This window comes from Lepidochelys olivacea (assembly GCF_965140295.1).
Source record: "Lepidochelys olivacea isolate rLepOli2 genome assembly, chromosome: 7".
NCBI lineage: Eukaryota > Metazoa > Chordata > Testudines > Cheloniidae > Lepidochelys > Lepidochelys olivacea.
This window is the reverse complement of record NC_140417.1, coordinates 43,344,511-43,632,868: the sequence shown is the minus strand read 5'-3', so window position 1 is coordinate 43,632,868 and position 288,358 is coordinate 43,344,511. Positions and strand designations below refer to the sequence as shown.

The window sequence follows — 288,358 nt, the reverse complement described above, 5'->3', positions numbered from 1 at the left end:
TGGGGATCTGTGCAGAGCTGAGCGAGACTTTTTCCAACGCATAATTTTGGGGGAAGGGTCAAAATATCCCCCTCCCCGCCCCCCAGTGCTGCGACACTATTCGCAAATTCGGACCCAATTCAACAAATAATTTAGGCCCAGGAAAAACGGAAGATTTTTGTTTTTAATAAAAAAGTCAAAACTTTTTGTTTCAACCTTTGGTTTCTAAAATTTTGAAGCGTTTTGTTTCAAAATGGTGTTTTAAATTCAGATTTGGCCAATTTAAAAAATAAAACACAACTAGAGTGAAAAACACCGGAAAGTGACTAAATTGAAACAAAAAGCTGGGACAAAAATTCGTTTTGAGTCAACTGAAGTATTTTTGGTCAATTTAATTTTGTTTGTGTGTGTTTTCAATTCAGCAGTTTGGGGGGGGGGAATGATTTTGGTTCAAATCGATTTTTCTTCTGATTTTTCAGTTCTGTCCCTGAACCAAAAAAATTATTTGCCAAGCTCTGCATCTGTGGCTTCCACACTGGTGTTGCTCATAAGATTTGTATTTGGAAAGTGTATCCAGTCTGCCTGATGATAACCCATATTGATATTTTCAGAGTTGAAGAAGGCTAGTAAGCGCATGACCTGCCATAAACGATACAAAATCCAGAAAAAGGTAGGTCTCAATGCCAAATTTGCTATTAAGCTTTCATATTAAAGGAACACTTGGATATATTTCAGGCCTAATAATTATAGATTATGTAAATGCATAGTTTTCATGGTGTTTACAGTTTGAGCCAGTTGCTAGTTTTTAAAGTTCAGCTCTGAATCCAAATTTGGGTGGGGGTTTGATATAAAGTTTTGAGTGGAACCTATTTCTGTTTAAAGCATAACTAAATGTAGGTGCCCTAATGACCAAAATGCTTTTGGAGTGTGGTATTATTTCTGTTTAGCATTTATATTGCAGTAGTACTAGTAGCCAGCCAAGTTGAGGCCCAACTGTGAACCACCCATTCCATACATAACTTGTCATTTTGCTCATCAGTTTATCTAAGATATTTCTAATGCACTATGGCATCTAAGCACCTTGTATACAAATTAGGGTAGCAGTAGCTTGCCCAGAGCATCCTCATTACTCTGATATCAGCCATGCTTTTATTTTGTATTATTTCAAAGTTGTTGGTGTTTCTTCTGTTTGAATAAAGGGGCATAAAAATAGAAAATGAATGTTGCCTGACTGCAATGTGCATTGTAATGCTAATGCTGGATGCTAATACCACAGTGTAAAGAGAGTTCACACGTAAAAATTAGGGCTGTTGATTAATCGCAGTTAACTCATGTGATTAACTAAAAAAAATTAATCGCAGTTTTAATCATACTGTTAAACAGTAAAATACCAAGTGAAATGTATTAAATATTTTTGGATGTTTTTCTACATTTAATATATTGATTTCAGTTACAACACTGAATACAAAGTGTACAATACTCACTTTATATTATTTTTTATTACAAATATTTGCACTGTAAAAATGATAAAAGAAATAATAGTTTTCAATTAAACTAATACAGGTATTGTAGTGCAATCTCTTTATTGTGAAAGTGCAACTTGCAAATGTAGATTTTTGTTGTTGTTACATAACTGAACTCAAAAACAAAACAATGTAAAACTTTAGAGCCTCCAAGTCCACTCAGTCCTACTTCTTGTTCAGCCACGAGAAGAGAAACAAGTTTGTTTACATTTATTGGATAAAATGCTGCTCGCTTTTTATTTACAAAGTCACCTGAAAGTGAGAACAGGCATTCACATGGGACTTTTGTAGCTGGCATTGCAAGGTATTTATGTGCCAGGTATGCTAAACATTTGTATGCCCCTTCAAGGGTCTGCCACCATTCCAGAAGACATGCTTCCATGCTGATGACACTCTTACAAAAATATTGCGTTAATTAAATTTGTGACTGAACTCCTTGGGGGGGAATTGTATATCTCCTGCTGTTTTATCTGTAGTCTGCGATATATTTCATGTTATACCCGTCTCGGATGATGACCCAGCACATGTTGTTTGTTTTAAGAACACTTTCACTGCAGATCTGACAAAACACAAAGAAGGTCTCAATGTGAGATTTCTAAAGATAGCTGCAGCACTCAATCCAAGGTTTAAGAATCTGAAGTGCCTTCCAAAATCTGAGAGGGACCTGGTGTGAAGAATGCTTTCAAAAGTCTTAAAAGAGCAACACTCCGATGCCGAAACTACAGAATCCAAACCACCAAAAAAGAAAATCAACCTTCTGATGGTAGCATCTAACTCAGATGATGAAAATGAACGTGTATCGGTCTGCTCTGCTTTGAATTTTTATCTAGCAGAACCCGTCATCAGCATGGACCCATGTCCTCTGGAATGGTGGTTGAAGCATGAAGGGACATATGAATCTTTAGAGCATCTGACATGTAAATATCTTGTGACGCTGACTACAACAGTGCCATGTGAACGCCTGTTCTCACTTTCAGGTGACATTGTAAACAAGAAGAGGGCAGCATTAACTTCTGCAAATGTAAACAAACTTGTTTGTCTGAGCGATTGGCTGAACAAGAAGTAGGACAAAGTGGACTTGTAGGTTCTAAAGCAGGGGTGGCCATCCTGTGGCTCCGGAGCCACATGCGGCTCTTCAGAAGTTAATATGCGGCTCCATGTCTAGGCACCGACTCTTGGGCTGGAGCTACAGGTGCCAACTTTCCAATGTGCCAGGAGGTGCTCACTGCTCAACCCCTGGCTCTGCCACAGGCCCTGCCCCCACTCCACCCCTTCGCCCCCTCCTCCCCCCGACTCCTACACATCACAAAACAGCTAATCGGGAGGGAGGGGGAGAGGTGCTGATCGGCGGGGCTGACGGTGGGCAGGGGGGAGCTGATGGGAGGGCTGCTGACGTATTGCTGTGGCTCTTTGGAAATGTACATTGGTAAATTCTGGCTCCTTCTCAGGCTCAGGTTGGCCACCCCGTTCTAAAGTTTTACATTGTTTTTGTTCTTGAATGCAGGAGGTTTTTTTGTACATAATTCTACATTTGTAACTTCAGCTTTCATGATAAAGAAATTGCACTACAGTACTTGTACTAGGTGAATTGAAAAATACTATTTTATTTTTGTTTTTTACAGTGCAAATATTTGTAATAATAAATAAATATAGAGTGAGCCCTGTACACTTGGTATTCTGCGTTGTAATTCAAATCAATATATTTGAAAATGTAGAAAACATCCAAAAATATTTAAATAAATGGTATTCTATTATCGTTTAACAGTGCAATTAATCGCATGATAGCCCTAGTAAAAATTTTCTTTTTTAATGCCAAATACTTTGAAACAGAAAACCAGCAAACTGCTTTGAAATAATACAAAAACTAGGCAATACAGAACTTATTGTGAGTGGACATAGGGTTCAGCTGCAATGGGAAGTTGCTTTTAAATATAGGGAACAAATCTACATTGGCAGAGAGATGGCATAGATGACATAATAACTTAAGTCTTTGAATCTTTAACTTCTGCAGTTCAGGGTCTGCTTATTTAAGCACAGCTACCTGCTGATTCAGTCTGTAATTGAAAGCCCTTCACTCCAAACACAGAATATCTTTATAGACATAAATATGAAGGAAGGAGAAGTGTGACGGTCTCTGCATCAAACTGGGTTTGTGACTCCAGTTCCAGATTTTGTTCTTTCTTGCCCATAGGTTCGGGAGCACAGCAGAAAACTCAGGAAAGAGGCCAAGAAACGTGGGCACAAAAAGCCCAAGAAAGATCCAGGAATTCCCAATGCTGCACCTTTTAAGGAAGAGGTTCTTCGTGAAGCTGAGCAAAGGAAGCAAAGGGTAAAATACAGTTTATAATAGAATGAAGGGGTTATGTGCATATCCCCACTTCAGGAAAACTTGATATGTGTCATGCACTATAAATAGTCTTAATAGCCATCACTTGTATGATGAAATCCTCTGTACAGGCACCTAAATATGTGTGGGCAACATTAACACTGTCTGCTAATGTGACTACCCTGCCACAGAGGGACCATCACTGACATCATTTTGAAGGTGTCGAGTGCCGATGAGAAGCACAGTTGGGAAAGTAACTGAAATACTTCCCTAATGGATTGTATTTTCTAAATGGAAAATCTACCCTAAATTCTCAATTACTGAGGGACGATCTTCACTCATTGATATATTTGCTTTCCACAACCAACTCTCTATAACTTTTCATGAGTGAGGTACCTGAATACTTGGATGCTAGTATCTAAAGTGTATTGTTAAATTTATTCACATAAATTTGGGTTATTGCTGATTCTGTACTATATGTATCTTACGACTTTTAAAACAAACATTGTATTTGTGGATAATCTAAGCACTATACCCAGATGTACAAACTTTCTTTTCTTACCTACGTATTACATAATTTTGTAACATTAGCTTTAATAAAATTTTTATTTCTGTCTGTTTTGGCACCAAAGTATCTGAGTGCCTCCAAAAGTTTAATTGGCAGTAGTAATGTATCACCATTTCCATCAGGTAAAAGCACGAGTAGAAATAAGCTCCTACCAGCCAACCAGTTCCTTAAGCTCCCGCCCTTGATTTCTTAATAGTTCCAGACAAGTATCGGAGACAGATACACCAAGACTGAAAGGACCATGGAGACTGAACATCCCTTTTCCTTCAATGCGACCACTCTAGGTCAAGATTAAGACCTGAACCATACTCTTGAATGAAATCCTGGTCCTACTGATATTTTGCCATTGAATTCACTGCAAACAGGATTTCACTCCTTGTGTGGATAGAGAACTTAGCTTTCTAGGACTCTCAACCTGGCACCTTTCACTAGCATTAAAAACTGTGCAAAATATTCAAAGAATAATCCTAGGTGGCAATGTGTAGCACTTTTATAGTACTGCTCTTCATGTTTAAAGCACTTTACAAACAATCCTGATTGTAAGTGGGGAGGAATACTCTTTAGCTTATGAAATGTTGTTCTCTGTCTTGTTTTGTTGCAATTAGCTTGAAGAACTAAAACAAAAGCAGAAACTTGCTAGGCAGAAAGACCTTGAAAAGAAAAGAAAGCTACAAGCTAAAAAGAATGCTACCAAAGCAAATAAACATCCAGAGGAAAAGGTATGTATGTGTAGTATAATTCTTCTTTTTTCAAAGAGGCTAGTTGACTTGCAGCACAAGAGACAAACTTTCCATCCTCTCATAAGGCCGAATCCAGCACCCTTTTAAGTCTATGGCAGAATTCCCATTGCTTTTGACCAACAGTAAAAACCTGGTGTAGTGATAGATCTAGTGAGGACATGAAAGTTGTTATGCATTCCCTTTTAATCAAAGTATATATAGGGGTGTCAGGTTTACTGCTAACGTCAATTACAGCTTTCAGGAATATTGGTCTACATATTGCAAATATCACATCTCTCCTAGATCTGATTCCATTGAAGTTTATAGGAATGATAAATGTAATCCTCAAAGTATCATTTCTCTTAAGTAACATATATTCCCTGATTGTTGCTTTTTCATGCTATTAGAAATATTGCAGTGCTAGTTGCTTATATTGTGTAAAGACAATATTTTAATTTGTGGCTTCAGATTCTCTTCTCTCCTCCCACCCTCTTCATTCAGGAATCAACCACGAAACCAAAAGCAAAATCTAACAGTCTGCTGGATAAAAATTCAAATAAATCATTTTGCAGAGAACTTAAAAAGGTAGGAACTTTCAATAATTACTTTCTATATTTTGAGCAGCAACCCCAAAAAAATGATACTTTACTTTTCAGTTATTCAGTTAAAAGTTTTATATATATTGGACTTTGTTAGAGAATAATACACTTTTAGGGTCCCGGTGTTGTAAAGGTGCTGAGCACTCTCAACTCCCATTGAGGATGTTCAGCACTTTTGAGGACTATGCCCCTTGGGCTAAAGTCAAGGAGCATTTTATGAAAGTACTTCAGGATCATGTTCTTTATCATTAAACTCTCATTCCCAATTAACTGACATCTGCCTGCTTAAAGAAAAAGCTGAAGGGGCTTCACTTTTCTGTCCTGCAAGACAGAGGCCTACTGTACCCTTGTATTGTTAACACTGCTTTTGTGATGACAGGTTGATACTGACCCAAGTGTTAAAGAGAACTGACTGAGAAATCCAATGGGCTGTTGCCAAGAGGATGAAAAAAAATGAAAATTCTTTGATATTTGAGTTTTCTGTAAAACCCTTTTATCGTTTGAGATCACAACAGCAAAGATTTCCACACATATACTCTTCAAGATTGCCTGCTAGACCTTATTAAAAATTGAATAAAGCAAGTTTGATCAGTGCAGAAAATTGATCTGTTCTTGACCAACTGCTTTCCTCTTCATTACTGTAGAGGGAAAGAAAAATCACTCTGAAAACTCTGCCATACTGTCTTACAAATAATACAGATACAAAGAAAACAAAAGAATTTTTCAATGGGACGGCACCTTGCATATAATCAGTTTCACAGTTTTTTCCTTCTAAAGGAAGTCTGTTTTCCCTGTTTGCGTGGGTCTTTCATACAGGAGAGAAACACATTAAAAATGGGAAAATGCAATTGTAAAACCACAAAATTGGTAGAGGACTCAGGCCTTGTCTACACTACAAAGTTATGCCGCTTTAACTAAAACCACGGTTGCATGTCCACACTAGCTCCTTTTGTCGGCAGAGCACATCCACACTAACAGCTCTTGCATGGACACAGTGAGCAGTGCACTGTGGGTAGCTATCCCTCTGTGCAGCTGGCAGCAGGAAGGGTGTACAATGCCTCATGGGGCATGTACAGTGTCACATGATGTAGGTTTCTCAATCCCATCCTTCCAGGGGCATCCTAGTAGATTGTCAGCTGCTTTTTCAACTGAAGAGTGGGGAGAGGGAGAGGAGAGTGGTGTGTCTGGGGCAGGGGAGACAGCAGGCTGACAGACCTATCCTGAGGTAGGGGGAGGGGGATCAGCTCTGCTCAGCATAGCAGCCTCTCCCAAAGCAGCCTGCTCAGCTTGCCTGCCTGTGGTTCTGTGATTCCCTCCGAGTTCTCCCATTGCCTCCTCAGCTGTCAGGAGTGGTATCCTGAGCAGCTCCGGTGCTGAGGAATGTCAAAGCAGCACAGCAGTCAGTGTCATCTCTCCTCCACCCCTCCCGCCTGCCCCAGTGTTCCTAGTGCAGGGCAGAACTGGAGCATTCCACGCTAACTATTTGCTCTTTGTTCCCCAAAGGGAGCAGCATGCTCAACTCTCAGATACTTCCCAGAGCTTTGAAGGGGGGTGGGGGTGCATGCCAGTGCAGGACAGCAGAGATCAAAACAGTGAGCAGAGTGGTCAGGGCAGGCATGGTGGGATACTGGTGGAAGCAATGTCTACACTGACACTTTGTCGCTTTAACTTTGCCGCAGAAAACTTTGTCTCTCGTTGAGGTGGTTTTATTTTGTTGGCAAAGCAGCAGAGTTTTGCCGCCAAAAGTAGCTTTGTAGTGTGTACACCTCCCTTATTTTGTTGGCAAAACTTTGTAGTGTAGACAAGGCTTCAGACAAATTGAAACTACTTTTAATTAACTCTGGAATTAACTCAGAGTTAAGCTAATTGTGTCCCTTTAATTATTGAAACCTTGTTAGAACAGGCATCCTTGCTAACTTTTAACTGAAGGAGATTTGTTGGATTTAAAGATGACAAACTGTCTCAACCTTTACACCCAGATTTCTGCATTGTATGCTCTGTGTGGTGGTGTGTTTCTTCCTTGTACAATGCTAAGAGTTAAGGAGTCAAACAGTAACTAAATTTGTTTTCCTGTGTTGTCTTAAAATAAACCGCAAAAATGTAAGTTGACTTTTTATATAATAGAGAGCTCACTTACTGGTCATTCTTTAAAATGAAAATTTCACTGTAATGAGAGAACAGTACTGATGATTTCAGAGATGTTTCCTGTAATGCTGTTTTCTAATCCTGTGGCTGGGAACGTGTCTTCTCTATTCCATTTCAGGTGATTGAGGCTTCAGATATAGTCCTGCAGGTCTTAGATGCCAGAGATCCCCTGGGCTGTCGGTGCTCCCAGGTGGAGCAAATCATTACTCAGTCTGGAGGAAACAAAAAGCTATTATTGGTGTTAAACAAAATCGGTAAGTGAAACAATCTGTTTTGTGCAGATATTTAGTCACTCATAGGGTTCTGTGTTAGAATATGAGCTATGAGGAAGATATTAAGGCAGTCTGAGATATCACTGATGACTAAGATCCAACTCTGAGCTCGCTGTCTTGTTGAAGGGATTACACTTTCCTATTTTTGTATGTTCTCTCATCTCTTGCTATGTGACAAGATCCACACAAACAGGTGAAACTGACTACTGAATGTTTGTTTTTTAATGGTGCATCTGTTCACTTAATCAAGAGCAAAAAGATTCAGTGTTAAGGATAGAGTAGCCTTCTCAGCTACTGTGTGGAACAAAAGCTCTTAAAACTATACATGATATTAAAGATTGAATCTTTAATGGCTGAAAACAGCAAGCAATTCTTTAGATCCCAAGCTAAGTAAATTCCATACAGTGACACTTGAGTTCATTAGAGTGAAAGGTCTGTATTCCTTTCCAGATCTGGTACCAAGGGAGAACTTGGAGAAATGGTTACATTATTTGAAGAATGAGTTTCCAACGGTTGCTTTTAAATCCTCAATGCAGCTGAAGGACAGAAGCGTGGTAAGAGCACTGCTGTCTCTCTCTTGTATAAGACTGAATCATGTGTGTGTCGCTGGGTTGAAACATGATGAAAAGCAAGGACTCTTGACATGAAGATGAAGATTGCAAGATCCAACTCTGATTTCTCCCAGTTAAAATACAAAGTTTTACTTATCTCTGTGTTTTTATGGCCGACTGGCTGTGCTCCTGCAACTGATACTTTTGGCTTGGTGCAATAGTGATGAGCAGTCTTAGAACTTTTCTGCTTGGGCTGGGGAAACTTCACAGTTGTTGGTGAATTCTTGCTTCAGTACTGCACACTACTAATTATGACTAGAAAATTGCATTGAGGCAAGCCAACATACTAAGGATTTGTACTGAAAGACACACCCATCAATGGAATCCGCATTGAATGAATGAGGAAGTCCTGAAATCTAAGGTCTTGTCTACAGGAGACCATTGCACTGGTTTAAGTTTAATGTTTTTAAACCAATTTAGTTAAACTTATTTAAGCCTCTGAGTGAACACTTATTTCCATCCCAAGCCTGTACATTACTAAGAGTGGTATTTGGAATTATTTCATGAAGAGTTGGGGTAATGGAGGAGTCTCCTCCCCACTGCCCATCTCCCATTGGAGTATAATACACATCTTTTGATTCTTGCATGCATTAATTTAAGACCCTAATAATATTTGTGTAACATTTTTCATTAGAGAGACTTAAAGTGCTTTGCAAACGCACCCTAATCTTCACTGTGCCACAGTGAAATAGATAAGCATCATCTGCATGTTGAAAGTGCAGGAATTCAGGCACAGAGATTGTGGAGCCCTTAGATTAATAAACAATTGCTCATGCAAGTAGTCCCATTGAAATCAGTGGGATTACTTGAATGAATGCTCAGCAAAGTGAATAAGGGCTCCACCCCATTCTGGCTTTAAGTGACTTTCCCAACGTCATAAAGTGATACTTCAGCACAGCCAGGAATGGAAGCACAAGTCCCATTAATCAGTTCACATTGCTAGATGCATGGTCTCCTGTAACATTTTGAAGGACTGCCTTTCTTACTGCCCGTCAGGTCAGATGCACTTTAATTGGTATCTCATCAAGTCCCTTCTAATTGGAAGAAAGATGCTGTAAAGGCCATCCAATAGAAGGTATTAGTGGGTATATAGGAGTAAAATGTACATTTGGATTCATATTTAACATCCCAAACACATACAGTTAAAATGGGCCCATCCTATGTTTTTACCTTTTGAATTTTATAGCAGGAGAAGAAGCTCACAAAGAAAAGAGCTCGCATTGACTTGTCAAGAGGCAGCATGTGTTTTGGAAGTGAGTGTCTTTTGAAGCTTCTTCGAGATCACTGCAGGACTCAAGACACAGCCATTCAAGTTGGGGTGATAGGTAAGGTGTATTTTTTTTTTTCTTCTCCTTACAAAGAAACTATGCAGTATAACACAAGCTGGGTGATATAACACAATCAGTGACTGCTTTCTCACATCTCAGGCTTTGAAATACTTTGGCCTTTCACTGAACATTCTTAGGTTTGACATGGGACTTGGTATAGCTGCACCCAGTGATGCCTCTTCCACTTCCTGCCCATCAGAGGTAGCTCTCCTATTTGTGTCTTAACATTAGTGACCAACTGATGATTGAATATGTGACCAGTCTGGCTATGGGAAGCACAAAAAATCTGATGCTAGTTAATGTACCAGATTGAGTGTTAAACCAAGTCATGTAGCTCTTCTCAACCAGCACTGCCTCTTTTTACACTTGATAGGTCCTTGCTGTAATTTTTTAATTTAATTGATGTCACTTTTCTTGTCCTTTTTATTACTAGAGTGAGAAATGAGGATATATACTTTGTCTGACTGTTACAATGAAGACTTCAGATCCAACTCTGATCTCACTCTGACTACATGTATTAAAGCCAGTAGTTCTGGTCTAATTTACATGGACTAGAGTTTCTTGTTTAACTATTTAAAGTATTTTTACCATTTGTTTGTGTTTTTCTTCAGGCTTCCCTAATGTGGGGAAGAGCAGTATAATCAATAGTCTGAAGGAGATGCGTGCCTGTAATGTGGGGCCAGTTAGAGGCGTTACCAAGTAAGTTTAGTTTGACACAATCATTGGTTTTGTAGTTATGTTCTGATTACGTACATTTCCTAGCTGTTTCAATTGGCTAGAGCATTCTCCACTGCCTGTTCTGATCAGTCAGTGTAACTGAGCACCGCTTCCTAAACAGCTGCTGCATTTCAGTGGTGGACAAAGTATGCCCCTATATGTAGTTTTTAAAGTGTAGTAGGATCTCTGTGTGAAAGGGTGAGCTCACTTCTTGGCGCCTCTTTGTGGCTGGGTGTGGTATAGCAACGCTATCCCTTAGCGTCTGCTGCCTCTGGCTGCTCCGCCTCTTGAGTGGCCTGGCCCTCTGGCCAGGTCACTTTCAAGTCTCTCCCTTTTTGGGGGGTAGTCCATAAACAAAAAGCAAGGAGAATTAACACAAACAAACAAGAGTTAGTAACAGAGGAAGGAACGCCTCCCTCTCAGGGTGTATCAGGATCAGGCCCTCCCCTCAGGGAGAGTCCTTCAGGCAGTGGATGTCAGGACAGATACTGTCTTCCTTCAGCCCTATCCTCAGGAGCTGAGAGTTGCAGCTCTGCTCTCTTCCCTGGGCTGCCCACAAGTGAGCTGTTCTGCTCCCTTTTAACTCTCCTCCAGCCTGTGCATCTCTTGCAAGTGTGGCTGACTGATCCCAGAGCAACTCCTTAACCCCTTGTTGCCCAGTGTGGAGTTTGTATACCCCATCACACTCGGGATTAAAGGCACTATATGCATTGTGAGTTGTTGTTAAAGAAAATTTGTTCTTGAAGAATCACATCTGAGCCTACTTTGCTGGGAGTCAAGATTTTTTCCATGCCACATCCCATTGGCAGTCCAAGGAGTTAATTGGAGTCTAACATCTTTTATTTTCAATTCTAGAATACTGTCAATTTTTGTATTAATTTTGAGATAAATGCCTTGTCTCTAGACACAACCAATGCTCCTAAATCTGATTTAAGACAGGGGCTTGTCCAGTGGCTGCTCTTGCAACTTGAGTCCAAGGATAAGCTCTGATTATTTTATTGGGAAAGGTTAGACACTGTGCAGATTAAATAGGTGCCCCACCCAAGTCACTCTCAATGAATCACTTACACAGCCATGAATAGAACCTTGGGGTTTCAAGACCTTGCCTCTTCCTCTAATCACAAAGCTACTTTTCTTTAGGTTTCCAGCGTACACGAAGCACATGATGATGCATTGGAACTGACTTTGCATGAGGAGTTTGTATTCAATCCAACACTGAGCTTCATGTTTTGCTTTAGCAGATGTTTCGTGCTGGTTGATTTATGTTGACTTACTGGCAGGATGCATTTCTTCTCTCAAAGGTGCATGCAGACGGTCCATATTGACAAACAAATCAAGATGATAGACAGCCCAAGCATCATCGCAGCTCCGTCCAACTCTGCTCTTGCTCTGGCTTTGAGGAGCACCACAGATATTGAAGAATCAGGAAAATTATTAGATGCAGTAAATGCTATTCTGAAGCACTGCAGTAAACAGCAAGTAAGTTCTTGCATGGCTCCGCTACCTTTCTCATCTCATCCTGATGCATCTAGGTCCTGCATACCTTTATTGCTCCAACAGAAGGTGATCTTGCTTTCTGGCCTGCAAGGTTAGCTTTTGTAACGCATGTGATCTACTGAAAGTCGAATGCATGAGGTCCCTCAGATGGGAAGCTTCATTGACACACAGAACCAACCTACTTGTGCTATATCTATGACACAAAATCTAACTCTTAATTTGGCAGACAGGTAAAATGCACCCAGATCCTCTCTGCCAGTTGCCTCTTTCCCAGTGACTCTTCTGACACAGTACATTTTTATAATTAATTTGATGGAATATAATTAACTTAGTCACATCGTTTTATTAGCAGAGTGAGAAATGAGGATAAACTCAGTGTCTTACTGTTACAGTGAAGACATCAGATCCAACTCTGATCTCATTCTGAATGTTCAATACTTTAAAGCCAATACCGATCTAATTCCCACTGAAGTCTACAGAGTTAGGTCTGTTTCCTGGGAGAGGTGAGAAAACTATACATGGATCAATTGGAAAAAGAACACTGATACCCCTTTCTGTGGCAGCTGCATTTGCTAATGGAGTAGCTACTCTTGCTCTGTAATGTGTGGTGCCAAAAGTAAAAGAAACAAAGGACTTCCCCAACCATATCTCCTCCTTCCTTCTCTTTCTGTACACGCCTTCTTAGTAGGAACTAGTCTTAAAACAATTTGATTTGTACTTTTATTCCTAAAATCATGAGAGAACTAAATGGACCAGATTCTTAATGAACCCTTGTCCATGTTGTTTTCTTGTTTCAGATGATGCTGTACTACAACATCCCAGACTTCAGAAACTCTGTGGAGTTTTTAACTTTACTTGCACAGAAAAGGGGAATGCTGAAAAAGGGAGGTATCCCTGACACAGAAAGTGCAGCTAAATTACTACTTTATGACTGGACAGGGTAAGGATCTTTTGTTTTTGTTTCAGTATATGAACCTCTTTCACACTAAAACCAATCATTTTACAACAGTGTCACCAGAAGCTTTGGCTACTAACAAATGACAGGAGAGGTTTAATTAAGTTGCTCTCTTCATCCTGCTTCAGCATACTACACCGAAGGGGTCATTGGTTGAACTTGCTTGACAGCAGAGCTACAGAGTGGGATGGAGAATGAGCTGCTATTTAATTAATGTTTGGAACTGGCTTAAGAAAATGAGTCAAGGTCCCTGTGTACACGGATCTACAGCAAGTTTGCTGAACTCTGCCACAGCACAGTTTCAGCCCAGTTTTTCCATGGGAGTTTTGTCCTTCCTTTGAACCACTGAGTCCATATAGTCCTCTTCCATAGGTATGCGATGACAACAGAGGGCACTACTACCCTGAAATGGATCTTTACTGGCTCCATGTGCAGCAGATTACTGTCATGCCAGTGAAAAAGGTCCACAGTAATTATCTGCAATACATAGCAGTTTATTGAGAAGGAATTACACAAGCGGTAAAGGGTTATATTGAGCACACAACTCCTGTGTTAGACATTAAGAGCTATACATTCCTCTTAACGAGTCTCTTTCACAAACATACACAAACAGACCCTGTGCTAGCCTCATGCAGTTCCTGCTTGGCAAACAGAGAAGGTAGTTACCAATTTTATCAACAGCTTCTTCCCTCCTGGTCTGTTCTTCTCAGCCCTCTGGTCTGCCTCAGATTCCCTCGAGGCAAGGCCTTGGTTGTCTTGAGACCCCTCTGGTTCACAGTCCTACTCAAGCCCACGGAGCAGAGTTTTGGCTACTCTGTCTAGCTGCATTGCTTCTTCAAGTGTCAATTAAGGAATTACAGCCAACAGTAATTTACTTTGCTTGATTCTTATACTCTTTTTTTCCCCTCGAGTCACATGTCTTAAAAGCATGCCCAGTGGGCGTGTGGTTACTAATTTTTACCTAATTAGCGTTTTAGAAGGGGCTGGGTGTGGTAGTACTGAATGAAGATCACCCCATGTTTACTCACTCATCTATCATTCACTCTGGCTCTTTGCGTGATGTCCTTGCTGTAAGGTCACTAGAACCAGGTTGACCTTTGCTCCATGCTGGAACTTTGTACATGTGATATTTACTTTTGCCAACCAGTAGGTTCAGTATCATTCATACATCCAGACTTTGTCAGTCCTTTATCAAATTTGCTTCTGCTTAAGGGGAACCTGCTCCCAGGATCCTCTGCAGCCATTCAGCCATGTTTAAGTCATGTCACGTTATGCTCACACCATTCATTCAGTATGGCCACACCAATTTGGCACCGTCCCAACAGCATGGATGGACCATTTGGTCTGTTTGGATTTATAGTTGTTCCCATATTGCTTAGAGTTTAGCTAAATAATAGTGTTGAGATTTTATAGCTAGTGGGCTGATGTGGTCTGCACTGACATGTCAGGAAAAACAGGTGTAATGCCTCTTTCCCCCTCTAGAGAGTGGCAAGAACTTAATATTGATATACAATATGTAAGATTATATAGTCAGAATTTTTCTGTTGAAGTTCACATGTAAGTAGTTACAAAAGTCTTATGTTGAGAAATGTGGGAAGAGAAATCACTTCTTGGGGTTTTTTTGTTTTGTTTTTTTAAACACTGAGGTGCCTTTAAACATGTTGCTGGTTTTAGTTAGTGGGTTGTCAAATCCATTTTAATTCCAGTATTTTCTTTGTCCAGCGCCAAAATTAGTTACCATTCATTGCTTCCTGCATCACGGAGTCTGTCACCACACCTCACCAAGGAGGTGGTAGCGGAAATGCAGCAGGGTTTTAACTTAGAGGAGCTGGCAAAGGATAATATGAACACTATTAAAGGTGAGACTCATCTTTGTACTGCACTACCACTGTTATGGTGGGTATGGTTTTAGCACACAGCTCTCAAATAAGAGCCCTGTTTTAGAGACACATGATGTAGCTGTAACCTGTATTGCACAGTCATTACTTGATCAGTCCTTTGTTTCTACTAATCTGCATGAAACTTTTTTTTTTGAGTGCTTGAATCCTGCTTTCTTTATACAGCCCTTCCCCTCAAATTCCTTATTTTGCCAAGTAGTATTTTAACCAGAGTAAATCATATGCCGAAATCCAAAGCCTTCGCTACATAGCTGCCTTCTCTGTAGTATGTATTATGGGGAAAGTTGCTTCCTTGGAGAATTCCTTCTCACTGGCACTGTTTCTCTATGGATTTTTTTTTTTTTTTTAAGGGGGTGGGGGTGGTGATATGTGGCTATCCTTGCCTGGCCCTGCCCTGAAAGACATAACCACCCTATGAGTCCTCTGCATTCCCTGAAACTTCAGTCTGGGGCCCTTCTTATAAGCCTTACGGGTATGCAGTCCCCTCTTCAGGGCAGCTTCCAGTGCTGGTTCCAGAATTCATGTTCCTGTAAGATTGAAATAGCTGTGGTGTTTGCACCTCCTCTTCAAGACTGTCCATGTCTAATAATACACATATATAATGCTTCAGATTAAGATTGGGATGTATCCCCTTCATTATAAAATTCTAGAGTCTAGTGGCTAGAGTACAAGACATGGAATCAATTTTTTTTCCCAACTATGCTACTGATTCACTCCAGGTCCCTGGATAAATCATTTAATTTATCTGCTTGAATTTCTCCCATCTTGAAAAGAGGAGGAAATGGCGTAAGGTATTTTAACTACCAGAAACTGCCCATACAAATAGATTCTTAGTTTGTCAGACTGCTATATTGTTAACTGATTGGTGACCATAGCTGTATCCTAAGGTCAGTTCAGAACTTGGATCCTCACTGCCACACTTAAATTTTATTTTCTTTCCTGTGGGGGATGGGAAGTTGATTCACCCCTTGGGAAATGGATACCCATATATATCTGTTCATTACATCTAGGTCCATCTGTTAATGTTATTAACAGAGGTGTCCAATATTTTTCACAGCTGTAAAATATCCCAGTCTGGCAAGCAGTATTGTTTTCCAGTCTTCTGGCTTGACAAATGGGACAATAGAAGAGAATGAACTAACTGAGGGAATATCAGAACTGGAGAACATAGAAACAAGTGAAGAAGGGGAGGAATTAACTGAAGATGACCAGGACACCGATGAGGAAGAGGAACTCATTGAAGAGGCAAGATATAGCTGATAAAAACTAATCAGTATCATGGCTTGTAAATGGAGAGGGTATCCACTGTAGAGGTGGCAGGGGAAATCTCTCCCCCTGGAGAGTCGGTTAGCCTGATTACAAAAAGGGGAGAAATAGAGAACTTCATTGTTATGCTCAGGAAAGTGACTGCCTAAAAATGACACTATCTTACTCAGACCTGTGCCTTGTGTCTGAGTCCTGTCTTCATTTTAGTGTAAATTTTTATGGGTTTTTTTTTAAACCAATTGTGTCTTTACATCTGTAGCGGTAACAGCTCTGGAAAAGTGAGCTGGATTTTATTCTGGCTCATGCATCTGCCAAATTGTTAATTGTCAGCTGTGGAATTCTCAGAAGCACATCATGGTGCAGGAGCCAGATAGCATAAATTTGTGGCACTCAGTGAATCTGCTACAGAATCATTGAGCAACAAACTTGGAACTTCATAAAGTTTATTTTTGTAGTCACTTTTTAAAGCACTGAACAAAAGCTACTCAAAATGAATATAAAATTCTTCATCTTACTTCTAGCTCCACTCATCACTTGAGGAAATCAAAACATTTTCTTTTAAGCAGTTCCTTCTCTGGTAAAGTCTCCAAACACATCTCTGCTTACACGGGGAGAATGAGTTTGGTGTGTTATCCCTGCGCCTTCCTGAAATACTGGTTTATGGCAGTTTATCTGGCTTTAAATTCAAAGCGTGGCCATGAAATGGTGCAACCTATAGCAGCTTTGGTGTGTTAAACCTTCCCATGCTGATAAGAAAGACAGGTTTTGTTAAAGTGCTCAAAATATAGGAAATCTGACCATATTGCACCTAACAAACAGTGGTTGAGCTGAAGTGTTCCTAAAACACAGTAAGAACTGATATGGGTTGGTGTTTATAAAGTAGAGTAACTAGGCTACTCTTTAATAAGTTGCAAGCTGTAATTCTGGAGCAAGTAGGTTTGATTTCCCAGCTCTGCTGTGCCAGTGTAGTATGCTAAAATATCCACCTGTGAATGTTTGAGCATGTAACAGATGGAAAAAATCCTATTCATCATTTCATTGGGAAAGAAGCTTACTACTTTTCCCTACTTGGTTTAAATGCTAATTCTCACAGTGTGACTGCAGTGATCCTTGCTGAACTGTAATGTCTAATAATTCTGCATATGTTACTTGCCTACCATGAAGAATTTACATCTAAATGTTTAAAAAGAAGCTGGGAGGTCAAAGGTGAAGCCCAGTAGGATTGAGCAGTGCACTGTAGCATAAGTTTTACTAGTTTGAGGATTGTTTTTTCTTTTAAAGATTCAGTGCCTTTGTGGTAATGGAGCTGGAAATGGTTAAAACAGCACATGCTTTAGCTGTACAGTCTATATAAAATATTTTTAAACACTTTGAAATGGGAATTGGAATCCATACACCTGCTGATCAGTCACTGAAACTATATAAGGAGTACCAGTTCTGTGGGAATGGTATATCTGCTATAGTAGTCTCCCTTATAAAGGGAAGTTTATTCTTACTGCTGACTGAATAAACTGATAGCAATAATACCTGTAACTTTGTTTTAGGAAAGCGACGTTCAGACAAGCAGCAAAACAAACCCTGCAAAGCTGAGTGTGGAAGATGAAAGCTTAGAAAAGCAACCAGCAGGTATGTATTTAAAGCCAGTGACTTAAGTAATAAATACATCATTCTCTGTAGCAGTGGTAATCTAGTATTGATTTCAGTCTAACAGATTCTCTCTCCTGAAGGTGAACAGTCCCCTACTTTATCATTCAACTTGGATAAGACAGCCGATCAGGATGATGCTTATGATTTTAATACAGATTATGTGTAAAGACAGAAAAAATGCACTCAAAGGCCTAATTTTGAGAAGGGCATTGCCAACTTTTTAAGTAGCTACGTTGACATCTTTCAGTCCTATGGACCTTGCTTGCAAGAGGCTGCTGCAAAGACCCAATATCTCTGCTGTGAAATATATAGAATACAACTTAACATTGTTTGTTTGAAAATCATGTGTTTCTAGAACTGTGTATACTTCAGCTTTGTAAATTTTGTAGTTCTCTAAACTTCTGTAAAAAGATTTTATTAAATGAATCTTAAGGACTAGGTAGCCTCTGAGTCTTATATGTGCTGTAGGAAAAAAGTGTGTTTCAGAAGAAGTTACAAAATGGAAAACAGTGAGTAACTATAAGATAAGTGTTAAAGTTGACACAGTATAAACTATGAAATTGCAGATATTGTTTTCACCTTCAGTCCATTCAGATCAAATGCCTACACTAGGAAGAATCTAATCCTTAGCAAAAGGTATCAAAGCTCTTTCAACCAAGGCAACTTCACAGTACAAAGTTGTATAGTAATTTACTATCAGATTAACCCACAGAATTTAGTCTTGACTACATAAAAACCTTCCTACACTAAAAAAGTCAAGCTACCAATAACTCTCTATTCATTTCACACAGAAAAATGTCTGTGCATGCTTAATACCTTCAGCTTGGTGCAAACTTGAAAGGGGATAAAATGCATATTCTGCCTTACATGACAAGAGGGAAAACCTCCTGCCTTTTGCTGAAGAAGAAGAAGAAACTGCTTGCTGCAGAAATAGATCGTAATAACACCTTAAGGAATGCTAAAAATTGACATTGTGTGTAACCTCTTGAATTACACTTACCAGCTGGGAGAAAAGGAGATGCACTTGCAAACCAGCTATGCTAGGACTCCAGCTGCTTGGCTCTGTCTAATTTAAAGGGCCAGGCTCAGAAAGGCATGCTGTGATATTTCCTTTAATAGGGCAGTGCTCCCCAGTGAGTTACTAGAAACCAGAGAATCACACAAGAAAGTGCTCCAGACAGAATAAGGGATAGTACCACTACCTCTGATATATTAAAAACAGGGTTATTACTAGCCTCAGCTTTGCCAGTTCTTGCTGTAATTTGATACTCCATCCAAATGGCAGGGGAAATAGTTAATCACTTGATATTACTTGTTTCAAGCTCTAGAAATTGACATGGTTCTAATTAATTCTCAGACATTTTGCATACTTTTCCTTTTTACAATTAATTGAAGTTCCAAGGAAATTAATTCCTTAAATTAAATGCAAAATCTACTGAAACAGACAAGTACCATTTTCAAGACCAGAATGAGTTTTATAGTCATCTGATGCTCAAAATTACTTGATTAACCTTAAATCATTTTATTTAACAAAGTTTAGTTTACACCACACATTTAAAAACAGTTTGTGTTGAGTGGCAATCACAAAAAAAATTCAGTGAAACAACACTGAGGAGTAGCCTTTGAAAAATATAGATTAAGTTCATACACAAAGGGTTAAATATAAATGGTGAGTGGGTCTTCATGCAAGAGAAAGTGCCTTTTATAAAGCTCCAGAGGATAAGGTAAGAAGAAGCTAGTAGCAGCTTTTGATTATGATAAATTGGTGTGCAAGATTTTTGTGTGGCTCTCACCCAGATAAACTGTTCCTAAGAATGAGACATCTATTTCTGTAGCTGACAAAATTATCAAACCTAGAACACTAGCACCGGACTGGAAGAATGTAATTAAAAAGGAATTACTTAACAAAAATGCTAGTTCATGGAGGTGTTTTTCCACTCTTCATAGTGCAGCTGGACTACGTTTCCCCAGTCATATTTGAAGTCAGTCTCCTCTTCAGGGATGCAGTTTGGTACAGTTGATTATTTCACCGCAATGTACTTTCCCCTGTGCTCCAGAGAAGCAAGGAGCGCTGTGTAATACAAATCAGCTGAAAGAAACACTGCTGGCTCCAAGAGTTTCCTGAGAAAATGACAATAGTTCATAAAATCCATTTTACTTGGACTCATAGATCTCAGAGTGTCTGCGGATCAGGTTGAACTTGCCAGTAGGATCCGGGATGTACCACTTCTCCCAGACATCAGCATATGAAGCTGTTCTTCCCCAGGGTTTGAAATGCCCATTCCAATGGAGCAACTTGGCAGCTTTCACAAACTGAGGAGAATATCTTTTTCCAGTGCGAGAGCCTTTTATTGAAAGAAGCGATTCACAACTGCACATTAGAGCATGAAATAAAGGCAGTACAATCTTAGCATGCAAGATTTTAACTTCAGTTATGAGATGCAGCTCTAACAAGGGATGGCCTTAGTTTGGGATATGGGGGAGGGAATTGGCAAGTGAGTCAGCCATTACAAATTAAGAGACTTGGGGCCAGATTCTCAGGTACAGCTAAGCACTGCTTTGTGCCATTGCTCCTATTCTGGAGCCGTTGTGGCCTTCCAGTGCACTTCAGAGCATTCTTAGGGCTGCACGACTTGTAATAAAAACTAGGGCTGTCAAGTGCTTAAACAATTAATCTTGATTATTCGCACTAGTAAACAATAATAGAATACCATTTATTTAAATATTGTTGGATGTTTTCTACATATATTGACTTAATTTATAACAGTGTACAGTGCTCATTTTATATTTTTGATTACAAGTATTTGCACTGTAAAGTATTTTTTCAATTCACCTAATACTGTACAAGTACTGAAGTTTAACTTAAAAATGTAGCATTAGGTATGAACCCCCCCCCCGCATTCAAAAATTAAAAATGTAAAATTTTAGAGCTGATAAGTCCACTCAGTCCTACTTCTTGTTCAGCCAATCACTCAGACAAATTTGATTACACTTGCAAGCGATAATGTTGCCCAATTCTTGTTACATCACCTGAAAGTGAGAACAGGCATTCTTATGACACTCTTGTAGCCAGCGTCCCAAGATACTTATGTGCCAGATGCACTAGAGATTCATATGTCCCTTCATGCTTCAACCACCCTTCCAGGGGACATGCGTCCATACTGAAGACTGGTTCTGCTCAACAACAATCCAAAGCAATGCAGATCAACACATGTTCATTTTCATTATCTGAGTCAGATGTCACCAACAGAAGGTTGACTTCATTTTTTGGTGATTCGGGTTCTGTAGTTTCCACATTGGACTGTTGCTCTTTTAAGACTTCTGAAAGCATGCTCCACACCTCATCCCCCTCAGATTTTGGAAAGCACTTCAGATTCTTAAACCTTGGGTCAAGTGCTGTAGCTATCTTTAGAAATCTCCACTGGTACCTTTTTTGCATTTTGTCAAATTGTTCTTAAAATGAATCCCATGTGCTGCGTCATCATCCGAGAGTGCTATAACATGAAATATATGGCAGAATGCATGTAAACCCAAGCACGTGACATACAGTTCTCCTCCAAGAAGTTGAGTCACAAATTAACACTTTTTTTTTTTTAAATGAACATCATCAGCATGGAAGCATGTCTTCTGAAATGGTGGAATGGAATGCCTGAAGGGGCATACGAACGTTTAGCATATCTGGCACATAAAGACCTTGCAATGCCAGCTACCATGCAAATGCCGGTTCTCACTTTCTGATGACATTGTAAATAAGGCGGCAGCATTATCTCCTGTAAATATAAACAAACGTGTTTGTCTTAGCGATTGGCTGAACAAGAATTGACTGAGTGGACTTGTAGGCTCTGAAGTTTTACATCATTTTGGTTTTGAGAGCAATTATGTAACAAAAGATCTACATTTGTGAGTTGCACTTTCATGACAAAGATTGCACTACAGTACTTGTATTAGGTGAATTGAAAAATACTATTTCTTTTATCATTTTTACAGTACCAATTTAGAATAAAAAATATACTTTGATTTCAATTACAACACAAAATATTTAATAAATTTCAATTGGCATTCTGTTGCTTAACAGGGCAATTGAAACTGCGATTAATCACGATTAATTTTTTTTAGTTAATTGTGTGAGTTAACTGCGATTAATCGACAGCCCTCATAAAAACCAAAATATGCTCCACAGGCACTTGAGTTGAAATGGCAGCTGTGTTCTTCCAAATATACTATGAAGACATGTCTCCAAAATATACTAAATGTGTTTAATAATGTAGAAAACTTGAAAGCAAGTTCAGCTTGTGAAAGCCCCCTGGCAGCTTAAAAAGCAGCAATCACTTGTTCTGAAATGAGGCTGCAGGGTGGTGCAGGAGCTCTGAAAGTGGGGAGAACGGTGTAAAGGAGAAAAAGATGCATCCCCGCCACCTCTTTTGGGGTGGGGGTGGTGAGAGTCAATTTTCTGCATCAACACAACATTCAGCTATAGACCTGACAGAATGCATATGGTGAGGCAGTAAGCATAGCAGGAGGGAATAACAACATCAGGATTTCATTTCATACATACCAAGATGTCGGACGTTCCACATGGGATCAATATTAGAATGTTGCTTGTAAAATACTATTAGCAGTGGTGGTGTGGCAATGCTACCTGCCAGAGTTCTGCTGTATAACTCCTCTCTAGAGGGGGAGATGAAGTTATTAGCTGAGGGTGCAGATACAGCTCTAGAATGGTTAATTTTCATATAACTACTTCATAGAGGAAGAGCATGATGCATTCTGTCTGGCTAGTTACTTATGTAGACTCCACTATCCTTCATTCCACAGTGAATCTTCGTCACAATAACCCAACCCGACTTGTCTACCCCTGATTTCTGTATACTTACTCTACATTAAGTGTCATCCATTTCTCCAATTGCTTAGTGATGTTCTGTAATTTCCATTCCGTTAGATTGGCAACAATGATCCCTGGATTGAAAGAGCAGGTGCTGGCTTTCATGGCGAGCTTCCGGATTGTTTGTTTCTTATAGTCTAAAAATCCAATATAATTGTACTGAAAACAGAACAAAAATTGGATTTTAGTTTTAACTGCTCCCAAATAAAATATCATTCAAAATGCTCCCTCTCCCACCCCATCACAGTTAAAAAAAAAAAAAAAAGTCAGTGCCCCTGGTAGAGCAGAGGATTGTTGTGTGGATAAAATAATTTTCCCTTCCTTTAGTACAGGATAGGGCGTGTGGTTTAAGAGGCACGACAATGTGTAAAGCTTTCACTATAAAAGTTTTCTTATGCTTTCAGGAACGTTCACACCCTTAATACCTAAAATCCAAGATGTCACCAATCTCACCACTAGTGCGAGTATATTATATGCACACACAAACAAAATCGTATCTGTAGAATGTTAAGTTCTAGACTGCATGTTCTTCACAGCAGCGTCTTACTCCCATTGTACAGCACAGTTGTAAATTCAAAGAGCTCTGATTATGTCTCTACTTTTGAATGTGATCTCAACTTGGCTTTCAGTTGTGCCCACAAATAACCATAGATGCAATACTTCAAATGCTATAAAATGCCCCTAAACATCTGAGTCAAATACTTGACTTCCAAGTACTATGAAATTTATCAGCAAGTAAGTAGGAACAAACTCAGAGGCCAATTCTGAAAATGAGTCTGAAATATTGATATTATTTTATCTGAACTGTTCAGACCTGATTCCCTGCTCCACGGATGGCAAATTTATTAGTGGTTGAGTCACAGTCATCTGCAAATGCAGCTGCATGGCCAGGTTTCAGTGGTGTGTTGTGAAGTTCAAGGATATCATCTGAAAAATCCAAACCAAGTAGAGAATCAAAACAGAAATATTGCTTAAGCTTTAGTTCATGTGCTTTTTGTATACTCTGTTCCAACGTTGATACCAACATGACCGTACCCAACTCAAAACAGTTACATCTTTTTAAAGAAGGAATAGGGCCAGGACAATTAAATGTTTAAAAATATATTCCTTTAAATACAGTACATGCCAGTTATACACAAGCTTACATTACGTGGAAGTATACCTCTAACTCCTGCATCTCAAATTCTACTTTGGCCAAATCACCCTGCTGATCGCTAGGGGACTAATCCAACTCCCACTGAATACAACAACAGGAGCTGACATCAAAACCAAGGTTTTTTGTTTGAGAAATGGATTTTACATTAGAAATCATACACAATATAAAGGGAGTGAAATGAAAAACAGAATCTGCAACAACAAAAAAGTCAAGTTCCTTGTTTGTTGCTGTGGTCTTGTTAGGTAAAGAATTTTCTCCCTAGAACACTGCAAGATTCACTAGGGAACTGAGAATTCTACAGTAGTTTTACTGCTAAAGTTGAAAGAACTTAATGTTATTCTGCATATATAAAATACTCCTTTTGTAGGAGATTTAAACAGCTAGTTAAAATTAACATTAACATTGTCAAAGAAAAGGCGTTAGAAAAATCATGAATTTTATTTTGCATGTATAAAATATATCAACACACTCTCAACAACTTGGTTAAACCAGATAAGGTACAAATATAAGAGCCAGCAATCTTTATGCTTCACCAGAGCAAAAACTGATCAAACAGGGACAGGAAAAAGTTTCTTCCCAATGTATAGACTTGCACAGATTAGATGCATTTACAGGGTTATTGCACTCTTACATGGAGAAGAAGCATTTGGCTAACGTCTGAGACAGCATAGTGAACTATATCCATTCCACCAAGGCAATGCCTATTCACTTAAGAAGAAAATGTTCAGTACCTTGCACTATTACATCATCATCCATGTATATGGCCTTCTCTGCATGAGGAACGAACATAGGTAAGTAGAATCTTGCAAAGGTTAACTGTCAACACAAGCAAGCAAGAGAAATGAGAAAGTGACAGAGTAATGGGGAACTCTAACTGATATCCCAGGCACTAATTTTCTGGAAATGCCAGTACCCATGACAACATGCAACAAAAGAAAAATAACCATCAAGGATGGGAGGGTTTTTTTGTTTGTTTTTTTAAAGCAAAAAACAGGTAAGGGCAGAATTTTCAAAAATACCTAACTGACTTAGTTTCACCAACTTTCAGTGGAGCTTGTGCTCCTAAGTCACTTAGGCCCAGATCCTCAGAAGTAGTAAGGCTTCTAATTTCCATTGATTTAGGAGACTAAGTACAACTGTGGATCTGGGCATTTGGCTCTTTTGAATATCACAGCCTAAATGTTCGTACAGCACTTTGGAAATATAAAATGCTCCATATGGCCCTGCTTCTGCAATGCAGTTCGCTAGCCTGAGCGCCTGCACAGAACTACATTAACTCAGTGGAACTCCACACAAATGCAGGCGTCAGTGGTAGCAGATTACATTTCAGAACTGGAGCCTACATTATCAGTTTACAAATATTTTGCTTATAAATAGGAAAAATTAAGTCGGCGTATCATATTTCTTGGAATAACCAGCTATCATAACTCGATGCAAAGGGTTAATAATGTAATCAATGGACATTTATATAATACTTGTTATCCTGAAAGATCCCATTATACCGAGGAATTATAATTCTCACTAATGAAATGTAGCAATCTTTGGGTTCCCATAGTTCCAGAGCACACCAGCATTTTGCAATAGTTCAAGATAGGGAGGGAATGACTCCTAATCCAAATGAAAATGTAGGTGGATTTTAGGGAACCAGAATGTAGTTATCCAACTTGGAATACGAACAGGACTTTGGAGTTAATATGTCTACTCTTGCAAAAAGAGCTCTGGGATATTTAACAACCACAAGTTATCTGAAGGGATAGCATATCCAACTGCAGACCATCCCCTGCTGGTACATTGGTTTACTACCGAATCAGAAGAGTGCCATCTATTTCAGGGGTGGCCAACCTGTGGCTCCAGAGCCACATGCGGCTCTTCAGAAGTTAATATGCGGCTCCTTGTATAGACACCAACTCCAGGGCTTGATCTACAGGCGCCAACTTTCCCATGTGCCGGGGGGTGCTCACTGCTCAACCCTTGGCTCTGCCATAGGCCCTGCCCCCACTCCACCCCTTCCCACCCTGAGCCTACTGTGCCCTCACTCCTTCTCCTCTCTCCCAGAGCTTTCTGCACACCACAAAACAGCTGATCAGGAGGTGTGGGGAGGGTGGAGGCGGCGCTGATCAGCAGGGCTGCCGGTGGGTGAGAGGCGCTAAGAGTAGGGGCAAGGTGGGGGAGATGATGGGATGCTGCTGACATATTACTGTGGCTCTTTGGAAATGTACACTGGTAAATTCTGGCTCCTTCTCAGGCTTAGGTTGGCCACCCCTGATCTGTTTAATTACCACAATCACTACCTAGCATTAATCTCTATGGGGTAGGTTGTGCCTGCCTCATTATTTCCTAAACTGAATATATAATTAAGTCTGGACAAGAAGCAAACTTTTACATTATGAAACTACAGGTTAAAAACAGAGAATAAAGCTATAAAATACTAGCTATAAATCACAGATCTGTCCAGATATAACTAGTACGTCCACCCACATCAGTCATCAACATATGTTACCACTGATTCATATTTACAACAAATAATCAACATCAGTACTCACTGGTTTTATGGAGTCTGCCTGTTCAGACTCCACTTTCACTTTCCCTTCCAAAACATGAGGGTCGAAATCCAAAATTCGGTATTTCACCTTTTTCAGAGCAGTTTTACTCAGCCACGCTCTGCCCAGGAAAGAGGAAGAGGAGTTGCACGTTTACAAAAGAATAAACATGGTTAAATGAGATCAAATTAAACCAAAAATAAAGAGATGATCCAAATGATAATGACACAAATAAGTGTTCTGGTTACTCTAGCTTGGTTGTTTTCCCTACCTATGAAATCTGCATGTAGTATATAATCTACGTTTGACTTCAGTACAGAGCTGTATGGATTCAGAGGTCTGCTTATATAACTGCAGGATTGTGGCTCTAGGTGCTGGCTAATGGAATTTTCTGAGGTTTACTTTACAAGTTGTTATAGTATTTAGCATCAGAAACTCATGCTCCCATTACAAAAAGCATTACTCAAGATAATCAGTGTTAATTTTGACCTTCCAGTTAACTGGAGAAAGGAGATGGGGAGGACAGAAAAGGGTCAAATACCAATCTAAAAATTAGGAAACTTCACTGCTAGGGCTCATCTTTCTGTGATGGAATCTGTCTTCTATTAAAAAAAAATAATTTCCTCTTTCTCACGTTTAACCTGTTTTCTTTAAGCATGCACAACAGCAGAGTGTGAAATCATTCCTCTGCCACATTTATGGAAGCAAATTTCTTACATTTCTTTTTTTAATGCTGTAAATTGAAATCTCTTACTTAAAAACCCACCATTTTTGGCAGGTTTTTTGTGTACAGCTGAAAGTCAAACAAATAAAAAACTGATCAAGGGGCCTCATCCTGAGAGGTCAATGGGAGATAAGGGCATTCAGAGAATTGGGCCCTAAAATGAATACTAGTCATTGTCAGGAACAAGACAAACATGGGAAGAACCTGAATCCTTGAAAACTTTGGATTTTCTTGGCTCATTGGTTTCGACAGGTCCTCAGTGTTTAAAAAAAAAAAAAAAAAAAAGGTACTACAACAAGTAAAGTTAGGAAACACAAACACAGAAATCAAGCAAAGCAGAGCTACTCCACACAGACTGCAGTCTACACCTGGAATGTTACCAGGGAGGGTGACTGTAGCAAATAGAATATACAATTTCAAGAGGCACCTACAGCTGCTTCCTGAAAAAGAAATGATCACAAGGTCTGGTAATAAAGCAAACAGGTAGGATTGCAATCAGTTTTGAGAGGTCTGGATTGTTGGACCGGATGGTATTTTCCTCTTTTGAAAGTTAACCCTGTCTGGTTTCAGAGTAGCAGCCGTGTTAGTCTGTATCCGCAGAAAGAAAAGGAGTACTTGTTGCACCTTAGAGACTAAGGAGACTAAGGTGCCACAAGTACTCCTTTTCTTAATCCTGTCTGACATTAATGGAACGAGCTGAATCTGGAAAGCACAGTTTACCTCAAATGGTCCACTGTACCATTTAGAGTGACAATATGGAACACCACGTTGGATTTAGTGTTATGGTAAATGCTGTTCATGGCTGCAATTACACCTCCAAGCCGGTCATCCGATGCTGTAATGACTACAGGAATTTCCTGATCATTTCTTTCGTCGGTCAGCCTTTGAGGAGCCTCGGGTATGAAATCTATAGGCTGGAGTCCTAATGGACTTGAATCTGCAGGACAAGAAAATGGATATATATATTTGTGCTACAAATAAATAAATGATTAGTGTTTGAAAATTCTTAATACCGCCAATTATTTCTATTTATACTGTTCTTAGAGACCCCACGCAGGGATCAGAACTAGTTTTTAAAGTTTTTAAAGATAGGTTTTGTATAAACTTGTAATAGTAAAGACAAGCCCTGAAGAACTTGTCATCTATATTAAACACAACACCTGAATATTACAATAATAATATTATGCACACATATAAGTTTGAACTCCCCAATGAGCCAGCATGGCAGGGTACACAGATGAATATCAGAGCTCAGATTAAAGTCCTTCATTCATTAATTTCAGGGCTTTAGTAACACAGATAGCTAAAGGGGGTCTTAGATACAAAATGAGCTGCACACTCAGCTCAGAGCATAGTCTCCCTCCCTTCTTCCCTTCCCAGCACCACCCGCTCTTCCAACTCTCTTTCTAATTCCTCTGAGAGAGAAACCAAGGAAACGCCATATTAATGCAGCTATGGTGTCATCTACTCCCCCAGATGACTAGGTATAACAGTACATGAAAACAACAAGGAATCCAGTGGCACCTTAAAGACTAACAGATTTATTTGGGCATAAGCTTTCGTTGGTAAAAAACCCACTTCTTCAGATGCAACTAAAGGAGTGTGTTTACCCACGAAAGCTTATGCCCAAATAAATCTGTTAGTCTTTAAGGTGCCACTGGATTCCTTGTTGTTTTTTGCAGATACAGACTAACATGGCTGCCCCCGATACTTCACAGTACATGGGTGTCTCATAGGAGTCCTAGATATCTAAAATGACCTAAACTGAACCCACAACTATTTATGCCTGCAATGTACAGATACAAAAATGGATGTTAGTAGTTTAAATTAGCCAACTGAATGGATTACCTAGGAATATGGTAAATTCTCCATCAATTGGAATCTTTATATCAAGACTCGATATTTTAAAAAATATCGGACGCCATGCAGGAATCACTGGATTAAATTCTATGCCCCGTGTTACGCAGAGTGTCAAATCTGATGGTCACAATGGCCCCTTCTAGCCTTAAAATCTATGAATGTCTGACTTGAGATACTTAACAATGCTACTTCACTATCAAAGCTGTGATTTTTCACTAAATGTAGCTACAGCTAAAACTGCTGGATTCCATCTGTATTTGCACACTCCTGACCCCTCTATAGCAGACACACTCATCAGGACCGACTTCCTCTTAGTTCTGAGGAAGTTAGTAAAAATCTAATGTTAATGGAGTACCGAAATAAAATTTAGACAAAAAGACAGGAAATCCATGCATTCAAAATACACTCATTACAGAAGGGATCTATTGTTATTACATTACAGAAACCATTTTCGTATGGCAGAGGTTTGTTTCGGATTAGGTATGCATCATGCTACTGATCTGAAAAGAAAACTCTTAATATTAAAAAAAAAGCCACTGTACCTGCTACATCTCGTTTCAAAAAGTCACTGAGACCTAGAAGGTTGTGATGCAGAACTAATAAAAATATAACAATAGCAAGTACAAGGATGGCAATGTTCACTGAAACAGAGAAGAAGAGAAAGGTAATTAGGATAATCTCACAGGTCAGGAAAAGCTACGAGCACATAAGTTCTTTATTTGTCTGCTTGTTTTAAATATGTACCTTTTCTGAATGTCATTTTTCCCTTGTGTTTTTGTTTATAAGCAGAGCCTCTTTACAAACCTGTAAGATGAAAACATACAACAGTTACATTCCACTGCCTGCACATGCATATGGGAGACATGCTATGACTGAGGGTGTCAAAAAATTTTCATAGAACATGGAGAATACGTGCCTAGTGTTTGCCTCTATTCATGAGATAAAACTGCATTGAATTTTAAATGGTCACCAGGTACTTACAGCTAAGTAGGCATCCAGCTAGGGTACCACCTCTAAGGTGGACACTCCCTGTGATGAGAGGGAGAGACAGTGTCCATCTGGGGAGGAGGGATAAATAGTAAATTATGTTAAGTTAGTACTTATATAGGGCTTTTCATCCATAGATCTCAAAGCACTTTATGAAGGTGGGCAAGTATCATAACCCCCATTTTACTAACAGAGAAACTGAGGCAGAGGAGCTAAGTGATTTGCCCAAGGTCATCTTGCAAGTCAACAGCAAGGCTAAGCATCAATGCAGATCTCCTGACTCCTAGTTCCGTGCCCCATCCACTTGAACATGTTTACAGACTGAGAGTGTGTCCACTCAGATGGGGGTGGAGACAGAGATGAAGAACAGGACAATGTTTTAGTGAGGATAATCCCCATTTTGCCTTAACCCAAACTTTCTGTGAACTGGAAAGTGCATTTTTCCAGAAAAGACATGATGAATTATGCAAATCCTTGAGCTATCAAACTAGCTCTGCATGGAAATACTTCAACACTCAGTTTGCACACCACTGAAACAACGATCTCTTTTGTCTGTCACGCACAGTCTTAATGGCTTCTGGAGACCATGAATGGGTTGAGCCAACCTATCCAACTATCCAAACAAGACAGTGTCTCAGTAGCAGGTTTTTCTACTTTTATACAGGTTCTGCATTTTTCCTCCAGAAGAGGCTAGGAAACCTTTAGATGAGTATAGTGCATTCTTTGCTCATTTAAGTTCCTAGCAAAACATATTATGCATTTTTCAAATCCTGTCAGAATCTACACACCCCTAATGCAATGGAAAAACAGCAGCTGCAAGATCATACACAGGACAATTAAAAAAAAAAACACAGTATAAGAAAAGGCATGGCCATCAGTTTATGGAAGAAAAAACAAATAAACCTAAAGTCAGGATGCAACTTCTATACTGCTCCACTTATAAAGACCACTACTGTAATCCTTGTATGGAAGGTAGGAAAGTCAGAATATATGGCTCAAACATACTTCATCACTTAACTATGATGGTGACCACAAATGTACAATACAAAGTGCACATCCTGTAGAATGCCACTTAGCTTTCCAAATAACTTGTAGAAAACATTTACACTACTTTGTAGAAAGTTTGCGATAAGCCACTGCAAAATCTGCAACTGGAAATAACAAATCACACAGAGAAAACACTTGTGCTGTATGTTACACATAATAGCTGTGCTAGTGCTGTTTTATTCCAGCTAGGGACTTGAACATCTCACACAAACAAGCCACACATATCTTGGCATAATGTTATGCATACAACACCGTCAAAGCTGTCAGCAAAAGAATGTAATCTAGCTTTGATTTCTATGTAACGAATTATAAAAAAAACAACAACAAAAACCCCACTCTCTGTTGGGAGTCCTCTCCTAAAACCGAAACATACTTCAATGCTCTATTAGCAGATCCCCAGCAATCACTGTGAACCTCATATGATAAATCAGCCTACAGAGGAAAACCAACTTGTCAAGGAGACTGGTTAGATTTCAAGTTTCTTAACTTGTTTGAAATGCTAAGGGAAAAATATTTTTAAAAAACCACCTATGAAATAGGGCTGTCAATTAATTGTAGTTAACTCACGTGATTAACACAAAAACATTAATCACAATTTTAAAAAATTAATAACTATTATTCACAATTTTAATTGCACTATTAAACAATTATGACGAAGTCCCTGCTCTACCTTGGTGGGTCTTGTGCTTATTGGCGGATTTGCTCGCCTTGGAGCTTCACAGCAGCCCTCAGCTTGGCCGTTTTTCTGAACCCACAGTCCAGGTCGACTCCACCTGTGTCTGATCAGGAGCTGGGAGGATTTGGGGGGAACCCAGGCCCACCCTCTACTCTGGGTTCCAGCCCAGGACCCTGTGGATTGCAGCTGTCTAGAGTGCCTCCTGGAACAGCTGTGCAACAGCTGCAACTCCCTTATGCTACTTCCCCATGGCCTCCTCCCAACACCTTCTTTATCCTCACCATAGAGCCTTCCTCCTAGTGTCTGATAATGCTTGTACTCCTCAGTCCTCCAACAGTATGCATTCTCACTCTCAGCTCCTAGCACCTCTTACTCCCAGCTCCTCACACGCATGCCACAAACTGAAGTGAGCTTCTTTTAAAAACCCAGGTACCCTGATTAGCCTGCCTTAATTGATTCTAGCAGCTTCTTGATTGGCTTCAGGTGTTCTAATCAGCCTGTCTTAATTGTCTCCAGAAGGTTCCTAATTGTTCTGAAACCTTCCCTGTTGGGAAACCGGATGTCCCTCGCTTGCTCCTCAGCTATCTGCTTTCTATTCTTTCCTAAAGCCCCCTGGCCTGGATTTTTCTTACTTTTTGAGCCTGCCTTAGTCCCCCGCCCCGACCGGGCCAGACGCTTTTTTGTTTTGGTTTGTTTTTCTGCCGTTTTTCTCTGCTGTCGTTGAGTGCTGGTCAGCTGCCAACTTGCCGCCATCACCCCCCCACACACACCTGCTCCCGGGCGCAGCTATTTGCCTTAGCTGAAACCCCCGGAGGAGGGGGGGAAGATTGCCAACCCGCTACCCGGAGGGGGGAGTGGAAGCCCTCAGACCCAGCCGTTTTGCTGGCAGCTCGGAATTCCTTATTATCTCTGCAACATTCTCGGCATGCCGGAAGCCTTGGTACAAAGCCAACAGAGCTGGAGAAGAAGAAGATAGGAAACAGAAGAAATCACCCAGGGAAGCTACAAATCATCGTGGAGGGGGCCGTAAGACTGAGTAACTTTTTGAATTATACTCTCGTGGGGGGGAGTCTGACTGTGGTTTAATTGCGTTTGTGGCGGCACAAGGGGTGTGGCATGGAGCTGCCCCCCAATCCATCGGTGCCCCCCCCAACATTATTACAACTGTCACGGGCCCCCCCGCCGTCCATCCCTGCTGGCAACCTGCCATTTGCCTCGGATCCAGCTGTTTGCTTTGAACTTTGCCTTTCGGACCGGACATAACAGCCGACCAAACGAGACTCTTTGGACAAACGTGCGTGGGTCCACACCCCCCCACCCCCCGGACTGTTTATCCCACAGCTTGCCCCTATCACTGGACCCCGATTCCTGTTTTTCCCCCCCTTCCAGTCCAACATATTTGGTATCCCTCCCCCCGCCTGCAGCTCAGCAGGGAGGAGCAGTTAATCTGCTTCCCCCTCCCCCCTCCTCCTTCCGGTGTCTCCCCGTCTCTCCCTGCTCACAATGGCGGGGAATGAGAGAGGCGAGGCCCCTCTACCAATATTAGTTGTCCCTCCCCCACCTGCCCCCCTGCCCAACCCCCAAGGCCCCCCCCCCAGCCCCACTGTCAAAACACCTGCCACCGCCACCGCTGGGGCACCGGCAGCAGGAGGCACCGGGGCAATTACGGCCGCTGCTACGTCCACCGCCCCCCCAGATTCTAGGAACCCCCCCCCAGCTGGCTGAAAAGGTCAGGGCAGGAAGAAAGGAAAGGGCCCCGCTAAAACCACTAGGCCCTCCATGGCAGGGGCTGCCCCCACCGCTGTGGCCTCGTCATCGACCGCGGCGTCGCCCCCCGCTGGTCCCTCCACCAGCTCTGCGAACATCCCTCCCCCGGCCCCCAGGACGTATGCCCGGGCGGTGGCAGGATCCCCCCTGCCTGCCGCCTTGTCATATCGCCCACCCACTGCCTCCGCTACCATCACCAGCGGCCGGGGCCCCTTGCCCACCTTGACCAGGAGGCACGGTGTCCGTTGCCTCCTGGTGCCCGCCTCACCCCACGTGGAGACATAGGTGCAGGCATTGGCGAAGGTGGTAGGACCCACGGCTATTGTGGCGGCCTCCAAAATGTATGGGAAGGTCGTTTTTTTCTTAGCTTCGGAGGCTGCCGCCCAGGAGGCGGTGGAGAAGGGCCTGGTGGTGGTGGGGGTGTTTGTCTCCCTAGAGCCGCTAGAAGTCCTCACCTCCCTTCCTCCCTTTTTACCCAATGCTGCCCTGTTACCCGCTCTCTCCACCCTGGGGGAACTTGTCTCTGTCATCAGCCCTCTCCCGTTGGGCTGCAAGGACCCCACCCTCCGTCACGTCCTTTCGTTCCGCCGGCAAGTGCAGCTTCTACCGCCTGCGGCGGCGCGTGACAGAGAGGTGCTCGAGGGGTCCTTCCTAGTCCCCTACCAAGGAGCCCGCTATCAGGGTCTTTTACTCCACCGGAGAGGCCCGGTGCTACCTCTGCCGCTCAGCGGGGCATGTCTGCAGAGATTGCCCTTTGGCCCAGGGGGGAGGGGCACCCGAGACCCCTGAGACCCGGCAGGACATTGGCCCCGTCATTGCCGACGCCCCTGGCCGCCCGGCACCTAAAACCAACTCTCCTCCTACTTGACCCGCCGCTGCTCCCATCCGGGCCCAAGAAACACCTCCCCTACAATGCCCAGGAGAGCAAGGGAGTCCCACCCTTGCCATTACCAATCCGGCAGAGCCTATGGAGGAGGGTGTGGCCAAGATATTACCGGGTATAGGAGAGGGCCTGCCCCAAGGAGAGCCCCCCGCCCCTCATGCTGCCTCACCGTTACCCCCCCGAACCCCTGAATCATCGCCTCCGCCCCCCCAACACGACCCCTGCTAACCAACCCCCAGACGACGCTATGGAGGGCTGGACTCTAGTCCAGGGGAAGCGAGGCAAGCGGAAGGCTCGAGCTCCGCTGCACCCATCTGATGCGGAAGCCCCCTGGAAGACCAGGAAGGGAGGCACTGATATTGAGCCTTCCGCTACGGCCACGAGTGAGATCCATCTGCTGGTGTCGGGAGGGGAAGACAGACTGGCATTGGAGGGCAGAATCCCCCCTCCACGAGAGACCCTCCCCTCCGAGACCCCTGAGGAAGCTCCTTCTGCCCGGATACCACCCGAACCCCCCGCGAACCCTGAGGCGACCGTTGAGGCGGGCCCTAGAGGAGAGGCCCCCGGGGTAGCAGGAGTTGGCCTCTCCTCCGTGTATGCGGAATTTGAGGCCCTAGATTTGACCCCGGTCACCCAGGGAGAGGATGATCTACTGCCGGCTGGCCTCGACCTGGGTAACCTCACCCCAGCCCCCCTTTCCCTATGCTCCCTCCCCCTAATTGCCTTCCTGGGTGAGCGCCCCGCAGAAGGTGGTCCACCACTGATGCCATGGCCGCCAAGACCACCACGGAGCCAGCGCCTAGCGTCACTGGGAGCCCCCTCCCTTACTCCTTAATCCTCGACTCTGCTCAGGAGGCACCTTCTTTTAGTTGCTCGCCTCCTGAAGCCCAGAGCCTTACCTCTGCCCCTGCCCCCACCCCTGTCCCTGCCCAATTCACCTCCTCCTGCAATGCTATTGCCGCCCCTGGGGTTATTTCTTTCCCGCCTTCCGCAGATCCCCCCCACGGAGCAGCCTTTGCACTTTCTAGTCGCGACCCATTAGGAGTTGCAATTTTCCCCCCGCCATCCCCTTCGACCCCAAGGTGTGAAATGGATTTAATAACCCCAGCCTGTCAGACGCCCCGCCGGTGGTCCGCACCCTGCCTACCCGCCTTAGCGGACCACGAGGCTGCATTAAGAGCCCCACCAGGGAACACCCCGGAAATCGTAACCCCACCCCCCCATGAGCTGCGGCATGCACTACGGAAGTTCCTAGAACACACCCGTGGCGCCTGCAATAGGGTACAGCTAGCTCTTCAGCTATGGGGGGACTTTGATCAAATTCTTCAGGCCACAAGGGCCCTTATAAAGGAGGGCAGGGGGCAAGGAAAGTGCGCTGCTGCAGCCTACGAGCGGGCCCGCGGCTTCCGGAAAGATTTACTCATCCACGGGATGGGTCACGGGTTGCTGCGCAACCCGCCGGGGGCCACGGACACCCCCACCAATAAGAACCCCCCACCCCCCCAGCCCTCCACATGACGCCTCTCATTATTGCAACCTTGAACACCAGGGCCTGTAGGATGGCTCTCCGCAGGTCCCAGGTGCTCCCTTACCTTCGGGAAGGGGTGTACTCTGTAGCTTTCCTGCAGGAGACCCATACGGACCCGACTGTCGAGGCCAGGTGGCGGCTGGAATGGGGGGACGGGGTATGCTTTAGCCACTTCACGACTTGGCAAGCTGGAGTGGCGACCCTGTTCTCCCCCACCCTACAGCCCGAGGTGCTAGGGGTCACTGAGGCCGTGCCGGGCCACCTGCTGCACCTTCAGTCCGTATGGAGGGGCTTGTGGTCAACCTTGTTAACATTTATGCCCTGCAAATGAGCCCAAAGCGGCCACAATTCTATCAGCGGGTGTCCGACTTCCTCGGCACCCTAGATTCGCACGAGTGCCTGGTCCTGGGAGGGGACTTTAACACCACCCTCAAGGAACGGGACCGCTCAGGGGCTGAGTCGAGCCCAGCCGCCGCGAACATTCTCCAAGGAATAGTCGAACATCACTCCCTATTGGACGTCTGGCGTGACCATCACCCAGATGACACTTCCACGTTCACCTTTGTCCGGGTGGAGGCCCATCGGTCACACCACTCTCGGTTGGACCGTATTTACTTATCCCGTTTCCATCTTTCACAGGCCCACTCTTCCACCATTCGGCCGGCCCCATTCTCCGACCATCATTTAGCCACCATAATGGTCTCCCTCTGTGCAGAGAGACCGGGGCCAGCCTACTGGCACTTTAACAACAGCCTGTTGGAGGACGAGAGCTTCGTGACATCCTTCCGGGAGTTTTGGCTGGCCTGGCGAGAGCAGTGGCGAGCCTTTCCCTTGGTGCGGCGATGGTGGGATCTAGGGAAGGTGCGCGCCAAGCTCTTCTGCCGTGACTACACTTGGGGCACCAGCCGACGGAGAAATGCGGCGATAGAACAGTTGGAACGGGAGGTCTTAGAGATGGAGAGGCGCCTGGCCGCCAACCCCGAGGACCCGTCCCTCTGCGGAGCGTGCCGGGAGAAGCGGGAGGAACTCCGGGCCCTCGAGGACCACCGGGCCCGAGGTGCCTTCGTTTGGTCCCGCATCCGCCTCCTTCGGTAGATGGACCGCGGCTCCCGCTTCTTCTATGCCCTGGAGAAAACGAGGGGGGCCAAGAAACACGTCACCTGCCTTCTTGCGGAAGACGGCACCCCCCTCATGGATCCGGAGGAGATGTGTGGGAGGGCCCGTGACTTCTACACAAGCCTTTTCTCCCCGGATCCGACCGATCCTGGCGCTTGCGGGGTGCTCTGGGAGGAAATCCCCAGTCAGCGTGGGCGACCGAGACCGGCTAGAGCTGCCTCTCACCCTGGCCGAGTTCTCGGAAGCCCTCTGTCTCATGCCCACCAATAAATCTCTGGGCATGGACGGGCTGACCGTGGAGTTTTACCGCGCGTTCTGGGACATTCTCGGCCCAGACCTAGTCACTGTCTGGGCTGAGTCCTTGCAGAGCGGGGTCCTCCCTCTGTCGTGCAGGCGAGCGGTGCTCGCCTTGTTGCCGAAGAAGGGGGACCTCCGCGATTTACGAAACTGGCGTCCCGTCTCACTCCTTAGCACGGATTACAAAATCGTAGCGAAAGCAATCTCGCTGCGGCTAGGGTCCGTGATGGCGGACATGATCCACCCAGACCAGACCTATACTGTCCCGGGTCGCAGCATTTTTGACAACCTCTTTCTAGTCCAAGACCTTTTGGAACTCGGGCGGAGAGATGGTCTGTCGTTCGCCCTCCTGTCTCTTGATCAGTACAATCATCCTGTGATTGTAGGGCCTTTTTCCAATCCTCAGTACATTCACGTATCCGGGTGGAGTTCCTCTGGGCGGCGTCCACCGACTCCCTTGACGCCTTCGAGGAGTGGTGGGTGCTGTCCGGGGTTCTCTGCTCGGTGACCCCGTCCGGTTCCCTCCGTCTGACCCTTTGATTGAGGGGAAGAGCGAGAGACGCCAGCCCCAGCCGTTGCTGCTGTAGATACCATCATTATTGTCATCTAGGAGGGGTCCTACAATACATGGGTGTCTACCCCCCCACCCCTAAACTGCCCACCCCGCAGCCGTGCCCATCTTGCCGGGCATTCTCAGGAGAGGGATAATCGGTGACACTGGGCACGGTACTAGGTAACTCAAGGGGGTGGAAGACCACGAGTGTCGAGTAAGCCCCCCCGCTCTGGGCCCAGGCTAGCCTGAACACTTCTCCTTCCTGAAAGCTGCTGTGTTATACCTTCTGTTTGCATTGTTTTGTTGCATAGTTTGTTTTGTTTCCTTTGGTAATTCTTTGTAAGTGTTACAAATAAACTTCTTTTCTGTTTCAAAAAAAAAAAAACCTTCCCTGTTACCTTACCCAGGGAAAAGGGACCTACCTAGCCTGCTCTCCTGCTGCTGCCCTCTGGCCTAGGCTTTCCTTGCTTTTTACCCCTGCTTTCAGCTTCCCCCTGACCGGGCCAGATGCTCTACCCCCTTTCTTTTCCTTTTGTTGTTTTTTTTCTTTCTCCGCTGTTGCTAGAGTGCTGGCCGGCTGTTAGCTTCTACTAGGACTTCCTCCAGACTTGGAAACTGTTTTTAACGACCAGGTCCATGGCGGCCACCGAGGGGGTAGATCTCCTCACGGAGCCCCTGCTACACAACCCCCAGCTCCGTGTGCAGGTGGCGGAGTCCCGCTCGGTGCGCCAGAGCTTGATCCTGGCAGAAGTCATGAGAGTCAGAGACCTCCTGGACTATGACCGGGGAGACTGGCTGGATCCCCTGACGCTCGCCCGGCGCAGGGGGCTCTCCAGACCTCGCACCCCCCGGTGCGTTCTTCAGGAGGCGAAGGCCGCTTTGCCGCCCGCTGCTCGAGCTTACCTCGACTGGGTCCTGCTCGAGGACACGCCCCGCCCACCCTCTACCCCAGGCCCGCCAGACCTTTTAATTGGACCCCTGCCCCGCAGACCCAATCGACCCCCTCACCCCTTCACTGCAAGCCAGCTGCATGAACTGCAGCCAGTACGCTTCCAAACCACGCCAAGGAAACAGCTATACACGCTCATGCTCCACACCCTTCACACCCTCACCCTAGTGTCCTGCCCCGACACAAAGTGGCGAGACCTTCTGCCACCTTTGGAGGGTGAGCAGCCCCGGTGGGCCAGCCTATATTCCACCTTGGTTCCGAGGCCTGTTGGGGACATCAGTTGGTGGCTCCTTCATGGAGCTGTGAGCACTGGCATGTACTTGGCACGGTTCACCCCCGTCCCAGATACTTGTCCCTTTTGTGGCGTGAGAGAAACCCTGGCGCACGTATATTTGGAGCGCGCCAGGCTATAGCCCCTGTTCCAGCTCCTCACAAATCTCCTATTATGTTTTTGGTTGCATTTTTCGCCTCACCTTTTTATTTATGCACTCCCCATCCGTGGCCTCATAAAGTCGTGAGATCTCCTAGTTAAACTCCTCCTGGCCCTGGCTAAAACGGCCATCTATAAAACCAGAGAGAGGAGGTTGGCCGATGGAATCTCCTGTGACTGTGGGGCCGTTTTCCGATCCTCGGTCCTTTCACGTATCCGGGCGGAGTTCCTCTGGGCAGCGTCCACCGACTCCCTTGATGCTTTTGAAGAGCGGTGGGCGCTGTCTGAGGTTTTCTGCTCAGTGTCCCCATCCGGCTCCCTTTGTCTGACCCTTTGATTGGGGGAGAGAGTAAAGGACCCCAGCCTCAGCCATTGCTGCTGCGGACACGACCACCTTAGAGGGGTCCTTTCACATGTGGGTGCACGTGCCCCCCCCGGATTGTCCACCCCACAGCCTGCCCCTCTTGTTGGGTGTTTTCAGAGGAGGGAATTGTTGGTGACACTCAGGCGTGGCGCCAGGTAACTCGAAGGAGTGGAAAACCACGAGAGTCGATGAAGTCCCCTCGCTCTGGGCCACCAGATAACTCAGAAGGGTGGAAGACCATGAGAGTTGAGGAAGCCCCTCGCTCTGGGCCCAGGCAAGCTTGAACACTTCCCTCCCCTGAAGCTAATGAGAAAACAATTGTGCTTGGTTGCTGTGTTTTACTTTGTAAGTGTGTTATGCAAATAAAAAAACATCTTTTGCTTCAAAAAAAAAAATTACTCTCCTATAGCCATCCTGCACGACCCTGTCACACAACAGAATACCAATTGAAATATATTAAATATATATTTGGATGTTTTTCTACATTTTCAAATATATTGATTTCAATTACAACACCGAATACAAAGTGTACACTGGTCATCTTATATTATTATTTTTTATTACAAATATTTGTACTGTAAAAATTATAAACAAAAGAAATAATATTTTTCAGTTCACCTCATACAATCACCCTGTTAAGCAACAGAATGCCAACTGAAATTTATTAAATATTTTGGACGTTTTTCTACATTTTCATATATATTGTATTCTGTGTTGTTATTGAAATCAAAGTATATTATTTTTGATTATAAATATTAGCACTGTAAAAATGATAAAAGAAATAGTATTTTTCAATTCACCTAATACAAGTACTGTAGTGCAATCTTTGTCGTGTAAGTGCAATTTACAAATGTAGATTTTTTTTTGTCATTCAAAAATGAAACAATGCAAAACTTTAGAGCCTACAAGTCCACTCAGTCCTACTTCAGCCAATTGCTAAGACAAACAAATTTGTTTCCATTTAAGGGAGATAATGCTGCTCGCTTTTTATTTACAAAGTCACCAGAAAGTGAGAACAGGCATTCGCATGGAACTTTTGTAGCTGGCACTGCAAGGTATTTACATGCCTGATATGCTAAACATATCATGAATGCATGGGTAATGCCAACAGACCCCGGTCGTCAGTGGGATTGAACTGGGGACCTCTGGAGCTTAGTGCATGAGCCTCTACCGATGAGCTAAAAGCCAACTGGCTCTAGCTAAGGCTATAGAGCAGACTCATTGATAGCTCTCTAAGTGGTCTCAGTGCCACTAGATGGGACAGAACACCACACCCAGAAGGTGTGTGAGTTACACATGTCCTCTGGAATGGTGGATGAAGCATGAAGGGACATATGAATCTTTAGTGCATCTGGCATGTAAATATCTTGTGACGCAGGCTGCAACAATGCCATGCAAACGCCTGTTCTCACTTTGAGGTGACATTGTGAAGAAGAAGCAGGCAGCATTATCTCCCTGCAAATGTAAATAAACTTGTTTGTCTGAGTGATTGGCTGAACAAGAAATAGGACTGAGTGGACTTGTAGGCTCTAAAGTTTTATATTGTTTTATTTTTGAATGCAGTTATTTTTTGTACAAAATTCTACATTTGTAAGTACAACTTTCATGATAAAGAGATTGTACTACAGCACTTGTATTAGGTGAACTGAAAAAATACTATTTCTTTTGTTTTTTATAGTGCAAATATTTGTAATAAAATAAATATAAAGTGAGCACTGTACACTTTGTATTCTGTGTTGTAATTCAAATCAATATATTTGAAAATGTAGAAAACAGCCAAAATATTTAAATAAGTGGTATTCTATTATTCTTTAACAGTGCAGTTAATCGCGATTAATTTTTTTAATCACTTCACAGTCCTACTATGAAACATGCTTTACTGAAGTATTAAGTGATTAAAAATAAAGCAGTGTTAGGCGAAAACATAAAGACATGCCTCATTTATTAGTATGCAAAGTTAGAAAAGTAAACCCACTCTGAACAGTTTCCACAGCAGTAATAAAATCCAGTTTATTGTCTTCCTGCACAAAAACAGAAAAATCGTGTATTCATTGCTCAAAGTCTCTCTCCACACAGCAAATATGCAATATGTGGGCCTGATTTTGTAAACACTTGCTCAAATACATAATTTCATTGAGGTCATGTGGACTTCTCATGTAAACAAGGATTGGGCCCTATAATAATTACAGACAGAAAGAGAGTCATTGTGTGTGTATAATTATTACACATACGTACATATTTTTCTATGTCCTTTAACAGAACCATAAATGGTTTCGATTAAAGTATTGCATATTTACTTTTCCTGAAAATACTTTCAGTGAAGACATATCCCCCCGAATCACAAATACTGATGCACATTCTTTTCTTTACATATAAGTAGTCCCATTAACGTCAATGGAACTGCTCACAAGCATACAGTTAAGCACATGCATTAGGTGTTTTTCAGGATAAGACATAAGTGTATAATCAAGGGGTACACAGATGCTAAAAAAAATTAGCATTGTGATCTTTTTTCCTCTTTACATATTAAGCAAATAGCAAGAGTTTATCACAACTAAACAAGTTTACCCTCAAACTTAATGATACAGCTACAACCTTTGATGGACTCTCATTTGTGCTAAACTACCTTGTGAGCAGTACAGAACTAGTTGTATTGAACATCAGATTTACAGTCCCTATATATCTCACACTCTCTGAAACCAAAGACACCTGTTTTTGTTTTTAGGAGGGAAAAGGAAAAATCACAAAGCTTGTCAAATGCTCACATCTTTTACAAAAAGAACTACAAAAAAGTGTTGGCACTTCAAGAACCTGCCCTCACCACCAAAATAATTTCAGATGTGACACATACATGGAGCAGAGAAAGAGTGGAGCCTATTTCCTAATGATTCATCTGTTGCAGAACTGCAGGGTTTAACACAGCGGTTCTCGAGGTTATTACGAAAGCTTATGCTCAAATAAATTTGTCAGTCTCTAAGGTGCCACAAGTCCTCCTTTTCTTTTGCAAGGGGAGTTGCGAGCTGTCAGCCTCCACCCCAAACCCCACTTTGCCTCTAGCATTTATAGTGGTGTTAAATATGTAAATAAGTGTTTTTAATTTATAAGGGGGAGGGAGGGTTGCACACAGAGGCTTGCTATGTGAAAGTACAAAAGTTTGAGAACCACTGGTTTAAGAGGACCTAAAGGAGCATTGCCCAGTGAACAAATTTAACGTTCTTGCATCAACATGGTAGGTCTCACAGGTTAACTACATGGGAATACCCCCACGAGGGCAGAAACAGCCCGGCTGGAACGCAGGCTACACCCAGCCTTGCAGACCTCAAACGGGTAACATTTATAGTTTAAGACAAGTGTTTTCAGTCGCCAGCACCATACTGTGATCATGTGCCAAGGCAGGGGCGCTGCCAGGACTGCTTTGCCCAGGGCTGCGCTTTCTCCGCAGCCTGCAGAACGGCTCTGCTCGCCCCTCGCCGCGATCGGTGCAGGGCTCAATTTGTAATGAAAAGGTGCCTGGGCTCAAGCAATTATTTTCCATTCACACCTGATGCAGCAAGCCCACAAGTGCTGGGGCTATGAACAGCCAAGCCCAGGGCTGTCGGGGCTCTGCCCTGGCACAAAACAAGTACCGGACCGGTGCCCCTGCCCTGGGGAGAGCGGGCGGGCGAGACAGCCGCGGTGCTGAGAAGACGCCTTACCTGTGTGCCCAGGGAGCCGGGCTCCTCACGCTCGCGCTCCGCGCCGCCAGGCAGCCCAGAGCCAAGTGCCAGCTCAACACAACAACACAGCGCGGGCCGCAGCAGCAGGCGGCTGTCAGCGGTTGGCCGGGCCTCGGGTATCCACCGCGCCGCCTGACTGCACAACAACTGGGCGCGCCAATATTATTTAGGAAGGCACGTTAGACCTAGCACACCCCAGGGCTACCCTCAAACCCGAGTTTGGAGCGAAGGGAAACAGCCCAGCCTGCGCACGTTCAGTCCGGCAGTGTGTTAGGCATACCTATGCGCGGAGGACCCCGCACCCCAGGTCCTGGAGCGCTATCAACTGTTGCCATGGAGACGCAACCGAGCGTCGCGAGGCCGCAGCGGAGCCGGGCGGCGGATTGTGGCTGGGGCTGGTTTTGGTGTCCTACGGCGAACTGGGGTCGCTCCGCTGAGGCCGGTGCAATTCTTCAGGCGCTTAGCAAGGACAGCTCCCCGCCGGAGGCTCACGGGAGATGGGGCGGAGCAAGGCCGCGCTGCTTCCGGCCAGCTCAGCGTCTACCTTCCGACCTCGGACCCGCTCCGCCACCGCCGGAGTGTCGACGCGGGCCAACCGGTCCGGCAGGGAGGCTGCCGCCCGTGAGACCTCACCTACCTTTTTTTCCAAGGCCGGTGCAGCTGCCTCCACCTCACGGGCCGAGGGCGGCTCTAGCTCTCAGGACGCGTCTGAAGCCTCCCCTTCGCAGGCTGGGAGCGTTTCCGAGGCCCGCGCTTCGCAGGGCGGGGCGGGCAATTCCGAGGAGAGCAGCGAGACCGGGGAGGCAGCCGGCGAGGTGACTTCCGTCGCTGGCACCATGCTGGACGTATTCGGCTCCATCCCCACCCAGATGGTAAGGGGGGTCCCCAACCCCACAGGGAGCACCGCGGGCTGGGTAATAGAACCAAGCGGGCCAGTGCTTCGGGGGCCGCCTTGCGCTGGACGCATCAGCCTCCCTCTCCTGGGGTTGGTGCTGCCTAGCTCGGTTTCCATACCCAGCGTAAGGGCACAGCAGGCTCAGGGGTGGAGTGGGGGCAGGGCCTGTGGCAGAGCCAGGGGTTGAACAGTGAGCACCCCCTGGCACGTTGGAAAGTTGGCACCCGTAGCTCCAGAGTCAGTGTCAATACAGGGAGCCACAGGTTGGCCACCCCTGCTCTAAGCAGAGAGCTGGGCATTCTAGTACTGGCTCAGCTATAGAGTGCATGAGACTGTCAGCAAGCGAACCCACTTCCCAGTTTTATAAAATGAGAAATATTGAATCAACATGAGGTGATTCTTTGCAGTATAAAAATGCAGTGTGACTTTACAGAAAAGTGCATAAAAGCACAATACATTAAACTTTTTTCTGTAATTTAAAGGCAACCTTCTTCTTACTAACTGATGTGACTTTGGGCTTCTGTGCAGATGTCCTTAACTCTTAATGACAGTCCAAAGTATGCAGTTTCCTGCTTCTTTGCGGTGTTATCAGTGGAGGTATAGAGACACTAGGCTGGGAATTAAGATTTTTACAGCATAAAACCAAGATTTCTTTAAAGAATACATAAGAAAATGTTCTTATCTTAAGCATCTGTTATATTCCACAGCACTCACTACAGAGTCAGGGAGGTCATATGTACAAACTCTGTCTTTGTGCTACCTTGATCATGACAGACACTGCAAGAATTGTTTACTTGTTGGTGTAGGTGGTTGGGTAATTATAATTATAACCATTTTTTTGCCCCCAGGACTACAAGGGTCAAAAACTAGCAGAACAGATTTTTCAAGGGATCATTCTTGTTTCTGCGGTAAGTATAATAGAGTCATGGTTAAAGTTGTTGGACATCCTTTAAAAATAAACTTATTAAGGCCTGAAATCTTCTTGGATTTTTGAAGCTTGAAGCAAATCAGCCAGACTGTCTTTGAGACTTTAAACTAGTGGCTTGGGGGGGAAAAAAAAGTTACACTTAATCTATGATGATCAAAATACAATTAAAAAGGAGTAGACAAGTACTTCTTTTATTTTTATGGATACAGGCTAACACGGCTGCTACTCTGAAACTGTCAAAATATAATTAGTTAGATTGCAGTGATATTAGAGGATCGGTTATTTTTGGATTCCGGTTTAATTCAATGTCATATTCCTTAATTCTGAAGTGACAGCATAGTTTAGTGGACTAAGCACGGGCAAGAAGCCAGGAACTCACAAGTTCTAATTGTAGCTCTGACTCTGTTCTACATGGCCTTGGGTCAAGTCACTTAACCTGTCTGCCTCACTTTTCATAGAAGTTGGAGTGTTTGCAACCTTCTTTATAAATGCCATTGAAAAGTCTTAATAGTTAAATACTCAAATACTGAAGGTGTTTCAGTATGATACCTTCACTATATTCTATGATGGGGGGAAAAAAAGACATTAAGAGAACATTAAGCTTGCAAGGTCAAGCACTCAAGTAAAAAGATGCCAGAATTAAGGCTTCTTTCACACTCCAAATTTTTCCCGAAAAATGTAACAGCTGTGAGTTTCATACACTGCAGGACTCCCATCTGCTAGTTAATGTTGTAACCACTGAAACTGTTGTGCTGCAGGCCTGACAGCAGTTACAAGCTATATACTACATTGGTTAGAACTAGGGCTGTCAAGCGGTTAAAAAAATGAACCACGATTAAAAAAATTATTGCGATTAATCACACTATTAAACAATAATAGAATACTATTTACATATTTTTGGATGTTTTCTAAATTTTAAAATTTATTTCATTAACACACAACATAAAGTGTACAGTATTCACTATTACAAATATTTGTGCTATAAAAATATTTTTCAATTCACCTCATACACTTAATACAATCTCTTTATCATGAAACTTACAAATGTAGAATTATGTACAAAAAAACTTGCATTCAAAAATAAAGCAATGTAAAATGTTAGTCTACAAGTCCACTCAGTCCTACTTCTTGTTCAGTCAAGCACTCAAAACGTGTTTGTTTACATTTATGGGAGATAATGCTGCCCACTTCTTGTTTACCATCTCACCTGAAAGTGAAACAGGTTTTCACAGAGTACTGTTGTAGCTGGCGTCGCAAGATATTTAAGGGCCAGATGTGTTAAAGATTCGTATGTCCCTTCATCCTTCAACAACCATTCTATAGGACATGCGTCCATGCTAATAAGGGGTTCTGCTCAAGAACGATCCAAAGCAGTGCAGACCAACGCATGTTCACTTTAATCATCTGAGTCAGATGCCACCAACAGAAGGCTGAATTTCTTTTTTTGTGGTTCTGTAGTTTCAACATTGGACTGTTGCTCTTTTAAGACTTCTGAAAGCATGTTCCACACCTTGTCCCGCTCAGGTTTTGGAAGGCACTTCAGATTCTTCAACCTTGGGTTGAGTGTTGTAGCTATCTTTCGATATCTCACATTGGTACCTTCTTTGCCTTTGTTCAAATCTGCAGTGAAAGTGTTCTTAAAACGAACAATATGTGCTGGGTCATCATCCGAGACTGCTATAACATGAAATATATGGCAGAATGCAGGTAAAACAGAGCAGGAGATATACTGTTCTCCCCCCAAGGACTTCAGTCACAAATTTAACGCATTATTTTTTAATGAGCATCATCAGCATGGAAGCATGTCCTCTGGAATGGTACCCGAAGCATGAAGGGGCATACGAATGTTTAGCATGTCTGGCATGTAAATACCTTGCAAGGCCGGCTACCACTTTTAGGTGACATAGTAAATAAGAAGTGGGCAGCATTATCTCTCGTAAATGTAAACAAACTTGTTTGTCTTAATGATTGGCTGAACAAGTAGTAGGACTGAGTGGACTTGTAGGCTCAAGTTTCACATTTTTATTTTTGAGTGCAGTTACATTACAAAAAAATCTACATTTGTAAGTTGCACTTTCACAATAAAGAGATTGTATGAGGTGAATTGAAAAATATTTATCATTTTACAGTGGAAATATTTGTAATAAAAATAGTGAGCATTGTACACTTTGTATTCGGTGTTGTAATTGAAATCAATATATTTGAAAATGTAGAAAAACATCCAAAAATATTTAATACATTTCAATTTGTATTGTTTAACAGTGCGATTAAAACAGATTATTTTTTTATCACAATTTTTTTCAGTTAATCACACGAGTTAACTGTGATTAACTGACAGCCGTAGTTAGAAACACTATAGCATAGAATTTCTGGGGGTCATACAACTACCACCACATTCACTGACTTCCTGTGTGACCTGCCTCAGTCCCCCCCCCCCGTAAAAGGGGAATAATTCTGAACTCCCACATGAGTTGTGGCTATGCCTAAAGTTTTTAAAGCACTTTGAGGCCCTCTGAGAGAAGGGGCCATTAAGTACATAGTATATTATTTAGAAATCATTCTTAAAGTAAAGGTATAGCCAAAATATAGATTGAAAATATATAAGTAGCTCAGAAAACTCCAGTTATGGAGTCAGGAAATTCATGTTGAGGTTCCAAAAACAACTTCACCTGTCTGTTCTATCCAGAGGCCATATACGCACCCTCCATATCTTCCCTTCTAGTAAAAGCTACAGAACTTCAATATCAAAAGCAAAAACAGTTCATATTAGACAGACCAGCTTAGTGTCCAGTATAAACTGCAGGCTCAAACCGGCAGTAATTAATTTTCATTGAACATAGTGCTGTTGTACCTCTCCTACATCTTATTTATCTAGTCTCACATGAAGCCAAGTACACCTTCTCCATAATAATTAGACACTAATTCATTATAAAAGCCGTTCCTTATCCTCTATATTTAAGAGAAATATTTACTCATGTCCTGTTCCGCTTATGCCTATTCATTAGAAAAATAGCTCCACATAAAAATTGTACTTCAGATTTTACCATACTGAACCAACAACTAATTTTACTGTTATATTTGTGAAGTTACTCAGTTGACAAAGACTATTCATATTAATAACTTAGTCCAACTATCCCAACACTGATCTCAAAATACAGATACTCATTGGGTGTGTCAAACTAAGATTAAGGATTATGTTGGAATTATTGTAAGTTTCCCAACTTGTTAACATTTAGTGGTTTTGTAACTTATGTAACTGATTTTCCTAGTTTATGGGATATTTTTCAGAATTAACTCAATCATTTTTGTGCTGGGAATGCCCATTAGATTTTTATTTTATTAAAATTGGTATTGCTTCTTCTAGGTAATTGGTTTTATCTGTGGCTACATTGCTGAACAGTTTGGTTGGACTGTCTATATAGTTATGGCTGGGTTTGCTTTATCGTGCCTGGTAAGACCAAAATTAATTACTAAATTACTACATGATTACTAAAAATACTAATGAGTTTCCAAAACTAAGTTGCCTGTTCATCAAGTGCTGTTTTTACCTGAAACAGAATGCTTAAATACAGGTAGTCTAGTATTGACTAGACGAGCATAATACAAACAGATGCAATAGAAACTTTACATTATGCACCAATGCACTTTCATTCTGACCTCTGTTCTTCTAGTCCTGTACCTCCACTTAGCTTAGCCAATGTACCTTGTTTCTTATAGTCCAGTTCTGGTCCTAAGAGACTGATGTAAACAAACAGGGACTCCAGTATAGAAAACTTCTGATTTAGTGGCTTAGCTCACCAATACATGTTCTCTTCAATCCTTCATCTTAAGTGATATTTTGATAATAAATCAGACCTTGTTCAGCTGATACTGCAAGTCCACATAATGAAGGTTGTGTAGTAGTAACAGTACTAATTACATGTTAGACTCAGTTGGCGTTAGTGAGTTATATAATTAAACTTTTCCTTCCTTTTAAGCTAACACTCCCTCCATGGCCTATGTACCGCCGCAATCCTCTGAAATGGCTACCTGTCCAAGAGTCGGGAACAGAAGATAAGAAGCCAGCAGAGAGAAAACTGAAAAGGCATACTAAAAGTTGAAGAACATGAACCCTTATGATGTAATATTGGAGAATTTTGCTTCATTAAAGGTTTCTATGATATTCCCAGTGTGAGACACCTTCTTTTCTTAGTACTTTAGAGATTATTTGCTACTGTCAGTATACCACACTCCAACTCAAGGAACACAATTTGGGGTTGAGGAAAAACATGCAGATTACCTCTGGCTAGAAAGCAAAATGGGAAGTAAAAAGTAAATGGGTTTAAATTATAAATGCATTTCAGGGTGCATTTAGACATGTTCTAGCTTCTTGTAAGCTCTGCAGTTTAGTATTTCACTTGTAAGTAATGTTGCCTGTAAACTAATCAGTATATTTAAGAAAACTGAGGAAATAGCTTGAGTTAAAATACTGGTATCAGTAAAAAATATTTCAGCTGAAGTAGCTGTGGTGCATTTAACAAAGGTGTTTAGTGTAAAATAACCAGCTGACTTAGATATGCGTATTGCATTTGCAAGTTCATGGCTGCTCAAAATTTTCAAAGTATATTAAGGATGAAAATTTAAGTATATGTATTACATAGAATTCAGGGACAAGTTTTGATTCCTGTGTAGAACTGGAGAAGGTGAGGGGAATTAAGTCTTTCTGGTCCTTGTGAGTGAATTGCCGTCTCCCTTTTTATGGAGAATCAGTCCTTTTTAATGTGATGTGAATGTATGTGTGTACATAAGTAAAATATGCCTACATCTAGTATCTGTATTGTGGCAAGAATGAGGTAATGTGAACTAGGCCTTTAGGAAGACTTTACCTAAGAGAATTTCAGTTGCAGCAAAGCTAACAGAGTTGTGAATAGGGCAGATATAGATAATTAACTGTTGATTGGTGGTAAGGAGAAAGTTTCAAATCATGAAGACATGAGTTTTATTCATGAATTCAAGCAATTTTAGTTGGAGTCACATAGAAATGAAGCATAACACTGAGACAAGTCCTTCTAAGATTTTTTTTTTCTGTTACTGAAACACAGCAACTTTGCTTTATAAGTGATTAAATTCCTTAGCCTAAAAAACTATCACTTTAAGAGATTACTTTGTTCTACATGCAGCAACTGTGTAATGGTGCAGAGTGGAATTGCTACACTACAGAATGGCTTAGGAGAGGAAATGAATACCAACACAACAGAAACTGGTGGGGCTACTTAGCAAAATGTAAATATCCAAATTGGAATCTAGTCAGAGTGCTGCCTCTTCTCTTGCAATCTTTAGTGTGCACTCTAGATGTTCAAACCATCTTCTGTACCAACACTCTAGTCTTTGATTATTAAAAGTGATTTTGCTCCTCGTAGCTTGAAGGTCAACTATAAACCAGACATGCCCAGAACAGCGGGACTGAGGGAGATGCAGCAGCTGTGGAGAACAACTGAGTTGAACCTCCTACCATTTTGTGAAATCACCTAGTCTAGTGCACTTTTATTCTGCAGCATTTCTCTACATGAGCTATTCTGTAGGATAAAATATCTACTAAGAATATTAAGGAAACTGGATGTTTTGCAGACTTACTGAATATGGTTTTATTTTACAAAATTCAGATATCCTTGGCTTAATTATCCCTTTAAAAAAATCAAAGATTTACAAACCTTCAGAACACGTTCTGTCAACATTAGAACATAAAGTATACAAAATAAACTTACTATAAGACAAGTTGACAAATGAAATGGTAAATTGGTCTATTTAATGTATCTGAATGTACCTAGTCTTTCTTTAATCATTATTCCATTCCGAAAAGGAATTAGTATGTGCATTTGTTTTGGTTGGAGAAAACAAAATTCTAATCTAAACCTTGAACATGATCTCTAAAGATGCCCAAGGGCTAAGAGTAAGGAGTTTGTCCATCTTTTTAGTGTATTTTAAACAGTTTAAATTTTAAGCCATTTGTAGAAACTGCAGTGAGTTTTTGCAGCTATAGAAATCACAATCAGCTCTCCATGCCAAACGGAGCTTTAGGTCTTAACTTCAGTACATTATAATTCTAATAATCCCAAATTATAGCCTTAGCAAATGTTCCCAGTCACTTGGTAGTATAGTAAGACGCAGTATGACTGAAACCTACTGAAAAAAATTAGAACTAAATCTTGTATTATTTTACATACAAAATGTAGTACGTCCTTTCTAGAAACAATTTCATATCCATAAAACACTCATTCAGTGAGAGACCAAAAGGCAAGTAGTGTAAAGTAAAAATCCAAATTAATATCAAATTTTTCTCCTGTAGAGAAAGTACCGTATATACTTGATCATAAGCCGGTTTGTTTATAAGCCGACCTCTTTCCCCACCCCAAGATGGCTAAGTAAAAATGGAAAATTTTTATGACCCATTCATAAGTCGAGCCTATAATTCAGGGGCCAACAAACTTTGGCTCCCACACTATCAGGATAAGCCGCTGGCAGGCCGAGACGGTTTGTTTATCCTAAATAAATAAAGTGTCCTGGCATGCCAGCTGCTTACCCTGACAGGCCGGGACAGCAACTGGTGGGGAAATTTTTTTGGGGGGGGGGGAAGCTGGGGGTCAGGGGAGTAACCCCTGTGACCACCCCCCACCCTAGCCCAGGACCCCTACACCCCATCCCATCCCTTCCCACCTTATCTAGGGAGCGCCAGGGGATGTTGTCTCTGGCCCAGCCGCAGCCTGCTCCGGGAGGCCAGACCGGGCAGCGCGGCCACAGCCTGCCAGCCCTGGAGCTGCAGCTGCTTGGGAGGCTGGGGGGAGGGCCTGAAGCAGAGAGATTCTGGCCCCGCCTCTTCCCTTCTGGCTGTGCTGCCTCTCCTTGCTCCCTCTGTTGTGGGGGAGGGGCTGTCCCCCACCTCTCCCTCTCTATACCCATTCATAAGCCGACCTCCTCCTCTGATGCTTTCCTTTTTTACTAAAAAAAATTTGGCTTATGAACGGGTATATATGGTAATAGTCTTTCACATTTTAATATAAAAACATTACTAGTACTAATGCTGTATCAAAGATGCGCTGCTGTGCACAGGCACATAAGCATTCCACTCTATCAAGACCAGTTTACCTCTTTACCCGGATATGAAAAATCCATGGGTAAATACAAGTACCACAAAATTAGTCTATACAGTATATGGAGATAATTCAATCTATCAGACAACCTCTAAAACTAGGTCCTTGCTGCCTTTCTGCAACAGCTCTAAGGGAAGAAAGGTCCAGTTAAGTCACCTGGTCAAAACTTAACATTTTCTTCAAGAAACTTCAGATGGCGAGCCTTTACACTGTAATTTGTGTACTTCTCTCTCATGTGCTCCCGTAAGTGCAACTATTAAGCATAAAAGAAATAGTCAGCTGTTTTTTAATCAGAGACATGAATGCTGCTACTTGATAGACTTACATTGAAGATACCAAAGCACCTTTAAATAAAAATGTCACATGAAAAGTTTGACCAATCAAAAGGGGGAGCTGCTAACATTTAAACACAATCATAGTGTTGGCTCAGATAAAGAGCATATTCCAAAGTGCCATAGTTTGAAAAGAATTCCAGAATTAAAAGGTGTGAAATTTAAAACAACTGGAATTTTTGATTAAACTTGTCTGTATAATAATTTGTAGCCAAGGTCTACATTAAGTAGGAAGATGAAAAAATGGTTACTCACCTTCTCGTAACTGTTGTTCTTCAAGATATGTTGTTCATGTCCATTCCACTCAGGGGTGTGTGTGCGCCGCATGTCCGCCGGCTGGAAAATTTTTCCCTTAGTGTCCATAGAGTCGGCCTGGGCACCCCTGGAATCATGCCTTCATGGCACCCAATATAGGGCTCTGCCATCCTGCCACGCCCTTAGTTCCTTCTTGCTGGCTACTCTTGACAGAGGGATAGGAGGGTGGGTATTGGAATAGACATGAACACCACATCTCGAAGAACAGTTATGAGAAGGTGAGTAATCATTTTTTCTTCTTTGAGTGCTTGTTCATGTCCATTCCAATCAGGTGACTCACAAGCCTAAGTTCAGAAGGTGGGGTCAGTGTCTTCCACTGATTGGAGCACTGCTCGTCCGAAGGCCGCATCTTCTCTGGCCTGCTGGGTAATCGCATCGTGTGTGGGGAAAGTGTGTATGGAGGACCACATTGTTGCTCTGCAGATTTCCTGGGTGGGAACCTGCGCCAGGAATGCCACTGAGGAGGCCTAAGCCCTGATGGAGTACGTGGTGACTGAAGGAGCAGGCACATTTGCCAAGTTGTAGCACTCCCAAAAGCATGACATGATCCATGATGAGATATGTTGAGAGGAGACAAAGACCTTTCATTCTGTCCGCCACCGCCACGAATAACTAGATGGACCTTCGGAATGGTTTCATTCTCTCGATGTAGAAGGCTAGCGCTCTGCGGACAGCCAATGAGTGAAGCCTTAGCTCCCTGGGACTGGAGTGTGGCTTAGGGTAGAATACAGGGAGGAAAATGTCCTGGCTGATGTAAAATTGGGAAAGCTCGGTGAGGCCCGAGTTGAACCTTGTCCTTAGGGAATACAGTGTAAGGGGGTTCTGATGTTAGGGCCCTGAGCTCAGACACCCTCCTAGCTGAGGTTATCGCTACCAGAAATGCCACCTTGTATGAGAGAGAGAGCAGGGAGCATATCGCCCAGGGCTCAAATGGTGATCCTGTAAGCCTGGAAAGGACCAGATTGAGGTCCCAAGCCGGGACAGGCTGCCGGACCTGCGGGTATAGCCTATCAAGACATTTAAGGAAACAGCTGACCATCGGATTTGCAAAGACTGAACAGCCCTCTGCACCTGGGTGGAAGGTGAAGATGGCGGCCAAGTGAACCCTTATTGACCACATGGACAGCCCCTGCTGAAGATAGTCCAATATAAGCGGCACCGAGGCGAGCGTTGGGGACGGAAGGTGCTGCTCTGACCAGATTGAAAAATCTTATCCACTTGGCAAGGTAGGCAGCTCCTATGGAAGATTTTCTGCTGCCAAGAAGAACTTGTCTGACTTGATCAGAGCAGGAGAGCGCCACTGCGTTCAGCCATGGAGCTTCCACTCTGTGAGGTGGTGCGACTCAAGGTTTGGATGTTGGAGGTATTATTAGGTCTGGGAAGAGTGGCAGGGTGACCACGGTTTCCATGGACATTTCCAGGAGCGATGAGTACCAGTGCTGGCAGGTCCAGGCTGGAGCTATCAATATCACCAAAGCTCAGTCCCTGCGAATCTTAAGGAGCACCTTGTGAAAGAGAGGTAAAGGTGGGAACGCGTCCGTGATGGAGCCCGGACTGTGACTCGGGAAGGAGCAGAATCGCTGACACTTCCTGTTGCGTTGCGCAAGGAACAAGGTCTATTTGGGGAAAGCCCCACCAACGGAAAATTGATTTCATGTCCAGGCAAAGGGACCACTCGTGGCTGTGAAACAACCTGCTGAGATGGTCTACCAGCTCATTCTGTATTCCAGGGAGGTATGATGCTTGCAGGTGTATTGAGTGCTCTACACAGAAGTCCCACAGCAGGAGGGCTTCTCCTGGCACAGGGGAGAGGTGCGTGCACCCCCCTGTTTGTTGATATAAAACACTGCCGTGGTGTTGTCTGTCAGGACTGATACACATCTCCCTGCTAAGTGGGGTCTGAAAGTCTGCCATGGCAGGCACACTGCTCTCTGACATTGATGTGGAGAGCGAGATCTGCCTGAGACCAAAGGCCTTGTGTTCTGAGATCTCCCATATGTGCCCCCCAGCCCAAGTCTGACACATCTGTCACACCGAGAGTGATGGCTGAGGGATGGTGAAGGGGACCCCTGCACCTACTACCTGTGGGTCGAGCCACCACAGGAGGGAGTCGAGTACCGGGCAAGACAGGGTTATAATCCTGTCCGGACTGGCCGATACGCTGACGCCAGCCACTACTGAAGTGGTCGAAGTCTGAGTCTGGCATGCTGTACTACGTAGGTACAAGCCAGCATGTGTCCCAGAAGCGTCAGGCAATTCCTTGCTTTAGTGATGGGGAACTACCTGAGACCCCATATGTCGTCGTCCAGGGACCAAAACCTGGCTTCTGGGAGGTATGCCATGGCTTGTGTCGAGTCCAGCACTGCCCCTATAAACTATCCTCTGAACAGGGGACAGCGTTGATTTCCCTTCGTTTAGGAGGAGACCCAGTTCATCAAATGTCATTCTTATGAAGCTGACCTGTGCCTCCACTTAAGACCTGGAGTGGCCCTTGATCAGCCAGTCATCGAGGTGCAGGAACACCTGTACCTTCTTCTTGCACAGGAATGCCGCCACAACTGCCATGCACTTGGCGAATGCTCAAGGAGCAACTGACAGGCCAAAAGGAAGGACTGTGAAATGATAGTGGTTGTTGTTCACCACAAACCTGAGGTATTTTTCGTGGGATGGAATTATTGCTATGTGAAAGTATGCGTCCTTCAAGTAGAGGACGGTATACCAGTCTCCTGGATCCAATTAGGGGATAATGGGGGCCAAAGAGACCATGCGGAACTTGAGCTTCTTCTGGAACTTGTTGAGTTCTCTCAGGTCTAGGATGGGCTTTCGGTATTAGGAAATACCGGGAGTAGAAACCCTTGCCCCTTTGCTCCTGAGGAACCTCTTCCACTGCCCCTAGAGAGAGGAGCAAGTGCATCTCCTGAATAAGGATTTGCTCATGAGAGGAGTCCCTGAAGGAGGACAGGAAAGGGGGTTGGAAGGGCACAGAATTAGATGGAGTATCCTCTCTCTACCGTGCAGAGTACCCAGCAGTCCGAAGTGATACGTTACCATGCACGGTAAAAAGGGGATAGTTGGGATGAAAAGGTAAGTCAGGTTAGATCCAGTTCTTGTACTGGTGCACTGTCCTTGACCACACCCTCAAAAGGCTGGTCTGGTGCTGGGAGGTGGGTTGGGCTGGGCTGGCCAGAGCCCTAGCTGGAGGATGGGTGCTGTCTTCTCCTGCCGTTCCTATTCCTCCTCCGAGGAGCATCCTGCTGATTCTGTGATTGGTAGAACTGGACTGGAAGTGCCTGCGCTGAGTGGTGTGAGTATGGAGGCCCAAAGAGCTGAAGGTGGTCCTTGAGTCCTTTAGACTGGAGTCTTTCATCCGTTTTATCGGAAAATAGGGTTGAACCCTCAAAGGGGAGGTCCTGGAAGGTTTGTTGGACCTCATAGGGGAGACCAGAGACCTGCAACCAGGGACTCCTCCTCATTGCAACCCCTGTGGCCACTGAGCAGGAGGCTGCATCTGCCGCGTCCAATGCGGCCTGTAGAGAAGCTTGGGAAATCAGTTTTCCTTCCACCACCAGTGCCGAGAACTCTGCACGAGAGTCCTGGAGCAGCAGCTCAGCAAAAACTTGGCTATTGCGCCGCAGGTGTTCTGCAAGTATCTGCTAACGATGACCTGCTGTTTGATATGCGGGACAGTAGAGTGGACCTTCCTCCCAAAAAGGTCTAGTTTTTTAGCGTCCCTATTTTTAGGGGAGGGGCCTTGGTAGCCCTGGCGCTCACGCTGGTTCACTGCATCAACCACCAGGGAATAGGCAAGTGCGTGGGTATATAGGTGCTCATATCCCTTTGAAGGGACAAAGTACCGCCTCTCATTTCTCTTGGCCGTAGGGGACAGAGATGCGGGGGTCTGCCACAAGGTCTTTGTGGTCTCAGTAATAGTCTTTATTAATGACAAGGCAATATGAGAGGGTCCGGAGGAGGCGAGGATGTCAACCATCAGGTCAGCGTCTTCTACCACCTCCTCTGCCTGGATGCCTAGGTTCTGGGCCACCTGTTGCAGAAGATGTTGCAGGACCCTGTTGTCCTCCAAGGCCGGGGCCATCTATGTCCCCACCATGGTTTCGTCTGGGGAGGATGAGGAGGAAAGTCCTGGCAATGGGCCCTGCTCACTCCCCTCAGCACCCAGGGAGTCACGCGGCACCTGGTACTGCTGTGCTGCCAGGTCCATAGCCTGTGGTGCCGGGGCCGTTGGAACTAAGATAATCGGCACCGATGCTGGCGGTGCCGAGATTGCCGATGCCGGTGATGCCAATGTTGGAAGAGTCTGTGCCGATGCTGCAGCCAAAGGTAGAGGTGTTGGTGGTGCCTCTGCCAACGATGCTTGTGGAGGGACGCCAAAGACATCGATGCGGACCTGGACCTTGACCCTTGGATTTGTCCCTGGCTCTATTCGCCCAGGGTGTCCAGAAGAGCCACTCAGCCTCCTGTACCCCGGGGGAGGAGGGGAGGAGCTGATGAGACCCTAGGAGTCGGAGGAGGCGAGGTGACATTGCCCAAATTGGATCTCCCTGCCGCAGGCTCCTTGGGCTTGGATGGGGGAGAGCGACCCCTCCCCAGCGTTTTCTTTTTGTGAGGCACTGGGGACTGAGACCGCTGCTTGACAGAAGACTGTCCGTGGGCAGAGCCATGACTCCTTGGGGTCCTTCCTCAGGACTGACTTGTGCACCGTCGGTGCCGGAGCACTGAGCACGGATGAGGAGGTGCTGGGTGTGGGTTCTGCTGATCCTGGGTCAGACTGCGGTCTGAGTGCTGCCTCCATTAGAAGGATCTTGAGTCTTTGATCTCGGTCCTTCAAGGTCCTAGGGCAGAACCCTTTGCAAATTCTGCACTTCTCCTTCTGGTGACTCTCCCCAAGGCACTGCAGACAGGAAGAGTGCAGGTCGCTCTTAGGCATAAACTTTCCACAGTCTTCATAGAGCTTGAACCCCTGGGGACCGAGTCATACCCCAGAACCGGGGAAGCATTGTTGGGGGGAACCCCCAAAAGAAAACTTAATAGTTCATAATTCTAGTAGCTCTTAACTGACTGATTGCTAACACTAGAAGCTATAAACATGAAAAAAGGACACTGCCCAAACATGCTTGTAAAGCAAGAGCAACAGTTTGTTCCAGCTAGTTGTCACTAGCAGCGAGAAGGAACTAAGGAGGTGGCGAGTCAGTAGGGCCCTAAATTGGGTGCCATGAGGCGCAACTCCAGGGGGCACCCAGGCCAACCCTACGGAAGCTGCTAAGGGAAAAATCCTCCAGCTGATGTGCACGTGGCGTGCACATACCTGATTGGAATTGACATGAACAAGCACTCAAAGAAGAAGGATCAGTTTCTGCCTTTGGATACATGTTCAAATACACATGCATAACTTCCAGTGAAGGCAGAAGACAGAATTTGGCCATTCAAAGTTGAATGCATAATGAAGATATGCTAATAGATTAATGTCAAAGTAGTCAAATCTCTTGTACCTTTTCCAACTGGAAGATAAGGGTATATGGCATTGCTATCAACTTCCAAGTAGGATCAAAGAATTCAAGGCTGCTCGCCTTCTTACATTCTGAATCAATTACATTGTATAACATGGTAATTTGTGTAGTCAATATACATGAGTATGATACTGATTCTGCAAACAATTAAGCATGTGCTTAAGTCTTTGCAGGATCAGAGCCTATATCATTACATCAGATCAGTTTCTCAAGATATAAAAATAAAAACAATGCTCATTTAACCTTTGTGTGGAAGAAAAAAGAAGCAAATACAATTGATTACAATATGTAGGAAAGACACTCACCTCTCTCTTCAGTTCATCATCTTCCTCCATGATGTCATACACTTTCTCTAGAAGTTTCACTCCCAGCCCTTGCACCACATCAGACCTCAGAATTTCAACCATTCTTCTGATCTTTTCAGGACCAGATAAAACATCTAAAAAAATAATAAAATTAACTATTTTTGCACTGACAATATTAACAGTCACCTTATATGTACTAGAAGTACTTAGAGTGGTTGGTACCAGCAAAAGCCTGGAAGGTGGTTTAGGATTGTGGAATAGGCACCTCAACTGGATGTCTCTGGTCAGCAGAAATACAATTAAATAGGTCAGTCATCTGAAGGTGACTACTGGGTCTCTATGCAGGTGCAAGGTTCATACAGATTCAGTTTGCAAAATCAGGTCTTAGAGGGCTCAGGGTGTCAGACTTAGACAGACATCACTGTATGAGTGTATACTCTAATCATGTCTGGAAGGTTCTTTGTAATCATAATGGTAGAAATATTTTTTAAAAATTAAGTTGATGTTCTGAAAAACAATTGTGTGGCAAAAGGTGGATTTTACAACAAGTTTCACAGCCATACAATGTAGAGAACCCTGATATAGAGGTAAAAAAACACTTCAATCATTTTACATTTGAAAAAAAAAATGAATGTAAAAGTTCGTAAGTATTGTATTTATATATAGGACAGAATAGCACGGGCAGCAGTACAGTCTTCCTCATTGACCTTTCACGCCTTCATTTCTCTGCTTAAACTGCAAACAAGGGATCCCACTTATGAATGTAGTTTTATGATAATGGAAGGTCTACACTAGGAACAAAACAGAAAGTGTCAAAACTTTAAATTTTGGATGATTTCAGTGTCCAAAGTAATATGGCTCCCACAACTGACATAGGCTGGATTTAAGCCAATGATTCAAGGTTGAAAGACATAACCTATTAGCACCCTAAATCCCCTTTCTGCATTAACATGTGAAAGAAAAGGACTTGATAAACCAGAAGAGATTGCAATTTAAGAAAAATTAAATTGGGGGGGAGGGATAGCTCAGTGGTTTGAGCATTGGCCAGGGTTGCGAGTTCAATCCTTCAGGGGGCCATTTAGGATCTGGGGCAAAAATTGGGGATTGGTCCTGCTTTGAGCAGGGGATTGGACTAGATGACCTCCTGAGGTCCCTTCCAACCCTGATATTCTATGGTTCTATGAAAATTTAAGCCACTGTACCAGCACCTTCAAATTGGTTATAGATTTCCAGTACCAGTAACAGCAGCTGTAAAATACCTGAGCAGATTTTTAGCCCTGCAAAACTACCCTGGGTCAGCTGACCTGGGCCAACCACAGCCATATCACAGGTGTTTTATTCCAGTGCACAGGTACTCTGAAAGTCAAAAACAAACCTTAAGATGCCATTTTTAGAGTAGCATTTCAGAATGTGACCACTCTTGTGAAGGCCGAATTTCAAACGATGATTTACTTGCATTTATCATTGCAAAATTAGAGAACCACTTGCAGCTGCAAAATAAGGCCCAGTAAGGTTCCCTCCCCACTCTGAACTCTAGGGTACAGATGTGGGGACCCGCATGAAAGACCCCTAAGCTTATTTCTACCAGCTTAGGTTAAAAACTTCGCCAAGGCACAAATCCTTCCTTGTCCTTGGATGGGTACTGCTGCCACCACCAAGTGAGTTAAACAAAGATTCAGGAAAAGGACCACTTGGAATTCCTATTCCCCCAAAATACCCCCTCCCCTCCCCCCAAGCCTTACACTCCCTTCCTAGGAAGACTTGAGAATAATATACCAACCAAATAGCTAAACTAGATTATTAAAAAACAGAACTTTTATAATAAAGAAAAAAAAAGTAAAAGAAGCACCTCTGTAAAATCAGGATGGAAGGTAACTTTACAGGGTAATCAGACTCAAAACACAAAAGATTCCCCTCTCGGCAAAACTTTAAAGTTACAAAAAACAGGGATAAACCTCTCTCTTAGCACAGGGAAAATTCACAAGCGCAAAACGAAAGATAATCTAACGCACCTTGCCTTATTTACTTACTCTTTTTGCAATATTGAGACTCGTTTTAGGATGATTTTAGGAGAAAATCTTAAAACCTGATGCTTCTCTGCTTCCCCAGAGAACACACCAACAAAGCCCCTGCCTCCCAGATTTGAAAGTATCTTCTTTCCCCATTGGTCCTTTTGGTCAGGTGCCAACCAGATTATTTCTTAACCCCCTACAGGTAAGGCGGAATTCTAGGCTACCCTTAGCTGTATGGTTATGACAGGCCCCAATTCTGTGATGGGATTTCTGCAAGCGACTCCTGCATCTGCACAAAGCCCCAGATTTTTAAGATGCTGAGTTGAGTCCCATTTAAAGATTAAGCCTTAAAGGTGATCTGCAAAGCTTTACAGCAACTAAATTATTTGGAAGTTTTAAAGTTGTATTTTAAGACATGGAAATCTACAATTTTAGATCTTAAATGGTTATTTAAAACCTTCATAGTGTGGGTCACATATTGATAGATTACCTCATGAACCACCTTCTCTTTTATTCACAATTACATGGAGCACCTCCCCTCCAACTGTCAAGCAAATAACATCCCTGTAGCAACTACAGCAATTACTTAAATGGAAAAGGGATATTAAAAATGTAATTAACTTTTAGCTGCTTTCATGTGTAACAGAAGGAAGGAGAACAGCCGCATCTGACCAGCCAGCTTCCTGTGCACCGCCAGCAAGTGCTCTTCAAACCACTGGTGGTCCATAGACCACAGTTTATAACCACTATTTTAAAGCATTAACAGAGCTACAGACCTGAAGGAAATTCTTCAAATTTGAATTTCTCTGGTTCATTAGATACTTTTCCATGTAGGATGAGTGTGTCTCTGTATTTCCTATGAAGCTTGAACTCTGATGCAGGGGTTAGGATTGAAGGGTGTTCACAGTTCTCTTCAGAATCCATTTTCAGTGTCTGAGTCATTAGCTGTACCAAATCATTCATTTCATTTGTATTGCTTTTTCTAGAAAAGGGGGGGGAAAAAATCTAATTCAATGCCAATCTCCATTTTGCAGTCAATGTGGACTTTCCATAATCTTGTGATCTAAGTAGGCCTTGTTATGTAGTCTGTGTTAAATTCTTGTTGCTATGCAGATCCATTGGTTGTGGTAGTAATGCAATAAGGCATAGGAGCTTTTAGCATCATTTCATCTAACCTTTGCACTGAGCAAGTCTTAACAACAAAGTTTAAGAATCCAGCCAGCCACCAACATCCAATCTACATTAGCATTACCACCACTGGAAGTACAATGGAGGAAGATTTTAAGAAAGACGCCAAATGTAGACAAGATCCTAGATAAATACTTCAACTGAGCCCACAATGTCAGGAAAACCATGTTAACAACTTTCCAAGTAATAGTTCTCAATGCTTCCTGACACATTAGTTCCTCTCCTTGATGCTGGAAAAATCAATTTCCTGGAAAGCATTCATGACAGCACTTGGAGGCACAGCAGCCACACACAAAGAAGTTAAACACAGTAGATAAAGAAGTGTATGTCACAAAAGAGCAACGAACAAAAAGTATCTGATTCTTTTACTGTGTAGCTCTTCATAACCCCACTATGCATCATCCTTAGAAACACATTTCTACATACAGTTTTTCACACCAAGTTAAAGTACAATAAGGTACTTATTTGCAGTGTCAGTGACTACTGAATGTCTGTATGCAAGTAAGAAAACACTTACCCTTCCTTGGAATCTCCATCTGACTTATCTGTGGAGCTTGTGGAAGAGCTTAGCTCATCATCAGACAGACAACGGATTTTTTTTTTTTCCTGTTATAGATAAAAAAATTTTTTTTGTAGAATTAGGCATGTTATTGAATCAGTAGTTTGTACTATAAGCACTGATTCTTTGAAGTATGTGACAAAATAAGCTTCAACAAGAACATTTTTACAATTTAACTTTATAAGTAAATACAAGGGACTTTTAAGCATTAAGTCCAAGAGTCAAAACAAGCTAGTTAAAGCACATACACCATCATATACTCATTTAACTAGCATTAAACCTCACCTGTTCTGTTTCAACCTACACTGAATGCTTTGCCAAGTGTGCTACAGAGTCGGACAATTTGTGCTATGTTTAGTCTGGGACCATGTGTAATTCCACTGGCAAGTTCATGATAGAAAGGTAAAGCAGGTGTCATTTGATTTTTAAAAATCTACAGAATCATAATTTCAGTGGTGTCACCCCCTGTGGCATGGTGGGGGGGATTCACCCCCTCCCACCCCACTGTCTCCCAGCCACAGGTCCTCCAGTTGGTAGAAATTTTGATTGTACACTGTTGTCGGAAATTGGTCGAGCTGGGTATTATTCAAAATCCCTTTCTCCCACTAATACAATGGTACCAAACACGACAAACCTAGAACAATTATGCAGATACATATTAGAGAAAATATTTAAAATCAACATTTTAAAAATTATACTTTACGACAGGCATATCAAACATGCAGCCCTCACAAAGTTAAACTGTGGCCCTTGACTGGCTACTGTGTTACCAATTAATGCTCAGAGCATGATACCCCCTATTAATTTTTTAAAATGTTAGATTACTATAAATGGAAGGAGCGCTTCAAGTTGATTTGCTATCATTGGCAAAAAAAAGGGGGTTTACTCGTATTGATCATCAGCTTTGTTTATTATGCCAGAATAGTTGTAATGAGGCATTGTTTAAGATGTCAGCGTTCAGCTAGAAATTACTGGAATCCATCCATGAATGGTATGCATATAGTTAAGTATCATTAATTACAATCCCAAAGTAATTATTACAAAATCCTTGTTTCTACTTTGGTCTTGATCATTTTTAGGCATCAATGGGGAGGCAAAGGGTACCAACTAGCAGCTGAATCTTTGGAGAATACCACCATGGAGGATGCAGTTAAACGCTTGGTGGTGTTGCCAGTTCCCTTCTGTGCACTTAGTTCAGATGAAGGCCGAGGACATGAAAACAGAACACAGAAAGTCCTGAGGGGGAGAGAGCGGGGGAGAAAGGTAGATGGTGGTCATAAGACAGCATCCAAATGCTTTTTCCTGGATTTTCCTGACAACTCCAGAACATTTAAGCATGGCTGGGATGGACTTCCCCAGAAACAACCAAGCTCCATCTAAACTCATTAGGTGCTGTTATATGCCAAGAAGGGACAATTTTAAAGCTACAGGATGAGCTTATGGCAATCCATTTGCATATGACAGACCAGAGCTCATTAATATCATGACTAAAATCAGTCTTCAGTGATGAGATAGCTAAAGATGTCAGTCCAATGGATACTTTGGGTCATGACTTTTATGAAGCCTTCAAAAATAGCCAAAGAATTATCCAAGGCTCCATTAATCTATGGGCTCCAATCAAGAAGAACAGACTAAAGCTGTGCTCAAATGCAAAGAAGAGAGGCAGAGTGAAGACGGCAGAGACTATTCCAGAGCTAACCACAGGGTCATTGTTCGCTCATCTCCTGGTTATGTCCAGATCTCAGCATATTGTTGATTTACATGAGTGTTTGGGAAAGTACTCTAAAAGTACAATCGATGTTTGAATGTGACGGAACAATGCATGTATGTCAGGTGAAAAGCAAAGTAATGCGCATCTTGCATAGTCTTCCTAAAACAGGACCTACGGACAATATGACGACCAGCACCTTATGTCAGCAGACCCCTTTCAGGATAACAATCATAGATGGAATGGCTGAGGTACAAACTCTTGAAAAAACAGAAACTTAACACTTGCTGAGATTTGGCTGAACACTTCATTATGAGGCCAAAGAGTAAATATTAGACCTATGATGAAGTCCACCTTGTGTTTGACATATACTCAGAGGAATCAATTAAAAACATTACCAGAAAGAAGTGGCTCCATGGCACTGCACCCATCCAATACCACAGTGGTTCTCAAACTGTGGGTAGGGACCCCAAAGTGGGTCGCGACTCCATTTTAATGGGGTCACCAGAGCTGGCTTAGACTTGCTAGGGCCAAAGCCCAAGCCCAAGGGCTTCAGCCCTGTGCAGCAGGGCTCAGGTTACAGGCCTCCTGCTTGGGGCTGAAGCCCTTGGGCTTTGGCCACGCCGGCCGGGGAAGGTGGGGCCTTGGCTTTGCCCGCCCACCCCCCTGGGTGGCGGGACTTGGGCAGGCTCAGGCTTCAATCCCCCCCTGCTGGGGTGCTGTCATAATTTTTGTCAGAAGGGGGTCACGGTGCAAGAAGTTTGAGAACCCCTGCGATACAAAAATCATTGACTCCATGAACATTGCCAATGTCATAACGAAGAAGCTACTGTCTCATACTCACATGAAGTATAGGTTAACCACGTACCCTGCAGAAAGAACACTCCTGCGAAGAACTGCTGAAAGACTTTCAGCATCATATGGTATAATGAAGCTGCTGCCTCACACTGTTCAGTGGAGTTTCTTCTTAGTTACCATAAGGAAGCTAACACTAAAATTATCTTGCATACCATCAATGCCATGGGGAGAGGTGCTACTGAAATGTGCATTTTGGCATTAGAACAGATGTCCCAGTGCTCTTTGAGAGACACTACCCAAAACTTCCTCAAGATTCTGCTGGGGAACAGAATTGTTTTATATCCCTCTGAGATGTGTTCCTATCACTTGGAACATGAAAAGCCATGGCACAGCAAGATTTCCATGTCCTTTCAGGATATGACACTACCAGATTTGGTTCAGCCTCCGAAGACTCTCTCCTCACTCTGAAGGTCCTTGGAACGGCTGATACAGTCACTGATGAGGTCATATATGCACTGGAGACATTCACATGCCAAGTTTACCATTTGAAGACCAAACATTATGACACTTTCAGAGCTACATTGGTGGCTGTTTTCCAAGAAACAGACAGAGAAAAAATGCCATTGACATGGTGTGCATTTATGCCTCCTACCAAGAGGGCAAATTATCAAGCAATGGAGTAGTTCCAAGATGTTCAGGCACACCCAAACCTACATTCCCCTGTTGGGCATGGATGAATCTTGGAAGATGGACTGATCACAGCAGTTCTGTGAAATACCATGTGATCCTGAATCATTCAGCTAATCAAATGCTTGTGTGCAAAAACCAGATGCTCACCACCCTGCAAATGTTTGGCCAGCAGCCTGCCTTGTACAGAGATGTGCCAATGTGGCACAGAAGACAGTCAGCGTGACAGTGAGTCATTGGTGCCCTAGACAGAGAGGACACCGATGACGACGACTTCAATGAATAGATGTTTTCAGTCCTACATGTCAAGGCTAACTTCCCTAGGATCAACAAAGGTCAATGTCTTTTAAATTAAGCAATGCATCCCTGTGTTAAAGTATAATTTAAAAAAAGTTGATTTTTAAATATTTTCTCAAATATATATCTACTTAATTGTTCTAGGTTTGTCATGCTTGTTACCACTGTGTTTGTGGGAGAAAGGGCTTTTGAATGATATCCAACTCAACCCACTTCCAATGACACTATACTATCAACATTTCCACCCACCAGAGAACCTGGACCAGGAAGCCGGCAGAGGGAGTAGAGAGTACCTCTGCCATAGTGCAAAGGGTGACACCACTGAAATTGACTTTGTAGATTTTTACTAATCAAATGACACCTCCAGTCACAATAAAAATTCCCCACCCGGTCCTCTGGGTAAGCACCAGCATTGTATATTGCTAACTGCCTTTATGTGCATTGGAAAGTATCTTGGGAAGGGTTGAAGGTGTGACTGTGGAATAAAAAATTCCTTTGCAGGTTACAAAGGCCGAAGAGGGAGAAAGGGAGAAAGAAACAGGATAACTCGATGATCCAGCCAGGCCTGAAGATAAGGAACAAAACTGCCACCCAAGGCCAGCGCACACAAACAAGCTCTCTGCTGCCAAACAGCCAGAAGCCTGTATCCCAGCCCCAGCCAGCCATGAGAAAAGAGAAGTGAGCCAGACAGAACTGAGCCAGACAGAACTGAAGGGGTTGCAAAACTAATAAGATTGTGAAGGCCAGTGAATGGGAACACAACAGTCTCGCGACCCTGAAACCAGTGTGTTTTGGGGAAGCTAAGGAAGCCGCGGGAGGCCGGTTTGGACTGATACAAAGAGCACGGGGGATGGGGGTCCCTGGACGAAATGCCCCCAGAAGAACCCAGGGCTTAAAACCCTCCCGAGAGCTGAAGCAAGTCGGAGATTTACAACAGACCCTAACCGACCTGTGCACAGGGCAGAACTCTCATCTACCCTTCCCCCTCTTCTTACATTACACCCAGGTTTGGCCAGCCTTGGGTTGTGCATGTGTAAGTATAAAAGTGGATTAGGGCTTGGACACTAATGCTTTCTTCCTCCCTCTGAGTGACATGGGGTGCACCCAACACTCACCGCTGTTATTTGGTTAATAAAGCTTTAAACTTAAGTCACTTGTTATGCTCCTTCATCACCACCCTAAAAATCCTGCAGCCTCAGTCTGATCACCTGAAGCCCCAGGCAGATTGATAACATAAATCTGTCACACTCCCTTACTTCTCCATCACTAAATTGCCCAGGGAATGAGATTTTTCTACATTACGCTCATTATGTTGGTCAATTCTCAGTTAATGACTTACTAATGACTACAGTATTTTAAAGAAACATTGTTCTTAGACTACAACGTATTAGTCTTTGTAAAAATAAATTGTAAATTTATAAATACTTTAAAATCTATTTTTCTATTTACTCTTCAATGTCCCCAAAAATTTTCCATGATGCTTCAAACCACTCTCCATTTGGCCCTCTCAAATTTTGTGTGTTCAATCCCGAGGACAGCATGCAAAAAACTGCACATCACTAGCATATAATAAATATAATTTATATGTACTAAAATGTCCTTGATTTGTGTGCACAGATGGGGTTTTTGCATGTAGATGTTATTTGCACACACAATAGCATGCAAAAAGACTGTCCCTGCAAATGGTTGGGGTGAGGAGAGTGACATGAACAAACAGCCACACTATGAAACTCTGGCACTTAAGTAGGGTATGTCTACACTACGAAATTAGGTCGAATTTATAGAAGTTGATTTTTTAGAAAGCAGTTTTATATAGTCGATTGTGTGTGTCCCCACTAAGCGCATTAAGTCGGCGGAGTGCGTCCACAGTACCAAGGCTAGCGTCGACTTTCGGAGCGTTGCACTGTGGATAGCTATCCCACAGTTCTCGCAGTCTCCGCTGCCCATTGAAATTCTGGGTTGAGCTCCCAATACCTGATGGGGCAAAAACATTGTCACGGGTGGTTTTGGGTACGTTTGTCAGTCACCCCTCCCTCCGTGAAAGCAACCGCAAACAATCGTTTCATGCCTTTTTTCCATGTGGGCGCCATACTGCTTTCAGCAGACGGTGCAGTAGGTCTGCAAACTGTTGTCATCAAACAACGGCTTCCGCTGCCACTCTGCTCTCCTGGTGCTATGAATCCACCTCGCAGGTCCTCTATATGACCGTCATCATCCATTGCTTCCTCTGCCACTCTGCTCTCCTGGTGGTCTCGCAAGTCCTCTATATGACCATTGTCATCCGCCACTTCCACTGCAACTCTGCTCGGCTGCTCTTGTCTCGCCATACCACGGCGAACGTGCAGCCCACTCAGCTGTTGTGTCCTGGCAGCAGATGGTGCAGTAGGTCTGCAAAATGGTCATCCAACCACTGGTTCCCCTGCAACTCTGCTCTCCTGCAGACACCATACCATGCCAAGCATGGAGCCAGTTATGAGCATTGTAAACACCTCGCGCATTATCATGCAGTATATGCAGAACCAGAACCTGCAAAAGCAGGCACGGAGGCGACGGCAGCGCAGGGACCAGAGTGATGAGGTCAGGGACACAGACTTCTCTCAAAGCACGGGCCCCAGCAGTTTGGCCATCCTAGTGGCAATGGGGCAGGGTCATACCATGGAATGCCAACTCTGGGCTCAGGAAACAAGCACAGACTGGTGGGACTGCATAGTGTTGCGGGTTGGGATGACCCTCACCTCAGTCCCTGGAAAAATCATGGAGCAGGTCCTCAAGGAATCAATTCTGAAGCACTTACAGGAGAGGAAAGTGATCAGCAACAGTCAGCATGGATTCACCAAGGGCAAGTCATGCCTGACTAATCTAATTGCCTTCTATAACGAGATAACTGGCTCTGTGGATGAGGAGAAAGCAGCGGACGTGTTGTTCCTTGACTTTAGCAAAGCTTTTGACACGGTCTCCGACAGTATTCTTGCCAGCAAGTTAAAGAAGTATGGACTGGATGAATGGACTATAAAGGTGGATAGAAAGCAGGCTAGATTGTCGGACTCAACGGATAGTGATCAATGGCTCCATGTCTAGTTGGCAGCCGGTATCAAGTGGAGTGCCCCAAGGATCGGTCCTGGGGCCAGTTTTGTTCAATATCTTCACTAATGATCTGGAGGATAGTGTGGATTGCACCTCAGCAAGTTTGCAGATAACACTACACTGGGAAGAGAGGTAGATACGCTGGAGGGTAGGGATAAGATACAGAGGGCCCTAGACAAATTAGAGGATTGGGCCAAAAGAAATCTGATGAGGTTCAACAAGGACAAGTGCAGAGTCCTGCATTTAGGAAGGAAGAATCCCATGCACCGCTACAGACTAGGGACCAAATGGCTAGGCAGCAGTTCTGCAGAAAAAGACCTAGGGGTTACAGTGGACGAGAAGCTGGATATGAGTCAACGGTGTGCCCTTGTTGCCAAGAAGGCCAATGGCATTTTGGGATGTATAAGTAGGGGCATTGCCAGCAGATTGAGGGATGTGATCGTTCCCCTCTATTCGACATTGGTGAGGCCTCATCTGGAGTACTGTGTCCAGTTTTGGGCAACACACTACAAGAAGGATGTGGAAAAATTGGAAAACGTCCAGCAGAGGGCAACAAAAATGATTAGGGGACTGAAACACATGACTTATGAGGAGAAGCTGAGGGAACTGGGATTGTTTAGTCTGCAGACAAGAAGAATGAGGGGGGATTTGATAGCTGCTTTCAACTACCTGAAAGGGGGTTCCAAAGAGGATGGATCTAGACTGTTCTCAGTGGTACCAGATGACAGAACGAGGAGTAATGGTCTCAAGTTGCAGTGGGAGAGGTTTAGGTTGGATATTAGGAAAAACGTTTTCACTAGGAGGGTGGTGAAGCACTGGAATGCGTTACCTAGGGAGGTAGTGGAATCTCCCTCCTTAGAAGTTTTTAAGGTCAGGCTTGACAAAGCCCTGGCTGGGATGATTTAGTTGGGGATTGGTCCTGCTTTGAGCAAGGGGTTGGTCTAGATGACCTCCTAAGGTCCCTTCCAAGCCTGATATTCTATATGATTCTATGATTCCCACTGACTGCGTAACTTTTGCATGCGTAAGAGCACTTTCATGGAACTTTGTGACTTGCTTTCCCCGCCCTGAAGTGCACGAATACCAAGATGAGAACAGCCCTCACAGTTCACAAGCAAGTGGCGATAGCCCTCTGGAAGCTTGCAACACCAGACAGCTACCGGTCAGTCAGGCATCAATTTACAGTGGGCAAATCTACTGTGGGGGCTGCTGTGATCCAAGTAGCCAACGCAATCATTGAGCTGCTGCTATCGAGGGTATTGACTCTGGGAAATGTGCAGGTTATAGTGGATGGCTTTGCTACAATGGGATTCCCTAACTCTGGTGGGTCAATAGACGGAATGCATATCCCTCTCTTTCTTGGGACTGGAGCACCAAGGCAGCCAGTACATAAACCGAAAGGGGTACTTTTCAATGGTGCTGCAAGCACTGGTGGATCACAAGGGACGTTTCACCAACATCAATGTGGGATGGCCGAGAAAGGTACATGACGCTCACATCTTCAGGAACTCTGGTCTGTATGAACAGCTGCAGCAAGGGACTTACTTCCCAGACCAGAAAATAACCGTTGGGGATGTTGAAATGCCTATAGTTATCCTTGGGGACCCAGCCTACCCCTTAAGGCCATGGCTCATGAAGCTATATACAGGCAACCTGGATAGTAATCAGGAGCTGTTCAACTACAGGCTGAGCAAGTGCAGAATGGTGGTAGAATGTGCATTTGGATGTTTGAAAGCTTGCTGGCGCAGTTTACTGACTCGGTTAGACCTCAGCGAAACCAATATTCCCATTGTTATTATTGCTTGCTGTGTGCTCCACAATAGCTGTGAGAGTAAGGGAGAGATGTTTATGGCGAGGTGGGAAGTTGAGGCAAATCGCCTGGCCACTGATTACACACAGCCAGACACCAGGGTGGCTAGAAAAACACAGCAGGGCGCGCTGCACATCAGAGAAGCTTTGAAACCCAGTTTCATGGGTGACCAGGCTACGGTGTGACAGTTCTGTTTGTTTCTCCTTGATGAAAACCCGCCCCCTTGGTTCACTCTACTTCACTGTAAGCCAACCGCCCTCCCCTCCCCCCTTTGATCACCGCTTGAAGAGGCAATAAAGTCACTGTTGTTTCAAATTCATGCATTCTTTATTAATTCGTCACACAAATAGGGGGATAACTGTCAAGGTAGCCCGGGAGGGATAGGGGAGAAGGGAAGGACAAGGCCACACTGCACTTCAAAACTTATTGAATGCCAGCCTTCTCTTGCTTGGGCAGTCCTCTGTGGTGGAGTGGTTGGGTGCCCAGAGCACCCCCCACCCCATGTTCTTGGGCATCTGGGTGAGGAGGCTATGGAACTTGGGGAGGATGGCAGTTGATTACACAGGGGCTGCAGTGGCGGTCTGTGCCTTTCCTGCACCTCAACCATATGCTGGAGCATATCAGTTTGATCCTCCAGTAGCCTCAGCATTGCATCATGCCTCCTCCCATCATGCTGCCGCCACCTCTTCTGTTGTTCCAGCCATCTATCCTCTCGCCCGTTCCTCCCGTCCTCATGTTCATTTTGTGCTTTCCTGGACACTGTCTGCCTCCATGCATTCTGCTGGGCTCTTTCAGTGCAGGAGGACTGCATGAGCTCAGAGAACATTTCATCACAAGTGCGTTTTTTTCGCCTTCTTATCTGTGCTAGCCTCTGGGACGGAGATGCTGTTGAAATATTTGCAGCTGCAGGAGGGGAAAAAAAGGGAGAGTAAAATTGAAAAAGACACACTGGCCATTTAAAAGGAGGAGCTGATGTTTTCAGGTTAACATGCAGCACAAACCCAACTAAACCCCCCCACGCACACACCCCCCTAATTCTCTGGGATGATCGCTTCACCCCTCCCCCCATCGCGTGGCTAACAGCAGGGATGATTTATTTTCAGACACAGGCAAACAGCCCAGCAGGAACGGCCACCTCTGAATGTCCCCTTAATAAAATTCCCCTATTTCAACCAGGTGACCATGAATGATATCACTCTCCTGAGGATAACACAGAGAGATAAAGAACAGATGTTGCTTGAATGCCAGCAAACACCGGGACCACATGCTGCCATGCTCTCTTATGCAATGGATTCTAGACTATGTGCTATTGGCCTGGCGTGGTAAAGTGTCCTACCATGGAGGATGCAGTAAGGGTGCCCTCCCCAGAAACCTTCTGCAAAGCCTTTGGGAGTACCTCCAGGAGAACTTCATTGAGATGTCCCTGGAGGATTTCCACTCCATTCCCAGACACGTTAACAGACTTTTCCAGTAGCTGTACTGCCCGTGAATGCATCCCAAGTCTTCAGGGCAAATAATCATTAAACACGCTTGCTTTTAAACCGTGTATTATATTTACAAAGGTACACTCACCACAGGTGACTTCTCCGCCTTCAAGGTCCGGGAGCCTGGGTTGGGAGGGTATTGGCTCCAGGGTGATAAACAGTTCCTGGCTGTCAGGGAGAATGGTTTCTCCACTTGCCTAGTGTGTGCTATCTTCCTCGTCCCACAAATCCTCATCCCTGTTGCGTGAGACTCCCTTGCAGGAGTCCACGTACAGGTGTGGGGTAGTTGTAAGGGCACCCCCTAGAACTGCATGCACCTCATCATAGAAGCAGTATGTCTGGGGCTCTGATCCCGAGCAGGCTTTTGCCTCTGTGGTTTTTTGGTAGGCTTGCCTGAGCTCCTTAAGTTTCATGTGGTACTGCTGTGGGTCCCTGTTATAGCCTCTGTCCTTCATGCCCTTGGAGATTTTTTCAAATATTTTCGCATTTAGTCTTTTCGAATGGAGTTCTGATAGCACGGATTTATCTCCTCATACACCGATCAGATCCAGTACCTCCTGTTCGGTCCATGCTGGAGCTCTTTTGCAATTCTGGGACTCCATGGTCACGTGTGCTGCTGAGATCTGCACGGTCACCTGTGCTGATCAGTTTGCCATGGTGGCCAAACAGGAAATGAAATTCAAAAGTTTGCAGGGCTTTTCCTGTCTCTCTGGCCAGTGCATCCGAGTTCAGAGTGCTGTCCAGAGTGGTCACAATGGAGCACTCTGGGATAGCTCCCGGAGGCCAATACTGTCCAATTGCATCCACACTACCCCAAATTCGACCCTGCGATGTCAATTTCAGCGCTAATCCCCTTGTCAGGGAAGAGTACAGAAATCAATTTTAAGAGCCCATTAAGTCGACAAAAATGGCTTCATTGTGTGGATGGGTGCAGGGTTAAATTGATTTAACGCTGCTAAATTCGACCTAAACTCGTAGTGTAGGCCAGGGCTAAGTTGGACCTCTTTCAAGTCCATATTTAGAAGTGTACCTTTAAAGAAACTTCTACTTTGTGTACTAAAATACATTTATGATCTTACTAAAGATATATATGAATTATGCAATGAAGATGTTAATGAAAAATCAATTATTTCCATTGTAAAGTTTTGAGAATTTGATTTAACAATTACTACTTTTGTCAGCATATAAGTTTATGCATTAGCCAATAGGACTACAAATTGAGAAGTAATCATCAAACTCCAGTACACAAATAGTATTACGTATTCCAAGTAACCAACTGGCCTGAAACGGATTGTTGGGGGATTGTTTTATTGATATTTGATTTTCAGTGTGCCCACTCAAATGGCAGTTTTCCCATTTAAAAAAAAATATATATATTTACTAGTTCTCTTCACTTGTGTATTTTTTTTGTTGGTTTCTTTTCACAGCATCAGTTCCATAACATTTGTTTTAAGCAAATTTAGCAGATAAGCCAATCAGACTACATGAATGAACAAACCTCAGGATATTTTTCAACTCACAGCAAGTGAAATTATTTATCCACAGTCAAAGTATAGCTCAGGAAGTGGCAGGGTGAGCTATCCACCCAGTAAGTCATAACTATACTTCAGAGAGGCTAACTGACTTATTCAATTCTTTGCTTCTGCTGAGTGAATTGACCTGAACTGGAAACTGATCTTACCAAATATAAAAGCTGAGTTAAAAGTTGAGTTATTGGTGTTTATTGTACTCAATGCCTTTTGCAGCAACAGCTTCAGAATAGCCATGCATTCTTATTGGCCAGGAGGTTCCTCTACAGCATGTTATATTTTGTAATACACTTTTTTTTGTTTATTTTTCTACTCAAATTTGGTCTACATTTAAATATTTCAAAAGCAGATGACCCCAGTTTACCTGAGAAATACTGGGATCTGACGAGGACTGAGTAACTTTAATAAGATTTTCCACAAGTGATTTTGCTTCAACTACCGCACTATGTGATGCTCGTCTTGCCGCAGGCACTAGAAGGATGACATAAGAACATAAGAACAGCCATACTGGGTCAGACCAAAGGTCCATCAAGCCCAGTATCCTGTCCTCTGACAGTGGCCAATGGCAGGTGCCCCAAAGGGAATGAACAGACAGGTTATCAACAAGCGATCCATGCCCTGTAACCCAATCCCAGCTTCTGGCAAACAGAGGCTAGGGACACCATTCCTGCCCATCCTGGCTAATAGCTATTGATGGACCTATCTAGCTTCCTTTTTGAACCCTGTTATAGTATTGGCCTTCACAACACCCTCTGGCAAGGAGTTCCAGAGGCTGACAGTGCGTTGCATGAAAAAATACTTTGTTTTAAACCTGCTACCTATTAATTTCATTTGGTGGCCCCTTGTTCTTGTATTATGAGAAGGAGTAAACAACACTTCCTTATTTACTTTCTCTATACCACTCATGATTTTATAGACCTCTATCATAACCCCCCCTTAGTCGCCTCTTTTCCAAGCTGAAAAGTCCCAGTCTTATTAATCTCTCCTCATATGAAAGCCATTCTATACCCCTAATCATTTTTCTTGCCCTTTTCTGTACCTTTTCTAGTTCTAATAGATCTTGGAGATGGGGCGACCACATCTGCACACAGTATTCAAGGTGTGGGCGTACCATGGATTTATATAGAGGCAATGTATTTTCTGTCTCATTATCTATCCCTTTCTTGAGGATTCCCAACATTCTGTTTGCATTTTTGACTGCCCCTGCACATTGAGTGGATGATTTCAGAAAACTATCCACGATGAAGCCAAGATCTCTTTCTTGAGTGGTAACAGCTAATTCAGATCCCATCATTGTATAGGTATAGTTGGGATTATGTTTTCCAGGGGGCATTACTTTGCATTTATCAACATGAAATTTCATCTGCCATTTTGTTGCCCAGTCACATTTTTACATTTATTTTGAATAGGTACAAGGGAGACACTAAAGTCTGGCAGAATGTAGGTGTATGCTCTGCTAATTCCCCACACTGCTCTACCGAGGACTCTTAATTCTGGCTTTCACTATCCCTTGCTGTTCCATTCCTGACCTGGGTCTCTCCAAAAAGCTTTGTCAATGCACTTAAATGATGACATTCACTACCACCTTACATTCCAGTCCTGGGCATCTCCGGCAGACTGCTCCTAATACCAGTTGTATGGTAACTTTGTGATGGTGACATGAACAAGACCAAACTCATTTTTCTCAACTAATTCTGATTCTGAACCTTTTAATCTTGTTTTGCAAACTGGGCACTGGTGACAGTAAAGCATTTTAGTGTCCTCCAAACATACTATCAGGGTCAGAAAAACTAGCCAACAAAAACACCCGAGGCTTCTAGCTGAAAAGTGCATTTCTTGTGGAAACATCACATTGCCACCATTAGAGCCACTGAATGAGCATTACAAAAATAAAAGTGGTGTTAAATAAAAACTCCTATTAACATCAAAGCTATATTTCAACTGTATCTTTGAGGAAGTTAATACTAAAGACCAGATTGCAAATTAGTGTTTCCATAGAGAAGCCATCCCACTGCATCAGTTGAAGAGTTAACATAAAAAAAAAAAGTTACCAGAAGGAAACATCTTTTCTTGCGATTGTTTTAGCCTCCTCCTCTCTCTTGCCGACAACGGTCTACCCTTTAAATAAATCAAATCAATATTAATAGTGGCAGTCATAGTGGTTTTTTATTTTGTCATATTTGAAATGAAAACTTTTGTCCAAATAACCTGGAAAAGATGGCTACTAATTAAAGTTTTCAGGCAGTTCAGTATGCATTGTATTAAATTTTTTCCATGGTGATCTTGATCAACAAACCTAATTCCTGTAGGAAAGGAGCCTCCAGCCTCCTTATTTCAATTAAGGGAAAGAGGAGCTGGCCTTCTTTCCTCCTACCTGATCAGTCAGATGCAAGAAAGAAATTTAATCACTGAGGATAACTTCTGTACATTTCTTTTCCCCACCCCACATGCTTTTGGAGTAAACTACTCAGAAGAAATAGTAAGAAAATGACAAAAATAGATCTGAACATAAAATGTTCAGAACAAACCTCTGAAATTGCTCTCTCACTATTTTTAGAGCTATTTACAGACTCTGTGACTTTAGAGCCATGCTGATCTGCAGGGCTGTAAGTTGTCTTCATATTCACATCAGGAAGAGAAGGTAAGGGCCACGGAGCAACTTCTGTGAGCTTAGAGAGAATTAGAAAATGATTACAGTCTCATGTCCTCTTTCAACAGATTAAAATGCTTTGAAATCTAGAACTGCAAACACCAAACTAGCAACCCAGGACTGGGAGTCAGGACTCTTGGGTCCTATTCACAATTCTACCATTGCCTTATTGTCACACACACACTTTTCCCTAACTTCCTTATACTCCTTCTGTCTACATTTAGCTAACACCCTCACAACAAAACCCCATGCAAAAAACAAAAAAATCATAGAACTAAAATGACATTTGAAGCTCACCGCACTGTTCACTATGCTTGTATGTCATACCCTTTTCCCCCAATCCTTCGTCTGTCTATTTACACTGTCAGCTCTTTCTGGGGATAGGGATCGTCTCTAACTATATGTTCCATACAGTGCCAACCACAATAAGGATCCAGTCTTGGCTGGGGGTCTCTAGGTACTACTGTAATAAAATAAATAATAATAATGTCATATAATCTTTCTGGGCTTTAATTTGTTCATGTCTCCTAGAAGGATTATAATTTTGTACCTCTGAGTGTTGAGAGGCTTACTGATCATAGACTGCTTTGAAATCCTTGGGCAAAAGGCACCCACAAAAGTATATTTCCAAGGCCCGCAGAGAGTTACCCATTTTGTTATAAATGCAATTCTATGGATGTGTATGAAATGAGATTATACACTGACTGGAGATTGTTCAACTAGCGGAAAGGATCTACAAACTGTTACAATCTTTTTGTAGGATGGAAAGAAAACTAAGATAGAGGTACACTGCCATTTTAGAGAGATACATTTTTATCTGCACCTTCTCTGAACAGACTTCATCTAGCTCCCTTTTCTTCTGCCATTGCTGCCGTGAGAGAGAAGGTTCATAGAAAGAGCTATGAGGCTGTAAGTAAGAAGTGAATTTTTCCTGAACATCTTCTGGATTTCCATGAGAGGCTTCATCCTAAAAAGTAAAAATATTTTTCTAATCTTTAGGCATGTGTTTTCCTGATTCCAATGTAGACATGTTCTTGCATATATTAACAAAGGCCACTTAACCCTTTGGAATGCTACGGATTTTATCTTAATCACAACCACCATAAACAGCTATTTCAAATTAAATTAGAGACAGGAAATACAAAAAAAAAAAATTAAATATACCACCCCCAAACACACTACATTAACATTGCAACAAGGTGAACATTTTAAATAATCTAAGTTAGAACATTCAAAATCATGCTCCCCATCACAATTAGCACATTAGTTGAACAGGTAACCATAAACAAATTTCACAAGTTCTGTACACTGTCTATCGTAATACTGCAATATCCTGTTTTAGTATTTTACAACAAATACGTGTTAGCAAAATTTCAGATATGTTCCACCATTCTAACAGCAACTTCAGAAAACCAATTTGTATTGCAATAATAATCCTTCTCCAAAAATCAAATATTCTAGGGGAAAAGATAGTCCCCAGACAACAACATTTGAGATTTCCCTTTAAAGAAATACAACTATTTTAAAGCCAACAAACTAAGCAGAACTATAATGGTAGAACACTTACTTGAATTATGACAGGAACAAACGATGCTAGAAGCTTCTCAGTGGAGTCCAAACTCTAAAATAAGTTACTACATTTTCATGAACTAAAATAAGAGCAAGCTTAGTAAAAAGCGTATATATTAGCAATGTGAGAAAGACAGGCTTTAAAAGTCTCATTCTAGAACAGAACTTGGTGAATCACTAACTAAATGAAACAACGTCCTTATATAGGATTGAATGGTAACAACAGCTGCATATTCAGGACAGACCTACTGTTTAAATCCAAGGCATAAGACACAATAGGGAAATCAACTGTATTTTACTTTAATATACTTTCATTAAGAGTCAAAATATTGCTGGCCCTGTGCATGTGCACCAGAAAGAGGCAAGGGCAAAGAAGCCCCTTACATGAATGTGCTAGGGAAGTGGGTAAGAGAATCATTTTGGCTGCAAATGCTGAAGAGTGCAGGGGAAAGGTCAATGGTCAATGTTTTTGCCTCCAATAATCACCCAAATGACGCACTCTGGAAGCTGGAGAGGAGGGAGGGCCAGGATACTTTAACATTTTCCCCCTTCCCAAGGCTTCTCTTTTCTGGTAGTCTCATTTCTTGTTTACTCCTTCACTCTTCTCTTTAGTAACCACATCCCCATTAAACAAAATTTTCCTTTCCCCTCCTTCAGTCTTCCTTTAAAATCTCTTCATCTCTCTTCCTCCTTCCCTTCAATTTCTTCTCCTACATTTTCCTTCCACCATCCTCTACCTTCTCTAACTCCATTTCCATTATACTCTCCCTTCCTCCTCCAATCCCCATCCCAAATTAGGGCTGAACATGGCAGAAAGAGATAGAGAAGCATAGTCCATTTGGAATAGGGATGTAGGAGCTCCAAACATTTTCTTGCCTCATCCTTTTACAATTGGAAGCAGACAATTTTTGATCCCAGGCAAGAACAATGACAATTAAGGTTTGAGCCCCAGCCTTTGTCTTATACAGAAGCAGTGCTGCAGGGATACTAGAGCTTTTAATTGCTTCGGCACCCCAAAGCCTGATTAGAAGTGCCCCACTTTGAAAGGTAACATTTGTTCAGCTTTGTTCTTTCTATAAACCATCTACTAGTTCAACCTTCTACCAAGCACATTTAAGAGTTAAATAATTACCTGGTCATCATTTTGCTTTTGGCCCTTTGAGACAGGCTGCAGGAGTTTCAAAGTGTCATCTCCTTCATCTGAGACAACAGCAGCAAACTGCTTAGAATCCACAATTTCAGTTCTAGAAACTTGCTTTGAGTTTTGCTGTAGTCTATCTTCCTTAGTCTGTGGGCCATTAGATGTTATTTTAGATTCTACTTCACTAGGAATGCTTAAGCACCTTGCTTTGTTATCCTGTAGTAAGTGATCACTTTTAGAGTTCCTCCTTTCAGACAGTAAAATATCAATATTCACTTTGCTAATTGTTGCTATGGAAACTCCTGTGCTGTTCTTCTCATTCTTGTTTGCATTTTTTTCAGGCTCAGCTGCTGGTTTCTCTGAGGGATGAATTTCAAAAGTTTTATCTTTGATTAAATGTTTTTCTTCATTCTGTAATTAAAAAAGCAGAAGTGGAATTAGCCTCTGACGAATATTTTAGAAGCTCAAAGAAGTCACTTGCATACCAGACAGTACATAAAGTGATAATGAAACAAAATCATAATCAAGTACTATTTGGAAGCATCGATAAGGGATAACACAAAGGTTTCAGAGTAGCAGCCATGTTAGTCTGTATTCGCAAAAAGAAAAGGAGTACTAGTGGCACCTTAGAGACTACCAATTGGATATAACAAAGACTCTCATAAGCTATAAAGTCTGATGAGAAGCTTGGGACTTCAGATGTCAACACAGCCTATTCCATAAGCAATGCACCCACCTTGCCCCTATGACCACAAGTGATAAACGGGCTCTCCAAAATGTATTAAGCCACATGTTTAAGGCTTCAATATTAAAAACTAACATCAACTGGCAAACAGTGCAGAAAATGAACAGCGGGCAAGTGATTAATCTTTGTGACTTGATCTATTTGGATTACTGTAAAGTATTCACCTCTGGTAACAAGCAATTTTCCTCAAACATATAATCATTTTCCAGTCACAAGCTGCAGCAAATATTTTCACTGTCAACATTTGCCTGTCATTAAACATTTGCATTTCAGTTAGTCCAGTGACTTCAGATACTCTACTGGGTATACAGTGTCACAGCATTTACATGATTGTGCCATATGCAAAAGTTTATGCAACTGTATGGTTAAAAAAAAAATCCACATAACAGCTTCACAGAATAAGGATTAGGTATAATGTTTCATGAGTATTTTTCAGTAAAGATCAGTGCAATTAGTTTTACTAATCCGTGGCTATTTTAGCTCCAACTGTAGATGAATACAGCTCCTTTCCCCCTTTATATGTTGTTTACACAGTTTTATTGAATACAAATATATTAGGAAATCACAAAGCATTTCAAAATATATTTTTATATCTTGTCACTGAATATTTACACAAATAATTTAAAAAAACAATGTATCCTTTGGAAAAAAGTAACTTACGGCACTTTCTCTCCTGGCTTGCTCAGAGGGATGTTTTTTGGGTGTGATGTTTCCATTATTAGATCGAGTCTTCACTGAGATCACAGAAGCAGCACTTCTGGGTACAGAATCAGATATTTTCTGATGATTTTTGGCTGTTTTTCTTTAAAGAAAATGACAACAACAAAAAAAGGACAAAGAATAAGATGTTTGTGGTTTAGACTACCTTATTAAATAGATGCCATCCATCTACAGAAGATGCCATCCATCTACCCTTTTACATTTGTAGAAAATATTTTAAATTTCCACTAATTACAGAGTTTCTATCTGAAGTGCTAAACACTGGGCTTGATTTTCTCTGCTTTGTATCTTGTATAGCAGTGATCTCCAACCTTTTTATGCAGAAGATCAGTTTTTGATTTAAGTGTGACCCAGGAGCTACCCCGCCCCTTCCCTGAGGCCCCGCCTCGCTCACTCCATCCCCCCCACCCCCCCATCGCTTGCTCTCCCCCACCCTCACTCACTTTCACCAGGCTGGGGCAGGAGGTTGGGGTTCGGGAGGGGGTGCGGGCTCTGGGCTGGGGCCCGAGGGGTTCAGAGAGTGGGATGGGGCTCCAGGCTGAGCCTGGGGCAGGGGTGCGGGAGGAGGCTCAGGGCGTAGTCTCTGGGAGGGTGCTCAGGGCAAGGGCTTCTGGGTGCAGGAGGGAGTTCGGAGTGTGGGCTCCTGCAAGACAGCACCTACCTCGGTCGGCTCCCGGATGGCAGTGCAGCAGGGCTAAGGCAGGCTCCCTGCCTGCCCTGGCCCCATGCCACTCCCAGAAGTGACCAGCACACCCCTGCAGCCCTTGGGTGGGAAGGGCAGGGGTCCCCGTGCACTGTTCCTGCCCACAAGCACCACCCCTGCAGCTCCCATTGTCTGCAGTTCTCCATTCCCAGCCAATGGGAGTTGTAGGGGAGATGTTTGCAGGCAGGAGCAGCGCACGGAGACCCCTGCCCCCACCCCTTGCCCCGGCTGCTTCCAGGAGTGGCATGGGGCTGGGGCAGGCAGGGAGCCTGCCTTAGCCCTGCTGCACTTCCGGACTTTTAGCAGCTGGACATCGCAATAGACTGTCAGAGGCTATAGGATCGACCAGTTGATCACGATCTACTGGTTGGTGACCACTGTTGTAGAGTCATTTTCAGCTGTGCAGAGTTAGAATGTTAGTGGTACTTTGCACTGATTTGGTAGTAATTTATATCCACTTTGCATAGGTGTAAGTGACTGCACAGTGTACAACCAAGACAATAAGGCTCATCCATTTGGGGAAAAATATTTGACAATTAAGTTTATTGCCAATAGGTCTCAAAAACTGGGAGTAATGAAGTAGTTAACCAAATCTGATGACAAAATTTTATATTCAACTTTTTTGTTGAACATCAAGTTAAAAACAAGCAAATAGCAAAAGGAACTTGTCTTTTGGTGATTTCAAATATGATGAAGCGACCTTAACACAGACTGATAAGGAAACGCAAGTGACAATATATATTTCCTATCCATATTTCGGATTTATTGTCCGTCTTTATCTCACTTTTCTATTTGGTGCAAGCACGATCACAGATTTACCATAGAACTTGGAATTTGCACAGAGTTTATTAACCAGATGATTTGTAATTTTCTCAAATGTCACAGAATCGTTTCTAATTTTTACCACTATCTCCTCTCAACTTGTGAGCTCACTCTGGTCTGTGTACGCTGGAATGGTCAGCAGGAAAGAAGCAGTCCTGTTTTTGTTTTATTTAAATATGAGATACATGAACTGGGATAAACGCAGTGACTGGGGAGAGTGCGTCTCTCATTATTCAACATCCTCCCTCCCATAATCCAAGATTTTTCCTCCCCCTTTCATTGTCTCGCACTGAACGAAGAGCAGCCTCCACAGGGTCTCGCATGTCCCAATCTGAAAGCTACTTCCCCCTCTTCTTAAGCGACCATGATGCTCTTCCTCCAGCCAGAAAGAAGAGTAAAGAGACCCTTCAGAACAGATCCTATAGATGTGTCTATACTGCAGTTAAAAACCCACTGCTGGCCCATCTCAGCTGACTCGGGTTCGTGGGGCATGGGGTACAGGGCTGTCAAATTGCATTGTGTATGTTTGGGCTCAGGCTGGAGCCCAAGATCTGGGACCTTTGAGGGGGAGGGTCCCAGAGCCCAGGCTCCAGCCTGAGCCCAAACATACACAAAAATTCTACAGTCCTGCACAGCCCAGTGAGGTCAAGTCAGCTGACATGGGCCAGCTGCAGGTGTTGAACTGCCGTGTAGACATACCCAAATTCTACTCTGTGCATTGGTGGAAAGGTAGTGCTCATGCAGCTATCTTCCTTTCATCCGACAGTCCAAGTGTATCACAGCTGCAAGAGACTTCAACCTTATTAGTGCTGAGAGTCTCAAGATTACTACCTAAACCAGGTCTTCTCCATTGCTTCAGCCAAGCTACCTTCGATTTTTAGTTTTATCAAATTGAGGATTACAATGGGATTCTCCGGTTGTCAATTAAAAAAAGAACAACCTCCGATTTTCTAAATAAGATGGTTAATCAGGGAACAATCTATGTGGCAGATCACTTTAAAATTCTGTATGCCCACAATACTTTGCTCCTTTATAGCACTTGCCTTTTGAGGATCTAATTGTTTTAAAATATTAATTAATCCTTACAACTTTTCTGTTAAGTAGGTCAATATTACCATGACCATTTTACAGATGGGGAATACTGTCAGTCAGACAGGTTAATCAACTTGCCTAAGGAGCCTCAGTTCCAGAGCTATGAAGAAAACCTGGGGTGTCCCATACTCTAATAAGTAATCTATCCTCCCATCTTTCACAAGTTATAATATACTAAAAATCAACAGTGGACATGAACCAAACAATGTGGCATGTTTTTCCCAAATAATGGATACATTAAGAATAAGGTTTTTAGTTTTTCTATAAAATTAAACACCGATTCATTGCAGTTTATTACTAAGTGCTCCTAATTAGGGCAGCCAAATACAACTTCTAACATTTAATCAGGTAAGACTTTTCTGTCTGGCTGGTTTCAAATACTTGAAGTGGACAAACAATAGGAGGATTTACTTTCTGAAGGTAATATGCAATCCCAAATTTAAATCCACTTTCCTTCTACATAGGCCTAATGTAACTAATTTCCATCCTCTCTTAGTTGTCTCTCCTGTAATAGTTCTCAAATAATTCCTTCCCTCAACAATCTCAAAAGATCCTTTCTGCCCCATACCCTGCAGTTACACACAGCAAAACTAACTTCAACATCCTGCTCCGAAATCTGGCAAAACTTGTAAAACAGTGATTACAACATTATGCTCAACAATCTGTTATGCAAACCAATAGTTTTATATAGAACTATTAATAAAATAAATATATCTTACGCCTTTGTGGCTTCCAAAAACAGAGAGATTTGATGCTTGATATATGGTTGCCTTAGTATGCTTTTCACATTGGGTCTTTCTTCAGGCTTTTTGCTAAGCATAGTTCTTATTAGTTCTGCCAGTTGTGGACTGTAATCCTTTGGCATCGGTGGCAGCTGTAATTGTATTGAAAGGATACATTTGATTATGGGAATGAATGGATTGCTAATTTTCATAACAGGAAGCTAATTGTTTTGATGACTACATCAATGTACAGCAAACAAAAAACATTAACCCATTTGCCTGCAGGAATTGCTGCATTATTTGAGCATTAGGGCTCTGATTCAGCTAGGTACTTAAACACATCCCTAACTTTAAGTACAGTAGTCCCACTGACGTCAATAGGACAGCTCACATACTTAAAGTTAGCGAAGTGCTTAAGTATCTTACTGAACAGAGGCTTGTGTAAAGTTTAATGAAAGAACTCTATACAATTTTTTTTCTTAATGAACAGCTAACCACAAAATATGGCCAATATACAGAAAAGATTGCATATAAAAAAAATGAATTCCCTGGTAAGCTGGATTCAGAAATTTTAAAGCAAGGTATTCAAAGCTGGTCAGTTGTGCTTTGTAAGATTTGCAAATGAAAATCTAGTCACAGAGAATCTTCAGTTTATTTAAAACATTTTTGATACAGCTGAAGATCAGGATTTAAATTTGTTTTATAACATGCCAAACCAAATCAGGAATTAATTTATAACATGCCAAACCAAATCAGGACCCCTCAGGTGGTCATGAGGTTATTACAGGGGGGGGGGGGTCGTGAGCTGTCAGCCTCCACCTCAAACTTCGCTTTGCCTCCAGCATTTATAAGGACGCTAAAAAAAATAAAAAAGTGTTCTTAATTTATAACAGGAGTGGGTCTCACATAGCAAGCCTCTGAGTGCAAGGGGTCACCAGCTCAAAAGGTTTGAGAACCATTGTGCTAAAGTAATCCAGCTGTATATGTCAAACAAGAAAACACCGTGATATGATTCTTCGCATAATGTTAAAAGTGGAAACTTTATACTCGAAAGTGTTGAAGTGACTTACTTCCTCCAATCTACTAGCTGCACAAGGTGAACAACAAAATTCTAGTGATACCTTAAAAAGAAACTACTTTCTCGATCTGCCATTACCTCAGTAGGTACCCACATCTCACACGAAACATTAGAATGGACAGGATGATGCAGTTTTCTCATCACACATGTGGAAAAAAAATTATACTAACCCCACAAATGAGAGTTGAAATTCTTACTTTTGATTGAAAACAGTTATCTCAAGTTCCCGACACAAGAGTGGACTACAGGTCTGAATATACAAATTTTGCATTTAAAAACCATGATTCAGTATCCACATCAGAAGGATCTTCTTACTGTAGCATATTTCCAAAATGTTTTCACTGAACCAAAAACAACTTTAGATCAGTTTTTACCTTTCCTTCAATAATTCGATAAACTAAAGAGTTCATGTCTTTAGCGTTGAAGGCATGTTTCAGTGTGGCCATTTCATAAACACAACAGCCCAAAGCCCAAACATCAGACTGTGAAAAGAAAACCAGAAAAATCAGCATAAGCGCTTCAGATGCAATACTGAAAATTTATTTTTAAAAAGTAGATAATATGCTCCTGAACAGCCCATTAGGAACAGAATGTTATGCTGAGTTGGCAGCCACTATAGTTAAGATCACAACCAAATTCCATTATAAACTTTTGGTTGCGGACTCAGGTAACGAAACTGGTTTGAACTGAGTATGGCCATGTTTACTCTGAAGGGTAAGAAGAATTTTTCTGCAAAGCGTGAAGAGAGTCGGTCTGTTTTTGAGTTACAGATCATTAAAAAATTATCCTGATTTCAAATATTGGTTTGTCTCTAACATTTCTTTGAGTTCCTTTAGCTTCAAAGAGTTCTGAAACTAATTCTTTCTTCAGACTTCCCATATAATTACATCTCACTGAAATCTCAGGCATAAACTATCTGCAAATAATATAGATTGCAATTAAGCAAAGTTATGTCCATAATGTTTAAGTCCCAATCCTGTACTGTGAACTATACATGCAGATTACTGCGCCCACGTAGAACTCCAGACTTTCAATGGAGCTCCGAGCAGCGTAGCAGCACATCAACATGAATCATGAGCTTCGTAATGTATGTGAGGGAGAGAAAACATTTTACCCACTGGTGGCCAGATGCAGCTTGGAGAAAACTAGAAGTCTTTCTATATTTATAGTAACAGAAGTTTTTCCTTAGTTCATGTTTTTGGTACATGTGGCCGACAGCTGCAATTTAATTAACGAAGGGGCATACTCGTGTTTTTTTAAATACGTAATGCAATATTTCACATGTACATTTATTTAAAAGACTGTATAAGCTATGCGTATATTTGAATATTGATCTACCTTCCCTTACATGTTTATCTCCATACTCGTAAATGCTTATTAGGTTTTTTTGGTTTGTTTTCTTATTACATATATAATAGCAATTTTAAAGATAAAGCCTGTCACAATTATCTTAGGCTTCATATGCCAGTGTCCTATCATACAACAAAGGTTTTTCTTTGAACTGGAATTCTAACTTACACGGACACAGTCGATTGACAAAACCTGGTCCTAACAAATTAACACATGTTGACAATTCACACACACTAAAGAAAAACTAATTTCCTTTAAGATAACTTTTTATGATTAATTTTTTCCCCTGTTGGTAATAGTAAAAAAGGCAGCAAAAGTTAATCAGTAGTCCCCAAAAAGTGCTTTTTACAGAGGCATTACTTTCATAACACACAAGATTGTAGTGCTCTATGGTTAATAGGCAAGTCAACAAAATAACTCGCATTACTCTTCTAGATAATTTATAAACTTCTCAGAGTTTAAGGCTCCCTTAAATCAACTAACATAATTGGGGCCAATATTTGCATCAATATACTTTACCTTGTAGTTGTAAGGTTTGTTGGAGAACAATTCAGGACTCATATAATAAGGTGTGCCAATGAGAGTACTGGCCATATCATACTGATTTTCTAACACTCTGGCTATTCCCAGATCTCCCACTTTGATAATATTTGTCCTTGTCAGGAAAACATTTTGAGTTTTGAGATCTCTGTGTAGAATGTGTTTTTCATGTAAATACTGAAAAATAAAGTATTTCAAGCAAGTTAAACAGTTAATTTGTTCTTTTCCTCTGACCAGAGTCAAAAAAGAAAAAAGTACAAATGCAACAAAACTACACATCACTATACAAGAGATGAATTACAGTTAATAATCACACTAATCTGTTCATGTCAACATATGTATATACACAACGTCGTTATTTCTTTAGTTTAATGTGCCTATATAGAAGCAAAACGTGCAAAATTGAGGCTGAAGCTCAGTCCTTAACTCACTCTCCATTGTGTCTTCATATTGCAATTGATTTCTGATCCAATCCTACAGTCCTAGTAAGGAATTTTGTCTGAATTAAGGACTTTCAGAAGTCAGTGGGAATTTTGCCTGAGTAAGAACTGCAGGATTAGGCCTATGATGAGCAAGATCAGATGCTGTTGTGGACATTTGCATTCCTAGCCACAACAAACAAATGTAGGAATGGCCCGATATTCGGTCTTCCAATAATAGCCAATGGCAAATGCTTCAAAAGGGAATGACAAGAAGAGGGCAACCATCAAGTGTTCCACCCTGTCACCTAGTCCCAGCATCTGGCAGTCAGAGGCTTAGGGATATCCAGAGCATGGGTTGCATTCCTGACTATCTTGGCTAATAGCCATTGGTGGACCTATCCTCCAGGAACTTATCCAACTCTTTTTTAAATCCAGTTACAGTTTTTGCTTTCACAATATCCCCTAATGACAAGTTCCACTGGCAAGTTAAAAATAGAATTTTCAATCCAACATCCTAGTTTCCTCACTATTGTCTTTAAAACAAACCTTACTGTAATGAATTTTTTGTGATTTGATTTCCTTTCATTTTTAAAATGTAACAGACTGAAGCAGCTTCCACTAGAAATTAGGAGTTAATGGTCTGGAAATTTTCACTTAAAAAAATTAATTTAATTACAGGAGCAAAATACTTCTGCAAGTTTTTTTGTGCAAACACTTGTTGGTTAAAATTAGTTTTTAAGATGTTATCAATAAGTTTCAGCACAGAGAAAATTTGTATAATTGAGTTGCAAACCCGTGGAAACAGAGGGTTACGAATAACAGAAACAGCCCCTTAACTAGAACAAAACTTGCTTATATTCAGAACTTTATAGTTATGGGCTACAATGAAAATTAACTGCCAACCATCATGTCACATTGTCTACAATATTGAAATGATGGAAGTAAAGCATACAACAGCAACTCTTTTTCTACATGGCTACCTTAGGTTGACATTGATAATCTGTAAGCAAAGTTAACACACCAAAACTGAAATTAAGGGATTTTTTTAATGGAAAGCAAGCAAAAACAGACCTATTTCTTTTAAAACGAAGAGGTTATATGTTAAAGTATATTAATACCTGCAATGCCATGGCAATCTGGACAAACCATTCCACCACCTGATTCTCTGGCAAAGGTTTACCTCTCTGCTCTTTAAGTTTATGATACAGGTCCCCTCCTTCACAGAAGCCCATGACAATATATAACAGGCCATCTTCCCCCTCCCAGGACTCCCTATAGGTGACTATGTTGGGGTGTTTCAGCTGAGACAACAACTGGGCTTCTTGTTCTGCTGCTTTCCTCTCTCGGCTGGATGCATGTTTAAGGTTTAGCTTTTTGATGACATACTGGGGGGGGGGGGAAGAGGGGGAAAAAAAAAGATTTGTTATGAAAACATCCAATCTACTATTGAAACACTGGCAAATTCTAAAAATCTATAAAACAATGTTTTAAAATACAGAGTTACATTTAACAGTGTCCATGTTGTTGTAAGAATGGAACAAATATGGCTTCCCATCACGAACGCACAAAACTGAAATTTAAAACTTTACATATATTATAATTTTAAATCTAAATGCCACCATTTGTATTCTCTTCAGGTAGGTATTTAACTGGTATCCTTGCCATTTGCCTTCTTGACCATCCTTAATGTCTATCCTAGTGCTCATCTGCAATAGTCATCATGCCATGTGCAAATTAGAGGGCTAGTAAATAAGGTATTGAAAATTTTGAAGGAGAGTAAAAATTGATCAGATCTTCCCTTTTGCTCTTTCCTATAATACAAGAACAAGACACAAAGAAATTAAAAGCAGGTGCAGTTAAAACAAAAGGTAATAATACTTCATTTCACAGAGTGGTGCCCTTGGACAACTTAGCATGTAGTGTTGTGCAAAGAGATCAAAAGTCCAAATCAGCCTGTTACATAAAATTGCCTTTAAAATTTGCTTACTTTCATAAGCAAACTATGGTACAAACTGTACTGTTTACATTAAAAAGAATCATGATAAGGGCTCAAGGCTCCTGCTAAAGTCAACGGTTAACATGACAATGAACTGAAAGATTCTACAAGTAAAGGGAAATGTTTGTAGTAGGAGTAACTGCAACATATTCCGATTGGTTAATTTTAATAGGATGAGGATGCTACCCCTTCTTGGACATTATTTATCCAGGAGTCACTAAAGAGGGTCAGTGGGGTGTATGGAAGGGAAGAAGCAAGCTTTACCCAGATGGCTACCACCTCCACAGTCTCCAGAGACCCACCATGAAACCATTGGGCCTTTGCTGTCTTGATCCTCAAAGATATCCTGACCAGACAAAAAAGGGAACCAGACACCACCACCTCCATCAGCTTCAGCTAAATCCTGAATGTAACATGGGACGTGACCCTTAGATTCCTCCCTCATGTTGTTTTCCTTCCGCACTTTATTTCTTCCATTTTCTTCTAAGCCTGCTAAGACACCATTCACAATGCTGTTGTGACTCTGACAAGAGGGGCACGCTAAAACAATGCCTTAAAAGCAATGACTTAAACTTTGCCACTGTTGAATGTGCCAGGTCTTGTAGTGGCAGATATAACCATATACTGTGCCTATGTTTCTCTAGCAATGAGGCAGCAAGTGAAAGTCAGCACCAGAGACAGAAAAATGCATTTTCTATCTTTGTAATTCTTCTCCCCCTTTTGAGTGTTTGTCCTAAAGGATCAGATTAAAATATCTCAAAACCTTCCATTTTAACTCCAAAAGGGTAGTTAATACCATCCAAAAGACTATCAACGCAGGGTTTTTTCCCCCCTTAATGAAAGCCTCTATACAGCTAAAAGAAAAGGAAATTGTTAAAATGAAAACACAATTCTTTACATTTTGAATTTTTAAACTTATCTTTTTCTATTTAATAAAACTTTAAAAATGTTATGATGGCATTAAACCAACACCTATTTAAAATGATACCCCAGACCACACTTAACTGTGTAACATTTTAACATAGTGAACAAGGGTTTTATCAACATTTTCTCCTTTGTTTGAATCAAGATAGCCCTTTTCCAAAAAAATTGTAACCAATTTGTATAATCCCAGAGATCAGCACTAAACACCATGGCTGGACAATTTTGTGACTGATATCTCAGAACGTATTACAAAAAGGTTAAGGATAATAAAATCTCCATGCTTCAGAGCATAAATTCTCGCAAGGGTCAGGAAGGAATGGCCCCTTGCAATGCACAGCAGCCTAAATGAGATCACAGAATCAGGTATTGTCCACACTTGGAGGCAGAGCTGGACCAAGAGGAGAAAGGACGGTCTTGCGGTCAAAGAACTGGCTAAGAACACAAACCAACCACTCCCCTTGGAGCGCAGGGGGATGGGAAGGGGGAGCCAGACTTCCCTGTACCCTAACCCTCCTCCTCACACCATTCTCCAAAGGCCCGCGGGGGGGCGGGGGGCGGTGTGGTGTAAAATCGGGACACCGCTTCCCCAGATCGCCCCACAGGACAGGGAGAGAAACAGACTCCGCTTCCCCAGAACCCCCACTCCTCTCACCGGGCTCCGGGACTGAGGAGGGAGTCGGAGCCGCCGCAGGCCTCGGGTCTGAAAGGGGAGGTCGGAGCCCTCCCGCGGCCAGTTCCCCGGTTACCTGTCTGTTGTCCTGCCGGTGCCGCACCAGGCTCACCTCCCCGTAGCTGCCCTTGCCCACGGCCCGCAGGAAGAAGTAGGCGGCCAGGGGCATCCTCCCCACCTCCGGCGGCCCCTCAGCGCTCGGGGGCCGGAGCCGCTTAGCTGCCCAGGCGCCTTACGAACGTTACTGCGGCTGCCATAGAGATCCCCATGGGCCTCCCTCGACCATAGAAAAAAAATCGCACGTAAACACAAGCCCGCCTTCCTCTCTATGGTACAACTCTTCACGTCAATGCTATCGCCATCTTGGATGTGGGCAACCTCCCTCAGTCACCTAAGCAGCCATTACAGATGTGGGCGTCCTCCCCGGCGGCCATCTTGGATATAGGGTTCCTGCTAACCTAAGCAGCCATCTTGGAATTTGAAAATTAATGCCCCCAGTATTGGTGCTAGCAGCTAGTGTCTCTACAGTGGACCTGCCTGATGTGGCCCATACCACAGGTCTCCTGCCCAAATGAGAGGCTGCTCTGATTGTCTTCTGGCCTGGAGCCAAAACTTTTCACCTGAGTGGCACAAATGGAGAGCAGCAGCATGTGCTTCCCTACTCACCCTCTCAGGGCAGCTGACTTATCCAGTGACAGCAGGCCCAGCATGCACCACTCCATCACAAACCAAGCAGTGCGAAAACCCTAGCTGCGGCCCACCTAGAAGTCAGATCTCAGCATGCACCACTCCACCTCAGGCCTACACTGATGCAGTCCATCTAGGGGACAGGTCCCAGCATGCAATGGTCCACTTCAAGCTCACAATGGTGCAGTCCACATAGGGGACAGGTCTCACCTGCAGCATTCCACCTCAATCCTAGCAGGGTTGCAGCCTACCTAGGAGATGTATGTCAGGTACCAGCTTGTTGGAGACACTGGGGCATGGCCACTAGGTAACTTGAGGGGATGGAAGACCACGAGTGTCGATGAAGCCCCTCGCACTAGGCCCAGGTGTCCTTGTCCCCCCCCCCCCCCCCCCCGCCTGGAGGCACTCGCAGCAGCTCTGCGTACTAGGCCCAAGTGTCCTTGGCCCCCCCGCCTGGAGGCACACACAGCAGTTATGCTGAGAATCTGCAACAATATGTTGCAGAGTCAGACTGCCTGAAACTAAGCAAGGCCACACAGGGCAGATATGGAAGAACAATGCTGAATAAAGCAGCTTTATGTATAGTTTAATAAATGATACAGAGAACCAGGGAACTAGCTGGGAACTGGATTGGCTGGCTATATGGATACTTGGGGCAGCTTGCTATTGGATAAGTATGCTGGGAAAAAGGATGTATAAAAGCCGGTGTAACTTCCTGCTCTGTGTACAGGATTTGAGATTCAAATCTCCCTGTACCTATTTGAAGCTTCAAATAAACTTTTCTGCTTCTCCACCCTGTTGTGATTATTGGGTGTAGCACACCGGGTAACGAACCAACTTCAGCTGTTGTTTAGCCTCTTGGCACTGGGTGCCGGCAACAGCTTTTGGCGTCCCTGGGTGGGCGACGAGGCTGCAATTTAGCATTGCCCGACCCCTCCTGGAGATCGAGGATTGCGGCGAGAATCGACGCCCAGCGCGCACCGGTGAGTTCATCGGGGGCCTCGGAGGACACGCAATTTGATTGACCCCGGAGGGCACAACGGTGCAACGCACTCATATAGTGGAGAAGCAGTTGTGGACGGCGGTGAAGACCCGGTCCCTTAGACATGGGGGAGGAGCAGCTGCAGGCCACAGTGAGGAACCGGTCCCTTGGATAAGGTAGGAACCTTTTAAAATCCGGATTGTATGCTCTGTTGGAACCTGGGGACGCCCAGAGTTACCCTGTAGGTATGGGACAGGGACAGAGCTCAGGGGTTAGGGCACGGTGTATGCCCCTAGAGTGCATTCTAGCAAACTGGAAGGTATTTGGTGCGGATCCAATGACTAAGAGCCAATTAAAACGATTCTGTACAGTTGACTGGCCTCAATATCAACTAGAGGACCAGGAGTGGTGGCCACCAGGAGGGTCAATTAATTACAACACGATCCTCCAATTAGTTTTGTTTTGTCAGTGAATGGGTAAATGGAATGAATATTTTTATGCACAAGCGTTTATGGCTTTAAAAAATAAAACAGAGCTGTAATTCTGCAAAGTTGTAATTTGACTCCGACTGGTTCGGTAGTAGCTAATGTTAGTCCCCAGACCCCCACCCCCACTGTAATGACAGAGCCGGTGTCTTCTTCGGCCCCCACACCTCCACCGTATAAGGGTAGGATGCCTCAGGTTACAGAGATTGCCCCTTTGGTGGTACTCTATCCTTTGCTTACCGAGACTGTTGTGGCTTGCCCAGGGGCAGACGGACGTCAGGCTACCACTATGCAAGTTTACACCCATGTGCCATTCAATCCAATAGACTTAGCAGCTTTTAAAACACAGGCTGGGGAATTCTCAACGAACGCAAGCAGGTTTATTTCAGTCTTCTAGGGGTGCCTCAGTAGTCACAAGCCGATTGAGACGACTGTAATATCCTCCTGAGAACCCTGTTGTCTGAGGTGGAGAGGGATCAGGTTACAGCTAAGGCAAGGGGAGCGTCAGCGTTCAAGTGAGAAAAAAAAAAAAGGAATCTATCTGTCAAGTTCCTCTCCAAATAATTGTAAGTGGCTCAGGGCATTTCTGGGTATGGCAGGCTTTTGCAGGATATGGATCCCAGAGTTTGGACTAAAAGAAAAGGAGTACTTGTGGCACCTTAGAGACTAACCAATTTATTTGAGCATGAGCTTTCGTGAGCTACAGCTCACTTCATCGGATGCATGCCGTGGGCTAAACCCCTGTACGACAGTGTAAAAGGAGTGGATCATGACCCCTTCTATTGGACCCCAGAGGCTGATAGGGCATTTAAAATCCTGAAAAGAAAATTGATGGAAGCCCCAGCTCTGGACCTGCCGGATCTCTCTAAGCCGTTTCAGTTGTATGTACGTGAACGAAGGGGGGTGGCCCTAGGAGTGCTCACACAGCTGTTAGGAGCATGGAGACGTCCCGTGGCTTATTTTTCTAAGCAATTGGATCAGGTTGCAAAGGGCTGGCCGGCATGTTTACGGGCGGTCACAGCTACTGCCCTAGTGCTTGAGGAAGCAGAGAAGCTAACATTGGGAGGGGTTATGCAAATCTATACTCCCCATACGGTCCGAGCCTTATTGGATGCAAAGGGAGGGCTTTGGCTCACCCAGGCTCAGATTGCTCGGTACCAGACTAAGCTGTTAGAGAACTCTGAAGTCACCCTACAGCCTTGCCCCTCCCTTAACCCAGCCACTCTCTTGCCAGAAACAGAGGAACAGAAACATGACTGTTCAGAGATCATAGATGTCCAGTACTCCAGCTGTCCGGATATAAAGAATGTACCCCTCCCAAATGCAGATTATGAGTGGTACACTAATGGTAGCAGTACTGTAATAGATGGGCAAAGGAGGGTGGGTTATGCTGTTGTGACGCTCCATAACACTGTGGAAGCTGAAGGTTTGCCTGCTGGGACCTCTGCCCAGCTTGCCAAACTAATAGCCCTGACCCGTGCACTTGAACTGTCAAAAGGAAAGCGGGTCAACATTTTTACTGATTCAAAGTATGCTTTTGGTGTGCTGCATGCTCATGCTGAGCTATGGAAGCAAAGGGGAATGCTGACAGCCCAAGGCTCCCCAGTCAAGTATGGGCCCCAAATCCTCCAGCTCCTAGAAGCTGTACAACTCCCCTCGGAAGTGGTGGTGGTACATTGTAAAGCCCATCAAAGGGAGGATCAAGATGTGGTCAGAGGTAACGCCCGGGCAGATAGAGAGGCTAAGCATGCTGCCATCCTGCCATCCCCTCAGACTGTGAATGCCCATATGCATGCCCTTATCCCATCAGTAGGGGAGCTTCCAACCCCTCAGTACTCTGGGGAGGAGAGACAGCTAACTGACAAACTCAGTCTCCAGGAAAAGGAGGGATGGCTCCATTCCCCAGAAGGGAAGGTCCTCTTACCAAAGGGCCTAATCTGGCCAGTGCTGCAGAAACTACATCAAACCACTCATGCTGGCAGGGAAGCACTTATCCAACTAATGGGAAAATATTTTATCACTTCCGGACTCCGACCCCTGGCTGCCCAGGTACAAGCGGACTGCTTAGTCTGCCAAAAGAATAACCCCCGATCGGGACATCCTGTGCCACCAGCTGCCCTAGAGCCCACTCCGGGCCCTAGACAAGTGTGGCAAATAGACTTTACTGAGTTTCTCCGGACCCAAGGGTTCAAATATCTCCTTGTTATAGTGGATCGGTTCAGCGGATGGCCAGAAGCCTTCCCATGCCGTAACTGCACTGCCAGAACAGTGGCCCTCAAGTTTGTTAAGGAGATCATTCCTCGCTTTGGACTCCCCCTGTGTATGGAACTTGACAACGGGACACATTTCACATCAAAAATCATTCAAAGCATCTCACATGCCTTACAGGTCCCCTGGAAACTCCATACGCCCTGGAGACCGCAAGCCAGTGGTGTAGTGGAGCGTACCAATCAGACCCTTAAACAGCATCTCTCAAAAGCGTGCCAAGAAGCCTCACTGCGATGGCCTGATGCTTTGCCCCTCATCCTACTCCATATCCGCGTTCTCCCAAAGGGTAGATTAGGGCTCAGTCCCTTTGAAATTATGTGTGGAAGGGCATGGCCTATGAATGGCACCCCAGTTCTGTCAGGGGAATGGGAGTTGGGTAATGGTTTTTTTGTCACAGTATATGTGTTCCCTGTCTGCTGCTCTCTTGTCTCTTCACAGGTATACCAAGGATTCCCAGCCTCTCCCCTTGGACTCTCCTGTCCACTTCTTACAGCCCGGTGACTCTGTGCTTGTTCGCACCTGGAAAGACAAGCCTCTCCAGGAAAAGTGGAAAGGACCCTATAACGTCCTGCTGATCTCCCATATAGCGGCAAAGATCGAGGGACACAAGAACTGGATCCCTCACTCTCGTCTGAAGGCAGTACCCACCCCCTCGTCAGCAGAACAGTGGACCGTCCAACCTGCTGACTCATCATCTAGTGACGATCTCGGGCTAAAGCTACTGTTTAAAAGACACAAATAGCGGGCACCTTAATGCTAAAATGGGCCCACCCAGGTACTGGAGACCCTGGCTTGGGAAGACTCTGGTGATAATTAATTGGGTAACATAGTTATTCTCTGTATTGGTATTTCCAAACTGTGCATATTGGGAGCATAACTCCTTTGTTTCGCTTGCGCACCATGTTGCTAATTTAACAAACCAGACTGATTGCTGGGTATGTGATGTAAGCAGTGTCAGGATGAGCTCCACCCTGACATCTGGTGGTGAGGTGTGGCAAGTTGTGGAAAAGAACTTCAGGGGCCGATCTCATTTGCATAAGCACACCCACCACGCCTAGAATGAGACCATAGCTGCCCAAATGGTCACTTTGGCTGCTGTGGGATCCCCAGTGTCTCTGTTATTGGGGCAGGAAGAATAAATTGTTATTACCCTGATTATGGGAACTGTGCTTGGAACTGTACATGGCCTTTTGTTATGATGGAGGGATTCACCATCAACTAAGTAGCACTCGCTAGGCAAGGGTCATGGGTTCCAAAACTGTGTGAAGGGAGAGAGGCTGGGGGCAAGTATTAATACTTGGTGGCATGGGCCCCTTGGTGAGGGCCTTACATGCTAATTGCACTTCCTCCTCTCTCCACTGTGGAATATCAGAGCTAATTTTGATTTCATTAGAAGTCTAGTTATAGGCTGCTGAGCTCACTTTGGGCTGACAGTGCACCAGCACTGGGGCTCCCCTACTACAAGCTGAATTCACCTAAGAGCTGAAATCACTGAGTGTTGTGTTAAGTAGTGGGGGAGCCTGAAGATATATTGTGGAGCAGTTTGCGGGACGGCTGGTGAAGCAGTTCGACGCGGAGCAGTGTGTGGATGGCAGGAGCTGCTTGTGGGCTGTGGAGCTGAGCGAAGGAGTTCGTGGGGCGGCTGGCGGAGCGGAGCGCAGCTGAGCGAAGGAGTCCGTGGGGCGGCTGGCGGAGCGGAGCGCAGCTGAGCGAAGGAGTCCGTGGGGCGGCTGGCGGAGCGGAGCGCAGCTGAGCGAAGGAGTTCGTGGGGCGGCTGGCGGAGCGGAGCGCAGCTGAGCGAAGGAGTTTGTGGGGCGGCTGGCGGAGCAGAGCGCTGCTATGGGGCTATGGGGCGGTCAGCTTCAGATCATGTAAGGTGCCTCTTACCCCCGTCCCATTTCCACCCAGGTTGGGAGGTAAAGCTCCGCAGATAAACTTTCGAATTCTGGGGCTGCCCTGACCAGGGACAGAGACTTTTGGGGCATTGGACTTTTGGGACTTTGGGTGATTTGGGGTTGCTGGACTCAAGAACCAAAGGGAAAAGGGCATGCCCCAATTTGCTTGGGGTGGGGTTTTTTTTGCTCATGGGTTGTGTTATGAATCCTGTTGGTGGTGTTTCCCCAACATAATGCCACATTGTTTCTCTCTGTTATTAAAAGGCTTTTGCTACACTCAGACTATGTGCTTGCGAGAGGGGAAGTATTGCCTCTTGGAGGCGCCCAGCGGGGGTGGTATATATTTGTCCCAGGTCACTGGGTGGGGGCTCAAGCCGGTTTGCATTGTGTTATTGGAATGGATCCCCTAGATATTGAACCCGGCCCTTGTTGCTGCCAACTCTGACGGGCAGAAGGGTTACATTGGTATTTCCAAACTGTGCATATTGGGAGCATAACTCCTTTGTTTCGCTTGCGCACCATGTTGCTAATTTAACAAACCAGACTGATTGCTGGGTATGTGCTCCAACTCCACTGTCCCCCAAAACGGGAATGCCCCTTGACATTCTGCCCTTGACCCTAGCAGAATTAGCCACCACCAAAGAGCAGGAAAGAACGGACTCGCCATTCTGGAATAAGACCTCTTTACAGCAAGCCACCTATCAGGACCAGGAGTATTCAGTTGCAGTACTCACTGAGGGAGTGTTATGTTTTACCTGAAACCAATCTGATCCCTATGGGCGTCCTGTGGGGAAAAGCTCTTGTGTTATTACACAGTGGGCTGATGGGTATTGGATAAAGACCAAAAGGGGAGGCCAACAGTGTGGGTGTAATGGTTCCTCCCCTTTTAGGGAAACTCTTACAAATACTCTTACCACAAAAGAAAGGTTTGGAAATATAACTTGCCGTCCAGTTAATATCTCCAATGTAGCAAGCCAATGGTGGGTTTGTAGTGGTTCCTATGGTGAGTGTAATTTGAACAGCATGATTAGAAACGCCCCCACTTGTACCCAATCAAAAAAAATAAGATGCCCCCTTAGGGGCATATAAATTGTTTAAAAAAGCAGCCAAAGCAGCCTTAAATATCCCAGGAATCCCCTTAAGAAACAGTCCTTACTGGGCCCTACAGGGTCACTATTTTGTATGTGGCCGAAAGGCTTACAAGGTGCTACCAGCCAACTGGACAGGTGGCTGTTATATAGCTCATGGAGTTCCTCATCTTTCCATAACTGCCACACTGCCCAAAGGAAAGATTAGAAATGCCCGAGACACCTCTGTTAAGTCACGAGAAAAGACTCTGCGGCGACTGCATTGGAGGGCAATATGAAGAATCTCCTCACAACTGAGAAGCTTGTAGGGTGCTCTGTACTGGGAATAGTGCACTGTTTACCGGGCCAGCCATGGCATGGATAGGCCGCTATACTATAAGGCTGCAGATGGTACTTGAGAAAGTGGCCTTAGAGTTAGAGGACTCAGTTAGTGATTTAGGGTCAGCAGTAAAAACATTAAATAAAGAGGTACAGCAGCTCAGGACATTTTCCCTCCAAAACAGGCTGGCTTTGGACTATCTCTTGGCATCCCAAGGAGGGGTTTGTGCCCTTGTCAGGCCCCGATGTTGTGTATATGTAAATGATAGCAGTTATGAGATCTATGAAAAGGTGGTACAGACTGAGGCCCATGCCCGAGCCGGAGCACAGGTTGCCTATACTGCCCCAGAGAACGATTGGTTGCAAACCTTGTTTTCAGGCTGGGGTTTGTCGTCTTGGCTTGGTGGTTTATTTAGCCTGCTATTGAAAATTCTCTTTTCTGTATTGCTTGTATTACTGGTATTATGCTGTGCAGTATCATGTGTTAGGACCCTTTTGCAAAAGTTAATAAGTCATTCTTTTCAGGGCTATCACAAAGTGCTTATGCAAAGTCATATTGTAAAGAAATAAGTAGCCCAAGTGAGAAAACTCAGAGCCAAGGTTGTTGAGTGTTCTCAAAGGGGAGAGTTGTTGGGGACACTGGGGCATGGCCACTAGATAACTCGAGGGGATGGAAGACCACGAGTGTCGATGAAGCCCCCTCGCACTAGGCCCAGGTGTCCTTGGCTCCCCCTCCCACCTGGAGGCACTCACAGCAGCTTTGCGTACTAGGCCCAAGTGTCCTTGGCCCCCCCCGCCTGGAGGCACACACAGCAGTTATGCTGAGAATCTGCAACAATATGTTGCAGAGTCAGACTGCCTGAAACTAAGCAAGGCCACACAGGGCAGATATGGAAGAACAATGCTGAATAAAGCAGCTTTATGTATAGTTTAATAAATGATACAGAGAACCAGGGAACTAGCTGGGAACTTTTCTTTTTGTGAATACAGACTGACATGGCTGCTACTCTGAAACCAGTAAATTCTTAGTTACACCAGCTTTATCTCAGGATCCATATATCTCTAACCACTCATCATTTATGCTGGAGAATGCTCCTTATTGCCACATCTATTTGCCTTATTTACATCAAATTATATTGAACTGAATAATTCCTGATCCACCAACCTGCCACTTCTGGCATTGGATAAGGCTATAGGTGTCTCCAGCTCATGAGAGAGTAAACAGCAGAAGGGCAGGAGCATGGAAGAAAGCTTTCTAAGCCATGGAGGGGTAGGTACTTAAAATTTTTTTATTAAAACTTATATATTATATTATATAAAAATACACAGGTTAAGAAATGAGTGTCTGTACATCTGGGTATAGTTACTACAATGGGGTGTGGACCTGTATGTGGAAAATGGGCAGGAATGTGTGGAAGATGGGTTGGAGGCATGTGTGCAAATGTAAGGCTAATGTTATAACCATAATAGAGATTTGATTTTGTGACATTCAGTCACTCAGGTATAATGCAAAATGTTAATTTGGTAGAGAGAATATATTTTCACTCTTAACTGTAATTAAAACGTTTTAACAGAGATTTTGCAAATGTTTTCTATAAACTTTGTTATAACTTCAAAAGTTCACTATTTGCTTTCTTCCCCCCCCCCCCATTTGCCTAATGTTTAACCCCTGTTTTCACATTTGGTTGTTTATTAACAGACTAAATAGGGTATTATTTATTAGCACATAACCCTCAAAGTAGCATTGCTCATTTTTCCAACATGGAAAACCATTTGTTGTTTTACATTTTATTGGCATTGATTCCTGTGCTTGAAACATCAGACTTTTTTATAACACCTTTCAGGAACATCAAGGTAAGTAACTAAAATCCACCAGGTAGCTACTGCTTCCATGATTCATGAACCACTGAATGCACTAGGATCTAGGGTGGCCAGATGTCCTGATTTTATCAGAACTGTTCTCATATTAGGGGCTTTGTCTTACATAGGATCCTATTACCTCCCATCCCTGTCGTAATTTTTCACACTTGATATCTCGTCACCCAACTAGGACCTTTGCTGTTGACTTCTAGGGACAGAGGATCAGACCTCAAGCAGACTGGGCAGGCATACACCTCCTGTGCTTCCTATTGAATCAGGTGTCCCTGCTGTTCTGCTGGATATGGTTGTTATGCCAGGCAGATAGGGTCCTTGTATACTTTTGAATGAACCAGGCAGGTTAAGCTGAGAGAACTCCCTCTGCTGCTGAACTTAACATGAAAATGGACACTTCCCTATCTGCTGAATTTATGAGGGAATTGAGACAGTTGATCATCTGTAGGGCTGCACAATGCTCCTGAGTCATCTATTGTAGAAACTTCTGTATTTCTATTTTTAAATCACTATCACTTTCCCTACTCATAACAACCTTCCTCTGTTTTTCTCTCCTTCCATGCCTCACCCAAATATAAAAAGATGTTTTCAAGGTTTTTGTTTTTACAGAGGTAAGATAATAACTGTAGCACCTGATTATTGCACCTGTAAAAATAAAACAAAATATTGGGGGCAAAAACCAACCAAAGAATAGTAGATATCAGAGACACAAAATATCTTTCTGGTGATCATGTCCATTACCTGGGTGCCAGGACAGAATTGTACCCTTCAGTGAATTTCATGACAATATGGCAGAGCTTCCACCACATTGCAAGGGACACTCTTTTATACTTAACTAGATCTCAGTGTAAGAAAATGCTTCATAATATTCAGTCTAAATATTTTTGCTCCATTTTGTGCCAGTACGCCTAACCACAAGAAACGATTTTTCTTCCTTCTCTGTATTTCCATGTTTCAATGACTTGTAGATGGTTATGGTAAGCTCCATTTGGTAGCACTGTGGCCTCAGGGTAGGGCAGAGTTAGACCACTTCATTTCCATTGACTGGTTGTATATACTTTAGCAAGTCTCAACCATTCTGTGCCTTAGTTTCCTTGTCTATAATGTTTATCCACCTTTTCAGAGTACTTTGAGATGTATGACTGAAAATGCTCTTGAAATGACATTATAATATTTTTATTGGACCAACTTCTGTTGGTCAGAGAGACAAGCTTTCGAGCTAACACAGAGTTCTTCTTCAGGTCTGGGAAACTAACCCAGCTACAACAATACTATATACAAGTTCCATTATTTAGTCATTATGTAACACAATTATAAAGTTGTACCTCTTTCCTGCTTCCTTCATAAATTAGATTCGCCCCTGACACATAATTGTTATTGTTCTCTGTATTTCTGCTCTAATGCTGAAACCTTTCTGAATTTAAGATGCCCACAACTCTATGCTATATTCCTGGTAAGGTACATGCAGAAGCTTGTAAAGAGTAGAGCTGATTGTCCACTGAGGTATGCCACTTTTATGAGGATATAATTCCATTGAAATAATGGAAATTCCTGTGTGGCATAGAGGTTCCTTCCCACCCCATTCCTGGCCCTGTGGAGTAGGGGGTATGGCCAGAGGGACAGGGTGAGACAGGAGCAGCTCTGTCCTCTGGTAATCGCCAACTGCCATTGGGGCCACAGTCAGACAGGTGTGATTTAGAGCAGCTCTCGGTCTGCTCTAACTTGGTCTTGGGGGCCAAACCAACCCAAGAATCAGAGGTGCCATAAAACTCCCTTTGCACCTCCACCACCTGCAGCTGGGCTAGGGGCACAAAGTAAAATTGTCAATGGCAAAGCTTCTACTGGATAGACAGCCTTGGAAATTGAAGTCCTCTGCTTATTCACAGCATGGGTAGCAGTGGTACAAGCTTCCTTACACTACCTTATTTATCAACTCAGCTTTGGAGGAATCTCATATAGGTGTGATGGGATTTCTGTTTTCATGGCCTAGAAACTTCTTGGAGGAGGAGAAGTATAGTTCTTACAGAAACTATGATAAAGATATGTGAACGTAACCCTTTTGCCTGGTGGAGTCGGCAGCAATAAGGGCTGGGTTCAATATCTAGGAGTTTCTCTGAACAAGATAAAATGGAACTGGATATCTGGGAAAAATAAACACCAACCCAAAATGCAATACTTCCCCACTCACAAGCACTGAGTCTGTGTATAACAAAAAAAAACTTAAAAGGAAAAGGGAACCCAGCATTAATTTTGGAAAACACCTCAGTCATGATATGAAAGCATGTAACCAGAAGGAAACACCCACCGCACAGTACGTTGGGCAGTCTCTTTCGCCTCAGTTTCCTATCTTGTGGTGTGACAGTCTAATGAACAAATGTCCATTTAATATGCCACTCGCCTTTCCCTCCACTGCATCCCATTCACACTTGGTTATCCATAGCCAGCAAAGACAGAGTTCAGAGCTGCATTCACCTGAGTTCACCTCTGACCCCTGTAATGGGGGGGGGGCAATTGAGCAATATCTCTGCTGCTGCTGCCGCTTGCCTCTGCAACTGGCTTGCTGCTGCTTTCTCTGCCACCACTTGCAACTGTAATTTGCTGCTGCACTCTCTCTACTACCATCACTTAGCCCAGCTCTTTGTGATTTCACTGGATAGTGGGGAACCTCTCTGCTGCCACCTTAGTTATTTTTCACTGCAACACTGTCCCCACACCAGTTCTAAGGCTTAGCCCCAAGACTTGCTCATCAGTGATTTCAGCTCTTGTAATCATGAACAGAAACAAGGACTCAGCTGAATCCAGTCAGCTCAGTCTTTAAACACTAGGGGGGGGGGGGGAATTTTAGGCAGAGTCCATATCCTCAGGAACACCTGTTCTCACACCCTCTCATTTTCACTGGGATTTAGCATCCCTACCTTCTGCTTAGCAAGTGAGGTTCAGTTTAGGGGATCAGAACAGGCTAGGTACAGTTCTGTTGCCCTTTACTCATACAATAAAGATAACTTTTCATTACCCCTGCATTCAGTACTAATGTGAGCTGTAACCCCAAACCAGCCAAAACTGAACCCCTTTTGCAAAGCAGTTCTGTCTGGTGAACACCTAGGCAGACTAGTTTGTCTGTGCAAATATGGTCTGTGCCTGACGTCTTTTTCCCCAGTTCATCACTAGATGTCAGGAGAAATCTCACTGAGACCCTGCCTACATGTGTAACAATAGTATAATTATGTAAAATTAAGTACAAACACCATTGTCCCTCTCTTATGAATCCACAATCAAAATTACTTAACTGGATACACTATAGAGCTGAAGGTTGTAAGTGACTCTAGGCAGGAAGACAAACATTTCATTGCGAAAGCAATAACTGTTTTGGTTTTGAGTGAAGTGGCAGAAGCAAAAAAAAAAAAAAAAAAAAGAATTCTTTGCCAGTGGAGTAGATTTTTTCACATGGCTCCAAGTATAAATCTAGTAGACAGGTCACCCAATTGGCTGTAATATAACCAAAGAACAGATTTTAAAAGTGTCTTGAAGCTCCTCACTCTCCCCCACCCCCATATGGAAATTCAAAGTCACTTGACATTTCAGAGTAATTCTAACTTTTCACTCCCTGGGAGTCTGTACCTCAGTGCATGACTTATAAAGTTGAAATCATTATTTGCAATGAGTGGGTGCATGTAATCTGTGATGTATGTTCAGAGGGCTATCGCCAGAACCTTCCACTTGGATAAAGCACTGAAGAAAGTTACAAGAGCAATGGTGGGAAATTTTTATGTGAATTGTATTAGAAGTAGTAGTAATAAAAGTTATTTATGTAATGCTTAACAGTTACACAGCGTGGGTCACATTCTCTGCTCCTTGTTCTAAGATAGATAAAACATGGGACAAAAGTCCAGGGATAGGAGAGACGAGATTATAGGCAAGAAGGTAGGGAGGATTCCTGAAAAATTGCTGAAGGAGGAATTTGATGAAGAAAAGCCACTCTTAATAGAAAGTGGAGATTATCTGTCTCAGGCACAGTGGGCAGCACAGTCAAAGGCATGAAGCTAATCCCATGAAAGAGACGAAGGCAGCGGTAAGACAAGGTGCTTTATGAGATTTGGGACTAACTACAAGGGTCTTTCCTTCCGTTGATTTGAAGGAAATTGAAATACTTGAATGAGAGTTGAATAGACCTGTAGGAAGCAAATTGAGGAGCAGGAGGAAATGGCCTGTGTTATGCAGGAGGTCAAACTAGATCATCATAATGATCCCACCTTGAAAATCTATGAAATGAAAACAGTTGTAAGTGGATCAAGATTAAATAGAGAGTGAGGACAAGGAGTTTGAATATGACATAGTCAGAAGCACTGAGGCAATGAAGCTATTGAATGAGAGATGTGAGAGACATGTTCAATGAGGAGAAAGGAAGAGGACTTTAACAGCGATATTTTGGATAGTGTAGAGAGGAGAGAGGGGAGAACTGGAAAAGGGCAGGTTACAGTTATCAAGGTGAAAGAGTTGTAGCAGTGAGGACAATAACAAAAGGGTGAATTTTGGTGATATAATGAGGTGACAGGACTTGAGAGTAAGTATGGGTTGATAGGTGAAGAGTCAAAGATGACACCGAGGCCATGAGACAGGAAGGATAGAGAGACGGAGAAGGGGGATGAGTAGGAAAGAAATTCAATTTTGGAAAGACTGAGTTTGAAATGGCATTTGGGCATTCATAAGTAGACATCTGAGTCACACCTGGAGAGGTGAGACTGAACAGAGGTATATATAGGAATCACTTGCATGGAGGTGGCAGTTGAGAACATAAGAGTAGTTGGGTTGCCAGAGAGACAGAGTAGGTAGAAATAAGATTCTAGCTGGAAAAAAAAGCATTTTCTAGTGGTTAGGGCATGAGCCTAGGAATTGTCTTCAAGTCTCTGTTCTGCCATGAACTTCTTCCTTTATAACCTTGGGCAAGTCACTTAGGTCCAGCTCCTCAAATGTATTTGGGCATCTAGTTCCCTACTGGTGGGTGACTAAATACCTTTGAGAATCTAGGTGTCTGACCCTCAGTTCTCCATTAGAAAAATGGGGCTAATAGCTTTGCCCTACCTCACAGGGATGCGTGTGTGAGGATAAATCAATTAAAGACTGTAGGGTGGTACTGTGGGGCATATCCATATCTTCAATAGTAATATGTTGGTTAAAATCTCAGTACATTTGCTTCCATGTTAGGTAGAGTGTATAAATACAAAAAGCCAGTTTTCCAAAAACAGAATATCACCAATGAGACTTTGAACCAAGAGAAAGAAGGAATTTGTAATCAAACTTCCTAGAGTTCATTTTGAAATAGTGGCCTTCCCTGACCTGTAAAATTGCCTTTTTTCTTATTTGCACAGCCTACCTACAGTGGGAGCAAATATACCGATTTAAAACAAACATTAATTTCTGGAAGCCTCTCTGTGTTTACATGCTTTCATAGTGACCTCATCCACCACCACTGTCCAGCAGAAATACTGTCACTTATAACAGTGGTGCACAAACTGGGGGGCATGCCCCTCCGTGAAGCACAAGAGGTTCTCTGGGCTGGGGGGGGGACACAAAGAAACTGGGATCCCACAGATCCTGCAGGACCTGCTGCCATAATAGCGGGAGTGGGATAAAAATAAAGCAAGTACTGCGGGGTGGGATGGAGCTGGATTAAAAAAACAAAACAAAACAAACACCAGTCCTCCTGCACTGCAGATAACGAACACCCTGGCCAGCAGCCACTGCTATCTGGCCACCCAGGTTTGAAGGCAGCGCTGCTTCCAGCAGCAGCACAGAGGTCAGGGATTACCTCAGATAACAAGTAACGGAGGGGTGCACAACAAATTCCGTGAATGGTAAAGGGAGGGCGCGACTGGAAAAGTTTGCGCACCACTGACTTGCAAGATGGTGTGAAAATTGTGGCCTGAAGCAGCACAAATATATGGACGAGTAAGCCTCAAGGATGTATACATGTATATCTAAATATTTTGGGTTTCACATAAGTAGCTAAAGTTCACAAATCCCCTTTCCCCCAGGGAGATTCCAAAAGGCCAAATTGTTCTCCATGTGGGAAATACCTACCTAAAGGCCCGGAAACTGAGTTCCCAAACATGGAGTTTCTCTCTGATCATGCCTTTAGGGGGACCAGGTTGTTCCCTGGGTGGAATGAAAAGGGATTCAACCCATGGATCTTGGGACACTTAGAGGTTCTTCAGTAATTTATACTTTGTGCAGCAGAGGGGAGCACATACAAACAGAAGTCTATGCTATACGTTAAGGACTGAAGAGACACCCTCTACACAAACAAAATCCACCACTACCACCAATCCAGGCTAGTACATGTGTCTCCTCTGTGTGGCATTTAAATTGTATTTAATTTTTTATTATAATTTCTCTTTCCCCTCTTTCTTTCAATTTATCTGTATTTGTTTTTCATTCTGTCCCCATCTTTGCTCCTTGTTCAGTGTCTCCTGAGCAAAAACATAAACCCAGCAACATTTGAGTTCTAACTTTCAAATCCACAGTTGTCGAGACCCATTATTAGCTAATCAGGACCGAAGGGTTTGGGGCTTTACAAACAGAATAAATGGGCCAGATCCTGAATGACTCATTCTTTTCTTGGGCAAAACTATTGTCTCCCACTGACTGCTCATATATACCCAGACTTAACTCCAGCACCCAATAATTTACGTAGAAATAACTTACCTAGCACATGGTACCAGAACACAAGGATGAATCAACCTTGAATTTACTAACTATGGGCTGGCTCTACACTGCTTACTCACACAAAACTCCCATTTGACTTGGAAGATGCTAAAGTGCTATATAGATGCTGAAGTGCTACCTAGATGCTAAGTAGGTTTATCTGTATGCAGATTCTTACAATAGTCATAAGACAATTTTTCAATTTCTTCTCTTTACAGAAGCGAAGTGCTGATGACTTGGTAAGTTCTCTTCTAATTTATAACAAAGGATATTGTACCAAATGAGGGTTTGTTTTTATCCAGGCTGCAGTGATGGATTCACATTTCAATTAATAAAGTACTCTTACTATTTTCAAGACTTCTGTCACACTATAATGAGCACAGCAAGAGTAATTGTTATTTCTAGGTACACATGGTAAATGTTGCGTGCTAGTTTGAGGTTTTTGGTTTAGGTAATCATAATATACAGTAATATCCCAAACTCAGAGTCAGTCAGGCTCTGTGCAGTAAAAAGAGAACAAACAAATAATAGCTAATCCCATTTTGTATTTCAAACAACAAAACTGTTTGGCATTGTTTCTATGCCTCTAACAGAAACATTTTATCTTCTTTTTAAGTATTTCCTTCAAGGAAGGCAAGTGGCTTTAAGGCTGATGCCCGTTGGCATTTAGACCCCAATTCAGTAGTCCATCCCACTTAAGCACAAATCTAAATACTTAGTGAATCAGCCAGGCTGCAGTCATCTATCTCCTCTCATCCCCAACCATAAGAATCCTGGGGCACTTCTAAATATTATTCTTGTGCAAAAGGTACATGTTGTTGCTGAAGAGTTACCTAAATAGTTGTATCTATCTATTTAGCTATGTACTTATATAGCCCCATCACCATAGTAACTGAGCATCTCCCAAGTATTTGAAAGAAATACAGGAACAATCTTCCTCCCTCATTACTTCCTTTCCAACTTGTAGAGGAAATAGCTCCTGTTTTAAGTGGTCCACAGGCCTTGTGAGGGATCTCTATTTAGGGAGTGAATTTTTCCCTTCAACTCAATTTCATTTCAGATTATCCTCCTTGATATTCTATCTGTGGCACTTTTATACAAAGGCACCTTCTAGGTGTGTGCTGCACAAGCCAGCCATTCAGCTGCTCGTTACAGCAATCATTGGTTTCATAAGCCAGAGGTATACTGTATTGTTGTGTCCACCCAATACTGAGCATGCACAGGAGTTATGGATGCAGTAAAAGAAAATTTCAAAGTGTTATAAATACTTGAAGGTAGGAGCTTATAGTAAGTGCCGACTCAACTCTAGAGATAGCATTTTGCTACTGAGCTTATAGTTACTGTTATTAGAATAATTATTTTCACATAGTAGCTTGATTATGGACAATATTAAAAACATCCAAGCAAACTTCATTGTACCCTAGTGGTCCTGAACAAATACAGAACTTGTTCTTTTCCATTATGCAGTGAAATGCTAGGACTCCTACTATGATTATTTCTGTTTTATTGAATTATTACTGATTTACACAGTGCTCAAATGTAACTGGTAGTTATTTTGCCATTTTATTCTCCAGATTGTCAATGGCATAGAAATCTACAGCATGAAAATTGACAGCAAAGTGACTTCCCGATTTGCCCACAATGTCATCACTAGCCGAGCAGTCAATCGTGCCAATGTGTCTAGGGAAGTGTTTTTTGATGTTGATCTGCCTAAGACAGCCTTCATTACCAATTTCAGCATGTGAGAAGAACTTCTATTTCTAGCATGGACTAAGACTGTATGGGTTTAATACAGAGAAATATAGACTAGCAGCATTAAGAATCTGAACTGAGATCTTTATTTTTATTTTACTATTAGGCTGATTTTTAAATGTTACATGGACAAAGTTAATGATACAAGTACAGATGCAGGGTATTTGTGGGACCTTCAGACAGTTGTGCATCTGTGGATAAGAACACTAATTTGCAATTTTTTTCTACCCTTCCACAGGGGCATAAAGGAAATTTCCAGAAATAACACTTGTTCAAACCTAGGATCTCTAGAAAGATGTTCCATTGCCTACAGTTTTCCCATCATGACATTATAACTTCAATTATCCCATTATTGTAGAAGCAATATTTGAACATAGTAGCTGAAAGCAGATGAAGGCCAGAAAATGGAGGAAAATATCACACCTTCTTGTCTTTAGTTACAATATGTCATCTGGTGTCATTGTTCAAAACATGATATTCACCATGCCATGGTATAGGAGTTTGCCAAAGATTTGAATAGTTGTTACCATCAGCCCAATATTGGGCTCATTTATTTATTTTCAGACGAGGAATCGGTCTTGATCTAGTAAGGTGTAGAACTCTTAACTCCAGCTGAAGTAACTGGAAATTGAAGGTGTTCATCACCTCACAGGAAGTGCTCAGCACTTGGCAAGATCAAGTCTAAAAACTGCTTGTTAGCAAACAAGATGATGAACAGAGAATAACCCATAATATTTTCATGTGTCAATACAAATCATTCACTAAATTAGATACTTTTTCCATCTGTAGGACAATTGATGGTGTTACCTATCCTGGGAATATAAAAGAAAAGGAAGTTGCAAAAAAGCAATATGAGAAGGCTGTGTCACGGGGACAGACTGCGGGTCTCGTCAGGTAAGAATGCTGATTTACAGTGGGCTTAAACCTTTCATTTCCATATTCCAGCATCCTATAGCTAAAAATGAAATTAGGAATGTATTTTATAGCCTCTGTTAAAAGTTCATACTTTATACGAAAAAAGGATATTGGTTATAATGTAATCATGTAAGAAATAGAGACATGACTTCTGATTGGTCAGGGGATATCCCTAATTGTGAAAGATTTAATTATGCAAAGTACATACTCATGTGATTAGTCCCACTCAGCTACCTGTGTAAATGCTTCTCAGTATGAGTCAGTGATAAAGAATGAGACCCAGAAATCTCATCTCTCTTATATTCATTTTTGTGGGCTAGACTATGCCTTGCTCTTGAGCAGGTGCACAATAGGAGAGAAGGGACAAGCAGCCTTTTTTCTTATTTGTAATTAGTTTAACATTTCTAGGGCTTCTGGGAGAAAAACTGAAAAGTTCACTGTTTCAGTCAACATTGCAGCAGCCAGCAAAGTCACTTTTGAACTCACCTATGAGGAATTGCTGAAGAGAAACTTTGGAAAATATGAGATGCTCATTAAAGTAAAACCAAAGCAGCTCGTCAATCACTTTGAGGTAAATGGCATTGTGAATTAAATTGTACCTTGCAGTAGTTACATTCTGTAGTTACAGAAACTCAAGATATATTGAAATCTCGTGCATCTTTTGGAATCTATGCATAACAGATGAAGCGGGTTACTGTGTTTATCCACAGCAGTTCACTATTGAGGGGAAGGCCCCCCAACCAATATCTTGTGGGCAATAGTGATTATGAACCAGGTTGAAAGCCTCAAACAATGTATTTTATTACTGGTTTGCATACATAAGCTTCGTTAGTTGAGACAAGGAATAAGCCCTACAAAAAATAGATTGGAGAGTGGGAAACTCATCAACACAACTGAGGACAGGATGAACGTGAGACACTCCTCTCACAAATGCCTTAATAGAATAGCCCAAGCTTTTATCAAACTGATGCCAAACAACGCTGCCTGAATTCACAGACACACACAAACCATACCCTAGGATTCAAACCAAGGTCTCTTTTGTGCCAGAGGTTATTTGAACACTCTCCTTATCTGCCCTGTTAAAATCTACCTGTAGTTCAATAGTTCTCTCATGTGTGCCCAGGAGATGCTTTAAAAATATATATTCTGAAACTGGTCATCAAAACATGCTTAAATCATTATATGCAGCACTTTGCACAAGACCAAAACCATATTGCAGCATAAACAAATGATAACCAGATATGGCCTCATGGTACTGGCAGTATGGTATTTTCCAAGGAAATGTGTGGTTCTTCAACATCTGACCCAAATCCTTGCAAGCAGTTAGTAAAATAGTAACTTGCAGTTGTGTTTCTTTTTTAAGTCTCCAGATGGAAGATAGGTAAGTCACATCTAACTACCTGAGGATTTCTGATTCAAACATGAATGCTGTTTTGCATTATAAAGGCAGATTTCCCCTTTACCAAGAAATTCCCTATTCTGCATATACAGTTTCTCCTTGTCCTCCATTTAAGTTGTTACAGTTGTGGGTTTATCTATGACAGTGTATTTTCAATGAACGTTTCAGATCCAGGCAAACATCTTTGAACCCCAAGGTATCAGTGAGCTGGAAGCACAAGGATCATTCATCACTAATGACTTGTCACAAGTTATTAAAAAATCTTTCTCAGGAAAAAAGGTACAATGGATAACAACCTTAGTAGACAATGAATTAGTTATATTTCTTCTGAATTCTAACAAAGTCAGATCACTATGAAATAATACGTCAGCACAATATACTAGGTTAATGCAAATATAAATGTACTATACTGGCCAGTAGTGGGGATGGATGGGATAATACAGCTCTTTTCCATCTCTATTTTCTATAAGGCCTCTCCTCCCAGGGCTGCTCTAAATCATGCCGTCTTATAACAGCCTTCTATGGATTATTACACTAGCACAGAATATCCAGGTGCTCTGGCCATGCCTTTTCTCTCCCTTCCTCCTAATAAAGCCCCTCAACAGGGGCCAGGAAAGGAGCTGACCTAGAGGAATTATACATGCTCTACATGAGCCAAAGGCGGAGTGGGTCCCTTTTCTCTCTGGCATCGCGGAATATTCTTTAGGGGCCAACTACAGCCCTTTTATGCCATTGAAGGTGATGTAAAGGGACCACAGCATAAGGAAGAATTCAGGAGATTGACTTTAAGTTGACCCTATTGCTTTTTAAAGCATTAAATGTGAGGAAACAGGGTTTTCGAGGCCCTGAAATTAAGCCTGAACCTATGGGTATTTCTGCTCTGACATCTACTTGTTGTTATTATTTGTGTAGCAAAGCAAAGACTCACTGGCACAGCGCCTCCTGCTGGTCGTCTTGGGAATTAGCTCTTCAGCTTATGGAGTGCCTCCTACTGGCGGGTGTCTCACCTGCCTCAGGCCCCATGTCCCTCCTGGACCCTGGTGACCTTTACCTCAGGGTTCTGCCCCAGGAGTACCCCCATGCTCTGGGTCTCCCCTCCCAGGGGAACCCCCAACCCTCTAAACCCACCTTGCCTCAGTGGCTACCGCCAGTCATCATCTAGCCCCCGCTCACTAGGGCAGACTGTGGTCTGTAATGGCCACTCATCATTGGCAAGGGGTTAGGACCAGCTGCCTCTTCCTATTCCCAGGCTGCACCTCTGTAGCCCCAGTACCCTTGTAGGCCTTTGCTAAGGCCTGTAGCCTGGAGGTTTACCAGGCTGGAGCTCCCCAGCTCCCTTTGCCCTATTCCCCAGCACTACTCTGCTTCAGATACCCTGCTACCAGGCAGCTAGCCCTTCCTACTCCAGGGCTAGAGTGAGACTCCTCCAACTCCTGGCCCCCAGCCCTCTTATCAGGACCAGCTGGGCCCTAACTGAGCTAGCCACAGCTGTGGCTGCTTCCCCAATCAGCCTAGCTTGGCTGTTTTTAACCCCTGTTCTCCAGGAGTGAGGCAGCCTCCCCACTACAATTTGTTATACATATTACAGTAGTACTTTAGGCCAGGGTCCCTTTGTGCAAGGTAGTGCACAGACAAAGGGGTGGTTCTTAGATAGGCAGGTGACTGACCCTTTTGCTGTTGTGCCCATGTGGGTAGAACTTGCTATCCATAAGCAGACACCTTGCATCCTACTTCCCCGCTTTCAAACAACATCTAAAATCATCACCTTTGCAGGAGAACTTTTTAGTATAATTGGTTTTGTATATTTGTATGATGATGTAGTTAATATTTTCATCTCTTTAACAGTTGCTGAGGAGAGGGCTTTATAATAATAATTTATTATTAATACATTTTTATTACCTTGTACAAACTCAGTTGCTCAGAATAATTAAATACTGACGTGGGTATACATAACTTATTTAAAATGGCATCTGTTTTATAAAACCCTGTTTTATCCTATGGACTTTCACATTTCTATACATACATTTGTCTAAAACACAAACCTTCTCATGTTTTGTATTTTACATTCATTTATTAAAGTTTGAGTCTAATGAGGGCGTCTGCTTTCAGGGCCATGTGTCTTTCAAGCCAACCATTGATCAACAGCGAACCTGTGCAAATTGTTCAACATCACTGTTGGATGGAGATTTTACAATAAAGTATGATGTGAAGAGAGACAGTCCAGGTGATTTACAGGTAAATTCAATACTTTAAAATTTCAGCTGGGCATGCTTAGTAAATTCAAGTCACATCTTTTTACACATCTTTTCTATTTTTCAGATTGTCAATGGATACTTTGTACACTTTTTTGCACCAACAAATCTTCCAAATTTCCCCAAAAATGTGGTTTTTGTAATAGACGTTAGTGGCTCAATGTATGGAATAGGAATACAACAGGTAATTGGTTACATTTACTACAAAGCAAGTCCTGGTGTGCAAGGTTCTAGGAAGCCTAGTACCTAGTGGAGGTACTAGACACTTCTTATCATGAGCAGGTGTTCAAAGACTCAGCCTACGCCAAAACTATAATCATGGATGTTTTCAAGCTATATTTTTATATCTTCAAAATTCTAAACCAAAATATCTATAAAAGGCCTCCCCTTGCTCTGGGTATCCTGTAAGTTAAAACACATGTATAATATTGTCTATTGTTTCCCTTTTCTATATCATTTGTACCCTCTTCCAGCTCTGGGTGATGGGAAGCACCTTACTATTAGAACTCCCCACTCCATTCTGATGCTCAGAATTTCTGTTTCTGCTGCTACATATCAAGACCCAGGCTTTGGTGCTTAAGATCTCCTCCCCTACACAAATGCTACTATTGCTTAGAACTAACCTCTCCCACTCAGCATAGGTGATGATTGTTCAAGTGATCCTATCATAGGGCCTTTTCATTTTCATCTCATCTACACAGATGTTATGCTGGTGTAACTCATTGACTTCACTGGAATTATTCCTAATTGACAAAAAGAAAAGGAGGACTTGTGGCACCTTAGAGACTAACAAATTTATTTGAGCATAAGCTTTCGTGAGCTACAGCTCACTTCATCGAATGCATTCAGTGGAAAATACAGTGGGGAGATTTATATACACAGAGAACATGAAACAAAGGATGTTACCATACACACTGTAAGGAGAGTGATCAGGTAAGGTGAGCTATTACCAGCAGGAGAGCGGGGGGTGCGGTGGGGTGGGAGAAAAACCTTTTGTAGTGATAATCAAGGTGGGCCATTTCCAGCAGTTGCCAAGAACATCTGAGGAACAGTGCGAGGTGGGGGGGAATAAACATGGGGAAATAGTTTTACTTTGTATAATGACCCATCCACTCCCAGTCTTTATTCAAGCCTAAGTTAATTGTATTCAGGTTGCAAATTAATTCCAATTCAGCAGTCTCTCGTTGGAGTCTGTTTTTGAAGTTTTTTTGTTGAAGAATTGCCACTTTTAGGTCTGTAATCGAGTGACCAAAGAGATTGAAGTGTTCTCCGACTGGTTTTTGAATGTTATAATTCTTGACGTCTGATTTGTGTCCATTTATTCTTTTATGTAGAGACTGTCCAGTTTGACCAATGTACATGGCAGAGGGGCATTGCTGGCACATGATGGCATATATCACATTGGTAGATGTGCAGGTGAACGAGTCGCTAATGTGATTGGGCCCTGTGATGGTGTCCCCTGAATCGATATGTGGACACAGTTGGCAACGGGCTTTGTTACAAGGATAGGTTTCTTGGGTTAGTGGTTCTGTTTTGTGGTGTGTGGTTGCTGGTGTGTGGTTGCTGGTTGTGGTGAGTGTTTGCTTCAGGTTGGGGAGCTGTCTGTAAGCAAGGACTGGCCTGTCTCCCAAGATCTGTGAGAGTGATGGGTCCTCCTTCAGGATAGATTGTAGATCCTTGATGATGCATTGGAGAGGTTTTAGTTGGTGGCTGAACTTTGTTCTCACCCATAACTATTTCACATTTGGGGACAATGTATACCTTCAAATCAGCGGCACTGCTATGGGTACCTGCATGGCCCCACAGTATGCCAACATTTTTATGGCGGACTTAGAACAACACTTCCTCAGCTCTCATCCCCTAACCCCTACTCTACTTGCGCTACATTGATGATGTCTTCATCATCTGGACCCATGGAAAAGAAGCCCTTGAGGAATTCCACCATGATTTCAACAATTTCCATCCCACTATCAACCTCAGCCTGGACCAGTCCACACAAGAGATCCACTTCCTGGACACTACGGTGCTAATAAGCGATGGTCACATAAACACCACCCTATACTGGAAATCTACTGACCGCTATTCCTACCTACATGCCTCCAGCTTTCATCCAGACCACACCACACGATCCATTGTCTACAGCCAAGCTCTACGGTACAACCACATTTGCTCCAACCCCTCAGACAGAGACAAACACCTACAAGATCTCTATCAAGCGTTCTTACAACTACAATACCCACATGCTGAAGTGAAGAAACAGATTGACAGAGCCAGAAGAGTACCCAGAAATTACCTACTACAGGACAGGCCCAACAAAGAAAATAACAGAACACCACTAGCCATCACCTTCAGCCCGCAACTAAAACTTCTCCAACGCATCATCAAGGATCTACAACCTATCCTGAAGGATGACCCATCACTCTCACAAATCTTGGGAGACAGGCAGGTCCTTGCTTACAGACAGCCCCCCAACCTGAAGCAAATACTTATCAACAACCACACACCACACAACAGAACCGCTAACCCAGGAACCTATCCTTGCAACAAAGCCCGTTGCCAATTGTGTCCACATATCTATTCAGGGGACACCATCATAGGGCCTAATCACATCAGTCACACTATCAGAGGCTCGTTCACCTGCACATCTACCAATGTGATATATGCCATCATGTGCCAGCAATGCCCCTCTGCCATGTACATTGGCCAAACTGGACAGTCTCTACGTAAAAGAATAAATGGACACAAATCAGACGTCAAGAATTATAACATTCAAAAACCAGTCGGAGAACACTTCAATCTCTTTGGTCACTCGATTACAGACCTAAAAGTGGCAATTCTTCAACAAAAAAACTTCAAAAACAGACTCCAACGAGAGACTGCTGAATTGGAATTAATTTGCAACCTGGATACAATTAACTTAGGCTTGAATAAAGACTGGGAGTGGATGGGTCATTACACAAAATAAAACTATTTCCCCATGTTTATTCCCCCTCCCCCCCACCCTGCTGTTCCTCAGACATTCTTGTCAACCGCTGGAAATGGCCCACCTTGATTATTGCTACAAAAGGTTTTTCTCCCCCCCCCCCCCCCCCGCTCTCCTGCTGGTAATAGCTCACCTTACCTGATCACTCTCCTTACAGTGTGTATGGTAACACCCATTGTTTCATGTTCTCTGTGTATATAAATTTCCCCACTGTATTTTCCACTGAATGCATCCGATGAAGTGAGCTGTAGCTCATGAAAGCTTCTGCTCAAATAAATTGGTTAGTCTCTAAGGTGCCACAAGTACTCCTTTTCTTTTTGCGGATACAGACTAACACGGCTGCTACTCTGAAACCTGTCCTAATTGACAGTGGCACAACTGAGACAGAATCAGGCCTGGAGTTTTTCACTACATGAATGTTCAGTGAAAAATCCTCAGAAACAATTCATGTAAAAGCTGTAGGCTTTCTTTTGTTATTCATTTGTTATTCATTTCATTGTTATTGTTATTTATTTGTTATTTGTGTAACCCACAGCAGTTTCATTCATTTAAACTTATGTTTATTTACTTATAGACAAGGGAAGCACTTCTTAAAATATTAGAGGATATTAGGGAAGATGACCACTTTAATTTCATACTGTTTGGTTCCAATGTACACATTTGGAAAGACAGATTAGTCAAAGCCACTGCTGAGAATCTGAAGAAAGCAAAGGACTTCGTTCGAGCTATTGGCACTCAAGGCAGTAAGTATTGTAGTAAACTTGCTATAGGTGGTACTTCAAATAAATATTGAAGAAGCTAATACCCAAATTCAGTATGAGAATGGAGTGCTGCAAGCTTTCATTCTAAAAATTTGTCTGGTTAAGAAGCACTACTATAGTTATATGTTTGTTTTCGGGTTCTGTGAAGGTTTTTGCAACCTTCAGAGAAAGAGCTGAATAACAGGCAAGTTTTAAGCAGAAATCCCAACCCCCCTACCTAAAAATAATGTGTGAATTCACCAGAGAGAGCAACATTCATGTTACTGGAATTAAAAATTGAGAGCTGCATCCTTCAGTCATCAGTGACTCTTATCACATAGGTCTGAAGCACATGGCCAGTGGTTAAAATTGACAATATTGCAGTCACACAGACAGTAAGTTCAGTCTCAAATCCCCAGCATTTCTGGGTGAGTCTGAGAAATACCCCCTATATACACACACACACACACACTTCTGTGTGCATGGGCACGCGTGCGCACACACACAAATCCATGACAACAGATGCCTGCTAACTGTGATCGCAGTACCAATTTTGCCAGCTCTCGTGACTTTTTTTGTAAGTCTCATGACATTTGATGATTTTCTTTAAAGCTCCAGCTCCTGGAGTCATGAAAATCTCAGCTTTCATTTTAAAAAAAGTAAAGTTTCCTAGCCCTCCTGGCTGTAGAAAAAAGTTAGAAAATGTGACCTGAGTGTAACCTAAAGAGAGAAAACCAGAAAGCAAAGAGAAAGAACTCAACATTTATTATTTTTAATCATCTCATGATTTGGAAGTCAATCTTATGATTTTTTGGAGCCTGACTCAAATTTTGGATGCTTGGGGTTAGTAATATTGCATTATGGTGCATGAGGCTGGCCTGAAGATTTTGGGAAGGATTACAAAGACAATTATTTGATGTTCGCCAAACTTAACTGATGTACTTCCTCTGCTGCCTGAAGTCTGTATTGTAGAGGCAAAACTCCCTTGGTGGCAGTCAAGCGAATTACAGCTTCAGCTCCTTCAGGAGCCTCCAGTGGTAGTAGATAGTACTGCTGTACGTCAGCCACACTACACAGTTTTATCGTTATTGGTGGGTCTTAGTCCCTAATAACCAGCTATTCTGGTAGAGGTTGCATTTGTGACAGAATTTCACAAGGAGTGTTCACAAGGTGCGAGTGAAGCTCCATATGTATTCCCCCTACCCTTCCATCACCTGCGCAAGGGCCTGCCCCAAGCTTGCCCTATATTACTAATGGGACATTCCTGAGGTTAGCATTAACCCAAAATATGATGTCCATTTTTTTCCTTATGTTAACTTGAAAAATCCAGGTTTTGTCAAATTTACTCATCCCCTGCCGTCAAAACCAAATCCTTTCACTGTAATGTGAAGTGTTTATGTGATGGATTTAAATGTCAGCTATAAATGGAGGCAAAATGTTAAGGGGCTGAAACTGCCTGAATTCAGTTATTACACTGTAGTGTATCAGGGGGTAGCCATGTTAGTCTGTATCCACAAAAACAACAAGGAGTCCGGTGGCACCTGAAAGTTTATGCCCAAATAAATCTGTTTGTCTTTAAGGTGCCACCAGACTCCTTGTTGTTTTCATACTGTAGTGATAATTCACTAGATTCCTACATTTCCACTCTACTCCGTGCTGATAAGGCCTCAAGGTCTAGTTCAGGGCACCACACTTCAGGAAGGATGTGGTCAAATTGGAGAAAGGCCAGAGGAGAGCAATATAAATGATTAAAGGTCTAGAAAACATGACCTTGAGGAAAGACTGAAAAAATTGGTTAGTTTAGTCAGGAGAAGAGAAGTCGGGGAGGGGAGATACGATAACAGTTTTCAAGAACACAAAAGGTTGCTACAAGGAGGAGGGAGAAAAATTGTTCTTGTTAACCTCTGAGAATAGGACAAGAAGCAATGGGCTTAAATAGCAGCAAGAGAAGTTTAGGTTGGACATTAGGAAAACTTCCTGTCAGGGTAGTTAAGCACTGGAATAAATTACCTAGGGAGGTTGTGGAATCTCCATCATTAGGGGTTTTTAAGAACAGGTTAGACAAACACCTGTTGCAGAGATCTAGATAATATTTAGTCCTGCCTTGAGTGCAGGAGACTGGACTAGAAGACCTCTTGAGGTCCCTTCCAGTTCTACATTTCTATAATTCTATAATAAATGAACAGTGTTTAACATAGAGCATAATAAGGTGCTAATTGATAGCCAACATGGATTTGTAAGAACAGATCATACCAGACCGATGTAATTTCCTTCTTTTACAGGGTAACAGCCTGGTGGATGCGGGGCAGGGGAAGCAGTATACGTGCTATATCTGGACTTTAGTAAGGCATTTGGCCCAGTCCCACGTGACATTATCATAAGCAAACTAGGGAAACTATGTCAACTTTCTAGCTATAAGGATAGTTAAGATCTGGAAGAAGCTTCCAAGGAAGGTCATGGAGACCCCATCATTGGAAATGTTTAAAAACAAGTTGGACAAACACCTGTCAGGGATGATCTAGCTCAGCAGTTCTCAAACTGGGGGTCGGAAGGTTATTACATAGGGGGTCACGAGCTGTCAGTCTCCACCTGCTTTGCCTCCAGCATTTATAATGGTGTTAAATATTTTAAAACGTGATTTTAATTTATAGGGGGGGTCTCACTCAGAGGCTTCCTATGTGAAAGGGGTCACCAATACAAAAGTTTGAGAACTACTGGTCTAGATTACTTGGTCCTGCCACAGCTTAGGGGGCTGGACTTGATGATTTATCAAGGTCTCTTCCAGCCCTTCATTTCTATGATTCTATGAAATATGGTCTCAATTAAATTATTATAAAGTGGATGCACAAGTGGTTGAAAAAACATACTCAGAGTAGTTATCAATGGCCGCTGTTAAACTGGGAGGACATATCAAGTGGGTCCTGCAGGGGTCTGTCTTGGGTCTGATACTAGTCATTATTTTCATTAATGGATGACGGAGTAGCGTGCATGCTTATAAAATTTGCAGATGACACCAAGCTGGGAGTGGTTGTAAGCACTTTGGAGGACAAGATTAGAATTTGAAATTATCTTAATAAATTGCAGAATTGGTCTGAAATCAACAAGATGAAATTCAGTAAAGAGAAGTGCACAACACTGCACTTAGGAAGGAAAAATACAAAATGAGGACTAACTGGCTGAAGAAGTGGTTTTTTACGCACGAAAGCTTATGCCCAAATAAATCTGTTAGTCTTTAAGGTGCCACCATACTCCTTGTTGTTTTTGTGGTTACAGACTAACACGGCTACCCCCTGTTACTAACTGGCTAGGCAGCAGAACTGCAGCAAAGGACCTGGGGGCCGTAGAGGAATCACAATTCGAATATGAGTTGATAGCATGATGCTTTTTCAAAAAAGGCAAATGTCACTCTGGGATGTATTAACAAGACACAGGAGATAATTGTTCAGCTCTATTCAGCACTGGTGAGGCCTCAGCTTTAGTAGTGTTTCCAGTTTTGGGCACTACAGTTTAAGAAAAAAGTTCACAAATTGGAGTGAGTCCAGAGGAGATCAACCAAAATGATGAAAGGTTTAGAAAAGCTGACCTATGGGGAAAGGTTGATAGAACTGGGCATGTTTAATCGATGAAACTGTCTTCAAATATGTGAAAGATTGTTATAAAGAGGATGATGATCAGTTCTTTTTCTCCACCAAAGGTAGGGCCAGAAGTAGTCCGCTTACTTTGCGGCAGGATTTAGATTAGACATTAGGAAAAACTTTCTAACACTAAGGATAGTTTAAGTACTGGAATAGGTTACTAAGTGAGGTTGTGGAATTGCAATAACTGGAGGTTCTTCTTCGAGTGCTTGCTCATATCGATTCCAATTAGGTGTGCGCAGGCCGCGTGCACGATCGTCGGAAGATTCCACTCGTTGGCTCAGGTGAGGCGCCCCCCGGAGTGGCATCTTCATGACGCCAGGTATATGCCCCAGCCGACCCAGCGCCTCCTCAGTTCCTTCTTACCGCCCATAACGGTCGTTGGAACTGTGGAGCGCAGCGTAGCTAATCTTCACTCTCCCTAGCATTCACTTTAGTACCTGTTAATAGTTTGTGATTAGTTGTTAATAATTACTTAGTATAGTTAGATAGTTTACTTAGTGGGGTGGAACAGGGTCTTCTCCCCTGTCCCCTGTCCTGGTACCGGGGCCCATGCCTGGGTCTCCAGGCTTCAAACCCTGCTCGGCTTGCTTGAAGTCGATGCCAACGGGAGACCCCCCACTCTTGCTTAAGGTGTCTGGGGGACTCCCCCCCAAGCAGACAAGTGCCGCATTTGCAAAGCCTTCAAGCCAAGGACCAAGAAGGAGAGGGACTTTAGACTGAAGCAGCTCCTTATGGAGGCGGTACTTAGCCCGATCCCTTCCTGTGCGCACCAGGACTCGGCGTCGTCTTCGGTGCGGAGTGCCCCTGTGGCACCGACTGGTCCGGCACCGCGTTCGGACTCTACTAAAGACTTGCGGCACCAGGTCCCCCCGGCACCTCCACCACCACAATGCCGCTCCCTATCTCCGGGCCCAAAGAAGAAGCAGCCCAAGCAGATGCCGACTGTTTTTTGTTTGTTGGTTCGTCAGCCATTGACACTTCCCACACCGCTGTTGGAGCCACGTCCATTGCTGGAGTGCACAGGACAAGTAACGGCTCCTGCACCGTCAACTCCAGCGCCACAAGGGCCGTTGAGTCCGGTGCATGTAAGCTCCCTGGTGCACACCGTGGTCGAGCTGAGGCTGGCCTCCACACCGAAGACCTTTTCGACAGCGCAGGACTTGATCACGCTCACAGAGCCGACTCCCCTGCAGCCAGCAACACCTCCGGTGCGGGCAGTGCCATCGAAGGGAAAACCGTCCCTCATACAACCACCATTGCCAAGTGAAGCAGGACGGCACCGGTCCTGGTCCCAATCTTGGTCCCAGCACCTTTCACGGTGTTGCTCGCAGTCCCGGCACCGGTCTTCTTCTCGGTGCCAATCGTACTCTCCACGCCACTCCAGCTCGCGGAGATCTGAATCGCAGTACGGCTGGTACTGATCGGATTCCTGGCATCGCTCCCGGTACCAGCCAGAGCTGCACTCGACCCGGAGCCAATCCTGGCACCGATCTCGCCAGAGGTTGCCATTGAGATCCAGATCAGGCTCCTGGTACTGATATGACCACAGGCACCGATCGACGTCTCGGTACCGTTCTGCATCACGCCACTGGTCCCCGGCACCGTACAGCACCGGGAAACTCTGCGCCAACACGTACGGCACCGCCTTGGCCATCTCGGACTGCCTCCACGTCATCATGCTCACAAGGTGGCCACCATGCCCAGGACCAGGGCGAGGAAGGTGCAGGCCAGTGGCTGGACGAAGGCCAGGACCTGGGCCAAGGACCTCCACAGTGGTCTTTTTGGACTCCCTAGGCATACCATCAGGTCCAAAGGGTTCCTTCGGGGGCTTCCCGTTCCACCCCTTCGGAGCCCCGAGTACTGGAGGCCACTGTGAATCCCCCACCCCTGGGGGGTTCTGAAGTGACTGCTCCAGTGCCAATACAGGCCAACGCCCCTAGCATGGTGGACCTTGGGCAACAAGTTCCTTCACAAGAGGACCTCACCCAGAATCCCTTAGTCTCAGGGTTATCTTCCTTGTCCTTGCCTGATGAGGCAGTGGCAGGGACTACAGTTTTGGGCCCTCTTCCTGTGGACCTCCACGCCCACCAGGAACTGCCCCTAAGGGTGACACGCAATATGAACCTCCAGGTAGAGGAGGTGGTGGAGGTAGAGGACTGGTGGTTGACACTCTGTCGGCGGAGGCACTGTCCAGAGTGGCCCTCCCAGTCATATGAACTACACAGGCCAATGCCAAGACAATCCGGCAGTTGCCAGCCTCTATTCCACCTATGGCCAAGGGGGTAGAAAGGAAGTACATTGTCCCCTCAAAGGAATATGAGTACCTCTATACGCACCCCCAACCGTGCTCCCTTGTCGTGGCTTCGGTCAACGAGAAAGAACAGCACGGTCAGCAGGCCCCGGCACCTAAATCAAAGGATGCTAGGTGCCTAGACTTGTTTGGGCCCAAGGTATACTCGGCTGGAGGCTTGCAGCTCAGGGTGGCCAACCAGCAGGCACTCCTGAGCGGATATGATTATAATTCTTGGCACTCGATGGAAAAATTCAAAGAGTTGGTTCCACAGGAGTCCAGAGAGAAATTTGGGGCTTTAGTAGAGGAGGGCAAAAAGGTGGCCAGAACCTCCCTACAAGCTTCTGGACGTGGCGGACTTGGCGGCTAGGACCCTGGCCTTGGGCATAGCCGTGCACCGCATCTCATGGCTGCAAGTCTCTGGCTTACCACCAGAGTTGCAGCAGACCCTCCAGGACCTGCCTTTTGATGGACAGAGCCTATTTTCCGAGAAGACTCAAGGCTGCAGAGTCTGAAGGACTCGAGAACTATCATGCGCTCTCTGGGAATGCATACCCCAGTAATGCAGAGAAGGCCCTTCAGACCACAGCCTCAGAGGTCCTACTCTCCCCCTTGGCCAAGACAGGACTTCTTTAGAAGACACAGCTGAGGTGGTAGAAGAAAACAAACTGGCCACCAAGCCAGCCAAGGCCAGGGCCCTCCCAAGCCATCAGCAGGGCCTCAGCAGAACTTTTGAAGGTGCACCCGAGGATGGAGCACCAGTCTCCATTCAGGATCCTTCCCCGCCTTCCAAGATCGTCTCTCCCATTTCCTCCATGCATGGTCTCACATAACATCAGACCGTTGGGTCCTACGCATGGTGGAAAGGGGTTTACTCCCTTCAATTTGCTTTCCCCTCTTCAGGGACCCTTCTCAAGAGCACCTCCTTCTACAGGAGGTCCAATCACTCCTAGCTGTGGGAGCGATAGAGGAGGTTCCAAGAGAGTCAAGGGGCAGGGGTTTTTACTCCTGCTACTTCCTAATCCCCAAGGCCTAGGGCGGGCTTCGGCCCATCCTGGACCTACGCGGACTCAACAAATTCATGATAAAGTTGAAGTTCCGCATGGGCTCACTAGGGACCATTATTCCTTCCTTAGATCCTGGAGACTGGTATGCCGCCCTTGACATGAAGGACACGTACTTCCACATTGCAATCTACCCAGCACACAGACACTTCCTTTGCTTTGTGGTCCATCAACAGCACTTTCAATTCACCGTCCTTCTTCTGGCCTGTCCATGGCCCCCAGCGTGTTTACCAAGTGCATGGCTGTTGTGGCTGCCTCCCTTTGTCGACAACGGATCCAAGTGTTCCCATAACTTGACAACTGGCTTATTCGGGGTCGCTCCAGGGATAAGGTGCAGTCTCATGTTCAGCTCACCATGAACATGTTCAATCGACTGGGCCTCCTGCTCAATGTCGCGAAATCCACTCTGGTGCCAACCCAGAGGATAGAATTCATAGGACCGGTCTTAGACTCAGGCCTAGCCTGAACACTTCTGCCGGAAGCATGCTTCCAATCCCTAGTGAACATCGTCCACAACCTGCAAAGCTTCCCGACCTCAACCGTGAAAACATGCCTATGCCTCCTGGGACACATGGCCTCTTGCATGTATGTGACCATGCACGCCAGGCTGCGACTACGTCCACTCCAAGCCTGGCTATCAACAGTATACTGCCCAGGTCGGGACAGCTTGAGCACGGTGGTTACCATCCCACCAGGGATATTAGCCTCTCTATGCTGGTGTCTGGACCCCAAATCAGTGTGCGAAGGGGTGCCATTTCACTCCCCACAGCCCTCCGTGTCCCTAGTCACGGATGCGTCATCCCTGGGATGGGGAGCCCACTTCAGGAACCTCCGTACACAGGGGCTATGGTTGGCAGGAGAGTTATCCCTGCACATCAACGTACGGGAACTCAGAGCAGTGCGCCTGGCATATCAAGCTTTCTGAGAGTGCATTCAAGGCCGTTGTGTTGCGGTCCTCACAGACAACACAACGGCCTTGTTTTACATCAACAAGCAAGGGGGAGCCTGGTCATCCCCCCTCTGTGAGGAGGCCACTCATCTGTGGGAATTCTGTATAGCCCACTCAATCCATCTGGTGGTGTCGTTTCTCCCAGGAGTCCAGAACACCTTAGCGGACCACCTCAGCAGATCATTCCAGGCTCACGAGAGGTCTGGTCGCCTGGACATCATCTACTCTGTCTTCCTGAAGTGGGGCTTTCCCCTGATAGACATATTTGCCTCTCGCGAGAATTGGAAATGCCAAATGTTCTGCTCTCTACAAGGACGCTCTCCGGGTTCCCTGTCGGACGCCTTCCTCATACAGTGGAAGGATCACTTGTACTACACCTTTCCTCCATTCCTGCTAGTCCACAGGGTCCTGCTCAAGCTGCGCAGGGACAGAGCCCATCAGATTTTGGTCACCCCGGCATGGCCCAGACAGCACTGGTGTACCACTCTCCTAGAGCTGTCGGTGGATACTCCAATTCCACTCCCGCTGTGGCCAGACCTGATCACTCAGGACCACAGACGACTCTGTCATCCCAACCTGCAATCTCTCCACCTCACAGCGTGGATGCTACATGGCTAACTCAATCTGAGCTGTGCTGCTCTCACTTGGTACAGCAAGTCCTTTTGGGTTGCAGGAAGCCCTCTACCAGGTCCACGTACTTAGCCAAGTGGAAGCGTTTTTCCTGCTGGAGCACTCAGTCATATGGCCCTGTTACAGGCGTCAATACCTATCATCTTGGACTACCTCCTGTCCTTAAAACAGCAGGGCTTGGCAATATCATCCATCAGAGTGCACCTGGCAGCTACTTCAGCTTTCCACCCGGGCAAAAATGGGCGTTCGGTCTTCTCCAATCCCATTCTCAGCAGATTTCTCAAGGGGTTGGAGCAGGGTTCCCACGAATTCGACAACTGGTCCCTATGTGGGATCTTAACCTGGTCCTCTCCAAACTCATGGCTGCCCTGTTCAAGCTGATGGCCACCTGCTTGCTCCTGTACCTTTCCTGGAAGACAGCCTTCCTCGTAGCTATGACCTCAGCGAAGCGTGTCTGAACTCAGGGCACTCACATCGGAACCACCGTATACGGTGTTCCATTAGGACAAGGTACAGCTGCGACCCCACCTGGCCTTCCTCCCTAAGGTGGTGTCTGCCTTCCATCTCAACCAGGACACCTTCCTCCCTGTCTTCTATCCGAAGCCGCACGCCTCTCGACGGGAACAACAGCTGCACTCCCTGGATGTTCGCAGGGCCCTCGCCTTCTACATTGAGCGAACGAAACCTTTCAGGAAAACATTGCAGCTGTTTGTTGCTGTGGCAGCAACCAGATGAAGGGCCCTCTGGTCTCCTCTAAGCACATCTCCTCCTGGATCACATCATGCATCCGTGTGTGCTATGACTTGGCTGGTGTCCCAGCTACGCACCTTACTGCCCACTCCACGCGGGCTCAGGCTTCATCTTCTGCTTTCCTGGCACACATACCCATACAGGAGATATGTAGGGTAGTAACTTGGTCCTCAGTGCATACCTTCGCCGCCCACTATGTGATAATTCAGCAGTCCAGGGGTGATGCTGCATTTGGTTCAGTGGTCCTTCACTCTGCGACATCTCACTCCGACCCCACCACCTAGGTAAGGCTTGGGAGTCACCTAATTGGAATCGATATGAGCAAGCACTTGAAGAAGAAAAGACAGTTACTCACCTTTGTAACTGTTGTTCTTCGAGATGTGTTGCTCATATCCATTCCAAACCTGCCCTCCTTCTCCTCTGTCAGGGTAGCCAGCAAGAAGGAACTGAGGGGGCGCTGGGTCAGCGGGGGCATATATCCGGCGCCATGAATGCGCCACTCCAGGGGGTGCCTCAGCCGACCCACTGAGTGTTGCTGGGGTAAAAATCTTCCAATGATCGTGCACGCACACCTAATTGGAATGGATATGAGCAACACATCTCGAAGAACAACAGTTACAAAGGTGAGTAACTGTCTTTTTTTAAGAACAGTTTAGAAAAACATCTGTCAGGGATGGTCTAGGTATACTTAATCCTGCCACGGCCTGTGGGGCTGGACGCTATGTCCTCCTGAGTTTCTTTCCTGCCCTATATTTCTATGAATCTATGATTAAAACATTTCTATTTTTGACCACAAGTTTTCAACCCTAATTTGTGTCTCTACATTGCAGTGACAAACCTACATGGTGGTTTAATGAAGGGAATTGAAATGCTGACTACAGCTTTTGAAACAAATTCTGTGCCCAAGAGAAGTGCATCTATAATTATCTTGTTAACGGATGGTCACCCCAATGAAGGTAGGTGTCTTGGTAAATGAAGCAAACAGTAAAGTGGACTTAAGCAGGTGAAGGAAAATAATTACTTCAGTTTTAGTTCACCATTCTTTAATTTCAGGAGACATGAGACCTGATTCACCACTGATTTCAATGGCATTACACTAAGGTTAAGCTGCTATAGCCGACTAGAGAATCAGGTCTTTGGTTTCAGTTTGTGATTCACTATCTACCACAAGTATATATACACTATATCTTTGGTGGTCTCATCCTACCCACAATTTTGCCACATTACTAAACCACCACCCAATTAGATATCATCCTTGCTATATTAAGAACATTTTCATTCGTGTAGCTAAATTAGTTCAGTTATGCAAACCGTTCAGTTATGCAAACCCACTGATGCAAACCGTTAATTTAGATGTCCTGCACTGATGGGAAGGGTATTTGTTAATTAAGCTAAACGGCTGTATGCCCTGCTTTGTGCTGGTGCAACATGTCTACATTATGGGTTTTTACTGGTGTAACTGAATAATTGTTATGATGGTGCACATTTTCTTTAATATAGAGTTTCATCTCTTGCTAATGAATAAACATGAGGAGTGGGATTCTTCCACCCATTCTGTGCCCTAATCACCATTGCACCAGGGCCCTCCTAAAGGTGGCACTAAAGGGGTAGAAGAGAATTTCCTGGGGGCATGCCAGGATGGGGCCAGAAGTTTGGAGGAGATCTCCATAATACATGCTACTCCCACTTGTGAAGTTGCCCATAAGCAAAGCAGCCACTCCCGGGATGTCATAACAGAACTCTACATGGGACTTCACTGAGTTATGCTGAGGGCTGCACCAGTCCCTGAACAACTCAGAATCCTGAAAGCACAAACGTGGCTTGTGTGTACTCTGCCTCTTGGTGAATCTTATTTATGGGGTTAATAAAGGGTTTTGGTTTTTTTTAAGGGAAGTCTGCCTTCTAAGTTAGACACTTGTATATACTTTGTCTAAAGTTAGTTTAGAATTAATGATGCCCAGAAAACATGATAGTCACACCCTGAAAAATCTAAATAAAAAATAACTAACCACATTTCATTCATTTTTTTTTGCTGTTTGCTATTGTTTTCATAAACAAAATCTTAAAGCCTATTTGTTTTGTATTATTTAATATGCAGGTGTATCAAACCTTCAGGAAATTCAAGCGAATGTAAAAAAAAACATTCAAGGAAGATACCCCTTATACAACCTGGCTTTTGGCTATGCTGTTGACTATAATTTTCTAGAAAAGATGGCACTAGAGAATAAAGGGGTGGCTCGTCGCATCTATCCAGATTCTGATTCAGCCATACAAATGGAGGTAAAACCATAACCATATAAATTAAGTCAATGATGGCAGTCACACTGATATTTCTGATGACATTTGCCTCCACTTTCAATGTAATTAAACAAAATATGACCAGGTGCTGGGGTGCTAGCTTTCCAGGTAACAGCTTTCTCCTTCTCTTGTAAATGTGCAAAGTGGAATGACTATAAATTGGGAGGCAGCATGGTCTAATGAAGAGTTTTGTTTATTTGTTAAGGTGTCAAGAGGTCTGTGGGCACAGGAGTGTCTATAAATTATATATTTATTAATTATAAGCTCCCCCTCTCTTCCCTCTAGGGTTTTTATGCGGAAGTAGCCAATCCCATGCTTACAGAAGTGAAGTTAAACTACCCTGAAAATGCAATATCTGACTTAACTCAAAACAATTTTAAGCACTATTATGATGGCTCTGAAATCGTGGTGGCTGGACGTATTACAGATAATGACCTGAACAGTTTGACTGCAGATGTGAAAGCTCAAGGTGTAAGTATGGGTCTATTGTGATTGTTTCAAACCTTTCTTTGCTACATAAAATGTCGGAATGTGGGAGATTCCAAATTTGGCAGTGCATAAGAATTCCCCAATATACCTTCATTCTATGAAAAAAAATATTGCAGAGTATGGAGAATTTAAATACACCAAAAGGCATGAAATTTATTTAGCTAAATTTTTCTTTGAATTACTCTGTCAATCTGGAGTAACTTTGTACAATATGTCCAATTTGAGTAAGTTAGTGTTGCTATGAGAACCTTAATGTTTACATCTCTTGATGATTTTTTTTGTCTTTGCATGGTTAGCCTTATTGTTTCATTAACATGGTATTTAATAGTTGAATGGAATAATCTGTGGCTTTTAACTTTGTATGCAAACTTTGTAAAAAGTACAATTCAAGATTCATCAGTATGACAGTATGAATATCTTGTTCTAATACAATATTGCTAAGTGAAAGCCAGATACCAGTCTTGCCACTTCCCCCCAAGAATTCTGGTGATTTGGTTTGCATGTGAAATTCATTTGTCCTCCAAAATAGTCTTTAATCCTTCGAGGAATACTTCCCATTCTCTAAGTCAATTGAATATTTGAAAGGCCTTCCAATGGAAATAGTACCTAATAGGAGCAAAATTCTAAGTGGACTAAAAATTATTTCCAGTCCTGGATTCCAGAACAATTTTAAAAAACCCAACACGAATGTACCACTTTCATACAGAGAATATTTATCAAATGTACAGTATCACTTGTATATGTACTGCGACACACATTGGTCCACTTCACATTACAATTATTATCATCTGAAACTAGATATATTTAAAATACAGAAATTGTGCTACCACTAGGCCAGCTACTATAGCTGTGTATGCACAGACCTGTTGCCATGTTAAATACACAGCATAAGCAATGTACAGGTAAATCCTGATTAACCAAATTTCAATGTTAATTTTGCAAATGTGTTCTGTCCCCATGTATATACTTCTAGCAGCTCAGGAGCTACTGAGCAAAGGCACTGATACTGACTTCTGAACCTGTGCAATTCTCAGTGCAGGATCATGAAGTTCATTAATTTACTGTAGATCCTCATTTTCCAAACCGTAGGTTATATGAAGATTTTGGATGTCTCCTGTGACCTCTGGATAGTCAGGGTTCAGTCATACCTGTCTGTTACAAAGAGAAATTTCTTTATTCCTAACAGGCAGAAAATGATGTGACATTTAGTGAACAAGCAGATGTCGAAGAAACGGCAAAAGCTCTCCAAGAACAGGAGTACATATTTGGGGATTACATTGAGAGGCTTTGGGCTTATCTCACCATCCAACAATTACTGGAAAAACGGTAACGAAATATAAATTAACAGTATCTGTGAAATAGCATGAAAACACTGGGCAGCTAATTGGCGATATCCATTACCCATGCGCAGAAAATTCAGAACTGTTTACCTAATTTACTTTCCATCACATAAATACACCCATGAGAAGGCCAAAAAATAGTATGTATTGTTTTTTCAAGTTTCAGAATAGGAGCCGTGTTAGTCTGTATCCACAAAAAGAACAGGAGTACTTGTGGCTCCTTATGCTTAAATTTATGCTCAAATAAATTTGTTAGTCTCTAAGGTGCCACAAGTACTCCTGTTCTTTTTTTTTTAAGTTAATTTTAAAGGAGAGCAAATACAGGATCAGACTGTGGCTACCTGCCCTGCCCCTCAGTGAAGTCAGGAGGAGTGCTCTCAAAAGGAAATGTGTATTTCTTTTCAGCAGAGAAATGGATAGCTTCATATTTTAGAGGGAGAATAAAATGCTTAATCCAGTGTTTAATGATTTGGCTTTGTAGAAAGTTTACGTTCTGATTCTCTCCCTTCATTCAGAACTGTAACTCAGGGAGAAGAAAAGGAAAACCTTACAGCGGAAGCCCTGGAGCTCTCTCTGAAATACAAGTTTGTGACACCTTTGACATCCATGGTGGTTACGAAGCCAGAAGATAATGAAGATAAAGCTGCAATTGCTGATAAACCGGTAGAAGGTACAGATATTTTCAGTTTTACTTTACTAAGGGAATTCAAATGACCATTTGACATTCCCTTAGAGAGGGGCTTTTCACACTGAAGCAGAGTTTCAAATATATATGCAAATATATTTTCCAAGCCATGCCCTCCTATGGCTAGTATAGCTTTCTTCTGTGCACCACACAGAATCATTTTCCTCCTTTAAACTCACTTCCATCAGTCCACCTTCAATTGCTACCCATTTGCCCATAAATTTAAAATATACTGTAAATTTGAAATCATGGTATATAAAAATACGAACATCTCAAAACAATAAATAAAACCAAGAAACACTTTTATCCTAAATAATCTAGACATGCTCAACTTCAGTTCACATCCCTTCCTCCTATACTTTTCTGTATATTGTTTTAATTCAGGACCAGATGCAGCAAGTTCTTACTCACATGAAGACAGAGTACTCTTGTAAGGTTTTGCATACTCAAGACATTTAGATAACTGAAGGGCAGGTATAATGTCTTCATGTTTGGAAAACACAATATACGTATATGATGCAATAGAAGAAAGTAGTCATTTAAAATTCAGATCCATTTATCTTTCCTTTGTTCTTGTTTGCTTTGTTAGTTATTAGCTATTGTTCATTAAATTATCATTCCCTCTTACAGCCTATTTTCTCCTACTTTAACCTATATGGCATGAAGAATGACTCTGTCCATCTTTAGTAAGCTGTACTGAGGAAATTAAGACAAGTACATTCCTTTTCAGTGCCTCAGCTATCACTTCACCACATACATTGCTCTGATTCTCCTCATTTGTCTCTTGTCCTTGGATTAAGTCCACCAAACCTTCCACAAAACACCCCAGCTGGACTTCCCCTCCACTAGCCTAATGGTTTTCCTTGCTTGCTTCCCAGCACTCTGACAGTTTCTTCACAAATCCCTGGCCTTCAGATGTGCTCCCAGCTGACCAACCTGCCCCTTCCAGACATACAAATGGGGTTACAGATTCAACCATAGTCATCAGCTCTTCGAGAAATATGAAGGGTCTCATCGCATATCATGAAAATTGCAACAGGGATATAAAATTGTCAAGGCAGCTTCATGAAAGTGAGACAGAGTAAAGCAATTGCCAGTATAACTATTCCCCCGGGCTAATATTAATTTTTCACATGCATAATTGATTCCAGATTTCTTGTCCCATATGTTAAACATTTTCTTTTCATTTGTTCCCCTTGCAGTTGGTTTACATTCACTCACATCAACAGCAAGAATATGGGCTTGAAATTTAAAATGCTACAAGAGTTATGTCTGAACCATCAAACCATATTTGATTTTTTTCTTCAGAATACCTAATTAAAATGGTGTTTCATATTAGAGCAGATTATCCAACTGTTTAACAGTATGCCTGAAACTAACAGTTAACTTTTTTTTTTATTATTATTATTTCGTATCCATCCCTGGTAACAGCTGAAGGTAAGTTTCAAATTCTATTTGTTTTACCCAATACTTCTGTCTCTTAGCACTGGTTGGGTATTAGTTGCTGAATCATCTATTTGACAAATTACACACTTTACAAAAAATAAAATTATCTGAGCAGTATTCTGAATGAATAATTCATAAATGTGTAAGAATTTTATGATTTTTTTCAAGCAGAATATTTGTAAATAATTGTTTTCATTGTTCACTCAGCTCCATCTGTCTTTGGAAATTGTAATGAACCTGTCATGGTAGACTCTAGGTGCCTAACACAAGCAAATAATAAGAATTGTTAGTTGCTTTACATGGGCAGGATCATTCACCGCCAGATACTTATATGGAGGAGACTCTTGGTCCACAGATTTCTCTCCTCTCACATGGAGGACGAGGGGTGTCAGTTGCTCATTCAGCACCAAGTCACCTCGTCCCCATAAAGGCTGCTCCATAAGTCTAGGATCCACATGGGAGAGGTGGAGGAGACTGACAAAGCAGTGGAGTGGGTAGAGTCAGACAGGATGTACACCATTCCCCCTCCAGCCACAGAGTTTACCAGGACAAGATGAGATAATATGTCTTTTCTGTGGACAGTCCCACAGCCCCCATGGGAATCCCCCAACACAGCCATGCTGTCAGAGAACAGGCATAGAAGCACTGGGCCTCCAGGCAGATGGTCTTGGCCTCTTAGAGATTCCTGGGGATCTGGCAGGTTTGGGGGCAGGCCCTGTGGTGGATGGAAAACACATGCCCTCAGCCAAATTGGTAAGGAATGGCAAAAGAGGATCCTCAGAAACAACCCCCCCACCCACCCCAACAGGTTTTACTTTTAGAGGAGATGGTCTGGCCTCAGGAATGGATTGTTGACTTTGCTTCTTCCAGGGGTTAAAGAAAAGGGCAGAATTTGGTCCATGTACTGTGTCTGCATCTATGCTACATAAAATCATAGAAATGTAGGGCTGGAAGGGACCTTGAGAAGTCATCTAGTCCATCCCCCTCAGAGAGGACGATGTGTACCTAGACCATCCTCGACAGGTGTTAGTCCAACTTATTCTTAAAAAACTCCAATGATGGGGATTCCACAGCCTCCCTTGGTAACCTGTTCTAGTTCTTAACTATCCTTTTCTTCAAATGTTTTTCCTAACCCACTTCCCCCCTCCCCTGCACTTCTGGGGATAGGCCAGATCTATGCTATTCATGGTAAGATTTTTTGTTTAAATGTCCCATGTAAGTTTCAACTTTGCTAGAGTAGTGTGGTTGTTTATCAATATTCATATCTATATTTGCTTCACTCCTATTCCCTAACTCTTAAGGGCTCCAATATTGTCGGAAAGCTCCCTTTGGATCTTATTAGTGCTGCTCTGCATGTTGGCCTGAGCAGATTTCTCAAAAGCTACACAAGATATTTCCTTTCTCGAAGAGTTGGGTTTGCCGTCCCTGGAATGCTTTCAGCTTGGGAAGCAAGGGATGATTCAGTATGTGTTTTCTAAACATCTAGAAATCTATAGACAAATGCAGGATATCTTTTATTTTTGTCTTTCATTTATCTGTCCTAATAATGTTTTGTTTCATTCACAGCAAGGGCTGCCCCAGGCACTCAATCATGTAAGTCATAATCTTGAATTTCTGAATGAACTAGAGTTGTCAAAGGAATCATTTCAGGCAACAAAAATGATCAGGCAGAGGGAAATTAGTTTGTCTGTGTTTTCACCTATATTTTAACAAACTCAACATAAAATGTAACTAAAGATTGAACAGTCATATACATCCATGTGATTTAGGGCTTGAGTCTTACAGCCGTGAAGCATCACAGATCAGGTTTCCACACCTTGCTAAAATATTCATCAGGAATCTCTGAGCCACACATTGGAATCACTGGAAGAGAGTTCCTTTGGTGCCTCAAGTGGAGAGCATCAGATCATGAAGACAATGTAAATGAGTTTGTCTATCCTGACGACACTTTGCCTGATTCAAGAGCAGCAGCAACTGTCACACTGCAGCTATAGCAAACAGTGTGTGTGTGTGTAGATAATCTCCCATGTACCTGAGAAAGACAGGAGAATCTTCTCCATTTGTTCTGCTTTTAGTCCTCTGCCTCCCTCTTCCAGCCTTAAGTACTCTCTCAGCCTGTCCTCTTCCAGACAAGAAATATCAGAGGAAATATCTTCACAACCTGTTTGTGATACCCAGTCATTCACAGAGAATAAACACAATTACTTCTAGTACCTGCTGAATCAGTAAATTGGAGACTGGGATTGACCCTTAAACCTGGGTTTTGCACATGGCAGTGCAGAGTAGTACCATCAAACCATAACCATTATGTATTAGAACTAGAATAGAAGTTAAGCTTTAACAAGTAATTTAAATTGTTAACATCCTACCTGTGTTGTAGATACAGTGTGCAAATTTTGATTTTAGTTCTAATAATCTTTGTTCTTTGTTTCTGTGCAGATCCAACACATTCTTATCAGTACAGTAGTCCTTCAGTCCCTTCCCTATATACTAGTGGTGAGTTTGTTTTAAATTTAATTTGCTCTACATTTCCCTTATTCTTTTATAACAGTCAGCCTTCACTGGTTTAATCCTTAACCTGGTCTTTCTTTCCACTCCTAAACCTCTTGACAATAACCCTTACTTTTCTCTTCTTTGTCTGAATGGTACTCACTCAGTCTCCTGCTTTCACCAGCATTTTTTTATGTCCCTCCTTGTTACTATCTCAAGAGAGCTTACTCGAGGCTAAGGGCTTACTTCTTGGTGAGCCACTTGGTGTAGCACTAGTATGTTAAATTTTAGTAGTTGGGTTATAGATTTTTTTCTTCACTTGTAGAATTTAAAAGTTTCATATTCAGAAGATCTTTCAATAGGGTCAATTCTATAAGTAAATTTTAGAAATTTTCCCAATTTGTTGCTCTCTTCCTAGCAGCAAGCCAGAGTACTGGGGTATATTATATTGGAAGTGTGGAAGAGTTAAAGCTATATAAACTCATGTCATATTGAACAGATGGACAAAACCAGGATTGTTTAGATTTTGCTAAACATTGTGGGTTAGCTTTTAGTTTTGCAAAAAAATGGGTGTTATATCCAGCTTCTCTTTATCTAGCCCCCCTAAATCTCTCTTCCCAGAAATTTATCTTTTTGGCATTTCTCTATTCGTGGAAACGTTTTGCAGGAATCAAATGATCTCTTAACTATACACATTAAGCTCAGCTGTATTCTTTGGTCTAATTCTAAGACTTTTTGCATTAGGATATCATGTTTTCCAAACAAAATTGCCTCTTATGTAAATGGCCTTGTAACTGGACACTCTTATCACAACACACACACTTATCACAACAAAACTATTTTGCTAAAACTCACATGTGTATTTGTTATCTTTGGTCCAGAAATCTCATTGGGTTCCAATTTCTCCTACCTCCAGCCCTCCACCAGTAAAATATGTTGATATTAGCTAGACACATTGCTAAATGTGGCTACTCTTTCATTCTAATCTCACTATTTCATTCTAATTTAAAAGTTGCTGTTCTAAAGGGGCAGTATAAATCAACAAAGAGGAGACATAATAATGTTTAATTAACTAGTTTTTGTTTGTACAGAACTTTTGAACATCTGCAACATTATATACATGCTAGTGATTGTTATTTACAGTTGATGGAGATCCGCACTTCATTATATCAGTGCCACAAAAAGAAGATGCCATTTGTTTCAATATCAATGAAGAGACTGGTGCAGTGCTAAATTTAATAAATGACCCAGTTACAGGTGAGTTTTTCATTCTTTAAATACAGTAAATCAGGATATTTACTCCATTTATAGGGCCCTTCTCTTCCTTGACACAATGTGAGCTTGTAACTTCCAGTGACATTAATGGGAGTTACACAGCTACAGCAAGGGAATACTCCATCACTTAGTGTAAAAGGTAAAGTGCACTGCACCATTAGTGTGAACATATTTTCACTTTTAGTAGGAAAAGGAACTTTTAGCCGTCCCCTCAGAGGAATTGTACAGGTATTATATGGCCCAGTGAATGGAACTAATGAGAATTCTAAAGAAGTAATGTTCGCCATAACTTGCCTGAAATACCTGGAAAAGGCTTAAAATGAGTGAGCGAGAATAATGGCTCAGACTTTTCATTCTCAACACTGAAGCTGCCGCTCAATACAAGTATAATCTTATTCCATATGCCCTGTAGGATGACCAGATGTCCCGATTTTATAGGGACAGTCCCGATTTTTGGGTCTTTTTCTTATATAGGCTCCTATTACTCCCCACCCTCTGTCCCAATTTTTCACATTTGCTGTCTGGTCACCCTGATGCCCTGGTCACTTATTCTTAGTGAATTCCCGTTCAACAGATGACTCCAGGCCAGATTCTCCATTGCATTATAGCTCTTACATGCTGCTCTGGACCACAATAAATAAGATCACAATTCTGATGTGATTCTGAACTGATTTATTTTCTCAAATTTAGTTTTTCCATGTCATTCCTTGACATATGCTGACCAGAATCTTTCCTTTTTAAATTTTAGGCATCAGAGTCAATGGGCAGCTTATTGGAGATAAGAGAGTGAGCAGTGATGCAAAGATCCAAAACACATATTTTGGAAAACTTGGGATTGAAAATAAGCAGCTGGAATTAAAACTAGAAGTAACTCCTGAGAAAATAACCCTCCAGAAGGGCAGAAAGAAGACAGTTTTCACCTGGCTTGATACAGTCACCCTGCGACAAGAAGGGTATCACAAATACCAGAATCATTCAAGAATTTTCAAATTTGTGAAAATGCTATTGTTCACTAAAGAGTAAAGCTGAGTGAAATTTTTCATCTGAAACTTTTTTGGTGGAAAATCCAGATTCAACAACAGCACATGTTTTGTAAAAGCCAGTTTTGCTGAATTGTTTCAGTCAACTTTTTTTTTTTTAATTCAGGGGGGAAAAACAAAAACCTTCATTTTGACATTTTTCTTTATGAAATGTTTCAAATTTTCAGTTCTAAATGACTTTTTGTTTCACAATTTCCTTTAATTTTATTAAAAATCAATCATAAACATTTTAAAATGGTCAAAATTGAAATGTTTCATTTAGAAAAATGTCAAAATGAAACATTTCATTTGACCAGAAATAATTTTTTTTACTTTTTGATTTGCCAAAAATTTTGAAAAATTTCACTTTCAGACAGACCCCAAACTTGTATTTTATTTTACTTTTTGGAATTATCAAAGAACTGAAAAACCTGTTATTTGCACAGCTCTACTAAAATTTAGGATACATTTTATGAACATGCAAAGGATAAGCTGAACACTCTAATACCGGTTCAAATCCTGCTAGATTCTGCTCTCAGCTTTACTGTGTAAATATAGAGTAACTATCATTAAATTTCTCTGGATTTACAATAATAAATGAGAGCAGAATTTTCCCCTTACGTAAAACAGGATTTACCCAATACTACAATGACTAACAATCTTTAAGAGATAAATAACAAGGTGTGGTCTATTCTATATATAAATTGTCAGAGTTTTAAGTTTCACAAAAATTTTGCTCAAAGACAAAACAGATATATTATAACAAACATCTTTTCAGAAATGGAAATCATGCCATTTATAGGTAGAGGAATCATAATGTCTCTTCTGTTGTGTGTATATATATATATATAAATAAAACTAGTTAGGGCCTAATTCTCCACCTACTTGCTCAGTGTGGAGTTATTTATACCAGGCACCAGATCAGAATGGCAGTATTTTTTTATGCAGTTTGTACAGATATAAATGACTACCCAAGATACAAAATACTGGACAATCAGCTGCTGTTTTTAGATTAGCTTCAACATTCACAGCCCTACCTCTTTAAATTTTCACTAGGTACTTTGAGTAAAAGTCTCGTCTCAGAACAAAGGGAAGATCAACTTCAATGTTCTGCTCTCCTCTGATGCACAGCTAGAGCCTGTTAGAACTGCACAGTAGAGAGAGCAGGACAGCAAAAACACAATCTGCCCTGTGCATTTAATATTTTTATTATGGTAATGCCCAAAGAACTTAATCAGGATTGGAGCTTCATTTTTACTAGCATTGACAGAGAAGGTGGGTGAGATAATATCTTTTATTGGACCAACTTCTGTTGGTGAGAGAGGGACACTTTCGAGCCACACTGTGAGAGCTTGTCTTTCTCACCAACAGAAGCTGATCCAGTAAAATATATTACCTCACCCACCTTGTCTGTCTGATATCCTGGGACTGACATGACTACAACTACACTGCATATAACATTGATGACACAGTCTGGAGAGTTTACTGTCTTAGTTCAGACAGTCAAAGGGGAGGGAGTAGTGGCACACAGCATTCAAGGAAAGTGGTGATGAAAGGCATACATTTTATTAATAAACAAATACATAGGCATACTATTAGGGTGACCAGATAGAAAGTGTGAAAAATTGGGACGGGGGTGGAGGGCAATAAGTGCCTATGTAAGAAAAAGCCCCCAAAGTCGGGACTGTCCCTATAAAATCGGGACATCTGGTCACCCAACATACTATATCCAGTTGTGTCTCAGCCTATCCATTATTATGTGGCCAGTTCTAGTAGGTGTTTCAGTAGAAGTGGCTTGCAAAGAGATTTGAAAGTAAGGGATTAGCCTTCTCTAAGATATTTTTGCACTCAGTCTCAATACTACACACACACAGTCAGGCTACGTGCTGAAATCTTTTCTTGTTTGCCAGACAGTTTTCCTTTCTCAAGTCCTTCATCATCTCTAGTAATTCTGTTATTGTTCACAATAATGACACCAAGAAACATAAGATTTCTTAATTATGGTTTCATTTTTCCCTAGTCTAACTGTGATAATCAACAGGAAAAAAAATCTGGTGCTTTCAATGGGAGATGGTGCATCATTTGTTATTGTTTTGCACCAAGTATGGAAGAAGCATCCTCTACACCAGGACTTCCTAGGATTGTATACGCTGGATAGTCACAAGCTGTCTGAACGTACCCATGGCTTATTAGGTATGAATTGACATAAGGCCTTGTGGGGTCAGACTCTTCAAAGCTTTATTAACTATTTTTCTTATTCCTTTTCCCAGTGCTTAAACTCACTCACTTGCCCTCACTGGACTCTCAGATCCACCTTAAGGTCTGCCTAATACCCATCTACAGACTTGTTTTCTTTATTGCACCAACTATCTCAAACTCTTGGAAAAGTGTTTGTTTTAGTTTGATCATCATTTTACACCTAGAGATAGGCACTATTAAAATACCCATTACTCACTGTACAGCCAAAATCTGCCAATTCTCTGTGCATGCATCCACACTAGAAAAAAGGTATATTTTTACCTTGCAAATATCTTGACCAGCTAACAGATGTTAAACCCAGAAACTGCCTTGTCTTCACCTGGGTTTTGCCTCAAGTTAGCTAATATGGTAAGAACACACATTTTTTCCCCCATAGTGAAGACAAGGCCCTGATTTCATGTTCAACAGTCATTCTGGGGATAAAGTAAGTGAGCGGCACACAGTCAATTCAATGTACCCTTTCTAAACACATGCACATCATGCATCATTTGAAAGCTTATTATGTCTACTTTATGATGTGGAGCTATCATGTGGTGCCATTACCATAGAAACAGGAATAAAAAATGATACCATCAACGTGTTAAAATGACCACTTCAAAATATTTGCATTTGTTTCTGTTAGCTTAATGACTCTGTTAGCTTACTGTATTATTTCAAAACAAAATTGGATTCCTTTGGGACCTCAAAACATCACAATCTAATAATAAATATGTACAGGTATAACTGAATTGTAATATCCCTGGTAACATTTCTAGTCATCATCATTAGCTCCTGTGCGGCTGAAGCCCCGAATCCTAAGCCCCGGTACCTCCTGCAGGGCTGACACCCCAAAACCCAAGCCCTGGCGCCTCCCATGAGTTTGAAAATGTTTACCAGAGTTCTACTCCGGTGGGCTCCGGATGAAGTTAAAACAATTTAGACTTGCCTTGCCCATGCTGTGCATGGAATGAAATTGCAGAACCATAGTGGTTTTACTAATCTTGCCTGTAACTTGCTAGTGGCATATCTTGCCGTTTCTATATCTGAGGGAGGTAGGGCTTCATATCTTTGTAGCAGCTTGGAGAGGAGAAGAGCCTTCTTGTACATAAGATCATTGTCTATCTCTTCAATGAGCTGATAAAATGCAGCATGATAAGGTGATTGTACTGTTGCAGTGTAACTAGTTGGTTTTACTTTAAGATTTGTTTTACTCAAGCAGGAAAGAAAGAAAGAGTGGAGTGATAATCTTAGCAATCAAGTCTGCCATAGCTATTCTGTGCAACATGTGATCAGCTCCTCTTTGAAGTGCTGCTTTCCTTAGTTTGGTTGCTCCGTCATGTGTCTGTTTTATGAAGTTTCTTGTCTTTCTTGTGTGTTTTTTGTCTCAAGCAAACTATACAACAGGACCCAGTGCTGGAGGATGAGCTTTCTCTGGTGGCTATAGAAACATGTGAATATGATGCTTTCTGGTCAGATTCAGAGTCTCATTCAATAGCAGCCAATACAATTCATCTCTCCTGGCTTCTGATGCCCGCATCCCAGAATTCTGTCCAGCACTGGTGGCTTTTGACAGTTTTGCATTTTTTTGATTTTCTTGACAAATAACACATTTTTCAAAGTTTGTGGAGAACTTTTTCTCTTTGATGTAAGCTTTAAGCTCCTTATGTCCTCAATGTCTTCATGTACTGTAACTTCCCCATAGAGATAAAACTCCCAAAGCAGCATTGTTAGCATTACCACCACTAATGCCCACTATTTTTCATTTTGTACAAGTATACAGAAGTGTGCTAAATTAGATCTATATGTTAGTATCAAAATTGCCATTTTTGTTTATTGAGCACTTTGATTGAAGTCCAGTAGGAAGTTGTGTAGTGTCATCTCCAACACTAATACTGACCTGTGCATAAGTGTCACTGAATTAAAAATTGAATTAAAAAGCTACAAAGACAAAAGCTTTATATTAGGAATTCATGTACAGTTACATCTCCCCACTCTGCAGCACAAACTGTGGCATGCAATCTACTGATACTGGAGAACAACCTTCAGAGTGAGGCTGATCTGCTCAGCAAATTTCAGTTGAAAATATAGAAAACTATTATAATCACTTGTGAGATACTTTGACAATTAATAATATGTGATGTGAAAACATTTCATATTAGTATACTGCAAAATGCTGATATTTGCCATTTTTGCCACATGCTAAACAGATGAATCATTTCTGAAAAAAAATACTTGCCCATGCAAAAGCATTAAACATCTTGCAATACATTGTTGTGTGGTAGCTTTGACCAATGAACACCACAGTAAGGTGTTGAAATTAACTTAGACAGTAAAAACTGTAGTAGTAGTAATGTTGCAGTATTGCTGGAACTGTGAAAAAAATGACACGCTCATTTTGGATACCATTGTTTACCTCACTTACAGGCTTATGGCACCACTTGACAGCTCCACATTGTACCTCATCGAACATAAATAAAATAAGATTTCAAATGATATATGGTGTAGGGTGGGTACGTTAAACTCCAAAAATTTGGCTCTTTTTGGAGAATTGCTGAATACTTAAAGGCACAGCACCACTGAATCATATTTTCTGCCAGTGTAATATCTTTATTGGGATGCATTATCAGTTGGAAGCACTACTGTGTGTTCAAGAATTATGTAAACTCCTGCCAGTTTTCCCTTGCAGGTTTAGGTTGAGGGTAACAAGCTTGTATTCCTAATAGGTCAGTGAGTTTGCTGATGGTGGAAGGGTAATGAACTATTACAGATGTAGGCTCTACATTTTTTTGCACCTATATTTGGAATCTCAAAAAAAATCATCAATGGTGATGTATATTACATGTTGGTAAGCCAGTGTGTTAGGTGATGTAATTTACAAGCCAGTGGGGCTCTATAGCAAGAAAATGCTAACAGTAGGAGGTTAGATAAGGTAGGACAGGGTTTTTCAAAGTTAGGGTCATGGCACATCAGGCACTTGGTTGCTCTGGTCAGCACCGCCGACCGGGACATTAAAGTCCCATCGGTGGTGCTGCCCAGCTAAGGCAGGCTAGTGCCTACCTGTTCCAACACTGCGTTGCGCCCCGGAAGCGGCCAGCAGCAGGTCCAATACCACTGCCCCCACCTTGAGCACCGGCTTCTCACTCCCATTGCCTGCTGGTGAGAGTCGCATGAAGCCCCTTGCGCGCCTCTGCCTAGGAGCCAGACCTGCTGCTGGCTGCTTCCAGGGCACAATGCGGTCTGTGGTGCCAGGACAGGCGGGAAGCCTGCCTCTGCACCTCGGCTGCGCTGCTGACTGGGAGCCGCCAGAGATAAGTCCGCACCCCAACCCCACACCCCAATCCACTGTCCCAGCCCTGAGTCCCCCCATTGGGTTGCAGGCATCAACAATTTTCTTCAACTGGGTCCCCAGAAAAAAAGTTTGAAAATCACTAAGGGCATTATTCGCTGTACTTGCTACTGTCCCTTTGGTATTTTAAGTTACAGGATCCTACAGGCACACTGACATAGCCTGGTTTATATCAGCTCACTGGCATGTATCTCACAGTATCATTTATATCATCACTGAGTTTGGCCTTGTATTTTATTAAATAAACTACAATTATGTCTGTTTGTTATCTAACATTTGTGAAAACGCTCTAGTTATCCTACACCAGCCATATAATAGTTTTACACAAACAGTGCAACACAGTGCAGAAGAAGAAGCAGCAGCAGCAGCAAATTCTGCCAGAAGCGTGCACATGCAATTGGAATTCAGAAATTATACCAAACAGTTTTCTGAGCTCAATTGTGTTCAAGTTTACTGTGGCTGTACAATACATGTATTTATTGTTGAATAAAAGCAGTAGGTGCTTGGATGAGACTTCCAACCAATACAGCTGAACAGCAAACAAGGTGACCATGAAGAATTTATGAAGGGAGATTAAAAGAGAGAAATTTTACCATGTATGCTTGAGTTAGGACACAATTTATGGAGAAAGGGGGCTGAAATAAAATCCCTAATCTAAGCAGCCCAAAACTAATTTACATGAATCAAATAATATAAAGATTATTGGCAACTCAATTTTCAGTTGTGAGGCTCTACAGCTGTTCAAACAAAATGGTCTTGTACATGAAACATCTTTTTGAAGATTTGATTTGCATAGCTAGACAGCACTTTGTCCAACCCCATCCATTTTTGCATAGTACTAATCACATTTCATGAAGCTGTATGCCCAGATTGGCTTCCTTTAACACAAGTCACTGAAAATTTAGACACAGATGGATGGAAGATACTGTAGAAGAGTAAAGGATTATTAATTATTAAATAGATATTATACAGAATACAAAACATATAATACTTAAGTTGGCCTGAAAGTTAGTATTTGCTTATGCAAAATCAGTGTATTCACAAATTGTGTGGATGCATATTTGACATTCTGCTGAAAATTTGGCCCTGTATACCTAGATCCTTAGGAGAGCCTGAAAAATCAACGTAGGAGCTTAAATGATTTTTTTAATGCACACCACAGGCATGAAATGTTAACAGTTGATATTGTTTCTCATTTTTAGGGCAATTTTTCCACCACATTGACTTTAATATACTTGAAATCCATCCTGGGTCTGATTCCAAGAAACCAGATGCTACAATTGTGATCAAAAACAATAAACTGACAGTAACTAGGTAAATTATAATCAAGTCCTTAGAAAATATTACCTTATCTACTTGTAGCTTGTGCATTGTTATTTACATAGTTATGTGTTTTCTATTTCAGGGGCTGGCAGAAAGATTACAGAAAAGATCCCAAGCATGGCATTGATATCCCTTGCTGGTTTGTTCATAACAATGGAGCAGGGCTGATTGATGGAGTTCACACAGACTATATTGTTTCCAATATATTTGACACAACTGTAAATTAATCCTCAGATGTGTGTTTAGAGAACATTTTTCTGAATGAGTTATGCTTTCTAATAATCAGCTATTAAATTATAGGTTTCAGTGTAGCAGCCGTGTTAGTCTGTATTCGCAAAAAGAAAAGGAGGACTTGTGGCACCTTAGAGACTAACCAATTTATTTGAGCATAAGCTTTCGTGAGCTACAGCTCACTTCATCGGATGCATTCAGTGGAACTGAATGCATCCGATGAAGTCACTGAATGCATCCGATGAAGTGAGCTGTAGCTCACGAAAGCTTATGCTCAAATAAATTGGTTAGTCTCTAAGGTGCCACAAGTACTCCTTTCCTTTTTATTAAATTATAGTAAGCTTACAGAATTGGTGTGTTGGTTGGCAATACTATCACATAACCAATTCTAGGGAATCAGGCTAGTTTATGTGTGATCAGTTCTTGAATGCAAAATAGCTGTTCTGTTTGCCTAAACAGGCATCACGCAACCAATATCTACAAAATCATTCTATTTCATCACATAAACCAAATATAGATGTTTTTTATTAAATTAATTTACAAGCTTTATAATTCCTCTCTGTAAATATAGAAGAAACATTTAATTCAAGTACTTGAGTCTCAAAAGTTTTAAATAAAAGCATCAAAACTTGCTGTCTTATTCAGTCATTCCAACTGCCATCCAACAAGGCATAGATTCCAGAATATGAGGTAAATGAATTATCTGCAGCATAACAGAGCATCTGACACTTCTGATCAGATAGACCAGACCTTATTTTCAAGAGAATTCATACCTTTGTAGAACTATTTGTGTACTTGATTGTATTGTGCAGCATGCTGGTGTACCACCACATTCCTGGATGGGTCACTGGCAGCAAGGTTTGAAGCTCGGAATTTTGGATTTTAAAGCATGAATCACTATTACCTGAACTGAAAAATTCAGTTCTGATAGCCAATCTGTATCAGGCTCATCAGCCTCTGAATGTGACCCAGCCACCACTACAGCAGGTCAAAAATAGGCCTACATTTTAATTCATAGCAAAATGCAACAATAGTTTTGTCATGTGCTGTAAATATTTTGCACATTCCGTTAAAATGAACACTTCCCAAAAGAGTAGGAGTAGGAAGATGAACCCCAGAGCAGGAGAATCTGGGGGGAAGGATAGCTAAGTGGTTTGAGCATTGGCCTGCTAAACCCAGGGTTGTGAGTTCAATCCTTGAGGGGGCCATTTAGGGATCTGGGGCAAAAATTGGGGATTGGTCCTGCTTTGAGCAGGGGGTTGGACTAGATGACCTCCTGAGGTCCCTTCCAACCCTGATATTCTATGATTAATCCTTAAAATCTATTCTGTTTTCACGGTAATCTTAGTAATGAAAAATGGGAGATCAGAAGTAAAGAAGATACATGCTTCTACACTGGGTGCACAGTTTCTCTGTTTGCCAATATTTTGGCTTTGATAAATAAGGTTGTTAGAGAGCTTATTCCTTCACTCTCCCACTTCCCTGGTCCTTCTCGCATGAACAGAGAGCAACAATACCCGAAGTCCGAAGGTGCAAACAATTTGATGTTTATTGGGGTGAACTTCCAGCAAGCTTAAATACAAGTTCCTTTTTCCTTATTTTCGAATCCCAACTTACTTCCTGTTTGCCCCTAATTTATATAGTAATATTCTTAGCTATACCTTAACCAATCATTCTACTGAAATTTAACTAACCAATCCTAACATATTGTAACATGATTATGTAACCAATTATATCCCACCACCTTAATTAGTTTACACCCAGCAAAATTAATTATACAGCAGACAGGAACAATCACAGAACCAGACAGAGATTATACAGACAAACAATAGCAAAGTGGGAACTATAATGACAAAACAATACAGAAGTGAGGATTTCACAACTACATCTATAAAGACATAAGAGTTTCCCAGCTGTGTCTATTGATAAGTGAGTTCTTACCAGACAGAAAACTATCAACCTCAATTTCCTTTTACATCTTCTAGGCACTTCCCTTTCTCTGGAGGTGATAGGCACTATCAGGACAGGATTGTATTCCTAACAGCCCAATAGCACCTCCTTTCAATGTGACTACTTTGGAATGGGAGGATGTGACCGGTCGCTTCCCAGCTTATGGCCGCCTCTGTCGCTTAGCCAAAGGCCTTAGCCTAAGAACAGGGCCTCAGACTGTCACCGTGAGAGAAGGACCTTACACTGGCAGACAGTGATTTTGATTCTTTCTTTTATACCTCTAACTCGCCAAGTGATAAGAATACACCTAAATTCTTAAAGTACAGGCCTTTACAGACAGGCCTGAATATCTATATCCTAACAAAGGTCACAACAGTATATGCAGGTTTCAGAGTAACAGCCGTGTTAATCTGTATTCGCAAAAAGAAAAGGAGTACTTGTGGCACCTTAGAGACTAACCAATTTATTTGAGCATAAGCTTTCGTGAGCTACAACTCACTTCATCGGATGCATCGGATGCAAGTGAGCTGTAGCTCACGAAAGCTTATGCTCAAATAAATTGGTTAGTCTCTAAGGTGCCACAAACAGTATATGCAGTGTTCTAGGTATTTCTGATAGCGAGATAAGGAATATTGCAAATGATAAGAAAACCTTGTTTTAGTTACCCACCAGTAAAATAAAATTGGCAAGTTTTTAGGGGGGACCACTATAAGGAAGCAGAATCACCACAAAAGTAACTTTTGTCCACAACGTATCTTTGAGTCTTAAAAAAAATTAACAAAAATTTAAATTTCATCAAAATATACAGTTTTATCAATGCTGAACCATTTTGTGGAGAAGTGTCTGTTTTGACGGTGGTTCTGTGAAGAAGGTTTTTGAGGTCCCAGCCTCTCCGGTCACTTCTGACCAGAGACGGAGAGCGAGAAATCAAAAAGCTGAGTTTTTTATGTGAAAACAGCTGTTTTGACACAATTCTATTTTGCAAGAACATTCAAAAGATTTTAGTTTTGTTCCACTGTGGAATGAAAACAAATTGTGAGAGCTCAAAAATTGTCACAAAATAGAATTGTAATTGTTCTCCAGACATCTCTAGTTCTGGATGCTTAGACGCAACAGAGTTGTTATAAGAGTCCTGTGGCAGGTTCATCACACTTTTCTGTTTCTCAACTCAGTATTTTACTTTTAATTTTGCAGTTCATCCCCTTTTTGATGCATGTGTAGGTGCCATTAAGGTTAATAGAAATTAAGTGCATGGGTCAGAGGAAAAGTAGACCCTCTTTGTGTATACAGTTATTTTTAAAAACATGTTAAAAAAAACTATTTTATTGCAAAGATTATACAGGTTTACAGTTAATGTCCACAAACAGATGTGTAGGCTTATCCCACTCAGACTTGATAACATTAGAGTAGCATGTAAACTTAATTATAGCATATCTGCAATTCCAAAAGTTAATATTTAATTTTTGGCCAGAACATTGACTTGGCAGTGCCACTATAATTAAGGTTACATCACCACTTCTATTTAAAGGTCAACTTTCTAAATCCTCTAAAAGCAACATGCTCAGTTGGAGTCCTTTGAAGTTTGGTGTTCCTCAGGAGGGTGCAGGGTCGGGTTAGTGACCCAAATTTGGGGTCATTTGAGCTATGGTTTGTGGAGCTATAAGCACTGGAAAAAATAGCCATTTTTCAAAGAGTTTCTAGGTTTATTTTATTTTATTTTGCACAGAGTTAGAGATCAAATTGTTGATGTGATGCAGGTCAAAACAGTCTAAGTCTGTCAAGTTTCATCGAAGGTAATGGATAGCAATCACTAAATCTTTGGGAGAGACAAATAGAGAACAGCATGCATGCGCCAATAAAAAAAAAAAAGAAAATGGCCTTTATTAGTGTTAGATGGAATCCTGTGGGGGAGAGTGCATGGGTGTAAAAGGAGGTGAAAAGAGTACATTTAAGCAACTGGGGTTGGCAGTGTACAGGTGTTTGTGTTAACAGGGTGTATTGGGGCATTGCTTAAAGAGAACAGAGTTAAGGATGCATAGGCAACGTTAATGTAGTTTTTTGCCATTGAATTTCCACTCATTTTATTAATGGCTAAGAGTCAAATTTTAATCAGATCAGCTATAAAAGCTGATAAAAGATAAACGGAATGCAGGTGAAAATCACACTAAACCATATACTAGTCTAAAGTAGGTCAAGGGTAAATTTCCCTTCTCTAGTTAGATTGAAGGAGAAGAGGTAACTTTTAGGAACATGTAGGGAGGAAGAAGGGGGTCTGTCACACAACCCAAAGTTTCTGCCTCTAACAACTCTGGCCAGTGAAAAAAATAGAAGTACCAGCACAGATGAACAACCCCACCCCTCTCTTCCATTCTTCTGCCTGTCACCCTTTGTGTTAAAACTTGCACTCTGTAAATCAGGCATGACAACTACAGTGAACCAATGCAGTTACACCACTGTAAAACCAGGACAGAGCAGAATCAGGTTCCCCCATAGCTAAACTATGATCCCTTGTGGCTATGTGGGGCGGGGCTACTGGCAGCCTAACCTGAAGGAAGGAAGAAGCTACCGCAGCAGCATTCTCTCCCTCCTGCAGGGAGTGCTGCATGGACACTGCATAGAGCTGCCCGCGATATCGGTTATCTCCCCCACCCCAAACCCACTTACATCACCCACTAATGGCAGCAGGAAGAGAGCAAGTGTGGGAGAAAGGGAACAGAGAAAGAGAGGGTTGTGTGTTGTTGAGTGTCAGGGGATGGTGAGTGAAGGGGGGAGAGGAAAAGTGAGGACAACTGCATGCAAGGTGAGGAGAGTGGGGAGCGGTGTTGCCAGGTGAGGTGTGTGGGGGAGGGGACACAGGTGAGGGACAGCACATTAGGGCTTGAGAGGTGAAAGAGTTAGGGAGGAAGCAGGTGAGGGTGAGTGCATGCAAGGGCCTTTGGAGAGGGTAAGAGGTTATGCCTGGTGAAAGAGGCTTGCGGGGGGAGAAACCAGTGAGGGCATGCCAAGCAAAGAGGATGGGGGGAAGGGATGAGGGTACAGGCATGTGAGATGAGGGGATTGGGGAGAACTGGGCAATGGCATGGGCATGTGACAAGAGGGGGAACGTGGGCATGTGAGGTGAGAGGTCAGGGGAGGGAAAAACTTGGCCAGGGCAGAGGAGTGTGGTGAGGTAAGGGGGGCTGGAGAGGGGAGAACAGGGTGCGGGCATGGGAGATGAGGGAGTTGGCGGGAACAGGGCAAAGATGCAGGTGTGCAAGGTGAGGTGGGATAGGGACTCCACTGAGGGTGGGCACATGGCAGGTGAGAGGGGATCAGAACTGGGTTAGAAATAAGGTGCAAATTGTTAACAGTGAGGGTTATAAATAGTAAAAATAGTGGAAACGTTTTTAAAGATTGAAATAGAAATCTGGGTCTGAGGGCACACATGGACTGTAATAAAAACTGAAGGAAAAAAAGATGAAAATCAAGTTATAGAAGAATAAAATGGAGGACAAGAAGAGAAATGGGAAAGAACGAAGTCAGCCGTGGAAACAAAAAAGATTATTTCATATTAAATTTGCTTGATTCAGAATTTTGATTCTACAAGTTAACAGTTATTAGGCTGAGGAAAAAACCTAACATTTTCTCTCAGGTGTTGGACTGGAAGGATTGATAGTGTCCAAATGCATCCACCCACTCAGCCTGAGCAATTATGGGGCACAAGGCAATGTGGGACCCAACCATATCTTCAGTTTCCTGTTTAATCTAGGCAAAATGCATGTCTCATCAGCTCATTGTGGCTGAGTTGTCAGGTGTGAGCATATCCTCAGCACCTCTCAGCTGTCTCTGACTAACCTGGAGCAGCATGATAACCCTTTCCCAGGAAAATGTTATTACAGATTCATTCCCTGGTCTACGAGACGTAGGAAAGAACTATCTCTGCAGGGGACTGCTGAAGATGACTATGCCCACCTCACAAAGACCTTGGGGCAGAGAATTGTTGAGCAGTTTCCTCACAACTGCACTCAACTCTTACTCCACTACCAGCTGGTTCAGTGTGGTTTAAGAGGGAAATAGGAGATATCAGAGCAGAGAGAGAGCACGCAGATGTATCAGTGCATGGAGACAAGAGAAGGGTGGGACTTATTTTAATTTTCTTTTCTGCATCAAACAAAATTTTCTCTTTTCTTTGCTGCCTCTCCCCCCAGGTCCCCATTTTCTTATTATATATTTACACCTATGGATATTGGTGTTTCTTGCTGTCAACAGGCAATTAAAGTGGAAGAGTGTCTGTGTTTTGCTAGGTGCCCCATATATGAGTGGGAGCAGTGGATTTGCAATAAGTCAATTGATAATATTTCCAGTATGAACTAGTATCAATGTTACATAATGCACTGAGGTTAATTCCAATATTTCCCATTCTTTATATTTTTAGAATACTTACAGTATGATAAATTGTGGGTGTTGTGTTCAGCAGTTTGGTGGTCTGTTCTGACAAACTGCATGCTGTTGGATATGTAATGGTCAATTTTGTGCATATTATCATGATTGCACAAGCAATTCAGGTAATGGAACTCAATCACTGTGTGTGTACGCTTCTTAAAAAATTGCACCTAAAATTATATCTGTTTACAAAATTATTTGTATCAATGTTTTTGTCTAGAAATTGTCTCTCTCTTTTTATAAATGATTTTAAAATAATGATGTGTGAAATCTAGCTATAAATTGACTATATTTTGTACGTGATGGAAAGATTGCCTCCCACAAACTTTAAGAAAAATGCTGGCTCATGACGAAGTATTTTTGGGTTCAAGGATCTGTACAGATTGAAATTCTAAAGACATGATGACTTTGAAATATCTCTGCAAAAATAGTTAGAAGATCTAGGGTAAAATATTCAAAAGTTTCTAAGTGACTTAAGGAGCCTATGTCTCATTTTCAAAAGCGACTTAGGTATTTAGTCCTAATGGAAATAGGCCTTAGACTCAAGTAACTAGACACTTTTGAAAATTTTACCCTTACAAATTATGCCTTATTTTAACATGTCCAATAGTTGTGAAACATTTTCCAGTAGTTGTGAAACATCATATCAAACTTTGCCAGCAAATATCCATGCTAGATTGCAAGCCAGAAAAATGATCCTTTTTTGTTTCTGAAAGTTAGAAGGGTGGAGGAATTTGAAATTAGGTTTAAAATGTGGCTAAATAAAACAATTTACAACCTTAATTATTAATCCAGCCTCTACTATAGATTCATAAGAGATAACCTGTCATCATTCATGTTATTGTTGCAAATATCACAATTTTTGAACATTATGTTTAAAAAACTAACTTACAAACAGAGGAAATTCAGCAAAGCTTTGTATTTCTTCCACAATTCAATCAGTATGAGAGAACTGCTAAAGGAAATACTACCCCTATACTTAGTTCATATGCCAGGAAGCACTTAGCAATGAGACAACAGTATGAATTATAAGCAAAAATAAAAGCATGAACGTACATTTTAGAAAACTATTATTAGTGTATTCCTTGTATTGCAACTCTAGTACAGCACTATCATCCCTTTTCAGTGTTACTGAACCCTTGTTTTCAAACACATTTGATTTGCTAGTGTAACTGTTCATCATTACTCCCAAATATGAAACTGTTCATCATAGAGCATGTCTTCTCTTGTCCAGTGTCGCACTGTTTTATTCTTTACTTGAAGTTCACCTCCAGTTTCATTTATGTACATTTTCAATATATCTTATAACCAAATATACTATAAGCCCTTTAAAAATTACATAAAAAGCAAACTCCAAGTTCCCAATTATTAAGTATAATAACAATATTTCAGAGGTAAAATTATTTTTGACATATGTATATATATATTAGCAAGCAAAGCTGAAAGAAAATCATAAGATTATTATGTATAGGTGAAATTAAGTTAGAAGTGTCTGAAACATCATCATTTTACTGTTTCCTTTCCCCAAGTGTTTTTCTTTAGGGATTTATACGTAATGACCAGCAGGAAATAGTACCAGTGGCTGACTCTAGCCTGTAATCTTTCTTGTATTGTCTGAAACAAAAAGAAAAACAACTCATGAAGAAAACATTCAAACTTTAGGCCACCATACTCCAATCAAATCTGGGTGTGTCATAACCATACAGCTAAGGGTAGCCTAGAATTCCTAATTACCTGTAAGGGGTTAAGAAGCTCAAATAACCTGGTTGGCACCTGACCAAAAGGACCAATGGGGAAAGAAGATACTTTCAAATCTGGGGTGGGGGGAGGCTTTGTTTGTGTGTTTGCTTGGGAAGCAGAGAAGTACCAGGTTAGAAAACTCCTTCTCCTATAAACCATCCTAGAGTGAGTCTCAATATTAAAAAAAGAGTAAGTAAATAAGGCAAGGCGCGTTAGATTACCTTTTGTTTTCAACTTGTGAATTTTCCCTATGCTAAGAGGGAGGTTTATCCCTGTTTTCTGTAACTTTAAAGTTTTGCCTAGTGGGGAATCCTCCTTGTTTTGAATCTGATTACCCTGTAAAGTTACCCTCCATCCTGGTTTTACAGAGGTGCTTCTTTTACTTTTTTTTTTCTTTATAATAAAGTTCTGTTTTGTAAGAATCTGGTTTACCTGTTTGGTTGGTATATTATTCTCAAGCCTTCCCAGGAAGGGGGTGTAGGGTTTGGGGGGATATTTTGGGGGAATAGGAATTCCAAGTGGTCCTTTCCCTGATTCTTTGTCTAAATCACTTGGTGCTGGCAGCGTACCGTCCAAGGACAAAGGTTTTGTGCCTTGGGGAAGTTTTTAACCTAAGCTGGTAGAAATAAACTTAGGGGGCTTTCATGCGGGTCCCCATATCTGTACCCTAGATTTCAGAGTGGGAGGGAACCCTAAGAGGGTAGGCTGACCCTTATGCCTGCAGAGGCTGCCTTTGCAGTCACTGGGGCTGTGTACAGGTACAAGAGGTTCACCCACACCAACCTGATGATAGTACTGAGACCTTATTTTGGATAAAAGAAAAGGAGTACTTGTGGCACCTTAGAGACTAACCAATTTATTAGAGCATAAGCTTTCGTGAGCTACAGCTCACTTCATCAGATGCATATCGTGGAAACTGCAGCAGACTTTATATATACACAGAGAATATGAACCAATACCTCCTCCCACCCCACTGTCCTGCTGGTAATAGCTTATCTAAAGTGATCATCAGGTGGGCCATTTCCAGCACAAATCCAGGTTTTCTCACCCTCCACCCCCCCACACAAATTCACTCTCCTGCTGGTGATAGCCCATCCAAAGTGACAACTCTTTACACAATGTGCATGACAATCAAGTTGGGCTATTTCCTGCACAAATCCAGGTTTTCTCACATCCCCCCACCCCCATATACACACAAACTCACTCTCCTGCTGGTAATAGCTCATCCAAACTGACCACTCTTCAAGTTTAAATCCAAGTTAAACCAGAACATCTGGGGGGGGGGGTAGGAAAAAACAAGAGGAAACAGGCTACCTTGCATAATGACTTAGCCACTCCAAGTCTCTATTTAAGCCTAAATTAATAGTATCCAATTTGCAAATGAATTCCAATTCAGCAGTTTCTCGCTGGAGTCTCGATTTGAAGTTTTTTTGTTTTAAGTTAGCGACCTTCATGTCTGTGATTGCGTGACCAGAGAGATTGAAGTGTTCTCCGACTGGTTTATGAATGTTATAATTCTTGACATCTGATTTGTGTCCATTTATTCTTTTACGTAGAGACTGTCCAGTTTGACCAATGTACATGGCAGAGGGGCATTGCTGGCACATGATGGCATATATCACATTGGTGGATGTGCAGGTGAACGAGCCTCTGATAGTGTGGCTGATGTTATTAGGCCCTGTGATGGTGTCCCCTGAATTGATATGTGGGCACAATTGGCAACGGGCTTTGTTGCAAGGATAAGTTCCTGGGTTAGTGGTTCTGTTGTGTGGTATGTGGTTGTTGGTGAGTATTTGCTTCAGGTTGCGGGGCTGTCTGTAGGCAAGGACTGGCCTGTCTCCCAAGATTTGTGAGAGTGTTGGGTCATCCTTCAGGATAGGTTGTAGATCCTTAATAATGCGTTGGAGGGGTTTTAGTTGGGTGCTGAAGGTGACGGCTAGTGGCGTTCTGTTATTTTCTTTGTTAGGCCTGTCCTGTAGTAGGTAACTTCTGGGAACTCTTCTGGCTCTATCAATCTGTTTCTTTACTTCTGCAGGTGGGTATTGTAGTTGTAAGAAAGCTTGACAGAGATCTTGTAGGTGTTTGTCTCTGTCTGAGGGGTTGGAGCAAATGCGGTTGTATCGCAGAGCTTGGCTGTAGACGATGGATCGTGTGGTGTGGTCAGGGTGAAAGCTGGAGGCATGCAGGTAGGAATAGCGGTCAGTAGGTTTCCGGTATAGGGTGGTGTTTATGTGACCATTGTTTATTAGCACTGTAGTGTCCAGGAAGTGGATCTCTTGTGTGGACTGGACCAGGCTGAGGTTGGTGGTGGGATGGAAATTGTTGAAATCATGGTGGAATTCCTCAAGGGCTTCTTTTCCATGGGTCCAGATGATGAAGATGTCATCAATATAGCGCAAGTAGAGTAGGAGCTTTAGGGGACGAGAGCTGAGGAAGCGTTGTTCTAAATCAGCCATAAAAATGTTGGCATACTGTGGGGCCATGCGGGTACCCATAGCAGTGCCGCTGATCTGAAGGTATACATTGTCCCCAAATGTGAAGTAGTTATGGGTAAGGACAAAGTCACAAAGTTCAGCCACCAGGTTAGCCGTGACATTATCGGGGATAGTGTTCTTGACGGCTTGTAGTCCATCTTTGTGTGGAATGTTGGTGTAGAGGGCTTCTACATCCATAGTGGCCAGGATGGTGTTATCAGGAAGATCACCGATGGATTGAAGTTTCCTCTGGAAGTCAGTGGTGTCTCGAAGGTAGCTGGGAGTGCTGGTAGCGTAGGGCCTGAGGAGGGAGTCTACATAGCCAGACAATCCTGCTGTCAGGGTGCCAATGCCTGAGATGATGGGGCGCCCAGGATTTCCAGGTTTATGGATCTTGGGTAGTAGATAGAATATCCCAGGTCGGGGTTCCAGGGGTGTGTCTGTGCGGATTTGATCTTGTGCTTTTTCAGGAAGTTTCTTGAGCAAATGCTGTAGTTGCTTTTGGTAACTCTCAGTGGGATCAGAGGGTAATGGCTTGTAGAAACTCGTGTTGGAGAGCTGCCGAGCAGCCTCTTGTTCATATTCCAACCTATTCATGATGACAACAGCACCTCCTTTGTCAGCCTTTTTGATTATGATGTCAGAATTGTTTCTGAGGCTGTGGATGGCATTGCGTTCCGCATGGCTGAGGTTATGGGGCAAGTGATGCTGCTTTTCCACAATTTCAGCCCGTGCACGTCGGCGGAAGCACTCTATGTAGAAGTCCAGTCTGCTGTTTCGACCTTCAGGAAATAGCCCAACTTGATTGTCATGCACATTGTGTAAAGAGTTGTCACTTTGGATGGGCTATCACCAGCAGGAGAGTGAATTTGTGTGGGGGGGTGGAGGGTGAGAAAACCTGGATTTGTGCTGGAAATGGCCCACCTGATGATCACTTTAGATAAGCTATTACCAGCAGGACAGTGGGGTGGGAGGAGGTATTGGTTCATATTCTCTGTGTATATATAAAGTCTGCTGCAGTTTCCACGATATGCATCTGATGAAGTGAGCTGTAGCTCACGAAAGCTTATGCTCTAATAAATTGGTTAGTCTCTAAGGTGCCACAAGTACTCCTTTTCTTTTTGCGAATACAGACTAACACGGCTGTTACTCTGAAACCTGTCCTTATTTTGGATAGCATCTTTCATAAAAATGGTATCTCAAAATGCTTGAAAGTTTGTATAAAATAAGCAGACCAATTTTGAACTGGATTCCTGAAGCAAGTAGAATGCCAGTGATGAAATGAGGATGGGAGGAGAAATGTAGGGGTTTTTAAAATGCATTTTTTCACTACCAAAACTAATAAAAAATGCACCTATTTAATGCTCTGAGCCATATGCCCATTCATTACACATCTACAAATAACCAATATCCAACAAGTTGAAATGTCTCCCAAACTAGGAAAACTAATGAGGCTTGCGAGATCAACAAATTCAAGCTGTCGCAAACCGTTGGACGACTTACTCTACAATTCAGTTGACATTGTTTAAGACAACTATTACTGCAACCAAACACTTTTTAAATTGTTGAATTTGTTCTAATCTCCAGCATGTTTGCCACTGATACATAGTTTTAACCCACTAAATCTTTGAGGTGTCTCTTATTGAATATAGAATATTAAAACTAAGTAAATTGCATAAATAAAGCATATACTCCTCCCCCTCCCACACACCACTGGTCCATTTTACCTGGTAACTCTATGCTTTTGTCCATGAACACTGAGGACTCTTTCATCCTCTCTCTGACTTGCTCCAGGATTACTTTCCAGACGTGTATCAAAGTAAAACTGACCTTAGAAACACAGAAACAAAAATATTTCAAAATCACATTTATCAGAAAACTTTTAAAAATATATATTTTAGTTCATTTAATCAGAACAACTGGTATGGTTCCAGGGTAAGTAGTTGTCTGCCTGAGAAAATACTAGCTGCTCCGTGTAATTCAAGTTGTAGTAGTCCTACAAACCAACAATAAAAGGCATATGATGGAAGTTTTCTGAAAAGTCTAAGGCAGCTCCCTTGTTTCAGAAGTCATTCTCTTTGATCCTACATACTTATCTAGGATTCCTATGATCCCAGGACGAAATGCTGCAAACAGATTCACACATAAACCCTTACGCTCACACAGTATCCCATTGACTCCTCTTTATACATTTATTCGTCTCTAGCTTTGGGATATACCACATCTTCCTGTCTGAAAAAGATTTTTGGACAATATATTTTAAGGAAAGGGTTTTTTTTCCTCCTTTTGAATTACACCAGGCTGAGATGTTTGCATGTTTTCTGTGGTGGAGAAGGGGAAAACACATGATGTACTCCTAATTTTATTTTGTGACTTTTATAATCAAGAGCCCGGAGATGCAATTTATTCGTTATTTTATATCAAAAGTACTTGCTGTACTTTTCTCACTGTAGATTCAGGAGATAGGCTTTTGCTGTTCAGAAAGTCTGGCTTTTCTGAAGTTGGCCACAAAAGTGTTATGTAAGCCCATCCCTGAATGTACCATTTCTTAAAGGAAATATAGCACTATAGCGTGGTCTGAGGACAACACTGTTCCAGAAGGCTCCAGATCATCATGGAGCTGAGTCTGGATTGCTTTGTTACAGAAGCATGATATTGGGTGATTAAATTAGATTACTGGACCAAATCTAGAGCTCCTTCCTCAGGTAAACTCCCCTTGACTTCAGCTAACTCATGTTAATTATTCATTGATTTTAATGAGACTTGCCAAAGCACAAACCTAGTAAGATCTGAGTAAGGAGCTCAAGAGTTTGCTCAAGGAAATCAAAGTTAAGGACTCAGACATATCTAACTGATAGACAAATTTCTGGATGGAATTGACAATTAATCAGAAAATGTGTAAGTACATGTAAAAGTATAAATAAATTTTCCGCTTGCCTGTGGAAAAGTTTGCTTTTCACCATCTGAATATCTACCAGATAAATATACATTTTTGAACACCAGACATCTGGGCACAAGGACTCTAATAACCCCTCATGGGTGCTACCCAAGCACTGAAAGAAGGCTGGAGCACTATATAAACTATTTAGAGATGGCAGATCACTTGTGATGTCTCTTGGCTCCACCTGTACTTAAACCACCAATTAAAAATATAGTATTAGACTGTGTAGTAACTCCGGTGCAAAGTGTCAGATTTTCTAATGCTAAGAGCTAAAATATTTTGCATTTGTGCTCAGCAATGAGAAACATTAACACCTGGTAAAGAAAAACACCATTCTGATGCAGTAGGATTTCACATTTCAGCACTGCTGAATTATTTGTACATGCCATTATTATTATTTGTAGGCTATTTATAGGTTTTTTTGTGGTGCTCATCACGCTGCAGAAAAGGACCTAGGGGTTACAGTGGACGAGAAGCTGGATATAAGTCAACAGTGTGCCCTTGTTGCCAAGAAGGCCAATGGCATTTTGGGATGTATAAGTAGGGGCACTGCCAGCAGATCGAGGGACGTGATCGTTTCCCTCTATTCGACACTGGTGAGGCCTCATCTGGAGTACTGTGTCCAGTTTTGGGCCCCACACTACAAGAAGGATGTGGAAAAAATTGGAAAGAGTCCAGCGGAGGGCAACAAAAATGATTAGGGGACTGGAACACATGACTTATGAGGAGAGGCTGAGGGAACTGGGATTGTTTAGTCTACGGAAGAGAAGAAAGAGGGTGGATTTGATAGCTGCTTTCAACTACCTGAAAGGGGGTTCCAAAGAGGATGGATCTAGACTGTTCTCAGTGGTACCAGATGACAGAACAAGGAGTAATGATCTCAAGTTGCAGTGGGGAGATTTAGGTTGGATATTAGGAAAAACTTTTTCACTAGGAGGGTGGTGAAACACTGGAATGCGTTACCTAGGGAGGTGGTGGAATCTCCTTCCTTAGAAGTTTTTAAGGTCAGGCTTGACAAAGCCCTGGCTGGGATGATTTAATTGGGGATTGGTCCTGCTTTGAGCAGGGGGTTGGTCTAGATGACCTCCTGAGGTCCCTTCCAACCCTGATATTCTATGATTCTAACTGAGCACCTCCTCTAGATCACTGTGACATAGAGATGTATTATTATCCCCATTTTACTAGTCGGGGACTATGGCACAAAAGTCTAAATATTTTCTGTGGGAAATCAATAAAATTATTCCTGGAATAAAGTACAGATCAACATCAGTAAGAACAGCAGAATTTAGCCCAGAGAAATGTAATGACTTGACCAGATCTGTGGCTGAATTGGCAACAGAACTCAGATCTCCTGAGTTCCATTTCAGTAATTTAACTGCAACACCATCCTTCCTTTCCTAGGCCATACTACACTACTTGGATGATACATACCAAGAAGTCCGCTGGCTTTGTCAGAAAAATGGTCAGTGTCCATGAAATATAATCCAAGGAAACGATTTGGAGACTTTACAAAAGCAATTTTTATTGTGACGTTGTCAGATGCTGACATTGTAAGGCTTCTTTCCTTTTCAACTGCAATCTTCAGCCTAGGAAAAAAAGCAATCCTGTTTTTCCTCAGAAAAATGTTAAGATAGTGCTATAGCACTTGAGTATTTGGTGGTGGTATTATTATTTGCTTTGCTGTTGTGCCTAGGAGGCCTAGTCATGGACCAGGACCTGATTTATTGTATATATGCTGCTGCCCTTTGTAATCAGGTTTCTTTATGCACTAAACTTGAACTGAGGTCACAATTTCTATACAGCAAAATGTACAGTAATTTGCCTCCTCCCCCACATGCCCTAAAATACACATCAGCTAATAAGGTTTACAGAAAAAATTTTAAATTAGCAGGATTTTTTGCTAGTGAAAATGCCTTTTTGCCTAGGGCAAAATACTGCTTGGAGAAGAGGGAAAAGAATGTGCCTTTTCATGATTTTAATAATGGAAAAAAGTACAACATACAAAATATTGTAATTAGCACTAATGATGGATGAAAATTTAGAGGTTCAGATACTTGTCAAAACTCTCTTGGGTATTTTACAAGAATAGTCTCCCATACGATATTCAGGACCTGACTTTCTTGTTGTAGTTTATTACTTCTGATTCTTACCCTACATGGATTTGGAAAATATAGATGTCCATCATTATTATTATTTTCTTTTTAAAAAGCCACATGAACTCAAGAAGCTTATATCAGATCTTAAGAGAGGTGAGCCTGAATCAAACAGCCATAATCTGAAGGCACACAAAGTTGAGCGGATTTAAATCCAGATTTTCACTTATAGCTGGCCCCTTGCTATAATGATCCAAACGAAACTCCTAAATCCCAATACCTCTAAGGGTTATAAAAATTCAGATCATGGTCTAAATATTGAGAAACCAAGCACTTCATTAAAGGGTCCATCCTCTGTGTGTGACATAAATCCAGCACACTTGCTGGCCTTGTCTAGACTACAAGGAAATTTTGAGCAGCTCACTTTGCAACTTTTGTTCTTGTCCACAACTGGTCTTTGAAGTGTATATTAGTTAACCAAAGGAACCAAGAGAATTGGATATCTAGAGTCTCCTTTTGAATTCATATCTTTTGTGTGTTGGTAAGGTATTCTAACTAAATCAGTTAGCCAATCCAATAATAAAATTTAAAACACACTTCTCAAACAGCAGAAATGTAATAAAATTACAGATACTTATACAAAACTATCTGCGCCATTCACTCATACTGTCAGAGGCCCAAACATTAGTTACTGTTAAATTTTAAGAATAAGAAAATCTCAGCTTTTTTGAAAACAACTTATTTATGAAAATGCAATAGACTTTAATAACTGTACTTTTATATGTGATCTCTGATTGGGTGAAGCACACAGTACATTTGGTATCAACCAATAAGACTGTAATAATACAATAAACACAGAGTGAAAGCAACTGGTTGACTTTGCTGCACCAAAATCCATTAGATGAAAAAATAAAATTGACAGCAATCTTTCAGCAAATTAGGAACAAAGGCTTTTCAAATAAAACGTTGCTGGATCAAAGTCTCTTTCTGGGAAAATGAATGTTTTGACTCCTAAGTAGGAGCAGGCAGAAACTATTTATTACCCTATTAAATGTTTCATTCTATTGACATGAGGCTGGGTTTTAAAAACCCAATCTCTCCCTTTCTCACCTGCAATGTGTAGGTACAAATAATTTCAGGCCTCAGTTAGGTTAGTTAATTGCCTAACTACCAGATATCTGGACACAGTCAGGTAGATATCTAAGATACATAACTTGGGTCTGAGATTATTGGATTCCAGAAAATCGTGAATGTACAAATGAGTTAGGTGAAAATCAGACTCACTCTCTCAAATAAAGGAAAACACATGATGACATTTCTTACCTTTGTATTGTAGAAGAGGCAGACTTTGCCCATGGGAGTTTGGTGGTATGACCACCATAGCTCAGCATAATGCCTTCCTTTGATACATGGAGTTGCACATGAGGATCCAGGTAGGTAATTTCAAACAGCACAAAGTGATTTCTATTTCTCCCAAGCTTACCAGTCACAGAGATTCCTGAAAGTCCCATTAATGTAGACTAGTCAAGGGACACAATATTAATAATAAGTAAAAAAAACCAAACCAAAACAAAAAAGCTATTGTTACAGCTCTTTTGTGTGTTGTATTTAAGGGGCCAAAATTCAGCTCCTGAGCTGCATCCTGCTCCAATTTCCTATCTACATTTGCAGAATTTACTCTCCAGAAGCCCTCTATGGCCATAGTCGTGGAAAAGTCATTTGGGGCCAATGGTAATGGCCAGCATATATGCCCCCTGACCTGGGTGCTCAATGTCTTGCACAGATTACTCTTGACCTTAGCAGCAACAGGCTGTCTGGTCACTGGTGGCTTGAGGGAGCCATAGCCCAAGTGAGCACAAGCCCACATTCATTCGACTGATGGATTGTTAATGTGTGTGCATGTCTGCACTAGAAACATTAGATCCTGAATCTGTTAAGATACGCTGGTGTATAGTAAAGATTAGGGACATGCCGAAGTCCCAGAATTTGTATTCATAATCAGAAGCCTCAGCGGGTTGGCCGGAAGAGTAGCCTCCAAAGACACTAATCAAACCTACCCTTCTGGTGAAAATGTTTTGTTCATAAATGCCTGACCAGCAATAGTTACCTGTTTATATCATATGTAAGATTTGGTAATCTCACCTTTGTCAGGATCTGATATTAGGTTTATGGAAGTTTGCGGCTGTCCATCAGTATTTAAACAAATGACATCATTTTGTCTGGGCAGTTGCAAGAGGAAATGTGGATATTCGTTGACTAAAAACACGGAGAGAGAGAGAGAGAGAGAGAGAGCTCTTAATGTTAATAAAAAAAAATCCTAATGGCGCTGGTATTGCAAGTGTTAGTAGTATTGAGTCAATTGGTTGTACAAAGAATGCCCTTCTAGAATGTGGGCAATGGAATTCTAGTTAGGAGTGAGAAAATAATGGGTTGTGTAAATGAGTAGTTTTCTATCGTACTGAGGAGCTGGTATTGTAGAGGGATAGAATATTTATTTTGTATTTTTCATTTACTACATATGTGCATAATTAAACTTTAGGCAAAGTCCAAAGAATTACAAACACTTTATTGTAAAAATCAATATGCAACTAAATGTATAAGTTGGCTACATAGGGTTGCAAACTGTCTAACTGCACAAACCCAAACACCTTGCCCCACCCCTGGCCCACTCCTTCCCCGAGGCCACGCCCTGCCCCTTCTCCAAAGCCCTGCCCCCACTCATTTCATCCCCCCTCCCTCTGTCACTCGCTCTCCCCAATTCACCAAGCTGGGGCAGGAGTTGGGGTGTGGGAGGGGGTGTGGCCTCTGGGCTGGGATATGGGGCTGAGGGGTTTGGATTGTGGAAGGGGGCTCTCGGATGACCCTGTGGCAGGGGTGCAAGAGGGAGTACAGGCAGTGATGAGCTGCGAAAATCTTAACAACCAGTTCCTGATAAAAAGTTCTGATTTAAGGGATGTGCCACAGTGTGTATTTTTTGTACCAATAGGGTTACCATGCGGCCGTATTTTCCCGGGAGGAATTTTTAAAATTTAAACATTCCTCCCAGACAGCGATTTAAGAACCAAAAAGCCTGACCTGTCCGGGAAAATGTGGATGTCTGTTAACCCTACCTAAAGTTCTTTTTTAAAAAGATGGGCCTGAACTAGAAATGAGCTCCATTTCACATGTGTGGGTCCCCGCCACTCCCTGGGGGTGCGCTAGGGTGACCAGATGTCCCGATTTTATAGAGACAGTCCCGATTTTGGGGTCTTTTTCTTATATAGGCTCCTATTACCCCCCACCCCCTGTCCTGATTTTTCACACTTGCTGTCTGGTCACCCTAGGGTGTGCACATGTGTGGGTCCCAGCTGCTCCCTGCCCCCCTCATTGAAGCAGGTATGCAGGGTTACTGCCTTGGGACCAGTGGACGTGGGGCCAGCTGCAGACAGGGACATGGGGCAGGGCTAGCTGGAGGCGGGGGTGCAGGGTTGGCTGCAGGCAGGGCAGGGGGTGTGGAGCTGGCTGGAGACAGGAGGGTGTGGGGTGTGGCTGGAGGCAGGGCAGGGGGTGCATGTGGCAGGGTGGTGGGTGCGGGGCTGGTGTGGACAGGGCAGGGGGTGTGGGGCTGGCTGCAGGCAGGGCAGGGGGTGTGTGTGGCAGGGGCTGACTGCGGGCAGGGAGTGCGTGGCTGGCTGGAGACAGGGCAGGGGGTGCATGTGGCAGGGGCTGGCTGGAGACAGGGCAGGGGGTGCGGCAAGGGCTGGTTGCGGGCAGGGCAGCGGGTGTGGCTGTGGGCAGGGGGTGCGGGGCTGTCTGGAGACAGGGCAGGGGGTGCGACAGGGGCTGACTGCAGGCAGGGCAGGGGGTGCGACAGGGGCTGGCTGGAGACAGGGCAGGGGGTGCGGGGCTGGTGTGGAGAGGGCAAGGGGTGCGGCAGGGGCTGGCTGTGGGCAGAGGGTGCGGGGGTGGCTGGAGACAGGGGCTGGCTGCGGGCAGGAGGTGCGGGGGCGGATGGAGACAGGGGCTGGTGCGGGCAGGGCAGGGGGTGGCTGGAGACGGGCTGGCTGCAGGCAGGGCAGGGGGTGCGGCAGGGGCTGGTGTGGGCATGGCAGGGGGTGGCTGGAGACGGGCTGGCTGCAGGCAGGGCAGGGGGTGCGGCAGGGGCTGGTGTGGGCATGGCAGGGGGTGCGGCATGGGCTGGCTGCGGGCAGGGCAGGGGCTGGCTGCGGGCAGGGCAGGGGGTGCGGCAGGGGCTGGCTGCGGGCAGGGGCTGGCTGCAGGTAGGGGGTGGCTGGAGACGGGCTGGCTGCGGGCAGGGCAGGGGGTGGCTGGAGGCAGGGCAGGGGGTGGATGGAGACAGGGGCTGACTGCGGGCAGGGCGTGCGGGGGTGGCTGGAGGTAGGGCAGGGGCTGTCTGCGGGCAGGGTGGTGGGTGCTCATGGGGAGAGCGGCTTGGAGCAGCCCGAGCAGCAGGACGCAGCCCAGGCCCAGCAGAGCAGCCGGGGACCCACCAGGCAGCAGCGGGAGCCCCAGGCCAGGGGTCGGGGGAGCAGCAGCAGCACCAGGGCTCGTGCCCAGGGCCAGGCGGTGGCCCACATGGCTCCCACAGCGCAGCGCCCCCAGCGGCCGGAGGAGGAATTACATCACTTCTCGGCCAGAGCCCATCAAAGCCTCAGCGCCCCCAGCAGGGAAGCAGGTTAACAACTGGTTCTAAAACTGCTTCAAAATTTAACAACCAGTTCGTACGAACCAGTGCAAACCGGCTCCAGCTCACCACTGAGTACAGGCTCCAGGAGGGAGTTTGGGTGTGGGAGAGGGCTCTGGGCTGAGCTGGCTCCTGATGTACAGCAGCAAAAGTAAGACCAGAATCAGGCTACATATCATCATGCATATGCACAAACGATAGATTTAGCATTGTACATACAACCTTAACTTTGACATTTCCTGATTTTTGGGGGCTTATACATAACACTCTTTATCAACTCCTATGAGAGCTTGTTTCATTCCATGTGTGCCTTAGTAAATGGGTCTACTGAGGGGAGGGGAAATAAGTATTCTTCATTTCAGAAAAGACAAAGGACCTGGCTCTTCTTTTCACTTAAGTCAATGGCAAAACTTCTGTGACTGCAGAGGAAACAGCATCAAGCTTCAAAATGGTAAGCAGACACACTAAGTTTCAAGAATATTTAGTACAAACGGTGAAGAATAAAAAAGAAACATAAAATGATAAATTATTATCTGGTTTGAGCAGGGAGCTAAGAGTCAGGACTTCTTTGTCTCAGTTTAAACTATATGTAAAAAGGGAATAATACTACCTAACTCCATCCCAGGGATGTAGTGAAGATTAATTTACTTACTGTTTGTAAAGATCTTTAACATCTTCATGAGAAAAATGTATTATATTATTTATGCTGAATAAAAGCAAAATCAGCTTGTTTCCCTGATACAATCAAGGTGCCTATTCAATAGGTGCATTTCTCAGTGTTTTCGCCTGATGGAGTTTTGCTGATGTGCTAATTGTAGTGAACAACATGTAGCTTGTTTTGTCAACATTTAGAGTTTTAAAGCAATATTATGACATATATTACTTACTAAGAAGCTGTGGTGTTTGAACGGTCCTGAAAACTAAAATGTTTAAAATTTAGATAAACATTTCAATAAAAGATTTTTTTCATTTGAAATATTTAATAAGGGACAATATTGTACCAGAGAATTTTAAGCAGAACTCTCCACTGATTTCAAGTGAGTTCTGTTTAAAAATAAATGCCACAATGTGGCCCAAGGAAAAGCAACATATCACATTAGACTTTTGATGTTCAGGGCCAAAACCCTGTTAGAAAGGGCTTAGAAAAGCTGTATTTGTGCTAGTTCCATTTAGTGCTGGTGAATGGTCCTGGATTAACAGACCTGGAAATTTAAGTTCTCTATCCACAAAAGAGAAGGAACATGGACAGCAGCACAGCAATCTACCCCACTAAAGTGTATCTCTCAACCTGACCTGGACAGACCACTGTTTAGAGATGAGAAGGTAGTGCAGTGTTCATGCACGTTCCATTCTTTTAGTTTATACTGGGACCAAGACCAATATTTTCAGTTATTGCCAATTGTTATGGTGGGTTTTTTGTGATTTGGATTCCTCCTCACTAGGAACTAGACTGAGTAACCAGCAAATAAGTACACATAAAAACAGAACAGTTACCAGATGGTGGTAATTTTTGGTCACTGCCAAGTTGGGATAGATTAGTTCAATGACTAGAAATAAGAGATCGCCCACTGTTTTATCAATTCAGAGTCATCCACACCCCCCCAAAATTCACAGTTTAAATTAATTCTTATAACTTACTGTCCGGTGATTGTTCGGTCATGTCTAACAGTATAGCTCTTTGACCTAATATTTTGAAAGAAGAGACCAAAATTTAGAATATTTTTTTAAAATTGGAATTAGTATTATTAAGCAAATAGTTTTTCAATTTTCTGTTTATGGCATATTGCCCACATTTCCCTCCCTCTCCATCCTGTAGTTGTGGGTCTGACCTATATTATAGAGAGGATTTCTCAGGAAGAAGAGATGTATACTTTCCCCACTCCAGCCCATGGGGCAGCACTGGGTCTGCACCATGGCTGCAGCTGCAGCTCTTGCTCTTGCTCCCTCCCCACATGGGGAAATGGCTAGTGGATTCACTGACCATCCATGCAGCCCCTTTACAGTGGCCTTGAACCATGACCCCACTCCATGCACAGCAAAACTGCACCAGATCCACTGAGCTGTGGATCTGAGGACAAAATATGCCACTAAGAAAAGTTAGAAATTATCACTGAAAAACAAATAACCAGGTCCACTATGATTAAAGATCATGAACTGTAATTGTGTCCTCAAATAATCATCTATAAAACATGTCAGTGCAAAGTCATTGGGAAAGGATGATGTTGTGTGGGAATCCTGCTCCACATGTCTCCAGGGTAAAGAAGCAAAGTAACAACAAAACAAAGTAACTTACCAGTTTTCGGTACTCTTTGACTGTAATCTAAAACATGAGGATTTTAGAACAAGATTCAGTGACCACCCAATGCAAAATATTATGAATGAAGCAGTTTCTATGAGAAAAATCTCTCCCATCCTTGCGTGTGTACATACTTTAATTGTAAAGTACCCTTTCCTCCAAACGTTCAGATGGCCCCCTGAATGCACTTCTGGCTTTGGGGGCCTGATCTTACAAAGCCTCCTGCATAGATCTGAATTCCCTGCACCCTAATAGGCCACAGTGAAAGTTGAGGGTATTCAGCCCCTTGCAGGATGCAGAACAATGATGCAATTTCTGGTTGTATGGAGCTAAATGCACTCTAGTTCCCACTCGTTTTCTGTATCAATGTCTTTTTCTGGCTTGAATTGCTGTGGCTGTGGGGTCACTCAGCTACTTCAGTGCCTCTGTGATTTAGAGCTACTTGAATGTCTTGCTGCTTACATAGTAGTAATTTCAGTTCTTGATTTTTAAATTACATTAAAAATGATGAACTTGAAGCTGTAAGTTCACTTACCCCTGGCTAGAGAAACACCAAAATATCCATCACTTCTTACTGGAGAGGAAAAGTTCAATAATGTAAAAGAATTCTGCATTCTTTCTCATCAGTTTTAGAACCAGAACTCAAGGTGGGTGTGGGATTTTTTTTTATTCCCAAATGAAAATCCTTGTGCATTATACAAGAGCAGGGTTAAGGCTGCTGTGGGAATTTAACTCTATATTTCTTAACGTATGTGATTAAACCCTAAAAGAAATCTTCCATTAATATAATTTTTGTATATAGCTTACATTTATTTTCTTTGGACAGCTAGGTGACTTGAGGAGCTAGGGCTGATCCAAAGAAATAGCAGTGTTCCAGTCATTGATAACACATTTTGGTCCCTAGTGTAACCCACTCGCAGGTTGGAAGGTTGAGAAGTTTGGTTTTGGTAACAATTCCATGGTTAAAGGTGCATTGTAATTATACACACAGTATATCGGTCTGTCTTTCTTATTTATTTTTTAGCTGGCTTGTGTGGATGCACCATTGCCCTCTGTTGTCTGGGATCACTACTACTTAACTTGTGTGGTAGGCCCTGTATAGCCATCACTTACATGAGAATCTCCAACAGCTGAAGTGGCAGGGAACCTGTGCTTTTGGGGCTGGAAGATCTGAATTCTGTCTCAGCTGCCATGAGTTCTGAATGACTCTGGCATGCAGCAGAGTGACAACAGTAAAGTCCTAAGTGTACATGGATTTACTTCTGATCCAAATATTCTCCTTTTACTGTTTAAATAGTTTTCAGAATGAAGGAGTTGCCATCCCAAATTAGTTCAGTAGACCATGTAGTCCAATATCTGTTCTCCAATTGTGATCAGTACCAGGTGCTTTAGAGGATGGCATGAAAGCTCCAGAGTAGGTAACTATGCACCAACATATATATGCATGGGGGAAGTTTTTCCTAACTCCAGACACCTAATGTCTATATGTCCCTTATGTATTTTAATCCTATCACATGTAGCTACTAGAGTTCTCCTTATCCATATAATGTCTAATTCTTTAAATTTTTTTTTTCAAAACTCTGGGTTTCAATTATACCTTGTGGCAACAATGCATAATTGATATGCCATGTACTGTCTTTTCAAGTTCCATGTACAACCAAATCCAGAGCTGTGGATGGGTCCTATGTATTTCCCCAGTTACATCTGTCAAAAATAGGTATCCAGAGTGATGTTATATCTCGCTTTGTAGACAAGTCTGGTATTCATATAGCAGATGAAATCTATTCCCTGTGTGGGCTAAACTATGTCTAAAACCTTGAATTGTGTTTATTACTGGTGTTTATTTTCTTCATCTTACTAGTAAGGCTTTATTGATTTTATTTTCAGAGGTTTTAAATTTTAGTAATTTTTAAAAGTAGGAAAATTACTTTAAAATACTATTTTGTCCTAAAAATATATGCCTGTAGATCATATTCTATTAGTAAATTAGTATCAAATAAACATCCACAATCATCATCATAAACATGAGACTGAAATGTGCTTTAAGCCTGATGTTGATTTAAAACTTTATATGATTATTTTAAACAAACAGATAATTAAGAGGTGAGAATAATAATAGAATAAGGGTCCAGGCCTCCATCTGTCAGTAACTGGAGAAAGAGAATACCATGTCTGAATTACATTTCAAGCTAGCATCATGCTTCTTATTGGTATCATTTTAAAAACGAGATATTTCTTACTACTGTTGCTCTCTTCTTCTCCTCCTCCTGGAAAATACACTACATTTTTTACTGACATCTGCTGAGGTCTCATGTGTCTCTATTTGCACTTGTCACTGCAAAATATAGGGCTGATTATGTGCCCACTCATCCCTAGTTAAGTGCAGAAAAGTTGAAGAAATGAAGGGAAGCCTCATCTCTTAGAAGTGGAGAAAGCACTATTAAATAACACTGTAGGAAACCACTCTGCAGTGAAACTAAATGGGTGACACTCTGTATCTCAGGGGAATACCCTGCATCGCCATGTTCATCCTTATAATATGATTGTGTGGTAACCAATGCAAAGTTTGTCGTCATGTCAGGTGTCTTTGGGAGGCTCATGAAGTACTGAGCATTGTTATTATAGTAATGTTATAGGTTGTAATTTCATGTCTATAGTTATGAGGCTGAAAATGTGTCCTCATGGCTTAAAACAAGCCCAGGCAAAACTCTCCAGGAACAGAGGGGCAGTTCACACCTCATCAGGGCATGTATGGGACAAACCCAGCCCAGTCTCACAGGAACAAAAGACAGTGACATAAGCAGCAACAAAAGATCTGTTGGACTCTTGAGTGAGTCACTCCCCTTCCCCTGGTCACTCAGGACTACGATGAGGTAATGCTCACCTGACCCTGAAGTGGGAGTGCGGGGGTGGGGAGCAAAGCCAAGAGGGAAGAAAAGAACATGATAAAAGGAAGAGACGTTTGCCATGCTGGCTGTCTTCCATCTCCACCTACAGACATCACCACCAAGCGACTGAAGCGCTGATCAAAGGGGAGAGTTTGGCTGAAGGGCAACCAGCCAGTCTATGGTGAGAAGCATCTAAGTTTGTAAGGGCACTGAAAGTGTTAATATGAGCTTAAAATGCATTTTGCTTTTATTTCATTTGACCAAATCCAACTTCCTGTGCTTTGACTTATAATCACTTAAATCTATCTTTGTAGTTAATAAATTTGTTTGTTTATTCTGCCTGAAGTAGTGTATTTGGTTTGAAGCATGTCAGAGACTCCCCTTGGGATAACAAGCCTGGTACATATCAATTTCTTTGTTAAATTGACAAACTCATATAAGCTTGCACCATCCAGCGAGCATAACTGGACATTGCAAGATGGAGGCTCCCAGGTTTGTATCTGGGACTGGAGATATTGGCAAGTGTCATTTGATTGCACAATCCAAGGAGCAGCTTATATGCCAGAGGCTGCGCATGAACAGCCCAGGAGTGGGGGTTCTCACAGCAGAGCAGAGTAAGACTGTCTCCCAGAGTCAAGGATTGGAGTGATCTAGCAGATCACTGGTCTAGATAACACCAGGGGAACATCACAGTGGTCTGTAGGTTTTTCCATCACTTACTTCTGTGGTGCTATGATTTTTGGGTATGAAAAAACCAACCAAAAAACGAAGGCATGATTTTGCATGACTAGTACTGCTTGTGTTGGATCATATTAAAGAAGTTCTGTATTAAAATCACAAATGAGTTTGATTCCCCAGAGTTTAAATTCCAGGGTATTACTAATTAAGAGGTCTCTTGGTTTTTGGTTCTGTTTCTCTCCCTCTCTGTGTGAAACTTGCAAGCTGCTAATTGTGTTAGTACATTCTAAGACAGAGTCTGTTCTCAAAGTAATTCACAGAGAGAGACTCAAAGCAATACTCTAACAACAGAAACAGCACCCAGAGACTCCCCGCCCTTTTGTTGTATTAACAATTGTGATTAAAATAGAGATAGAGGATGTATGTGGATGGATGCTTGGTGTGGATAATAACTGAATGATCAGGGAGGTGCCAGCCTAAGAATCCAGTGTCCATCGGCTGAAGAAGGCGTCAATTGGAAATAACCAGAGGACCCCCCCCCCCCCCCGGAGGGCAGACTGGAATCCACCCAACAGCCTCAAGGATGGGAGAACCAAAGAACAAGATAACATCTTGGAGTCGTCAGGAATGTGCTATCTGCTGATTGATTCAGCAACAGCATGATGAAGCAATTCCCCTAGACTGGCATAGGAAGAAATTCCTATAAAAATAGACTCTAAAAAGTGAGAACTTTGGGGTCTGATTCTGCAAACCAACTTCCAGGAGCATCAGATGAGCATCTGACAAGGCCCTGCTCCCTCCTCATGTCCAGGCCACCTGGACAGTGGCTTGGCATGAGCAACTCTAAGGCTGGTAACTATGATAACAACCTTGCAGAACCTGTGTGTGTGTGTGTGTTTGTATGAATGAATGTGTGACTAAATATGAGATTGAATGGAATGTTATAGCTATAACTAACTAACTGCTTACTATGATTCTTTCTGTATTCACAATAAATGTGGTATTTTGCCTTTTTCCCTTTAATAAGATCCTGCTGGTTTTTATTTTATTGGTACAACACTTGTTCAATAGGCCCAAAAGTGAAATAACAAGGGTGCTGCAAATCAGAATAGAGGTACATTGATTGAGCTGTGCAGGCAGACTAGGAATGCTATAAGCCAGGAAGGGGACATATTAAGAAAGAAAAGTTGGGGGAACGTTTACAATGTGCCTATTAGACTGTCACAAGCTGACTGGCTAAATTGTAAAATGGCGTTCCATAACAAGAGGTGGTAATATGATTTAAAAATAAGATTTAACAACAATTGAAAATAAATCCTAAACAAGCCAAAAGAAACATGAGTAATGTTTCCCTCATTTACTGCAGGATAATCAAGTTCTTTATGATCAATTTTTGAGATTGTCCTCAAAAAGCCATCTTTTCCCATGTTTTTACTGCAGGAACTTCCATATCAGAAGACTCATACTGCCTCAGGTTCTACTGACTGGGAAGTGCGGCACTTGTGACTTTCAGTTAGTTACAACTAGGCTAGCCAGAAGAGACGAGTGAGGGGGGATCTGATAACAGCCTTCAACTACCTCAAGTGGGGTTCCAAAGAGGATGGAACTTGGCTGTTCTCAGTGGCGGCAGATGACAGAACAAGAAGCAATGGTCTCCAGTTGCAGTCGGGGAGGTCTAGGTTGGATATAAGAAAACACTATTTCACTGGAGGGTGGTGAAGCACTGGAATGGGAGGTGGTGGAATCTCCATCCTTAGAGGCTCTCATTCCCCAGACAAGTGAAAGTTCCTATTAAGGCCACCTTCTATGGCTTGCTTCAAACCAGTATTATTTGTTCCTTGCTTTTGGCAGTAGAAATAAGTAATTTTTTAAAAAATACAAAAATTCTAATACATCCTCTCTTGTAACTGCCAAAGAAACCGTAGATGCTACAGATTATCTCTGAATTGCTTCCAGAAGATAAAATGAGTTATAGAGATTTCCTCTATTCAAAAACTAGTTAATTATAAGACTGCTCTATGCGAGAAAATATCACCATTGCAAGTTGCAATGCTGTTTGTTTCAGCTACACCAGTGAAGCAAGATGACAAACAGCATTCCGTGCAGGGTTCTCATGGTTCCCAGCACAGGTCCCAACAGCTGTCAATAAAGAAGTCACTGAAGATAGTGGAGGAGGACTGTGAGATTACACTAAATGAACCAATGCTATAGTAATGCTAGGACTTAATGGCCACATTGCAGCAGCGCAGTATAACCTGATGCAGGACATACAACGTTGGAGAGACTTGCTCTGAATAAGTATTAAGGTGCTGGCAACACTTGTGCACCATCATGGCAACTTGTGTATATGGAGAGGAGGGGACAGATTCATATACAAGTTCAAAGATTGCACAACCCCTATTCAGGGCATGTGAAAGCTGGTGCAGTCCCCAGGCAAGTTAGGGCAGCCCTGAGGACTGTCCGCCACAGTTGCACCTTTACTGTAATGGCCGTTGTGGTTTTTGCAGGCGTGCAAAATTGCCAAGGCATAGGTCTGCCCCAACCATGCCTCCTCCCTGTCCCAATATGTCCATCCCTTTGGCCCACTTCTGCCTATCTGGCACTTCAAACCAGAAGTGTCTTTGAAATGGTGATGACAGTGGAAAATTTCTCCAGTATAAACCAGCCTAGCAACACCAAAAGATCCAGGTTGCAATGTAGGGCATGACTATTAAAACAACAGATACAAGTTTCCCCAAGAATGTATAGGTCCAATTCTGCTCCCTTTGACATTAATTTTTACTTCAGTGGAAGCAGCACCAAGTTCTGTCCGTGCCCTACGTAATTTAGACCTAAAATCTTGAAGTGTATCGATTAATAGAATTAATTTTTTATGTGCTAGCAAACCCACAGTTTTCATTTTGAAACATGCGACTTTCAGAGAACTTAACTGTTTTTAATACAAATGGGCTACAATTTTAGAACAAAATATATGTCTAATTTTTCACTACAATCAGCATCACTAACTTGAGATTTCAATGTTTGAATACTTTAGGTTATTATTTAAAGAAATAAATTCTTTAGTTGGAAAAGTAAGATAACTTACACATACTCTCATCATGATGCCTTCTGTAACTTAGGACTTTCTTTTTATGGATTTTTGAGCGTTTGTTTCCTGGTGGCAGAAAATAGAGTCAAAAATCACTTAAAAAATACAGCCATTTATCACTTCAAAAGTTTTTTTAAACTCTTAATACTCATATGAGTAAAGGCTACAGGACCAGCCCTAAAAGCTTTAGAAAGAGAGACTTCCTACTTTGGGGGCTAGATTATTCTCACCATTCCCTAGGTGGAGGTTGCTGCCCTTCTATTGTTCATAATTTACATTCTACCCTATTTCAATTATACATTTCCCAGTAAATGTTTCCTCAAATAAAAACCAAAACCTCATTTTAATATATCACAGCTAATAGGACCAAATCTGAGCCTATTCATGTGTCTCTAGAAACTACCAGGGGAATACACACTTCATTTCTACTGTAGGCCAACCTCATTGCGTCCTGCAATGCTTCCTTGCATCCCTCTATTCTCCCCCTGGAAGCTCCCTGTGTGTCACCTCCTCATCCTCCTTTATTTCTGGGACTCTCTGGAATGTCCCCCTCTCTCATGCCAGGGGCTCTGTGTTCCCCTCTTGCCCCCTGGAGAGAGTCTCTTATCATCATGTCAGATTGCCAGGGTCTGCTATTTTCCTCCACATGCAAGGGTCTGCATGCACAGCCATTCCCCTTCACCGATACCCTCTAATTTCCCATTTTCTTCTTTCCACCATGCCAGGCCATCTGTGTTCTCCCCTTCCCCCCATGCCAGGTTCACCAACACCCACCCCCGACCCTGTGCCAGGGGCTCTTTTGGCCCCACCGGACTCCCCTGCAATTTCCCCCTTCCCCCACCATTATTATTTCTTTTCATTGTGTCTGGGGGATAAATCATTTAGGGTGTCAACATGTTAAACTCTATTGGGATGGTCAGAGATGAGTTAGGGTGTTGTTATGCTGGAAGATGTTAATGGGCACTATCAACCAGTTCTTTGACCAACAGACAGCTGCAGAAGTGCCTGAAATTGTGGCTCTACTAAACAGATGGACAAAGCTCCATGTGTCCCCTGTTTTCCCCCTTCTGGTTTTCCAGTTTTCCCCCATATCAATAAGTCTCAGAGTAGCAGCCGTGTTAGTCTGTAGCCACAAAAAGAAAAGGAGGACTTGTGGCACCTTAGAGACTGACAAATTTATTTGAGTATAAGCTCACGAAAGCTTATGCTCAAATAAATTTGTTAATCTCTAAGGTGCCACAAGTCCTCCTTTTCTTTTTATCAATAAGTCTGAGCTCATTCATGCCTAGAACATTCCTTGAAATTTTGAAATTGATCAGATGCAGCATTCAAAAGTTATCACTTTACAGACAGGCTAATTTTCCTGTGCCTCCCCATGTAGACAAGCGCAGAGAAACGCTATGAAGTTGAGTGGAAGGCCTCAAAATCTTGGCCAATTAAGGAAAAATTACTTGAAGAGCTGAGATCACTTACCTGAAAAGCCAGTAAATCCTGACTTCTCATTATCTAGACAGAGGAGTGATGACAGATTAGGATCATAGCTTCAACCACCAGTTGCTGATGTACTCAAATGTGTTTCAGTAAACAGGAAATTGAGGGAAACAGGAGGGGTTCATTGTCTGATTACCATGGTAAAGAATTTGTTTTAAGGGAATTGTAGATGTAGTAGACAAGAGCCCTATAAGAAGTGACATTCTTTCTAGCCTCTGCCCCTTACTTCCTAGTTTCAGTTTAATCATAGAGAGAAATGAGCAAGATTTTCTTGAAGTGGGCAGGGAAGGAATTTCAGCAATAAGCATTTGCTCAGTATTAATTCATGTAATTAACTACTTATTTACTACTTCCCCCTCCATTTAAATAGTAGCATCCATTTTCCACCTATATTGTCCTTTTTCTTCTACTTCAAAATAAAAAACTAAATGCGAGTCTGAAATTAGACTTGCATTGTGTAACCTGGTTTACATCACTGCCACCGAAAACTGGATCATGGAGATAACAGATCTGCAACTATTGATTGTATTGTTTGTAACTGAAATAGTATCATTCCAAATTGAATTTACCAGATTCAGTCGGTTTATTTGCCAGCTGGAGTTTCTGTTGATCATCAGGTTTGGTGACCACCAGGGAAGTGAGAGGTGTAACAAAGCTGTGCTTCAGAGACAGCTCCAAAGCTCGGGCCACATGCAGGTTTTTTTGCTGTTCCTCTTGAGCTGAAATACTAATGTTGGCATTCATGTCTTAAAAAAATAAAGTGAACTTTTCAGCTGACTATGAGTCAGGGGTCCTCAAACTTTCTCCAGGAGATTTTCTAGTAACTTTAAATATGAGTAATCCCATTAGGATAACTCAACTATTCATGCCTGTACAATTATGCCCATGCTCATGTGTTTGCTGTATCAGTAAACATACAAGTGGACCTTGAAAATGCATGCTTTATGGACATACCTCCATCATTTGTGGTTGGCAACACCTACACTGGATATATACTTGATTGTACTATGGAAGTTCAGTATAGTCCATATAAATAAATACTATAACATTTCACAATAATAGTCCAAAACACAGCAGCATATAACACTGTCACAAACTGCAAAGTATTGGATCATTATTATACAGTACTGAAGTATTCTTTTCACTGGGTATATTTTTAAGGCTATGTGCAGGAATATTCACACTTCCCTTTCCCATCATGTGAATAAAGAATCTATGGTTTGTTTTCATGAAGAAGTTTATAAATTCATAATACATAACATGAGGATTTTATTAGTTTATTAGCTTACGATTTTTCTAGCAGCTGTTGAATTGTTAAGTAAGCCCACAATCTCTCAATGAAATTTCCAAAAATGTACTTCTGATGTTGAAATACCTCCTCCTTTTCTCTTACATTTGCTTCGTCCTTAAAAATCAGCTTACTGGTATGCTGAGAGAGAGAGAGAGAGAGAGAGAGAGAGAGACTAACCCTCAAGAGATAATTTAAAGACAATAATATTTTTAAGTTTCAAGGCCTTACCCAGTTAAAAAAAATATATTTAAAAGTTCCAAAAGAGACCAAGCAAAAGAAATTGATGTCAGCTATAGGATACTTTTTCCCCAATGCAATTTCTTAGTGTTTGGATAGCAGGCAGCTGCTTACAATAAAACTGCTCTGCCATATTTAAAGTGCACTAGTGTTAAACTATTTAAATTCAATTATTTATAATAAATCAATCCATACTATCAGAAAGTTACATTCTGTGGAAGATGGATGTTATCTTATTCTCAATTTAGCTGCTAGAATTATCAAAAAATCTCACTCTTTACATGATTAATTAAAATATTTTAACAAGATATATGCCTCAATGGAATATAACAACTTAGATCTCAAATGCCCATGAAATAATTTGTAATCATAACTGAATAACTTTCAGAAGCTCCAGGAAGACTAAAAGAAGGAACAGCTCATAGGACATAATAGATGCTCTATTTGTGCCATATTAGTGATTACAGGATTTTATTATACTCATATCTGACATTTCTTCTTCCTTATAAATAAACCACTGTTTAGAACATGTGGTGATACTTTATGGACCGATAGGACTTCTCTCTGGTCCGTACATATCAGAAGTAGAGGTGAACATAAACTGTATACAAGATATTTTTAAAAAACTTTTATTGATGTACAGAAAAGACCATAGACATTTCAAGAATATGTCCCTTACAGTATACGTACAAGTTTCTCTTTGTGTAGAAAACTCACAGAATTTATAAGTACTTACTGACTGAGCTTGAATTTCCACTGGCAAAACGTCAAGTTCATTGTCAATTTTTCCAGCTACCACAATTTCAGAACCATCAAAAAACAGTTTGAAACTGTTCTGAGTTAATTCCAGAATGGAATTTTCTGGATAATGTATTTCAATATCCTTTAATATGGGAGTAGCCACTTCTTGATAAAAGCCCTAGAGAGAGAGAGAGACCAAATGATTGTATAACTAACTCTAAGTAAGTAACCTATCAAATATTTAAACACATCTCAAAAAGTCTGGTGTTAATTTTTCTCTTCCTACAAAAGTATATTAGAAACTTCCTTTATACTCTGCCTAGTCTATTAGTATATATGACTGGATTTACAGGGATTTGGATTTCCATGGATAGTGACACAGGGAATCTGCAAAAAGAAAAGGAGTACTTGTGGCACCTTAGAGACTAACCAATTTATTTGAGCATGAGCTTTCGTGAGTAAGCTCACGAAAATAAATTGGTTAGTCTCTAAGGTGCCACAAGTACTCCTTTTCTTTTTGCGAATACAGACTAACACGGCTGTCACTCTGAAACAGGGAATCTGGTGGATTACCTGTGGTATCACAAATTCTGTTTCACCAGTGTGCTACTTTAATTCCAGGATTTATGGGTGACTACATTTCACATTCTAATTAGTGATGAGGGGAAACTTCAATAGGTTCCAAGGTTCAGTTCAGATGGGCACACAGAAACACATATATATATATATATATCTGATTCACTTGGATCTGCATAATGGAAACTTCACAAAATAAGCCTTTTTGGCAAGGGTTAGTGAAGTTCTTTTTCTGATCAGACAAGCAATTCCACATAAGCTATATTTCTCATGGTAATTTGGTACTTCAGTATCTACCCAGAAGTATCAGAGTAACAGCCGTGTTAGTCTGTATTCGCAAAAAGAAAAGGAGTACTTGTGGCACCTTAGAGACTAACCAATTTATTTGAGCATGAGCCATCCAATGAAGTGAGCTGTAGCTCACGAAAGCTCATGCTCAAATAAATTGGTTAGTCTCTAAGGTGCCACAAGTACTCCTTTTCTTTTTACCCAGAAGTAAAAAATGCAGGCATATGGAGAGGAGAATGGATCAAACTTTTTCAAACATTCAGAAAACTTTCAGGTCAGTTTTATTGGTGAGAGTTTATAGTTGAGCTTGACCCATGTGCTTCCGTGCTGTGTATCAAATTACAGGCTGGTTGCCTAGAGCTTTGGATAGTTATCTTTTTTGTTTTAGAAACAGAAATAAATAAAACTAAAAAATCTGAACCAGGGATCAAAATTTCTACAGTATCATTTCTATTAGAGAATGAACCTTTCTGTAGCACTAAATGACAGATTTCATCCCTTCGCACAGAATTATAATTTTTCACTCATTTGCCCAGGAGAGATGGGAGAATTTCAAGATTTGGCCCCGTATGCCACAAACATTTTCACTCTCAAAACTGGCATTTCATCTGGACACAAAATTTGAGGAGAAAACTGATACCACTTTTTTCTCTCTTTGAGAGTCCACAAAGGTTTTCATTTGTGTTGGTCTCACAGTTAAGAGTTTCCTGGCATGCCTTTAATTGATTTAAATAGGCCAGAGTCACTAGTTAATATGGCACCTTGGAGACTAACAAATTTATTTGAGCATAAGCTTTCGTGAGCTACAGCTCACTTCATCGGATGCACGTAGCTCATGAAAGCTTATGCTCAAATAAATTTGTTAGTCTCTAAGGTGCCACAAGTACTCCTTTTCTTTTTGCGGATACAGACTAACATGGCTGCTCCTCTGAAACTAGTTAGTATGTTTCCTAAATTATTAACAGAACCCTACCTGGAGCTGCAAATCTGAATCAGAGTCCTCATATATACGACGAGCTATTCCTCCGTTATCGAGGGCCATCTTCTCAAGGAACTTGTAACTGACATCAAAACCAAAGCCAAGGCAATAGAGGACATACTTTCCTTTGATAGCCTTCTGTATATTTTGTTGAATTATTTCAACACCTTGAACACCTGTTATTAAAAAAATGAAAATACAGTGTGTGTGTGTGTGTGTGTGTGAGGAGAGAATATGTGTGTGTGTGTGTGTATACAGAGAGAGGGTTTTTTTAATATAGAAAGACAGCAATGGGATGTACTGAAAATTTTGCTTCAAAAACATCTTATGAAATTTACTCAAAGAAGTGTAAGCAGTGTCAGGATGAGCTCCACCCTGACATCTGGTGGTGAGGTGTGGCAAGTTGTGGAAAAGAACTTCAGGGGCCGATCTCATTTGCATAGGCACACCCACCACGCCTAGAATGAGATCATAGCTGCCCAAATGGTCACTTTGGCTGCTGTGGGATCCCCAGTGTCTCTGTTATTGGGGCAGGAAGAATAAATTGTTATTACCCTGATTATGGGAACTGTGCTTGGAACTGTACGTGGCCTTTTGTTATGATGGAGGGATTCACCATCAACTAAGTAGCACTCGCTAGGCAAGGGTCAGGGGTTCCAAAACTGTGTGAATGGAGAGAGGCTGGGGGCAAGTATTAATACTTGGTGGCATGGGCCCCTTGGTGAGGGCCTTACATGCTAATTGCACTTCCTCCTCTCTCTACTGTGGAATATCAGAGCTAATTTTGATTTCATTAGAAGTCTAGTTATAAGCTGCTGAGCTCACTTTGGGCTGACAGTGCACCAGCACTGGGGCTCCCCTACTACAAGCTGAATTCACCTAAGAGCTGAAATCACTGAGTGTTGTGTTAAGTAGTGGGGGAGCCTGAAGATATATTGTGGAGCAGTTTGCGGGACGGCTGGTGAAGCAGTTCGACGCGGAGCAGTGTGTGGATGGCAGGAGCTGCTTGTGGGCTGTGGAGCTGAGCGAAGGAGTTCGTGGGGTGGCTGGCGGAGCGGAGCGCAGCTGAGCGAAGGAGTTCGTGGGGCGGCTGGCGGAGCGGAGCGCAGCTGAGCGAAGGAGTTTGTGGGGCGGCTGGCGGAGCAGAGCGCTGCTATGGAGCTATGGGGCGGTCAGCTTCAGATCATGTAAGGTGCCTCTTACCCCTGTCCCATTTCCACCCAGGTTGGGAGGTAAAGCTCCGCAGATAAACTTTCGAACTCTGGGGCTGCCCTGACCAGGGACAGAGACTTTTGGGGCATTGGACTTTTGGGACTTTTGGGACTTTGGGTGATTTGGGGTTGCTGGACTCAAGAACCAAAGGGAAAAGGGCATGCCCCAATTTGCCTGGGGTGGGTTTTTTTTTTGCTCATGGGTTGTGTTATGAATCCTGTTGGTGGTGTTTCCCCAACATAATGCCACATTGTTTCTCTCTGTTATTAAAAGGCTTTTGCTACACTCAGACTATGTGCTTGCAAGAGGGGAAGTATTGCCTCTTGGAGGCGCCCAGCGGGGGTGGTATATATTTGTCCCAGGTCACTGGGTGGGGGCTCGAGCCGGTTTGCATTGTGTTATTGGAATGGAACCCCTAGATATTGAACCCGGCCCTTGTTGCTGCCAACTCTGACGGGCAGAAGGGTTACAGAAGTAAAACTTAAAAAAAAAAGTTGTTGAATTCTGCTTAGTTGAGGATGAAAATACCACTCTGCTTTCTCAGTTACTGGGTCTAATTCTCCAGAGAGACCTAATGCACTCATATAACACCTATTCTTCTTCTTCAGATCACTCCAGTTGCAGACAGTGTTTTACAAGATACATGGGTTAGACATGTCTCCAACCCAAGGAACTTACAAATTGTTTTGGACAGATGCAATACAAACAAAGGTGGAGGCACAGGGATGGAGGTGAAAGACATTAACAGAAATTATACATGCATACTGAGAGAAAATAAATTAGCTCGTGTGCAATCCAGATGAAAACTGTGATTTAAAAACTTCATTGGTTTTCTCCCTGCCCCCATTTAGCCACACCACTGTGGTCACTGGATTGAAGCTTTTCATTCAACACGATATTCAAAATCACAAGGGGCCAATCCTGGAACCTTCCCTCACGTGAGCAATCCCATTGATTTAGTGTCACATGGTGAGTCAGGAACAGAATTAAGGTCTTCAGACTCTCAGTCTCCTGCTTTAACTACTAGACCAGCACTATCTTAATTTACGTAGTAATATTATGGGACAAAGTTAATTTTCCCATCTTTTTAATCTTTTAATTTTGTTTTTAATTAAAAAAAAACTCATTTGGATTATGAGAGTCAGTAGACAGGCCTACCACTTATGGGTTTTGCATATATAGGGGGTCATGGGTTGACTCTATCTTGCAGTCATTGAAGAGAAGCTTCATGCAAAACTTTGAAAATCTTTGTTCAGAAACAATTCTGCTTATTTCAGGGCCTGTGATTTCAATGTTTTCTTTCCTAGTTCTAGTTGCTTAAGGAAATTAGCATGAAAACAGAATATTTTGTTTCTTAAGGACTCAGCTGAACTTGGTGCATGTTTCTCACATGTCATAATTGCTTAATTGTGTCATCAGAATTAGCTGTTTAATTACTTTCTCACATCATAATCCCCCCATCTTGTAATATCACAGTGAGTTGCTAGTTAACATCAAAATTCACAAAAGATTACAGAATAAACGGTACTATTAAAATATACAGTCAGATTTTGAGAAGTGAGGGGAAAGTGTTGTAACCTAAGCCCAAAAGGATGCACACATATACTACACAAATGCAGCACTGATGTGTGCCCATGGTTTAGCTTCAAGTATGTTGCCTTCAGGTTTCAACCATTCATAGCTAGCCTGCCTCACCTCTCACAGACTATAAATTGCACAAGGGATTGTGTTTAGATTGTGTTTCTTGTCAAAGGGTGTACGCTCAAACATGCAGACTATTGCCACCATCTCAAGTTCAGCTCTTTCCACGCTCCTTTCACGTATAGTCTGTAGAAGTAGCCTCTCTGCAGTGGACCAAGAATAAGTGAGAACTTCCACCCCACTCCTGGGCAGGAGTTTTCTAGTATACAGACCATGTATGACAACTACCAGAATGTGAACGTAAAAGATGCATAATTAGGGGAGGGGGAATTGCCTTACTGTGATTAACTTACCAACAGTGGGTTGACCATCTGTCAGCAAAATTATCATGGAAATGCTGTCTGCTTGCAATATCTCAGCATAGTTGGCCTTATCTAGTGTGTTTGCTGCAGTCAGTAGGGCATTGTTGATATCTGTTCCTACAACAGAGAAAATACACACGATTCTACATCTAAAAACAATTAAAAGAACTCAATTAGTTCACCTCAGTTTTAAAGAGGCATTTGACTGGATATAAAAAAATAAGATTAGAGGAAATTGTAAAAGGTGGCGAATTTTTAGAGACAGAGGATGATTTGAGCTTTTAAGTTACTTGGTTTGCTAATGATGGGTTATATTGAATTGTACATTAGTTATTCAGGGGTATTTTGATAGTATTTTCAGTAAATTATGTGAAGAGGAACATAGACGGGGCCCTTTTTTAGTGTCTCTACAGATCCATATAAAATAATTATTATTATCTGTGAGATTAGAATTTAAGAAATATTACTTGGATTCATTTGAGGAGCCTAAGGATTGTGCCGCTCACTGGCGGTCTACATTGGTATCATTGGTATCAAATGCTGAGGCCTGAACATCCAATCAAGTGTAAAACAAAATTAATAGCAGAAGAATAGAAAGTAAAATAAACTTTCGGGCATCACTGTTCACTAATGGTTATATTAACCTTTTGCTTACAAAATAGAGCTGTGTGAGAACTGGAATGTCCATTTTACAGAAAATTCTGTGATTTTCAAATTTGTTTTTTGTTGGAAATCAGAACAAAACATCAATTTTCCAAATTTCCTTTGAAACCAAATTTTTGAAAAATTTCTGTTTCAAGTCAATTAAAATGTCGCATTTAGATTGAGTTTATTTTTTAAAATTTTATTATATATTATAATGTGTTATATAAAATAAAATATACCTTTAAATATTCTTTCAAAATGGAAAATTGAAACATTCCATTCTAATAAGGTGAACCTTATCAAAACAGTTCATTTCAATTATTTTAAAATTAAATATTGTGGAACATTTCAATTTTGACATATTGGCCTTTTCTGAGGAAAAATGTTCTACTGGAAATTTTGCAACTAGCTCTATTCTAAACAATCATACGTATAAAAAGGAAAAACTCCCTTACACCTTACATTTCATAACTGCAGTGGAACATCTGTATATGTGCACATAACAGTTTACTTGCCAGTTGATCTTATTAATGTAACCAGTCTTCCTGTCCCTTTTCATCCCTAGTATTTATTAAAAAATAACTAGTACTTCCTGTTTAAAATTAGTGTGTAAACTCTTTGAGACAAGTATCATGTCTTATTTGTTCTGAAAAGTACCATATAACATAAATTAATAACAACAGTTTGTTCTAGCAGTTATTTCACATTCTCTGTGGTGAGTGTCTACGTTTAAAAGTATTTAGATAGCATGTTTACCTCCACGAGCCATAATAGTTTTAACATATCTTTTAGCACTTTCCACATTTTGTCCAGTTGCTTGTAACAAAGTATTCTTCCATTCAGTAACCAGGCTATTAAAGGTTATTAAGCTAAAATGATCTTCAGGTCTGAGGTCTTCCAAAATCTTCAGGAGGGCATCTCTTGTCTGTTAAAAAGTGGGGGGAAAGTGTATTTTTTGTTTTGTATTTTATCAGAATTTGAATTTAAAATGGAGCTGCAGCTTATTAAGATACCTTTATTTTTGCTGCATAGTTTATTTTAAATAATGAGATTTCTCTTCAGAAGAACGTAACATATTCCAAGTACAATATTTGTTTGCGTTATACACCCAAGTGCAAATATTGTAATTCACTTTGTAAGCAGTTTCAAATTTATAAACTTCGGCTCATATATAGTTGAATAAGGAAGAATTTCTTGATATGTAAATCCAACCCTTAGGTCAAGGATACATTAGAGACATAATCTAAACTTTCCTTGTACACATCTAGTTTTGCCAACTCTTGCAATTTAATTGCGAGTCTCATCATATTTGATGTTGTTCTTAATTCCCAGCTGCTGGAATCAAGAGACTTTATGAGAATCTCAGCTTCCATTTTAAACGATTTCTAATTCCCAGGGTTGTGGAAAAATTAAAGCTTGAAAACACGAAGTGAGTGAACTTAGTAAAGCTTCAGAAATCAGAAGGCAAATAAAAAGAACCCCAATTTTTTAAATTTATAATTTTAAGCCAGTTTCATAATTTTAGGGGGTTGACTCATTTTTTTGGAAGTCTTTGGGTTCACAGTACTGCACAGCTAAACACCAACTTCTGTGACAGTGCCATTATCACTTTTTTATGCAAATTGTTCTTCTCTCTGATCATCTTAACAGTAAAGAGCATGGGCCATAATCAGCCCTGGTGTAAATCAATGGAGTTGCACCCACTGTATTTGACTTGAGTAACGGCTACAAGGATTGGGTCCTAAAATATGCAAAGCTTACACAACCATTTCAGTAACTTATGCTGGAGAAGGAGGAGAATTTGAGGCGCTGGTCACTTTAATACTATTTGTTTCAAGGACTGGTCACCGAGGCTAGGGTGGAATGGCTTTGAAAAGTGGAATATGAGGTGGAGGATCAGGGCATTTGTTGGGACTCCACAATAACGTTATCTTTCAATTTGAAACCATTACAGGTGACCTAATCTTGTAACTGTTATTGATGCAAATACCCCCACTGAAGACAGTAGGGCCCACTTCCACTCCCAGTGAAGTCAGTGAGTAAAACTTCCACTGGCTTCATTCCACTGTGATCTTATTTTTTCCCACTTTTATTAAAAGAAAACAAAACAAAAAAACTGAAGCAAAATTTTTCACATGTAAACAACTCAGTTAGAAAGCTAGAACTTTATCAAGATGAGATATCTACGACGACAGCCATGTTAGGAAGTGGTTAAACTTTAAAATGATCAGCTTAAATAAAGTTGCATATTCATATTTCCAAGAGCAAGATGGCTTCTAGCCTCTGAAAATGTTGTATGTCTACAGAAGTAGCATGAGTTTTAAAACTGAACATCACTGTTATTTCCTAGAGTGAGATAGTGCTGCTGGTACATGAAGCACCTTTAGAAATTACAGTGGACTCATCAGCTTTTCTTTATACAACAGCACAGACACTGAATAAATATACAAATGTAATTCTGTGTTTAAGAAGTGAGTTACCTGTTCAATTTTTCTGCCTGACATAGAGCCACTTTGATCTACAACAAAGATGACATTTTTGGGAAACGTTGGCATTTCACTGGGTGCAAAGTAATGCACAAAATACCCATTTACGATCTGAAACACAAAAAGTTAATACATACAATTTACATCTTGCATTATTGTGACACAGCCACAGGATCGGATCCATCATCAGCTGACTAGTCTTCTAGACAAATCCAAACAGTATTTCCTCAAAATAATTGTTGAAACATACGTTTTAAAGAAAAACAACACCATTTGTATAGTGTAATTCAAAAGACAATCATATCCTGTTTTCTCTACTACACTCAATGGGACTATGCAATTCTTAAGAAGGGTGCTCTTCCATCATAATCAGAATTTTATCAGGACAGTTAAGGTCAAATGTGTAAGCTTTGTCAAAATAAACTTAAACAAAACCCAATATCAAAAAATAGGTTTCCTTAGACTTCTCTTTCAAAACATTCAATAGAAAAGATTAATTCTGAAAGGAATAACATTACCCTATGGTGTTTGCAACCTAAATTTTGCAGTATCCTGGAAACACAGAAAAAAGAAAATGAAACTGACTCGAAATAAAATTGAAATTGATTAGTCTATTTTCATTGCCCGGACTCAAAAAAAAAAAAAAGCAGAGAAACAGAAACAATAAAAATGATTAAATGTAAATTAAATTTTGAACATTTTGTATTAATAATCCAAGAGGTTGTTAGCAACACTATTGTACTAAATATACCTTTAAATGCTCTTCTGCCTTCCTCCCTTTCCCAAACTATGCTTTTACAACACAAACTACTCAAAAAACATCCATAACTACTGTTGCAAGGTGAAAAAATAATCTGGTAACGAGTATGAACAGAAGGGTAAAAGGGGGAGAGAATTTAGGTTGTGAGTTGTGGTCTAGAATATGGTATTTGTAGTAATGGTAATGTGATTGTGGATGGAGGATTATAGGGTATTACTGTTAGGTGGCTTAACTTTTCATTTTCCTTGTTTTTGTTGCTTTGTGTCAATTATGTTCTGTGTGCCGCTACCTTATGTCCTTCAAAACCATTTTTTTCACATATTAATTTCTTCATACAGTATGTCAGAGTGTCATATTGAATGAGCCTCAGTTACATGAATCATTTAGTACATCATTTCAGTACAAAATGTTTTCACTTTAACATCTATTTAATAAAATATAATTTGAGGTTCAAATTATAATTTGTTAAATAAAAATGAAAACCCCCTCAAAAATAGAGAATAAAGTTATTCTTTTGGGTGTTAACTAGTTTAGGTAAACTGTGCATGTGCCATATGCATAGATAGAGCAGATGAGATTGTTCACTCAGTGGCACCTGCTTGATACTTGGGTAATTTCATGGCATAAGTCTGAAGTAACAGGATGGAGAATCAGGCACTCTCTCATATACATACCACAAACACAATTTATCTAAAACAGCTGAAAAATAATCTAATTAACAACTTCACTATCTATTTGAGGGTGGTTTTTTTTTAAATTATTTAGCAACACTGATCTAGGCAACCTGTTAACTATAATTTCCATTTTTAAACATATCCATGTATATAAAATTAGTAACATTATATAGAAAGTGAATTGCATATTATTCACTTAATTAGGATGAAGCGGGGCAGTCACCCCGCTCCGGTTTGGAAGGGGTTAAAAACAGCCCTGGGAAAGGGCTGCCCCGGGGAGCCAATCATGAGCGGGCTTGGGGCAGCCAATCAGGGCCCGGCTGGGCCACTATAGGAAGGGCTCCTGAAGAGAGATGGAAGTGAGTCTTGCTCCAGTAGTGGAGCAAGAAGGACCTAGCTGCCTGGGAGAGACAGGGGTACCTTGGACAGAGCAGTACAGGGAAAGGGCAGGCTGAGCTGGGGAGCTCTGCCCTGGCGACCTCCCAGGCTGAGGCCTTGTGGCAAAGGCCTGAGGAGGTACTAGGGCTGCAGGGAGGCAGCCTGGGCAAGAAAAGGCAGCTGGTCCAACCCCCTTGCCAGTGATGAGTGGCCATTTCAGACTGCAGTTTGCCCCTGACAGAAGGGGCTAGATGACGACTGGCAGTAGCCACTGAGGCAAAGTGGGTGTAGGGAGTTCGGGGGTTCCCCTGGGAAGGGAGACCCAGAGTGTGGGGACACTGCAGCGGGGCAGCACCCCAAGGTAAGGGGCACTGTGGTCCCGGAGGGATGTGGGGCCTGAATTGGTGGAGATAAAGGGACTGCAGAGGGCAGGTAAGGGCAGGGGAGAAACCGGCTAGAGGAGGGTGCTCCTGAGCTGGATGAGCTAATTCCTGGACTGACCAGCAGGAGCCGCAGTGCCGGTGAATGCCCCACCCTGTTACAAGGCATGTGTTGGTCCACAATCTTTTATAACAAAAATCTTATTAAAATTGTTTTACAATGTAAATAGAGATAAATGTTAGAATATATACAAGTAATTACTGTTTAACAGTTGTCTAAATCAAATTCAGTTAATCTCATTTACAAAAGAGACTGGCAACTAATCCTTAGATCTGCCAGCATTTGAAAATCCTCTTTACAGAAAAATAATATGATGCAATATAAAACTAATTTGTCAATGGATAGTGCTGAGCGCTTTTTCTGGGTTTACTGATTACCTTCAACTCCTACTCCCTCTGGATTGATGACTACACTTTTTAAGAATAGCCATGTTAGTCTGTATCCGCAAAAAGAAAAGGAGTACTTGTGGCACCTTAGAGACTAACCAATTTATTTGAGCATGAGCTTTCGTGAGCTACAGCATCTGATGACGTGAGCTATAGCTCACGAAAGCTTAGGCTCAAATAAATTGGTTAGTCTCTAAGATGCCACAAGTCCTCCTTTACTTTTTACACTTTTTAATTGTACTGTAGCACTTTCAGAATCTATCAACCCCTGATGATCTCTCTCATTTGCACTTCCAGACATATATTTGTTACCTGTATATCTCCTGCACTGACACTCCTTTTAACATCGTAACGTATGATAAAGTCTCCATCTAGGAGGGTTTCCTCAAGTTCAGGACTCTTCTTTTGTTGAGCTATTGTTGGTTTAAATAAAATATGAGCCTGAAAATTAAACACAAAAGCAACTAAATTAAGATTAATCACAAAAATAAATAGCAACTAAAAATAACAGATAAATTCCCATTAGCATTACTCGAAAGGTAGAGAAATATGCCCCTCTGGCCGAAACCTTGAGAGCTAAAGGTTACCAGGTCCAGACACACGCGGTGATCGTCGGAGCCTTAGGGGCATGGGACCCCAGTAACGAGCGAGTGCTGAGAGAATGCGGAATCAGTCAACGCTCCGCTCCGCTGATGGATGCGGCAACTCATGGTGTCAGACGCCACCAGGTGGTCGAGGGACATCTACATAGAACACATAACTGGACATTGGCAATAACAGGAGGGATGAGCAGAAGTGCCAGTGAGAAGCGCAGTCAGGAAAGTAATAAATGCTTTCCTCATGGATTGTATTTTCTAAATGGACAACCAACCTAATTCTCAATTAGTGAGGGACAATCTTCACTCATTGATATATTTTGCTTTCCACCACTGAATCTCTGTACAACTTTTCATGGGTGATGTACCCTAGTATTCGGATTCTAATATCTAAACCGCAATGTCTAAACTGTATTGTTAAATCTGTTCACCTAAATTTGGGTTATTGCTGATTATGTACTCTAGGTAACATATGACTTTTAAAAACTAGCTTTATATTTGTGGATAATCTAAGCACTATACCCAGATGTACAGACACTCTTTTCCCAACCTATGTATTATATAATTTTTTTAATATTAGCTTTAATATAATTTTCCTGATGATGTTTTACCTTGGTCTCATTCTGCACCTTTGTAAGAGCTTCAGTTAACTCATTTGTCATAAAGGTGCTGTCAGTTTCCAGGAAATTTATACCCTGGGGTTCAAAGATGTGGACATCAATCTGAAGGAAAGAAGGAAAATAGGTCAGCATCACTTGGCAGCTGCAGGGTTGCCCAAACAAGGTAGCAGCATTTATTCCTAAAGCCTCTAGGTATAGCTTACCTGAAAGTGTTTAACAAGCTGTTTGGGTCTGACCTTAAATAACAATTCATACTTCCCCAGCTGTCGCTTCAACAACTCTTCATATATCAGCTCAAAGGTAACCTTACTGTCTGATGCAACGTTGACTGAGACATGAAACTGCTCTAGTTTCCTTCCGGTGGTTCTGAAAATAAGCAAAATTGACATTTAGCTTTTTACTGTGATATTTTCAGGGGATGTTGCCAAAGTTTCCATTTGTCTGGGTTAAAGAGTAGTCAAGTGGCACAGCCAAGGAGAGAGAGGTCACTTTGTTTAATGTAAATAAGACTTGTTCACATCCCACAGAGAGTTACTTACCATTTCAAAGTTTTTAGTGTACAGTATTTAGTCTATATGTAGGCGATGAGTTTAGATTTGTAGTAGAAACCTAGAGGCACTGGAGTTGGAATTAATGCGAGTGGTGGTAGGATTGAATAACTGGAAGCCCAGACTGAATATTCTCCTTCAGTGCAATGTTGCCTACAGTTCTGAAGCATTCTTAAGTCCTGAACCTACAACAGGTTATGCCTGCGCATACTGTTACTCCCCAGTGCAGTCCATAGAGCCTTCTATCCTAGCCCATTTCTGGGTGGGCTATGAATAATTTCCCTCGCTGTACCTATTGCTTAGATCAATTTTAATTTAGCAACTCTTTAAAGTGATGGATTTTTAAAACTGATCTGACCTTAAAATCAGCAAAAATTACTCTGTGTAAGAGACAGGTTTTTTTTGTTTTTTTTTTCTTCATTTTGCCATGGATTTGAAATGCATTTTGGTGGTATCCCTTTTTCACCTGAGTGTTTAGCCAAAATTTGGGGTCCTGCAGGTTGTTTCAGTTAGGAAGAGAAATTAACGATGGAGCAATGTATTTCTTTGATACAATCCTGTTTATTTACAAATAATGCACCAAGTCCTGTTTCCTTGAACCCAGGGGGAAATCAAACAGCAGGAGCTTTTCTTTGCTCACCTTTCCAAGCCAGTACTCAGCCTCCTAAAGCTCGCTCTAGGCTTTTTCTTAGGGCTGTGTACCCAGAGCTTGTTCTGCCATCTCCTTGGCATTGTGCTCACTCTCTGAGGCCATATCTACACTACCACCTATGTTGGCAAAATGTATGTCACCCAGGGAGGTGAATAAAACACTCCCCTGAGTGACATAAGTTTCGCCAGCATAAGTGGTAGTGTGAATAGTTACTGCCACTTCTTGGAGGTAGTTTAGTTCTGACGATGGGAGAGCTCTCCCCCATCAGCATAGAGGGCTACACAAGAGATCTTACAGTGGTGCAGCTGCATCGATACAGCTGTGCTGCTGTAAGGTCTCTAGCGTAGACGGAACCTTAGGCTATGTCTACACTGACAATTGAGCAACAAAACTATGGTCATTCAGAGGTGCTAAACCCTCCCGCCCCCCTAAAAAAAAAGACAAAAGTTTTGCCGCAGCAAGAGTCAGTGTGAATAGTGCGTTGTCGGCAGGAGTGTTCTCCTGTTGACAACGTGAACACTGCTCGCTGGGAGTGGAAGTATTTGGTTGGCAAAAGTGCCAACAAACAGCAGCTACGTTACCTGACTTTTAGCAGCACAGCTGTGTCGACATGGCCATATCGCTAAAAGCTGTGTAGTGTAGACAAAGCCTTAGTTTGTTTCTGTGGTGTTTAGTGCTGCTTCACTTGAACACACACCCCTCCAATCCAATCTCCGGCCTCTGAGTTTATCAGATCACAGTAGAACTCCCTCACCTATCTCTGCAGTATTAACTCCTACTCCAGACCTGCATGTGGATTTGTTTTGGACAGAGCCCCCCCATTCAATTGTTACAGCTATCTATTCGATAAGGGATCTCAATTGCTTTGTACATTTCTTCTGAATGAAAGGAAGCTGTTATACCCATCAGTTTCAATGCAGTTTAACCCAATCCATAATATTGAAACTGAAAATCAGAGGAAATAATAGTGAATCAGAACTGCTGCTTACTTGACAAGGCCGGCACTTTGACCGTGTGAAACCGCAATGTCATATTGCTCTTGTGCAGATGCTTTCTCCTTTATTGTTCCCGGATATGTTTCTCCATCAATTGACCTAAAATGTTTTAAAATATTAAAACTGAGAGGTGGGCTCTGCTGGTCTGTGAAAAGGGAAGGGGCAATACAGTGCCCTGTGGTTTTCAGGGCATCTGCACAGGAAGCCCTTAAGTCCCATCTCCCTCCAATCACCACAGCTCACTAGAGAGCCATGGTGTCATTGTTTTTGTACCCTCAGAGACCCTTTGATGAGGTTAGAGGTCATGCAGCAGGAATATCAAGCAGCACTGACCTCTTGAAATTTCTGCAATTAAATATACCATCTTGCTAGGGATATAATAAACTTTGCACAGCAGGCAGGCTAATTTATTGAGCATCACTATATTATATCCAATTTTCATTCTCGACTTTTTCAGTCTGCAGACATTGTGTGAGAGAACCTCTGAAGAGCCAACTGCCCTTCCAGTGTTCCACAACTGGTTTTTCAGAATGTTACACTCAGTGTATCATCAGAAAGGTGCACTGATGGTCTAATACACCACAGACGGAGACCCACATTATTAGTATTAGATGTAGCAGAAGAGCCTACATGCTGAAGTTAGTGATGAAAGCTGTCTTAGGTAATTCCACTTCAAAAACAGCCTCCTGGGATTCATTAACCTTGTTGACAAATCTGCTGGTGATAACAGTATGAGCAAATCGAGACGTAACCGTAGAGTCCACATGCAGGCTGTGGATTTCAATGGCATTCTGGGGAAAAAAAGAAACACATTGAAATAGACAGGGTGGTGAAATTCAGCTACCACTATAATGAAATGTAGCATCAAATAGTGAGGGGGTTTGGAGGCTGGTGTAATGTTCAGCTCTCTAGAAGCAGCAGTGGGCTGTTGGCTTCCTATCTGAGGTAAAAGAGCTGAGACTGATGGAAAAGGCAGACTGATCCTATTTTAAAAGGCAAAACAGAATTAATCATTTGTGCCTTCAACTGAGGATCACACAGGGTGTCATGCTGAGACCATGATCTCTACAAGATTTTCCACTCAATTCACGATAGCAGTGAGTCCTGTGATTTTCCATTCAAAATCCATAATCAAGCTTGCTCACTGCTTGCTCTTTATTCACATCCCCATAATAACCAATTCTATTGTACATAAACCTGTGGCCTGTTCTGCATAAGTTATTCCACAGAGGGCTTTAGCTGAACAGTAAGGCATTCTGAAATTTCTTCCCTCATTGGGTGATTATGATGCTGGACAACTACCTGACCTGACCACCAGGAGAGGACTTGGCTCACAGAATTAAACACCCTGTTGATGCCCCTTTAGGTATTTGGTCCAGAGAGCCAGACTGTCTTCCTTGTTTTTAAATCCTCTCTCTCTCAAGTAGGACTTAGCTGCACATTTTGCAAGCCAGTAGCTTCTGGTCACATGTAATGTTTGGCAGGTTAGAGCCCTGTGTGGGCTGTCTTCTCTGTTTGCACAGACTGAAGGTGCCCTTGAAATGCACCTATTTCAAACTATGTAACTCTTTCAAAGCCCAATCATGATTAGAAAAAAAATTGCTGTTTTACAACTTTAACTCAGCTTCCTTAACAGGCTTTCCCTGTGAAAATTTCATCAAGCAGCTCCACTGGGAAACTCTTGGGATGTTCTTGTTTTATTAAAGGTGTTTTTCCATATGTGATGTGGGGCTGTAGACTGATCCAAAAGAATTTGCCAGTGTGTGGGTGGCAGTGTTTCCGCAAAATGAATGGAAAGATTTAAGTCGGAGTTCAACAGACACAGCATTTTTTGATAAGCAGAGTCATGACAAGACTGTAAATCTAAGTTGAATCACAACCAACAGCATCTTTTAGAGTTAGTAGCAAAATTACATATAAAATAAAGAGTTTAGTGTCTAAAATGGATGTACATATATCTTTTTACTTCTGCAAACTGAACCTGCAAATCTTTTAAACTGCTAGTTGATTACTAATTAAAATAATCATTCACCTCTATAATTTATACATAGCATCCATTTTAAAGCTGTCAGTTTCTTCACAGTCAAAGGCATGTCTTCATGACAAGTTTTTAATCACATTTGAACATAATTGTGAATAGTTGAGTTAGATAAGTTTACAGTTTGCTGAGCACAATTTAGCAGTCAGCCAACATCATCGACCCAAGACATGTTGTGCTCACCATCCTGTCAGCTATAAAGCAATTCAAAACACCCAGGAATAAATAATTTGTTGCCTCTTTTGCTGGTTCTATAGCTGTTGCCAGAACTGTGTAGACATCAGCCAAGATAATGGTATACAAACAAAGATATTTGGCAAGATAAACAACTTCAGAATATTTGTAGGATGGAGGAGGAAGCAATGTGATTGGCTAATTAAGATTTCAATCCACACTGTTATGGGACAATGACTAGCAATGATCGTGCTATCATCTACAAAGTACATTGCATATATCAACAAATTAAATCGTGATGAATTAACTTACTGTTGTCATAAACAGACTACAAATTGTGCCCGGACCCATGTCTGCTCCCCCTAACAACAAAGGGTTAAAAACTTTCCCCTGTACTGTCCCCCCCGGTAGATTGCCTGAAGTACTGCCACTGAATTCAAAGAATAAGCCAAACTAAGAGTAATCACAGGTGTATCTCTCTTTTGGCTGCTGGATATTACCTTTTGTTTCACTGCTGTCCTGGCCCTTAGCCTCTGTGGGCCATACATTAAAGCATGTATTGTGTCAATATGAAGGACCACCCAGGCAAGGTGGGGTCCAAATAATTGTATTTAGCAAATATAAACAACATGCAAGGCCCAGCTGTGTACTGTATTCACACTGTTGCTCTGGCTAGCTTCTGGAAGATAGTGAGCACCACAAGAGTGCTCAAACCTTTTAAAGAAATAACAATCCTATCACTGCACCAGTGGTTCTCAACCTTTCCAGACTACTTGTACACCTTTTTAGGAATCTGATTTGTCTTGAGTACCCCAAATTTCACTTCACTTAAAAACTACTTGCTTACTAATCAGACATAAAAATACAAAAGTGTCACAGCACACTATTACTAAAAAATTACTTACCTTCTAATTTTTACCATATAATGAAAAATAAACTGATTGGAATATAAATATTGTACTTACATTTCAGTGTGATACTTGAGCCTGTTTTTCACTTTTGAGCCTTGTGTGAAGCCCGAACCCCAGGCAGTGGGACTGATGCATGCAACTTAGCTTTGCAGGGGCCCCTGTGATGTGGGACCCCAGGCAATTGCCCTGCTTGCTGGCCCTGCACTTGTGATCTCCTAAACCCATCCCATGACATCCCAGGGCTGCAACCCCCAGGTTGAGAAACACCAATCTAGATGAGTTGAATACCCCCTGGAAGACACTGCATACCCCCAGGGGTATACCTACCCCTGGTTGAGACCCACTGCACTACACCATCATTGCAACAATCACTGCTCATAAGTACTGCCTTAATTCACAGTGAGTGACAGAGAGATCTAAATGGACTGCCACACTGAGGAGAGCAGCTGCTGTGAGATGGTCACAGTTCTCAAATGCTGAGGCCCTTGGCTTCTTGCCTCGCTGCTCACTTGAAGCAAATTCCACCTGTTACTCTTCACAGAAATCAGAGTTACTGTGGCAAAACAGAACCAGCGGAGTCAATTCTAGCTCCATTCAAAACAAGTGGGTAAAAACAAAGCCCTGAAAGAATAGAAGGAAAATAATTATGGCCATTTTTGTGGGGGTTCCCAGTAGCCCCCAAATAAATCTTCTTGTGTTTACTCCCCCTCCCATCTTCAAACATCTTATATCACACTGTGTAGTAACTTTCCCTTTGATGGAAGAGACCTGGACTCTCTCCTTCTAGATCTCTTCTCCATCACTTCATGAGACGGAGTCATTTTCTGTTTGGTTTATTTCTGTTGCTCGGGTGGGTTCTGGTCATAACTGGCCAGCTGAGAATTCCTCCAGCAGGGGCAGAGTTCTCAGTTCATGGAAAAAGTCAGTTGCCCCAATGACCACACAACCTGTTATAGGGTCAGCTCAGGGTGGCGCTCTGCTGTGCCAATCCTCAGATGATGTATGGTCCACTACACTGGGCATAAGTTAGCAGAGATTCTCAACCTATTTACCATTGTGGGCTGCGTCCAATACTACCTGTACGGCCCTGAGGATGTCACATAGACTGCAGCTGTGTGCTGACTGGGCTGCAAGTGGCCCACGGGCCACAGGTTGAGAACCACTGAGTTAGAGCAATCCCAAGACTGCTCTAACTCATACCACAGCCAGCATGTAGACTGGCCCACAGAACCAAGGTGTTGGTCAGACCACCTGCCTTTACCCTCCATCCAATGAATCTCAGATGCAGGAGAGAATTTAGCCCCATGTGTCTTCCAGAAGAGCAGAATTAGAGAGCAATTTCTGAACTTTTCTTTACTCCCCCCACAACCCCAAGGCTAAGTATATCATCCCCTCTGCAGTGTTCCCTGGTACCTAGCATCCTAGGAAGCCAACCTTCTTTTTCAAAAGCATCCATCAATACAGCATGTCGTACACGCCACAGGAAAATTGTTTTATAACAGTTTGTGAGATTTTCCAATGTATGAGTTCATTTTATCATCAGAAATAAACAAACATTTAAACATGTTTTCTAAAATTTAGCTTACGTTTAATTAGGCCATTTACCCCTCCCCTTTGATAAATTTGTGACATTACATTAAACACATTTTCAGCTTCAAAGTATTAAAAGAAACTAATTGCCTTCCTCCTTCACATCCCATGGAAACTAATTATTTCCACTAAAGAAGGTAGCATTTTAATGGACCAAACTCAGCCCTGATGTAAGCAGTGGCAACTCCATTGAACTTACTCCCCAAGACCCAATACGTCTCCCTCCAAGATTGATCACACAAATGGATACTTAACATTCCCAGGGAAAAGTATGATCAGACAAATCTGTAAATCCTTTAATTCCTACTTACATTTCAACAAACCAGAAGAAAGCCCTTGATAGACCCCTCCCTTGTCACACCACAGTATATGGGTACATAGAGTGGCTAATGGTTCCAACATAAATGAGTTGCATTACATGACTGAATACTGAACATTCATTCATCACTTACATTCTGTTGAAAAGTTAGGAAACCAGATTAGGCATGCTCTCAATAACAAACAGACTAAATACCTTGTGATCAGTATTTTCTGCTAACACTATAAGTGAGGAAATGACCAGCAGTGCGACAAATGCTTGCCCTTCCATTTTGGAAACACCAGATCTCAAAATGAAAACCTATTTACAAGATTCAGTTAATGAATAACTAGTATCTGGGTTATGTAGAAATTCTGGGAAGACCGTAAACCTAATATTTACATTATAAACCCTGTAAATAACTCGGATCATTAAAAGCATCGTTTCCTAATGGATTTTTTGTTTGGAGGTGTTATAATCCTAACATTTCTTTTATGGGACCCGTACACCTAGGAGCCACGTTTAACAGGTTCCAATATATTTCCTGCTCAAACTTAGCTTTCAGACTCTCTATTAATATCATAGAACTTACACACATATATGGGATCAAAAGGTGACTGCATCTTTTTGTGTGCCTGGATATGTGAAATGGTATATGGAATACGGCAGAATACGGACCCTGGACTTCAGAAAAGCAGACTTTGACTCCCTCAGGGAACTGATGGGCAGGATCCTCTGGGAGAATAACATGAGGGGGAAAGGAGTCCAGGAGAGCTGGCTGTATTTTAAGAATCCTTATTGAGGTTACAGGGACAAACCATCCCGATGTGTAGAAAGAATAGTAAATATGGCAGGCGACCAGCTTGGCTTAACGGTGAAATCCTTGCTGATCTTAATCACAAAAAAGAAGCTTACAAGAAGTGGAAGATTGGACAAATGACCAGGAAGGAGTATAAAAATATTGCTCGGGCATGCAGGAGTGAAATCAGGAAGGCCAAATCACACCTGGAGTTGCAGCTAGCAAGAGATGTTAAGAGTAACAAGAAGGGTTTCTTCAGGTATGTTAGCAACAAGAAGAAAGTCAAGGAAAGTGTGGGCCCCTTACTGAATGAGAGAGGCAACCTAGTGACAGAGGATGTGGAAAAAGCTAATGTACTCAATGCTTTTTTCACCTCTGTCTTCACAAACAAGGTCAGCTCCCAGACTACTGCACTGGGCAGCACAGCATGGGGAGGAGGTGACCAGCCCTCTGTGGAGAAAGAAGTGGTTCAGGACTATTTAGAAAAGCTGGATGAGCACAAGTCCATGGGTCTGGATGCGCTGCATCTGAGAGTGCTAAAGGAGTTGGCGGATGTGATTGCAGAGCCATTGGCCATTATCTTTGAAAACTCATGACGATCAGGGGAAGTCCCGGATGACTGGAAAAAGGCTAATGTAGTGCCCATCTTTAAAAAAGGGAAGAAGGAGGATCCTGGGAACTACAGGCCAGTCAGCCTCACCTCAGTCCCTGGAAAAATCATGGAGCAGGTCCTCAAGGAATCAATTCTGAAACACTTAGAGGAGAGGAAAGTGAGCAGGAACAGTCAGCATGGATTCACCAAGGGCAAGTCATGCCTGACTAATCTAATTGCCTTCTATGATGAGATAACTGGCTCTGTGGATGAGGGGAAAGCAGTGGACATGTTGTTCCTTGACTTTAGCAAAGCTTTTGACATGGTCTCCCACAGTATTCTTGCCAGCAAGTTAAAGAAGTATGGGCTGGATGAATGCACTATAAGGTTGGTAGAAAGTTGGCTAGATTGTTGGGCTCAACAGGTAGTGATCAATGACTCCATGTCTAGTTGGCAGCCGGTATGAAGTGGAGTGCCCCAAGGGTCGGTCCTGGGGCCGGTTTTGTTCAATATCTTCATAAATGATCTGGAGGATGGTGTGGATTGCTCCCTCAGCAAGTTTGCAGATGACACTAAACTGGGAGGAGAGGTAGAGACACTGGAGGATAGGGATAAGATACAGAGGGACCTAGACAAATTACAGAGTAGCAGCCGTGTTAGTCTGTATTCACAAAATACAGCTACAGCTCACGAAAGCTTATGCTCAAATAAATTGGTTAGTCTCTAAGGTGCCACTGGTACTCCTTTTCTTTCTTCTAGACAAATTAGAGGATTGGGCCAAAAGAAATCTGATGAGGTTCAACAAGGATAAGTGCAGAGTCCTGCACTTAGGACAGAAGAATCCCATGCACCGCTACAGACTAGGGATCGAATGGCTAGGCAGCAGTTCTGCAGAAAAGGACCTAGGGGTTACAGTGGACAAGAAGCTGGATCTGAGTCAACAGTGTGCCCTTGTTGCCAAGAAGGCAATGGCATTTTGGGATGTATAAGTAGGGGCATTGCTAGCAGATTGAGGGACGTGATCATTCCCCTCTATTCAACATTGGTGAGGCCTCATCTGGAGTACTGTGTCCAGTTTTGGGCCCCATACTACAAGAAGGATGTGGAAAAATTGGAAAACATCCAGCGGAGGGCAACAAAAATGATTAGGGGACTGGAACACATGACTTATGAGGAGAGGCTGAGGGAACTGGGATTGTTTAGCCTGTGGAAGAGAAGAATGAGGGGGGATTTGATAGCTGCTTTCAACTACCTGAAAGGAGGTTCCAAAGAGGATGGATCTAGACTGTTCTCAGTGGTAGCAGATGACAGAACAAGGGAGTAATGATCTCAAGATGCAGTGGGGGAGGTTTAGGTTGGATATTAGGAAAAACGTTTTCACTAGGAGGGTGGTGAAACACTGGAATGCGTTACCTAGGGAGGTGGTAAAATCTCCTTCCTTAGAAGTTTTTAAGGTCAGGCTTGACAAAACCCTGGCTGGGATGACTTAGTTGGGGATTGGTCCTGCTTTGAGCAGGGGGTTGGACTAGATGACCTCCTGAGGTCCCTTCCAACCCTGATATTCTATGATTCTATGACATTGTCAAATAACCCTTTGCACTTCTGTGGTAACTTTCCTTTAAAGGGTCTCAAAACACTTCAGAAATAAGGCCTACCACACATGTAGGAGGTTAATGAAATAGTAGCCCATTATTTTTACAGATAAACTGAGACAACAAAGAAAAAATAATTGTCAGAGGTCATACAGTATGTCATTAATAGCTCTAGGAATACAATCAGGAGTCATAACTAACCACTAGTTCTTCTTCAAGTGCTTGTTCATGTCAATTCCAATCAGGTGTGTACGCGCGCATGTGCACTGTAGCCGGAAGATTTTTCCCACAGCAGCATCTGTCAGGTTGGCTTGGTGCCCACTGGAGTCATGCCCTCATGGCGCTCAGTATAGAGCCCTGCCAACCCACCACCTCCTCAGTTCCTTCTTATCACCAGTGATAGTTAGTTGGAGTGTCCCATAGTCCTTGCTTAGCAAGCGCTTTTATCTCCGTTATTGTACATAGTTCTTCACGGCTGAGCGCATGCCACGCTTCTTGTTTAAGGTGCCTGGGGAAGGTCACCAAAAGGACCGGTGTAGGATCTGCCGTGAGGTCCATCCCAGAACTATTAAAGAAAGGGAACAGCAGCTTAAGGTTCTCCTAATGGAGGCAGCTCTTCACCCTCACTCAGATCCGGGGTCGGCAGATCCCACACCCAGTACGTCCTCGTCGGCGCGGAGTGCCCTGGCACCATCATCCTGGGAACCGGTGCCGAGAAAGGACTCCTCCCAAAACACTCGGCACCGGCCCGGCTCCTCCTGGGGCTAATCAGCGGCTAGGCACTGGTTTCAGTCGCTGGTGCCTCAGAAGAAAAAGATGCCGGAATAGGGAGTGTTCTCCCCCAGCCAAATCTAAGGAGCCGACGGCTGAGAGACCCCAATTGAGCCATAGCACCAGGTCCCCTGGCAGGGCCACGTGGATTCCTGCCCAGGCAAGGCAGTTGATTTTGGGCCCACCAGATCCTACTGGCCAGCAACTGCCACTCCCCTTAACACCAGAGGCTTTTGAGGCAGCTCAAGACTTGCTGCATCTCACAGCTCTGTTCTCAGCCCCTAGGACACCACTGCAACCCCAGGTGCAATCAAGAGGGAAGCCAGTGATGATGTCCCGGTGCTCTCCTTCTCCACGGCATCTTCCGGCACTGGCACCTCCGGAGAGAGAGCCCACTCAGTCCCCAAGTTCCTGACTATCGGTGTCCCGAGGCTTGGCTCCTCTATGGTCCTCCTTTTCAGAGATTTTGGAGGCGGAGGCAGAGGCAGACTTCTACCGCTCCGGCACAGACAGCGCCACCGGCAGCGGTGCTGATGCTGACATTGGCACCGAGTTCGGTGCCAACAGCCAGAGCACGGCACCGTCCACATTGGCGCCTGTCCAGGATCCCCAAGAGTCACGGGACTCCTTGGGCACGGATGGCAGGGAGCAGCCGCTGTTCTGTGGGGCTTCCTCCTCGCTGTCGCTGGACGAGGGTCTGGCGGGCACCGCCATAGCCCCAGCACTTGAAGACAATTGGGTGTTGCAGGAGTTGCTGTGCTGGGTTGCCCAGGGTCTGGGCATCAAGGCAGAGGAGGTGGTCGAGGACTCCGATCCATGGTGGATATCCTCGAGTCCTCTGGACCGTCCCGTATTGCCCTGTCAGTCATAAAAACTATTGCAGACACCACAAAAACCTTGTGGCAGACCCCAGCCTCATTGCCACCCACTGCCAAGCACAATGAATGGCGATATTTTGTGCCCTCTAAGGGTTATGAACGCCTTTATTCACACCCTCAACCTGATTCCTTTGTTGTGGATGCCGCTAATTAGCACAAGCAGCAAGGTTTCCAAGGGCCCTCCCCCCAAAACAGGAAGGCTAAACAATTCGACCTTTTCAGGAGAAAGCTCTATTCTTCTGGTGGGTTGCAGCTGCAAATTTCCAACAAACAGGCCATTGTCAGCCGGTACTCTTGTAATACCTTTGCGGCAATGGCAAAATTTGTGGAGCTCCTCCCCCTAGACCCCTGTGCCGAGTTTTTGGCCTTGGTTGAAGAGGGCAAGCTAATCTCCTGAGCTTCCCTCCAGGTGGCGCTGTATGGTGCTGATGCCAGCATGAGAGTCATGGCTAAAGGGGTGGCTATGAGAAGGGGCTCCTGGCTCCAGGATTCTGGTCTCCCATACGAGGTCCAGCAGACCATACAGGACCTCCCCTCTGTTTTCAGAGAAGACAGATAAAAGGCTACATAGCCTGAAAGACTCCAGAGCCACCCTCAAATCCTTGGGCCTACACACTCCCACCAGACAGAGAAAGCATTTCAGGCTGAGTCTCCTCCGCGGTTCTATCAACAGAACCAACAGTACAGTTCCTGGAGGAGGAATAGGAGTGGCAGAAAAAGGCTGCACCCATCCCCAGGCCAGTGCTCTGGCCAACCCAAGCCACCTTCCGGCCCCAAACCAACCTTCTGAAGGTGTGGTCGAGGATGGTGCACCAGAGCAAGAACTGGATCTACCCCGCCTTACCCTTTCATCTCGATTATCCCCTTTCTACCGTACATGGTTCTGTATCACTTTGGACTGCTGGGTGCTCCGCATGGTAGAGAGGGGGTACTCCATCCAATTCTGTGCCCTCCCGCCCTTCCACCCCCATTCCCCATCCCTCGTCAGGGACCCCTCTCATGAGCAACTCCTTATACAGGAGGTGCACTTGCTCCTTTTGTTAGGGGCAGTGGAAGAGGTTCCTCAGGAGCAAAACGGCAAGGGCTTCTATTTCTGGTATTTCCTAATACCAAAAGCCAAGGGTGGGCTCAGGCCCATCCTAGACCTGCAAGAACTCAACAGGTTCGTGAAGAAACTCAAGTTTCGCATGGTCTCTCTGGCCTCCATCATCGGATGCAGGAGACTGGTATGTCGCCCTCAACTTGAAGGACGCGTACTTTCACATAGCAATAACTCCATCCCACAGAAAATACCTCAGGTTTGTGCTGAACGGCACCCACTACCAGTTCACTGTCCTCCCATTCGGCCTGTCAGCAGCACCTTGAATGTTCAACAAGTACATGGCAGTCATGGCTGCGTTCCTGTGCAGGTGTTCCCATACGTTGACGATTGGCTGATCAAGGACCAATCCAGGACTCAAGCGGAAGCACAAGTCAACTTTATAAGAACAACATTCAACGAATTGGACCTTCCTCTCAATATGGAGAAATTGACTCTGTCCCCTGTTCAGCGGATAGAGTTCATAGGGACGGTACTGGATTTAAGACAGGCCAGGGCATACCTCCCGGAAGCAAGGTTTCGGCCTCTGAACAACATAATTCGAAGTCTCAGGCAGTTTCCCACCACCACAGCAAGGAATTGCCTGAAACTGCTGGGACACATGGCGGCTTGTACCTACATACTACAGCATGCCAGACTCAGACTTTGACCTCCTCAGGCATGGCTAGCATTAGTGTATCGGCCAGTCCGGGACAGTTTGGCCAGGATAGTAACCCTGCCTCTCCCGGTACTAGACTCCCTCCTGTGGTGGCTCGACCCACAAGTAGTATGGGCAGGGGTCCCGTTCACCAGCCCTCACCCGTTCCTCTTGCGAGTGATGGATGCATCAGCTCTGGGCTGGGGAGCACATTTGGGAGAACTCAGAACACACGGTATCAGTGTCAGAGAGCTGAGAGTGGTACGCCTGGCGTGCCAGACTTTCCAAGCCCACTTAATAGGGAGTTGTGAATCCGTTAGGACAGACAACACCATGGGCGATGTTCTATATCAACAAACAAGGGGGTGCATGTTCCTCTCCCTTGTGCCAGGAAGCCCTCATGCTGTGGGACTTCTGTGTAGAGCACTTGATACATCTGCAAGCATTGTACCTCCATCGAATACAGAACAAGTTGGCGGACTATCTCAGCAGGTCGTTCCATGGCCATGAGTGGTCCCTTCTCCCAGACGTGGCAAACTCAATCTTCCATCAGTGGGGTTTTCCCCAGATAGACCTGCTTGCCATGCAATGCAACATGAAGTGCCAGCAGTTTTCCTCCTTCCTAAACCACAGCCCAAGCTCCATCGTGGACATGTTCCTCCTCCCAAGAAGAGAGGCCATCTACTGTACACCTTTCTGCCCATTCCGCGCATTCACAAGGAGCTCCTCAAGGTACAGAGGGAACAAGCTTCTGTGCTATTGATAGCTCCAGCCTGGCCCCACCAGCACCGGTACTCATCACTCCTGGAAATGTCCATGGAAGCTCCAGTCACCTTGCTGCTCTTTCCAGACTAACTAACTCAGGATCATGGCCGTCTCCAATGCCCGAACCTCGAGTCTCTGCACCTCATGGCATGGAAGCTCCATGGATGAACCTGACAGAGCTCTCTTGCTTTGATCACGTTAGACGAGTCCTCCTTGGCAGTAGAAAATCCTCCATGAGAGCCACCTACCTTGCCAAGTGGAAGAGATTTTCAATCTGGTCAGCGCAGCACGGTTCGTCCCTGACGCTCGCCTCCGTTCCACTTATATTAGACTATCTTCTCCATCTCAAGCAGCAGGGGGTGTCCATGTCAGCAGTAAGGGTTCGTTTGGCCACCATCTCTGCCTTTCACCCAGGGGCAGAGGGCCGCTCAGTCTTTGCTAACCCTATGGTCAGTCATTTCCTTAAAGGTCCTGACAGGCTATACCTGTGTGTCCGGCAGCCTGTCCCAGCTTGGGACCTCAATTTGGTCCTTTCCAGACTCATGGGACCACCCTTTGAACCTTTGGCAATGTACTCCCTGCTCTCTCTTTCTCATACAAAGTAGCATTTCTGGTAGCGATAACCTCGTCCAGAAGTGTATCTGAGCTCAAGGCCCTGACATCAGAGCCCCCTTACACTATGTTCAAGAAGGACAAGGTTCAGCTTGGGCCCCACCCAGCTTTCCTCCTGAAGGTTGTCTCCCAGTTTCAGATGAACCAGGACATCTTCCTCCCAGTATTCTATCCTAAGCCTCACTTGAGCAGCAGGGAGCAAAGGCTTAACTGATTGGATGTCCGCAGAGCGCTAACCTTCTACATCAGGAGAACGAAGCCATTCCAACAGTTGGTCCAGTTATTTCTGTCTCTTTTCAGTGAATTTCCTCATGGATCACGTCCTACATCAGTGAGTGCTACAACCTGGCAAAAGTGCCCACTCTTCCAGTCACCGCGCACTTCATCAGGGCTCAGGCCTCGTCAATGGTGTTCCTGGCTCAGGTTCCCACCCAGGAAATCTGCAGAGCAATGACATGATCCTCCATACGCACTTTCACCAGGTACTATGCAATCACCCAGCAGGCCAGAGAAGATGCGGCCTTTGGAAGAGAAGTACTCCAATCAGTGGACGACTCTGACCCCACCTCCTCAGTTTGGGCTTGTGAGTTACCTGATTGGAATGGACACGAACAAGCACTCGAAGAAGAAAAATGGTTACTCACCTCATAACTGTTGTTCTTCGAGGTATGTTGTTCATGTCCATTCCAATACCCACCCTCCTACCCCTCTGTTGGAGTAGCCGGCAAGAAGGAACTGAGGGGGTGGTGGGTCAGCCCGGCTCTATATTGAGAGTCAAGAAGACGCGACTCCAGGGGGCACCCAAGCTGACCCAATGGTTGCTGCTCTGAGAAAAATCTTCTGACTATTATGCATGTGCACACGCACACATCTGATTGGAATGGACATGAGCAACACAGCTCAAAGAACAATAGTTACGAGAAGATGAGTAACCATTTTATCCAACCATAATACTTTAGAAAGTTCTTTGAAGTACCTAGGACATGTCAGATACTGAGGGTTTAATACTGTTGCCTATCACCGTGTAAAATCAATAGCTAATTCCTAATGGACTTCATGGAGTCTCTGGTACATAAGCTGAGTTCTAGCCTGCTTCAGATGATGATAGGTATGGGAATTACATTTATTTTACAGCAGATGCAAAACTATTGCTCCTCCAGATGTGTTTTTGCTCCTGCTCTCTGTTTTGTTCATGTTACAGTCTATATTATTTAGGCCAAAATTGCAGTCACATACAGCATATACATAAAACTCTGTTAAGACTTCAGTTGTGGTGCATAGGGTATTAGAGGAGAATTTTCTCTTGTATCCACATTTCACTCTTTCATAATAATGGAATTAAAAACATAAATACACAAAAAAGAACGAACCTCAGAGTATGCTTCTAATGTGAGTCTCTGTCCACTGATAGCAAGCAGAGCTATGCATCTTAGGTTTTTCTATTACTGTGGTATATAACAACCTGATCCAAAGCCCACTGAAGTCAATGACAATCTTTCTGTTCATTTCAATGAGCTTAGGATCAAACATAGAACAATTATTAATAGCATTGAGCATGCGTTGACTGGCAATAATTTTCATGTCTTCCTTTTGTCACTAGTTTTCATTTTTGGTTATTGGGTTTTTTTCTCTTCTTTCCTTCTTCTCATCCAATATATGGGGTGGTCTCCATGCAGAAATTGAGCAAAATAGCTCCTTATATGCACACACTATTCTGGAATAAAAATCACTTTATGCCAGCATGATTAGTGCACTCCCATTCTTCTTAAATACACTGACTTTTATTCTAGACTAGTGTCCCCACACAGGGCAGTATTAGGTAATAGTTATTGCAGAATAGCTTATTCCACAATAACTTTTCCAGTCAATTTCCCTATATAGACAATCCCTAAATGTGGGACAGGGACATGTGAAAATGCCATGACAGGGTAAAGGCCTTAGCAAACTGTTGGGCGTGACAGTTAGTCCTGAATGTGGTCGGGCTCTGTCTAATCTTCTCTGGTAAGGTCCACGACAAGGCTGCTGCTGTTAAAAATACTCTATCCCTATAGTGTAGGTCAAAATTTTGTCTTGGCAGCTACAATTTGAAGCATCTTTGTGGAGTGCACCATCTTGAATAGTTACAAAAGTCTTTGAGATAATAAATCTCCCACCGACAGAACAAAGAGCACTATATATAATGTTTGAGCAGCAAAAGCCTGCCCAGGATGGGACAGAGTAGAACAGGTCAGCCTAGTGCGAGACCACATCATTGCTAATGGGGGGGATGTCCAGCTACAACTGTGGAGTGCAAAACTCCAGATGCTTGATAAAAGCCATCACGCTAGCAAATGAACTGGAGCAGTTCCATGAGCTAGAAAGACGTGAGGGAGCAGCAAGGATCCAGGGTCATGGAGCTCAGGGACACAGCAATGGGGGGAGGGATCAGTAATACAATTAAAAGTCTGAGGGAAGCAGTGGAAATACTGATCACAGAATATCAGGGTTGGAAGGGACCTCAGGAGGTCATCTAGTCCAACCCCCTGCTCAAAGCAGGACCAATCCCCAACTAAATCATCCCAGCCTGACCTTAAAAACCTCTAAGGAAGGAGATTCCACCACCTCCCTAGGTAACGCATTCCAGTGCTTCACCACCCTCCTAGTGAAAAAGTTTTTCCTAATATCCAACCTAAACCTCCCCCACTGCAACTTGAGACCATTGCTCCTTGTTCTGATTAGGCAAGTCAGACAGTTTTCGATGGAAAGGCAGCAGGTAACTCCACAGGGACAAAAGATACTGAGCTTGAGGCATGCAGGTTTTTGGTTAAGAAGAACAAGGCAATGCAGTAGGGTTCAATTAGCAAATGCTGTAGAGGATCAGGCCTGCTGGAAATGTGGACAGTCTAGCCACTTAAAACCACACTGCCCACTGATGAAGATTGCTGTTGGATGGACTGGTGCAGGAAACAGTGCCACAAGCTGTTTACTGGCAAATGCTAGGCCACCAAGTTATGTGAGTGCTGATGGGGGGAGTGACATCTATCTGCCCAGGAAGATTGAGGGAGTCTTATGTGAGGTCCAGTCAATTCTGGGGCACAAGCTGCTGTGTTGTCTGAAAAGGTAGGAAAAGAAGCCTCTAGGCACAGCTCTCAGAAACTTATGCCCTACTTTGGGGGTAGTCAGACTGGCTAATAGTCAAAGGCTGAATGTAACAGATTTGGCAAACCACTATAGAAATTGACAACCTTAAATTGGTATGAGTTTTCATTGTGGAAAAGGACTCTGATCAAGGGGCATTGGTTGGAACTGATTTTCTGACGAGGTACGGAGTCAACCTTAACGTGAGGGATAAAACATGTACTATAATTGGAAAACACATCCCTGTAATTTTCTGGAATTATGCCACTATAATATGTAGTTAATGCTGGTAGAAAATGTAATAATCCCCTCAAGTGTGAAAGGGGTAATTTGAGCCAAGGTATAGAAAATAATGACAGACCTGACAGCATTATGGAGCTATCTGTTGGGACATTGGTAAGGTATGGATCTGGTGATGACACGGTCACTTGGAACTGCAAAAAAAGAGTAGCCAATTTAGCAAGAGACCCTCCAATGTTAAAACATGGCACTAAATAAGGGGATCTTTTTCCTGCCAGGGAAGCAATAGGTCCCACCCTAGAGTACTCCTGGTTATGACAAAAGTGACATTTCCTCTCTGAGTAGCAATCAACATACCAGCATGCCAGTTTGGCATAAAGATTGTGTTTTCATAGTTTGTTCTGTTGATCATGTGGTTTGTTATGTTAGTGTGAGGATGCATCTCTTCCAAGAGGAGGAGCAGCGTAACAGAATTAGTGTGATGGCTGGGTCTGTGGGTGAGACAGCCTCAAAACCTGTGGCTCCTCCCAAGCGGGAAGGACTCTGACTCAGGAAGTAGCCCTGAGAGGAAATGCACAGTTGGGTGTGTGCTGCGTGCTTAGGAAAAGTAAAAGTGTTTGTGGACTCAGTAGCACCAACAGGGGAGCTGCCTCTGTCCCCTCTTCTAGTAATAAATACAAGTTCTGTTATTTACTGAGCTCATGCTTGTCATCATTCCAGGAATTCTGCCTACTTGTGTTGTGTCAATGGACCATGTGAAATACGGCATCACAAAAAAAGCAGAAGCACTGCATTTTCCTGAATCAGTGGAACTCTGATTCATACCAAACAATGTGGCCATTTTAATTTTTTTCAATGTCATATGATAAAAGCGTTGGACATTTTCCTGTCAGCCCCTTTCCCAATGACCTAATACTGTACTTACATACATAAAAAGTTTCTTCTGTCTGTGGTCTCAAGCCACTGAGTGAGTTAAGTCAACCTTTGTTCCCAGCTCTGCCAGTGTACATCCTTTCTGGCCTTTACATCTGTGACATTACCCAGGATACAGCTGTGTCCCATTAACTTTCTAGCCTGGGGTGCCTTTTACATTGCTTTACTGTCTGAGCAGTCACTCCCGGTCTGCTCACATAGCCTTCAGCATGCAAATCCACTTCCAGCTAAACACGAGCAATCTGACCAGTCACTCTAGAATTACATACAGGGCGACACCGGCAAATTTAAATTACCAGCCTTGTTCCCCGAGGAATGTGCATCTTGTACTGTCCAGCACACTGCTGAATAATGCAAGCTCACAGAAAGTCCATCATTTTATCAAAGGAAAATGATACACGTACCAGCTTTGTTATCCCAAATGGAGTTTCCCACACACTCTAATTCAAACACATTGGTTAAGGTAAAACAATAAGATAAGTTTATTAACTACAGAAAGATAGATTTTAAGTGATTACAAGTGATGGTGCATAAAAGTCAGGATTGGTTATAAAAGAAAATAAAAGAGTAATATGCAAGCTAATACCTAATTTAACAAGCTAAGTGAACTTAAAAGCAAAGGTTTTGTCTCACCATATGCTGTTGTAAATTTCACAGGTTGGGTCTCCTTTCAGCCTTGGATCACTCCCCCTTAATTCAGTTCTTTGAGGGTAGTCAATGTCATGAGCAGAGAGATGGGAGGAAAAGAGGTGAAATGGAGGCCACTCTCTCTCTCTCTCTCATATACCACACTCCCATTTTTGAGTATTACCCCCACCTGGGGTGCAGGTGACAAGTAGTTCTTGTGGATGTGTGGATTGAACCGTCTCTGTGATGAAATGTAAATTTCTTGTTTATCCCTTCCATTGCTGAAGAATGACTGTTTAAACCAGTGATAGCTCTAACACCTGGCTGGGTTGCTAGTCTTTCTTTGTCTCTGAAAAACTGCTTTGGGCCTGCTTTTCTAACTCTGGAACACGTTACAGCAATGTTAAACAGTAGAAACATATAACTTTACATACAATGTTGATACACCTATTTTACCAGGACAATAATGTTCATCAGAAGATGATGTTTTAAATGATATTTCACAAGACATACTTTGTACAAAATTTATCATAGTCTTGTAAAATTGATGACCATAAAAGTATAGACTGTCACAACATCCCTTTCCCCATCCAATTATTCCAGTTTTGGAACTACATAAAGATTTACCAATGCAATTAAATCTTGTCCTGCAACACCTCAAATTATTCCAGTCCTGCTCCCCTCCCCTCCCCCAACTCTGCCAATAATGCTCCTCTGTTTAGACCAGGCATCAGGAATCAAGTCACTTTGTATTATCTTGTAGAACACTTGGGTAAAGAAATACATATTTCTGAGTTGTAAAGCCATAATATTGTGCCAATGTTATAAATGATGCATGTTTGGAAATTAAATGCACATCTCTTGAAAAGTAAAGTACAACTGAAAAGTCCTCTATTAGTCTTAATTTTATGTTAAAATTGCCAAACACGGATTTTATCTTCATGGATGTATGTTTAATGTTATATATGATGTTTGACACTTTGGATGGAACCATCCCAATTGTTGGTACATGAAGGATTAAACCTATTCTGAGAATCCAGAAGCCTTGCAGCAGCTGTCATCTGCCTGCCATTTAAGCTTAGTAAGAGAACAGGAGCTCCTGGAAATAGCATAGACACCTGATTCCCAAAGGGGCTGGGGAAAATAAGCCAGGAAAGGGTAAGAAATGCCTCTGAACAGTAAAATCTATCCTACATGTTGAGACTTTGATCTGACAGAAGCTCCTTTTCTCTCTGCATAGAAGGCTGTGCAGGCATAAATGCACCATGCTGCCCTGTCAGGTGAATAAGAATCAAGTGGTACACCTTCATTTCCTGGTGTGACTAGCTACCCACATTGACTGGGCCACCAGGCACAACTAATGGACACAATTCTGTTCCCACTGGAGTTTATGCACGTTTTGCCATTGACTTTAATGTGAGCAGGAGCAGATCTCACAGTCTATAGTTGAAGCAAACATATAAACATTATACTAGATGTACACATGCCGCAGGCCAAAGGGAGACAAAATTACTATCCAGATCATAATATTTACTCAAAAGTGACTACTGAGACATGCCATGTGCGTCAAAGTTGGGAAAGTATCAAAGAATAAAAACTGCAGCGATCAGCTTCATTTAATAATGAGTAAAAGCAACTTTATTTCTCTATATTGTTTTCTTGTAGCTAACTGTTTCTTGGTTATTAGAAAGCATTTTATTTAAAGTATGAGATTGCACATGTACGTTTGTTGCTTAGTTTATAAATGGTGTGCTAAATAGGTTGGAAACAATATAGTTGGTGTGAGCTCCATCAATCAGTCCTGTACCATTGTTATGAATAAACCAGCAGGGGATGATTGTTCCATGACTGGGGTCTTTTCCGTAATCTTTCTCACTAACCCTGAAACAAAGACAAAAAGCATGAATTAACCAAAATAATAGTACTTTGTAATGTGATGCATCTCTGATTCTGAATCTGTCTGTTTGTGAGCTTAGCAATTTTACCAGGTTTGTCTTTGTATAAATTGGTTAGACTAGTATTTACCTATGAATACAGTAGCGGTCTTTGTCTATGCTTGCCACTAAATCATGCTGGATCCATTCAGTTGGTACCTTCTAGGCAACAACAGGTAGTTTTTTCGAGTGTAAACAGGGTTTAAGTGGCTTTTCCAAGGTCAAACAGCAAGTCTGTTGCATTATCAGGAATATGTAGCTAAATAATTGTAAGGAGAGGTTATAATTTTGTTATGTCCTGCACCTTTGTAGATGTAAGGTTCCTGCCTGTTCACTTGGGGAAGAATGCTGTGCTGTGAAACAGTTCAAGATGGAGATTCTTACAGAAGGAGACTCTCGCACTGTGCTCTGTCTCTCAGGGAGACTATTGTGTTGCCTGTCTTTTATGGAAAAAAGACCCGAACCCAATCCTGTACTGTAACAGCTAGAGAATGTTCCTATCTCCCCCCCCCCCCAAATTACAGATCTTTTCCGGGTAAGGAAGTATTTCCTAATCATTTGGTTACCTAGTTACTGTCAGTTTATTGTTTTTGACAATCATTGTGGCATGTGGTTTCTCAGGGTCAGATCCAGGACGGATGTCAAAAACTTCAAAATCAATGTGCTGGAAAAACTGTCCTGAAAATAAGGGAAGAAAATACAATATCAAAAACTGCTGTAAAATCAACTGATGGCTGTCAGCTACATTGGATACATACAAAAAGGTATAACTAGCAGTGAGGGGATGAAATTAAGAGAAGGAAATTTTGAAATTCCCAGAAAAACTTCCTAATGGGGAGACCTATTAGTCTATGGCATATCTCCCAAGAGAAGTAGTAGAATCCCATATCTTGAGACATTTAAAACTAGCCTAAACAAAGCATACGAAAATATACTGTAGGGAAAACTTCTGCACTTACCCCAAGAGAATGAGCTAAATGTGATCTATTAGGTCATCTCCATTTGTAATTTCTATGAGTTTAAGACATGAGCTATACACTCTCTCTCGCTTACAAAGCATGTTTTCATATTCTCAGGTTTTTCCATAATGCAGTTTTTTATTGAAGTTATAGCCCTATATCCCATTTTTATTTTTAATATACAAACTAGGACCAGATACAATGAAAGAGTTAATATACAGGAGGTGATACTTTTAACATATTCTGTACATCTTAGCTCTGAGAATGTGAACACATGATTACTTTTCCCTAAATGAACCAGTCAGGAAAATGTTAGTCTTTTAAATTAAGGTAGCGTTCATCCATTTCAATGGACGTGAATTCCTACCTAATAAGCCATGGGTGTGTTCAGACACCTTGTGACTATCCAGTGTGTAGAATCCTAGGAAGTCCTGGTGTAGAGGATGCTTCTTCCATACTCGATGCAAAACAACAATAAAAGTTGCACCATCTCTGAATGAAAGCACTAGATTCTTTTCCCTGTTTATCTCCATAGTCAAACTGCAGCAGGAGAAGAAAGATGAAAGATAAAATTTGTGAAGAGACCTCACAACTGTTCAGTTTTGGTTTTCAGCATTTAATATTGTGGACAATAAGTTAACTAACAGACCAGGGGATCTATGGAAAATCCATCTGGCAGAGTAAGATGGGGTTTTTTTTTTTAAACAAAACTTTCTGGAAGATCCATAAATCAAACAAAATATTTCAACAAGTGACGTTTAATATGTGGTAGCAAAGAATTGAAGAGTGAAGAGACTAAAACCTCAATCCTGACACTGTATGCACACACAGATACTCCTGTGCTCATCTGGAGCTCCACTGAAGTCAGTGGGGTTCCATACAGATGCAGAGGTCTTTATGTCTGTAGGTAGCTGTAGGATGGTACTGTTTATATCTAAGATCCTAATTCAGGAAAGCATCCTTGTTTGGGACAGCACTTAAACATATGCTCAACTAAGTGTGTGCAGAAGTGCTTTCTTGAATCAGCACCTAGCATGACCAGAGGCTGAGCCTTTTGTTTATATACACAATTCTTTTTATGTTATGAACACATCTTCAAGAGAAAAAAAATGGTGAAAATTTAGTTCTACAAATACAATTTAAAGATGTTGTTGGCTTTCTCAATGACAAGCCCCCACGATGAGAGTGCTTTGCTATGAGCTTATAAAAATATTTGCACATTCAAACAACCCCCAAACCGCAAAGTATTTGCTTGAGAGTGGTAAATCAAATAGTGGTTACCCCTTGTAACACTGAGGTCGAGTCCCAAAATAAAGTTGTATTGTTGTCTTAGAACTTAAGTGAAGTCAAAGTAAAAAATAAACCACTTTTAAAATGGATTCAGAAAAATTAGTTATTCAGATATTTGTGCAGTTCAAGTTGTTCTGTACGCATTTCGTGACTTCCTCTCTCTCTCCTGGGCTGATGCTTAAAATCACTAGAGCAAATCATCAGCTGGTGTAAATCGGATTAGCTCCACTGGGTCATTTGAACTGTGCTGATTTATAACAGGTGAAGATCTGGCCCAGTGCTGTTTTTGTGTAGAACTGTTGCACAAACAAGCCTCTTCTTGTCTCCTCTCTTCCTCCACACATGAGTCCAGCTAGGCCTGGACTTCAGAAGTACAAAAAATTGTTTCATTTGTTCATCAGCAGAATGTGAAGCACTAACCCCTCTCTAAGCATCTGAACATTTCCATAGCTCCAATAACACATATTTCTTGGTACCTCTGAGCAATGTTTCTACTTTATTTCTTCCTCCCAAGCCTCACTCATAACAGTATTGAAACAAGCAATTGAATGCACGAACAGGGCATGTGGCTTCCAAGGATTTGTCAATCAGTTTGCCACTGCCATCAGCCTTAATTACATTTAGATACTAATGTTTTCATAAGTTTGAACATTCTTGAACAAGTCTGGGCTTTTGTGTTGTACTTTACCCTTCCTTTTGTAGGGTGATTGTATCAAGCCAGGTAAAAGTGGCTGTGTTTCTGCCATTCTGGAGGGTGATTTTTTCAGTCGTTATTTCTATTTTTAAATCCAGTTGTGTATTTACAATCCCAAGTTTTCCAATATACGTTTTCTGGGTCTGTCCATTGTTGCTGACTTTCTTTTTTCCAATAAGCTGCCCATTAACTGTGATGCCTGTTATAAAGGAACAAAAAGTGCTATTACTGTACAGATAGATTCTGATCAGGAAATGTTGAGGAATGACGTGGAGAAGGAAAGTACTATGCAGCTGAACCACTTTATAGCATAATTTCCAATCCTTTCACTGGCTACCAATTTACTACTCCACCTTTCTCTCCTTCAGTCTCTTGCCTGTATTTCTTTTCATTTTGGCCTCTCCTGCACATGAAGCTTTAGACCACTGACATAGCAATTGCATTAGGGAGCATTAGTTTAGCAAGTTTCAGGTCGTATATCACTTAAGGAGATGGATGAGCAGAATGCCTCCACCTGGTTTAGTGGGTGGGAGACTTGATTGGATCCAGAAGGCACCAGACAGCTTTGGAATGAAAGTGGGAGTGTATGCAGGAGTAGGCACCTCCTTCCCAGGGGCACTGCTCCACCCTTTGACTAGCCAAAGGGATAAGGGATTGTTCCCCATGATCATCAACTTAAACTCTTGCCTGAGATTTCTCAAGCCTCTTGTCCCATTTTATCTAAACCCACACTCCCTCCGCATAGTTAGATGAAACCTAGCATAGGAACTGTTTTTTTTAGGATGTCTTGGGTCTGACTGATCACCTGTTTTAGGGGGTGGGAAGGAATTTTTCCTATTCAGGACTGGTAGGTTTTTATCATCTTCCTTACACCGTCGTGGATACACAGTTAAGTTGAATAGAAAAAAGGATTTAGAAATTGAATAGTTAAGAATTGGTAGGAATATTTAGCTTATTGCAGCTTGAGGCCATTGTCCAACGCAGATAAAAGGCCAGCCTCCAGAAATAAGAGACCTGGGATTTCGCTGGTGGACCTCAGGAAAAGGAGAGACCTGAAGTCTTCACAGACCAAAGTCCTTTTCTCTGTCCTCTTTGCTGCAGGAAGTGTGCGGGGATTTACAGAGCAAGCTGAATCCTAGGGGTAGGGAGTGGAGAGTTCAACATATTCATAAATGATCTGGAAAAAGGGGTAAACAGTGAGGTGGCAAAATTTGCAGATGATACAAAATTACTAAAGATAGTTAAGACCCAGGCAGACTGCGAAGAGCTACAAAAGGATCTCTCAAAACTGGGTGACTGGGCAACAAAATGGCAAATGAAATTTAATGTTGATAAATGCAAAGTAATCACATTGGAAAGCATAATCTCAACTACTCATATAAAATGATGGGGGTATAAATTAGCTGTTCCCACTCAAGAAAGAGATCTTGGAGTCATTGTGGATAGTTCTCTGAAAATATCCACTCAATGTGCAGCAGCAGTCAAAAAAGCTAACAGAATGCTGGGAATAATTAAGAAAGGGATAGATAATAGGATAGAAAATATCATGTTGTCTCTATATAAATCCATGGTACACCCACATCTTGAATACTGTGTGCAGATGTGGTTGCCCCATCTCAAAAAAAATATATTGGAATTGGAAAACGTTCAGAAAAGGGCACCAAAAATTATTAGGGGTATGGAATGGCTGCTGTATGAATAGAGATTAATAAGGCTGGGACTTTTCAGCTTGGAAAAGAGATATGATTGAGGTCTATAAAATCATAACAGGAGTAGAGAAAGTAGATAAGGAAGTGTTGTTTACTACTTCTCATAACACAAGAACTAGGGGTCACCAAATGAAATTAATAGGCAGCAGGTTTAAAACAAATAAAAGGAAGTATTTCTTCACACAACACACAGTCAGCCTGTGGAACTCCTTGCCAGAGGATGTTGTGAAGGCCAAGACCATAACAGGGTTCAAAAAAGAACTAGATAAATTCATGGAGGATAGGTCCACCAATGGCTATTAGCCAGGATGGGCAGGAATGGTGTCCCTAGCCTCTGTTTGCCAGAAGTTGGGAACGAGCGACAGGGGATGGATCACTTAATGATTACCTGTTCTGGTCATTCCCTCTGGGGCACCTGGCACTGGCACTGGTTTGACAGAACAAGGAGCGATGGTCTCAAGTTGCATTGAGGGGGGCTTAGGTTGGATATTAGGAAAAACTTTTTCACTAGGAGGGTGGTGAAACACTGAAATGCGTTACCTAGGGAGGTGGTGGATTCTCCTTCCTTAGAGGTTTTTAAGGTCAGGCTTGACAAAGCCCTGGCTGGGATGATTTAGTTGGGGATTGGTCCTGCTTTGAGCACGGGGTTGGACTAGATGACCTCCTGAGGTCCCTTCCAACCTTGATATTCTATGATTCTATGACAGGATACTGGGCTAGATAGACCTTTGGTCTGACCCATTAGGGCCGTTCTTATGTTCTTATGTATGTTCTTATTTATGGGCTATATCAGGGTTTCTCAAACAGAGGTACATGGACCCCTGGGGATCGCGAGGGTACTCCACAAGTCAGGTCTGGGAACAGCTGGTGTGCAGGAGACGCTGAGAGGGAGGGGGAGGAGCAGAAAGAGGTGGGGAAGAGGAGAGGTGGGGGTAGAGCAGGGCGGGAAGAGGGGGGCGGGGGTGGTGCCTTGGGGGAAGCGGTAGAGTGGGGGCAGGGCCTGGGGTGGAGTGGGGGCAGGGCCTAGGATGGAACAGTGGGTTTTGGGGTCTGCAAAAATTGTAAATCAAAATGGGGGTCCTTTGGTTGCTAAAGTTTGAGAACCAGCGGGCTATATGATAGGAGCCCTATAAACCCTCACTAGACCCACTTAAATGCCTAGTATGGGGATATATGGCAGATAAACCTCACACCAGGGAGAAGTGCCCTTTTTGCCCTTTTACTTTAGATTAATATTAACTCACCTGTATCAGGGTCATTTACTAGGTTTAACACCACACCTGGGTCTAAATTGATATTGAAGCAAAGATGGTCTTTTTTCTGTGGTACGTCTATAAGGAAATGTGGATCTCCATCAACTGCAAACACATTACAATGTCTCAGATTAAATGACTTACAAAAGCAGCCTCTCGGTGATAAAGAAACAGTAAGTTATGGCTGAGATAATTAGGATTTAGACTCTCCACCCAACGACATTCACTAGGAGTGCAACAAAGAAGAACAAAATAGATGTGAACAAAATCACAGACATCTGTTGGGAAAATAATATAGCAGGGCACAGATTACCCACAAGTTCTTGGAATGCATTGGAGACAATTTTTTCAGAAAGTAGGGAGGCTTTTCTAGATTTGTTTTTGACAAATAGGGAGGAACTGGTTGAGAATTTGAAAGCGGAAGGCTGCTTGGGTTAAAGCGATCATGAAATGGTAGAGTTCATGATTCTAAGGAATGATAGGAAGGACAACAGCACAATAAAGATAATGGATTTCAAGAAGGCAGACTTTAGCATACGTAGGGAGTTGGTAGGTAAGATCTTATGGCAAGCAAGGCTAAGGGGAAAAACAGTTCGAGAAAGTTGGCAGTTTTTCAAAGAGACATTATTAAGGGCACAAGAGCAAACTACCCCACTGCATAAAAAAGATAGGAAGTATGGCAAGAGACCACGCTGGCTTACCCAGGAGATCTTCAGTGATCTGAAACTCAAAAAAAGAATCCTACAAAAAGTGGAAACTAGGTCAAATTACCAATGATGAATATAAACAAACAGCACAAGCATGTAGGGACAAAAATGAGAAAGGCCAAAGCACAAAATGAGATTAAACTAGCTAGAGACAAAGGGTAAAAAGAAAATATTCTACAAATACATGAGAAGCAAAAGGAAAACCAAGCACAGTGTAGGCCCATTACTCAATGGGAGGGAGGAGAGATTGTGACACTGCACCCTACGTTCTTCCCAGTGATATTATTATGATATTATTATGGCGTAGTTCTGATGTCTTCTATGCAAGTTAGGTCATGTGAGATCACTGGAAAGGCTGTGATTTACTGAATATTATTATCCGATTTGTATGCATGTATTATTTTTGCATTTGAAGTTAGGAATAGTGACTATATATCTGTGTTATAAATGTGTTTATATATGGGCAACACCCACTAGACAAAAGACTCTCAGTCTAGATGAGAGCTAATGAACCATTAGGGAGAACTATAGGCCTGAGAAGAAGCTTATTTCTCACCTCGGGGCCTTCCTGAGGACTCTACTAACAGCCTCTGACTCATGGCTGCTATGACGCTACAGGGACATGTCCCCAGGTCATCTGGTGCTGGACTCCATCTTGGGATACCAGTGTTTTTCCACTAACTGGCCTGGGATCCAAGCTTTGAAACAAAGGGTTTCCACCATATGCAAAGCTATATAAGGCAGGGGAGTGACATCATCGAGGTTCTTCACTGACTCTGCACTCCAGAAAACTCCTGGAAGCATGTGAGGAACAAAGACCAAACTGGGGGGAAGTGCAGGACCCAGGCTAAAGGAATTTTTAGTCTGTGAATGGAACAACTGGGGTTTCTAAGCTGTCAGCCAGCACAGCTTGCCCCTTAAGAACCTGCAGCCTGCTTGTATCATCGTTTCGGGCAGAGGCGGGCAAACTTCTTGGCCTGAATGCCCCATCGGGTTTCCAAAATTGTATGGAGGGCTGATTAGGGGAGGCTGTGCCTCCCCAAACAGCCAGGCATGGCCTGACCCCCACCCCCATCTGACCCCCCCACTTCTTGCCCCCTGACGGCCCCCCTTGGGACCCCTGTCCCATCCTCCCCCCACCCCCATCCCCTGACCGCCCCTGGAACCCCCACCCGTGACTGCCCCCCGCCACCCCATCCAACCCCTCCTCTCATTCCTGACTGCCCCCCCCCCAGGATCCCTGCTCCATCCAACCACCCTTTCTCCCTGACCACCCCAGGAATCCCTGCCCCTAACTACCCACCACCGCCCCATCCAACCCCCCCTTCCTTCCTGATTGCCCCCAGGACCCTTACCCCCATTCAATCCCCCTGTTCCCCGCCCTCTGACCACCCCGATCCCTATCCACACCCCTGGCCCCGACCACCCTCCCCGAACTCCCCTGCCCCATAGCCAACCCCTCTGCTCCCTGCCCCCTTAGCATGCTGCCTGGAGCACTGGTGGCGCTACAGCTGTGCTGCTCAGCTGGAGCCAGCCACGCCACTGCGCAGCTCAGAGCACTGGGTCAGGCCGGACTCTGCAGTTGCGCTGCCCCAGGAGCTCGCAGCCCTGCTGCCCAGAGCACTGTGCTGGCAGCGCAGTGAGATGAGGCTGCAGGGGAGGAGGAACAGCAGGGGAGGGGCCAGGGGCTAGGCAGGAGGGTCCAGCGGGCTGGATGTGGCCCTCAGGCTGTAGTTTGCCCACCTCTGGTTTAGGGTGAGAATTTGCTATTGATATCCAATCTCTTTAGTATATTAAGCTTAGTTTACGTGTTTTGTTTATTTCCTAGGTAATTTGCTTTGATCTGTTTGCTATCCCTTATAATCACTTAAAATCTATCTTTTGTAGTTAATAAACTTGTTTTTGCTTTGTCTAAAACCAGTGTGTATATTTCCTCTTCATATTGAGGGAGGGGGCGAATTTCCTGAGCTTACGCTGTACAGTTCCCTGTGCAGTGCAAGATGTTATAATTTTGGGTTTACACTCCAGAGAGGAGGTATGTGCCTTAGGAACTGGGAGGTGCTCTAGCTGTGCCTTCCCATGCAAGGACTGGTTAAAGAACCTGTCTGTATGTAATGCAGCTGGGTCTGTCCCTACCTGTATGTGTTGTGGCAAGAGTGCAGGCTGGAGCCTGGGAGAGGGCTTGGTAGGCTGGTCACAGCAGTACAGTGTAAAGGGAGCCCAGACTGGTGGGTCAGGAAGGCTCAGTGGTACCCCAGTTCCAGGTGGCACCCCAAGAGGAACCCATCAGAGAGACAACAACAGAAAATATGGAAATGGCAGAAGTGCTAAATGACTTTTTTGTTGTGGTGTTCACCAAAAAGGTTAATGGCGATTGGACGTCTAACATAGTGATTACCAGTGAAAATGAGGTAGGATCTTGAGACTAAAATGTGGTTCTGTTCTTAAAATGTACTTGCCTGTAAAAATGACATTAATGTTTAACGTGTTCTAGTGATTCCAAATCAAGGGTCTACAGCTTACAAAGAGAACGATGTATTTTCTATTTGCCAGATTTGCAATGTCAACCTGAGATCTGAGAGTCAAGCACAGATCTTTTCAACTTAAGTATCTTTTGATTTTGCCAAAAAAATTAGACTGTCAGTTTCTTATGTGAAACCCTGACTTCCAAACATAGAATCGTAGAATATCAGGGTTGGAAGGGATCTCAGGAGGTCATCTAGTCCAACCCCCTGCTCAAAGCAGGACCAATTCCCAACTTAATCATCCCAGCCAGGGCTTTGTCAAGTCTGACCTTAAAAACCTCTAAGGAAGGAGATTCCACCATCTCCCTAGGTAACTCATTCCAGTGCTTCACCACCCTCCTAGTAAAAAGTTTTTCCTAATATCCAACCTAAACCTCCCCCACTGCAACTTGAGACCATTACTCCTTGTTCTGTCATCTGGTACCACTGAGAACAGTCTAGATCCATCCTCTTTGGAATCCCCTTTCAGGTAGTTGAAAGCAGCTATCAAACCCCCATCATTTATCTCTTCTGCAGACTAAATAATCCCAGTTCCCTCAGCTTCTCCTCATAAGTCATGTGCTCCAGCCCCCTAATCATTTTTTGTTGCCCTCCGCTAGACTCTCTCCAATTTTTCCACATCCTTCTTGTAGTGTGGGGCCCAAAACTGGACACAGTACTCCAGATGAGGCCTCACCAATGCCGAATAGAGGGGAATAATCACATCCTTTGATCTACTGGCGATGCACCTACTTATACATCCCAAAATGCCATTGGCCTTCTTGGCAACAAGGGCACACTGTTGACTCATATCCAGCTTCTCGTCCACTGTAACCCCTAGGTCCTTTTCTGCACTTAGTGATACCTGCACAACCCCACTGTCTTCAGTCGTGTCGCATAACTGTTACATTGAAACTTACTGACACATTCTGTTGAGTATGCACAAGCTCAAATAGAATCAGCAGCTGACTTTTGTAGCTGTTTTGACTCTCCATAGCTAACAGGATTAAAAACAATAAAAGCTTATTTTTTTGTTACCAAAGAGGGTAGATATGACTCTGAATACACCATAGGAACAGTTATGTTAAGTAAAATGGTGTCATTTTGCACAGTGACTTTAGAATAGCACTTCAAGCTACATGAATTACATTACAGTACAGCTAGTGTGTTATATGTTGTCTTGAAGTGTTTGCTTTTATTTCCCATTAACATCTCTATCTTTGGTATCTAAACACTTATGAATTACATAAGCACACATTATTCCTATAGTTTTGATAATGGTTTTATTGTGCCTTCATTCATGTTGAAAAGTTCTTATGTTACTGGTATCAACATTAACTTGAATTCATTTTCACAATACCTACACCCCAGGTAACATTAACTTTCTCTTAAGAGCACAGTGATGACATCACAAATTTGTTCTTGCAAAAAGGAGAACTGTGTATGGTTTATAGGTATGTTTTAAAAAAGGACAACTTACCAGAGTTTGCCCTTGAAGGGTAACTATACTGAATAGAAGTATCTGACAGATTGCCGGGGGGGGGGGAAAAGAGAAAATAAAAAGAAATGTTAGATGAATCAAAATGATTTTAAACTAGCATCTTCTGAAGTTTTAAATAGTTTCCCCCCACCACCACACCCCTTACAAGCTTCAAACATGCTTTCTGAAATGGTAGTGGATATAATTTTGTCTTGTCTACATTACTGCTTAAACCATTTTCAGTACTATTTCAAGGAGCTCTGTTGATGAAAAGCATTTTCTCATAACAGTTCAAGTTGCTAGGATAAAGAGGAAAGATATTCACCATCACAACCTTAGATGCTCTAACTACATTTAAGATACTAAAATCCTGGATATCCCTTTTTTTTTTTAATTGCCTCACTTAGCTCTGAACAGAATTAAAAAGACAGTAAAAGTTTTCCCTTCTTCAGAAAGTCTTCAGTGTACATTATTTCACATGATTCTCACTCTCTAATACAAAGGTGTTTTGGGGGGATCCTTCAAAGGTGACCTTGCAAAGGAAGAATAAAAGATAAGGGTTGTTCACACAATATATGTGAAAAAATCAGTGTTATGGTATAAAATTTCAGTTGTATAATCACAGACAATACGGAGTAGGATAAGCTAATTTGTACCCATCTATTCCATAACACATGGAACTTAAAAGAATAGTGGTTAAGATACTGTGGAAGTGGTTGTGTCAAGTTATGGTTAGTACTTGCAATAAAGATTTGTCGTATATCATACAGCTAGACAGTTGCAGGGAAAATTTTCAGTGTTGCCAACTCTCATGATTTTATTACAAGTCTCACAATCTCTTGATGTCTTCTAGACTCCTTTCTGGAAGATAGGCTTTAGTCAAACAAGTTATTGGACTCACTACAGGGATAACTGGGTAAAAGTCTATGCCCTGTGTTATACAGAAGGTGAGACTAAGTCAACTAATTGTTCCTTCAGGGTTAAAATCTGAGAGTCTATGATTATTCAGTTTGAAAATTCATACAGGAAGTACATTATTCTCTATTTCTCCTGCTTCAATCATCCAGTCAGTGATGAGGAACAATACCAGTCACACACTGGAGCAAAGTTTTCAAAAGCCCCTAATGATTTAGGATTCTAAGTCCCATTGAAACCCAGTGGGACTTGGGCTCAGAAGTCACTCGCGTGTAAATTTTCAAAAGCACCTTATGCTAGTGACTATAAAAGTGACAAACAACCCATAGCCCCAAATTTGTTTGCTTATATTATTACTTGAAAACCTGTGAATAATTAATACATTTGCAGAAATCAGGCTTTGTTTCAATGATTAGTAAACATAAAATAAGATTAAATACATCAGATAATTTATTCACAATGACTTATCCCACCAGCTCTAGATAAATGATCTCCGATTAGATTGTGAAGCAAAACTATGAAAAGGTCTCTACCTTCTACTGGTTTATCAGCAATTGTAGCTTTATCTTCTGGTTTTGTTACCACCATGGATGTGAGGGGAGTCACAAATTTATATTTTAGCGAGAGCTCCAGGGCTTGTGCTGCAAGATTCTTCCGTTTTTCTTCTTGAGCTGAAATGCTGAATGCAGGAAGAGAATCAGAACAGCAGCTTGCACCTTTTTAGAAACTTTCTACAAAGTCAAGACATTAAACACTGCATTATATTTTTCTGCATAATAGTGTAAGGGGTCTGTTGCCTCCTTACTACCATTCAGTGGGGGTGTTTTAGTTGCTAGCTCCCAGTACTAAAAAGGGGGAAGGGTCGATGGGGAATCCGGACCCTGAGACTGACAGCCCCCAGGAACAATGGGGAGAGGCCAATGCTCCAGGTCAGCCTGAATGGGGCAGGCTAATCAGGGAGTCAGGAGGCCAGGGAGTTCTTGTCCTCCCTGTGAGCTGGAATTGCCGGGGGTCAGACAGAGTGGGGCCGAGCTAAGGAGAAAGCAGAGGCCTGAGCTGAGCTGGGGAGCAGAGCTGTGCCAGACCCAGAGGGACTAGAAAAGGAGCCCAGAGAGAGCAGACCCTGTCCTGGGAGCAGAGCTGCAGCCCCAAAGCCGGAGGCACAGCCCAGAGAGAGCAGACTTGCCCTGGGAGCAGAGCTGCAGCAACCAGAGCCAGAAGGGCCAGAAAAGCAGCCCAGGAAGCAGGTCAGTGCTGGGAGCAGAGTCACAGAAGCAGCCCGCAGAGCAGACCTGTCCTGGGAGCAGAGCTGCAGCAACCAGAGGCAGAGGGGCCAAAGAAGCAGCCCAGGGAGCTGGAGGCAGAGCAGCAGCAGTGCTGAGACCGAGGGGTGGAGCTGGGGCTGGAGCAGTCCAGAGCTGGGTGCGGTGAACAGCTGGGGAGAGCGAGGGGAACCCTGGGCAGCAGGCCCAGCACCGGGAGACGCCTCAGCCAAGGGGCTCTGCAGGCCAGGCTTGGATCGTAACCCCAACAGGGCAGGGGCAACACTGGGAAGAAGGGTCCTACCACTTAGAACCTGAGAGCGTCTGGCCACCACCAGAGCAAGTGTCCAACCCACAGCATCCCTACAGCACAGCCAGGGCCTGAGAATGCGGCCTGGGACTTACAGGGAACAGACTGTGAATGGCCCTGACATCCCAGAGACACTGTTCTTGATGTTCCCTGCCACAGAGCGGGTTGATGTGTTTCCTTTAACCTTTCCCATTTTTCCTTATTTTTTTAAAAATTAATTGTTGATGAAATAACTTGCATTTGCTTTAAATTGTATGTAATGATCTGTGGGTCAGAGAAGTGCCCAGTGCAGAGAAAGTACCCCGGAGTGGGGACACCCTAGCCCCTGTCCTAGGTGACCACAGCAGGGTTGGGGGTCGAGCCCCCCAGGAATCCTGGGCCCAGCCTTGTTGGGGTTATGAGGACTCTGCCAGACAGGAGAGTGGAAGGGGAGTCCTCAAGGGCAGGGAGGCCATTGGGTAAAGGAAGTGGGAGCAAGGACTCAGATCCTTTCGCTAGCCCACTTCACCGGGGTAGTGCACAAGCCAGGAAAGTTCCCCACAATAGCGGGACTATTCCCCCGCTTACAATAGCAACATTCTCTTCTGTAATCAGCCAAAAACCACTGAACTTAGATTCTGTGTTTTTCATTCATTGGTTATGTCTTATTGCTTTAAATATTATTGTTAGAAATATTATTTGGATCTTATGAAGTATTACAAAACTTTTTGTTCAGCAAGTCTCAGCACCCAATGCTCAAGTAAACAATTCTGTGTATTTGTATTTTAATAGTAGTTACCACTGTCTTTTAGTGGTGAAAAAGATCCCTGTCTGAATTTTCCAGTGCAGGGACCAAAGCAACCAGCACCTATTGAGTTTTCCAAGGTATTTTTTTTCCCTTTTTGTTTAAACATCACATTTTGGATAGGATGCCTTTGGCTGATTGTATAGTGATAACTATCAATAGACAGTTTTGTTTGTAAACCTTTTAACTCAGAGATGGCCTTTGTGTTTTGGATATGTTGGCTCCTCAGTTTTGGCATCAGGGACAAAAAAAATCACCATGCTAGCCCTTCCCCAAAATACGCAGACTGCCTCTGCTTATAACTCCTAATATATGGCCACCTACATACAACCATCAACCACACTTATAGCATGTGTGTACAACTCTCAACCTTAGGCTCTAAAAACATTGGATGTTAAAAGGGCAGCACAAATAGATCAGGCAGGAATGGGGAAACCATGTATATTAAGGCAGATATGATTAAAACCAGTCAAATCTCTCTACAATGAGCAGATGTCACCTCTAATTTGGCAGAAGACCAGGTGTGTCTATTTTTCCTGAATTCACCAGAGGCTGTCGGTGTCCTATCAATATAACTTCAAGATTAAGTTACATTAAGTACTGTATAGGGATTCATACTTTAATAAGGCCATAAGGAACCATTGTGATCCAGTCTGATCTCCTGCTGAACACAGGCCATAGTACTTCCCTGCATTAATTCCTGTTTGAACTGGAGAATGTCTTTTAGAAAAAAATCCAATCTTGATTTTAAATTTGCAGCGATGGACAGTCCACCAATAGTCTTGATAAGTAGTCCTCATTGTTAAAAATTTTCACCTTATTTCTAGTTGGAATTTGTCTAGCTTCAACTTCCAGCCATAGGATCTTGTCATACCTTTGTCTGCTAGATTGAAGAGCCCTTTATTATCAAATTTCTGTTCCACGTGCAGGTACTTATAGACTGTAATCAAGTCATCCCTTAGCTGTCTCTGTGTGAAGCGAAATAGATTGAGCTCCTTGAGTCTATCACTCAAGGTATGTTTTCTAATCCTTTAAGTATTCTTGTGCTCTTTCTCTGAACCTTTCCCAATAAATCAACATCCTTCTTGAACTATGGACACCAGACCTGGACACAGTATTCCAGCAGTGGTTGTACCAATGCCACATCCACAGGTGAAATAACCTTCCTACTCCATTTATATATTCAAGGATTGCATTAGCAAGGCCACAGTGTTGCACTGGGAGCTCATGTTCTGCTGATTATCCACCATGATCTCCAAATCCTTTTCACAGCCACTGCTTTCCCCCATCCTGTAAGTATGGTCTACAGTTTTTGTTCCTTGATGTATGACCTTACATTTGGCTTTATTAAAACACATATTGTTTGCTTGTGCCCTGCTTATCAAGAGATCCAGACCTCTCTGTGTCACACCTCTCTGTATCAGGAGACTGCTCTTTTCATCGTTTACCACTCCCCCAATCTTTACATCATCTGGAAACTTTATCAGTGATGATTTTATGTTTTCTTCCAGGTCACTAATAAAAATGTTCAGTAGCGTAGGGCCAAGGACTCATCCCTGCAGGACCCCATTAGAAACACACCCACTTGATGATGGTTCCCCATTTACAATTCCATTTTGAGACCTATCAGCTAACTCGTTTTTAATCAATTTAATGTGGGCCTTGCTGATTTTGGATCATTCTAGTTTCTTAATCAAAATATTGTGTTGTAACAAACTTACAATCCTATAAAAAAATCAAGTTAATTTGACAAGATCTATTTTTCATAAAAATATGTTAACTGCATACATTTTATCACCCTCCTTTAATTCTTTATTAATTAAGCCCCATGTTCATCATTTTTTGCCCAGCATCAACATCAGGCTGACAGACCTTTAATTACTCCGGTTTGTCTTGTTTAAGTATTGGCACAGCGTGAGCTTTTCCCCAGTACTCTGGAACTTCACCAGTGTTCCAAGACATTGAAAAACAACATTAACAGTCCGGAGAGCTCCTCGGAAAGCTCTTTTAAAGCTCTCTGTTGCAAGCTGTCCTGGCATGCTGATTTTAAAGTGTCTCGCTTTAGTAGCTGCTGTTTAATATCCTCTTGAGTTAGTGCTGGAATGGAAAGTGTTTCATCACTTGATATGCATACATCATCTGTGTTTTTCCACAGGTACAGAACAAATATAATTATTGACCACTTCTGATTTTTCTGCATTTTTGACATTTTCCAATAGCCAGCGTGACCTTCTTTCTTGATTGTGGGTTTGTGGCTTTTGAGACAGCTAGTAATCTAGTAAAATGTTCTAAAAGAGACCTCAATTATCATTCACATTTTTCTGTTTAAATTCTCTCTCAATTGATTTGGCTCATAATTGTTTTCAGCTTTGTGAAAATGGTCCCTTTAAAGCACCAAGTATGTATATTACTGGCTTAGATGTTATTCTATTTCACATAACAAATGTAATCAAGTCATGATCACTTTTATCTAATTTACCATGTATTTTGAGTTCTGTGATAAGTTCCTCTTTATTTGTCAAGATGAGATCTAATATAAAATTCCCCTGAGTTGAATGCAACACTTTGAGTTAGTATCAACTCATGTGAGCGCAGATTAAAGTTCGGGTCCAATGCCAACCCATCCATAGTCAAGTAGTAATAATATTTTTATGTGTTGCAATGGAGAGGTTATAGCCTAAAAGTCCAGTAGAGGGCAGTACTACACACACATGCATGCACCAGAGAGTACTTTACAGACTATCAGTAGGTGATACTCTATAAAAATGAGTTTCCTATAAAAATTAGTATTTCTTTGCATTTTCTAGTGGGCTGTTGGTTGTATATGTCTAACAGCTTATTTAAAATAAAGTCTATTGGGTCTTTTTAATGCAGTTCTTAACCTGAATAGAAAGACTCACTCTGAATTAAATATGTATATATAGGTAAAAAGCACATGCAATTGATCTATTTACAACAGTTTTTTGGCAGCAACATTTAAAAATACATGTAAAACAATACCACATGTTCCATTATCAGTCTATTTTATACATAGGTATCTAATGTTACTACACTGGTTCTTGTTTGATTAGTGCTATTCCATTCATTCTACACTCTCATTTTCTAAACCACAAAGTGATGTAAAGTAGAATATAGACCTGCATGTTTATCTTGCATTTGGCTTCTGTGGCATTGTTCACCTGAGTTAATAAGGTCCCCATGAGCCAGTAGTTTCCATTAAATACTGACTTTAGAGGGAAAGCATTCTAGGATAAAGAAAAATGATCAAGCCTGACCATCTATAACAAAAAAATATTTATTGTATTCAGGATTCCTAAAGCCATTGAGTGACAAAATAATTTATTTAAATTCTAACCTGAGTCTATTCTAAAAGTAATAAGTTGCTTGCCTTTAGAAGACTAATAAGCAAAGACATTGCTGCTATAATTGTAGCATATATAGTATATAATTCAGAATCTGAGTTAGGCATATGCAGTAATACATGGGGAGATCTAGAGCTGCTTTGAGTTTCTATCTAGATTTAGTCCCTCATTCTTAGAGTCAGTAGGGAATAGGAAATTGCAGAGGGGAAGGGATGAGCAGGGAAGGGTATGTGCTGAACACTATAGGATAAGGAATGGTATTAATGGAACTCAGGGGCTATCTTCCAACTCCCCAAAGATAGTGATGATTAAACAATGCATGTGTACAGGAAAGGGAGGTTCCAAAACAGGAGAACAATGGGGGCCTTCATGAAGGTGCATTTTGATGCCGGGCACCCTCCCCTAACTACTCAGACCCCAGATTACAAGGCCCAAGTTGCTCCATTCACTTATGCCCCCGATCTGTGTGGAGTTGTGCCAATCTTTAGCGCCACTTGACAGCTATGGGGGATGGAAATAAAGCATGGAAACTGAGAGGAGTGGGGTGGGGGCAAAAAAAAAGGGGGGGAAGGGAAGGGGAGATTCAGGACTCTCATGCCTGGCCTACTACCACTATGATTAAAAATGAATTATATGCACATAGGCAGAATTTGTCCCACATAAAGAGGAATAAAATGATCCAAGTCCATTTCCACTGGAACGCAGAGCAAATCAGTGATGGTCAAAGATGTGTGTGTGTGGGAGGGGAGCGGGGTGGTGGACAGGAGGGTTCCTTGTCATTTTATTTAGGAAGAATTTAAGTGCTGGTGAAAGGTGACAGATTGAAAGCCTGAAGTGTTCTATTTATCCACAGAAGTTATAGGATACAAGTGTCAGCACAAGTGTACGATTTCCTATGCTGTCCTTCAAATGTTCCAAAGCTCTGATTTGAATGGACCATTTCAAGAGAGGAGAGAATTGTTCAGTTTCCATGGCCCATTTAGTCCTTTGGCCCTTCTCCTGAGATTGACATGCTTTAGTGGATTTCATGATGTGGGTACATGTCTACTGGGAACTGAAGCAACTCGTATCACATCAACCAACAGTTATCTGATAGTAACAAGCTTTGATCACTACCAACACACAAAGCGATTTTAACTGTATACATTTTTATACTTAGTTACCGTTTTTCCAGTAATTGTTGGATGGTTAGATAGGCCCAAAGCCTCTCAATGTAATCACCAAATATGTATTCTTGGTCGTGGAGAGCTTTAGCCCTTTCTTCAATATTTACTTGTTCAGTAAATGTCACATCATTGTTTGCCTGTTAGAAATTGAGAATCTGCTGTTTACAAAAATGTAAGTGATCTCACCACTGCGTAAAGGTATTTCAATTAGGGATGCATTTTTTACATACAGAAACGCAGCAACTAACAAATGGTCTCTAATAACTTTCAATTAATTACACTGATGTGATATAGTCAGATAAAGAAATTAGTCTGTAATTGTGAAAAATAATACAAGAAATTTTGGTGGGGCTTTGGGTACCTCTACTTGGACACATGCCATGCTCTGACACTAACATACATATTCTGGGACACCTCTGTATTTTTATGAACCCCTGTTCAATTACAGTAGCAGCCAAGTGCACCTCAGTGTTACCACATTTGGTAATACAAGGGCAATGCAGCAATAATACACTTAATTTAGATCAAATATGAAACAATGGGGTTACTGAGATATTTAACTGGATACTCAGACTTCCTTCTCAATCAATGGCATGCAAGAGCATGAAGATTTAATCTCCTTTTCGCTAATTCATAGTAGCTCATTCATAGTGGGATGCTTTTGAGTTATCACATCCCAAAAGTACTGAAACACTAAACTACCACTATGGGATGTTTGGTGAGAGCTAGAACTCATCTATCAGATCAAATAACATTGATTTATTTTTCAGTGAGGAAGTGGTGGCACTGGCAACCCACCACATGTAGAGAGACATAAATCAGTGTAACAGGAGCCATTTGATAGACTGTCTACCATTGTGCCAGCTGGTAAACATTTCAAAAGAAAAAAATGTCATTTACTTTCAAAGAGACTTAAACTTTTAGATAAGTTAGGTATTTTTGCAAGTTGACCCATTAACTGTATGTTGGATGTCAAACTTATTTTTTTAGTGGTGATTATGCAACCACTATCCATAAGTAGTACCACTGAAATATGCCACACACATTCCATTTATAGAGTGGGGATGTAGAGTCTTCTTATTTGTTTTTATGTTTTCTGCAAGATTTTTCTGGCATGACTCAAGCCTTGACATTTTATAAAACAGGCTTAAAATAAACACCCAGCAGAACCAATACTTACACCTTGAGCTTTCACATCAGCAGTAAAGCTGTTGAGGTCGTTGTCTATAATACGTCCAGCCACCACGATTTCAGAGCCATCATAATAATGATTGAAATTGTTCTGAGTTAATTCAGATGTTGCATTGATAGGGTAGTGGAGTTGCACTGCTCGAAGCATGGGATTGGCCACTTCATCATAAAAACTCTGTAAGGGGAAAAAAGGGATCAAATCCAAATAAATAAAAGTGTCTGTACTATCTGGTACTGCACAGGCATTCAAATTTTGCCTAACAAAGGGCTGCAAGAGTCTGAAAGCTATACCAAGAGCCAAGAGTCTGAAAGCTGTACCTAATTTGCCCTCTTTTATTCTGTGGAGGTATAGCCTGCAGAAAGAAATAGTCCCAGCATACAAATTTCCATTTTGAATTGATTGGCCAGGCTGCTTATATGAATTCAAAAACTGCATGTTGAAAATGTTACATTAGAAGGCAGTGTGTTCTAGTGGATAGAGAACCAGACCAGGAGTCCCAAAATCTGTGACCCTCTCTAATACATGTAGCTTCTGTACCTCAGTTTCCCTGTTTTGGATAATGAAGGCTTACCCCTTTGTGCACTTTGAGATCTATATATGAAGAGTGTTTTATTGGTCTTTTTTACTACTTTCCACAGCCACATCTCTCTATCAAAGATGAGCACTATAGTATACAGGTTTCAGCGTAGCAGCCGTGTTAGTCTGTATTCGCAAAAAGAAAAGGATGATGTGTGGCACCTTAGAGATTGGTTAGTCTCTAAGGTGCCACAAGTACTCCTTTTCTTTTTTCACTATAGTGTAGTGTGCATATCTGATGTGAGCAACAATCTGGCTACCTCTTTACTACCAGACTATTAACCCCCTCCCCACCCCGCCCAATTAACAAGTGTAAATCTTTAGTTTAGTTTAGTAAATCCAGTTTAAACCCCCTTTAATTAAGTAAATGGAGACTGAGTTCCTAAAATTGAACTTCTGAAAAATAAAATTGGATGTGGTGCATAAATTAATTTATCAATCCTTCAATGATAGTGTACATAACGAGTAAGGCTATATTTTAGTCACAGGTATTTTTAGTAAAAGTCATGGACAGGTCACGGGCAATAAACAAAAATTCATGGTCCATGACCTGTCCATGACTTTTACTATATACCCCTAACTAAAACTTGGGCTGGGGGGCGGTCCGGAGGCACCGCGGGTGCTGGGGGAGGGGTGGCCCAGAACCCCTGCAGGTGCTGGTTGGGAAGTGTGTGGTGAAGCCTGGCTTGAGACCCCGGCTAGTTTCGGGGTGGGGGAGCAGGCAGTGGCACGCAGCCTGAGACCCCCGCTGGTGCTGTGGGAGGGTTGGTGAGGCTGGCAGGCTCCCTACCCGACTCTGACCAGCATGTCTCTGCAGCTCCTAGGAGCTCTGCGCACGGCTCCCGCCACAAGTGCCAGCTCCACAGCTCCCATTGGCTGGGAACCGCAGCCAATGGGAGCTGTGGGGGTGGTGCCTGTGAGTGCGGAGTCCCCTCCACATAAGAGCTGCGGGGACCTGCCTGTGGGAGCTGGGGAGCCGCCCCCCCCCCCCGAGGTAAGTGCCGCCCCACACCCTAATCCCCTGCCTTAGCCCTGAGCCCCCTCCCACACACCCAAACTGTTACCAATAATGAGTGGTAACAAATGCATACAGCGTGCCTGACTTATTTATTTATTGGCACCAAATCTCAGTCTCTTCAAACCTGTACAGCCACTTTGAACGTTGGCTAAAGGACTGAAGTCACATTCGGTGGCAGAAAGATGATTATTTCAACTGCAGAAAAATGGTTCATATCACCAGGCGTTCATAAGATCAACCTAAAACTGGAGTTCAACTGTAAATTCTTTATATGGGTAACACACATAGATCAAGTAGGAGGTGTGATTGCTTCATAGTTAGGGGGTTATTATACTGACAATTGCTAAGTGCATTAATCTCTCTCACTGAATTTAATGAGAGTTGATCAGTACTTTCATGTTATTCTCAGCACTTTATAGTATTGGCTATAATGTTCTCTATCACACTCAGGATACTGAACCAAGAAGATAATACAATGTTGCGTTATAAAAAAAAATGATCTGTCCATGGGATTAGGGAGACAAGGCGGGTGGGGAAATACCTTTTATAGGACAAACATCTGTTGGAGAGAAAGACAAGCTTTGGATTAATGTCTCATTCTTTTACAGTGAACATGACTTTGGATGGTGAACATTTAACAAAGGGAACGCCCCTTTCTCTTCTGCCTTCATCCACATGTATTACATACTTTTTATTTTAATAAGGGGAATAAGACTCCACCAGGTCCCCTTCAATTCACACTCTGAGTTGACAGACCTATGCTTCAAAAATTGTCAGAAGTCTTCCTAGACACTAAAAGGAAGTAGCAGAAGGTATTTGGCTAGGAAAATACAACTGCACAGCTCAATGCAAAATCACTGTGGCGAGCCAGTGAGAGTTTAAAACTAGTGGTGAAAACCCATATCTATAATCCTCCACCCATAAGACACAAACTTCTCCTCATGATGCACAGCTGAGCTGTGTTTTTAATGGCCGAGCACCCTGAAGAGACTCGGTGGGTAATAAACCAGGCCTGGTGATGGGTGCTGTTTAACATCCTAAACAAAATGGAATTCAACACCACTTCTGAATAACCAGAAAAAATATTTTGTCTTATTTCTTATGCTCAAGTTTTAAAACTCATTCTTAGAAGTTTCCCCACTATATACTATGTTTGATACCATTAACAAAGCATGTCTTTGTTTACTAATATCACTTGTTAGCTATGCTGGAAAAAGTACATCATCAAAGTACATTAGGTAATTCTAATATCTGTAAGAGTTGGTGGCTAGGGTGATTATGTTTCTTCCTACCTGTAGCTGCAAGGCTGAATCAGAATCCTCATAGATACGGCGAGTCAATCCATTGTTCTCCAGTGCCATCTTCTCTAAAAAATTATAATCCATATCATAGCCAAAGGCAAGGTTATATAAGGAATATCTTCCTTGAATGGCATTTTTCACATTCTCTTGAATTTTTCCTTGGTTCAATTCTCCTGCATTAAAGCACAGAAAGCGATTAAATTTTACGGAGAAGAGTCTTTCCCTTTAAAGAGCATATTTAGAAAAATACTATTATGTGGTTAAAATACATGCTCAACAAAATTAGCATAGAGAAAGTACAAGCCTAGAGAGGAGAGATATTACAGGTAAGTCCCAACTGCAGTTGCTATGGGTCTGGCTTTATTTTTTGATTGGTTCATTTTTTTCTGATTTTAACTTGGAAACCAGTTAAAGTTCCTAATTAAAATAAAGACAATTAAAAATGAGAGATACCATAATGTTTTAAACCTTCCAGAAATAGTCTCAAGGTTCAACCAAATAGACAAACTTCAGCAGAATAGGAGTGAATAGCTGCCCTAAATAATTTTTATGGTCACTGTATGGGTTCTTTGCTTTCTGGACACTCCTTAGGAGTGGCACCTGACTGATCACAGGGATGCAGTTACAGATGCTCCAACCAATGGTGGGATGCCCACAGGCAGCATAACTACGAACACTCACCACTAGTGGGATTCCCATCAGTCAGCATTATAACTGTAGAGGAGCTTCTCTCAGGCAAAACCTTCTCTTTGTGAGCTTCATTCATCATTTCAACTGTTCTTATTAAAGCATCATTTATATTTGTCGCTGCAAAAGACATGACCACAGAAAACAGAAGAGTAAGTACAAGTGTATACAGTGTTCCACTATGCGTCAGTCCAGAATGTTTCAAGCCTACCAACAGCCTACAGGCCTCTCTAGGAGTGAAGGATACGGTTGACCGCTTCTATTCACAGCCATGTGACAGTAGCACAGACAGAAAAATTATGCAAAGTGGTTTTATATTAGCACGGGGTGCTATGGCCGTCAGCAACTTCAGATCAAACGAGGGAGCAATCAGGTTACTCCTGCAATTGCTTTCTTCATGTTTACTGCACATGTCTTTGAAAGGTAAGCTTCTAAAAGGAAACCAATATGTGCAGTAGCATTGAGGTTTATCATACGACTGTGCTAATGGTTGTAGCCATTTCAGTTTGGCTCATTGTATAATTTTAATCATGCTAAATACTTAGCTTTTTACAAACCCCTTAGAACATTTGAACAATGCTGTAGATCCCTCTTTGTTCCATCCTGTTGGCTGGGATCCCTTCTGCCACCATTACATGCTGCAGTCATTCACCTAACACCAGCTCAGCCGAATCCTCCTACTCCCTTCTGCTCATGACTCACTCACAAGCCGTCTGTGGCTCCAGACCCTATTCCCATGCCCAATCTTTGGCCAGATTCTTTCTTGCCACCTTCCTCAGACCCAGAGATCCCTTCCTATTCTCTTCTGCTGGAGTCAATTGTCCACCAGCAAATACATCTTCCATTTCCTTTTATTCATATTCATTGTTTGCCAAAGAGTGACACCAGTTTTTCGTTATGTGAAAATATGGTTTCATCATGCCCCTATTTGAGATCCTTGGAGGAAAGATGTAAGTGCAAAGTATTTATTATGAAATTTTTTTTAGAGAAAGATATGTTAAAATTTAGTGATATTTACATCCTGTGGCTTTTATGGATTGAACAAACTTCTGTGCTTCCTTCAAATTCTCTAAGGTAGCCTTGACTAAGTATTCCTTCCAGGGTATTATCCTGTTATTAAACAAGATAAAGTTGAAGTGGTCATTCTCTTTGACATCATCCAATATTTTGAGCAGTGCTTCCTTTGTCTAGAACAAATAATAATCACTGTTAAAAGAAACAAATGAGAACATGAAATCTGAAGCGTGTTCATATTTTATTATTGAGACAGCTCGTAACAACCCCTATACTTAAATTACCTGACGCTTTCCATAATAAGATATTCTTGCCATCTTTTTTTGAGATGCTCTACTGCCTCCATTGTTTGCCACAGAACTTTGCAATTTGGCAGGGAAACAGTGTTCAGGCTAGAGAGATGCCTTTCACTGGTCTCATGACATTCCATTTAGGTATCTTAAGGCATGTCTTCACTACAGAGTTAACCCGGGCTCTTACCTCGGTATTACCCCATATTCCCCCGACACCTTCCCATCCATATACAAAGGCCTCTCACCCAAGTTTCATGGTGCTTTAAACCTGGGCTAGCTGGCCTGGCTGGGGTATAGGTTAGAGACTGGATGCCGCTTTCACTCATCCTCACTTTGCAGTGAGGATGCAGGCTAAACCACTTGAGTGCTAATAGTCCTCCAATACCTTCCCACAATTCCCTCCATGTGCTCAGAAGGACAGACAAGTTTTTGCACAATTCACTGGCAAAGAATCATAGAGCGGCTCAGCTTCCTGCAGCACAAAGAATGATGGGGTATATCTCCAGCAGTCCTAGCGACAGACAAGGGGTAGTGCAGTACCAGTGAGGACCCAGTAGCTCAGGTACGGTTTTGCAGCCCGTGGCTGCTGAGACATGGATTAGGTTAACCCAGATGCTACTCATGTGGGCTAAGCTAGCTCTGCAGTGAAGATGTACCCTTAATTATAAACTGTTGAAAATAGTCATTTCCCTTCTCTCAGTTGCAATCCTCATGAAAATTTTGGCAGCCTGCCAAAATAATATCTGACCATTATAAAAAGGTGGGCCCATGGTTCCCACACTGTACAAGAAACTCTGCGAACTGCCAGAGCAGCTGTAGCAGAGGTGGTGGTGGGGGGAGAAGGCAGGGGGATGGGGGGGAAGAGCTTGACCAGGTTCCTCTTCTCCCAACCATATTCTCTCCAGACCCAGCAAATGGCCCTAGCAGTCCATCCATCGACTCTTTGAGCACCATATGGGGCAGGAGTTCCCCAAACTACAGGGGGTTGGGGAAGAAAAGAAAGGACTGAGGTGGTCTCCCCACCTCAGCCACCCATCCAGATCCAGAACATGGTCCCAGCAGCCTATTCCCTGCTTATGGGATCACAGCATTCTGCGGCTGCCAGCTAAAACAGTTAGTCTCCTAGTTCAAGTGGTATAAATTTGTGCTGAAATGCCGGAGATTCAGTGTTCAAACCCTGATGATTATGCATAGGGGGACATCACAGATTAACTTAATCAGATTTGTTTTTACTGTTTTTCTTTACAAAACCTAGAAAATTACATTTAAAAATCTGTGCTAGTTAGGTTGCAAAGTCCAACGTTCTGAAGCTAGGAAATGCTAAATTTACCGTGGTTTGTGCAGCCTTAATTCTGCCCCATTGTGCATATGTATTATGATCTAGTCTTTAATGACATGATCACAGACTGCTTTTCCATCTGACCCCTTATTAATTCAGTGTACAGAATGAACACACGAGAGGGTAAGAGTAGGAATTATGTTGCACAGGGACCATAAACTAGCATTTCCCATCATATACTTGATTTTGCAAACTAAATAATGTTTTTGTAATATAATTTTTGTATGTAATAATATTTATAAAAATTGCCACAGAAGAGACATATACATACCCACATACACAGCACAGAAACTGGTCTACCTGTTAGAAGCAAACATCACTGTGTAACAGTTAGAGCTGGATGAGAAATAGTTTTCCCATCCTGAGAACATTTTTGAGATTTAGAAAAATTTTCCTGTTCCAAATTGTGACAGAAAGTCAAAATCTCAAATGTTCACAAACCAATAAGCTGAGAATAAAAACCTTTGGTTTCGGCCAGTCAAAATGTTTAATATCTATAATGTCAAAATGTTCTAACTTAAAAAGGCCAATCAAAAACATTTTAATTATTTATTTTTACTATAAATTAACTGAAATTTTAAACCAAAAAAGAAGCCTCACATTTCAAAAACAGGAAGTTTTGACAATTTCAAAACATTTCCAAGTTTTTTTCAGAATAGGGAATTTGTTGAGACCAACCTTTTCCTGTGGAAAGTTGGAGGTTACATGAATAAGCAGTTTACAATGAAAAACATTTTGCTGAAAAATTCCCAACCAGTTCTAGCAATAGCCTGGTATTACAATGTATGTATTTATTTCAGTTTTTACACATGTGCTAGGAGTGTTCATTCCCAGCTCTGAATGCCTCTTGCAATAATGACAAACACATCCAACCATGACACTGAACTGCTCAACTCCAGTGCCTGCAACAATAATTCATTCCCAACATGAGTCCAGTATATTACAACTCCTAGATGATCAAACACCCTATCTTATGTTCTTTCTAGCTCCTTCCCAAATGCTTCAGCAAAATAAGGCAAACCTTACACTATATCCAGAATGTTAGCATGGGCCTAAAGAGGAATTCAGACACAAAGATATAAAATGGCTAAAACTGGAAAAGAATATCCATGCAGTTCAGGCTTGCAGAGCATAGACATGAATGCAGTCAGCATGCCTGTACCACAGCCCAATTCGGTTTGTTGCTAAAGTTCTGATCCCAGACCTCAGTTATGAAATGGCTGAGGGCTGGAAAGCATTAATTACGGAGTTAATCCTAGATTGGAAGAGCATTCTGGGTAAAGATATAAGGAGCACATAAAATGCCTCTTTTCATTTCAGAATTCTTCTGTCAACGCAAGTGATTTTTAAAACTGGAGTAGAATTTACACAATCCATCTGAGCAACCTCAGCTAGTGTTTTGTCGTGTTAGGATTTATTACCATGATACAGTTGCTTAGCCAACTGGAGGTGAAGCAGAGTATAATAGAACAACCTAAGGCAACAGTTGCGTGCTGGACGCTAAAAGAGCTTTATGGCATTTTGAGTGATAGTAAAGTACTATCTAGGGTGGTTTATGAATGAGGTTGGGAAATGTGCCTGTAAGGGCTGGGGGGGAAGATACCAGTGAAAGGAAGACACTCAGGTCTAAGAATAGTAAACTATGCTTTATTGAAGGAAGAACTTATGCTCCAATCTGCGCGGGGAGCCCCTAGGATATGCGGAGGGGCTGCAGGGGACAGCTGACTAGGCAGGACTCCACCGTGGGGGAGTCCTCTCTGGCGCTATATTCTCTGCTCTTATCTTGGGGTTACATGGGGTCAACAGCCAGCTACATTCTTACATGTAGGGTTTATGCTTATTGCATAAACTGACTGGTTTACAGGCAAAAATATGCTGAGCTGTGCTACAGTATCTTTTGGCAGGGTCTGTCAGACAAAGTTCATTGAAACTGCCTGCATCTTCTGCTTACATCCAGTCACGTACTCAGTCCACCACTTAGCTCCTCGCCAATCTTCCGCAACCTTGCCCCTACAGGAAAGAACATCTGCAACCAGTCCTCACAGATAACTCTTAAGTAATAAAAATAAACTCTGCAACTTTGTTTGAAATTGATTAATCCTGCTTATTTTATTTAAAGAAATGTGCTGTGCCAAGGAGCATCCTTTTTTATGCTCAAGTTTCTAGTAAGTTACCTGTTCCATTTTTTGACCCAACATTGAGTGACTAATGTCTATTACAAAAATCACATTCTTGGGCACCCTGGGGAGATTCGCAGGTGCAAAAAAATGCACAAAGTATCCACTGATAATCTGAAAAACAAAGAACATGATGCACATGAGAACATGCAGGCTGTGTATATCACCTGCTCAAAATGTAGGAGCTGACCCGAAAAGACTTAAACATGTAATTAACATTACACATGTGAACTCAATGGGACTCTCATGTGTGAAAAGTTAGTGTGTGAAAATCTTTGCAGGATTAGGCTTTAACACCCTTCCCTTCCCCAAATCACCATTGAATTGACCTGTAAATTGCCTGGAGAGTCTCTTTTCACATCATATTTTATAGTAAAATCTCCATCCAAGAAAGATGTCGAGCAGTTCTCACAGGTTCGCTGTTGATCAATAGTTGGCTTGAAAGACACATGGCCCTGAAAAGCAGTAGGTTAGAATTCAAAATTTTATAAAATTACAGGGAAAAAAAAGGTTAAATATATTTTTCTACCACATAATTTCCTAAAATATATCCAACTACCGTATCCAGTAAGATATGTAAATACTGAATATTTGTCATAATCATCATATATACTTGCCTTCTTCTTTGTAATTTATTCAATGCAGATGCAGCATGACTCATCACTTTAAGACTTAGACATGACTGCAATTTATTATTGCAATACAATACTCTAGGCTTGTAATGTACAGATAAGTTTTCACGGGCTACCAATAATAAAAGCAAAAGAGCCACCTCTCCAAAACAGTAATCCACCAAAAGATATGCCACATATCCCATCCTCCTACCTAGACATCCTGTGTTTGGATCACTGTATCATGCTCGTCTCCACTACAAGGCAACAACTTCAAATGTATCTTGGGAAAAACACAATTTTGAGGTATTGTGATGTATAAAAATTAGGTTGCATCCCCCTAAATAATTTGTGAAATCCTCTTCTAGTCCTCCCTGTCTTCCATGTTTCAGAAGCCACTAGAACCTTCCGGCAGCAGCAATGTATATATGTCGCGAGGCCTGGAGTGTTATATGCACTTAATAGACATGGTTATTTGGACCCCACCATGCCTCTGTGCTTCCTTCAGGTTATGTATGTTGTGTAAAGAGCAAAGGACACAACAAATGTATAGTTTGATTTTTCTTGCATACATAGTCAAGGCTAGTCTCATGCTTTGTATGGCCTCAGACAAGACTGGCAACTTTCTGGAGTGTGTGTGTGTGTCCATATTTGTGTGTAAGTAAATCAGGCTATCAATTGCTTCCTCTCAATTCCTTGCTCGAGGGAGGAGGTCAGGCTGACCTAAAAGATGCAGACCTGTGCAGGGCCCTAAGCAGTCACTGGATTGCTTGTTTTGCTTCTGGCCAGACTGGTACAGATGCAAAAAGCAAAAGTACTTTGAGAGCAAATGAATCCAGAGGAGAAGCCAGTGACAACTCATCAGTTAGGTTCTGCATTTCTAGGGAAGGCATCGGAGTTTATTATTCTCATGAAAAAAGTGCAGCGTCTCAATCAGGTTAACACCATGTATTCTTCATTAAGGTTAGTAATAGTTATACCTTTTTTCCAGAGAAAGATTTTTCAATGGTCTGAGTCAAGTCATTGTTGATAAATGATCCAAGTGCTTCTAGCTCACTGATACCTTGTGGCTCAAAGATGTTTGCCTCAATCTGAAATAGTTTGTGAAAACAATTAGTAGGCCAGACATTGGAGGGTGGAGTCACAGAGCAGGTGGTGTGTAAAGGATGTTCAGCACGAGAAACTCTGTGGTCAGACCAGGGGAGTTTGTAAGGGGGCAAAGTCAGGATGATGGTGGAGCCCGTGAGCAGAGCTTTCAGGAGCTGAGTGGGCTGTCTGGGCACTGCAGCTGCTTATGCCAGTCCCAATAACTGCCTTTGCGGCAGCTATTTAGTGCAGCGGTCCCCAAACTGTGGGGTGTGCCCCACTAGAGGGGCATGGCAGGGCCCAGGCCAGCCCCCACACAGGGGTAGGAAGGGAGTGCCACCTGACTGGGATTCCTGGCCCCTGCTCCTGGCCCTGGGCTTGGGGGCATGGCCACATTCCATTCCTGGGAAGGGGGGGGTGTGAGAGGAAAAGTTTTGGCACCGCTGATTTAGTGCTTATGCAGCTGCCAAACCGCAACTCCTCCTCAAAGCAGCGTCTACACCTCTGTGCCCAACTACCATATATATGTACAGATGATATATAGATATGTGTCAGCGAGAGCAGTGGAGAGAGGGCATCTGGGGAAAGCCTCTTCCACTCTACCGTTCTAAAAGACGACTTGAGGAGGGCTGGGTCCCTTCTCAGTTAACTGATGGTCAGGGATATTTTTTGGGTTGCATGGCCCACACAGAAAACTCTTGGCTAACAGGCCAAGAATAAGAAGGGACAGCATCTTTCCCACCCCAACTTCACCAGCAACTGGACCAGGACAGAAATACAACCCATAGCTGATTCAATGCAGCTTCAATCCACTGACAAAAGCAGACTCCAACGAGAGACTGCTGAATTGGAATTAATTTGCAAACTGGATACAATTAACTTAGGCTTGAATAGAGACTGGGAGTGGATGGGTCATTACATAAAGTAAAACGATTTCCCCATGTTTATTCCCCCCGCCCCCCGTTCCTCAGACGTTCTTGTCAACTGCTGGAAATGGCCCACCTTGATTATCACTACAAAAGGTCCCCCCGCTCTCCTGGTGGTAATAGCTCACCTTAGGTGATCACTGTCCTTACAGTGTGTATGGTAACACCCGTTGTTTCATGTTCTCTATGTATATAAATCTCCCCACTGTATTTTCCACGGCATACATCCAATGAAGTGAGCTGTAGCTCACGAAAACTTATGCTCAAATAAAATTAACTTAAGAAAAGGAGTACTTGTGGCACGTTAGAGACTAATAAATTGGTTTGTCTCTAAGGTGCCACAAGTCCTCCTTTTCTTTTTGCGAATACAGACTAACACGGCTGCTACTCTAAAATCCACTGAGTGTTAATGAACAAGCATTTTCTATTAAAGAGATAGATATTAATAGATACTTGGACTTCTGTCAAGGATCAGAAATACCTACAAATATTGTGGCTGCAATTATTGATTTTAAAATATATGATAATTCATGTGCAAATTAAGCCTGGTATCATACCCCTGTGAATTGACACATGGTTCTGGATGTTGTAATGGTTGGGTGCAATTGCTGTGGAATCATCAGCATAAACTGTGGCCATCCCAGTTGTCAGTATAAATCAAACTTAAGCAAACACAGCATGCTGTATAATCACTGGGGCCAGCCACAGGAGGGAACCTTGATCACATGCATGATCAAGTGCATTACAATAACTTCCTGTTTTATATTGTTTTGCAACAGCTGTGGAAAAAAATGAACAGAAAGCCTTTAATAAAGGCTGTTCAGACAGCTGAAACATTGGTTATCTGTTCTTGTACTCATGGTAAATGGATTTATCTCCTGGAGCACACAGCTTAAGATATAAATATACACTTAGCTGGCATTACCTAGGAGCAGTGCCCTTCTTCGCCCACTATTTCTGCTAGAGTTTTTAACTGCTCTGTATAAATGCTGCTGAATATAAATGAAATCCCAGAGCAATTTACCTGAAATTGTTTGACTAGCTGTTTCGGTTTTACTTTAATCAACATCTCATATTTTCCCAAGTGCCGTTTCAAAAGCTCCTCATAGGTGAGCTCAAAAGTGACTTTGCTGGCTGCTGCAATGTTGACTGAAACAGTGAACTTTTCCGTTTTTCTGCCAGAGGCCCTGGAAATGTTAAGCAATATAACTACAAATCAGAAAAACACCAGTATAACAAACCCCTGGATGCTTTTTCTTATCAATAAGAAATTGCTGTCACACAACAACCATTAAATCTTTTCCCTGGTTTCACTTGTTTTAAGAATCAATATGAATGTAATGCTCTTATAGTTTTTAACATGCCTAAAACTACAGTTTCAATTCTGATCTACACAGCAGTAGGTATTTTGACTAGACATTCCTTGAAAGTAACTTGGATTTGCCAGCTAATTAAGAGAGATTTCATAGTGTGAACTAGAAAGCACTGAGAATTTGGAGCTTCATCCTAATAGGTGCATTGCAGTCAGTAGGGGTTGAGGGTGCTCAGCATCTCACAGGATCCAGCAGTTAGAGGCTTCACCCTAGGACAGTGGTTCTCAACCTTGCCAGACTATGTACCCCTTTCAGGAGTCAGATTTGTCTTGTGCATCCCCAAGTTTCACCTCACTTAAAAACTACTTGCTTATAAAATCAGACATAAAAATACAAAAAAGTGTCTCAGCACGCTATTATTGACAAAGTGCTCACTTTCTCATTTTGTGTGTATGAAATTTTAGTTTGTACTGACTTTGCTAGTGATTTTTACGTAGCCTGTTGTAAAACTAGGCAAATATATAGATGAGTTAATGTACCCCCAGAAGACCTCTGTGTACCTCCAGGGGTACACATGCCCCTGGCTGAGAACCATTGCCCTAGGATATTGATTTGAATTTGGCTGAAGTGGGTGGTAGTAACCAAAAGTCCATTTTGAAATCAATAGCTCTTTGGTGCTCTGTGTAAAGGGGGCGGTTGCATTAGCCTAGTTGTTAGTGGACACGTGTCCATGTCACAAAAACTCACACTAGATTTAGCGGCCTCTTTTCAGGCATCAAGGATTAAATAATTATGGAAACTGAGCTACCTTGACAAGATATAAACTGGTCATTTAGACTTGAAATTAGACGAAGGTTTCTAACCATCAGAGGAGTCAAGTTTTGGAATAGCCTTCCAAGGGAAGCAGTGGGGGCAAAAGATCTATCTGGCTTTAAGATTAAACTCGATAAGTTTATGGAGGAGATGGTATGATGGGATAACATGATTTTGGTAATTAATTGATCTTTAAATATTCATGGTAAATAGGCCCAATGGCCTGTGATGGGATGTTAGATGGGGTGGGATCTGAGTTACTACAGAAAATTCTTTCCTGGGTATCTGGCTGGTGAATCTTGCCCATATGCTCAGGGTTTAGCTGATCGCCATATTTGGGGTCGGGAAGGAATTTTCCTCCAGGGCAGATTAGGAAGAGGCTCTGGAGGTTTTTCGCCTTCTACTGTAGCATGGGGCACGGGTCACTTGTTGGAGGATTCTCTGCTTCTTGAAGTCTTTAAACCATGATTTGAGGATGTCAATAGCTCAGACATAGGTGAGAGGTTTTTCGCAGGAGTGGGTGGGTGAGATTCTGTGGCCTGCGTTGTGCAGGAGGTTGGACTAGATGATCATAATGGTCCCTTCTGACCTTAGTGTCTATGAATCTAAGAGGTTGCTTCATGACAGAGTTGAAACATCGATGGAACAATGTGGAGAAACTTTCACTGATGCTGCCCTATGTCACACCCACTCTGTGTCTAGACAGGGAAACCAGAGAATCTTCTTAACGTGAGACTCTGTTGCTGTATGTCAGTCTGTATGACTTAAATATATGGTCGAAAGCTATGAGGTTCTTGGAGAGCAGCAAACTACTTCTCCAGCAGTGACAGGTACCAGTCACATCACTTAAAGCACTACTGGAAGGTACTCAGGCTTTGCCTTCACTGCAGAAATAGATGATAACATAAGAACGGCCACATTGGGTCAGACCAATGATCCATCTAGTGCAGTATCCAGTTTTCTGACAGTGGTCAAGGTGCTTCAGAGGAAATGAACAGAACAGGCAATCATCAAGTGATCCATTCCCTGTCTTACACTCCCAGCTTCTGGCAAACAGATGCTAGGGACACTCAGAGTATAGGATTGCATCCCTGAGCAGCCACTGGTGGACCTATCCTCCAGGAACTTATCTAGCTCTTTTTTTGAACCCGGTTATAGTTTTGGCCTTAACATCCTCTGGCAACGAGTTCCACAGGTTGACTGTGCATTGTGTGAAGAAGTACTTCCTTTTGTTTTAAACCTGCTGCCTATTCATTTAGTTGGAGACCCCTAGTTCTTGTGTTATGTGAAGGAGTAAATAACACTTCCCTATTCATTTTCTCCACACCAGTCAAGATTTTATAGACCTCTGTCTCTGTGAGTTAAGAATGACAAAGCACAGAGGACAAAGTTTAAATCCAATCACTGAATGACTGAAATTAGATTAAATTTGATCTCTTAACACCATTTCACACAATTATACACCCAACAGTCAAATAATTGCCACGTGGTATTTAAAAACATTCATCTTGTCAAATAGGCACTAACATACCATGGTGGTGTTCTCAGTATAAATGCCTATATTAGATTCAACAGATCAATGCGAATCAAATATGTTATTCAATTCACATCTCCCTATGAGGCAGGAAAATATTAGTGGTGTGATGAGGCACAATTAGTGTTTGTCAAGTTTGGCACTTTGCTGAAGTCCTCAGGTGAAAGGAAATGCAGAATTAATTACAAGATTAATCCCATATCAGGGTGAATAAAAAAAATGGTTTCTTCTCTGAGTGATTGTCCACACAGATTCCACTCTTGGTTGTGCATGTGTCCCATGCATGTGAGATCAGATTCTTTTGGAATAGCAATGCTCACTGGGCAGCACCTGCACACTGGATTGTCTTTGCACCTGCCCTCACCCCCCACCAGAGGGCATACAGGGCGGCAGGCCCAACCATCCCTCCATTCCTTCTTACTGTTTATGGCAGCAAGACAGAAATCCTGTAGTGTTCACTTACTCTGTCTACCATACAATCTCTTGTTTGGCTAGTTAATAGTAATTAATATATTTAGGTAGTTATTAGTTTTTTGTTTATGCCATTGGCAATCCCCTTTCCACCCTAAAATTTAGAATAGGTTTGGGGATACCCTTGGTGCTAGGACTCATAGGGATTTAAAACTTGCCTCCTATTGCAAGGCTGCTATCCTGCTCAATGCTGGGCATTCTACTACTTCTGCCTTGGCCAAGGATACATCCCTGACAAATTATCCATCTGCCATTCCTTCTCTAAGAGAATGCAGCAAGAGAGGAAGATCCAGCTCCAGCCCTGTCTTGTAGAGTACTTGATGAGGGCCTCTTCAGAGTCTGAGGCAAAAGATCACAAAAAGCCCGAACGGTCACTTTTGGCTAGTGCTCATGTGAACTGCAGCTCTGCATCAAGCTGCCAGGCTCATTCTTCATCAAAGGGATCAAAACCCCTCAACTACTGAATCAGGCAGAATAGTCAATTCTTCCTCCACCTAGTCATCATTGGAAAGAAGTAGGGAGAGCATCTCCCCCACTGTGAGCATAGGCTTAGGTCACCCTTGCCAGTGACCAGCAAAATTAGACACAAAACACATCTCTGTCTCTTATGCCCTTCAGCCAAAAGGTGGCTCACAGCCCACATCAGGATCCTCTGATACCATAGCACCACTGGATGGTCAATGCCTGCGAACATGGTGCACACTTCCCCTAGTACCAACTCCTTGGTACAAATAACCTCAGCTAGTGTCCAAATGAACATTTTGAATTATCAGATGTTTCTGTCAAAATACAACTATATGTCTTGGGACAAGATATCACACTGCATCGAGCAGTTTCCTCAGGAACATAGGGAGAACCTAAAGTCTCTAGTGTCTGAAAGAGAGTTAGTGGCCCAAACATCTCTGCAGGCTACTTTAGATGTCTCTGATACAGTGCCACATATGATAGCCACTTCCATTGTGATACGCAGGGCTTCACAGTTCAATCTTCTGGAATACCTAAAGAGGTCCAAATGATAATCAGAACATGGGGTCCTGGAAATTATGAACAAGGGGTATTCTATCCAATTCCAGTCCCTTCCTTTCCCCGGCCTTCTTCAGGGACCCTCTCATGAGATACTGTTAAAATAGGAGGTGAATTCCCTTCTGCAATTCAGAGCATTGGAGTACATGGAATGCCGAGGCAAGGAGTTCTATCCCCATCACTTTTTAATCCCAAATTAAAAGGGAAGCTGGTGTCCTACGCTAGACCTGAAACATCTGAACAGATTCATCTTTCATTTCAAGTTCAGGATGGTCATCTGGCCTCAGTTATCCCCTCATTACATCATCATGACTGGTTTTTGGCTCTCAAGCTTCAGGGCACTTATTCTCAGCTGTCTGTACATGCAGAACACAGAAAATACTTAAGATTCATAGTGGGAGACTCGTTATGAATACAGGGTGCTCGTCTTTGGGCTTTTCATGGCACTGAGAGTATTCTCTAAGTTCCTCATCACAGCCCGCTTAAAACAACACAGCATGCAGGATGAGTGGCTGATCTTAGGAAAATTTCCCTACCTGTTGACCAACTCAGTTTGTGTGATCTTAGGATTCTTCACCACAATGGGATTCAAGATAAAAATAAAAACAAACAAACAAAAAAAACCCCACAACACACTTTTGCCAACCCAAAGTTTAGAATAGGAACTGTGTTAGATTTGAGGTCAGCAAGAGTTTATCTACTGCAGGTGAGGAACCAGACTATAGTGAACCTCATCAGTCAGCAGGCTCACCCAGAGATGTCTGCAAGAGCATGCCTCAGGCAGCCTTTGAGTCACATGGCCTCCTGCATCTACATCACTCAGCATGCCAGAGTTCAACCACCTGCAAGGGTGGTTGAAATCCATGTACTTACCCAGCAAGCACCTGATGGACATGAAGATGAAGGTCCTGCGAGAAGTCCTCTCCTCATCAGTTAGTGTAAAGACCTGCTTCATGTGTCCAATGGAGCATCCTTTTCTGCATCTCTGCCTACAAAGATATTGGTGATGGATGCCTCCACATTTAAATGGGAACTCATCTGAAACACCTTCAGACACAAGGCCTCTGGTCCTCCCAGAAAACTCATATTCACATAAATATCCTGGCACTCAGAGCCATATATCTGGCATGCACAGCATTTCTACTCTTGCTTCAGGGATCCAGCTGATAATGGGGAATACCCACAGCCATACATTATGTCAACAGACAGAGATGATTATGATCATCTCTGCTCCCTCACACTGTCCGTAGCCTTTTCAGAGAGGGTTAAGGGTCCAGCCATTTCCACTCAGTTTGTCTAAATGGGTATCTAACTGTATTAGATCCTATGATTAGATCGCTAGATTAGATCCACCCATGTGAGCTAGAGCTCATTCAATTTCCAAGACTCACCCTCCTTCCTTGTTTATACAGACTCCAACAACAACAGGATTCCATGCGGGCAAAAGAGCTGAGGAATGGCTGAATCTGCTCTAGCCTTTTATGCCCTTGGTGAGGATGCGAGGATATCCAGGGCTCAAGGGCACCCCCCAGTGGACACTGCTAGCCAAAAATAATCCGATTTCACACACATGTGGCACTTGCACATCAGAAGTGAATCTGTGAGGACAACACCTCTCAAAGAACCATAGTTATTGTAAGGTAAGTAACTGCTCTTATGATATCAATATAGGCGTCTCAAATTACTCCCATGAATCACAGGAACACACTTTTCCAATGGGACTGGAAGTGAATAACGATGCTATAAGGGTGTACACACTGATCTGTGGAAATACAAGCAAACTTAATTATGATGCAAGAGTCTCACTTGACTAGACCTGCAGTATGTCCACGTGAAACCGCCTTCTCATACTGCTTTTTGGCAGCTTCTTTCTCTTTTATATTTCCAAGATAGGTGATGCCATCAATTGTCCTGCAGATGAAACAAAAAACTGTGTGAAAATAAATGTATCTATGAATGCTTCATTTATTTTTTATGTATATTTTTCAGGCAAACCTTTTGGTTTGACAGTTTGTTTACAATAGGTTCTTAGTACCAGATTTGCACAGAGCCCCAAGTAAAGTGCTTGACAAATTATCACCCTAATACATTTGTATGAGCTGTATTTAAAGCAGTTTATTTACTAGGCTCTTAATTTTAATAGCATATTTTTCTTTTTAAACAAACTCCTCTGCTTCCAGGCAAACCTCCTATGCTGGCTGCAAACCTTATGTTGGTTGCAGCAAAGCAAACATATGTTTCTAGGAGGGAAAAAAAGAAAAGAAAAAAAGAAAATTAATTAACTTCAGTTAACATCTTCGAATAACCAATGTTTTCACACTCATTGACTGAAATACTTCAAGTGTGAAGCCTTTAGTTTTAATGATGTAGGTCTAGAGGTGCTCTTCTAGTGCACATATCTAGGATCAGATAGGTGTTAAATTGGCTGTACTTTGCACAAACATAAGGCCCCGAAAAGTATATTTGTTCTTCTAGGAATGTCCCAGTGAAGTTTTTATCAAGGAGGGACATTAGTCATTTTCATAAAATTTAAATTCATTCTAAATTGTAGATTAAATAAAAATAAGCCAGAATAAAACAAACATTTTTGGAGCAGACAGAATTTCTGAGACTGGGGCTTAGCACTGTAAATGGCATGACTCGGCTCTAACTATAATGAGGCAAGGAAGCTATAAAACACTATCCCCACCTTACTCCTGGTGCGCACATTTTTGCTATGGTATTTGTAATACCTCTGACAAACAAAGAGTTTGAAATAGCAAGAAAAGAAAGCCAGTGCTAACCAGTTTGGTCCATGTTTTCAGTGCTTCTTTTTTATTTAAACATTCATGCTAGGGCTGTCAAGCAATTAAAAAAATTAATTGCAATTAATCGCCCTGTTAAACAATAATAGAATACCATTTATTTAAATATTTTTGGATGTTCTCTAGATTTTCAAATATATTGATTTCAGTTACAACACAGAATACAAAGTGTACTGTGTTCACTTTATATTTATTTTTGATTACAAGTATTTGCACTGTATAAAAACAAAATAAAGAGTATTTTTCAGTTCACCTAATACAAGTACTGTAGTTCAATATCTTTAACATGAAAGTTGAACTTACAGATGTAGAATTATATACAAAAAAACTTCATTCAAAAATAAAACAGTGTAAAATTGTAGAGCCTGCAAGTCCACTCAGTCCTACTTCTTGTTCAGCCAATCGCTCAGACAAACAAGTTTGTTCACATTTGCAGGAGATAATGCTGCCCGCTTCTTGTTTACAATGTCACCTGAAATTGAGAACAGGCATTCTCATGGCACGGTTACATGCCAGATGCGCTAAAGATTCATATGTCCCTTCATGCTTCAACCACCGTTCTAGGGGACATGCGTCCATGCTGATGATGGGTTCTGCTTGATAACAATCCAAAGCAGTGTGGACCGATGCATGTTCATTTTCACTATCTGAGTCAGATGACACCAGCAGAAGGTTGATTTTCTTTTTTGGTTGTTCGGGATCTGTAGTTTCTGCATTAGAATGTTGCTCTTTTAAGACTTCTGAAAGCTTGCGCCACGCCTCATCACTCTCAGATTTTGGAAGGCACTTCAGATTCTTAAACCTTGGGTTGAGTGTTGCAGCTATCTTTAGAAATCTCACACTGGTACCTTCTTTGCGTTTTGTCAAATCTGCAGTGAAAATGTTCTTCAAATGAACAACACGTGCTGGGTCATCATCTGAGACGATTATAACATGAAATATATGGTAGGATGCGGGTAAAACAGAGCAGGGGACATACAATTCTCCCCCAAGGAGTTCAGTCACAAATGTAATTAATGTATTTTTTTTTAACGAGCATCATCAGCATGGAAGCATGTCCTCTGGAATGTTGGTTGATGCATCAAGGAGCATACGAATGTTTAGCATACCTAGCACGTAAATACCTTGCAATGTCAGCTACAAAAGTGCCTTGCAAATGCCTGTTCTCACTTTCTGGTGACTTTGTAAATAAGAGGGCAGCATTATCTCCTGTAAATATAAACAAACTTGTTTGTCTTAGCGATTGGCTGAACAAGAAGTGGGACTGAGTGGACTTGTGGGTGCTGACGTTTTACATTGAGTGCAGTTATGTAACAAAAATCTACATTTGTAAATTGCACTTTCATTGTAAAGAGATTGCACTACTGTACTTGTATGAGGTGAATTGAAAAATACTATTTCTTTTGTTTATCATTTTGACAGTGCAAATATTTGTAATAAAAATAATATACTCTTGGGTTTCAATTCCAAATACAGAATACAATATATATGAAAATGTAGAAAAACATCAAAATATTTAATAAATTTCAATTGGTATTCTATTGTTTAACAGTTCAATTAAAACTGCAAATAATTGCGATTAATTTTTTTGAGTTAATCGCTTGAGTTAACTGTGATTGACAGTTCTAATTCATTCTTATCTTTTTTACATTTTACTGTGCCATGTTTAAATGAGAAGGCGAGTTAAATGTAAATTGTGTCACTGTGCAGGTGAAAAAAATACAGCAAGTTGGAGACTAGGGTTGCCAACTGTCTAATCACACAAACCCAAACACCCTTGCCCCGGCCTTGCCCTGCCCTGTCCCACCCCTTCCCTGAAGCCCCACCCCTGCCCTGCCCCTTTCCGGGGCCCTGCTCCACTCACTCCATCTCTCCTCCCTGTGTCGCTTGTTCTCCCCTACCCTCACTCCCTTTTACCAGGCTGGGGAAGGGGGTTGGAGTGTGGGAGGTGGTGCAGGGTCTGGGCTGGGGCCGAGAGGTTTAGAATGTGGGAGGGGGCTCTGGGCTGAGCCTGGGGCGGGGGTTGGATTGCAGGAAGGGGTGTGGGGTGCAGGCTCTGGGAGGAATTTGGGGTGCAAGAGAGGGCTCCAGGCTGGGGTAGGGGTTGAGGTGCAGGAGGGGATGAGGGGTGTGGGCTCTGGCTGGAAAGTGCTTACCTCGGGCAGCTCCCAGGTGGTGGTGGAGTGGGTCTAAGGCAGGCTCCCTGCCTGCCCTGGCCCCGCGCTGCTCTTGGAAGTGGCCGGCACGTCCCTGCAGGGTGGCGGAGGGGAGGGCAGGGAGCTACACACGCTGCCTGCTCCCACAAGTGCTGCCGCCGCAGCTCCCATTGGCCGGGAACTGCGGATTCGGCTCTCGGGGCGGGGGCAGTGCGTGGAGATCTCTGTACGCCCCTAGGAGCCACAGGGACATGCCAGCAGCTTCCGGGAGTGGCGTTGGGCCAGCGCAGTGCCTTAGCCCCGCTGCGCTGCCGGACTTTTAGTGCCTAAAATCTTCCAGTCTGGCTTTAAGTAGCCTCTGGGAGATAGGGCCTGATTCCAGGAGTCTCCTGGTGAAACCAGGAGGGTTGGCAACCCTACTGAGACAAGCTAGCAGCAAACTACTTACATGCTGAAATTGGTAATGAAGGCCATCTTGGGGAGCTCCACCTCAAACAACACTTCCTTAGACACACTGGCACGATTGACAGCTCGACTGGTGATGACATTGTGGGCAAATCGAGACGTCACTTTGCTATCAATTTTCATGCTGTAGATATCTATGCCACTGAAGATCTGAAGAATGAAAGAGAAACCCCAGTTACAGTGAAAAATACATGCCAATTATTCTAACTCCATTCTACAGAATCATGCGACAATGGTAATCACAGAAAGAGTAGCTGTCTTCCAATACAGGGCAAGGAACTTTATTAAAATGAGGAAAACTAAGTTACCCCTAAAGCTACTCTGTCTCTATTTAATATATTGTGTAATGGGGAGAGAGATAGGTGGACAGAAGCCCTGGTGCTTGATGAGTTAAAGCTCTGCCTGCATTACAACAGCAACAATCTCTTCGTAAGACACTCCTCTAACCTTGTAACAAAAAAACATGGTTGGGTTGTGTCCACAAAGTAGCTTTTTCCCCCTCACAACGCAACCATGTTTGTGTGACTGCATTAACCAGACTGTTTAGCCATGTTCGGACAAGCACATTCCGGAAAATTCTGGGCAGCTTGCCCATAGTACTGCAGCAAGAAATAGAATGCACGGGTGACATGCACAGAAAACCGCACCAGCAACACACCGGGCAATGGGCTCTGGGATGGTCTCCCCCACAGAGTGCTCAGAGGAAGGAGGCTGGATCAAACTGGCTACACAAATATGCTGGAGCTGAGGGTGCTGCTGCGCCCCCTGGCTTGAAGTGGTTTCCACCATATTCAGGGTTTACAGTTTGGTTCTTGGCACCCTCACTATAAAAATCGTTCTGGCACTCCTGTACACAAATATGGGTAGGAGGTCCTGTCTGCATAGCAAAATTCCCCCAGATGCTAAAGAGTTACAGGAAAATAACCATGTGGTACCCTAGTCTGCTGGGAAGGGGAGATACACTGTTAGGAGCCATCATTACTGACTGCATACTAACTGTGTTTTATGTGTACGCAGAACTCAGTTAGAGCCCACCAAGTCAATAAGGACTCCACATCATAACAGGGTCAGATATGCATTATAACTTACTTACAGACTTCCAAATGAACCAAAGTCATTTCTGATAAAGGAATTTAAATCCATAATAAGAGCATGAGCAGTAACACCACCTTTTACCCCAAAAGGCCTTAAACTCACCCTCTTGGGTCATGAAAGCACTTACCACATCATTGGTGCTTCGTTTCTGTAAATTAAAATAAAAAGAAATTAATATAAATTTCCCACAGCTATACTTATCTTGGCCACAGAGTTGAAGTAGTGGAGGACAAGTCAGTCCCCAGCCAGTTCCTGCATTTATTTCTAACTGCTTAAGTATATAGCTACTCTTCAGTAGAACTTCACAACTCATTTTTGTTTGCTGGGTTTTGTGGTTTTGAATTATCTAAAACTCAAAAGTCCTACAGAAAGTGGAAACTCGGTCAAATTACAAAGGATGAATATAAACAAATAACACAAGTATGCAGGGACAAAATTAGAAAGGCCAAGGCACAAAACGAGATCAAACTAGCTAGGGACATAAAGGGTAACAAGAAAACATTCTACAGGTACATTAGAAGCAAGAGGAAGACCAAGGACAGGGTAGGCCCATTACTCAATGAGGGGGGAAAGACAAAAACAGAAAATGTGGAAATGACAGAGGTGCTTAATGACTTCTTTGTTTCGGTTTTCACCAAGAAGGTTGGTGGCGATTGGACATCTAACATAGTGAATGCCAGTGAAAATGAGGTAGGATCAGAGTCTAAAATAGGGAAAGAACAAGTCAAAAATTACTTAGACAAGTTAGATGTCTTCAAATCACCAGGGCCTGATGAAATGCATCCTAGAATACTCAAGAGCTGACTGATATGAGCCATTAGCAATTATCTTTGAAAAGTCATGGAAGATGGGACACATTCCGGAAGACTGGAAAAGGGCAAATATAGTGCCCATCTATAAAAAGGGAAACAAGGACAACCCGGGGAATTACAGACCAGTCAGCTTAACTTCTGTACCCGGAAAGATAATGGCGTAAATAATTAAGCAATCAATTTGAAAACACCTAGAAGCTTATAAGGTGATAAATAACAGTCAGCATGGATTTGTCAAGAACAAATCATGTCAAACCAAACTGATAGCTTTCTTTGATAGGGTAGCAAGCCTTGTGGATAGGGGGGAAGCTATAGATGTGGAAAATCTTGACTTAAGTAAGGCTTTTGATATGGTCTCACATGACCTTCTCATAAACAAACTAGGGAAATACAACCTAGATGGAACTACTATAAGGTGGGTGCATAACTGGTTGGAAAATCATTCCCAGAGAGTAGTTATCAGTGGTTCACAGTCATGCTGGGAGGGAATAACGAGTGGGGTCCGGCAGGGATCGGTTCTGGGTCCGGTTATGTTCAATAGCTTCATCAATGATTTAGATAATGGCATAAAGAGTACACTTAAAGTTTGTGGATGATACCAAGCTGAGAGGGGTTGCAAGGGCTTTGAAGGATAGGATTAAAATTCAAAATGATCTGGACAAACTGGAGAAATGGTCTGAAGTAAATAGGATGAAATTCAATAAGGACAAATGCAAATAACTCCACTTAGGAAGGAACAATCAGTTGCACACATACAAAATGGGAAATGACTGCCTAGGAAGGAGTACTGCAGAAAGGGATGTGGGGGTCATAGTGAATCACAAGCTAAGTATGAGTCAACTGTGTAACGTTGTTGCAAAAGAAAAAAAGCAAACATCATTCTGGGATGTATTAGCAGGAGTATTGTAAGCAAGACACGAGAAGTAATTCTTCCGCTCTTCTCTGCGCGGATTAGGCCTCAGCTGGAGTATTGTGTCCAGTTCTGGGCACCACATTTCAGGAAAGATGTGGACAAATTAGAGAAAGTCCAGAGAAGAGGAACAAAAATGATTAAAGGTCTAGAAAACATGACCTATGAGGGAAGATTGAAAAAATTGGGTTTGTTTAGTCTGGAGAAGAGAAGACTGAAAGGGAACATAACAGTTTTCAACTACATAAAAGGTTGTTACAAGGAGGAGGGAGAAAAATTGTTCTTCTTAACCTCTGAGGATAGGACAAGAAGCAATGGGCTTATATTGCAGCATGGGCGGTTTAGGTTGGACATTAGGAAAAACTTCCTAACTGTCAGACTGGCTAAGCACTGGAATAAATTGCCTAGGGAGGTTGTGGAATCTCCATTACTGGGGATTTTTAAGAGCAGGTTGGACAAACACCTGTCAGGGATGGTCTAGATCAGGGGTCGGCAACCTATGGCACACGTGCCAAGCACGGCACGCGAGCCGATTTTTAATGGCACGCTGCTGCCTGTCGGGTGCCAGCTGCCGGCCCTGCTCAGCCTGCTGCTGAACCCAGGCCGGGACCCTGGCAGGCAGCAAAGTGCCATTAAAAATCCTGCCCGCCCCGGCCTGCTCTTCTCCGCCCCTCCCCTCCGCAGGGGCAGGGTGAAGAAGCTTGGTCCTGCCACTGATCAGCTGATGACCCTTGCGAGGGAGGGGGAGAAGCAGAGCAGCAGCGTGCTTGTGCTCGCTGCTCTAGGGAGGAAGCGGAGAAGAGGTGGGGACGGGGCCGTGGGGTGGAATCAGGGCATATTCCCTCCAGTCCCCTGCCGTGAGCTGCTCTGGGCAAAGGGCTGGGAGCACCTCCCACAACCCTAGCCCACACCCCCAGCCCTCTATCCTGACCCCTGCACCCCCTCACACCCCAGCCTCCTGCCCTGACCCCTGCACACCTCCCACGACCCCAGCCTTGACTCCAGCACCCCCAACACAGACCCAGCCCCCCGATGCCCTAACTCCTGCACCCTCCTCACACGCCCCCAGCCCCCATCCTGACTCCAGCACCCCCCCACACATGTACCCAGGCCTCCCACACCCCATGCCCTGACTCTTGCACCCTCCACATTCTCACCCCCACCCTGAGCACCAAACGGGAGCTCCTGCATGCCCCCCCACCACATTCCTACCTGCACCCCTTGCACCAAATGGGAGCTGCCCAGGTAAGCACTCCACACCCAAACCTCCTGCCCCAACCCTAAGCACCCTCCTTCATTCTAGCTCCTGGCCAGACCCTACACCCCAACCTGCTCCTTCACCCGCAGCCCTGTGCTCAGTGCACTCCCACCCTCAGCTCAGTGCAGAGAGAGAGAGAAAGGAAGAGACTGGCTAGAACCAGGGAGAAAGTAGATACCCACTCTATGTGAGCAGGGCTGGGATCCCAGACCCTCAGCGGGCTGAGCAGGGCCGGCAGCTGGGACCCTGGCTGGCAGGAGCTGGCGGATGGAACCCCAGACTGGCAGTGGGCTGAGTGGCAGCGGTTCTGGCTGCCGGCCCCTTGCCAGCTGTGGTCCCAGCCGCAGGCCCCGCTCAACTTGCTGCCGGCCTAGGTGAACGGAACCCCAGGCTGGCAGCGGGCTGAGAGGGCCAGCGGCTTAAGATCAGCATTTTAAATGAAGCTTCTTAAACATTTTGAAAACCTTGTTTACTTTACATACGACAATAGTTTAGTTATATAATATAGAGACTTACAGAGACAGAGACCTTCTTAAAAACGTTAAAATGTATTTCTGGCAAGTGAAACTTTAAATTGAAGTGAATAAATGAAGACTCGGCACACCACTTCTGAAAGGTTGCTGACTCTTGGTCTAGATAATACTTAGTCCTGCTTTGAGGACTAGATGACCGCTTGAGGTCCCTTCCAGTTCTATGATTCTATGGTTACTTCTTGCAAGCTAACCTCAGTACCTTTCCAGCCCCAAATTCACTCACAAATCATCCCAATGCAGAGACCATCCCTCTCATTGGACCTTCACAGAGAATGTGTTAGCTTCACTCCCTTTACAGAGACAGAAAAACACTCCAACGTGGTAGCTTTCTAGAAGCACACACTTTACTGCATGTACATAGCACTGATTATTTATAATGAAAGCAAAATAAGTTTATTAACAAAGCAATCATGGATTAAGCAATGCCAAGTAAAAAAGATAAAGGTAGAGATGGTTACAGGCAAAAAAGTGAAAACACATCTAAAGGACTAAAACTTAATCTAGCAAGATACAGTTTATGTTCAAAATGGTTCTTTTTACCCACATCTCCTTTCCAGCTTTTTCTGGCCAGGACCCATCACTGAGATCTAATTGCTTGGTTCCTTTGACTCCTAAGGTAAAGGATAAAGATGAAGTCTCTCTCTCTCTCTTCCTTATATTTTCAAAGGGATATAAGTCAGGAAGGCTTCCTGGGGATTTGGTTTCCTATGTCTTTCTGAGGTGCAGGAGCCATGTTAATTCTGTCCTCAAATTCAGGAGCAGGTTTGCACAATGGCTTTGTTTACTGCTAATTTGTAAATTGAAGTAAACCCACATTCCTTTGTCTAGGACAGACCTGTTTATCACCTTTACCTAACATAGCCCACCCCCATGTTAGCACCTTAGAGACTAACAAATTTATTTGAGCATAAGCTTTCGTGAGCTACAGCTCACTTCATTGGATACATTCAGTGGCTGTCTGGTCTTCAACATGTTCCAGTAACATCCTAGGGAGGGATTTCATAACTTCACATATAATGTTAATACATGCATTTTACAATGATCTTAATAATCACTTCCATAACACCTTTCACCTGAGGCTCTCCAATCATTTTTATAAATATTATATGAAGCACATGTTTCATCCCAGTGGTGTTTGAAATACAGGATATATAAAAATATCCTTCACATTCCACTGGAATATCATGTACAGTTCTGGACACACATGTTCAAGAAAGATGAATCCAAATTGAACCAGGTGCAGAGAAGGGCTACTAGGATGATCGGGAGAATAGAAAGCTTATCTTACAATAGAAGACTAAAAGAACTTGGCTTGTTTAGCCTAGCAAAAAGAAGGCTGAAAGGAAATAGGATTGCTCTTTATAAATACATTATGGGGGGGGGGGCATGGGAGAGGTGGTAAACACCAAAGAGGGAGAAAAACTAATTAAGTTATAGGAAAATGTCGGTACAACAAATGGGTATAATCTAGCCATGAATAAATATAGGCTGGAACTTAGAAGGTGCTACTAAACATCAGAGAAGTGTGGTTCTAGAATAGGGAGTAAAGGGGGAAAATCTAATTAATTTTAAAATAGAGCTTGATATAAATTTGAGTGGGATTGTATGACAAGGTTGCCTGTAGGGACAGGCAGCTGGGCTTCCAAGCTTTGGGGGTTCCCTTTCAGTCCCATGTCTTTTGTTCCTAAATTTCATGCTTGGTATGTCAGCAGTTCATTTGCATGAGTCAGGAAGGAAAATGTTCACCCCCAATGTACTTTTTCTCCTTCCTTTCTCTGAAACATCATAGGTGGCCATAGCTGAAGATAGGACACCAAATGGGGTGGGTTGGTGCTTTGAGGCTGTGCAGAAAAATATGTCTGAAGCTCGGCTGGTGGGTCTTGCTCACAGACTCAGAGTGTTGCTGATCACCTCTTTGGGGTCAGGAAAGATTTTCCCACCCAAGTGCAGGATTGGCAGGGACCTTGGGTTTGTTTGGGGGTATTGTTTTTGGCCTCCTGCAGTATGGGGTGCAGGCTGCTTGCTAGTATTATCTGGGTATAGCTCATTAAATCAATTGCCTGCTATTGCAGGGGCTTTGGGTATTGGTGCACCACAAATCATTCCTATTTTCTGCCCACAGTAATTTAGTCTCCTGAGGGCTGTAATACTTTAGTCTAATCCAGATTATTGGGCTCAAAACAGGAATAACTGGGTGGGGTTTAGTGGCCTGCGGTGTGCAGGAGAGTTAGACTAGGTGGTTGCTTCTTGAACTCTGACACTCACAGTAATTTTCATACAGCATAAATCTTTCTTTGGGAATATACATCATCAACTGCAGTAGTTCCATCCCACATAAAAACAATTGACCCAACTTTAAAATAACCATTACCTACCTTAATGATGTTCCTGAATTGTGTTATCACAAATTCAGCATTTGTAGTAGTTGCAATAGATGTCAACAAAACATAAAACAAGACGATATCCATATTGGAAAACTAAAGATTCAGCTCAGAAAAAGCTAATACCCCACCTTAGTAACCTCATGGTAGGTTTGACGTTTACATTTAGTTAAATAGGAAACCAGCACGTTCAAATAAACAATGGCCGGAAAAAGTTGTTTACCCAAAGTGACTGCCCTGCTCCCTAAGTGGGGGAAGGGATATATTACTTGAAGGGCGGGGGTGAGAGAGATGCTGCAGCAGATGCAGAAGTGGTCAGAGTGTGGGAGAGAAGCCCGTTTTCCCCAGGCTCGGCAGAGCAGCAGCAGAGACCAGAGGACTCTGCCAGTTGGCATGGCACCACATAGGGTGAGAGGGGGAAATGGAGGGGAAAATCCCCCCAAGCCCCAGTCTGGAGAGGGAGAGGGAGAGGCAGGAGAGTAGCCGCAGAAAGGGTGGGGGGTTAGTTAGCAAGATAGCTCAGCACCAGATCCGATCACCAAGTACTGTATAGGGACCGTGTGCTGGAACAATCTGTACAGTGGGGGAGCTGAGAGCCATTGAACCAAACTGTAGACCCTATATATCATAGAAACCAGTTCAGGCCAGGGGGTGCAACAGCACCCCCAGCACCCCTAGTTCCAACACCTATGATAGGGAGAGGAGGGAACATAGTCCCCCCCCCCCATGTAGCAATTGGGCTGTGGGACGAGGCAGAGGGGTTTCACGTTTTTCCAGCTGCTGGCAGCACTGGCATGGTGGGTTAGCAACCCCACAACTGGTGTCAACAATCTCCAATTGCCCATCAGCCATTATGTTTGTCAGTAGACTAAACAGTTACCCAGGGCCTTGCAGCAGCTTCTTAGTTTGACGGTTTCTTTGGCGGGGTCATTGCGAACCAATGGCCTGAGGGAGGATACATGTTGTCCCATCACAGTTAACATGCTTAAGGCTCTGGTGCAAGTGCTGGGAAACAGATGTCATAGGGGACAGGAGGTGGCCTGGTTCAGGGCAGCATTTCTAAAAGCATTTTTTGGCGCTTTTAGGCTCAGCGAGCTAGTACCTGAGTCCTGTAGGGACGCTAATGGAAGGGCTTTGGAACTGCGAGATGTACACTGGTGGGGCAAGCAGTGATACAAAACTTGCAAAAGTCCAAGACTGATCAAGGAGGCTGTCATAAATATAAAGGGAAGGGTAAACCCCTTTGAAATCCTTCCTGGCCAGGGGAAAGCTCCTCTCACCTGTAAAGGGTTAAGAAGCTAAAGGTAACCTCACTGGCACCTGACCAAAATGACCAATGAGGAGACAAGATACTTTCAAAAGCTGGGAGGAGGGAGAGAAACAAAGGGTCTGTGGGTCTGTCTTATGCTGGTTTCTGCCGGGGATAGACCAGGAATGGAGTCTTAGAACTTTTAGTAAGTAGTCTAGCTAGGTATGTGTTAGATTATGATTTCTTTACATGGCTGAGAAAAGAATTGTGCTGAATAGAATAACTATTTCTGTCTGTGTATCTTTTTTGTAACTTAAGGTTTTGCCTAGAGGGGTTCTCTATGTTTTTAATCTAATTACCCTGTAAGATATCTACCATCCTGATTTTACAGGGGGGATTTCTTTATTTCTATTTACTTCTATTTTTATTAAAAGTCTTCTTGTAAGAAACTGAATGCTTTTTCATTGTTCTCAGATCCAAGGGTTTGGGTCTGTGGTCGCCTATGCAAATTGGTGAGGCTTTTTATCCAACATTTCCCAGGAAAGGGGGGGTGCAAGTGTTGGGAGGATTGTTCATTGTTCTTAAGATCCAAGGGTCTGGGTCTGTAGTCACCTAGGCAAATTGGTGAGGCTTTTTACCAAACCTTGTCCAGGAAGTGGGGTGCAAGGTTTTGGGAAGTATTTTGGGGGGGAAGGACGTGTCCAAACAGCTCTTCCCCAGTAACCAGTATTAGTTTGGTGGTGGTAGCGGCCAGTCCAAGCACAACGGGTGGAATATTTTGTACCTTGGGGAAGTTTTGACCTAAGCTGGTAAAAATAAGCTTAGGAGGTTTTTCATGCAGGTCCCCACATCTGTACCCTAGAGTTCAGAGTGGGGGAGGAACCTTGACAGAGGCCGAGGTGACTTCATTATCCTAGGGGAGCGTGGTGAGCCTGGGGTCTTCCCCATGGAGGCTTTGAGGGCATGCATGGTGATACAACTGGGGAGGGATGGATCCCTCTTCATGCATGGTGACGGAAGTACCCTCACAACATACCAGTTTGTTAAGGTGTTGAGATGGGGCCTGATGAGGTTGGGGCTGCCAGCCCAGGAATTTGGTTTCAACTCATTCAGGGATCCAGGTGGCAACAGCAGCAGCACAACTAGGTATAGGGGGTGAGGCAATTGGGCATTGGCATTCGGAAATCTACAGAATGTGAGATCCCAGGTGGGAGTCGGTGCTAATTTGTTGTATTTTCATTCCAAAGGTGGGAGAAGGGGCCATGCAAATGATGGTATGGGTCTGCGGGCACAGTATTGTTTATTTGGCACATAGGCGGACGTCCAAATTGCCCAAGGGTTCGCAGCTGGGGCTCAGTGAAGCAATCCTGAGTTGGTATGGAAAGGGGGGGGGGCATGTTATGGGACCAGCTGATGCCACAGCTGTACATCAACAGGCACCTGATATAATTGTGGTGCATCTTAGGGAAAATGATTTGGGAATGTGCAAAGAGATGGACTTAATGCTCAGAGCTAAGAGAGACTTGAGGCAGATCCTGGAACTTTTTCCAGGAGTAAAAATTGTATGGTCAGACACATTGCAATGAATGGTCTGGAGAGGAGCTGTGAAGTCCCTCCTCTCTGCCCAGGTGGACAAGGCTAGGAGACATGTGAATAGGGAGGAGACCAAATTCATGGGAGTCATAGGAGGGTCAGTAATTCTGCATCCTGACCAAGCAAATAGGGCACCAGAGTTATTTCGAGAGGATGGGGTTCACCTGTCAGACTTGGATGCAGTCACATTTTTGGCAGACATTAAAGGAGGCATTAGGAGTTGTCTGGGAACTCTGTTGGGTTGGAGAGGAGGCAGTCAAGCTAATTGCTGGCATCTCCTTGTGGCTGATGTCCAGCACAGGTATTCCCTAGGAAACTGATACAGTGCCCAGATAAATGGCTTGGAAAAGGACTTAAGGTGGTGGTTGTGAAAGAAGCGGAACAGGGGTGTTTGGAGCTCCAATGACTGGCACAGCAGGCAGCCAACTCCTCTTTTCTTGGTAGCCCACCTTAATCCTCCTTCGAGAGGGGGATGGTTAGGTCCCAGCAGCAGGTTGGCTGGGGCCCAGGATGGAAAAAGCAGAAGTCGCATGGTAGATATTGAAATGATCATGGCACTGTACACTTACCTGCGAGGTAATCCCAGACATCTAATAAAGTTGCAGCCTGATTAAACCACATCCTGTCATTCTTTTAGTATAGCCGGACAATGAGGAGGTCATGATTATGTTTTCATGGGACTATAGTTGTAGGATTACTTTACTCTTTTCCATTATTAGGGTTGTTCTAATAGAGGCGCAGAACGTATTTATTCTCTCATACCCATTTTTAATTTGATCAGAAATTGGCATTGTTTCATCAGTGGTGAAGAATGAGGCACGGCCTAGTAAGCAGTTCTTTATTAAACGTTGTGTGTTACCTGTGATCCAGACTCCTGCTGTACTGGGGCTGTTATCTTCTTCCATGGGCATCCCCCAGGCTTCTGTCATGAACACCTGATGCTAATGCACTGTGCTCAGCTAGAATCCTGACCCAATTGTTACAGTAGTACTCCGCATGCTGCATCTTACCTGTTTTACAAACAATTTTAACAGCTGATTAACATCCAACCCATCATACCTTCCAGACACTGGAAGTTTCTGGTTAGCCTGGCTAAAGTTATTATTTATCATGTACACAGGTAGAAATGTGGTCCTTAAGAGAGGTGGCCAGAAGTGGATGGCATGTACTTCAGCCTCATTCTATAATCGGAGGGGGTCTAAGCAGCCTCTAAAGTCTCTTCCATGACCTCTTTCTTTGTTGGCATCTAGATCTGCTTGGTGCCTATATTTCCTGTATGTTATCTGGCTTTCTATGAGTGCTTCTTGCTCCTTTGTCCTTGCAGTCGTCTCGTTATCTCTTATTGCTTCTTCCTTGACCTGGGTTCCACTGCACAGTGCTCCTTTCATCTGCTTTTCCAGTGTCTAATAGATCCACAGAGGAGCATCTAGTACCCTAGACAGAAAGCCAAAGAGCTGATAGCAGGTACTTTGCGGTATCAAGTGTATATGATCTATAGTATCTCCATCTCGGTCACAGTAATTCCATGGTAGCACCATTTCTTTATAAGGCCAGGTTGAGTGGTTGGTTATCAGATAATTGGTTAGAATGCTCAACTTGGATAAGAGATCTGTACTACTACTGATAAAGACTGCAATTTAATGGTAATTTTTACTGGATGTTTTGGCAGAGCTCAGTAGTGAGTCAGCTTCATTTTTTTACCACTGGAAACAAAGGACAGGAAGTTTGATAGTTTCCCCTATTTCTTAGGGGGAATTTGGTCCATTGGGAAAGGTGGTGTGTTGCAGGGTGCACTGGCATAGCTGTAAGGGAGAGCATGCTCAGCACCATGGCCACGCTGTGCCAAGTTAAAGCAAGCACTTTGTCCTTTGGTTTCTTGAGGGTGAGACAAGTGCCGGGCATGCTGATTCTGCCATAGCTTTAAAAACTTCTAAAGCAAAAACGCCCCACAATTTCCATTCGGTAGGTTTTATCTTCAATTTAAAAAGGCATCAAACTCCCTGTAAATGTACCTAAACATTTGTACAAAGCTGTACTGTATGTGGGAGTGGAAATTCCTTCTTAACCCTTCAGGCAGTCGTATGCCAGGAAGTATAATTATAATACTCAGTGGTATTTCTAGCTGGCAATAGTATTCTTAATGGTTAACCATTCCAGTTCTTTTTTAAAAATCCCGCTATAAAATTTGGCTGGGTGGAGCAGTGAATTCCACCAGTTGACTATAAACAGCATGAAGTACTACAGTACTACCTTGTATTTGTTTTCAGTTAATTGTTTTAGTTTCACCTGGTGACTCCTTGGTTTCAGATTATAAGTGAAGATAAAAAGAGAAAATGATAAAGAGGTTCATGTGTGTGGAAGTTTCTCTAAAATCATATGTATTCTCTGGGCCACTTTCTAAATACTTAGTTAGAGCCCTCTTAGGTTTTTCTGCAGGATCCATCAGGAAGTATTTGTTTAGTTTTTATAAAGAGTAAGAAGAGAGCCTAAAAATTATCTTAACATTATTAATGAAGGGAACTGGATAACTTGAGTTGTGACCTGCAGCAATTCCATCGCTCATGATCCCCATACAGGAAAGCAGGCAAACTAAAACATTATTCCCCTCTTTTAAAACACTAGGGGCAGGCCTACACTATAACCTAAGTCGATATAACTTATGTCGCTGAGGGGTGTGAAAAAGCCCGCTCCCACCCTGAGCAACGCAAGTTTTGCGCTGTCTGCACGGGGGCTACGTTGGCAGGAGATGCTCTCCCGTCAGCATAGTGCGTCTTCAGCAGACACGCTACGGCAGGGCAGCTGTGCTGCTGAAGCACTGGAGTGTAGACTTGCCCCAAGTATCCTCATAATTCTCCCTAGTTTTAAGATATTGAGGGCGAGGGGGGTAAGGGGAGATGAACTTTACAAAATGTTCCTGAACCATAAAATTAAGGAAAGGTGCTTTCAGAGATAATGTCCTATCAGCAGTTCTCTCAGTGTCTTCATTCATCTACTTGAAATCGTGCAAATTCGTTTTAGAAAAACCCATACATGTGCAAGGGCAAAAGTAATAAAACCCCCCATCAGTGTTGGTCATCTGCACAGACAGCTCAACAGGCAAGTTTTATTTTTCATAGATGATGAAGTATAACCCTTTTTAGAAAAAAGGATGGGGAGATCTCGCAAGGTTAAAGGATCTGGAAAGCTCCTCGCAGGAACAAGTTCTCTCGAGAGGTTTTTCATTTTTTATTCTAGCCAGGCTGAAAATACCAAGAGGAAAACCTCAAGCCATTTTGGCTCCTTTGACCTGGCTGGAATGGAAAGCTAACCAATGCAGTTTTATAAAAGTGAAAAATAAAAGCTAGAAAAAAATGTATTGAATATTCTGAGCCTTAGAAAAACTTGGTTTGGTTCAAAGTTATGCCAAACCCTTATTTTATCCAAACTAATTCACCTGAATTTGAAGATATAGCACACAAGTATGTAATGTTTAATCTAGTATTCCTAGAACAAGAAATTTTGACTTTAGATGTAGCTTGTCTGCTTTGAGAATACCTGTTGCCCATTATGTGTGTGTCACAATTCATCTGAGTAGCAATAGCTATGCCATGCGGAAAGCTCTTTGGTGCAAACAAGTTGCACACACAGGGAAGGAGACTTATTCTAGATCAATTTATAGAGGTGTTGCAATATGAGTTAAAACCTCACTCATTCTTTTTTAAACATCTTTTCAGTTGCCACAGCTTTGACAGCCATGTTGGTATAAGTCACATTTTCAGTGCACTGTTGTATAATGCTGAATGGACCGTAATGTATCTGTCTGTCTCAAATCCATAAAGCCTCTAGCTTAGCTACTGTGTAGCCCTCATCACTGGAGTGTATGAGCACCTTCTAATTTTTAATGTATTTATCCTCACCCCACCCAGTGAAGTAGGGCAGTGCTATTATGCCCATTTTACAAATGGGAGGGAACGGAACCACAGGTAGAATACGAGACTTTCCCAAGATCACACAGGAAATTGGTGGCAGAGCAAAGAATTTAACCTGGATGTCCAGGGTTCTATGCTAGCACTCCAACCACTGAATCATCCTTCCCTCTCTTGCATCCCCATATTCAGCGTTCTGTACATGACTGGGGCATCCAATCCTTTGCATTTGATTCAGCTCTGGACAGACTGACCCTGATGCTCTGCACAAAGCTGTCTAGAGTTGTGGATGTGTGGTATTCAATTCAACATGGTTTCATCTCACTCGTTAGCAGTAAATAACCCATCCTACTCACCATAATCCTTAAGTAAAGGGTGGAAAGCAGAAGTACAGGAAAATATCAGGAAAAAGCTACAGATAAAAGTGAAGTCCTTTATCATGTTTTTGCAAAATTACGTGTCCAACTGTGAAAATAGCAATAGTATAAAAACATTTACAGTTAGAAGGAATTGTACTGAAATCAAATCCATATCACTCATTTATTTTACTTTTTTTGCACTTAAGATTATATTGAAAATTGAGCTAGATCACAGCTCTGGAACATAAGTCTTAGAAAAACACATATGTCATTTAAGCAGAAATTGGTCATTACTATGCCAGCCTGTGTCCAGTGACCAGGTTCTTACTGAAACCATTACAGCATGTACAATATAGAAAGAAAATATTTAAATTTATAAAAGGAAGTTGTAGCCTATAAAATGAGTCCTCCTAATTAATGACTAATTTGAAAGAATTAAGTTGACTTACGAGTGCAGCAATAAGTTTAGTATGAGCAACAGCAATTTGAGATTAAATGTTGCATTAGGAATCTGTGTCACAGAGGTTAAACTTGGTTATCAGCCAAAGACACTCTTTGATGGCTCTTCTTTACGCTTCTCAAAGGCTGTTTCACCTCCTGTCCGATCTTGACTGAATACGGAAGGAGCCACAGAGCCCTCTTGTTCTTGAAAAAGAAGAACAAAAGGAGTCAATCAGTTAAAAAGATTTATGCCAACAACAGTTGTGCTGCTGGAACACATACTTCTTCTGTAATGAAATACATCACCCCATTCAAATGCATGGAAATTCAGGACCCGTCGAGTGTACTCAGTGGTACAAAACGTGTGGGTTTGCAGCACACACAGTTGCATTGCTCAATACTGTAGAATAGCGCTACTGTTCTGAATAATGTTGCAGATTCTCAAGGGCAGTGTAGGCCAATTGCCAAACATCTTGACCAGTATCTTTAATTTATCCCTCTGAGGAGAGAATCCCTGCAGCTACATTTGAAGCTTTCAAAACAGTTTTAAATTTGGAATACGGGATTTCAAATTTAAAGCCCATCTTTCCTCATGATCCCCCATCCCAATCCTAAAAGAGTGACAAACCATGAGCAGCAGGTGAGAGAGATTTCAATCAATAAGAAATTTTTCTTCTTTTCCCGTTTATGTCCTGTAGTCCAAGCACAGCTAATATATTCCCCTGACATCCCAGGCATCTCCCAATGTAGGATCAAATGCTCGAGTTCTGACCCATTTTTAAACTCAATGCTTAGTCAAGGAAGACCCACTGACATTAATTAGGGAGTAAGAAAGTGGTTTAGCCATGTTCCAGAAGTCAAATCCATGGCAATACTTCCCACCCTGTAATGCTCAGTCAGTATAGTCTGGAGGCAGAGGCTCACTTTGTGCAGAGCCTTTCACCTTATGAGCACCAGCTAGTGAAAACCTAATAGGTGGAAGAGGTGTAGGAAGCAGACAAATTCCTGCCCTTCCTCTCAGTTGATCCACATAACCAGGGCAAAATACATGAGCATTATCGTGCCTGCATTTCAGCAGAGGGTTCTGCCAGTTTTATATTTATGTGCTTTACTGCATATACTGTACTCCTTGGAAACATGAATCAGCTCCTTTTATTATTAGAAAAATTTCTTTTTGCTCTACACAAATGTAGGTTGCCTGAATGAAACTAGTTTGGCTGTTCTTTAGAGAGCTTGCACTTTAGCTGGGATTATCAATTAAATTCAAGTTTTACTTTGAAGATTTGCTTTAACATTTGTAGTACTGTAAACAGACAAGAGATTTACCACATTGCTTCATGACTTGGTAGGTTTTGGATTTAATTTGCTGGTTGGTGGAGAGCTTTCCTCTAGCCCCTTTGAGATCTTCCTCCTTCACTGGAGGACGCTTCTTTTTCACGGGGGCTGCCTACAAATTTTGACACATAAGTAGATGTCAGTATTTCAAGTTACAGAACATATAGGAGACAAAGATGCAACATATAGAACTGACAGGTTTCAGAGTGGTAGCTGTGTTAATCTGTAACAGCAAAAACAACGAGGAGTCCTTAAGCTTTCATGGGCTAAAACCCACTTCATCAGATGCATGGAGTGGAAAATACAGCACAGAGGTATAAATACACAGCATATTAAAAGATGGGAGTTGCCTTACCAAGTGGGGGGTCAGTGCTAACGAGCCAATTCAATTAAGGTGGAAGTAGGCTATTTTCAATAGTTGATGTCATAAATATAAAGGGAAGGGTAAACCCCTTTGAAATCCCTCCTGGCCAGGGGAAAGCTCCTCTCACCTGTAAAGGGTTAAGAAGCTAAAGGTAACCTCGCTGGCACCTGACCAAAATGACCAATGAGGAGACAAGATACTTTCAAAAGCTGGGAGGAGGGAGAGAAACAAAGGGGTTTGTGTGTCTGTCTGTAGTCGTCTTGGCCGGGGACAGACCAGGAATGGAGTCTTAGAACTTTTAGTAAGTAATCTAGCTAGGTATGTGTTAGATTATGATTTCTTTAAATGGCTGAGAAAAGAATTGTGCTGAATAGAATAACTATTTCTGTCTGTGTATCTTTTTTGTAACTTAAGGTTTTGCCTAGAGGGGTTCTCTATGTTTTTGAATCTAATTACCCTGTAAGATATCTACCATCCTGATTTTACAGGGGGGATTTCTTTATTTCTATTTACTTCTATTTTTTATTAAAAGTCTTCTTGTAAAACACTGAATGCTTTTTCATTGTTCTCAGATCCAAGGGTTTGGGTCTGTGGTCACCTATGCAAATTGGTGAGGCTTTTTATCCAACATTTCCCAGGAAAGGGGGGGTGCAAGTGTTGGGAGGATTGTTCATTGTTCTTAAGATCCAAGGGTCTGGGTCTGTAGTCACCTAGGCAAATTGGTGAGGCTTTTTACCAAACCTTGTCCAGGAAGTGGGGTGCAAGGTTTTGGGAAGTATTTTGGGGGGAAGGACGCGTCCAAACAGCTCTTCCCCAGTAACCAGTATTAGTTTGGTGGTGGTAGCGGCCATTCCAAGGATAACGGGGGTAATATTTGTTACCTTGGGGAAGTTTTGACCTAAGCTGGTAAAGATAAGCTTAGGAGGTTTTTCATGCAGGTCCCCACATCTGTACCCTAGAGTTCAGAGTGGGGGAGGAACCTTGACATGGTGGCACAGTGGTGGGATTAACCTGAAATCATTTTGAGATCCAGTTGAGATTTTTTGAACTAGAAATACAGATTTTAAAAAGGAATTTTTAGGAAGTCCAGAAGGCAGCTTTGAAACTGAAAGCAGCTTGGTTTCTCTCTGCTTTGTGGCCAAGCAGAGACAAAAGGGGATTATCTTGTGAATTGCAGGTTTTCTTGCCTGGAGGCAGGGTACTTAACTCCTGCAGGGAAATTCACAGTCTTCCAACCCAGAGGTTTTTTTTTTTTTCTTTTCTTCCTAAAAGTAAATAGGGGGTGTGTGCTCTACCCATTTGCCTGGAGACAAAAGTGGCAGGGTTTTTTTTTAGGATTTTGATTTTTTTTTTTTGTTTTACAAGGAGCACAGGTTTGAAAAGAAATTTTTTTTTTCTTTGGGCTGGGTAAGCAGTTTTCCAAGTAGTTGGAGGTTTTTTGCTTTAATTTGGGCCCAGAGCAGAGACAAGGGAATTGTCTTTTTCTGTAGGCTGACAATCACTATCAGAGAATAGGTACTCTATTCCAGCACAGCAAAAGTTTACAGCCAAGTTTTGTTTGTTTATTTCTAAACCTCGGGTGTAAAGTTAGTTAAAAACAGAGAGGTTAGAATGGCCAAATCCTCAGCTCGACTACAGCTGGAATTAGCCAAATTTCAGGCTGAGGAAAAACAAAGGGAACATGAAAGACAGATAGAACTCATGCGGCTGGAGAAGGAGGTACAGGAGGCTGCCCACAAGAGGGAAATGGAGGCAAGGAAGCATGTGGAGGAGATGGAGAGGATAAAGGCCCAGCAGAATATACCAACAAACCCTAGCAATCCTTCTCCAGGTACCACTTCCCATCCCAGAAAGTTCCCCACCTACAAGGCAGGTGATGATACTGAGGCCTTCTTAGAAAACTTCGAAAGGGCCTGCCTTGGGTACAACATCTCTACTGACCAATACATGGTAGAGCTGAGGCCGCAGCTCAGTGGACCCTTAGCTGAGGTGGCAGCTGAAATGCCTAAAGAACACATGAACAAGTATGAACTGTTTAAATCCAAGGCGAGAGTCAGAATGGGGATAACACCCGAGCAGTCTCGTCGGAGGTTCAGAGCCCTAAGGTGGAAACCAGACATGTCATTTACCCGACATGCCTACCACATTGTAAAACATTGGGATGCCTGGATATCAGGAGCAAGTGTTGAATCTCCAGTAAATTTGCCCTTCCTAATGCAAATGGAACAATTCTTAGAGGGTGTTCCTGAGGAAATAGAAAGATACATCCTAGATGGGAAACCCAAAACTGTAATTGAGGCAGGAGAGATTGGAGCCAGATGGGTGGAGGTGGCAGAGAAGAAGAAAACTGGTCGCAGTTGGAGCGGAGACCAGAAGGGACCACCCCAGACCACACCCTATTACCGGGGGCCGCCCAAAGCCCCAGCTACCTCCCAAAGAACCCTCCAGACCCCTTATCGTCCCACCACCCCGTTCTCCAGCAACCCACCTCGCCCCGGTGACCCGTCAGCTGGACGATGTTTTAAATGTAACGAGCTGGGGCATGTAAAGGCCAACTGCCCCAAGAACCCCAACAGGTTACAGTTCATTGCACCGGAATCACACCAGAGGTCCACAGGCCCAGATACCTCCCAGATACCCTTGGAGCGGAGGGAAACTGTGAGTGTGGGTGGGAAGAAGGTCACCGCGTGGAGGGACACCGGAGCACAAGTGTCAGCTATCCATGCTTCCTTAGTGGACCCCAATTTAATCAACCCAGAGATCCAAGTGACGATTCAACCCTTCAAGTCCAACTCTTTCAATTTGCCTACAGCCAAGTTGCCTGTCCAGTACAAGGGCTGGTCAGGAATGTGGACTTTTGCAGTCTATGATGATTATCCCATCCCCATGCTGTTGGGGGAAGACTTGGCCAATCATGTGAAGCAGGCCAAGAGGGTGGGAATGGTCACCCGCAACCAGGCTAAACAAGCCGTGAGGCCTAGCTCTGTTCCGGAAACTTCTATCAGGACCCAGTCAGAGGTGATGGACCTGGACCCCAGGCCAATGTCTGCAACAGCAGTAGTGGATCCAGTCCCAGAGACCCAGACGGAACCAGTCCCAGAACCGGAACCAGCCGAACAACCAACACCAGACCCCGTGTCAGCACTGAATCCAGTACTTGCAACCTCAACACCAGAGGGCCCCACCGAACCTGAACTGGCAGCAGCCGATAACCCTACACAAGAGGCTCAGCCGGAGCCTGAATCCCAACATAGTGCACCAGCGGAGAGCGGTTCACAGTCAACAGAAACAGCTCCATCCCCTATATCGCTTCCAGAGGGACCAAGCCTAGGTCCACAATCCCATGAGGAACTGATGTCTCCAGCATCAAGGGAACAGTTCCAGACCGAACAGGAAGCAGATGAAAGCCTCCAGAGAGCTTGGACGGCGGCACGGAGCAACCCACCGCCTCTCAGCTCTTCTAATAGATCCAGGTTTGTTGTAGAAAGAGGACTTTTATACAAGGAAACTCTTTCTGGGGGACACCAGGAAGACTGGCATCCTCAGAGACAGTTGGTAGTTCCAACTAAATACCGGGCCAAGCTCTTGAGCTTAGCCCATGATCACCCTAGTGGCCATGCTGGGGTGAACAGGACCAAAGACCGTTTGGGGGGGTCATTCCACTGGGAGGGAATGGGCAAGGATGTTTCTACCTATGTCCAGTCTTGTGAGGTGTGCCAAAGAGTGGGAAAACCCCAAGACCAGGTCAAAGCTCCTCTCCAGCCACTCCCCATCATTGAAGTTCCATTTCAGCGAGTAGCTGTGGATATTCTGGGTCCTTTTCCGAAAAAGACACCCAGAGGAAAGCAGTACATACTGACTTTCATGGATTTTGCCACCCGATGGCCGGAAGCAGTAGCTCTAAGCAACACCAGGGCTAAAAGTGTGTGCCAGGCACTAGCAGACATTTTTGCCAGGGTAGGTTGGCCCTCCGACATCCTCACAGATGCAGGGACTAATTTCCTGGCAGGAACTATGAAAAACCTTTGGGAAGCTCATGGGGTAAATCACTTGGTTGCCACTCCTTACCATCATCAAACAAATGGCATGGTGGAGAAGTTTAATGGAACTTTGGGGGCCATGATACGTAAATTCGTAAATGAGCACTCCAATGATTGGGACCTAGTATTGCAGCAGTTGCTCTTTGCCTACAGAGCTGTACCACATCCCAGTTTAGGGTTTTCTCCATTTGAACTTGTATATGGCCGTGAGGTTAAGGGGCCATTGCAGTTGGTGAAGCAGCAATGGGAGGGATTTACACCTTCTCCAGGAACTAACATTCTGGACTTTGTAACCAACCTACAAAACACCCTCCGAACCTCTTTAGCCCTTGCTAGAGAAAACTTACAGGATGCTCAAAAAGAGCAAAAAGCCTGGTATGATAAACATGCCAGAGAGCGTTCCTTCAAAGTAGGAGACCAGGTCATGGTCTTAAAGGCGCTCCAGGCCCATAAAATGGAAGCATCGTGGGAAGGGCCATTCGTGGTCCAGGAGCGCCTGGGAGCTGTTAATTATCTCATAGCATTCCCCACCTCCAACCGAAAGCCTAAGGTGTATCATATTAATTCTCTAAAGCCCTTTTATTCCAGAGAATTAAAGGTTTGTCAGTTTACAGCCCAGGGAGGAGACGACGCTGAGTGGCCTGAAGGTGTCTACTACGAAGGGAAATGTGCTGGTGGTGTGGAAGAGGTGAACCTCTCCATGACCCTTGGGCGTATGCAGCGACAGCAGATCCAGGAGCTGTGCACTAGCTATGCGCCAACGTTCTCAGCCACCCCAGGACTGACTGAACGGGCATACCACTCCATTGACACAGGTAATGCTCACCCAATTAGGGTCCAACCTTACCGGGTGTCTCCTCAAGCTAAAACTGCTATAGAACGGGAGATCCAGGATATGTTACAGATGGGTGTAATCCGCCCCTCTGAAAGTGCATGGGCATCTCCAGTGGTTCTAGTTCCCAAACCAGATGGGGAAATACGTTTTTGCGTGGACTACCGTAAGCTAAATGCTGTAACTCGCCCAGACAACTATCCCATGCCACGCACAGATGAACTATTAGAGAAACTGGGAAGGGCCCAGTTCATCTCTACCTTGGACTTAACCAAGGGGTACTGGCAGGTACCGCTAGATGAATCTGCCAAGGAAAGGTCAGCCTTCATCACACATCTCGGGCTGTATGAATTTAATGTACTCCCTTTCGGGCTGCGAAATGCACCCGCCACTTTCCAAAGACTTGTAGATGGTCTCCTAGCGGGATTAGGAGAATATGCAGTCGCCTACCTTGACGATGTGGCCATATTTTCGGATTCCTGGGCAGACCACCTGGAACATCTACAAAAAGTCCTTGAGCGCATAAGGGAGGCAGGACTAACTGTTAAGGCTAAGAAGTGTCAAATAGGCCTAAACAGAGTGACTTACCTTGGACACCAGGTGGGTCAAGGAACTATCAGCCCCCTACAGGCCAAAGTGGATGCTATCCAAAAGTGGCCTGTCCCAAAGTCAAAGAAACAGGTTCAATCCTTCTTAGGCTTGGCCGGTTATTACAGACGATTTGTACCGCACTACAGCCAAATCGCTGCCCCACTGACAGACCTAACCAAAAAGAAACAGCCAAATGCTGTTCAGTGGACCGGAAAGTGTCAGAAGGCCTTTAACAAGCTTAAAGCGACACTCATGTCTGACCCTGTACTAAGGGCCCCAGACTTTGACAAACCGTTCCTAGTAACCACAGATGCATCCGAGCGTGGTGTGGGAGCAGTTTTAATGCAGAAAGGACCTGATCAAGAATTCCACCCTGTAGTGTTTCTCAGCAAAAAACTGTCTGAGAGGGAAAGCAACTGGTCAGTCACTGAAAAAGAATGTTATGCCATTGTCTACGCTCTGGAAAAGCTACGCCCATATGTTTGGGGACGGCGTTTCCACCTGCAAACCGACCATGCTGCACTAAAGTGGCTTCACACCGTCAAAGAAACTAACAGAAAACTTCTTCGGTGGAGTTTAGCTCTCCAAGATTTTGATTTCGACATCCAACACCTCTCAGGAGCTTCTAATAAAGTAGCTGATGCACTCTCCCGTGAAAATTTCCCAGAATCAACTGGTTAAAATCGTCCTTGAGATGTGGAAAATATTGTTAGTCTTTATGTACTTGGTAGTATATTTAGAGATGCATGTGTCTTATTAACTGTTTTCCTAGAGCTCCAGGAAGAAATCCCAGCCAGTGTTTCACCCTAGCTGAGATTTGGGGGGCGTGTCATAAATATAAAGGGAAGGGTAAACCCCTTTGAAATCCCTCCTGGCCAGGGGAAAGCTCCTCTCACCTGTAAAGGGTTAAGAAGCTAAAGGTAACCTCGCTGGCACCTGACCAAAATGACCAATGAGGAGACAAGATACTTTCAAAAGCTGGGAGGAGGGAGAGAAACAAAGGGGTTTGTGTGTCTGTCTGTAGTCGTCTTGGCCGGGGACAGACCAGGAATGGAGTCTTAGAACTTTTAGTAAGTAATCTAGCTAGGTATGTGTTAGATTATGATTTCTTTAAATGGCTGAGAAAAGAATTGTGCTGAATAGAATAACTATTTCTGTCTGTGTATCTTTTTTGTAACTTAAGGTTTTGCCTAGAGGGGTTCTCTATGTTTTTGAATCTAATTACCCTGTAAGATATCTACCATCCTGATTTTACAGGGGGGATTTCTTTATTTCTATTTACTTCTATTTTTTATTAAAAGTCTTCTTGTAAAACACTGAATGCTTTTTCATTGTTCTCAGATCCAAGGGTTTGGGTCTGTGGTCACCTATGCAAATTGGTGAGGCTTTTTATCCAACATTTCCCAGGAAAGGGGGGGTGCAAGTGTTGGGAGGATTGTTCATTGTTCTTAAGATCCAAGGGTCTGGGTCTGTAGTCACCTAGGCAAATTGGTGAGGCTTTTTACCAAACCTTGTCCAGGAAGTGGGGTGCAAGGTTTTGGGAAGTATTTTGGGGGGAAGGACGCGTCCAAACAGCTCTTCCCCAGTAACCAGTATTAGTTTGGTGGTGGTAGCGGCCATTCCAAGGATAACGGGGGTAATATTTGTTACCTTGGGGAAGTTTTGACCTAAGCTGGTAAAGATAAGCTTAGGAGGTTTTTCATGCAGGTCCCCACATCTGTACCCTAGAGTTCAGAGTGGGGGAGGAACCTTGACAGTTGAGAAGGGAGGAAAAATCACTTTTGTAGTGCTAATGAGTTCAATGTGATCAAGGTGGCCCATTTTAAACAGTTGACGAGAAGGTGTGAGTATCAGCAGGGGGGAAATTAGTTTTTGTAGTGACCCATCCACTCCCAGTCTTGGCCAAACTGGGCAGTCTCTACGCAAGAGAATAAATGGACACAAATCTGACATCAAGAATTATAACATTCAAAAACCAGCAGGAGAACACTTCAATCTCCCTGGACACTCAATAATAGACTTAAATGTGGCAATTCCTCAACAAAAAAACTTCAAAAACAGACTCCAACGAGAAACCGCAGAACTGGACACCATTTTGCAAACCAATTTGCAAACTGGACACCATCAAATTAGGCCTGAATAAAGACTGGGGGTGGATGGGTCACTACAAAAACTAATTTCCCCCCTGCTGATACTCACACTTTCTCGACAACTGTTTGAAATGGGCTACATTGAACTCATTAGCACTACAAAAGTGATTTTTCTTCCCTTCTTCTCAACTGTTGAGAATAGCCCACTTCCACCTTACTTGAATTGGCTCATTAGTACTGACCCCCCACTTGGTAAGGCAACTCCCATCTTTTAATATGCTGTGTATTTATACCTCTGTGCTGTATTTTCCACTCCATGCATCTGATGAAGTGGGTTTTAGCCCATGAACACTTATGCCCAAATAAATTTGTTAGTCTCTAAGGTGCCACAAGGATTCCTCATTGTTTTAACATATAGAACTGTTATCTAACACATACTCTATATTCCATCTATACCTACACTATATTGTACACACTAATGATCTGCGGCCTTGTACAGCACACACAGGTAACAGTAGGCAGCTACATTGCACACAGATGGCAAAGAAGAAAAAAATTTGCTACCAAAAATTCATCTTCCTGAACTAGGTGTTGAAAACACTTGCCCTAGTAACCTGAGAACCATTGTTACATTATAATTATCTTGAGACGACGTAACTTTTGGAAGATGGAGTGGAAGTGGTTTATAATCATGTATACCAAATTTTGCCTTGTGCCTAAAGACCAAAAGGGACAGGTAGTTAAGGAACCTGAGCCTAGGTTTGGAAAGTAAAGAGGAAAAAAGATAGAAGAATTTAGATCTCGACTTACAAATATGAAGACATATCCATTAATCTATTATGCTGAGGGAAAGATGTCCAGGAGTGTCAACATACCAACTGACAAAGTTGGAATGGTTCAAACCATTGTGGTAAAATCTGATGTAGGCATCAGACTTTTCACTGCAGAGTTAACTCGGGTGATCAGCACCTGGGTCTGAGCACCCAATTTAGTCTAGAGCAGGTGTGAGCAGCCATCCTGCAAACTGAGTTAGTGTCCTTACACTGATGCTGCACTTACCCACGTGTGGTGCTAGGACTTCCAGGGTAATCTCACGTGGTTCTTAGCACTGCAGTAAACTGAGATGCTCTATGATTCTTTCCCAGTAAATTCTGGGAGAACTTTTCTGTCCTTCTAGGCACATGGGGGGAATTGTGGGAAGACATTGGAAGACGACCAAGCACTCCAGTGATTTAGTCTGTCTCTTCACTGCAAAGTGGGTATCTTATGAACCCAAGAAAAAGCCTCACTGGGGCTTTGACCTGCAGCCCAAGATGGGGCACCTACTCTGGGTTGAAAGCACCACTAAATCATGGATCAGAGGTTTCTGTGTGTGGAGATTAGGGGCAGCACCAGAGTAAGAGTTTGGGATAACTCCGCAGTGAAGACACACCCTGAGTCTAAACTTGTTAAGTGTTCATTATTTATTTCTCTAGAAATACTCACTTGTATTTAATATGTTGGAGAAAATTTCTGGTTGGACTTCATTGATCCAGATTAAATATTTGTCCATAAAATTATTAGTCTTTTGGTAACTAAAAGATCTCTCTTTCCCATCCAATCTTCTTTTGTCTGACCAGAGAGTTTGTATAATTTAGTAGTGCAAACCAAGCAATCGGTAGTGTTGGCTACAGGTTCTGAACACATTTAAGTGTCTTGATTCATAATCTGGAGTGAATAAATAAGTGATGAATAAAATCTCAAATTCTACAGCAGAAACAGGTGTAACTGAGGGTTGCCATTTACCATATTTTTGCAAATACTGTATGTTGTACAGCTCTGATTTTTCTACCTAGACTTCTTCCAGCCAGTGAGAATGGTAATAGCTGAATGCATCACCGTCAAAAGAGGAAGTTGTAGGAATGACAACATTGGTCAGTGTTAGCCAGTCACACACACAATTCTTGAAAGTCTTGCCTTCAGGGTGCTATTTCAAGGAATGACAGACATGAAGACACCACTCCCTGCTGGCATGGAGTGCACAGTGGTAACTAACATACAGGCATGCAATTCGATTAGTCCAACCACATCCTCACAAGATAAGCAACTGAAGAATTAAAAACAATAGCCAAAGTGTTTAAGAGTAGTTGTGTATTATTTGAGTACCAAGAGCCTGGCATTCTGTAGCTAGATCCTCTTTCCCTATTTTGACTTCAGTTAGTTATTGCTGATTGATTGCAGAGAACTTATCTTGGTGGAAGGGGGACAATAGATGAATTTCTAGAGATTGGAGACCAAACAAAGAGACCATGTAAATGCAGGGGAATAGATTCTCTCAACCCCAGGCATGAGAATGTTTTCAGTAGTTTGTTCCAAGCAGCATCCGTGCTCATGACTTTAGGCAGTGCGAAGGTTGGTTGTACTGGAGACTCTTGCATGTTTTCTCTTGGCTACAAACACAGAAGAATGCCTCAGCATAGCTTGTGGCACCTTAGAGACTAACCAATTTATTTGAGCATGAGCTTTCGTGAGCTACAGCTCACTTCATCGGATGCATGCCGTGGAAACTGCAGCAGGCTTTATTTATACACAGAGAATATGAAAAAATACCTCCTCCCACCCCACTGTCCTGCTGGTAATAGCTTATCTAAAGTGATCATCAGGTGGGCCATTTCCAGCACAAATCCAGGTTTTCTCACCCTCCACCACCTGGGCTATCACCAGCAGGAGAGTGCATTTGTGTGGGGGGGTGGAGGGTGAGAAAACCTGGATTTGTGCTGGAAATGGCCCACCTGATGATCACTTTAGATAAGCTATTACCAGCAGGACAGTGGGGTGGGAGGAGGTATTTTTTCATATTCTCTGTGTATAAATAAAGCCTGCTGCAGTTTCCACGGCATGCATCCGATGAAGTGAGCTGTAGCTCACGAAAGCTCATGCTCAAATAAATTGGTTAGTCTCTAAGGTGCCACAAGTACTCCTTTTCTTTTTGCGAATACAGACTAACACGGCTGTTACTCTGAAATCAGCATAGCTTGCGATCAATGTCACTGAAATTTACTGTGGGAACCAAAATGTCCTTGAGGCCTCTGGGGAAAGTGTTATATAGCCAGCCAAAGAAAGCAAAGGCATAAAACCTAAAAAAAGAAATTCTTTTAACAGAGTTTCTCAGTAAGTGGTTAGTGCCATTCGTTAACTGATTATTCAAGAGACAGACTAAGTATCTACTATATGGCACAGGTTTCATGTATATGTCTGTATTGGTATTTGTCATGCAGTGTGAATTATTTATATACCTCACAGCCCCACAACTGGGCAATGAAGAGAGTAATACACAGGCCTTTTATTGTGGGTGCATGTTCTAAACCAGAATAGGGGGAAACTGGTTTCATGAACAGGGTGAGCATGAAACCTGCGGAATCCCTTCTTAAATCTTAAATGCCAGGCATCAGGATTTCTTAACTTACCGTGGCAGAAATCATTAATTCTAAGGCTTTGTCTTTACTGCCAAAAATGGTGTGTGTTGACAGCATGGTAATGAATGTGCATTAGCTATCCCACTGTAAAACCCTAGTGGAAGTAAGAAACCTGTAGTTTTTACCATGTGGTAGGTTGGTAAAGCCAACTCTACCCCCCCAGCCTGTGGTTGGCCTCATGGTAAAAGCTACAGTGCCTTGCCTCCAATAGGAATTTACAGCAGGAGAGCTAAAAAACATTAGTTATCTTGCAGTAAACACACTTTCTTTGGCAGTGAAGACAGCCTCAGTAAAGAAGCTTCAGTCCTGCTGGCACTCCAGGTATCATTGTGACTGGCAGACAGTAGAACTGTTTTCAATTGCTTGCCAGTCACAAATGACAGGATCTTAGCCAGAAACTATTCCTAGTAGGCACAACATTCCAGCCTGGGTTTATCTCCAATTGTCAATAGCACAAAGTGTTGGTTTACAAGATCTGCAACATTGCCTTCAAGTCTATTTCACTTGGAAGAAAGAGAATAAGCAGAACTGAATTCTTTCCAAATTCTTCATAGGGTTCTTTTCTCTAGCCTTGCAGTATTGCTCCTATAAAGCTTTCTTACCATCTCAGCTCTGTCACAAAATACTGTCCATTAGGAAAACAGTATGTAAATATACATTCGTTGGGTTTTTTATGCATTCATAGCAATCTTGAAATTGAGCCACTTAGACATACTTTAAAATGCATAGGGGTGGGGAGTCTGAGAATGATTTTAACCTATTGGTTACATGGTACATTTGAAGTTAAATGAGTACTTTGGGTCTTGACACCTATTTTATATTTTTGTCTAGAATTTTCAGTCCCTCATACTCATTGCTTTTCTGTATTTTGTTACAATGAAGCCTCATTTTACATAGAGAATGGTACACCTCAAGGAGATAGAGCAAGAAACAAAAAGTTAAACTAAAATTCCACATTTACACATTCTATAGCCTTTGGGATTAGCCTAAAAGCAAAAACAGGAATCCCCTCCACATTTTAAATCTATCACCGTATCTGCACAACCTAGAGGACAAACATATCTTTCCTTTTCAACAAATGTGATCAAAGCTAAAAAGGATAGTTTACGTTGTTGTGTTAATTTGCAATTGCGCCAGTAGAGGAGAAGCTGCTTTTTGGTCACTCGCAAAATAATTAATCAAAAAATAGTTTCATTGCTAAATTCTTTCACAAAGTTTGGCATGAAAAAAACTTCCAAAATAACTAATTGAATAGCAAACAGGTCAGTGATTTGAGAAAATTTTCATTAACACAAGGATTAACAAAGCATAAACTGTCAAACTACTTAACCAGAAGAATCATTGAATAGTGCAGTATTTTTCAGATGTGGTGCAATACACCAGCCAACTTAATATCATTCCATACCTGGGACATAGCTGGGGTGCTCCCTCAATATTAGTCCTCTCGGAGGCAGTTTTTCCCTTGGATCAGCTCCTAGTACACTCTGCAGCAGCCTGATTTTTCCTCGACTTATATAGACCATTAACATGAAGTCATTAGCTGGGTCATTTTCCCAAACCAGATCCCAGAATGATTCCAGTTGACACAGGCTGCTGTTTTGAAAGGTTTATTCTTAGCGATGACTGGGGTTTGTAGAATTTACTGACCTGCCTGGCTGGAGCTGGGATGAAGCTCAGAACTGACAAGAGGAGACAGCTGCAGTAGTGAAACTGAGCGGATGGAAGTTCAGGCCACTCTACTATAACAAATAGTTCTTCCAGGGGAACCTGCGGAGGCTCTATTTATAACTTTAAAAGGCAATGCTTTGTTAAAGACTCTTTTCTGACTCTGAATGCTTCTGATGGGAAGGCTGACAAAAATGTGGAGGGGATTTGGTTTCTTACTCTCCCAGTGTTACCATATTGTGCTACAAAACCTACAGTCAAGAGTATCAGAGTAGCAGCCGTGTAAGTCTGTATTTGCAAAAAGAAAAGGAGGACTTGTGGCACCTTAGAGAGCATAACCTTTCGTGAGCTACATTTCACTTCATCCGATGAATGCATCCGATGAAGTGAGCTGTAGCTCACGAAAGCTTATGCTCAAATAAATTTGTTAGTCTCTAAGGTGCCACAAGTCCTCCTTTTCTTTTTACGAATCAGGAGTATGACAACCTCCAATGGCAAATAACCTTACTTTTCTGCATAGGTCTCAGCCCATATATTTTCTCGTTGTTATTGTTGCATTTAAAATACTTGATATAATTTGATCATTAGAATTCTTCCAATGCCAAAACTTGATTTCCTTGATGTTCCTTTGCTCTTAAGACTGCTAGTGTTTTCTCTTTAGAAGGAATTAAAAAAAATTAGAGTCCTCACAAGTCAAGAGAATGGGAAGTTAAGTGTTAAGTAAGAAAGATAAATTAGAAAGCAGGCTAGGTAACTATTTTTGTACTTAGTCAGCAATCACAAACTCTTTCTTTTAAAAAGATGTCCCTAATTTTTCAGTGAAGAATTTTTATTTATAGGTTATAGCAAAAATAATTTCAAATTGGGTTCTAATTCTGGTTAGAATTGTATTGTATTATATTTATACTAAAGTTACTTTTTTCATCCTGAATATAATTTATTTAACCTCTGTGTTTGGATCAGCTGCAGGCAAGAAACACCCAAAACCTCCAACCGGCAATTTTAAAATAGATATTTACTGGAATACTAATAGCTTTAGTTGAGGACAACTTCATTGTGTGTCTTTTCTCAAGCTTTGTTCATATATTGTTTAGTGAACGACAAGCATAGGCAGTAGAACTAATGATAAAAACATTATCCCAATCTACTATAATCATCAAGATGTGGCCAATCACCACTTTCCCTGCCATTTGTAGTCCTCGCTCATATCCTTTGGCTGGCTTTTAGACTTAAAACTCTTCATGTCAGAGAATATGATTTATGTTAATTTTCTGCCCGGAAATAATGAATTACTGATAGATAAATGAGTGTTTATGATATTATTTCCTTTTATATATATATTTTAAAAAATCAGTGGCTTAGTATAATAAAAACTTCCCATTCTTCCAAATCCCAAGCTTTTGCATCATTATTAGAGTCAAGTAATTCCACATTGGAAAATAAAACTAGTCTCAATCCAATCGAATTTTACCGTATTAAGAAATCTGAAAACAAAATCAGGATTTTTTTTTTAAACCAACTGAGTGCATGACCTTACTGATGCAATTTATCCAAAGCAGAGTTTGAGATCACATTAAAAATGGTGATATTTTAATAATTGAAAGCAGTAACTGATCTAGTTAAGAATTCAAAACCTGCACTATGAAAAAAGAAAAGGAGTACTTGTGGCACCTTAGAGACTAACCAATTTATTAGAGCATAAGCTTTCGTGAGCTACAGCTCACTTCCTCAGATGCATATCGTGGAAACTGCAGCAGGCTTTATATATACACAGAGAATATGAAACAATACCTACTCCCACCCCACTGTCCTGCTGGTAATAGCTTATCTAAAGTGATCATCAGGTGGGCCATTTCCAGCACAAATCCAGGTTCTCTCACCCTCCACCCCCCCACACAAATTCACTCTCCTGCTGGTGATAGCCCATCCAAAGTGACAACTCTTTACACAATGTGCATGACAATCAAGTTGGGCTATTTCCTGCACAAATCCAGGTTTTCTCACATCCTCCCCACCCCCATACACACACAAACTCACTCTCCTGCTGGTAATAGCTCATCCAAACTGACCACTCTTCAAGTTATTGGTACGATGTCCATCTGTTTGCATTTGGAAAGGAAGATGATGTCTGTCTGTATCTGTACAAGTTTTTTCATGCAGTTGATTTGGTACGATGTCCATCTTATAAATTGGTTAGTCTCTAAGGTGCCACAAGTACTCCTTTTCTTTTTGCGAATACAGACTAACACGGCTGTTACTCTGAAACCTGCACTATGAAAGAAATTGTTTTGTTTCTGAATTTGACAAACACCTTATTTAATCTCATTAGGAATTACACTACTCAGCCCCAAACAGGAAAATCTGTGTTTATCTGCCAGTTTCCTTTTTTCAACTATTAAAATCCACAGACCAGTTACAATGGGTACTTCAGGCTGCTTCTAGCTTGAGGGAAGAACCAGTTCTGCCAGTCCCTCTCAAGAGAGTCCCTTCAGATGAGATGGCTTCCACAGCCAGGATAATTCAATTCTACTTCCTAAATTACAGGTTGTGTTAAGAAAAAGCAGCACAACAATTTCTCTTACTCCCAAGCATTGAGATAATTTTCCTTAACAAAATAAACCTGAATCTTTGGATGTCAGTTTCCGTCTCTATTCCCAATGATCTGTTTATGTGTAGGATGGCCCAGATCTGTGAACCTTCTTACTGGAAGAAAGAAAATGTTCAGATAAACAACATCATGTTCATCATGCTAAGGTCCAGAGTAGGAAGCAGGATCATCCTTTAAATATGGACATTCTAAATAAGATGAATGTTATTTATATATATCCATTTTCTGGTGGTCAGTGAGGTATTCGGAACACTTCTTGTGAAAAATGGCGTTGGCTAAGCATTGGATGACCAACATGTCTCATGTGAACTCTGGTTCACTGATGCAGGCCTGCACTGGAGTTCAGTATTCCCAACAGGCTGCACTAAGTAGTCAGTTTGTGTCTGAGCCACCCCCTCGTTTTCCTTTATGGCCATCTTCATCTTCTGTTATTCTTCTGAGATGACAGCTTGTACCTAATAGGCTTCATCCTTAGCCTGGCCTATGATTGAGGTGCCTGGCACCATATATCTGTGTTTGTCATGAACCCAAGATACTCCAATCATGTCATTCTTTGTTTGACCAGGGGAATTTTCCAGGAGGAGGGATGCAAATGAGTATCCCTCTTCCTTCAAGCTAGTATTAATATCAGCATTATCCTGGAAAAGGCCCTGTGAGCACTTGTCAGATCAAATAATAGTGTTGGAGTTGAAAAAAACCCCCTACCATCCATATGTAAGTGCGCAATATGCCTGTGGAATGGTAAAAATGGGAAAGTGAAGATAAGCCTTCTTTAGGAACTTGTTCAGATGTTTCACACCGCACCCTGCTCTGTTACCAGTTCTCAAGTTAGAAAGAGGATGGGGAATGGGAAGTATTATTCTGATAAAGCGGACAGGTGGTTTCATTCATGGCCTGACATTACCATGGGTTGCTCAATATTGGGAATGGGACAAAACTAGCTGTGATTCATCCGGAGCTCCACATAGCACCCCCTCTGGGCAATGCCCAATGACATCATTTGTGACCAAAATTGAAAAAGACCTGCCCCTCCCTCTGCCGCTCCAATTAGTGCTAGGCTAACTCCAGATAGGTGAAGTCAGTAGTTGCCCTCAGTTGGCTTAGTGCCAACACCCTGGATGTGGTCCAGCTACCACTTGTAAAATGGTATTCCCTCTCGTACTTTGTGGACCGTTTCATATTTCCATCTGACCTATAATTCTTTGCTACAGAATCTGGCAAGAGTCAGGATTATCAATCTACTTCCCCAGCAGCTCTGAGCCTTAGCTTCCTATAAAATTTCCCACAAGCTGGTAACGGATTTGCCTGAGCAAATCTCAGTGATAAAAAGCCCCATATTATCTGCATGAAAGATGTATCCCCACTCTCTTTTTCAGGAAGAAGCCCTTAGGCAGTGAGAGGGCCCATACTTCCAATACTACCCACCCATGTCACCACTGCTTGTGAAAGCTAATAGAGCGTGCCAAATGCACTTCATAACTTATTTGGTTGTTGTTGCTGGGCTGATGCTGTCAGAGAGTTCTCATTCCCAAAGGAAGGGTGGAGGTGACACCTGCCCAGACATGGCTGTATGCCAAGGACTTTATAGCAAAGTGGCCACAGTTTCAGGTAAACATTTCCTCCTTAGAAATGCTGAATGCCTGACCACCAGGAAAGAGCCATGTTCATATTCAGTAGTGACACAAGGTTGAATTTTGACTGGTGCACATCTCGAATGCTTTTAGCCTTATAAAATCGATGTTGACGAGGTAGATATTAGTAAATAGTAGACTAAGAGATCTCTTACTGCCTACTTGTTCTTCCAAACCTGGGCTGCTGTCCCTCTTGTCATGGATCCTTGGGCTGAGAGGAAGTGGAGGTCATGGCAATGCATGCCAACCTGCAGCACCAGCTGGGAAAAACAACCTGGAGGTGAGAGTTTGGTACCTCAGAATGGCAGGTGGCAACAAAGTCTGGTGCTTTCCTAGTCTTCTGTATGACAGGAAATCCCCCATTCCTCTAATGCAGTGGTTCTCAACCAGGGGTTCGGGGCCCCCTGGAGGGCTGCAAGCAGGTTTCAGGGGGTCTGTGAAGCAGGGCCAGCATCAGACTCACTGGGGCCCAGGGCAGAAAACTGAAGCCCAACTGTATGGGGCTGAAGCCGAAGCCTGAGCTGCTTAGCTTCATGGGGGGCTCCCTGTGGCATGGGACCCCAAGCAATTGCCATTTGCTACTCCCTAATGCTGACCCTGGCTTTTATTTGCAGGAAATCAGTTGTTGTGGTACAGGTGGGCGGTGGAGGTTTTATAGCATGCTGGGAGGGAGGGGCTCAGAACCCCTGCTCCAGTGCAACATCTCAGCTATAACTTGTGTAGGGCAGCTGCAGCCCTCTGAAGCACAGTTCAACAATACTCCAAGTACTTTGCCTGAAAACGTCTATAGTCGGGTTAGATTTTTTTTTTTTTAAACTATTTGTTACCTGAATCTCTAACACTGATTCAGACTGCTGGCCTTCCCTCTCTATGGAGGGAGGATTTCTCCCCCCGGCTCCCATGTTTGTGTTTGTGCATGTTCTGAGGAATCAGCACAGATCTAGGGCTTAGTTTCTGCTGCACTGATATGCCCTGAGGCCCTCCATGAAGTTAAGCAGGGAACCAAACTAATTTTATTTATTTCCCCTTTGAGTGTTTGTTCCCATAATCCTGCTTCATATCGGGGGAGTGAAATTGGGATCACTCCAAAAATATTTCCAAGGGGCTAGTGATCTTGCTCTGAAAGAGGCTGGGGTTGTCGTCTTGTCTTTCCAACAGAGGTTCCTTCTGGATCTCTCAAAGAAAGTACTGGGGTTCAAGAATGGAATCCCCAGGAGCCTCTACCACTGGCAGGGGTCCCACATGGACCAGCATTTTCCCTGTAGGCTACAGCCTGAGTTATCAGTAGGCAATCCCTAGGAGGATGTTACAGAGGTGGCAGCAGCGATCAGAAGCATGATTGCTGGTACAGTTCTCGGGACTTAGGTATGATCTTTCATCTGGTGGCTGACCTTGTGGCTTCGCTCCCTTCATGGAAACGAGGCAGGGGATCTGCTTGCCTCTGGCTACTCGATTCCTGCTTGGCTCTTTGTTGGTTATTGGAGGAGGGCCAAGGTGACCCTGCCCACAGCATGCTTTGAGGGGGAACTGCACTCAGCCTGACAAGCTCCACAGGACACACAAAGGCGTGAAGCAAGAGACAGCTCTTTCCTTTTTATCTTTTGGCATTCTCTGCTGAGTTTGCTTCCTGAAGCCTGCAGGCGCATCAGCCACTGCAAACACCTCCAAGGTGGAGCCAAGAGGACAGATGGACAAATTCAGCCAAATTAGTCAGAAATTTTCAATAAGAGATTGAAATTTGCCTCCAAAAAGCTCTGGCTGAACCACTGGTCACTGTGGAGGCAAATAAAACATGACTGAAGTTCAGGAGGCGGGGCATTCCCCTGATTCCAGTAACTGACATTTCTGTCTGAAGTCCACAGCTCTGTTACAATACATACTTTAGTGGCTGGCAGCTGGGGGGCAGAACTAGCCGTATGTCTTCACAGGGAGTATACCTAAAAATTCATTTTGATTATTTCATGACATATAACATATCTATGGGTGTGCACTCAAGGCAAAATCTGTGTAGAACACCACAGGGAACACAACTACCTTTGCACCTTGTAAGTGCAACTCGTTGAGAG

At 42.7% G+C, this 288,358-nt stretch overlaps 8 protein-coding genes across 26 annotated transcripts in view; 3 read left to right on the top strand and 5 right to left on the bottom strand.

Moving 5' to 3' along the window:
- The window catches only part of GNL3 (G protein nucleolar 3), a 19,101-nt gene extending 616 nt beyond the window's left edge, over positions 1-18,485 (top strand). For both annotated transcript variants that reach the window (XM_084633381.1, XM_084633382.1), the window contains exons 2-15: positions 591-649; positions 3,694-3,831; positions 5,002-5,115; positions 5,617-5,700; positions 7,978-8,113; positions 8,582-8,685; positions 9,929-10,067; positions 10,682-10,769; positions 12,089-12,266; positions 13,082-13,224; positions 14,962-15,098; positions 16,195-16,382; positions 17,948-18,029; positions 18,131-18,485. In XM_084633381.1, coding sequence (XP_084489507.1) covers positions 591-649; positions 3,694-3,831; positions 5,002-5,115; positions 5,617-5,700; positions 7,978-8,113; positions 8,582-8,685; positions 9,929-10,067; positions 10,682-10,769; positions 12,089-12,266; positions 13,082-13,224; positions 14,962-15,098; positions 16,195-16,382; positions 17,948-18,029; positions 18,131-18,216 — 1,676 coding nt within the window. In that variant the 3' untranslated portion in view covers positions 18,217-18,485. The remainder of the gene's footprint in view (positions 1-590; positions 650-3,693; positions 3,832-5,001; positions 5,116-5,616; positions 5,701-7,977; positions 8,114-8,581; positions 8,686-9,928; positions 10,068-10,681; positions 10,770-12,088; positions 12,267-13,081; positions 13,225-14,961; positions 15,099-16,194; positions 16,383-17,947; positions 18,030-18,130) is intronic.
- A 1,102-nt stretch (positions 18,486-19,587) lies between these two features.
- GLT8D1 (glycosyltransferase 8 domain containing 1) lies at positions 19,588-43,939 on the bottom strand. 5 transcript variants are annotated; one of them, XM_084633560.1, is made up of 11 exons: positions 43,505-43,798; positions 39,489-39,577; positions 29,957-30,016; positions 29,755-29,853; positions 28,073-28,289; positions 26,632-26,749; positions 24,820-24,904; positions 23,747-23,859; positions 22,925-23,091; positions 22,606-22,718; positions 19,588-20,395 (listed from the first exon to the last, which is right to left on the bottom strand). In XM_084633560.1, exons 3-11 carry the CDS (start codon positions 29,970-29,972, stop codon positions 20,205-20,207), a joined length of 1,119 nt encoding a protein of 372 aa, XP_084489686.1. In that variant the 5' UTR covers positions 29,973-30,016; positions 39,489-39,577; positions 43,505-43,798; the 3' UTR covers positions 19,588-20,204. The 5 variants fall into 5 exon arrangements, with proteins under 5 accessions (XP_084489686.1, XP_084489684.1, XP_084489685.1 ...); XM_084633558.1 differs by lacking the exon at positions 39,489-39,577 and adding an exon at positions 30,194-30,270; XM_084633559.1 differs by lacking the exons at positions 39,489-39,577; positions 43,505-43,798 and adding an exon at positions 43,806-43,939.
- An 82-nt stretch (positions 43,940-44,021) lies between these two features.
- Positions 44,022-49,510, top strand: SPCS1 (signal peptidase complex subunit 1). The gene is made up of 4 exons (XM_084633562.1): positions 44,022-44,397; positions 45,269-45,328; positions 48,713-48,799; positions 49,326-49,510. Exons 1-4 carry the CDS (start codon positions 44,023-44,025, stop codon positions 49,446-49,448), a joined length of 645 nt encoding a protein of 214 aa, XP_084489688.1. The 5' UTR covers position 44,022; the 3' UTR covers positions 49,449-49,510.
- Positions 49,511-51,014: 1,504 nt separating this feature from the next.
- Positions 51,015-91,566, bottom strand: NEK4 (NIMA related kinase 4). Of its 9 annotated transcripts, XM_084633369.1 has the most exons (17): positions 91,329-91,413; positions 89,325-89,473; positions 88,781-89,047; positions 87,220-87,417; positions 85,725-85,832; positions 84,270-84,424; positions 80,874-81,015; positions 79,460-79,879; positions 78,326-78,379; positions 77,582-77,725; positions 76,637-76,777; positions 76,160-76,226; positions 74,473-74,579; positions 62,670-62,758; positions 61,741-61,946; positions 58,953-59,086; positions 51,018-52,728 (listed from the first exon to the last, which is right to left on the bottom strand). In XM_084633369.1, the coding sequence occupies exons 2-17, from the start codon at positions 89,325-89,327 to the stop codon at positions 52,636-52,638; spliced, it is 2,328 nt and encodes a 775-aa protein (XP_084489495.1). In that variant the 5' UTR covers positions 89,328-89,473; positions 91,329-91,413; the 3' UTR covers positions 51,018-52,635. The 9 variants fall into 9 exon arrangements, 8 of the variants coding, with proteins under 8 accessions (XP_084489493.1, XP_084489498.1, XP_084489491.1 ...); XM_084633367.1 differs by lacking the exon at positions 89,325-89,473 and having other exon boundaries at positions 51,015-52,728; positions 91,365-91,560; XM_084633365.1 differs by lacking the exon at positions 89,325-89,473 and having other exon boundaries at positions 51,017-52,728; positions 91,329-91,560.
- A 9,145-nt stretch (positions 91,567-100,711) lies between these two features.
- Positions 100,712-145,260, top strand: LOC311523983 (inter-alpha-trypsin inhibitor heavy chain H3-like). The gene is made up of 21 exons (XM_084634641.1): positions 100,712-100,829; positions 107,768-107,788; positions 109,124-109,290; positions 110,091-110,195; positions 110,625-110,787; positions 111,784-111,894; positions 113,725-113,850; positions 113,935-114,051; positions 117,425-117,593; positions 127,742-127,867; positions 129,010-129,191; positions 129,495-129,680; positions 130,885-131,024; positions 131,554-131,708; positions 134,736-134,762; positions 135,609-135,665; positions 136,803-136,916; positions 137,683-137,887; positions 139,974-140,146; positions 144,740-144,851; positions 144,943-145,260. The coding sequence occupies exons 1-21, from the start codon at positions 100,737-100,739 to the stop codon at positions 145,085-145,087; spliced, it is 2,694 nt and encodes an 897-aa protein (XP_084490767.1). The 5' UTR covers positions 100,712-100,736; the 3' UTR covers positions 145,088-145,260.
- Positions 145,261-152,375: 7,115 nt separating this feature from the next.
- On the bottom strand, positions 152,376-197,651 carry LOC311524115 (inter-alpha-trypsin inhibitor heavy chain H4-like). Of its 6 annotated transcripts, XM_084634901.1 has the most exons (24): positions 197,572-197,651; positions 192,975-193,135; positions 192,339-192,443; positions 190,353-190,515; positions 190,141-190,251; positions 189,246-189,374; positions 186,289-186,405; positions 184,565-184,733; positions 183,155-183,280; positions 179,943-180,124; positions 178,101-178,283; positions 177,126-177,265; positions 176,406-176,563; positions 175,819-175,851; positions 174,343-174,411; positions 168,227-168,265; positions 167,689-167,715; positions 167,034-167,078; positions 166,283-166,315; positions 162,854-162,967; positions 162,035-162,209; positions 160,050-160,204; positions 157,405-157,507; positions 152,376-153,077 (listed from the first exon to the last, which is right to left on the bottom strand). In XM_084634901.1, exons 1-24 carry the CDS (start codon positions 197,644-197,646, stop codon positions 153,002-153,004), a joined length of 2,688 nt encoding a protein of 895 aa, XP_084491027.1. In that variant the 5' UTR covers positions 197,647-197,651; the 3' UTR covers positions 152,376-153,001. The 6 variants fall into 6 exon arrangements, with proteins under 6 accessions (XP_084491027.1, XP_084491028.1, XP_084491029.1 ...); XM_084634902.1 differs by lacking the exon at positions 166,283-166,315; XM_084634903.1 differs by lacking the exon at positions 168,227-168,265.
- Positions 197,652-209,906: 12,255 nt separating this feature from the next.
- On the bottom strand, positions 209,907-260,257 carry LOC311523830 (inter-alpha-trypsin inhibitor heavy chain H3-like). The gene is made up of 20 exons (XM_084634261.1): positions 260,129-260,257; positions 254,368-254,388; positions 253,129-253,295; positions 249,527-249,631; positions 243,591-243,753; positions 241,535-241,645; positions 240,273-240,398; positions 239,941-240,057; positions 236,139-236,307; positions 235,115-235,240; positions 234,425-234,606; positions 231,527-231,712; positions 230,344-230,483; positions 223,996-224,141; positions 222,548-222,589; positions 217,848-217,961; positions 214,889-215,093; positions 213,278-213,450; positions 212,518-212,629; positions 209,907-211,898 (listed from the first exon to the last, which is right to left on the bottom strand). The coding sequence occupies exons 1-20, from the start codon at positions 260,219-260,221 to the stop codon at positions 211,751-211,753; spliced, it is 2,646 nt and encodes an 881-aa protein (XP_084490387.1). The 5' UTR covers positions 260,222-260,257; the 3' UTR covers positions 209,907-211,750.
- A 7,132-nt stretch (positions 260,258-267,389) lies between these two features.
- Positions 267,390-282,080, bottom strand: MUSTN1 (musculoskeletal, embryonic nuclear protein 1). The gene is made up of 3 exons (XM_084634472.1): positions 281,794-282,080; positions 269,008-269,128; positions 267,390-267,885 (listed from the first exon to the last, which is right to left on the bottom strand). Exons 1-3 carry the CDS (start codon positions 281,800-281,802, stop codon positions 267,779-267,781), a joined length of 237 nt encoding a protein of 78 aa, XP_084490598.1. The 5' UTR covers positions 281,803-282,080; the 3' UTR covers positions 267,390-267,778.
- Positions 282,081-288,358: the final 6,278 nt, after the last annotated feature.

Coding starts and splice junctions, on each gene's coding strand:
- GLT8D1 (XM_084633559.1), bottom strand. Junction 23,860..24,819: donor TGATGATGTAATAGTGCAAG/GTACTGAACATT, acceptor TGGATTTTTCAG/ATGATATCCTTGAACTTCAC. Junction 20,396..22,605: donor GTGGAACGTCCGACATCTTG/GTATGTATGAAA, acceptor TTTCAATAAAAG/GCTCTCGCACTGGAAAAAGA.
- SPCS1 (XM_084633562.1), top strand. CDS start 44,023: ATGGGGCGGAGCAAGGCCGCGCTGCTTCCGGCCAGCTCAGCGTCTACC. Junction 44,398..45,268: donor GCTCCATCCCCACCCAGATG/GTAAGGGGGGTC, acceptor TTTTGCCCCCAG/GACTACAAGGGTCAAAAACT. Junction 45,329..48,712: donor GGATCATTCTTGTTTCTGCG/GTAAGTATAATA, acceptor TGCTTCTTCTAG/GTAATTGGTTTTATCTGTGG.
- NEK4 (XM_084633365.1), bottom strand. CDS start 91,421: ATGCCCCTGGCCGCCTACTTCTTCCTGCGGGCCGTGGGCAAGGGCAGC. Junction 78,380..79,459: donor AAAAGCAAAATGATGACCAG/GTAATTATTTAA, acceptor AACTTATTTTAG/AGTTTGGACTCCACTGAGAA. Junction 74,580..76,159: donor AGAAAAGATGTTTCCTTCTG/GTAACTTTTTTT, acceptor TCATCCTTCTAG/TGCCTGCGGCAAGACGAGCA.
- LOC311523983 (XM_084634641.1), top strand. CDS start 100,737: ATGGAAAACCATTTGTTGTTTTACATTTTATTGGCATTGATTCCTGTG. Junction 114,052..117,424: donor ATGGAATAGGAATACAACAG/GTAATTGGTTAC, acceptor ATTTACTTATAG/ACAAGGGAAGCACTTCTTAA. Junction 131,709..134,735: donor TGCTGATAAACCGGTAGAAG/GTACAGATATTT, acceptor TTTCATTCACAG/CAAGGGCTGCCCCAGGCACT.
- LOC311524115 (XM_084634901.1), bottom strand. CDS start 197,646: ATGGAAGGGCAAGCATTTGTCGCACTGCTGGTCATTTCCTCACTTATA. Junction 193,136..197,571: donor CAGAAAATACTGATCACAAG/GTATTTAGTCTG, acceptor TTTTTTCCCCAG/AATGCCATTGAAATCCACAG. Junction 178,284..179,942: donor ATTCAGATTTGCAGCTCCAG/GTAGGGTTCTGT, acceptor CTCTCTCTCTAG/GGCTTTTATCAAGAAGTGGC.
- LOC311523830 (XM_084634261.1), bottom strand. CDS start 260,221: ATGGATATCGTCTTGTTTTATGTTTTGTTGACATCTATTGCAACTACT. Junction 240,399..241,534: donor AATCTTTCTCTGGAAAAAAG/GTATAACTATTA, acceptor ACTGCTTTTCAG/GGCCATGTGTCTTTCAAGCC. Junction 211,899..212,517: donor AATAAACTGACAGTAACTAG/GTAACCAAATGA, acceptor TCTTTGTTTCAG/GGTTAGTGAGAAAGATTACG.
- MUSTN1 (XM_084634472.1), bottom strand. Junction 267,886..269,007: donor CCAAGTCATGAAGCAATGTG/GTAAATCTCTTG, acceptor TTCTTTTTCAAG/AACAAGAGGGCTCTGTGGCT.